This window comes from Uranotaenia lowii, chromosome 2, assembly GCF_029784155.1.
Source record: "Uranotaenia lowii strain MFRU-FL chromosome 2, ASM2978415v1, whole genome shotgun sequence".
Classification (NCBI taxonomy): Eukaryota; Metazoa; Arthropoda; class Insecta; order Diptera; family Culicidae; genus Uranotaenia; species Uranotaenia lowii.
In genome coordinates, this window is record NC_073692.1 from 177,164,248 (window position 1) to 177,446,694 (window position 282,447).

Below are 282,447 nucleotides of genomic sequence, written 5' to 3' on the forward strand. Positions count from 1 at the left end.
AAATATGAATTTAGAACTGAGGCATATGATATAATGGTATGACTCTTTCCGGACATTTGAAAAAAAGAAAGTGGGAAGATTTACATACAACCGTATAATCCAATACGCCTAGAAGGTGAGTTTTGATCTATATCGATGACAGAAAAAGATTAAGATGTTTTATTTTAAATGTTCAGAACAACAAAAATCCGATGAAAATGAACAGAGTCTGTTCATTTTCATCGAATTTCGTTCAACAGACACATGATTTCATTTGATCAGTATCCAAGCATAAAATAAAAATTATGCACAGAAGAAAGTATTGCATTTGTTTTAATTATAGTCTTTGTATGCTTTTTGGATTCATGCTAGTCGACTGAATGATTGTGTCTCCAACGAAAATTCATTGGACTATAAGCTGCCCTGTACACAGCTAGCAGAGCCATAGTCAAACAATTTGTACCTGCCAAAGTGCTGACAATATCCTGCTGTGTCCAGCAAATGTTGAACGAAGGGTGAACGTTGCCATTCATTGTACTGTCCTGAAGCGTTCCCAATCCTTCGAAATACTTTCCCGGTCGGTTCGACCCGGTACGTAATCGAAGTCTAAGGCACAGAAAAAGATCATTTTCTTCCAGACTCTCGCTCAACAAAAAAAAAAAAACGCCCGGTTTGCGCCCACGTTTTCTTCAGAGGAATCCTGGCGGAGCAAACAGCTTTTTCCATCAAACCTAACAGACAGCAAATTCATCGCCCTAAACAGGTGCGACTATGACAGCTTTTCCTGCTCCTCGTTTTCCCCCCTGGGAAAAGTGGTATTTAGATGTTTACGCGACTGTAATCTTTTCAATTTCAGCGAACCAAAAATGTCACTTAACCGTTTGATCCGGAAAAGGCTGGGGGTCTGCACGAAGGTCCCGTGGAAGATGGGCTTTTTTCTTCTAATGGCGCACGCAAAAAATAGGCGGAAGATTAGTTTCCTTCTTGATTGGAAATGAGCTATTCAAGTTACTCAACAAGTGGTAGATATTGAGCGTATTAATAGTTTGAGGGTTTTTTTTGCTTTTACGTATTTGATTGAGATACAAACTTGTTCAATGAGATTAAAAAAAACATGGGTTAAATCCCTACAATAAATAATAAAAAGGTAAAAAATATTATGTAATATGATGTAGGTTTTTCAGTACAAAATATTCAATTTTCCCATACAGACCTAAAAGTTCAAATTTACTCATGTAAACGTTACTTAGGAATTCTGCAAAAAATCATTGATGAGTTTTGAACCAAAACGAAGCATTTTAGGCCCCAGGGTTTGAGAAATTCAAGAATGACCCCAAATTGACTCAGCACCATGTCTTGATTACTCTCTTGAAATCAGATATCTAGTAGATATCTCGTTCACATGTTACGCCGGAAATGTCAGTTTCCTCGGTTACTTCAAAATAATAGTTTTACCACTGTCTTTATGTATTTTTGACCAGATGGTTTTCAATCAGTTATGTTTTTATTTTATGAAGAAGGGAAAGCTTTTGTAGTTCTCAAAACTACACAAATAAAAAATAAGCGTTAGTATTGATTTGTTTCAAATCATATTTCAAATTAAACACAATTTGTACAATGTGGTGCCTCCATGATTAATCGAGCGAGCCTTTGACCCATAAATCAAATTCCAAGCACCAGCTTTTGTCTATCTATCTTTATTCATATTCTAAAATGCGCTTCGGGTAATGAAAGTTTATCGCACACACTGTTGTAGATGAATGTATGAACGGGTGCGAGAATCCATCATCAGCTTTCACCAGCAGCTCATTTTGTCTCTGTTTCCGGCCATGATGGTGGCACTGACTGAGTAAGGGAAAATAACACATGTAGGGGCCATAAAAATCCACCAGGCCAAAATAATAGAACCGTTGTTGTTGTTGTTGGCTGAATGGATTAGCGAAACCAGCCGGAAAGCAAGCCCCCAGCTGATAACACCAGGCGGAACCTCTTATCCGATTGGATCGCATTGTGAGGTGACACTATCGAGGAAACAGAAGGGAACAACGACATCTAGTGGTGGGGCACGTCGTTTTGAGTGAATCATAACTCGTGTCGCTACAAGAAGATACATTGTGTTCATGTGACAACAACAATGAATGGTGGCGATAATACGATAGAATTAGGAAACAATTCGCGAAAGTGATAATTTTTGTACCGGAGAAATGTGAAGAATGAATGTGATTTTTCAAATGATTGAATTGATGGAAAAGGCGGAAGAGAAGTCATTGGATTTTAGCTTAATTTAAATGGATCGTTTCCAGATCACTCTACAATTTTTTCCAAGAAATCGATGACTTTCCTACTATTTCCGCTTCTGGGTTTCGTTCCTGAAAAACCTTCAATAGGACTTCACCACATGTTTGTTTGTTTTGAGCTTCATGCTATCATTCATTTTGAGCTTCATGCTGCTTGGTGAAGCTGCTGTTTCAGGAATGTGCATCCTTCTTGAGCATCGACGAAAATAAGTGGATTTTCGGTATTGCGTAAATCGTGGATCCACCAGGGGCTAAGTCGAGCAAGTGCACCGTTTCGTACGTTGCAAGTGCTTGTTCAAGATTATACCCAGACTTATCGGTGTTGTTCAGGAAAATTCGACATGTGGTTAAAAGATTTTAAATTTTATTTTCTTTCTGCTAATTTTTATCAACTGCTCTGTTCATTCTTCATACAGTGAAAAATAAAGTTGTTATAATAATACTTTTAATACTTTTTTTTATCGAACTTGAATTGAAACTACCCTCAAACGGGGCTTCATGCAACCGCAGAGTTAGATGCAACATTTGTATACCACAACACTTATTCAAATTTTATTTTAATATAATGTAATAAAGTTATCATTTAATGATAAAAAATGATGATGACACAGTTCCTAACATCGTGAGAAAGTTTTTCAAAGTATTTGTTTCTCATTGAAACTTTAAAAAATCGAGCAATAGATGTACAAATTTTACATTTTGCCGATGCCGTAAAAATTTTACCCAGTATGACGGATTGGCTTAATGAATAAAAGCAACCTAAAGTTCGTAGGTGATAAACTTTATGTTGCTTTTATTATCCTTTACCTACAATGTTGGTGTAAAAAAATATTTTTCGGACAATCACCAAATTAAAAAAAAAATTTCATAATTCAGTTACCAGTCTGGGGTGAATTCCTAAAAAATGCAAATCAAAGATTCACCTTTTAAATCTCTTTTTCGTTGGAATATGATTGTATTGTATCACGTGTTTGTTTATTTCAAAATGTCATCCATCCAAACATTAATTTTAATGATTTTAGCTAGTACAATTTTTGTAGTATTTTTTGGCCCCTAAATGTATGCAACACCCTTATGTTTTTTCTTTAAAACAAAAATTACTGCAGTTGGTGTCTATGCGTTATAAAATCACAAACATATAAAAAATATGTACATGTAGATAAGCAGAGAGAAGGCAAATAGTTATCTAGTTAATGAAATTGGATTGGTACCGTAAAATAGGGTGAATCGAGACAGTTTTTGGACTTTTTTCGTAATATTTCTGTCATATTATGTTCAGTGGACCTTAACAACTTACATCATCTTGAACGTGGATCAGTGCGTTATTTTTCGGTTCGTAAATATTTTATAACTATTTAACCCATATAGGTCAGGCTTCCTCCTTTTTTTTAGTTTATTCCAATTTCCCCTATTTAAACTTTGTGTCGGCCAATTATATTCAAAGAAATGTTAAATTAGTGCCTACCTCCAGGGGCAAAAATTATCAAAGGAGATAGATTTCCAACGAAAGTTGACAGCAAATATCTTCTGGGATAAACTTAAAAATTAACTTTCTTTCATTTTACATTATTTTCTTCATTTACAGAGGATTCTAGACACTGATATGTTCAATTTCTTTTAACCCGGAGATAAGTGCCCAAAGAATGTTATGTTGAAATGTGTCGTCATTTTAAGCAGTTTCAATCGATTGTCTTTCTTTTTTTTTACCAAAATCATGTTTGAAATGTTCTTCTTCGTATATCTACTAAATTTGCAGACACAGCCATAGCTATTTGCAGTGTTTCCAAACGAGACTTATCATGGCATGAAATTTCGCGATTTTTTCATGCTGCAAATACATACATACATACATAGGGGAGAATAGGGATACTTGATCCCCTTTTCTTATTTTCATCATATCTTTCTGGGAAATTTTAGCAACTCGTCGTCTTTTGCATTTTCTGATAGCGTATAATTTCAAGTTTAGATGCTCCAAAAGTTAGAACAATACATGAACTCTTAGATGAACTAGAAGCAGTTTCGTGTGACTAAAAAAAATGTGATTTTTTAAAGTTACAGGAAACTTGATCCTTATTTCAGGGTGCCCTGATTCTAGGCAAAAATCTGAAGATAAAAGGTCCGCTGACTATTTTTGCCAAATTTGTTCTCATTCAGCAGTTTGTAAGTATCAGACAAAGAGAATTCTACACGCAAAATAATTATACCTTAAAAAATAAGTGACATCTGTAGTAAATTCTCGCCATACGTAATTTCATTTGAATTTTAAGTGATGGGTCAAGTGAATTCACTTAAGTGACCGGTTAAGTGAATTACACTATGACGTTCGAGTGAAATTTATCTGAATTTCTAAGTAAGTTTCTAGTTAATTATCTCTCGCGTTTTTAAATAAAAGAACATTTATAGAACATCACTTCGATTTCAAATACTTACATTACGCTTTCGCCATAAATTTATTGATAGAAAATTCCATCGCAATCTCAAGACAGATCGGTTACTGCGGATAGTGCGACTTCTAAATCTTCCCTGCTGCAAACCAGAAATTCTGTCCAGTTCAACCCACAAGCTGAAACAAGATACACAGCAAAAATTATTTCCTGTAAAATTACGCAAATGTCCTGTAACAAAAAGGAGAAGGACATTTAACGTAATTTTACAGGTCGAAAAACAAATTACGTGACATTTAATTTTTAGTGTCCACCTTTTTAACAGGACCTTTGCTGTAATAATAAATGAATCTTCGTTAACTTTTAAGGAAAACAATTGAAAACGTTTATTACAAGTTGATTTATTTTGAAGGTTGCAGTTTCAGTGATACGTAATAGTCAAAAAAAATTTCTGTGTGTATATGTCGCACTTGAATCGAAGAAAATCACTGGATCCTTGTTTTTAAGTGAAAAATCATTTGTATTTTAAGAGTGAATTAGAGTTCAGTGTAAAAGTTTATCTGCTACCCTACAGTCACTGCATACTTTAAGGCACAATTTTTAGTTTTTAGATAAATACAGTATTTTAAGTCCTTTTTAACAGATAATTACTAAATAAACATTAGTTATTGAACAGATACTAGTAATTTCATGATAACCAACGATCACGATCCATTCAGAAGAAAAATAAATCTTTTTGGGCTCTAGGGATCAGCGTAAAGCGTGATGAGCGTAAAGTAAAACGATTGATTGTGCGTCGGAACACTATTACTGGTTCCATCAACTTGGTTGAAACCTTTTATGAGAATTTAATTCTGAGCGGGATTTTCCTCAACTGAGATTCCGTTTAGAAAAGCTAGACGAGCTTTATCGTGAATTTAATGAAATTCAAAGTGAGATCGAGGCCGAAGAAGAATTGTTTGAGGAATTTTCAGAAACACGTGCCAATGTCGATAATGATTATTTCATGCTCAAAGGTAATTTAGCGGCAAAATTAGATGCCATTGCTCCCAACAATTCATCTCAATCCCCCTTAGCTCCACCTGCACATATTCCCTCTGTCCGTTTCCCTGAGATTAAAATTCCGGAATTTAGTGGAAATTTCGATGAGTGGATGAATTTTCACGATTTGTTCACCACCCTCATCCATGTGAACTTGCAACTTTCGTCCATATAAAAATTTCAATATTTGAAAGCGGTTCTCAAGCAAGGGAGAAGCTCTCCGGCTCAACGAATCGTTGGAAGTTTCTGCGACTAACTACACTATCGCGTGGGATCTGTCAAATAAACGGTACGATAGTAGAAATCTGCAAATTAAGCAACATTTTTCGGCACTTTTATCCACACCTTCTGTTCGAAAAGAATCTTCATCAGCACTCTCCAATTTAGTTGATGAATTCGGAAAACACATGAGCGTTCTTAACGAATTAGAAGATCCGAAGGTTCATTGGAATTCTTTCCTTGTCGAAACTCTGAGCAGCAAATTATATCCAGTTTCACAGAAGGAATGGGAAAATCAATTGTGTGACGACATTCGACCAACCTACGAATCGTTAGTCACTTTTATACAAAAGCGTTCTCGGATTTTGCAATCACTCATGCTCTCCCAACCATCGCTACCTAGTGTAAAATTCGAATCCAAAATCGAATTAAAATCTTCTCGAAACAAAATATCGATTTATCACTCAGCCAATAGTGATCTGCCGAAATGCATCTTATGCAAACAAGTCACACCTTACAACAAGTTATCGTGCCAGTTTAAAGTCTGAAAAGTACCCAAAAGATCCTGTAACGTAAATTGGGTCAATTCGACGTCCCTGCAGCTGCTAGTCCGGTTTGGCTACAAACATCAATGTTGTTTTGTTCTATTTGGCACATTTTTCTAAACATTTGATATTTGTAAGACATTCCTGTTTCGAGATATAGCAATGGAATCAAGTATCCCCAGGCAAGGTTACCGAAATCACAGAAAAATTTATAATTTCACAGAATTTTTAGCAAATTTTCATCACAGAATCTGTGTCACAGACACAGAATTTTGGAAGAATTCACAGATTTTACAGATTTTTTAAATTTTGTTGGTATTTCCAATATTATAAATTTTATGTCAACATAAGTTTTGGGTTTTCATCTTTGTTTTGGAAATCATGCTTAGATTGGTAATGTTAATTCATTTTTCTTAAGTGAAATGTGAAAAAGCCTCATTTCTTCACGCCTTTAAAAAAAAATTATGATTTTTTCATTACAGAAAACCATCACAGAATTTCTGGTGAAAATCACAGAGAGTCAGAATTTTATTTCGCGAAATCACAGATTTTTTTCGGCAACCTTGTCCCCAGGAATTAAGTATCCTCATTCTCCCCTATATATTTCTTCTAATTTTTTTGTGCACATTTCCATAAAACATTCTGGTTTTCATTCTCTATTAAGCATTTGTTTATTATGTTTATGAAAATCTTTTTTTAACACAATTTTATGTTTACCATATTTATCAATGAATTAGTGCCCAAGCACTGAACGAAGAGAAATTTGAAAATTAAATATATTCATCGATTATATGGAATCTATATTTTACGTTGTGATCTTGAATTCAAAATAAGAAATGAAATTCAAAAATTTTCTTCGCAAATCTCATCATTTTTCATTCTTTCTGTTTTGGATATTGTGTCATATTTTTCTCGAGGCTAATTTTTTTATTTTCCGGGTTTCTTGTGTTCGAAGATGTTATTCAAATAAATATCTGTTTCTAAATCCTGATACTGAATGTTGGATCAAATTATGAGTTTTAAACCTAAAAAGTAAAATTTATTTATAGCCTGAATTTCGCTTATTTTTTAAGCATCTAAGCCTGGAAGGAAGAAGTGGAATTATCTAACGCTTCCTAATTTTCCAATTGGTTTTTAACATTGATGAAATTCTCATGGAATCACAAAGTTGATATAATTCTATTCTAAAATTCTTATCGATTTGAAATAACCAAGTAAATCAATATATGGTTGTGTTACACTAATTAGTTGAAAATGAGACGATCGTTTGGTGTTATACCATAAATACAAACAGATGATTTTATAATGGAATATTTCATTGTTATCTATTTATTTGTTTTGGATAAGTCAAAGCTTTTAAAGTCATATCGTGTTTTCTAAGTCATCCGATGGTTTACGTATTTCCAGAAAAATTTTCATATCGTGTGCGTAAATTAAAACATTTAAATCTTTTAAGATGTAGTCAACATCGTTAACAAATAAAATAAACAGTAACGGGTCAAGATGAGAACCCTGAGGAACACCTGCAGCCGAATTCCGGGCAAAAAATGTCGTGAAAGAAAAGAAATTATTGAAGACATTTTCAAAATTTTCTTATCTTGGAATTCCGGTGAATTTAAAGAAGACATTTTTTGACGTTTAAAAAAGAAAACATAATTTTCAATCTCTTCGGATTTTTTTCGTTGCGAAATTTTCTCAGATTGACATTCCGGTCAATTCAAAGAAGACAATTTTTGACGTTTGAAATAGAAAACGAGATTTTTAATTTCTTCGGCATTTTTGCTTCGGAAATTTCAAAAGACATTTCTTTTCAGTGAGGATTTTTGTTAAATTATACGTTAATACCTATTAAAACTTTAAAATAATGGAGCAAATGATTGGATCATATTACTATGTAAAAAAAAAGTGGTATAAACGCCTAGAAAAAATCGAACTACTTCGGCATCGTCGTTATTTGAGAGATATTAGTAATCCATTTGATATTTCGGATGGAAATTTCGAAAAACTCTTTCGAATGCCAAAATGTTTGGCTAAGAAGTTTATTAACTTACTGGATCAACAATTGAACGCTATCCCATTAAAGGATGACACTTTCGAATGTACAACTATAACATATTTAATCATATCAACACATCCGATTGTTTACAAACACGTAACTTTCTAGATTCATTTTTCAAAACTTCCAATTATGCCTTCAACACTCAACGATATGTTTTTTTCATATTTAATTGCATGCACGATGAGCAAGATTTGAAGAATTTTATCTAACAATATTGAATATTGCTGTTATAAATAGTTTTCAGTATTACAAATATAATTTTATTCTAATTACCATGCTAAATATCGGGAAACATGGGAGAAACACGGTGCCAACAAAAAGTCGTTTTGAAAAGTCTCACCGACAACAAACGTCAAAGACGTCTAGCGGTGAATAGGTGAACTATACTTTTTTCTTCTCTTACATTTGGTTTTTTTTTCTTTCTCTTTACTTTTTCGGAATCAGCCAAGAAGAAAAGACATTTTTATGAAGAGAACGACAATTTTAGAATTTCTTTTCTAGAAGAGATTTTCGGAGATTTTCTTCAAGTACCGGAATTCGGCTGCTGATGTTACATTTACAACTGGTGACTGACTTCCTTCAAATCGTACTCTTTGCTTTCTACCAATCAAATATGACTCAATCCATTGCAAAAGTCTACACAGAGAAAAATATATAGATTTATCAGTAATATTACGCGTTTAGAGGACCATAAATATGATTGTTTGGTTCTGACCCGAAAATACAATCAAGCCAACAATCTGATTATACTTTGCCACACACAAATGGAGAAATGGCTGATTTAGTGATCGCATCAGCTTCGAGAATCCAAAAGGATTTTTAAGTCAATCATTTGTATGACTGTTTTTACCGTAATGCTGATATTCATGAACGTCGGAAATTGTAGATTCAAATATAAATAATCATTAATTTGAGCAGTTTAATGCATTGTTTTTCCTTTTTATTTTTAATAAGACAAATGTTTTATTTTATTTATTCGTAAATCACATTAGTGGCATATTATTAAATGCAATGGATGCTGCTCTTCCGCCAGACGGATAATTTTTGAGACTTGCGCGGAAAACGCCACCCCGGCCCGGAAACAAAATTTGAAAAAATCGTCAAAATTTAAATCGTTTTTTTTTCAACCGAGAGAACATTATAAATATTAAAAAAATATCAAATTACTTGCGTGGTAAAATTGATTTGGAGACATTTGGAGACATTTTGTTTTTTTTTCCCATAGCTTCGGCCAACCGGGATCAAAGTAAACGCGCTGCAATATATATGTCCCACTTCCCAGCCGATGGATCTGAAACTGAAAACAACTGTTAGTAGAACAAATCAACTTACACAACAAATTAAACTTACATTTTCGCTTTCTGATGTGTGTCCTCCAAAAAATAACTTCCACCATCTTCTGTTTTTGTGACATTCAAAAACTAACATTTACAATCTTTAAGTTGATCTGAATAAAATAGCCAAATCCGCCATATGTTCACGTTATATTAGCGATGAGCAGATGAGAAATCCTCGCTAGCCAAAACAACTTTACAGCAACGCTAGTTTATTCGTAGCCATCGATGTAGATTTAGCAATATTATGGGTTCAACCAAAAATCAGTGATATGGAAGAGCCAACCATACAAATTTTGATAACAACCTGTAGAGTTTTTTATCCGTGTAGGACGTGACCGGCGCCGTTTTTGACTTTCAAAGAGAGAGCATCAGTTTTGTGCAGTGTGAATGAGCTGTTAATCCAAAACATCATTCATTTGACCTCTGAAAAATTTATGGACTCGGTCAATCACGGGGTAGCAACCATTGGCAATGTGGAACTTGTTTTGCTGAGCCCCAACAGCGATCGTGGAACTCGAAGTGATTGTTTTCATAATTCGATTTTTCAACAAGAAATGCATTCCTTTTCTTCAACCATGCTTTTCGGATTTTACTGTTTATGGTGGATGTGAGTAGTTAATCAAGTTAAGCTAAGCTAAGCTAGGCTAAATAAAATGTTATGAGCGTGGAAATCGACGAATCTATAACTTAACAAATAAATGAATGGATCAATCAATCAATAAATCAATCATCACGTTTTATTCCAGCAATTGGTCCGGGAACAATTCCTGGGAACCACCGTCGATGTCGATGCAATCGAAATGCGATATCCAAAACCAGTTGGTATTTGAAACCAACTCGTTGGGAAATTTCTGCTCACTTTACTCCAAGCTCAAGTGCCACAGTTTGGTAAAGTGCAGTAGCTGCTGGATTTTTTTTGGCTGAAAAAACCAGCTTGCTTTCACCACTCATCGCATTCACTGACGCTTGTCCGAAGGACGAGGACTAACAGCAGCGTGGTGGCTTTTCTTGTTTTTCCATTTCCCGTTTTCCCGCTTTGGGTTTGTTTCAAGATTATCTGCAAACGCATTCCGTGTAGGAGTAAAAATGGCTTTACCTCGCTCTCTTTCAGTTTTGCTGAAACTTCGAAGAAATGCCTGATCCTAGTGCTTCCCAGCTAGAGTGGACCAGTACTAACAGCGATGGCGATGATGTTGATGACGACGGGCGATGATGATTGTTGCCTGACGCATACTGTGAGGATATTAGTTTTCTGACGCCCCACTTTTTGCAGTTTCGAATGCGTCCGCTGATGGAGGGGGAGTTGATTTGCAGTGTGGACTAACTTCAGGCGGATAGAGAAATTGTCAACGGCAAAATCTGTTGGTGGCACCCACTAGGTACTGGTTGGCTTACCACCACCGACCGAAAGACGGCTGGCCACAACACTTTACAACTTGTGGAGATGAAGTGTTCAATTTCCTCCGACACAGACGCTCGAGTAACCGGGGCTGTATCTTAATAGAATGATATCTTTTTAATATCTAAAGCGACGTTTTGTGATAAAATGTTTGGGTATCTTCTCGACTCTCCACTAATGAATCAAAAGTTGTAGAAATGCCAAATAATTTGAAAAAAAAAAATTCTAACAAAATTTATTTGAGAAGCGCATTTACAAGATCAGGGTTTCAAAAATACATATATTTTGCGATTGCCATTCTATAAGTGGCAGGTGTAGTGGCATATGTATGTTATATCATGTCGTATTTAATCATCCATAAAACTCAAGCTGTGAATCGAATGAAATCGATACACATACAGCTACTGTGTTTTATTGTTTTTTTCCCTCTGATGATCTACGGTTGACGCCAATCAGCGTGATATCGCTGTTGGATTTTCTATATGGTAAACTGGATGATGAGGAAAAAGTTAGACGAAGACTAAGGTTTATTCAGCTTGGCAGAGCAATAAATTGCATTTTTATCCTCGAAATGAATGAGCACTAATATATTTACGCATGATTATAATTTGTTTTCACAGTGTAGCTAAACGGAATCGTTCGCTCTTTTTATGCAGGCCTTCCACATTCCACAAATATAGTTCCCTGGACTGGACTGGACTAAAACCAGAGCTAGTCGGTAGGCCAGTTCCGAGGTGTGTCTAAAAATAGTATCCACGAGAAGAAGAAGAAGAAGAAGAAAAAGATGAAGAAAAGGGAGGAGAAAATAAAGAAGAAGAAAAGGAAGAAGAAGAGATTCTGTTTATATTAACTTTGCGCTTAAACTCGTTGTCATCGGTTCAAATGATAAGTGTTCTATCAACTGTGCATCTACGGCCCAAGTTAAGATCAAATTTAAATGACTTAAGAATAAAACAGCGGAATGAAAACCTTCGATCTCTGCTGATATTCCATTTCAGAAACTTTAATATTTTTTTTTATTCTTATTTTCTTTTCTAATTGAAAATCAATTAAAAATTTCCTTTTCAATTATATTTCAGATATATAGGGGTTTAACTAAGTTATTATTTTGAACTTCAGAACGTTTTTATCATTTTATCTTAATAAATGGACGAATTTTAATATAGAAAAGGGTTTTTTCTTTGACTTTCATCATTGGCAGCTATGAAGTAAAAATAAATATATTCATCTTTTTATCAAATTAAGTTCAATAAGGTATCCTCTATTGAATATATTTTCCTAGATTTCAAATGTTTTTTTTCCAAATCGAGAAATCGCATTTCTAATCGTGGTAATTTTTTTTCAAACTCAAGATACTACAGCGGATTTTTTCAATCATTCCTTCTATTGAAAATGAAAAGAAGCAATGTAAAATAAGATGAATAATATAGAACAATCATTATAATTTTTTTTTTAAATTTTAATCATAGTTATTTTTTAACGTGATCTGACATTTATTTGAGAATTCGGATTTTTTTTGAATCTGGTGTCATACTTTATGTGTATTTTATGTGTATATCTGCGCATTATTTCTTATGTCCGAAGCTTTATATGAAATTTTGATTTGCTTTCCTTTTCTGGTGTTTCGGGAATGTTGATTTCAAATTTGCTTAGAATTTATTTTCAAGCAGATTTCTAGTTCAGAACAAGAAACATCATTTTGAATGATTTATCAATGACTTGACCGAAATAGCATTGATTTTTAACACTCATTCTGGTTCGTTTTGAAAATGTTGAATAATTTTATTAGTTAAATTTGTTTGGGTGATAACTATAAGTAAGAAAATGGTAAAGTAATCAATTTTCTTATTTTTTGTGTATTTTTGGTATTGTTTTTATTTTTGGTAGATTTTGAATTAAAACCCCCCCCCATGGACGGGTCCTTCGCACGGGCCTGCGCCGAATCTTTAATACTTAAATATACAATTTTTTGGTAACTTAATAACTCAAATATGTGTCTCAGACGGTTGTACTCCATTTACCCGAAAACCATTGCCCAGAATGAAAAATCCCCAGAATTCCAATCGCCAGAAAGAACCATTCCCCAGAATTTTTTTCCCCAGACGAACCATTCTCCAGAAAAATTTTCGCCAGAATGTACCATTTCCCAGAGATTTTTTCACCAGAATGAACCATGTACCAGAAATTTTTTCGCCAGAAGGACCATTTCCCAGAAAATTGAAAATATTTATCCTTACTAGAAATTATTTAAAAAAAAGGAGTTGTTACAAAAAAAAATGGGGTTTCATAACTTTATTCTTTTGCGGCAAGGCCGCAACCAACGAGGATGAAGGGGCTGAGGCGGCACAAAGCCGGCGAAGCTCCCAAATCCGAGGAGGCCGCCGACCCGCCGTCGGAAGCGGCGGCCCTAAGACATTGGTCTAGGTCTGCCGGGGCTTCCTAGGTCTGCGTGAAAGCTAGGGGTGATCCTTTAGCCCCGTCCGCCACGCGACAGCGTGAAGGACAAAACGTCTTTCAAGTTCGAACGCGCAGCGTGAGGAGTCGGATACCAAAACGGTTTTTTTAAAGGACCATGGTAAGCATTGAATCAATTAAAGTACCCAAACCATAAACAAAGCACAATATTGGTTCTAAAATAAATTTAGTTGGAGAATTTCAAAGTCGTAGTTTTATTTAAAAAATCATTTTGAAAAAAATAATTTCGAATCATATGAAATATTCATGAATTCATTAAAAAAAAAAAAAAAAAAAAAAAAATACTAGGGGAAAAATCTGGGATTTGTGGTCCATTCTGGGAAAAAAATTTCTGGTAAATGGTGCATTCTGGGGATTTTTTTTCTGGGAAATGGTTCATTCTGGGTTTTGATTTCGGGTATTTGTCATTCTGGGAAAAATTCATTCTGGGCAATGGTTTTCGGGTAAATGGGATACAATCATCTCAGACAGTATTCACCTACAACATTTCAATTTTCCATTATTCAAAGTCTAAGAAAAAAATCCGTTTCGGAAAACATGTTTCGGAAAAAGACTATAGATCTGCTACGGAAGGCTCAAAAAAGAATTTCCCTTAGTGATCAAGAAAGCTCAAATTATAAGCTATTCGTTGCCCAAAAGAATGTATATATTTTTTGATTTTTTTGTAAATGTAAAAAAAGTGGTGTTAAAACCGTACTTTTCAATTAATAAATCGTCGCAGCGCTAATGTAATAACACCACTAGAATCCATAGAATATGAAATTACCTTTCTAGTGAATATAAATTCATTACAGATATCTTGCGTTTATATACTTAAAATCCCGTGCAAAGTTAAATTCAAGTGCAAGAAAATCTGAGAATTTGCAATTTGACAAAAAGTTCGAAAATTCGTCAAAAATTCTGTACTTCGTATTTTGAAAATCTAAAAACGCAAAAATGTTCTAAATTACGTCAACTTTCCAATCCATTTTTCAAAATTTATCTGGTATGACTTAAACAATTTTGACGATTCATTGATTATAAAGTAGGGTTTTTACACCACTTTTTTTAAAACATTTTGTGGTCATGATTTTAAAAAACTTTTAAAAATATATACTTATTGGCAACGTATAGCTTCTAACTTCAGCTTTTTTGGAAATTAAGTAACATTTTTTTCAAGCATACCGTAGCTGGTCTACAGTCTTTTTCCGTAGCATGATTTTTTCGGATTTTTTTTCTTAGACTTTGAATAACGAAAAACTAAAGTATTCTAGGTGAATATTGTCTGAGAAACATATTTGAGTTACATTACGAAGTTTTCAAAACAATTAATTTTGTAAAAATTGGTTGAGAAACAAGAGAGATATAGCCAAACGAGGAGTGTCAAATTGACACTCAAAGTCTGATAAGGGAGTTTTTTTTCCCTGGGCTTCCAGAATGCGTCCATAAAAATAATGCAAAATTAAAGATTTCGAGAATTCATTAAGGGAAATTGTGCTATATGGATTTGCCCGAAGAAAGTTTCAAGCCGCCAAACTTCCAGTAGTGTCATATTGACACTCAAAAGCGGATTAGGGTTAAAAAGAGGCGGCTCTTAAAAAATCTCCTGTTGGCATGCTCGCTCATGTGATTTTTTAAATCCTTTATTAAAAATACAATACAATATAAAGGCTCATTGGCATTGACCTTTATGGAGTCCAGAATCAAAGTATAAATATGAAGGTGTAAAAATTAAAAAAAAAAATGTAAAATTATCACTTGTTTACGATATTCTAGGCTTTTTTCTGCTTGAAATGTCAATTGACTTTATATGTAGAATCGTAAGTCAGTGATAATCTGCCTTCAATCTTCTATTATTCCTCTCGCAATTTTCGAGTCGACTGTGTGTTGCTGCAACATTAACAGTGATGAATACCACCCTTAAAAAAGTTAGCCCATTTTTGAAGTCTAATAACATTTTTATCTTAACCCTTATAGAAACGCAGTCTTGGGTTAAAACATTTATCATAATTTTGGCTTTGAGAAAAACCGTATTCAAAAGAAATCGCACAATGGGAACCAAAGTTATTGATGAAAAACAGGTTTTTCATGTTTCTCCCGAACAAAATGTCTCAAAATCTCATACAATCTTCAGGCTCGTTGGGCGACTCCTTCCCATGCGCGGATCTACGGGGGGGGGGGGGGGGGGGGTTGATGGGGGTGATCACCCCCCCCCCCCCAAGCGAAAAAAAATAATTCATCAGTAAAATGGTCACAAATTTTTTTACTCAATTTAGATGAAATAAAACTTTTTCATGTGTCAAAATCTCAAAATATCTTAACATTGACATTACCTTTATAACGCGTGCATAAAAATTCAATAGCTGCTTAGCAAAGGAGGATTATGAATTGGCCGACAACCTCAGACAAATCTTGTCAAATTGTCCAGAGGAAGAAAAACGGCTTTTAGCCTTCCTCAGAAATATTAAACTATTCCATGAAATATAAGAAAAAAAATACAAAAAAAATACAAAAAAAAAAATACAAAAAAAAAATACAAAAATACAAAAACAACGACAAGCCACGGAGGATTTTGGGATGAATAAACCCATTGGGCTTAAAATCCCGGAAAAAAAAATCAATAGCTGCTTAAAAATATGCTTTAATTGAGTATAAACAGTATGCGCGTGTATAACTTCGTGTTAGCTTCGGGCGTACGAAAAGGTTAAAGTTTGCACCTTACTCTTTTAGGAATTTCCTTAAGCATGACAGCAAATTGGTTTTCTTTATTAACCGATATCCAGAGTTGTTGTTAGCGACAGTACCAGAAACGTCGGTTGAAAGTGACTAATTCTGAAAGATTTCTTGAAAGAGTCTGAAAGAAGCCAACATTTATTTTCAAGTTGATCATAAAGTGATTTCTTATTTATGCATGTTTACCAAACTTGACGGTTTTCTAAAAAAATTGTTTATTGGGTTCACAGATGAAAATTTTTCCGAAATTCTGATCGATCTAACTTTGCAAACATTCGGATTTATTACCGTTAGTCTCGGCTTCCAGGAACATGCATGCCACCGAAGATGATAAGGGATAAGTACATACATCTGCAACTGAACCATAGAAGCATCGAAATGTTTTAAAATTCTACTAGCAAATCTGACCTCCAGAATGATCAGACTTTCGCATCTGCTACAGACTTATTAATCTATGAAACAGATGTAGGTGCTGTTTTAAAGGTCATCTTAAACCTAACTCAACTATTGATAATATCACAAAGCTTCAAATTTTAACTAGATACCGGGTACCTCCACCACAATTTTCGTTTCCAAACTCCGAGCATTTGAAAAGTCGAAGTGCTGAAAAAGAAATATGATACGCAAGTGCAAAGCATTCGGAAACATTCAAAAGCTGGCTAGTTTTTTTTTTTCTAAAACTGAGCAAGATTATTATTTTTCTAAAGTTTGTTTGCTCTTTGAAGTCTACCTCACTGGTAAAGTTAATAAAACTGTTCAATTGTTAAAACTTGTTACTAAGCCACTGACTTGTTTTTCAAAACTCACACAAAAAAAACGCTGCAAGTATTCGATAAGATATAAAAAGACGAATCTATTCAGCAAACCTCTTTTAAAAAATCAAATATAATGATAAGCAATCTTTATTTCATTTGTCTAGATACGTGCTTTTTGCGTTTTGAATGTTTATTTGTTTTGGATTATTTTTTGATTCAGGTCATTACATTGATATTTTAATGGAACTTCAAGTGAAAAGTATGAAAAATTATTGAATAAACACATTGACGGGTTTCGATAAGTAATGAAGCAGCATACGGTTTAAAATTGAAATTGAAAAAATATTTCGATTAAATATAATTGAAACTTGTGTAAATGGGTTTTTACCCGAACATTTTAATAGTTTCAAAATTAATAACACGTAGTTTTAACCATGAAACCCGAGATGCATCATTTGAGTAAGTTGAAATCATACCAACAGATTTTTTTTGTCTGAAAATTAATAAAGTACAATTTTCAAAATTAAATTGCTTATGGATTTCTAATCTGATAAAAATAAACAAATGGTCATTCCATATCCTCAACTAGACAAATAAACGTAAATTCAACTTCAAACCAGTGAAAAAACATTTGGCTGCGTTTTGCCTAAGACTAAGCCAGCCACAAACAGATGTACAGAATTCTTTGAACAAAATATTTGTTAAAAATGTCTTTAACATTATTTACATGCTGCTGAATTCTCTTTATCTTTATCATCAACATTTTTCCAGTCACCGTTTTAATTTTTCCCAATCACTTAAAAAAATTTGGTCATATTTTTTGAAAATTTACTAAATCACCCCCCCTAAGAGCAATCTCTAGATCCGCGCCTGCTCCTTCCCCTGATCTGATCTGGCCCAAATTTGGCATGAGCTGTTGTACTGGGCCTAGCATCAATCATAGCATGGAGCGCATAACATTTCGCAGGTTTTAAATTTTCCATACAAATTTGAGGCAGTCTAATACACATTTCCGCAATGATAATGGGATCAAGAGCAAGGAGAAAAAACTGGCTGCATGATCAACAATAAATACTCCAAATACGACACAATGTTGATAAACTGAGTCATCTGTAAAAAAGACATTTTTTGATATTTTTTCTAAACATAAGTTTAGTAATAAAACTTTATCAGGTGCATGTCAGCCGGAAATGGAGAAGAAACCTTTCCAAGCAACATTTCAGGTTTTATAACCGGCTACAAGACCAAGTTTAAGTTTCATAAGAGGCCTAAAGAGTCTTATAAATCAATTAGTGTTACTTGAGCTTCTTGATGTCCGCAACAAACGAAGCACAGACATAGCATCTGACCATCACCTCGTCCTTGGCGAGATACGAATTAGAGTTGCGCGTGTCCAACGACGCGAGAAGAAAGTCGGGTGTCCGCCGGTTGGAGAATCTAGAGGTGAAAAGAGCATACGTTGAACAGCTAGAATCCCGAGCCTCGAAATTGCCGACAGACGGAACAGTCGAAGAACAGTGGTGCGGAATCAGAATGCCTTTATCACGACGAGCCATGGTACTCTCGGTAAAATTTGTGGAAGAAGAAGTGAATGGATGTCGTATGAAACCCGGAGGATGGTCGATGATCGGAGAAAGGCGAAAGTCGGAATTGAGCAGGCATGTACCGGGTCGGGTCAGGTGCAAAAGGTAGTTAAACGAGCTTGTAGACGAGGCAAGAGAGCCTGGACAAACTCCCTAGTCGAAAATAAAGTCGCCGCCAATGCAATGGAGATATTCGATTACTTCATGACATTCGCCTTAGTGGTGCGCGGACTAATGCTAGAATGCCGCTGACAGACCGAGCATGCTAACATGTCACTCGCATGTCAACAGCTGGACAGAGTGAATAGATCAGCTCAAACGTTGGACTGAACATTGTGAACAACTCTTCCGAATCACGAATAGCGATGACCAACAGAACCCGGAGCTCGAAGCGCCAACAGTAAGTCTGGCTGAAATAGAAGCATCCCTGCTGAAATGCTCAAAGCTGACCCTACCTTGTCAGCACAAATGTTTCATCGCCTTTCCGATGACATCTGGGTTACTGCGATATTGGTGGACTGCATCCTTGTGAAGGAAGGAGATTTGGAGAAAGAGAGTGTGATAACTCGCGTGGCATAACGTTGGTCTGTACAATCCTCAAAGCACTCTGAAAGTTATTTTGAACAAGATCCAGAAAAAAATCGACGTTATACTCCGAAGGCAACAAGTTGTATTCCGATCCGGACGGTCGTGTGTGGACCACATCACAACGCTACGAATCATACTGAAACAAATCAACGAATTCCAGGACTCTCTTCTGCTGGTGTTCGTTGAAACATCTGGGCGGCTCTAAGGCGACGAGGAGTCCCAGAAAAACTAGTCCATCTCATCGAAGCACAGTACAAGGGATTTTCGTGCAAGGTCCAATACCGTAACTGCTGTAGTGAGACAACGATGTATTTTATCACTGCTACTTTTTCTCATCTAAATGGATGAGATCATGACTGCACAGAACAGAGGATTCCTTGAACAATGGAGCAACTAAACGACCTTGACCAGGCAGACGATAATGTTTTGCTCGCCGGATGTGCAGAGCAAACTAGACAAACTCACCGAAAGCTCCAAGGCAGCTGGTCTCAAAGTCAATGCCGGAAAGACAAAGTCGATCGAGATCAACACAGAAAATCCCTCCAATATAATGGTAGCTGGGCAACAGGTTGAGAAAGTGGAGTGTTTCCATTATCTTGGTAGTCAAATTACGCCTGATGGTGGTATCAAGAAAGGCATCGAAACCCGGATCAGAAAAGCCCGATTTGCCCCTGCGAGTCTCCGAAACTTAAATATCATCCGCGATTGGTGATCTGGCAATGGATCTCAAACGTGGACTACATCGCCGGTGTCATCAAATGGCGCAAGAAATCGAGTCTCGGGAGCGCACATGGAGATGGATTGGGTATACGCTACGAAAAGATGTGAACGAGATTTGCAGAGAGGCGCTTGAGTGGAATACAGAAGGACATCGAAGGAGAGGCAGACCTAGAAGCTCGTGGCGCTGAAGTCTAGTCGCCGAAATCAGAACTGTCGACAAGAATCTTGACTGGGATCAAGTGAAGACGCTGGTTCCGGATCGTCAACAATGGAGTTCTTTCACCCTATGCTCCGGAGGATCAGCGCGGGGACATCAAGGAAGTATTCAAAAAAACAATCATGAGTTTTATTAAAACTGCATCTGTTAAACATAACATTGCTTGAAATCTTCCAATTTTTATGTTTTGTACATAATTTGAAAGATTTGAAATCAATTGTAAAAAGAGCCAATTTTTTGTCATTTTCTCTTCATTTTCTGTTTAATTCTAATGCTTATTTATTTATTTATTTTATTTATTGATGATCCCAGGCTAAAGCCTTTTATCTGAATCTATTGCGTTCTTCGTTGGGGGATATTTGTTTTAGCATGTACGGCGAATCAAATCTTCCACTTGTCAAATCCTTGAAAAATAACGCATCGTTTGACTTCCTGCGATTTTCTAGCGAATCCAATCCGACCAGCATGCACAAAGCTTGGTAGTTCGGCATTTCCTCTTGCCATCCAAGATTCCTCAGTGCGTAATTTCTTTTGAACTCTCTCTAATCTGTTAACGTGGACATTGTAGTAGGGTTGCCAAACAACACTGGTGTACTCGATTGAAGTCCGAATTAATCCTACATAAATTGAGACGATTGTGACCCTTCAACTCATGGCAGACTCTACTGATCATTCCAAACATAGAGTTAGCTTTGGCTACTACCTGCTCTATGTGTTTCTCGAAATTCAGTTCTTTGTCTATCTCGACTCCAAGATCCTTTACAGAGGTCTTTCTAGTGATAATCAAGCTGTTTTCAAGGCGATAGTCATTCATGATATTCGTTAGTTTTCGAGAAACCATATTGTTCACGCCATTTAACGAAAGCGCTAGCCAAGGGCTAACAATATCAATCACATGCAGCATCATTCGCGGTGCCTCTGCCGCATGCATCTGGAGTGATCAAAAACCAAAAGTGCGTGGTATAGGAATCTAGTGTAGGTAGCAGAATCGCCGATAAGCCATCAGACTCGACCCGCTATTGTGATCGGTTGATAGCGACAGAGTTGATCAGCAGACGGACGTTAGAATAAAAGAAACACCCGTGTCGGTCGGTCGCTGTACTTTGTGTTAAAAATACAGTCCACTTTATTATTCAATTGGAGCAGCTAAGTTAAGTTTTAAGAATAAATGTTCCCCGGTTAACGTATCACATCCCAAGTGCCGTGTTATTGATTTCTATTCGAAACACTATCGTCTGGGAACTTCTCGGTTATTTCGAACCAGTGCGCTCTTAAGGGATTGGCCCTAACACATATAATACTGCATTTTGAGGCGTTCAACTTCAATCCATAGGTTCTGCAACAGTCCGAAAATCGGTGCAGTGCGTTTTGCCGAATCGAGCAATCCTTCGGGTTGCGAACAGGGAGAAACATTTTCAGATCATCAGGACAAAAACGTCCTGCAGTACCTCGGGGAACTCGTTCATAATAGTGATGAAGTGAAGGGGTCCCAAGTGACTCCCTTGTGGCACACCACTGTTGACCGAGAATGCACCGGATCTGACATTCCCCAGCTTTACATATTGAATTCTTTCAATTAAGTATGAATGTATCCATTTAAGATAAGTATTGGTAATTCCATTTTTTCTGAGCACGGATAGCAGTGCGCTGATTTCGATCACATCAAATGCTTTTGACATATCAGTATAAATAGCGTCGACTGGCAATCCTTGCATCATCCATATCGAAATTCTCGATACAAACTCCCCAAGATTTGTTATGGTTGATCGTTTTTTAAGAAAACCGTGTTGAACTTGCGACATTTTTTCTTTCCAACCATGGATACATTTGGTCGTACACGATACTTTCGAAAAGTTTTGGTATGGCAGAGAGAATTGCAACTCCTCGATAATTTTCGACAGATAGCTTGGAAGAGCTTTTATGGATCGGTACAATATGCGAGATCTTCCAAAACTTGAAAATATTCCTTCTTGAAGTGAGTCAGAAAACAGACGATGTAAGGGTTCTAGAAGTCCATTGACACATTTTTTAATGAGCGATTTCGATATCCCGTCAGGACCACTGCCTTTGGATTCGTCGAGCATTAAAATTTTCCTTCTTATATAATGCTGGCTTATTATTTGATTTTTGGCTGACTGTAAACTGGATTTGTAGTAAAAATTTTACATAGATAGTTTTGAACAAGTACAACTACAAAAATGAGTTCAATGTCTTTGTAACTTTGCCCATATAGCGTTTCTGCACTCTATATTTAAGAACAAATTTCATCAATTTAGGACTATTTTTATAACTACAAGCATGCATTTGAAACAAGTAATTTCTGTAGAGGAAATCAAATCGAGTTTTTAGGTGCTTCCCAAATTGTGTATCAATAAGCGTAAAACTTCAATTAAATCCAACATAAATGAGAATTTCTGCAGACGTCAAAAAAAAGTTAATCAAATCTGTTTGAAAAGCGCAATTTAAAGTAAGCATTGTGATATGACTAAAGGATACGCTGCATTTTCCCCCGGATGGAAGCCACAATTGAATCAGTATCATTGTGTATCTCATGTAGCTCGTGTGTAACTAAATATAGTAACAGTGCCTGTACCTATTCTGCGATCAGACCTTTCAATAAACCATGATACAGTGGCGCAAGAAGTTGTCGCAGTTTGTCGATGGTCCGGGACCGCGCAAGGTTTGGTAAGTGGGTTGGAAGTCACCCACAAATATGGTAGACCGCAGGAAGACAATCTCGTTTAGTCTGACGGCGTTGGTCCGCCTCGGTCTCTATTTGGTTCGGTGCAACGCATCAATGGTGACAGCTAGTCGGGGACCGAATAATTTTTCATTCACTATCGTCGCACCCATTCTGTTTGGAGTGTTCTGTTGGAGCATTCGGTTGGGGTTCCAAAACTACACTAACAAATCTTTGGTTCGACCCGTCGTATGTGGGTGGCGATGTGGTCCTTTTAAAGATAGGAACAAGCGTTGAGATGGTTCATATGAAAATCATAAACGACATCCCATAAAGAGAGTAGTGGTTTAGACATGTTCTGCCACTTGTTGCCAGATGGTGATAAGAATATCCCTGTCCTACCGCCGTAATTGATAAAACGTGAGGCTCGAAGTGGCAGCGATTCATGTCACATTCAGTATGTTAGATTTGAGAGCTTTAAAACACTGTAGGTTTTTTGACCCGATGTCATGAACAATTATATGTAGGGGAGAATGAGGATACTTGATCCCTGGGGATACTTGATTCCTTAGCTATATCTCGAAACTGGAATGTCTTACAAATATCAAATGTTCTAGAAAAATGTGCCAAAATGAGCAAAATAACAATGCTTGTAGTTTAAAATTTAAAAAAAAATTGTTTGAGTAATTGAACTTTGTTTGAAAAATTTCACCTAATGTAACTTGAAGATCTTTTTTCATCACTTTAAAATGTTCCTTACATGGGAAAATTATGAAAAAAATATTTGTTCCAATGCATCAATCGTTCGAGCGTAAAATAAACTTCAAAATGCCATATTTTCAAAGCAATGGAAAACTCTCAACTTTTTTCAGAAAAAGTTTTCTTAAATGTTGATTATGGGTACAATTGATCCCCCTTCCAAACGGCATATTCTTCCTCTGAATTGATCGTTATGATTGTGGATTACGAAATTACTAATGTATATCCAAAAATTAATATTTATCAAACAATTGTCTGAAGAAAAGAGCAAAAATAATTAATTTTCTCTTAATTATAAAAAATAGCGCCTTTAAGTATGCAATGTTTTTAGCGTTGAGACAAAGTTATAGAATTTTCTTCTTATGTCTGCTATAAAATGTGAAATGAGAACAAACATGACCAAAATAGTCAATTAACATTCTATCTTGGGGTTTTGTTTGATTTTTATACAAGGATTAGGGCTTCCTGAATAAAAGATCAAGTCTCCTTCAATTGGGGATCAAGTCTCCCCTAACTTCAGAAAAATCGCAATTTTTTCACTCCCACGAAAATGCTTCTAGTTCATCAACGGGTTCAAGTATCGTTCTAATTTTTGGAGCAGAGAAACTTGAAGCTACAAGCTGTCAGAAAATGTCAAAGACGGCGAGTTGCTAAATTTTTCCAAAAAGATATGGTGAAAATAAGAAAAGGGGATCAAGTATCCCCACTCTCCCCTATTATATTTCGTAGAAGATTAATGCTTATAATATGGAAATGGACATGACGGCTGGCTGCCACCCCTGTTGCACATTTTTGTACTCATTAATATTGGAAATATGTAGCACCAACTTTTTTTTATAACAACACAACGTTTCCTTTCAGCATAGGATTTAATGTGTTCATACTTAACTTTTTCTCCTGCGGTCGTGACGATTTCGTCCTGTATTTTCAACAGCTAACAGGGCGATCTCGAGATAGAAAAACAGCTCCGGAAAATAATTGTCGAATTTACTCGTAAATAGTTACGGAAAGAATAATTCATGTGCATTTCCTGAAAATTGCTCAGGGTGCTCAGGGGGGCGGTGAGGTCATATCTAAATTTTCATATTGTGAAGTAAAATGTAAAAAGTGGCAAGTTGGACCTAACTGGTTTTATCCTTTGCAAATAAAAAAAATGTAAAAAAAACAATTTGCAAGTTTTGAAGTTGTTTTAGAAAATCCCTTATGCCGTATTTGTTTTCATCTGGTGGCCAACCGGTTGTGCACCAAATGCTGTCATCTTCATATAAAAAAATGCTTTGACAGCACTTGGTGCACAACCGGTGGACCACCAGGGTGAAAACGAATATTAGTTAAACATAGCACTCTACAAGTTGAAATTGTCGACATCCTATAAAGATATATGCGGTCGATGGTATTGATGGCTGGGCTGATTTGCCACAATTATAATCTTAAAACTTGATTTGGATTTGGCTTCATCAGAGTTGCCAGGTTGTTTAGACAAAACTGAATATTTGCTCGCTTTTTATTTCTCGAATATTTTAATTCAATTTTCAACTAAACTTTTCTACACATTCGATTGCAACTTTGCAGATTTTTAAGAGTCATGTAACTACGCGCCTTCTTTGCGTATGCAAAAACTGCATTTCAGTAGATGAGGAAAATGTAAAATTTCTGAGCAAGGTATCGTTGGAAATTTTTGGGTGTTTGGGCAGTAGTGAGTGATGGAGAAGCTGAAAATGTTTCATATTACGGTTCAATCACTTCAAATCACAAGAAGTATGTACATATTTCAACTTAATTGCTGAAGGTTGTTTTCAAACAAGTTACAATTACAAACCTAAACAATTGAACACGGACTTGGGGAATGAAGTCACTACTGAACATGTACACATTTTACGTTAAATTGATTTCTTGGACTGAGATATGAAAAGGACTTTCGAAACATTTTTAAATTTGCTTTAACTTATGATTTTCAAATTATATTTAAAAAAAACAGTGCGAATATTGAAAAATTATTAGATCTGGCTCAACTGGGTAGCATTCAAAATCAAAACATTGAAAACTCAACCGGTTTTTCTAAGGGGCGAAAACGGCAATTTTGTCTTAGGAAAATCGCGTTTTGGGTACGTCCTTTAGATAAATTGAACGTTTCATGCTTGTTTAGAGGCCAGAGCTGAGGCCTTTCGGTAAGGTAGTGTTCGTAAAGAACAGTCAATATATCTTTATAGACTAGAATACCAAAATCGTTGAAAAATATATTAATCACTAAATTAAGGGCATGTTGAAAATATTCAACGTGACTCATGTTGTTTCAAATGGTTTACTATAGAAAAAAAAAATTGTAAACGATTCATTATTACACCATTAAATTCCTATTAAAGAACCCGACAGCTCAGCCTTAAGAAGACCTAAATAACTATTAAAGGGTGATACGGTCAAAATTTGGTTAATATAAACTTGACGTATTTCTTTCAATTTTGCATTTAAAACACCTCAACACCCCTCATTTTGAAGTGTGTGTGTGTGTGTAGAATGTTGCTCCTATTTTGATTTTGGAATTCACTCTTCAGTTGTCAAAATGCCGTCCAAGGAAGAAGAGCAGCGTATCAAAATTTTGCTCGCGCATCGCGAAAATCCGAGCTACTCGCACGCAAAGCTGGCAAAATCGCTAAAAGTTGCCAAATCAACCGTTACAAATGTAATTCAAGTGTTTGGGGAACGTTTGTCGACAGCCAGGAGGTCTGGATCGGGGGGAAATCGAAAACCGGAAGCCGCTGAGACGACAAAGAGAGTTGCCGGTAGTTTCAAGCGAAACCCTAACCTCTCTTTCCGAGATGCCGCAAATAAGCTGGGTGTGTCGTCTACAACCGTGCATCGAGCCAAAAAAACGAGCCGGACTATCGACTTACAAGAAGGTACTGACTCCAAATCGCGATGATAAACAAAATACGACGGCCAAAGCGCGATCCTGGAGGCTGTACACGAAGATGCTGACGAAGTTTGACTGCGTGGTAATGGACGACGAAACCTACGTCAAAGCCGACTACAAGCAGCTTCCGGGACAGGAGTTTTATACTGCAAAAGGAAGGGGAAAGGTAGCAGATATTTTCAAGCACATGTAACTGTCATAGTTCGCGAAGAAATATCTGGTTTGGCAAGCAATCTGGGCTTGAAAAGCAGCATTTTCACAGCTTCCGGGACTGTCAACCAAGAAATTTACGTGAAAGAGTGTTTGACTAAACGTCTGCTGCCTTTCCTGAAGAAACACGGTTGTTCCATACTGTTTTGGCCGGATTTGGCATCTTGCCATTACGGTAAAAAGGCCTTGGAGTGGTACGCCGCCAACAACGTGCAGGTGGTTCCCAAGGACAAGAACCCTCCCAACACGCCAGAGCTCCGCCAAATTGAGAAATACTGGGCTATTGTCAAGCTGAACCTAAAGAAGACCAAAAATACTGCTAAGGCGACATCCATAAATTACGTAACGCCAAAATGCAGTTTTTTGACCCCCTCCCCCCGTATGTCACAAATCGTAACGCTACGACGTACCCTCCTTCGAAAATTACGTAACGCTGATAATTAACCCCCCCCCCCCCTATCTGATTTGTTTTAAATACTGATTTTCGAAGATAAAAAAAAAATTAACAAAATTTTTTCAACGTTTTACAAAACGGAATTTATATCTATCCAAATCGCTTCTCAGTACTCAATGATGATAACTTTTTGATAAAATATATTGATTGTCTTAATCCGAGTTGCTCTGTGCTTGTTCACTAATGATCTACCTTGTTTACTTTAGTTTGTTTGAGGAATATAACTTGTTATGCAAAATATATTCCACTTAGTAATATTCGTCGGAATAATCAAAATTGCATTTTTTTAAATCGATTGAGAAAAAAAATAGTAAAATTCCCGTCTTAAGATTGAACTGAGTTCAACCGGAGTAAATGAACCTAATATCCGGTTTTCCAACGGTTATTTCACGGATATTCAATCCGCATTTGTCGGAGTCTATCTCAGAATCTTTAAAGAGGAAAGGTAACAAACCAGTTTCAATCATGTTGAAGCCTACAAATTTTAAGCAGATTTTGGTATGTTTATCATTCTGAGAAAATGGCATGACATCAAAATAGCTGCGAAAAAGTAAACTGAAATTTTTAAGGAGAAAAATCGTTACGTAACGATGAGCATACCTCCCACCCTCCCCTATGTCACAATTCGTAACGCTCGAGCTTACTCCCTCCCCCCCTAGGTGCGTTACGTAATCTATGGTTGCCCCCTAAGGACGAGCAGCAGTTCAAGGCAAACTGGCTTTTTGCGACGAAGAAGGTGGACAAGTGGCTTTACAAAATCTGATGGCAGAGTAACCCCGTAAGGTCCGGCAATTCGGTTTTGGAAAAGTGGAAGCCTAACTTAATATTTTTCCTGAATTTTATACTAATTAAACTTGAAAAAGAAATTTATTTTGATTTTTTAAATAAATGATTTCACCGATTTACACGCGTTTTCCCTTGACCAAATTTTGACCGTATCACCCTTTAGGCGTGACCTCGTGGCAGTGTGTTTGGCTATCATCTCGAAGGTTTGCGGTTCAAATCTGGTATCAGGAATAATTAGGTTGTTTGATTGCTTGAGAAAGCAAGTATTTGCAAAATAGACATTGGATTTTTGCAATCTCTTCTATGGTTGTGCAAGTACACAAAAGATGTTTATGTTTCCGATATTTTTTTAAAGAAAATACCGGTTTAGTCGTTTTTTTCAGTTTTTTCATTTACAAATATCGGAATAGCGGATTTCCCAAAAAACGGTAAAACTGACCACTCTATTTATGTAGAATTAATACTGAATGTCTACCTTTTTTAAATTACCAAAAATCAACGGTCCAACATATATCAGAAGACTGAAGTTTCTGGAAAAAGCAATATGTATATTACATTTTGGCGCGCAACACGTTGCTGCTCTTTTGCCAGTAAGCCTCAGCCACGTGCTGTTTCGTTTTATGGATGAAACCAAACGCCGCCACCCGGTAGCGTAATTTGTCGAATCCATTTTTCCGAATCCTAGCCGAAGAACAGCATTTCAACCATTTCGCCGCCACCGTGTCGGAAAAACTTTGGCGTCGCGACGCCCCCTAAAATGGACGAGCTTCAGTGATGTTTTCCTGACGACGATTACGATTACGGGAAAACGACGACGACATTGGGGGTCCATATAAGAAAGCGTGCCCGCTACTATCAGTTCATCATTCCGTTATCGGTAACTGGTGCACGAGGTTGTGACGAGGCACCGAAAAATCCTGGACTGGTCCCGGTTAGTGTGGTAACTTCCGGTGTGGTCGTCGTTGGTGGTTTCCTGCTTCGGAACAAGAAAAAGTGTGTGCGAGCGAACGAGTGAGCGAAGTGTGTGTACCGGAAACGAACGGTGGGGATCTCACTTCCGGTGTGTCTTTGCCGCCGCTTTTACTATTTCGATTTCTGGTTTTTGGTTCCGTTTTTTTTCTACTGTGTGTGCATAACCCACAGGTGATTGTGCTGGGGCAGGAGATTGCCAATGATGTTTGCCTTTTGAAAGGGATGTTATTTTTCCCCCCGTTCAGAGTTGCATTCCCGTTTGAGGTGAAAAGGAAACCGACTAAGGATTCGCGATTGTGACTTGCCTCTGGAGTGTTATCAGAAGTGAGAAGGTTGTGGGAGGTGTGCATCGCGAAGGTGAAATCGCGCACAAATAGATATCGTTTCCGGGGAAAACTCTCGCGCGCTGGAAGTGTGTTTATTGTGCAACAGTAACCCCTTTCAAGGCGGCACCATTCAGTGGAAGCAATTTGTTCACGCAGGAAACAGCTTTTGAATTATCGTTCGTTTTTCTTACAATCAACAGGAAGTGAAATCGTGCGGAAGCAGAAACAGTTACAGTAGTTGAATTTCAAACAAAATTCTACACTAACACAGGAAGTAGAAAAGTAGTGCATGTGTCAAGATGAATAAATTACTACAGGGAACGCTGTTGGTCAGCCTGTTGATCATGTTGGTGGCCAGGGCTCACGGAGCGGCCAGTAACTACTTCTATTCGGAATCGGAGGAACCTTACCCGAACCTGTTGGGCGGTGAGTTTAGCTTAATGTCACACTTTTACTAATGTAGAGCTGTTTAATATGAGGCATCCTTCCAAGTGAGGAAAATAAGTAATCGGAAGCTGACCATATGTTAGCTGGCAATCGGATCCCGACGGCGCTGCGGTAGTGTGAAAATGAAGATGTTGTTTTTCTAGCGCGCGATCCCACTTGGGGTGGGGCATGATGGAAGAAAAAAATATGGGTGTGGAATGGTGAAATCGGGACGTTTCTTATTGTGTATCCTTGGCTGGAAATAAGAGAAGCTTGACTTTTCTTTAGCATAAAGATGGTTTCTTATGCACGATATGTGTACCTACTTAGACATACATATATGTGAAAATGGTGTTGGCTGTTACAATAATAGTTATCATTACCTGTAAATATTATGATGTCTATGTTTAAAAAACTGTTTTGTTTAAAATTTGGCGTCTTTGGCACGAATCATCTGTAAGGTTTTGTATATCATCTCTAGTTTTAGTGATACGACGATTGGAAGTTTTAAATTTATAATGTTTTGAATGAAATCAATCCCTGAAAAATAATGAACCAACAAAACTAGTATCAAAAACATAAACTGATTTTGAATTAACTTGCTTTTAATCAAGTATTCAAAATATTTATAAATGGTTGAGTTCTGGAGATGTTGGCTTCAAACAAATTTCTTTTTACAATTTTAAGTAAACTCAATACAAAAATTATATTTTAATATTATGATTGTTTAAAATGATAAATTTAATTTAAAGTTACATTAATATATTGCATACGACATAGAAAGCTTATTTTTGCGGATCGAAAAGGGTCTGTAGGAATGAGATGAAGGATATGCTGAAAAAAAAGTTGAAAAAATAGGCATAAAATAAATTTACTTTGGCATATTTTTATATTTTGGCAACACTAGTGAAAACAAACAAAACGAAGTCACTCATAGATCTATTCTTATGAATGACAGACGTGAATAAATCTCTGAATTGAGATTCGTAAGAATCCTAAAATCACAACAGGGTCGTTACTACCATACCGAGTACATCTCAATTCTAGTGAAAGCCAGTCTCGATTTTCCAGGGCTTTTTTAGGACCATAGATATTACATCGAGAAAGAAGCCATGAACAGTCGATTTAATTTCGTTAAACCTTCGTCTAAAACAGTGGCAAGTTTAGAGGGTTCTCCCAGAGAAACTCCCATAACATCATATCGCACAAATCTCTTTTGAATTGCTTCAAAACATCGCAGTAGAATTGTGTAAAGCTCCATATTTAATCCCACTGTACAATTAAGCAATCTTTCATGCTTGCGAGCTATGATGACATATTATTTCCATGAAAGGTCTTACAGTAATTGTAAGATCATCGTATAATGGAATTTAACTAATCTGCAGATTGTCGAATTGTTTAACAGTACAGTAAATAGCTAGCTAAGATCGCACAGCACTGATTATTGATTGTAATATTGTAAATATTGTCAAATTTGTATATCAAAAAACGGCATCTATAAATAGATTTGGAGTCCGAAATGATGCAGTTAGTGGTATTTTATACGATCAACTGATTTTTAAACGGAACTTTCAACTGTACATGAACAAATTTGCTTGTTTGTAAGAACATGAAATGGCGTCGAGGAAGTATCGAAGGACAGGAATCGGAACGTTGTGAGTTCGAGCCTGAGGATAGATTGATCAACAACATATATGCATTTTTAAACCAACAGTTAAAGTTAAGGACGGTCACAAGATGACAATATGCATACGCAGTATTTGGAAATTGGCATTCAGTATTTTTTAAAAAGGTTCATCAATTTAATCAAAGACACATAAAGTTGTATATGGTTCAATTTTATTCGCAGTAAAAATTAAATTCTATTGTATTTATGTTCACGGCGATTCATAGTAAAATCGTAATAAGGGAAAAATATAATTGCTTTGAGATACAGTAACAATAAATTTTATTAAATGGTGAAGAAAGTTGTACAAACCTCAGGCTACCTGCAAAAGGAAATTGTATCAAATTGTAAGGCAGGCAATAGAAAGTTGTAAGTTGTACAATCCTATGATTTTATGCAAAGCAACGTTGCTATAAAATTGTTGAAAACGCAATACAAAGTTTTATATTTTCAAGGTGAGCAAAGTTTGATCCGTATATTGCCTCCACTTTAGTACGTACAGGCTCATAAAAAATATTCTATACAACTTTTCCAGATTGTACAAAAGTGTGTATATCTCAGAAACAACTGAAATATACAGACCAAAATGTTCACTGGGCCATCATACTAGGCTTGCGGATTATAATGTTGAACGAACCAAACAACAGTATTGAGCTCACAGACAGACTGGATCAGTGAATTCTTTGCTCAAACGTAAGATAAATCCCAGCATACGGTTAGCTTTTCCGATAGTAGCAGATAAGTGGTGCCTAAAAGTCATACATATGACTGTCTAAAATAACATCAAGATCTTTAATTTGGTCTACACGATGCGCCCAAAATTTTATAAACGTACAAGAAAGATTGTTTCCTGCGTCCAAATGTTATGTTTCAACTCTTAGCAACACTCAAAACTAGAAGGTAAACAGCACACCCCAGTCCACTACAGTATCGAGGTATTGTTATAATTCGTGACAGCCAGTAAGATTGTGTATGATTAGGAATATTCTCAGATCATCCGCATACAGGAGTACTTCACAGCCAAAAAGATGCATGTTTATATCATTGCAGAATAGCATAAACAGTAATGGGTCCAAATTACTGCGCTGTGGTCCCCCTAAAGTTCGAATGAAGTCGGTGGATTCAGCGGAGCCAATTCTGACAGCTAAACGACGGTTTGTTAGGTAGCTCTTGATCCATACACACAGTCTTTCGGAAAATCCTAAACGTTGTAGCTTTTTGAGTAAGATATCGTGATTCACTGATTCAAATGCGGCAGTAATGTCCGTATATATGGCATCAATTTGTTTGCTGCCATCGGTATTGGATGAACAGAATTATGTGAAAACTGTCAGGTTTGAGGTTACTGATCTTTTGGGAAAAAAATCATGCTGATTGTCAGAAATCCTACTCCGACTCCGACACGATGAAAATATTATATCGTTGATGATCCTCCCCGAGACATTTGACAGGCTGCTAGCGACGCGACACATCGATAATTACACACAACCTTTTTGTCACTTTCTTAGAGACAGAATGATCATGAATGATCTCTTCCAGGTGGCAGGAAATTTTTGTTGGTTGAATATGTGAGTGAGTGGCTTTACCGCAGTATTCCATCTTTTCCTGTTGAGGTAGAAAACTTCTAATTGCTGATATCATCAAGTACCGTTTCTTCGGTAATAGCGTCCAACTCAATGTAGTGACTAGGGTAAAATAAATATTTATTTAGCCTTTTAACGAAACTTGAAATTAACGGTCGCGCATTTCAGAAGTGATTAAAATTTTGGAAATAAGTATCCGAAAAGTATGGTACAATTCTATAATTTTGATGAAGACTCGGAACTGTTTGAAAACTTCTATGAAAAACTCGGATGATTTTTTTTTCCGATGAAAGACTCGGATAACTTTAGATGTGTCGATGCAAGACTCGAAATGTTATTTATATTTCCGATGCAAGACTTATGGAAATATTTTTAGAACAATATGCAATATAAGAAAAATTAAACCACAACATAAAAACACAAACACAGGAACACACACACCCAACAACATGTAATAGACACCACCAAATATACACTCGTCATGATCAGATAAAAAATCAGTTGGAAAGTGAAAGTGTAAATTGTGTGACAACTTTCAGATGCTGGTGAATATAAATCCAAAAATTGTAGGACAAAACGGTTTTTCAACCGAAAAATTTTGTACACAGTAAGTTAACACACAACATTTATTCTAACAATACCCAAATTTATTTGAAAAATATTGTAACAGATATACAAGACAGCTTTATCTGATCAGCCGAATCAAACCAAAACAAAAAGACGACATTTTTTCGGTAAGCAATTTTATAATATTGAACCGTTTTATAAAACTGTGTTAACATATAATAAAATTACAGTCCCTGATGAAGATCCTATAAGGATCGATACGTTGTATCTTAAATAAATAGTCGTCTTTGCTATTTAAGTTGACTGATAGCCGAAAAATTAACCCCCCATAAAAGATGCAAGACTCGGAAAACTCTAGATAATCCGATGAAAGACTCGGTAAGTGGATTAATTCTGTGATAACGATGAAAGAATCGGATAATTTTAGATGTTTCGATGCAAGATTTGAAAATTTATTCATATTTCCGATGCAAGATTCGGATAACTATTGATTATTGATATTCCGAAGAAAGACTCGGATGATTTTTTTCCGATGAAAGACTCTTATAAATTTAGAAGTTTCGATGAAAGACTCGAAAAGCTATTCATATTCCCGATGCAAGATTCGGATAGCTGTAAATATTCCGATAAAAGACTCGGATTATTTTGGTAATTTCGATGGATTATTCGGATCGATATTGTTGTTCCGATAATAGACTCGGATTCGAAAGACTCGGATGAGTTTTGTTTGATATCTCGAAGAAAGACTCCTAGGAAATGAAATTCCGATGAAAGACTCGGAGGAGTTTTGATATCACTATGATTGTTTTGGTTATACCGATGAAAGACTTGGATATGTTCAGAATTTTCGATTCAATGAAAAGTCTTTCTCCGGTGAAAGTCTCGGAAAATTAAAGATGGGAATTTACGGTTCGACGAGAGATTCGAATGACAAAAGTGATCAATATGTCGGTTGATATTCAGATGAAACACTATGAATCAGAATATTAAGATGCTGAGTCAATGGAGGATTTGGAAATATGAAATACCTATAGGAATTTATTTTTCCAAGAATGTTCCGAATAATTATAATTGATAAATATCAGATGATAGACTGAGAATAATTTAGAACATTTCTATCTGATGAAACACTCCAAAAATTTTAGTGAGAATTTATAGATCGATGCAAAATTCGAATGACAAAACATTGATAGTTCGGTAAATATTCATACGGAAGACTCTGAATGATTCAGAATATTAAGATGATGATCATAAAGGTAATGAATCTATCTCCGATGGAAGTCTTTATAAAGATAGAGAATTTTGGCAATATTTAATTGATGAATAGTTTGGTTAATATGCAGATGACCGATTCAGAATATTGAGATGATGGCTCACGGATGAGTCTTTTTCTATTGAAAGTCTCGAAATATAAGAGATAAGATTTGATGGTTCAATGATAATTTTTAAAAATAATTTAATAAATATTTGAGCATATGAAAAATGAATATCTTTCGGTTCAATGAAAGTAAAAGTCTCAATTCCATAAACAACTTTTTTGAAGACCTCAAAAAAAAATTTACAATATTTACGTTCTAACATATGAGACAAATTAAAAAATATCATTGAACAAAATCAGAGGTTTTTGAAAATTATGTAACTTAGAGATGAATAGCAAATAATTAACTTGTTTTCCCAATAAACTTATTTTTAAAGCTTTTTATACAACTTTAATTTGCGAATTTATTATTATTTATCATGTTCCATAATCTTTCAAGATGATTGAATGTATTTTTTAAAATTATTTTGCGACTTTATCGGTGAGAATTAAAGAGTTGAAATGAAAAATGGATAGCAGATCAGAAGAACGTTCTGAAGTGTTGAAAAGAGCGAAGAGCATTTGAAATAGAAGCTTATCCACATACTAAATTCCTTGTTTCGCAGCAATTAACTGTATTGAAGAAGGAGAATTAAAATATATAGGACTTCATAATATGATTTTTTCTCTATACGCATATTGAAGGTGAATAAATTTTCTATCGATCATATGAACTTTATTTTCACTTATGATCAACAGAGATGTTAAAATCGCGAGTCTACATACTCGCACTTTGCCCTTCTTTGCAGAACGATTTTATTTCGTTAAACTCAATCTGCAATGATGCTACCTAAAGTTCAACTCGGAAAGCATCAAGAATTAAGCTTCGGGTAAACTCGGCAGGAGTAAACAGTAATCGGGGGGGAAACATCAGCGAAGCAAACGAACAGTTCTGCGAATTAAAAAAAAATCGTTTTCGTTCGGCAGCCGAACACATCAATCGGACAACGCATGGGGGCGTGGCTTAAATTGATAGATACAAGGGAACGGGAAACGAGCGAGAGAAGGGTGCGAGGAATGTTAACTCGGTCCGTCGGGCAACGATCGCTCGTGAGCATTCGTGTACGGTAAGCTTCGTTCTGTTGTTTCGTTGGTATGATTTTATTCCTGCGAGGCATGGAAAACATCAATTCGGAAATGTTCTCTTCGTTTTGTGTGCAATCGCGTCATGATGGGAACGAAGATAAAATCAATCTGCACACAACAAGTTAAACTCGGAAAAAATCAGCCGAATGATTCTTTCCGAAGTGAGTCTACACACCGCTGATGATCAACAAAAATCAAACAAATTAATATCTTCAGAGAAAGTTTTGTTTTATCGACAGTTATTGACTCTATGGTAGCATTTTCAAAATATGATTTTCTATGGACCTTAAATGTCAATTCAAAACATAATTTTAAAGTGGTTATTCATTAAAATTGGTCGGAAAAAGAAAAATTTATGGTTTCCTAACTATAATAGCAATAATTGTATTTTTGAATTATTTAACGAACCGCATTGTACTGGGCCATCATGCAACATTTTTCAACTTCAAAAGCTTCTAAAAACTTAACGTCCACAGAAAATCATATCGCTTGTACATCAAAAGTTTGAAGGTTGATAGGACATCAAATTGACGTAGTCCGAAAAAATAATTAGTTTATTTTTAAATTTTCAAAAACATGCGATTTTCACCCTACTAAGAAAAAGTAGCAACAAACTTTGTTTTTAGTGAAAAATCAAATCAAAACATTTGAAAATGTATAGTTTCTTTTTGTATACAGTGAGCGAAATAAGAATAGCACCACTATGTGTTTTGCTTGTTAAAATATGAATGATTAAAAATTACGAAAATTTTCTTCCACAGTTCGTTCTGAATTGTTTAACGGATAAATCAAGCATAACTTTTTTCGGACGTAGCAATTGGCGTTGAGGACCAAAAATGTGAAAAAAGGGTGTGAAATAAGAATAGCACCACTTGAGTTTTTCAACAAACACAAGATTATTTTTGAAAATTTACTGTGTTAAAATGAAAAATAATGCCTCTACGAATTATTTGAATAAATAACTGCATTTTAAGGAGTTTTCCAGAATTCCAAAGGTTTTCAAAGGATTTAAAAGGGGGTTTTAAGAGATGCTCCTCTAGCGTTAAGGAATTTGATATTTAAGCTATAAAACTTTATCATACTGCTTGATCTCTTCATTAACATTCATAAGTATGATGCAAAATGATGAAACATAGATTTGAGGCTGAGTTTGAATCCAAAAAGCAGGTTGGAATTCAAAAATGCTAATGTTTTTTAATAGTCAAACACTATTTCTCTAGTTTTAAGTCATAGATGGCAGCACTATCTTGCCGTTTAACCAAATTTATGCCCATTTTCGAATATCCGGGTTTAACTAGGGAGTACTGGATGATTTTGGTCAAGAAATATATACAACGCTTTGGAAATTCTAAGATCACTAAATCCAAAAAAAAATAGAATGGCATCAAGGTCACAAAAAGTGAATTTTTTCGACCGATTATCAGAATAAAGTTATACTTTGCGATGGGGCTTGATGGACCAGAAGGCTAGCAGTATTATTGGTATGATTTGCAATTGAATCGGAAGTTGAGATGAGGAGGAATTTTGGCGATTGTACAATGTACATTTTTGTGCTGGTGATTCTTTTGCAAATCCGGAAAAGCTTTCTGCAGCGTGAACTTCCACAAAACTGTGATGGGAAAATACCTCGAAATGATGAATATGGGCCTAAATAAACCAGAAAAATCAATATTGAGACTTAATTTGGTTTTAACTGCAAGATAGTGCTGCCATCTACTACTTGAAACTGGAAAAAGTGTGGTTTACTGAACAAAATCAAATTTTTTGATTTCCAACCTATTTTTTTCTGATTTAAAATTAATCCCGAATTTTTTTTTTTAAATATATCTTTATTAGTACCAATTCATCATTACACTTACATTACATTAATACATTAAATCAGGTGTTCAGTTCAATAATGAACTTTCAGAGCCCTATAGTTTAATAATCACTAAAATTTATTTATTCGACTTAAATTTGCTGAGCACAATCAAGCATTTTTATAAAGGAGAACATCCTGTAGTGAAAAAAAAATATTTTATACTAAAAACTAAAGCTATCCTAAAATTAAACTAATTGTAGAGAGAGCGAATCTCTGCGATGGAAGACTGCATCGATTTGCCTCTGAAGCTGGAGATGATTTTGTTGGCCATCTCTTCGATAGATTCAATGCCTGCAATCCGATGAAGATCTTCGGTGCTGTGCCAAGGTGGAAGCCACAAAATCATTTTCAGAACCTTGTTCTGAATCCTCTGGATAGCTTTCTTCCTCGTCGCGCAGCAGCTAGACCAAATCGGAACTGCATACACTGCCGGCCAAAAGTTTGGGATCACCCACTAAAAAACATGCAAATTTTGATCGTTCATATCTCAGCCGTCTTAGGACATATTGAAAATCTTCTGATCTCATTTGAAAGATAATGAGCAATAGCTATCTCGGAGGTATTTTGCCCAAATATAATGTTTTAGTTTTGAACTTAAAACTTAACCTAAAGTTATAACATTTTCAAAAAATTGCACTCAATATTCAAAGCCGATCATCTCGGGATAGGGTGAACCAAATCTCAAAATTTGAGTGGCATTAGAATTCTTGTTCTTTACTTCTCAAAACACAATCAAAAAATTTTGTGAAAAAATTCAAAAACGTATTTTTAATTAATAAAATAGACACTTAAGTTATCGTCCAAAAGTTTGGGATCACCTCTTTGTATGGAGAGTTTGGGATCATTCTTATAAAAACATGCAAATTTATTTTATTCATATCTTTCTCATCTAACATCGTATTGCAGATCTGAAGGGTTCATTTGGAAGCTTAGGAATTGTTGTTTTTTAATAAATTCATTCAAAAATTATATTTTAAGGTGAGAACTATAAAAAAAATCTGGGAACTTTCAAAAAAACAATTAATTTCAGGTGATTTTTTTATGGTTATCACTTCAAAATATAATTTTTGAATGAATTTATTAAAAAACAACAGTTCCTAAGCTTCCAAATGAACCCTTCAGATCTGCAATACGATGTTAGATGAGAAAGATATGAATAAAATAAATTTGCATGTTTTTAAAAGAATGAGCCAAAACTCTCCATACAAAGAGGTGATCCCAAACTTTTGGACGATAACTCAAGTGTCTATTTTATTAATTAAAAATACGTTTTTGAATTTTTCACAAAATTTTTTGATTGTGTTTTGAGAAGTAAAGAACAAGAATTCTAATGCCACTCAAATTTTGAGATTTGGTCCACCCTATCCCGAGATGATCGGCTTTGAATATTGAGTGCGATTTTTTGAAAATGTTATAACTTTAGGTTAAGTTTTAAGTTCAAAACTAAAACATTATATTTGGGCAAAATATCTCCGAGATAGCTATTGTTCATTATCTTTCAAATGAGATCAGAAGATTTTCAATATGTCCTAAGACGGCTGAGATATGAACGATAAAAATTTGCATGTTTTTTAATGGGTGATCCCAAACTTTTGGCCGGCAGTGTACATTATCGCTGGTCGGAAGACTTGCTTGTAAGTAAGCATCTTATTCTTCAGGCAAAGTCAGGATTTCCTGTTGATGAGAGAGTAAAGAGATTTAGTGTATTTATTGCATTTAGACTGAATATCTTCAATGTGATTCTTAAAAGAAAGATTCCGAACAAGTGTGAGTCCCAAGTACTTCACGTGATCAGACCATTCTAAAGAAACCCCATTAAAAGTTATGGAATGATTTTCATTAGGTTTTAAATATTTGCTCTTGGCTTATGGGGAAATAAAATAAGTTGAGTTTTGGAAGCGTTAGGAGAAATTTTCCACATTTTCAAGTAATTCAAAAAGGAATTTAAATTTTGTTGCAATCTACTGCGTACCACCCGTAAATTTCGACCTTTGGCTGAAAGCAAAGTATCGTCAGCAAATAATCTTCTACCTTTTCCTTCTGGGACATCAGGAAGATCAGAAGTAAAAATATTGTATAAAATAGGCCCAAGTATACTACCCTGAGGGACACCAGCTCTAATGGGTATCCTTTCAGAGCATGAATTTTGATAGCTTACTTGCAAAGTTCGGCTAGTCAAATAATTTTGAATAATTTTGGTGAGATATACAGGAAAATCAAATCGAGCTAATTTAGCTACTAAACCTTTGTGCCAAACACTGTCAAAAGCTTTTTCAATATCAAGAAGAGCAACACCAGTTGAATAACCCTCAGATTTGCTAGCGTTAATCATATTAGTTACACTCAAAAGTTGATGTGTAGTAGAATGTCCATGACGAAAACCAAATTGTTCAGCAGGGAAAATAGAATTCTGATTAATGTGAATCATCATTCTATTCAAAATAACTCTCTCAAATAGTTTACTTAAAGAAGGAAGCAAACTAATTGGTCGATAACTTGAAGGCTCTGAAGCACTTTTTCCAGGTTTCAAAATTGGAGTTACTTTGGCATTTTTCCATTTATTGGGAAAATAAGCCAAGTGAAAACATTTATTAAAGATTTTAACTAAAAAATTTAAAGTGCTTTCAGGCAACTTTTTAATAAGAATATAGAAAATCCCATCTTCCCCCGGGGCTTTCATATTTTTAATTTTTTTGAAAATCAATTTAAGTTCATCAATATTTGTCTCACAAGAACTTTAAACACAATTTGCTTAGAAAGAATATCATCAAATTCTAGGGAAATTTGAGCATCAATTGGACTTACAACGTTTAAATTAAAATCATGAGCAGACTCAAATTGTTGGGCTAATTTTTGAGCTTTTTCTGAATTAGTTAAAAGAAGTTTATCCCCATCTTTCAAAGTAGGAATTGGCTTCTGGGGCTTTTTTAGAATTTTAGTTAATTTCCAAAATGGCTTTGAGTAGGGTTTTATCAAATATAATTGAAACAATATTCACCACACTTATTTTCGTCATATAATGAGAAGGCGACACCATCAGCATCCTCTAGCGGACAAAATGGAAGCATTAATTCGAGAAATTCGTCTAACTTGTGATTAGCGTGTATTCCGACTCGACTTGATCAGGGATGCCAGTTATAATAAATGAAATTGTTTGTTTCTATTCTTGCACCATAAAAATTTAAGTAAACCTTCAAACTTCATTGTTTCAAAAAATACATAGATTTGGATGCGCATAAAGTGTTTTTTTTTTAAGAAAAAGATATTAAATTTAATTGGTCAACTGCTTAACTGTTTTCAAAATTTTGCTTACTAATAATAGTTAAGGAAAAAAATATCACGAAATTTACGTAGAAATATCGTTATTTTCTCTTTACTAGATGACGGGTGTCGCTTTTCAATTTGACAAAAAATGGGTTTTTAAACGATTCGTATTAAAAGATGGTATTGTTATTGTCTCATGCTAGATTTTTCTTGTTAATATTTGAACATTTTCAAACAAATTTTTTTATCATTATCAAACTATAAAGTTTGTTAGATCATTTATCAAATCCAGATCTTAGGTCAATAGACATTATACCGAGCTTTTATTCAGCAATAACATGACAATAATCTCTCTTAAATGTTTATAATTAATGAATTGATTAAAAAAATCAATGCTAACAAATAGTTTCCGAAATGCCAGTGCTAAAAAAAACAAAAAGCTAACAACAAATATCCTTGTTTTCTGATTATGGACTTGGAATCATGCTTGAGAGACTTGTGACAGATCTTCTGAAAAACATGAAAGAAGTAAAGGCTGGTGGTGCGAATTTTGAATTCATTTCTTAAATGAGCGGAATTTTTTTTTTATGTATTCCTAAACTAAACAAAAAAGTGATGAAAATTTGTTCGGACGGCATCCCTGATCAGCATTTTGACAACTCCAGATTAACATTTTGAAAAGGCACAGATTGATTTTTTTTTATTAATTGAGACAAATGTATGCAACAGAATTGTTTTTTCTTTCAAATTCAAACCAATTGTACTGAAATAAAAAAAAACTCTTTCGATTCGCAATGAATAATCGGAATGCGATTTATTTCTTAATGTTTTCCCATCATTTATTTGTGCACGTGAACGCAAAACAAAAATCTAATTAAATAAAAAATCACAGCTGAAATAGTTTCACAGAAACGATTATCAAGGAGAAAACAAAATTTAAGCACATTTTTTTTAATTAATACGAAAACGAATATTACAATCACGATGTTTAATAGTATCAGCCGCGGTCAGGTGTAAAAGCTATAATAACACTCAATTTTGACACTTGCTCCTCGGTATTGAAAAAGCAAGCCAGGAACCATATTTGAATACCGACCAGCTCCTGATTTGACAGATGCTAACAAAAGGAAATAGCATCAAAAAACAACAACACCTATCGGAGCGTCACCAGTGGCTAAAATGGAAACCAGTTTAGCACTTACCGGTATGCAAATGTACTGCTAAAGCTAAAAAAGGACCTAGAATGTGTCCGGGGTTAACACCTGGGATAGCACTTACCGCTGCCGATGCTTTAAAGGTTTAGACAACGTTTTAAGAATTGTAAGAATATGCGCTGGTCATAATTCATAGTTATTCAAATAGCACTCATTTTACTTCCGCCTTTTCTATATGCTACGCCACACTTTTTGCGATTGTCAATTGAAAAATCAGGACACCTGGCATCTCTGATCAAAGCTACGAAAAAATTCACAGTGTAATAGTTCCATTTCTGTCGCCAGATAGCGCTATTCGTGTCTCCCGATTTCTCGTTAAGTGGTGTATATCGGTTCTAGTATATCTGGTTTTATGTCCTCTACTGCTTTAGCAAAATTTTCATTACGAATGAAATTTAAACGACGTTTGATCTCTTTTTGAAGGTCGCAATAAATTAATTTCAAATAAGGATCCCTAGTTCGTTGAAATTGGCGTCGACGAATGTTTTTCAGTCGTATCAAAAACTGAAGATCATCATCAATTAAAGGTTGATTAAATTTATGTTTAACTTTAGGTATTGAAGCGGCTCTAGCATTGACTATTGAAGTTGTCAAATTTTCTACAGCCAAATCAATATCTTCTATTGGATTCAATGGAACGTTTACATCTAAATTACGTTCAATAAAATTCATATATCGCTCCCAGTTAGCCTTTTGAAAATTAAAAGTTGATTTTAAAGGGTTTTCAATGGGACTTTGGGATAAAGAAAAAGTTACTGGAAGGTGGTCTGAATCGAGGTCCGCATGAGTAACTAATTGACTACAATGCTCGCCTAAATCCGTTAGAACCAAATCAATTGTGGAGGGATTTCTAATTGAAGAAAAACAAGTATGCCCATTAGGATATTCAACAGTATAATAACCTGCAGAGCAGTCATTAAACAAAATATTCCCATTTGAATTTGATGAAATATTATTCCAAGATCGGTGTTTTGCATTAAAGTCACCAATAATAAAAAAATTTAGATTTATTTCTGGCGAGTTTTTGTAAATCTCCCTTCAAAAAATTTTTCTGTTCACAGCTACATTGAAAAGGCAAATATGCGGCAACAATTATAATTTTCCCCATAGAAGTTTCTAATTCAATTCCAATTGTTTCTAAGACTTTTGTATTGAAAGAAGGAAGAAGTCTAAATTTGAGACGACTATTGATGACAATAGCTACACCCCCACCTTGTCGATCAAGTCGATCATTTCGTAAAATTTTAAAGAAAGCATTGCTTTTCAAGTTATTGTCTGGCTTTAAAAAAGTTTCAGTGATGGCAGCAATATGTATGTTTTGAGTTTTCAAAAATAAAAAGAACTCGTCTTGGTTAGCCAGCAAAGATCTAGCGTTCCAATTCATAATATTTAAACATCTATTTGGATCCATGAGGGAATCGTAAAGTCATAATAATTTTGTTAGCATAATTAAAAGAAGTTTGGAAAGCTTCAAACATTGAATTTGCTTTCAACATAAGTTGCATCATTTCCATTAAATTTTGATGCAAAAATTTTAATTTTTCCTCAGTAATCTCACCCAAATCAACAAAATTGTTAGAATCAGAAGAGGAAGAAGAAGAAAAAGTATTTGAATTTCGGGGATTTTCCCAAGCCTTCGCATGAACGTTGAGACTTGGTTTTTTCCCATTTTTATTAGTTAAACCTGAAGAGGGCAACCCATTTTCAACCACCTCTGAGAACGATAAACAACGAGTCTGTGGCGCAGAATCAGCCCAGGTAACATTAAAATCACTTCGGGTATTACCCAGCCTTGATTCCAATGTAGGCCGAGGCTGACTGCGAACAGGCAGGTTGTTTGCCGGTCTGACGTGTGTAGACGAAAAAGAGGAAGGAGGAGAAGAAACTTTTCTGGAAACTTTGGGGTTTTTCCTAGAAGCAACAATTTTTGCCCTAACGGGACAATCTAGAGAATTCGAGGAATGATTACCTGCGCAATTCGCACACTTAAAAAATTCTGTTTTTGGCTTATCACCACCAAAAAGGCATTTAGATTTTTCATGATCGAATGAGCCGCAAAACATGCATCTGGCATTCATTCTACAATTTTTAGTGCCATGACAAAAAGCTTGACAACGACGACATTGCGTAATATTTTGTAAAAAATTGGTATGGGATTTACGAAAAGGTTCAAATTTTACTCGACCATGAAACATAAGACGAGCCTTTTCCAAAATTTTCAAATTATTAACCTGATCCTTTTTAAAATGGATCAAATAAAGTTCAGGAGCAAAACCAACACTACTGGTATTATTCGTGTTGGTTCTTTTCCTCATTTGAATTACTTGAATTGGAGAAAAACCTAACAAAGAATTTAATTCATTTGTGATCTCATCCGGTGTCTGATCGCCGGTGAGACCACGAAGTACAACTTTAAAAGGACGATCACCTCTAGTGTCGTACGTAAAAAATTGGTGTTTTTTATTATTCAAATAATTTAAAATTTTTTGAAAATCATTAAAAGATTCCGACAATATACGAGCAGTTCCCCTTCGACCGATCTGAAAAGAAATCTTCACATCCTTGACGGAAGTGACGATTTCTTTTCGAAAGGCATTGAAGTCAGGAATCGTGACCGTTATTGGTGGAATTTTTTCGTTTTTAAGAGTATAAGAAGAAGAAGAAGGTTTCTTAGTACTCTTATCAATATTAAATATGAATATTTCCTCATCACCGATGTTATGAAGGACATCGAATGAATTGGAAATTTCAACTTTTTTGGCAGATGGCCCTGGATTAGGTTCAGCAATCCGTTTTCTTCCGGCCCTTGAGCCGGCCGAAGACTTCCCCATGCTGGAAAGAAAAGAGAAAATATGAATAAAAGAAAATGAAAATAATTTTAGCACTGAAAAGTGCTGATTGAAATACAGGTAAGGAAAAAATAAATAATGTAAAATGTTCCTGCAGGTACACAGCAACGATACGATGCTCCGGCGTACGTGTTGACGGCTCAACGGTACAGATGGAAGAGTGAAATTAATCCCGAATGTTTGTTTCATCATTTCACGTCATTTTAATGAAGAAAGTAAGTAGTTTGGTAAAGAATTACAGCTCAAATATCAAATTCCTTAACGCTAGAGGAGCATCTCTTAAAACCCCCTTTTAAAACCTTTGGAAACCTTTAGAATTCTGGAAAACTTCTTAAAATGCAGTTATCTATTCAAATAAATTGTTGAAGCATGATTATTCACTTTTACACAGTAAATTTTCAAAAATAATCTTGTTTTAATTAAAAAACTCAAGTGGTGCTATTCTTATTTCACACCCTTTTTTCACATTTTTGGTCCTCAACGCCAATTGCTACGTCCAAAAAAAGTAAACTTATGCTTAATTTATCCGTTAAGCAATTCAGAACAAACTGTGGAAGAAAATTTCCGTAATTTTTAATCATTCATATTTTAACCAGCAAATCACATAGTGGTGCTATTCTTATTTCGCTCACTGTATTTGTGATGTTATAACGCATAAAGCGCGATTGCAGGAATTTTTGGTTTTGTTGGAATTATTTTTTTTTTAGGAAAAAGCATAGTTGCTGCATACATTTAGGGGGAAAAATACTTCAAAAAGTTCTACTAGCTGAAATCATAAAAATTTATGTTTGGATTGATGGAATTTTGAAATGATCAAACTCGTGCAAAACAATCATATTCTAGCATATGGAATCGAGATTTAAAAGGTTAATCTTTGATTTGCATTTTAATGCGTTTTAGCCCAGACTGGTGAATTATAAAATCTTTTATTTTAAAATTGTGGTGATTGTTCGATAAATATTTTTTGATCAACAGTGTGAGTAAAGGATAATAAAGCTATGTAAAGTTTGTAGGTGAAGAAGAGAATCTCAAACTTTAAAAAACTTTTTCAAGATGTGAGAAACTATATAATCATCATTTTTGTCATCATTAATTGATAACTTAATAACATTATATTAAAATAAAAAGTAAATAAGTTTTGTGGTAGGTCCATAAATGTAATTTAAAATTTTAGAAAATATTTCATATTTAAATAATTGTTGAAAATAAAAATCGCCTTGAATTTAAACTTACACTTTGCTATTTTTTTTACATTTTTGGATTTCTCGGGAGTCTTTTACTACCAAAATGATTTCATTTTTCCATAGACTTATAAAATATTGATATAACTTAAGGAAAGTTGGAAAATGTTTGTAAATTTCAGTTCAAGAATCTTCCAATTCTTAACTGAAATAAATCAGGGCCTAAATACTAACCATGTTGAACTCGAATCGAGTTGGAGTAATGTAATAATGGCTTTCCTGTTTCCAGTATAGCTTGTCTGTTGTTTACTTCGCAGAAAAAACCCTGACACGAGCTATGCGGTTGATTGTCAATCATCATTGAACCAGTAAAATCACAACAACAACTTCCCATCCCCAATTCACAACAAATAAGCTGGTATGCTGTACTGCGCTGCGGCGGATATCTTCATCCCTTCATCTTTCGGTTTCCTCCCACGACGAGCAATCTTCCTTCAGCTGCCAAATATCCATTCGATGGCTGGCGCCTGATTGTCCATCGAAGTCAACCCCCTAAAAGGATAAAGCTACACTGCCGGCCAAAAGTTTGGGATCACCCACTGAAAAACATGCAAATTTTGATCGTTCATATCTCAGCCGTCTTAGGACATATTGAAAATCTTCTGATCTTATTTGAAAGATAATGAGTAATAGCTATCTCGGAGGTATTTTGCCTAAATATAATGTTTTTGTTTTGAACTTAAAATTTAACCAAAAGTTATAACATTTTCGAAAAATCGCTCTCAATATTCAAAGCCGATCATCTCGGGATAGGGTGGACCAAATCTCAAAATTTGAGTGGCATTAGAATTCATGTTCTTTACTTCTCAAAACACGATCAAAAAATTTCGTGAAAAAATTCAAGAATGTATTTTTAATTAATAAAATAGACACTTGAGTCATCGTCCAAAAGTTTGGGATCACCTCTTTGTATGGTGAGTTTGGGATCATTCTTATAAAAACATGCAAATTTATTTTATTCATATCTTTCTCATCTCACATCGTATTGCAGATCTGAAGGGTTCATTTGGAAGCTAAGGAATTGTCGTTTTTTAATAAATTCATTCAAAAATTATATTTTGAAGTGATTACCATAAAAAAATCACCTGAAATTAATTGTTTTTTTTAAAGTTCCCGGATTTTTTTTATAGTTCTCACCTTAAAATATTATTTTAGAATGAATTTATTAAAAAACGACAATTCCTTAGCTTCCAAATGAACCCTTCAGATCTGCAATACGATATGAGATGAGAAAGATATGAATAAAATAAATTTGCATGTTTTTATAAGAATGATCACAAACTCACCATACAAAGAGGTGATCCCAAACTTTTGGACGATGACTCAAGTGTCTATTTTATTAATTAAAAATTCATTCTTGATTTTTTTCTCAAACTTTTTTGATTGTGTTTTGAGAAGTAAAGAACAGGAATTCTAATGCCACTCAAATTTTAAGATTTGGTCCACCCTATCCCGAGAAGATCGGCTTTGAATATTGAGTGCGATTTTTTGAAAATGTTATAACTTTAGGTTAAATTTTAAGTTCAAAACAAAAACATTATATTTAGGCAAAATACCTCCGAGATAGCTATTGCTCATTATCTTTCAAATGAGATCAGAAGATTTTCAATATGTCCTAAGACGGCTGAGATATGAACGATCAAAATTTGCATGTTTTTAAGTGGGTGATCCCAAACTTTTGGCCGCCAGTGTATTTTAGATATAGCGATGATTACGCACTTTGATGCAGGAGTTTGCAGGATTTTCCATTTTGAGGCAAAATTCAAATCACGTACTGTCAACACAATTTCGGATGGAGCCTTGAAAGGCAGGGTAAATTGTGGCGCTGAGGGAAGGAGAGGATCTTCTGATAAATAAACCTAATATCAGTCCTCTTCCTTTGAAAGGGGGAGCAACAAGTGGGTGGAAGACATTTTCTGCTGCTTCTCAGTCAATCTGGACCTCGTCATTGACAATCTCCTGCCGACGGATCTCGGAAGCTCTAGGGAGGGTATATTGCTGATTATGACGCTCGGGTAAAAAGTACCTCGAGTAAGCGTAGTTTGAATATTTGTAGAGACATTTTAAAAAATCTGCATATCTGGAAAAAGTAAATATACAGTCAAGAGGATGAATGACCAAGTTGGTTAAAATCCTATATAAGTAAACAAAATAGTATAGAATAGGTACAGTAAAACTATTTGATATTTTAACACATAAAACATTGCTTTCCTTTAGACTAACAAACAACAAAAATAATCATGAAAAAGGTTTATTCATTTCAACAATTTCAAGTCTTATTGAAAACCTTTATTCAGCCAATATCGAACTTTAAAAGCACGCATCTAAGTACGCGCTTATTTTGAGTTGCTTTTTTTTGTATTTGAACTGTAAAATTGTTTTATCATAATCTAAAATCGATCAAACTGCCTCAATTTATGCCCGACAGCTCCGTAAAATAAACTGTCAATCACCGCAACACTCCATTTTTCTCCTGTACCCGCAGCAATAATCCGAGCGTATGTGCATAATTTATCGTCTGGTAGATTATTATGATTCTTTGACAGGCAGGCACTCGATTCTCTGCTCCAGGGTTAATACGAGCTCAAATTCAATCATCGTCAACACATATTGTTGGCAATGTTGTTATTCCAGCAGTAAAGATTAATCGTAACGCCATGCTGCCGGCTGCTGTCTCCATACAGAGCGTGCGACAATGCTGTCGTTGTTTGTGTTGTGTTCAATGAATACAATTAGGTCTATGTTGGAAATTTAAGATTGAAGCCCTGAAAATCAAATCGATTGGGGTCTCTGACAAATAAAATATTCACGTATTTCAAAACGTATAAAAGTTTCAAAATGCACGTATGCTTTGAAAAATGTACATAAGAAAATCGCGATCTGAGTTATACTCATTGACGCAATTTGAAAACGAGTATGAGTCAGATCCTGATGTCCTAATGTAATGAACAGCGGCTAAAATGTAAGCTTAGATTTTTATCTATGAACTTGAAATTGACAAATTAATAGGTTTTGTCTAACTTATCTCGGAATGAGATAAGTTGGACATAACACGTTACAAAATGAAATATTATCAAACCTTTCTCGATGAACCAACCGACTACTATCGACACGAATAATTAAGATCAAGCCGCTCGCTCCTTGCAGTTCTATACTTTTGCTAATGGAATAATGACCCCCCTGAAAACACCAGATGAGGACCAATTAGAGACAAAACATGATAGCTAGCTTAAACTGACAGTAAATTTAAATAACCATGATAACTACCACGAGTTACTCGGTACGAATTGCTATGACAATTGTTGATAGAGAGCATATATATCGGAGCAATTTAGATATGAACATTCGTTGCCATCCTACGCTATTAGTTTAACAGGGCGAATAAAATGCCTCGACAGTAGAACATTTCCTATGTTTAAGGGTATCGCAAGTTTTCAAGATTGCTTCTAAAAGTTGTATTTATTATTTATTTATTTATTTATTTACATAGTATTCCGTCTCACGACAAAACTTGACGAACATAATTCCTAAAGTTGTTTTTATATTGGTTTTATTTTACACTAAAAAAAAAACAGCGAGTAAGGCGTAATTATTTATTGCTTCGGGAAGACCATGGTGAAAGTGAAAGTAAATTTTGTTGATCATTTTCATCCTTTCAAAATTTAAATGGCTTGTTGAGCATCTGCACTCAGAGGAAATCTTATTATAAATTTCATAAGATACATCTTATGAACCACTTTTTTGCGTCCAAACTAATTTTCCATAAGAGTCTTATGAAATTCTTTCAATTTTCGTACGATGTTCTTATGAAAAATAGAAGCAACGGCATTGTGAAAAAATGATGAACACATTCATTCATAGCATCAGTTTTTTTTCATCATCTAACAGTACGAAGCAATCGCCAGTTCAAAGTTATTATAGTTTTCCTTCAATGTTCAATGTTATTGTTATCTCCGGAATGGTAAGTTCGATTTGATGTTTTTGGTGTGAACGTTGAATACATTAGTAAACTAAAATACATTATTTGTTTACTTTTCAGCAAGCTGATCGGCAAAAAACGAAAGGTCGAAGATTAAGATGCGGCAAGAAAAAACTTTGATGGAGTCGTCTGTTGATGCACTGCTGATGGTGACCATGGAGGATTTAATTTTAAACAAATTTGGCAAACAATAAAGTGAATGTTTTCAGCATGAAATATCGAGAATTTTTCTAATTAGAAAGTGATTTACTGTTTCCATAAGAATCTCTTATGAAAAGCAACAACCTCTCATTGAAGTAGGCGTTCATCTTCAGAATTCATTCGCGTCATAAGACAATCTTATGAATTTCATTAATTTTTCTTATGGCGCCACTTCATAAGAGAATCTTATGGCATACATAATAGTATTTTTCTGAGTGTGGTAATGTATCTACTACTTTTCGTTGTACATTTAACATGAGTTTTTATCAATTATTATGCCTTAAATTTAGCATGTAAAATTTTTTGTATCGGATTTTATTATGCTATTATTAACATTTACAATTCTTTTTACAATTATCGTACTGGTTAATCTGATTTTACTTGATTTTTTTTATTTGTTTCGTTTATATTTGATCTTATTCTACCTTACTTTTTTGGTACGTCTAGTTTTGTCTTTTTTATAATTTTTTTAATGACTCGATATTCAAGTATCTTGTTTTATTTGATTTATTATGATGAATCTTGTTCAACTCAGTTTCATTCAAACGCATCTTTATCTTACTAGCTTTGTTTTGTCTTGTTTTTATTTATTTGATCTTGTTTGCTTTATTTTACATATTCAATTTTTTTTATTGGTTGTTCCTCGTTATTTACAATTTTATTCTATTTGATTTTTTTCAATTATTATTTATTTTTTTTTTGTAGTTTTACACAATCTCGGGTTGCGTCATATAGCGGAATTCGAAATACTTGATCTCTTTGAACTAATACCAATAGGGAAGAGGCGGGCTATATGCGCATATTAAGGTAAGCACTCATTTTCTCCCATATTTGTAAACGTTAGAAAAGTTTTTCTGTTAAAATCTCTTACAGTTTTTGTGAAAATAATTTTATAATAAACGAAGTCGAAATAGCCGATTTTCGAAACTGGCGGGCTAAATGCGCATATTTATGTTTTTAACTATATTTCATTAACACTAGCAATATTTTGATATTATTCAATTGAAAATGGTTGAAACGGATGTTAAGCATACGTCAAGGCCGAAATTTTTGTGAAATTTTGAACATCACTAGTTCTTTTGCATGAAACATAGTTTGGTATGCCAAATGGCCATATTTCATGGTAATATTTTGTTCATATCGTATTTTTATAGGATCAGTATGAAGTTCTTCTTTTTTCGCTGTAAGATCGTGATTTGAGCGTAGATTTAATGTTTAAATGATAAAAAGTAAAAAATTTATAACACTAATCTGTGTACTGTATGCGTATGCGCATTTTACTCAATATGCGCATTTAGGAACACTTCCCCCTACTGTGGGGATTTCATGCAATTTTTACAGCATTTAAAAGCTCAGCGGAATAGATTCTTTTACAAAATGAGGACCAGATGGACAATTATTCAGGCGCAAAAGAATCGGGTTTATAAGATTCAGTTTGATTTTTGAATAAATGCTGTAGAAGCCAATTATTTTTTAAACAGTGTCAAAACTCCTCATCATTCCTTATGAAGATATTAATATCATCGGCATCTGTTATAACATTTTTAAAAGTGTTTTCCAACAGAAAACCTGAAAAACATACAACGCAAATAATGCCAAGTTAAGTGAGCAACCCTGTCTAACTGAACTCTTGATAGAGATAGAATCAGTGGAAAAACCGATTAATGAAACTTTTGAACTCGTATTGGATATATTGATAAATTGAATTGGAAAATCAAACTTCTTCAAAACTTCCCATAAAACATCATGGATTACTCTATCAAACGTTTTATCAAGAATAAAGCCTTTCACTGCTTTTGATTTGTTGTATTTGCAAATTTCTTAAGCACGACCCATTTTAAATGCAAACTAACTGTGCTGGTCAAATGACTATGAACAAAAAAGGTTGAAGTATTTTAACAAAAATCTAAGCAAAACTTTTGTTATAAGCGTTCAACATACTAATCGGTCGAAAATCAGATAGAGAATAAGATTTCTTTATTTTCGGAATCAAAATGATTCCAAAAAATGATATCTCATTTACATTGAGGGCCTCAATCAGATAATCGTTATAAAGACTAATTAAATCTTCTTTAAGAATATCATTGTATTTTTCATAAAAACGGTAGCATTATGCAAGGAATTAGTTTTCTCAATATTAACCATCTATTGCAGGGGTGAGCAACCTTTTGAAGCAACGGGCCACTTTTAATTTGAAATTGCTTCGGCGGGCCGCATTAAAATAAAATTTAGGTAATAATATTTGCAGAGCTTTATATATTTTTGTATACAGACAAATTTTTAACACTACAAAACTAGAAAAAGATAAATCAAACGAATTCATATACTTGCATAAATTTTTTTTTAAATTTAAGGTGATTAAACCAGAAATTGAATAGGTTCATCACTCAATCTTGATCATTTTTCAATTATTTAATTGTTTTAATTGATTTGATATGTAAAGAGAATATTTTTTTTTTTTAACAAAAATAACATCATTTGCTGTTACGAAATTTTTTGAAAGTTTTTCTTTGAGCCGTTTCCTGAGAAAATTCCTTTTTTGTTCGAACCGATGCATCGCGATGTGATGGTATTTTTTCATCACTTTTATTTAAATTTAAAATTCATGGAGCTTAACCATTGCCATTTTTTCTGTGCCAATTTTCGAAAAGTTTTATCACAACTTATTTAAATTTTGTCGTGAAGCCTTACGAGCCTCTATAAATGATGATTTTTTTTTATTTGAAGTTCCGTATGAAATCATTGCATTGAGATATTTAGATCATGGAAAATTGATAATTTCACAGATTTTTAACCAGATTTGCCAATGTTACAGTTAACATTTTTGATTCTGGAAATTTTTCACAGATTTTATAAATTAATTTAATTTAGATTCCTCTCGGATAGGCTTTTTTTGACTGAATCATGAAAATCATGAATTTCTAAAAACAGCATCTTACATAACACAAGAAAGGGGCGCCGAATCCCAAAATTAAACTAGTTTCTGGTAAGCTCAAGTTTTTGAGATAAATTTTAAAAATAAATAAAAATAACTTTATAAATTTGTGCACTTTTTTGACATCAATGTAAAATACAAATACTTATGAACAGACTCAGTGATCAACTTTCCCAAAGACTGCAAGCGACTTTGAATTCTGAGAAAAAAAGTCATGAAAGTTTTCTTTTTGTTATTTTTTTCCATACCCGCACAAAACGGTAGTTTTGACGAAATTTGAAATACTAAACTAAATTGAATGTTTGATATTTTCAAACCCGAAAGTCAAAACATTTCGAAGTCTTCAACAAAGTTGTTGAATGAGTTTAAATCTTTAATATCCAATATTCAATAACTTTCTTCAATGACGTCAGAAGAAGTTTGTAATCTTATTTTGGGTTTTTTTTTAAATTGTAGAACTCAATTTTTTTAAAGCGTTGTATCTCTGATACAAGTATATCTTGACAAAATCTGAGTCCTTGATTGAATGAAGGGTAGTTAATGGATTGAAAATCAGCTTTTGGTGTTAATGCAGGTTTATTGGTTTATCAGTTATAAAAGATCGTTTGTACCCAAAACTTAATAATTTCAATTTAATTTCAATTTATTAATTTCCACCCGCCATATCACCGAAACTAGAAGTGATAGGTGAAATCTGTGAAATGTTATGCATTCAGGACGCCAAAATCTTACAAAATCAGCTATTGAAACATAGGCCCCAACAATGCTGTTCCCCTGTGTAATCGTTACAAACTTTTTTGGATGAATCACAGAATTACAGATATAATTTTTGTCGAAAAATTAGAATTTCGCTAAGTCATGTCGATAAGAAATCTGTAATCGTCTCAAGTCTTTATTATAAAACTTTCTTCATTTCAGGCACTAATCAAGAATAAAAATACTTAACGTAATCATACAATTTGAACATTTCAATGTTACTATTTAAATATTACGTTTTTCCTATAAATATTATTGCATCTATGTCTTCAAGAGAACTCAAGAAAAAAACTCAAATCCTACAACAAAGTCAGCAATCTGGATGATTAAAAGACAAATGCAAATGCAAACAAGAGACGGCATATCAAGTTATTGGTATATTATATTTTTGGTAAAGTATTTTATGATAATTAGCAATCTATCGTTAAAAAATAGTGAAATAAATTTAATGTGAGATAAGCTCCGCGGGCCGCACAGACATGTCTCGAGGGCCGCATGCGGCCCGCGGGCCGCCTGTTGCTCATCCCTGATCTATTGAATTTCTCAAAGGGTAAACATGAATTAAATGTGTTGAATTAGGATTATTACTTACTGGCCATATTGATGAGAAATTAATCACACCAAACACAATTACTACCGAAAATAAATAAAAAAAGAGTGTATTAAAGGACTGTGACAATAAACTTTCGATTTAGATGGTTCACTGAGTAAGATATCAGACTGGTAAGCCAAGATGAGATGTTGCAGTGAGTTCGATTCTCAATATATTTTTTTTGGGATGAATTTTCCAATAGGATGGAAATCCCATAAAATGTTTTTCTAGTTTCGCTTGAATGTATAGTGGTTCTGGTTATGCATCATTTTGCTTGGGAGCTCGAGTCGTTATACCAGTAGTGCTTTTCCAATCATATCATTTTAGGTACAGTACACTTTTCAGCGCATTTTCGCACAGAGATTTGCTAAATAGGCATTGGATTTTTGCAACCTATGGGTGTATAGGTCACCAATATGTTCTTATTTACGACGACTGGTTGAGAATCAAATAGACACCCGATTGGGTCGCTTCTTCTCTTTCCGGTTCGAACAAAATGTGCGTGATGGGACTTCAACATGTGTTATAGAGCTACAGCTTGCCTCTCGAACAACCAATTTGTTGGTATGCTGCTGGCGAGCTGACTTGGAGCATTGAAGTTCGATTCTCAGTCAATGCAATTTTTTTTCATTTTCCTTAAATTGTTCATGAATGTATATTTTTTTTTTCTTTTTTATTTGTATCAATTCATCATTACATTTATATTACATTTTTTCATTAAATTAGGTGTTCAGCTCAATAATGAACTGTTCAGAGCCCTATAGTTAACGAGATATTAAAAATTTATTTGTAAGAATTAAATTTGCTTAGCGCAATTAAGAATTTAATGTAGGAGAACATCCTGTAATGGCAAAAATATTTTAAACTTAAAACTAAACACTATCCTAAAATTAAACTAGTTATAAAGAGAACGAATCTCTGCGATGGAAGACTGCATCGATTTGCCTCTGAAGTTGGAGATGATTTTGTTGGCCATCTCTTCGATCGATTCAATGCCCGCAATCCGATGAAGATCTTCGGTGCTGTGCCAAGGAGGAAGCCGCAAAATCATTTTCAGAACCTTGTTCTGAATCCTCTGGATGGCTTTCTTCCTCGTCGCGCAGCAGCTAGACCAAATCGGAACTGCATACATTATCGCTGGTCGAAACACTTGTTTGTAGATAAGTAACTTATTTCGCAGACACAACTTGGATTTCCTGTTGATGAGAGAATAAAGAGATTTAGTATATTTATTACACTTAGATTGAATATCTTCAATGTGATTTTTAAAAGTAAGATTCCGATCAAGTGTAAGTCCCAAGTACTTCACGTGATCAGACCATTCTAATGAAACCCCATTAAAAGTTATGGAATGATTTTCATTAGGTTTTAAAAATTGAGCTCTTGGCTTATGGGGAAATAAAATAAGTTGAGTTTTGGAAGCGTTAGGAGAAATTTTCCACATTTTCAAGTAATTCAAAAAGGAATTTAAATTTTGTTGCAATCTACTGCGTACCACCCGTAAATTTCGACCTTTGGCTGAAAGCCAAGTATCATCAGCAAATAATCTTCTACTTTTTCCTTCTGGTACATCAGGAAGATCAGAAGTAAAAATATTGTATAAGATTGGCCCAAGTATACTGCCCTGAGGGACACCAGCTCTAATGGGTGTCCTTGCAGAGCATGAATTTTGATAGCTTACTTGTAAGGTTCGGCTAGTCAAATAATTTTGAATAATTTTGGTGAGATATACAGGAAAATCAAATCGAGCTAATTTAGCTACTAAACCTTTGTGCCAAACACTGTCAAAAGCTTTTTCAATATCAAGAAGAGCAACACCAGTTGAATAACCTTCAGATTTGCTAGCGTTAATCATATTAGTTACACTCAAAAGTTGATGTGTAGTAGAATGTCCATGACGAAAACCAAATTGTTCATCAGGGAAAATAGAATTCTGATTAATGTGAATCATCATTCTATTCAAAATAACTCTCTCAAATAGTTTACTTAAAGATGGAAGCAAACTAATTGGTCGATAACTTGAAGGCTCTGAAGCACTTTTTCCAGGTTTTAAAATTGGAGTTACTTTGGCATTTTTCCATTTATTGGGAAAATAAGCCAAGTGAAAACATTTATTGAAGATTTTAACTAAAAAATTTAAAGTGCTTTCAGGCAACTTTTTAATAAGAATATAGAAAATCCCATCTTCCCCTGGGGCTTTCATATTTTTAAATTTTTTGCAAATCAATTTAAGTTCATCAATATTTGTCTCACAAGAACTTTCAAATACATTTTGTTTAGAAAGAATATCATCAAATTCAAGGGAAATTTGAGCATCAATTGGACTTACAACGTTTAAATTAAAATCATGAGCAGACTCAAATTGTTGGGCTAATTTTTGAGCTTTTTCTGCATTCGTTAAAAGAAGTTTATCCCCGTCTTTCAAAGTAGGAATTGGCTTCTGGGGCTTTTTCAGAATTTTAGTTAATTTCCAAAATGGCTTTGAGTAGGGTTTTATGTCCTCTACTGCTTTGGCAAAATTTTCATTACGAATGAAATTTAAACGACGTTTGATCTCTTTTTGAAGGTCGCAATAAATAAATTTCAAATAAGGATCCCTAGTACGTTGATATTGGCGTCGACGAATGTTTTTCAGTCGTATCAAAAACTGAAGATCATCATCAATTAAAGGTTGATTAAATTTATGTTTAACTTTGGGTATTGAAGCGGCTTTAGCATTGACTATTGAAGTTGTCAAATTTTCTACAGCCAAATCAATATCTTCAGTTGAATTCAGTGGAACGTTTACATTCAAATTACGTTCAATAAAATTCCTATATCGCTCCCAGTCAGCTTTTTGAAAGTTAAAAGTTGATTTTAAAGGGTTTTCAATGGGACTTTGGGATAAAGAAAAAGTTACTGGAAGGTGGTCTGAATCGAGGTCCGCATGAGTAACTAATTGACTACAATGCTCGCCTAAATCCGTTAGAACCAAATCAATTGTGGAAGGATTTCTAATCGAAGAGAAACAAGTATGCCCATTAGGATATTCAACAGTGTAATAACCTGCAGAGCAGTCATTAAATAAAATATTCCCATTTGAATTTGATGAAATATTATTCCAAGATCGGTGTTTTGCATTAAAATCACCAATAACAAAAAATTTAGATTTATTTCTGGTGAGTTTTTGTAAATCTCCCTTCAAAAAATTTTTCTGTTCACCGCTGCATTGAAAAGGCAAATATGCGGCAATAATTATAATTTTCCCCATAGAAGTTTCTAATTCAATTCCAATTGTTTCTAAGACTTTTGTATTGAAAGAAGGAAGAAGTCTAAATTTGAGACGACTATTGATGACAATAGCTACACCCCCACCTTGTCGATCAAGTCGATCATTTCGCAAAATTTTAAAGAAAGCATTGCTTTTCAAGTTAATGTCTGGCTTTAAAAAAGTTTCAGTGATGGCAGCAATATGTATGTTTTGAGTTTTCAAAAATAAAAAGAATTCATCTTGGTTAGCCAGCAAAGATCTAGCATTCCAATTCATAATATTTAAACATCTATTTGGATCCATGGGGGAATCGTAAAGTCATAATAATTTTGTTAGCATAATTAAAAGAAGTTTGGAAAGCTTCAAACATTGAATTTGCTTTCAACATAAGTTGCATCATTTCCATTAAATTTTGATGCAAAAATTTTAATTTTTCCTCAGTAATCTCACCCAAATCAACAAAATTGTTAGAATCAGAAAATGAAAGAGAAGAACAAGTATTTGAATTTCGGGGATTTTCCCAAGCCTTCGCATGAACGTTGAGACTTGGTTTTTTCCCATTTTTATTAGTTATGCCTGGAGAGGGCAACCCATTTTCAACCACCTCTGAGAACGATAAACAACGAGTCTGTGGCGCAGATTAAGCACAGGTAACATTAAAATCACTTCGGGTATTACCCAGCCGTGATTCCAATGTAGACCGAGGCTGAATGCGAATAGGCAGATTGTTTGTCGGCCCGACGTGTGAAGACGAAAAAGAGGAAGGAGGAGAAGAAACTTTTCTGGAAACTTTGGGATTTTTCCTAGAAGCAATAATTTTTGCCCTGATGGGACAGTCTAGCGAATTCGAGGAATGATTACCTGCGCAATTTGCACACTTGAAAAATTCTGTTTTTGGTTTATCACCACCATAAAGGCATTTAGATTTTTCATGATCGAATGAGCCGCAAAGCATGCATCTGGCATTCATTCTACAATTTTTAGTGCCGTGACAAAAAGCTTGACAACGACGACATTGCGTAATATTTTGAAGGAAATTGGTTGAAGATTTTCGAAAAGGTTCGAATTTGACTCGACAATGAAACATAAGACGAGCCTTTTCAAGAATTTGCAAATTATTAACTTGATCCTTTTTAAAATGGATCAAATAAAGCTCAGGAGCAAAACCAACACTACTGATATTATTCGTGTTGGTTCTTTTCCTCATTTGAATTACTTGAATTGGAGAAAAACCTAACAAAGAATTTAATTCAGATGTGATCTCATCCGGTGTCTGATCGCCGGTGAGACCACGAAGTACAACTTTAAATGGACGATCACTTCTAGTGTCGTACGTAAAAAATTGATGTTTTTTATTATTCAAATAATTTAAAATTTTTTGAAAATCATTAAAAGATTCCGCCAAAATACGAGCAGTTCCCCTTCGACCGATCTGAAAAGAAATCTTCACATCCTTGACGGAAGTGACGATTTCTTTCCGAAAGGCATTGAAGTCAGGAATCGTGACCGTAATTGGTGGAACCTTTTCGTTTTTAAGAGTATAAGAAGAAGAAGGTTTCTTAGTACTCTTATCAGAATTAAATATGAATATTTCCTCATCACCGATGTTATGAAGGACATCGAATGAATTGGAAATTTCAACTTTTTTGGCAGATGGCCCTGGATTAGGTTCAGCAATCCGTTTTCTTCCGGCCCTTGAGCCGGCCGAAGACTTCCCCATGCTGGAAAGAAAAGAGAAAAATATGAATAAAAGAAAATAGAAATAATATTAGCACTGAAAAGTGCTGATTGAAAAACAGGTAAGGAAAAAATAAATAATGTAAAAATGTTCCTGCAGGTACACAGCAACGATACGATGCTCCGGCGTACGTGTTGACGGCTCAACGGTACAGATGGAAGTGATCATGAATGTATAATTTGCATGTTGTGGACGTTAAGCCGCAACAGATATCAAATTATTATTTTGTCACCAACCCCTCCCTCCATCGATTTTCCAAAAATCCCAAAGGGGGAAATAAATAAAGCTTCAAAAAATTGAAGGAGTGAAAGTCAAACTGTAGGAGATGGAAATTCTATCACCTTTTTGATTCGAGTATTTTTCTAAGCGTCGTTCTAAATAAACTCAATGTTTATTGCTTCGTGCACAAGTTTATTACATGTATGCTTTTTCCAATTTGTTCCAATTTATTGAATATTTGGATAATCCTTTGATAACTTCGATAACTATCAAAGTTTGCCAAGAAAAATCTCGTTTGTGGACCTATCTGTTCCTGAGGCTTGTAAAGCTACATTTTCGTTGCATCCGGGATCGTCAACCAGGAAATTTATGTAAAAGAGTGTCTCCAAAACCTTTTCTGAAGATAAAGGACTTGTTTGTGCTATTTAGGCTATTTCTGCCATTATGAAAAAAGGCCATGGAGTGGTATGTCGCTAACAACATTCAGGTTGTGCCCAAGGATAAGAACCCTCCCAACACACCAGAACTTCTCCCAATCGAAAAATATTGGACGATAGTTAAACGAAACCGTAAGAAGACCCAAAAACTGTAAGCAGCGAGAAGCAGTTCAAAGCAAACAGGCATTCTGCTCCGAAGAAAGTGGATAAGGTGACTGTTCAAAATCTGATGGCAGGCGTCTCAAGAAAGTCTCGCAAATTTGGACTAGGTCGACCGGAATTCTTGCTGAGTACTTTTTCTGTCTCCAAAAAGAAAGATACTTTGATTTTTTTTCAATAAACAAATAACACTAGTTTACAAAATTAAAAAAAATCGTGAACTGAATCATGACCTATACTTTTAATGTAATTTAAAATGCGTAAATGGCGCTGAATAAAAAAAATATAAAAAAAACAGTAGAACAGTTTTTTAGTTATGCTCCAAACTAGAAATTTTGGAAAAATAAATAAAGTACTTGTACTAAGATTCAAATACTTCGAACTGCGTAACATTAATTTGAAATATTTTTTTTGCATATTGAAGGGGAATAAATTTGCTATCGATCATCTGAACTTCTTTTTTCCGTATGATCAAAAGTATTGTGACTTTTGTCTTATTTAACTAGTGGAGAAAAAAGTTTAGTTTAGTTTAGTCTAGTTTAGTTAGGCAAAATACCTTAAAATTCTATTCACATTTAAGACTCCATCCCATGGTCAGATCTTTCTGAAATTTGGCATGTGACCTTCGGATAAGCTAATAATTAATTTTGAATCGCTTCGAGTGAGATTTATCATGTTTAAATCTTTCTATACTGTGGTTAGTACACTGCGGTTAATTTAATTATTCAAAAACGCAAAAAAATCTGTTATGGTAAAGTAACCATAACTTCTTCAATTTTCAACCGACTTGAAATCTTCGTTTCGAATTGATATTCAAGGTCAATAGAAAATCATATTTTTTATTGCTACCATCTTGTCTTGAACTTTTGCTGTAACCATTTTTTTTAATACTTTTTTATAATTTTTTCTATCATAAAGTCACAAATATCAACAATACTCTTTATCATACGCAACAATCAAGAGCAAATTTATTCACCTTCAATATGCAAAAAAAAAGATTTTAAATTAATTTTACGCAGTCCGAGAAATTTGAATCTAAGTTCAAGTACTTTTTTTATTTTCCAAAATTTCATACTTGGGACATTACTCAAAAACTGTTCTACTTAAAATTTTTTGAATTTCTTTTTCGGATTCAGCGCCCGATTTCACATTAAAAGTGAGCTTCAATTTACTTAGTTAAAAAAAAGCTGTGAACTGGGGTAATGGATTTACATGCGGGCTCAGAACGAACATTTTGATTTCTATTATTGATTGTACTTCTTAATATATAGAAAATCTGTAAATATATAAAATTCCCACACATGAGTTCGTTATTTGTTTTAAAATATCCCTTGGATAAAGAAAACTCCATTTATAAATTTGGGAACCAACTAAAGGAAAATTCTTGTATGATTACATTTATTTGTGCGTATAGCGACCAATTATATCTTGTTTTTAAAATTATTTTTTGTAGAGTAATGGAAAAGTTCATAAAAGGTTAGGAACAAGAGCGAACCAATGGGTATACACGGTTAGTAAGTGGAGAAACCAGAAAGATACTTAACTATAGAAACACAAGTGGCTGAGTCCCAGAAACTGATCCGATATCACGAATCGTGGTCGCAAAAGTGACCAACTTCATCTTGCTTGCAGAGCTCAAGTGCAGTAAACATCAGGGTGCTGCTAATGAAAAAACTGCCATCAATTTCCAAGTATATGTAGTGTAGTTGATATCCATAACAGATAAGCAAGTTAGCAAGGCTCAAGCATCCAACGAGAAAATGTGTCTGAACAAACAGCAGCAGCGGGGGCGTGGAAGACGTTTTTATCCACCCACCACACTTGGCACTCATTGGGCCGGTTCCCTGATGAGTTAATAGGCCCCAGCAGCAATGAGTGAGAACAGAGAGACCCCCTACTAAATTAACGATACGACGGATGACGACGTTAATCGCACTTGCACTTCTCATGCCAGTCGTCTCTCGGAATGAAGCAAACTCCCCCACTTTTAGCCACTTTTGCTTTTCTATCAGTCCAGGATTGTTCGTTGCTCAAACGAACCGGAAAATCCATCGGTTTTATCATCATCATCATCGATTGAGCGAGTCTGAACGAACGTGTTATTATTGAGGGTTTTGTTATCACTCCGGAATGAAAGCGTGCTGCTTTAGGAATGTTTGTATACCTACTAGCTACATAACATAGGTACATTTGTTTTGTCCACAGATTAACGACTACAGATGTTTTTGTAAGGCTTGTACAAATATTTATACCCTTTGGTGTGTTTTGTCCGACGTTTGAATGGTATTAACCTTCCTTCTGGGTTGGAAAAAGGTGGAATTAGCCGGTTAGGGTCATATACAGGGTGACAGTAAAGTTCCCGTACTTTTAAGAAATGCTTCAAAATCGTAACCTTGCTTAGTAATTAATTAAATTAAAAAACCTGAATAATAACTCTCATTCTATGCAACCTTGGAAACAACACATCAAATGAAAAAAAAATCCAAGATTGAATCGAAATTCCTTCCACGACCTCTATACATACATTACTTAAGTCAGTTGCAAATACCTTCGACGATGCTCGCTGGTTCTTTTCTGTAGATGTCGTTATCAGCTCCATTTTAGGTCATCTCCGGTATTACATCGTACAGCTGAAAGTATTTCCTACAAGATGGATTACATGAGACACGAGATATTCCTGTGAGTTTGGCGGGTTAGTAGTGAATACAATAATGGCTGGTTAGCAGTATTGGTCTTGAAGTTACACTTAAAAAAACAGTGAAGTTACACTCTTCCATTAAAATTTTTCAGCAATTTTTCGGCTGTATAATTCTTCTTCTGACCCTCCGTGAGCGAGTGGTGGTAGTGAAGTGGCTCAGTTGTGAAGATCTTGGCGTTGGTGAAGAAAACACTGTGAAGAATTTTAGTAGCGAGCAGCGTCGAAGGCATGTTCCACTAGACTGCGTCGATTTGAGGTCATTTTGGAGTTCATCAAACACTCACCAAAAGCTTCGTTTTGGTTCAAAACTCATCCATGATTTTTTGCAGAATTTCTAAGTAACGTTTTAAAGCATGAGAAAATTTGAAGATTTATTTTTGCATAGGGAAATTGAATATTTTTTTTCGAAAATAATCAACATCATTTTTGTTTCTTCTGAACAAGCCTGCAATCTGTCTTACGCCAATATATAAATTCTTCAAAGTAAATTTTCCGCCGAGCACCTTCGTCGAAGGATGTAACAAAAAAGTTAATAGCTGTTGAATAGGGGTTATGTCTTATTACATTGAACACTGACATCACCGCTGGTGCCCAGCGAGGTATTGTTTGCAAAGTAGTCATGCAAAATTCAAATACGTAAATACTACAAATTCTGCAAATAAATCATGGATAAGCTTTGAACCAAAACGAAACTTTTGAGACCCCAGGGTTTGGGAAATTCCAAAGTGACCTCAAATCGACCTACTGAAATAATGTATGAAAGTCTACTAAGGTTTGAGCTTTTTAAAGTTTGTGAGGTCTGAAATACAGTTATTCTACGAAAATCTGACTTTTGATCGTGCTCTAAAGAATTGTACCTCACGTGACTTTTCATGCCAATGATAGAAGGGGCCTGTGATATAGCTCAGTTGGCAAGTCAGTTGCTTCTTGAGCCGATTTCCGTGAGTTCGAGCCTAAGAGTAAACATCGATCACAGTTGTACCGGATAAGTTTTTCAATGACTGTCCGCCAACTGCATTGTTGATATAAGTCGCGAATGACATAAAGATGTTGTACTTGGTACCGCGTGAACAGTTTGGAAATTCTTAGATTACGAAATCAAATAACTAGAGTGAAGTTGGAATACCTAAATCAGATCTTTCACGTTGGGTGAAATCCAAAATATAGGACGCATGGCTAACGGAATGGAGATCGCAAAGAAATCTAAACCTGGCAAAAATAAAAGGGGAACCCAACAAATGGGATGATCGGGCAAATAGGAGCGAACAAATACTACTATCTAGACTTCGGGTGGGGCACACTAGGTACACTCATCGACACTGTATTTCTGGGGTTCCAGTAAGGATATGTGACTTATGCGATGCGAGGTTAACGGTAGAACACGTACTGATGGAATGTCCACAATATTCAGGCCCTAGAAATGCATACCAAATAGATGGATCAATCCGGAACGCACTCTCGAACGATGCAGTAGAAGAAGAAAAAATGTTGTGTTTCCTGAAAGTCTGAAGGCTGAAGGCTGAAAGTCTCTCTAATAAAGACAACAAAAAAAAAACAACTAGAGTTGCATAAAGCTCATTAAAAAGTGAATTTCTTGGACCTCTTATCGGAATAAGGATGAACTTTCAGAAGGAGCTCGATGGGCCAGATTGCTACTAGGTATAGTAGGTATGATTTGCAATTGACTCGGAAGTTGAGATGAGCAGAAACTCCAGTGGTGGTATATTTTTCTACTGGTGAGATAATCCCGAAAAGTATTTTTCAGCGTGAGCCCCAGAATCAGAGCGTTTCTTAACGCTAATTCTTTCATCCAAATAAAACAAAGGGCTTGATTTATCCTTTGAGCAATTTAAAACAAATTTTAGTCGAAAATTCATTCATATTTTGGCAAGCAAAACATATAGCGGTACTTTTCTTCTCAAATTAAAAAAAGTTATAAATTTAAATAGCACGATTTACATCGTGTATGGCCCTACTTGAATGAGCGCCCAAACGGTTTGAGTAAAATTGGTCGCGAACGAAATATTTTGTACAAACCACTCTCTGTGCCGGGGTGGAGACGTTTTTTTTGTTGCTGTTGTTGTTTTCGCCAGCAATCATTTGTGTTCGCACGAAATATGTTCGTATCGTGTGTGGCCGAGCGTAGAATCAAACAATCGTCGTGGAATCATCGAAATGGCACATACCATTTGTGTAGTCTATGGCCCGCTTAAGAGTGGAGAGCGCAAATGTGGAGCACTGATGTGGTCTAGTGGATAGGCTGGCGTTAGTATGGTAACCCAGGCGTACTGGGTTCGATTCTCGGTGACGCCAAGAAAACTTTTGGGTTCGAATCCCAAAGTATTGCAGCGCTAATGTAATTATACCACTAGAACCGGTATGCAATTTGTTTTCTGGTGAACATAAATTTATTGCGAAAATCTTGCGATCATTACTCACAATCCAGTGCAAAGTCGTATTTGAGTTATGAAATTATTTTATGGGCTATATCGGTGAAATGTTATATTCTTTGAGAAAGAATATTTAAGAATATAAAGATAATAGACAGATAGAAGATTAGAACAAAATAAAGGTGTTGAAAATGATTTTGTATTTAAGTGCAAGAAAATCGGAAAAAACCATATTGACAAAAAGTTTGAAAAACAGCTTTGAAAATTCGTCAAAAATTCTATGTTTCTTATTTTGACAATCTAAAAATGCTTAACTATTCTAACCTGTTTTCAAAGTTTATCTGTTATGAATTAAAATTAAACAATTTTGACGGTTCATTGATTTAAAAGTACGGATTTTACACCACTTTTTTAAATTTTTGATTGTCATTATCTTAAAAATTGCAAAAATACATCTTTATGTGCAAAGCATAGCTTCTAACTTCAGCTTTTTTGGACACAATGTAAAATTTTTTTGAGCATTCCTTAAGTGAATCATGTCAGTAAAATTAATTTGAGTTACATCACGAAGTTTCTATAACTATATATATTTTTTTTAAAATCGGTTGAGAAACAAAAAATATATAGTGGTTTTGAGCGAGGAGTGTTAAATTGACACTCAAGGTTTGGGAGTTTTTTTTCGGGATTTCGGGTTGCGTTCATTAAAAATAATTTGGCAAAATTGAAGATTTTAAGAATTCATTGAGGGTCTTTGAATATTTTTTTTAATTTGGATGCATATTCCACCTATGACTATACCTTTTCTAGGTAAACTCTGGCCGATTTAACCGATCATTTTTAAAAAGCGTAATTTACAAGAGTGTATTAGATTGTATGAAAACAGTGTTGATAAAATTGACCTATGCCAATGATAGTGATATCAAACAAATTACACCCATAGAAAAGGTTGCAGAAATCCAATGCCTATTTAGCAAATCTCTGAGCCGAAAATGCGCTGAAAAGTGTACAGTATCAAAGATGACATGATTGGAAAAGCACTACTGACATAAAGACTTGAGCTAACTAACTAAATGATGCATGACCAATACATTCAAGCGAAATAAGAGATTTTTATTCTATCGGATAATCCACCCCAAAAAAAATACAGTGAGAATCGAACTCACTACAATTCTCATCTCGGCTTGCCAGTCCGATATCTTACCCAGTCCACCATCTTAGTTGGTTAGCAAACGAAAATTTTCTCATAGTCTTCATGCCACTGCCGCGTGCTAAAAAAGGCACTGCATTTGCTGTCTGCCGTTTGGTCGGTCGGGGTTTTTTTTGTCATCCTTTAACTTTAATGGGAATGGAATGAGAATAGGATGGCAATGAAGTTGGAAGGAATGGTATAATAGAAAATGTTTTCTATTACCGGCCGGCATTCGCATTCACAGAAATAGTCGCTTAAAACTTCGATTGGCGCTACGCAACAACTCTCCGTTTTATGAAAATACAGTCGGTTGGAATTGCTACATCTTCTGTTTTGAGATTGTGGTACACTTCCTGACTTATAATTCCAATAGAAGCAAGGTCCTCTATTTCGTGGCCTCAGATTTTAGAATCTCTTAAAATGGAAAATCCCACAGAATGTTGAGGGTGCCCTGGCCAGAGATCTCTACGACCCATCCATAAACGTGAGGAGGTTTTAGAGCATTGTTAGTAAAGTTGGGGAAGCTTAACCCTAGAAGATGCTGGCCAACACTGCGGGTGATGATTTCGTCCTGAAGAAAACTAGGCTTGGAACTCCAAAAATTACAAAGATCGTGCAGAAGTTGATGCAATTCAATCCATCCTGAAACGTCGAATAGAAATGTGCCTCTGAATGTTATGTGCAAAAATTGGGACCAAGCCCGGTTTCCCCCTCCCAATGTGAAAGTCGCATTTGAAGAATGACTAACGCATATGGGAAGTACCTACTGGATAAGTAGCCTCTTTCGACGTGGACTAACTCTTTCGACGTGGATTTCAGTGGTTGTATTCTTTAAGCCGCTACCACACAGCACAGTATTTCTGTCGCATAAATGATCTTAAAATTCTTTCCTTGGAATTCTTTGTTTAATATATTTAAATTTTCGAAAAAATCCGCTTAATTTGCGAGATATGCTACCCAGGAAGAATGTTTGAACATATATTCGAGAATTTGTTCTGGATCAACCCTAAACATTCCGACATCATTTTTGAGAAGTACATTTCCACGAGAGAGATGTTTTAGTTCTGTATAACGAAGAGTAGGTCCCTACAGTCCGAAAGCCGATTTTTGAAGCGGTCAAGATTTCCTATATTGAATCGCATTCCGGCATTTTCAGGCTACAATAAACCATGAAGATAGTCATAAGTTAAATCGTTCAGGAGTTCTCAAATAAATGCTCGGAGAAGTAAGATATTGTTTGAAAATTCCACAAAAAATTGCTTGAATTGAATAACGAATAAATTACAATTCTCATATCCCTTTATTCAAAATCACTTGAGGCGTGAGTAAAAATAATGAGAAATTTATACATTTTTTTAAAGAAAGAGGATCCAACGGGAAAATTAATAATTTTAAAGACATTGAAGCTATAATTTATCCGAACCAGCAACGAGGACGGTCCAACGCGCGTTAAATATTGATAGTCTATTTGATATCCCACGATTATTCCGCACCAGAGTCTCTTGTCATAAACCCGTAATGGTGCCGAACCGATGAGTTTGTATGTGTGTTGTGGTTACGCCGATGATAAGCGAAAGGATGAAAACCGCAGGAAATGTAGAGCCTTTGATACTTAGTCATAGTTACTCCTAGCCAATTCGGGGAGCACCGTCTGGTGGGACTATTCGTTAGCCCGCCGTCTATTGGATGACGACGATGAGGATGATGATGATGAGATGAGCTTAACGCACGACATCGAAACATATGTTTCTTGACCCAATAGTGGACGATTTGTCGTAGGATGGGAAAAAAGGAAAAGGTGTAGGTTTTCTCTTGCCGGTCGATACGCTAGCGAGCGCCTGCCATTGTAGTAGGTAGTAATACTAACAATACCTATCTGTCGGATTTGTATGTTCTTTCGCTTGAACGAGATGGACTATTCGGGCTTTAGGTGAATTTTCACGTTTTTTTCCTATGTGTCCTTAGGGTGGCTTAATTTATGAAAGTTGACGTTTATATGTAGGTCACACCAGAGGATAGAATTCATAATCAAAAGTAACATAAAGTCTAATACATTTGTGAAGAATATGAAAGAACAGCTCATTTGAGAAATTACACATGATTTTAATATTAGAGACAACATAATATAAGGATAGATAATACATAACATTTTTGGGGTAAAAATTATACTGCATAAAATATCATCCACCTCAATACAACTGCTAGCCAGTAACCCGACAAACTGTTGAATGTCATGCCATTGGGTTGGGTGTCAGTCCGAACACCTGTAACATACTTAGCATCGGCTCGTGGGTTTGGAAGAATCTATTTGCTAAGGGTAATCTATAAAAGGTTAAACGGACCAGGTCGTTCGAGGTTTTACCGAGGAAAGAGTTTTTTTTAAAGCTTCCTGACCTGTCGCGTCGCCTCGTGGGAAGGTTGATAAAGTGCTGCCACTTAAGCAAATCGTCGGTTCCTGGGAGGAAGTATGCCGTCTATTGCAACCTTTTGTGGGTATCATTTCCTGTATTTTACGCACGAAAGTTCGAATGAAATATGTTTTTATAGGGATGAATATTAAATATGAATCCAATTTACATATTGTTGCTTGAAAAAATTAAAAATGTATTCATTTGAAGCTTAAAAAATCGTTAAATTTCATACCATGACAGGTGTTGTTTGGAAACACTACAAACAAGTGATGTATCATTTTTGCGAGTTTATACACGGTAAAAAATTCCTTCATCATGGTTTTGGCGAAAAGAGATAGACAATTAATTCAAACCGCCACAAATGCTGTTTTGGGTCCCGAACACCACCAGGACGTTGTTGTACTCCGCACGCCGCCCCTGACATGGAGAACAGACGCGTACGAAGGGAAAGGTTCATATAGAATTTCTAATATAATGCTTACAAAATCTATACAAAATGAGCTTTCACTGAATGTAAATAAACAAAAGAATTTGAATTTGCTTTATCCGACATCAGCACTATACTCAGATAAGTCGCACGATAAATTGCCTCTATCTCAGCTTTGTGACTTGCAAACAATGACTTTTGACTGTAGTATCGCGCACCAATAATCAAGGTTGCCGTAATCACAGAAAAATCTGTAATTTCACAGAATTTTGAGCAAATTTTCCTCTCAGAATCTGAGTCATAGAACACAGAATTTTGAAATATTCACAGATTTCACAGAATTTTTGAATTTTGAATGGATTCCAAAAATTATAATTTTATTAGCCGATATAAAATTTAGATTTCTTCCTTAAAATTTGAAAAGTCTGATAAAGTTGGTAATGTTAATTGATTTTTCTCAACTAAAATGTTTGAAAGACCTCATTTAAATATCATGAACTTCCAATGAAATCGAAGGAAATAGCATCACAGAAAACTATCACAGAATTTTTGGGTAAAATCACAGAATGTCAGATTTTTTTTTCTAAAAAACACAGAACTTTTTTTCGGCAATCTTGCCCATAATACCCGACAATCGAACTATTAACAATGCAGTAGATCTTGCTTGGCCTTTGGGCAGCGTAGAATATCTTTTACCGGACCTATTAGATATAATTCTTTACCGCAGGAAATAAAAAATTCTCAAATCCGTAACATATTTAAAACTAAACTAATACAACATCTTAAGGAAACGTTGAGCCTATAACAACCAATCATCATGCCAGTTTTTTTATTTGTAGTATTTTTAATTTGTATTTCTTATTTGAATTTAATAATTAAGCAGTAGTATAATGTTCTCAAATATAATTTTTCTTATTTGTAATTTTTACTAAGTAAGCAAGAAGGATCTTTTAAAACGAAACCTATTTTCCACTGAGATCCCTTCTCTAGAATAATACTTAAATCTTAATATACATTTCCTCGCATTAAATATATTTGTCTTCTCAACATGGTTAAATTTTTTGCACGCGTTTTTTTTCTTTTTTTAAAATTTTTTATTTATCCAAAAAATATTTACATTACTTAAAAACTAGCACTTTTTTAGATCTTATTGCTCTTCTATTTACTAAAACTCATGTTTCTGATTTCAAATCATATGAATATAGTTTTGAAAATGTTTAACAAAAATAAATTTATTGTTCCATTTTAAGGAAAGCACTCTTTCTTTAAATCCTTCAATATTTACATCTTTTCTTGTTTCCATTCAATAAGCTATGCACTCTAAAGTCAACCAAAGTCCTGCCTTGAATTTAAAATTTTTCTTGTTTATTGTGCATTGGAATAAATCTTCTGCATCGGAAATATTCAGTTTAAATTTCGGGGATTCAGATGAGTTTTTTGGTGTGAAGGAGTGTGGCGGCCATTATAAAATGTTTTGAAATTCCTTACATTTTGGCAAAAAACTACATCCCATAAAGTTTTGTATCGAGTGAATTTTTTCACAAACTTATCTAAATAGTTTTGACAAAAAAAAAATCAAAAAAAGTTATTGAAAAACTAGGTTGAAAACCTGACAGGATGACAAAGGATTTTTTCAACCAATCACGACGCTGGCCAAGTCCATGTAGTCGATAGGGGGAAAGAAAGTGCAGCATATGTGATGATTTGTTTTACGGAGACCAGCTGTACGCCATCTCTCCACAAATCTCACGCTGAGTGTTGAAGGGTAAGGGATATGTGGCATGGAAATCACCTTGGTAAGTGAAGAACTACTAAAAACCTGTGTTCCTAAGTTTCTAAAGATCGTGCAAAATACTTAAAAGAAAAATGTGCTTTCATTTTGTTTGACAAAATCAAATGAATACTAGACAAGACTAGACAAATTTCAAGTTGACGCTGCATGTTGCACTTTCAGGTTAAAGTTCAAAATTGGTATACATTACGAATTTCTATTGTCCACTCACTGTCACTTTCTAAGCTTGACCTCCTCTTGTATTTTTTTTCGAAAACGTGAAATTATTCCATTATAAGCCAGGTGATTTTGAGTTGATGAACAAAATCTTTTAATCCATCCGAAATGTACAATAATTTAACTTGAGGAGCAAATACAAATAAATAATATTGGTTTGCCTCTCTTTTTCAGTTTGCTTGGCATTTCTATAACTTTACGTTTTTGTCTTAAAACATGTCCTACTTTATAATACTTTATTCTGGTAAGCTTAGCTGGGAATAGTTCATTGAAGAAAAATTATAAATATTATCGTATAGAACTGTTTTGTAATGACTATCACGTGAATTTCAATTTTGAAATCAAAATATGCTTTTCAATTTGAAACTTTATATCTTCAATGAATCAATAACCAAATACCTAAAGTTTAATATAAATCCTTTTAAAACTGATTAAGCATTTAACTCACGCTCTGGAATCAATAACAAATTTTTATTCTAAACATTAAGGGGGGAGTAGGGTCTAACACTTTCAAAAAAAACGATTTTTTTTTATTTTCTAATTGTAAAACATTTCAAGAACGTTGTGTCAAATTTTCAAGTCAATCGAAGCAAAACTGTAGAAATTATAGGCCTTTATCTCCTGTTATCTTATACTGCAAGAATTCGGCAGCGGAAACTTCAAACGCGTTTTTCTCGTTAGCACATTTTTAAAGTCATTGGACATCGTCATTTGAAAACTACTTCACCGATTCTTTTCGAATTTGGAACATATTTTCTACATATAAAATACCAAACCCCAACTATTTTCTTTTTTTTTTTACTTTGGGGAGATTTTACAGATAAAAAATGGCGGTTTTTTTTCGTGAAAAATCGTAGTTTTTACTTCAAACAACCACAAAAATTTCATAAATTTTTTTTTTCAAGTTAAATAAAATCGTTGGGCTCCAGAAAAACATCTATTAAAAATATTTTGCTCTGATTTTTTGACTTCAAATGATGCTGTGCTGAGATACAGTGTCCACCGCAAATCTTTTTTTCTAAAAGGCATCTTCGAAAGTGCTCCGTCACCGGCTCATTTTTCAATATTGTACGAAAAAATAACTGAATGTTCTTTTAAAAATGCTTTGTATAATGCAAAAAAAAATTTGAACACATTTGTTTGAACGATAGCTCTAAAAAAAAATTCGTGAAAATGGTGTTTTTTTACCCGCTAGACCCTACTCCCTCCTTAATAAAATTTAAAAGAAGTGAAGGAAAATTTGACTAAACTTATTTATTGACTGTAACATAATTTTAAGTTCAGTGTTATGAGTTTTCTAAAATAATAAATTCAACGTTTCGAACTGTATGAAACAAATGGTGCTTCAAAGTAGGGGAGATTTTTTTTTTTTATATGTCTTTATTTGTATCAATTCATCATTACATTTATATTACATTTTTTCATTAAATTAGGTGTTCAGCTCAATAATGAACTGTTCAGAGCCCTATAGTTAACGAGATATTAAAAATTTATTTGTAAGAATTAAATTTGCTTAGCGCAATTAAGAATTTAATGTAGGAGAACATCCTGTAATGGCAAAAATATTTTAAACTTAAAACTAAACACTATCCTAAAATTAAACTAGTTATAAAGAGAACGAATCTCTGCGATGGAAGACTGCATCGATTTGCCTCTGAAGTTGGAGATGATTTTGTTGGCCATCTCTTCGATCGATTCAATGCCCGCAATCCGATGAAGATCTTCGGTGCTGTGCCAAGGAGGAAGCCGCAAAATCATTTTCAGAACCTTGTTCTGAATCCTCTGGATGGCTTTCTTCCTCGTCGCGCAGCAGCTAGACCAAATCGGAACTGCATACATTATCGCTGGTCGAAACACTTGTTTGTAGATAAGTAACTTATTTCGCAGACACAACTTGGATTTCCTGTTGATGAGAGAATAAAGAGATTTAGTATATTTATTACACTTAGATTGAATATCTTCAATGTGATTTTTAAAAGTAAGATTCCGATCAAGTGTAAGTCCCAAGTACTTCACGTGATCAGACCATTCTAATGAAACCCCATTAAAAGTTATGGAATGATTTTCATTAGGTTTTAAAAATTGAGCTCTTGGCTTATGGGGAAATAAAATAAGTTGAGTTTTGGAAGCGTTAGGAGAAATTTTCCACATTTTCAAGTAATTCAAAAAGGAATTTAAATTTTGTTGCAATCTACTGCGTACCACCCGTAAATTTCGACCTTTGGCTGAAAGCAAAGTATCATCAGCAAATAATCTTCTACCTTTTCCTTCTGGTACATCAGGAAGATCAGAAGTAAAAATATTGTATAAGATTGGCCCAAGTATACTGCCCTGAGGGACACCAGCTCTAATGGGTGTCCTTGCAGAGCATGAATTTTGATAGCTTACTTGTAAGGTTCGGCTAGTCAAATAATTTTGAATAATTTTGGTGAGATATACAGGAAAATCAAATCGAGCTAATTTAGCTACTAAACCTTTGTGCCAAACACTGTCAAAAGCTTTTTCAATATCAAGAAGAGCAACACCAGTTGAATAACCTTCAGATTTGCTAGCGTTAATCATATTAGTTACACTCAAAAGTTGATGTGTAGTAGAATGTCCATGACGAAAACCAAATTGTTCATCAGGGAAAATGGAATTCTGATTAATGTGAATCATCATTCTATTCAAAATAACTCTCTCAAATAGTTTACTTAAAGATGGAAGCAAACTAATTGGTCGATAACTTGAAGGCTCTGAAGCACTTTTTCCAGGTTTCAAAATTGGAGTTACTTTGGCATTTTTCCATTTATTGGGAAAATAGGCCAAGTGAAAACATTTGTTGAAAATTTTAACTAAAAAATTTAAAGTGCTTTCAGGCAACTTTTTAAGAAGAATATAGAAAATCCCATCTTCCCCTGGAGCTTTCATATTTTTAAATTTTTTGAAAATCAATTTAAGTTCATCAATATTTGTCTCACAAGAACTTTCAAACACATTTTGCTTAGAAAGAATATCATCAAATTCTAGGGAAATTTGAGCATCAATTGGACTTACAACGTTTAAATTAAAATCATGAGCAGACTCAAATTGTTGGGCTAATTTTTGAGCTTTTTCTGAATTAGTTAAAAGAAGTTTATCCCCATCTTTCAAAGTAGGAATTGGCTTCTGGGGCTTTTTCAAAATTTTAGTTAATTTCCAAAATGGCTTTGAGTAGGGTTTTATGTCCTCTAGTGCTTTAGCAAAATTTTCATTACGAATAAAATTTAAACGACGTTTGATCTCTTTTTGAAGGTCGCAATAAATTAATTTCAAATAAGGATCTCTAGTACGTTGATATTGGCGTCGACGAATGTTTTTCAGTCGTATCAAAAACTGAAGATCATCATCAATTAAAGGTTGATTGAATTTATGTTTAACTTTAGGTATTGAAGCGGCTTTAGCATTGACTATTGCAGTTGTCAAATTTTCTACAGCCAAATCAATATCTTCTATTGAATTCAGTGGAACGTTTACATCTAAATTACGTTCAATAAAATTCATATATCGCTCCCAGTTAGCCTTTTGAAAGTTAAAAGTTGATTTTAAAGGGTTTTCAATGGGACTTTGGGATAAAGAAAATGTTACTGGAAGGTGGTCTGAATCGAGGTCCGCATGAGTAACTAATTGACTACAATGCTCGCCTAAATCCGTTAGAACCAAATCAATTGTGGAGGGATTTCTAATTGAAGAAAAACAAGTATGCCCATTAGGATATTCAACAGTATAATAACCTGCAGAGCAGTCATTAAACAAAATATTCCCATTTGAATTTGATGAAATATTATTCCAAGATCGGTGTTTTGCATTAAAGTCACCAATAATAAAAAATTTAGATTTATTTCTGGTGAGTTTTTGTAAATCTCCCTTCAAAAAATTTTTCTGTTCACCGCTACATTGAAAAGGCAAATATGCGGCAACAATTATAATTTTCCCCATAGAAGTTTCTAATTCAATTCCAATTGTTTCTAAGACTTTTGTATTGAAAGAAGGAAGAAGTCTAAATTTGAGACGACTATTGATGACAATAGCTACACCCCCACCTTGTCGATCAAGTCGATCATTTCGTAAAATTTTAAAGAAAGCATTGCTTTTCAAGTTATTGTCTGGCTTTAAAAAAGTTTCAGTGATGGCAGCAATATGTATGTTTTGAGTTTTCAAAAATAAAAAGAACTCGTCTTGGTTAGCCAGCAAAGATCTAGCGTTCCAATTCATAATATTTAAACATCTATTTGGATCCATGAGGGAATCGTAAAGTCATAATAATTTTGTTAGCATAATTAAAAGAAGTTTGGAAAGCTTCAAACATTGAATTTGCTTTCAACATAAGTTGCATCATTTCCATTAAATTTTGATGCAAAAATTTTAATTTTTCCTCAGTAATCTCACCCAAATCAACAAAATTGTTAGAATCAGAAGAGGAAGAAGAAGAAAAAGTATTTGAATTTCGGGGATTTTCCCAAGCCTTCGCATGAACGTTGAGACTTGGTTTTTTCCCATTTTTATTAGTTAAACCTGAAGAGGGCAACCCATTTTCAACCACCTCTGAGAACGATAAACAACGAGTCTGTGGCGCAGAATCAGCCCAGGTAACATTAAAATCACTTCGGGTATTACCCAGCCTTGATTCCAATGTAGGCCGAGGCTGACTGCGAACAGGCAGGTTGTTTGCCGGTCTGACGTGTGTAGACGAAAAAGAGGAAGGAGGAGAAGAAACTTTTCTGGAAACTTTGGGGTTTTTCCTAGAAGCAACAATTTTTGCCCTAACAGGACAATCTAGAGAATTCGAGGAATGATTACCTGCGCAATTCGCACACTTAAAAAATTCTGTTTTTGGCTTATCACCACCAAAAAGGCATTTAGATTTTTCATGATCGAATGAGCCGCAAAACATGCATCTGGCATTCATTCTACAATTTTTAGTGCCATGACAAAAAGCTTGACAACGACGACATTGCGTAATATTTTGAAGAAAATTGGTAGAAGATTTACGAAAAGGTTCGAATTTGACTCGACAATGAAACATAAGACGAGCCTTTTCAAGAATTTGCAAATTATTAACCTGATCCTTTTTAAAATGGATCAAATAAAGTTCAGGAGCAAAACCAACACTACTGATATTATTCGTGTTGGTTCTTTTCCTCCTTTGAATTACTTGAATTGGAGAAAAACCTAACAAAGAATTTAATTCAGCTGTGATCTCATCCGGTGTCTGATCGCCAGTGAGACCACGAAGTACAACTTTAAATGGACGATCACTTCTAGTGTCGTACGTAAAAAATTGGTGTTTTTTATTATTCAAATAAGTTAAAATTTTTTGAAAATCATTAAAAGATTCCGCCAATATACGAGCAGTTCCCCTTCGACCGATCTGAAAAGAAATCTTCACATCCTTGACGGAAGTGACGATTTCTTTTCGAAAGGCATTGAAGTCCGGAATCGTGACCGTTATTGGTGGAATCTTTTCGTTTTTAAGAGTATAAGAAGAAGAAGAAGGTTTCTTAGTACTCTTATCAGAATTAAATATGAATATTTCCTCATCACCGATGTTATGAAGGACATCGAATGAATTGGAAATTTCAACTTTTTTGGCAGATGGCCCTGGATTAGGTTCAGCAATCCGTTTTCTTCGGGCCCTTGAGCCGGCCGAAGACTTCCCCATGCTGGAAAGAAAAGAGAAAATATGAATAAAAGAAAATGAAAATAATTTTAGCACTGAAAAGTGCTGATTGAAATACAGGTAAGGAAAAAATAAATAATGTAAAATGTTCCTGCAGGTACACAGCAACGATACGATGCTCCGGCGTACGTGTTGACGGCTCAACGGTACAGATGGAAGAGAAGTAGGGGAGATAACCAATTCGTATTAAAGCAGAAGTTTTTTTTATATCATTCGGGAAATTGTATAACTTTCTGCGTCTGTATTTTATGTCTGTAAGATCAGCACGCACGCCGAAGTATATCCTCCAGTAACTTTTCAGAGAAGCGCCAAAACAGCAAAAAAAAAAACGCCGCAATTCATTCCCCATTCTTTTACTCTCGCCAGAGTTTTTTGCCTTAACTTTGATAATTTTTTCCATTTGCAGTTCAACTTTGTCGAAACACATTCCGAACTTTGCTGAGCCCAATCAGCGAAAAAACGCAACACGTTGCGGTCAGCAAATTAATGATAATTCCAAATTATAGCAACAGATAAAGTAACAACTCCATATGACGCTTTTGGGTGGTAAATCTCTCCTATTGGTGAGTAGAGTATGCAAGTCTATTTTTGTCAACTTACAAGACTGGGGTTAATAATTCTCGTGATTTACTTTTGAAAATGTTTGTAAGCATCTAATAGGATTTGAACCTCCAAACAGAGAAAAATACCTACGTCATTATTCTGGGACCATCTTTTCTCCATTCAAACTTCTCCATATGACGCAATACTGAAAAGTTGCTTCGGATGAGTCAGCCTAGCTAGCTAGCACCTAATCCCCTGATACTGACTGATCGACAATAAAGTACCTCGTCATAATAATCATAATATATTTCAATATAAGAAGGAACAACTGAGAGAGCATGTGCTACATTGTAACGTGGTTGCGTCGACACTTTTTTCAGATGAAATATATTAAGGTAGATTATGTTATTTTTGACAACTATTTAAGGTATTTTTTAAACTTAAAATTATTTTTTCAAACTTTGTTTCCAATTTTTCTTACAGGTAATTGAGTATCACTTCTCAAACCTTATTAATTTATGAAAAAAAAACACTGGAAAAATTGCAAATACCGACATCCGTTCAGTTACCCCGGAAAGAAGGCGAATACTTTGAGTACTGAGGGAAAAACCCACTTGATGGTTGTCGGATTATGCAGAATGTACACTCCGGTATTTCGATAGGAAATATGTCAGCCCATATGTGTGGCGAAGGAAATTGGAAACTGATTTCCTGTCTTACAAGCAGCCAGCAACGGGCGACAGAAATACCCATACGATCGACACGTGTGGATGGGTGGGTTGTAGGGTTTTTCTAGAAAGTAAACTTTAGATGGGAAAAATTTTCCTATCTCGGCGAATGATTTGAAATCGTGTTATAACGATAGCTTGGCTACGAAAAACGGGATTATGATCCGGAATGCTTAATAGGCAGAAGACGTTTCCAAAGTTTGCCTTGGATAAATTGACGATTAATGGTTCATAGGTAATATACCAGCTCTTAATGGCCTGAATTTGAAATGTCGAACAGAAATAGGAAAAAATGTTGAAAATTATACAACTTATCCCCGCGAATTAAAATGCAAAAATCATCTCGTATGATGAAATCATGTTTATAATGTTTAAACACACCGGTACATCGGAAATAATTTGAAAGATGTAACGGGTTGATAATGCAAAACCTTTTCTTTGTAAGACCAATATCAAAAACACATTGAATTGACAGAAACGACTGTAAATATTAGCATAATTCTGAACCTTAATAGTCTATCCAAAATAAATAAGCATAGAATTAAAATATTTCATTTCGAAAACGAAAACATTTCGACATTCATATTTCAAGCGCCACTCTAGACGAACAATTATCAAAACCATTAACACGCTGTTGAAGGCTTAAGATCAACCAACACACTTCCAACTTTAAACTTGTGGCTGGAGACGCCGTTTTCCGTAGACCACCGACGGCAGACTTTGTTTGCATCAGGTGAATGACCTCCTTCGGGATGCGTTGTGAACCTAAAGGTTTGGGGAAGGAAAAGATTGGTTTCTAATTTCGGATTTGGAAGGGGAAGACAAGGACTACCCGAGAATTCGCGAGAGAGGATTTAATTGTTTAACTTCGCGATTCGACTAAGTCGGATCGGGTAGTTCCGGTCACGAAGTTAAGCTAATCCAGTAAGCCAGATGACGAAAAGATCTCCCAACCCATTTATTCCCGGTGATTAGCGTAGGAAAGATCGGTTTCAGTTCACACCGAAAGTAGAGTTAGACTTGGTAAATTGGACACTTGTGATTTCCTTTTTTAGTGTCCTCAATTAATTTACCTGCTCTCGAGTAGCCCACACTAGAGCTAGGAAGCATAGGTAGTGCAGTGCAAGAAGTGTTACGACATTTGTTCGACCCGAGGGTATGTTGTGGAGTTAATCACTCCAGTGAAACGCCGTGTAAAACGCCACACTTTTTCATACCAGATACAACTGCACAACCACCTAGAAGAAGTCGAGGCACTAGCAGGAGCATCAGCGGCACACGCCCCAGCCGAATCGAACACCGCTGTCGCTGACGGCTGGCAGACACCAACACCCTAGCCAGGCAGTGATACACCTTACTACCACCGCGCCGCGGTCTTCTCGCGACTACGAGAACCGCGGTCATTATTTTCATCGTCGTTGTCAACCAATAGCAGACCACGACGGCTAGCTAGAGAACATCTTCTCTAGCCGCGCCGCAATCCGCCGACCAGAAAGTGTAGCTGAATCACCGCAGCAGAGCTACCACCACATGACCGTCAACTAGCGTGGTAAGCCGGAGGAGAGCCGCAGTAGTTCACCGCAGGACAACAAAAACGGTGAGGTAATGGCTGCCCAAAACCCCACGAATAAGTAACCGAAAACGTGAGTACTGCCACACAAACAACATGTTGTTTCAGCGATCGCTTTGAACCGTTTGTTATCCGCCCGCAACTTTTGCAAGATTTATGTTGCGCGAGCGCGAGAATTTAGTCGCTCTATTAAATCGGCAGACTACGAAATTAGTCGGACTGGCGAGCCGCATAAAGTAGCCATATTATCAAACTTTGTCATTCGTTTCCCGTGAAACAAGAACAGGTGAAACGAACATCGGACGCATCTTGATTGTACAAACCACCTAACACCTCCACCACGAACACCACCAGAAAAAGTTTGAGAGAGAGAAGGAAAAAGCTTAGGTAAAACAACACACTATAAATGTAAACAAACACAGCAGCGAAAAGCACAATAAACGGAATGTTTTCGCAGAAATAATGTTCGGCTTCGATAAGTCTCGAAAGAAATAAGAATCCAGAATGATTAATTGATTAAGGTATTGGGAAAGGGGGTTACAAGTTGTTCCTTTTTTTTGTTCGCGTAATTTTAATTTCACTTCATTTACTGCGGAGGCTGGCCGCGAATCCAGTCACGATCATTCTTTTGCTAAACCGGGGTAGAGGTCGGAATCTTGTACGACGGCTTAAACCCTGGTAGTCATCTTTGGGCCGAACAACAGCTAACTCCCCTTTCCACGAATTTCTGCAGGGTTTCGTCTCGTCTTCGGGGCGGTCTCAAAAGGGCCGAAGTACGAATCCCTTTTTGGAGACCCTTCCGCTTCTTTCCCAAAATAGGGAATCAACAGGAACTCGCGACCGAGTCTCATCAGCTGGGCAAACTAAGACAGGGTAGGTGGTCTTCCATCCGGAAATGGCGCTTAAGCCACCCACTTAAAAACGGAAGTGTGTCGGGCCTCTCGTTATAAAGAGAACCTCGAATTGAAATAACAAACGATTGTTATTTTTCGTTTTTTTCTTCATGCATTAGGCCGAAACAAATTTCAAACCTTTCTTTTGTCACTCAGAGTTGGAACATCGCGAGGGGGGGGGGGGGGGGGGGGGGTGATGTTAAAAAATAATGCAAAAACCAAATAAATTGAAATAAATTGCACGAATGCTTGTATGCAACAAAATTGCATTCTATATCATTGCACAAAATCTATTAATCAAGTAATTTTTTTGTCGAAATAATCAGTAAAAAAAAAAGAAAACAAAAGGTGAAATAACTCCCTTCTTCCACAATTTGGTTTTAGTCTTGTAATCTTTCGGATATCTGAATTTTTTGGTAATTTTTAACGACTGATATAGTTGGGTTCTTTATTTTCTAATTGGCTGTTCAGTCTTTAGGAAGCAAATCACAGAATTTTACAATTCGCCGACGACCCGAATAGAAATGTACGATGAAAAAACTATGAATTCCATATTCACAAACCATAAATTTTATGGTCTACACAATGCTTATTATCGTCCACGATACCGTGAATGCACATTGAAATTCATATTTTTCAACCATACATTTCATCGTTTTGACGAAAATAACCATGAAAAAGGGGTATTGTTATGCAGCGTGACCATGAAAAAAATGGCGATTTTCCATACATTGGGAAGCCCAATAATATAAAGTTCATGGTTATAACATCATCCAGTTTTCCATGGTAAAACCATGAAAACCCGATAATATTCAATGTTCACCCACTGAAATAAAAATCATTGATCATGGTGGGATTTTTGTTTTTGATTTTAATTATGTCATCATTTTCAAAGATTTGTTTAATTAAAAAAACGAATGTATTTATTTGTTCATGACATTTATTTAGAAAATCTCAACATTTTACTTACACATTTAACCACACGGTGATTATTCGGTGGACTGGAATGCTTTGTACACCAGCATCTCATAGTCACTCCCGGAATCTATTGGCCACCGTGTCACGAGCCTCTCGCAGTGTTGAGTTATTTTGCTCCCTCGTCTGAAGTGGAGCTTCGGAAGTTCTGTCAGCTTCTGGAAAAAAATGATTTTTTGAGTTTGGTCAGTTTTCTAATCAATATGCATGCAATGTACTTACCACCACCACCGCAAATTGAGCAATTGCCTTCCAACTTGGCATGACGTCCAAAAATTCCAGAACTTGTCCGGATTCAGCAGCTTTTAACTGAAAAAGATTTTTCCAATCGCGAGAAAATCGTTCCGCGAAAAAAATGGCGCGCAATTATTTGTTCCTACACGCTAATTTGTTAAAGTGTAGAAAAAGCAAAGTTTAACAACGTTTGGATTTTCATTTTACCATGAAGTACATGGTAACAATGATAATCACAAGAAAATTATCATAATACCGTACTTCTGTCATTTTCGGCAACTATGAAATATTTTGAATAAACGATGTACTTCACGGTTACTTAGAAAATTATGGTGATTTCATAATTAAATGCGGTTGAAAGATATTTAGATACCACGATGAAGTTGATTGTTACATTGAATATCATTGTTCAGTTATTTTAAAACCATGGTCCTTGCTATTCGGGGAGTGTTAAGAACGATCTTTGGCGGCGTACAGGAGAACGGAGTGTGGAGGCGAAGGATGAACCACGAGCTCGCGCGACTCTACGGCGAACCCAGTATCCAGAAGGTGGTGAAAGTTGGCCGGATACGTTGGGCGGGACATGTTGCGAGAATGCCGGACGACTGTCCTGCAAAACAGGTGTTCGCTACGAATCCAGTAGGAACAAGAAGAGCGGGGGGGCAACGAGCGATGTGATCTGGCGAACGTGGGGTGCCCGAGAAATTGGAGAACGGTTGCCATGGACCGAGTGAATTATAGGAATTATGTTCGTCAAGTTATGTCGTGAGACGGTATACCATGTAAATAAAAATAAATAATTGCTTCCTAAAGACTGAAATACCAATTTGAAAATAAAGATATCTTAATTTTGTTTCATAATTAACATAAAATACTTCAAATTTTATTTATTCTCTCCCTTCGGAAAATTTTGGAAATTTCGAAGGGGCGGGGGGGGGGGGGGGGGGGTGTGGTGACAGAAGAAGAAATTGATATTTGTTTCAGCCTTCATTCCTGAAAACTGTTGCACAGAGGTTGATGCGGGCCAATTATTTTTCTCGGGGGCCCCTGTGTTTTTTCATACATACGGTTTATACGGTTTTAACGGTCTTGTTGAAATATTCAATTATAATAATTAGGCAAGTTGCGGTCCAGTCTGGTTAGCTGAAAATCTTAAAAGAAAGCCCAGTTTTTGCCAGATTCATTCACAATACTTGCAAACTAAAAACTGAAGTAAAATTACAATTTTTGATGTTTGTGTGAAACAGAAATCTAGCAAGCTTAGTATATTGAACTGAAATAACAATTATACCTGGTGTCTTTAAACAATAATTGTTAATATATCACGTGCAAATATTCCATTCAAGTTAACCTTTCTTAAAACTCTGATTAAAGCCATTATATGCAAAATTTATTCCAGTTTATTTTATAACTCTATCATCACCCAAAATTCTCTGGTTTAGAAAACATCAAAGATAGGTATTAAAATGTTTTTCATTTCATGATTAATTACAGATCTTCGAATGCAGATTAGAAAGATAGGAAGCAGAATAAAAATTTCCACCATGACAATTGGGAAACAACATTAAGATCTTAGATTTAGAATTAAAATCAAAAAAATATAGAAATAAATTCAAATGCCGTAGAGGTACAGATATAACATTTTAAGAGTTAAATTGAAACCTAAAATCGGATTTCCTTCAGAATCACAATTCAGTGTCTCAAGTTAAAATCAAAAATTCAAATCAAGATTTGAAATACAGATGATAAATGAATTTGTAATTCAAAATTGAGAAACAAAGCTGCCATCAAAGCCAAAGCAGGAATTGCAAAATTTATAATGTTATTCCAAATGTTTTATTGCAATTTTATATCTTTAAAAAACAAAAAAAAAAAATGTTTTCATGTAATGTGTTTGAAATGAAAAAAAAAAACGGATTATTTACAATTTGGTGTAAAGAATAAGATTCTTATCAAATCAAATATTAAATAACAGAAACTTTTGTGAAATAGTTTTTCTAAATGTGATGAAATGTTCAAAACACAGAACCGTAATTCTGTAAGCAACGCGTTACGTAATATTTGAATGCCCCCCCTACGCAAATTTCAATAATGATCGCAAAGCTAACAATAGTTTTGCACTATCCATACTAATACTTATGCTTATAAAGTGAGCATTCCATATTGGTCGGATTTATTATTATTCTAGCTCCCGTTATACTAGCTGTCCTAAAAATCATAACATTTTTTTAAACAGGGAAAAATATTTCATATTAAAAAACAAAATGATTGATTCGCTAATTACGACTAAAATATTTTCTTTGTTTAATAAGCAGACCCGTGTGAAGGACCCGTACATGGGGGGAGGGGGGTTTTTGAAATTCAAATTTAGTTAGCAATAAAAATTATATCAAAAATGCATAATAAATATAGTTAGTCATTTAAAAACTAATCAAAATTGTTATTCGATTTTTTGTTGTAAATGTTGAACGAACAAAGTACTTCAACGGCAGTGAAATTTTGATTTAAAGTTGCTAATTTGATCATTTTTGAAACTTTTCATAGATCAATTGAAAAGTCATAATCGATTCAAAAAAGATTATTTAAAATAATAAACATAAATGAAACGTTTATGAACTTTCAAGTGCTGATTATATGTTTTGTTTAAAATTTCATACTCATAGTGAAATCAATCATCCATAACTGTAAACTAACAAATCTACATGAAAGAAAAGAAACTGATTCTGAGTTCAATTAAGAAGAAATATTTTGATCTTGATGATGATGGATGATCTAAAAAAAGTTTAGAAAAATTGAAAGTTAAAACGTTACTGAAGAAAGTTTTGGAAATAGGTTTCATTTAATTAAACCTTTTTGTTGAAGCCGGCAATGATCTTCTTTTTGCTTTTAAAGATATCGAAAGTTCAATTTTGGTTGAAACTTCTTTAAAAATTTATTCACATTCTCTTGTCTTACAGAATGGGGAAAAGTAAACACATAGAAAACATCTAGCGTTTTTCGCATAAGTCAAAATATCTTGCGGTCTAAAGAAGAGATGATAATTAAATGAAAATGAAATTTTTCTAATGTTTTATCCAAAAAGCTCCGGAATTTTTTAAATGATTATAACATATTTTTGAAAGTAATTTAAAAAAAAAAAACAAAAGCTGATAGAAAAAAACTTTACTGCATATTTGAATTAAGGACACAAAATTAAATAAAAAGGAGCTCTAGAATTCATTGCACTTTGGAAAAATGTGAATTTTGTGGCCTTGCCAACTTAATAGATATTTGTTCCTTGAAGAAAATTTGTATTTTGCGGAAACTTTTCAATGTCGTTTTTTATTAATCAAAGGAATTAATAATTAGGTAAAGATTTCAGTTTTTTGGCTTATTCTGTTGAATATTGTAGTATTAAACTGCCATATGGCTACCAATTTGTAACAAAAATCGATGAATAAATTTTTAAATCAAATCCTGAGCTTGGTTGGTTACACTTCTTAATAAAAACCCATTCTAATTACAACCCATTTTTGTGTGAAGAATAAATTTTCAATACAGATTGAATTACATACATACTTTAATATACAATTCAAAATTAGTGCTTTATCAATTGGGAAACGTTTCAGGCCTTCAGCGATTCATGACTTAATTTCACGAGCTAATTTTTTGACATGTAATTAACACTTATTTCATATCACCTTTTGGGTTCAAGTAACTTCCATTTACTACGGTAAATTTCCTTTTTAAACTGAAAATTCAACTCAGAAAAAATCTCCATGAAAGGGGGGGAGGAGGTTGTTAAACCACTAAACCCCGCCCTCCCCCGTTAGTACGGCGATTTTAATAAGTAAGAGCGTTTGTCAAGTTTTGATACAAAATGAAAATTTGAGGTGTTTGGTGTTAATCACTATATTATTGATTTTTGTTCGAGTAATCACTGGACTCTGCTTGATTTGATTGTATTTTGTGAACCAAATAAAACGTCCAGATTATGCTAGGTTTTTGAAATAGATGTACTAATTCGCCCAGTCAATAAATTTGTAGGAAAATTCCGCAATTCTTATCGTAGGGGGCCCCTTCACTTATATTATTGTGAAACTATTAGATATATTATTTAACTCTTTCCTCGGGGAGCCCGGGCAATAGCCCCCAAGATTTTAGAGCTACGTAATGAAATGTGAAGGCAACGTTTTTTTTTTGAAAAATTGTCTTCGCTATGCTGTTGTATGGTTATGAAATTTATATTTATATTTTTATATTGTTCGATAGCTGCACTGGTTCTGGGTAAGTCCTTGGGATGTCCAATTGCAATCGAGTACCGTTTGGGGGTTTTATTAGGTGGGAATTAACAGTCCAGAGTTCACTTTTTGCACTTGGGCGATTTTCAGTTCGAGCACAGTAAAACCAAAGTCTTTTTAGGAAAACTAAACTGCACTATATTGAACTGCTATTTTATTGTAACTTATTCTAATTACAATCATCTACGCGGGTATCACTTCACCTTTTCTTAATTGTAGTTTACAATTCAAGGGCTTATTATAAAGTGTTTAAAATGGTGATAAGATGCAGTCCAAGACAGTTTTTGTCGCGCTTAAATTCTATTCTTTCTGCTACCGTTATACGAAAGTTAATAATTTCGAAGATGTTGCTTGCTGGTAGCCGTAATCAGCCACCTATCGGTGGGGTGCTTCAGGAATTCGAGTAGTGATCGAACATCCATGTTCTTTTGAATTCAGATTAGATGACAACTTTGAAAAAAAAAATGGAATATGACCAGACAAATATCAATTTCTTGTTTTGTCATCCTCCACTTCAATTTTTCCAAAAATCCCGAAGAGGGGGACAGATAATGTTTAGAGTTTTTTATTTCAATATTTGATTATTTCACGAAAAATTTTAACAGTTGAAAGAATGAAGTCAATCTGTGGAGTGTAAAAATTGCGAAGAGGGGGACAGATAATGTTTAGAGTTTTTTATTTCAATATTTGATTATTTCACGAAAAATTTTAACAGTTGAAAGAATGAAGTCAATCTGCACAGTAAACGAAAATTACCGAGTTCGGTAATTTTTTTACCGAAATCCTAACATGTGTAAATCGTTAAACTGTTCGGTAATTTTTTCGGTAAAAAATAAACGAACATCGGTAAATGAAGAATCCATTTACCGATGTTCGTTTATTTTTTACCGAAAAAATTACCGAACAGTTTAACGATTTACACATGTTAGGATTTCGGTAAAAAAATTACCGAACTCGGTAATTTTCGGTTACTGTGTGTGGAGTGTAAAAATTGCATCTAAGTTTTATTCGAGATTTTTTAAGGCTCCAATCCAGAATAACTCGCATTTTCGATTTTGTTCTATGTAGATTGGATGAAAGTTTGTTGCATGCAAGCTTGTGTCTAATTTGTACCCATTTATTGAAAATTTTGATTATTTTCCCCCTCTCCCCCCTTGTGATGGTTCTACTCAAAGTGACAAAAGAAGGATTAAAAAAAATTTCCGGCCTAACTGAATAAGGTTATGTTGTTATGACTGAAATACTTTAAATTTAGTTTTCGCTAACAACATACAATGCATTGCCTTTCTCGAGTTTTCAGAAATTTTGTGAAATAAAAAAAATCTTGGGTCTTCCAAAAAGTTAAATAGACGCTGGGCATTTAAGTGTTAACGCGGCAGAGCTTTGCTCAATTGCAAGGTATTAACAGAAGTTGGTTAGCAACATGCGCTGTCAATACTGAAATGGAATCTGGTGTTCTGAGGCGAGGAAAACGACAGAAGAGAATGCCGAAAATGCAACATTAAATTAACCTTAAGAATATTTTTCACTAGAGCTTGTTATATATGAACCTACTTACGATTTCCTATAATTTTAGTTCACCAATACGTGCTCGGTTTTTCGCCCCATTAGAAAGGATTCTCCATCAAAACACCCGCACTGCTCGGGTACCGAGAATTTTGTGCTTCATTTGTCTCTAAAATATTTGCCGATGGGGACAGATAGTCAGTCAGAATACAGCCAACAACACCCATGTCAAATTGGAAACCAATTTCGCATTTTTTTTCTCCCATATTTGGGAGCATCAAGTGAGCTTGAATGGAATTAAATCACATAGGAAATGAAACAGTCACATATATGAATGGACAGACAACCAAGTGACGAACACTTTCATTGGGATTGGAATGTGGGTAGGTTTTCGAAGAATTGAAATTAGATTTTTTGCGCAAGCGATTGAAATGATTCATTGGAAAAATGAAATCTTTTGAATGGCATCTGAAATAGATATTGAAAAAACGACTTTCAATACTGATATTCAAGAAGATGAGGCTCAAACAAAATTTAGCACAGCTAAGAATTTCAAATTCTGTTTTCAAAAGCACGTTTGTGTAGGAAAACAAATCTTCAACCACGGTAAACGTACACTTCGGCGAAAAAGCGTTCGAAACATTTTTTTTCCTGGAAATAAAATCCTCTCTTAAACAATTTCCCCTTGGATGACTTTCGAGAAGCTGTCATCTTTGACAGGTTGAAACGCTTTAGTTGACGACAACGACGCCACCAGGCGGAGATAAAAACACGACTAAAGAAAACTGTGAACATCTAATCGGATTGTGTTTAACATTACCTTCAACACCATTTTGGGTGGAGACACTCGTCGAAATTTCTATTCCCTTTTACACCCACCATTTCCATTGAGAAACCTTGCTGGCAGAGTTATTCCTTTAAAGGATCATGTGGTTCGGGCTCAGTTAAAGTAATGTAAACATAAACTATGCAGCAAAAAGTTTCTTCAATGTTATCATCACGATAAACCGATTAGGTATGTAATCCTCAGCAAAATCGAGTTTTTCTCATTTGTAATCTAAATTTCATCAAATTAAATCTTCAAAAAATATTTCAACGTAATTAACTCAGCATATAGAGTTATTTCCTAAAAAGCGTTATTTGAAACGAAATAAACATAGCAGTAGTTAGAAGCAAGTTGAGGACGTACAATAGAGTGTTCTCACTGCACTGACAGATTTTTAAATTTACATTAGCCAGTACACGATGCCCAAATGGAAATTTTCCACTATACATAGCAATTTCATGGAAAACATTTCCATGCCGGTTTTGCGCGCCTTGAAGCAAGAACAATGCATTACGAATAATTTAATTCAGCAACTATTCAGGGATGCCATGATGGCGTACCCGCTTAAAAATGCACGTCCAAAAACGAAATAATTTCATTAGGAGATACGGCGCAATTTCAAGTACCTACCAATTCAAGTTTGAGGAACTTGACGCTTCATTGCAGCTCATCACCTTCGTTTGACAAATTTGCTCATCAAACTACAAAATTGCGTCACACCAGCATAAATGAAGCTTCGTTTAACTCGAAAACTTAGAGATGAAAAAAAAATTGATTAAGTAGATATGATGATGGTTTATGATTCTGTCACCTCTCTACTGCTCTATCTTTAGCAAGTGTTTTTGATAATTTGAATTGCAGATCACCACCTTTTCGATTCCCATGCAAATTGGATCGTTAGCACATGTGTTTTGGGTGTTTTCACTGTGCGTTTATGAACGAAGGCTTTTCGAATCCTAGTGACAACTATGCTAATGTATAGTGACGCAAATCGACATACATATGTAAGTAAGCAATTGTTACAGGGAAATTTGCTTTCAACAACGGCAGAGTGTTTTATCAGGGCTACTTTCATACATGCGGCACTGATTGCGAAAGACATATCAATTATGTTTGATACCTAGAGGGTGGATGAACGCTATTGATAATAATAGCTAAAGCGATGGAATTAACCATAAACTAATGTCATTAGACTTGCATCTAAGATAATTTATTTTTTTCTAAGAAATATGGCTTGAAACAAGTTATGTCTGTCGTGAACTGACGATTAATCTGAATCATAATTCAGAATCTTGGTTGAGAACGTCCCTCTCTCAAGATTAAACCAATAACTGATTTTTGTTTTTGTTTACATTTTGAAGCTTTTTTTCAGTGTTGCCACATATTTGTTTTATTTATTTTAACTTTTTTTTGTTATTCAGTATATTTTTTCTCATCTCTACATTCCTTCTCACCTCTAATCTCAAATTAAAATTTATATTTCAATCAGCAATTTTCTAAACCGATTAATTTTTAATTTGGATTTTTTCCTTATTTATACTTCATCCGATTTTTTTGAGTAGCGAACCTCAATCGTTTTAAAAAATTTTCTATGAAGTGAATTGCTGTTTCGGAACTAGATTCATTCTCAAACAAACGAAGCAGCAGCCTCTCAAATATGCGCATCTTCAGTCCGTCTTATTTACCGGAACTGTCACCTTAAAAAAAGAAACAAATCAGTAGCCTTTCAAATCTGCACTTCTTTAATCCGTCTTACTTACGTGAACTAGCACCTTTTTCACGAAAAAAAATAAATAAATAAAACAGCAACCTTTCAAATCTGCGCTTCGTCGGTCCGCCTTATTTACCGGAACTTGCACCTTTAAATACAACAAAGCAGTAGCCTTTCAAATTTGTGCTTCTTCTGTCCGTCTTATTTGCCGGAACTAGCACCTTTTTTTACGAAAAAACATAAAGCAGCAGCTTTTCAAATCTGCGCTTCTTCAGTCCGCCTTATTTACCGGAACTGATATAATCTCAAAACAACAAAGCAGCAGCTTTTCCAATCTGCGCTTCTTCAGTTCGTCTAATTTACCGGAACTGGCACCTTTAAAAAATACAAAGTAGCAGCCTTTCTAATCTGCGATTCTTCAGTCCGTCTTATATACCGGAACTGACATCATCTCAAAACAACAAAGCAGCAGCCTTTCCAATCTGCGCTTCTTCAATACGTTTTATTCACCGGAACTGACATAATTTTTTTTACAAACAAAGCAGCACCCTATTAAATCTGCGCTCCTTCAGTCCGTCTTATTTACCGGAACTGACATCATCTCAAAACAACAGAGCAGCAGCCTTTCCAATCTGCGCTTCTTCCGTCCGTCTGATTTACGGGAACTCGAATCATTTCCATACAAACAAAGCAGCAGCTTTTCGAATCTGCGCTTCTTAAGTCCGTCAAATTCCCGAAACTGGTATCATTTTCAAACAAACAAAGCTGCAACCTTTTAAATCTGCGCTTTTCCTGTCCGACTTATTTACCGAAACTGACATAATCTCAAAACAACAAAACAGCAGCCTTTCTAATCTGCGCTTGATCAGTTCGTCTTATTTACCGGAACTGGAATCATTTTTAAACAAACCAAGCTGCAGCCTTTCCAATCTTCGCTTCTTAAGTCTGTCTAGTTTACCGGAACTGGAATCATTTTCATACAAACAAAGTAGCAGCTTTTTAATCTGGGCTTGTTGAGTCCGTCTGATTTTCCGGAACTCGCATCTTTTTCATACCAGCAAAACAGCTGCCCTTCAGATCTGCGCTTTCTAAGTCTGTCTGTCTGTCTGTGGAATCATTTTCATACAAAAAAAGCAGCAGCATTTCAAATCTGCGCTTCTTTGGTCCGTCTCATTTACTGGAACTAGCATACGGTTGCCAGAGTTTTTTCTACACGTATCCGGGCCGGACAATCCGGGCTATTTTATCTAAAAAGCCTGGCATAATCCAGGCATTCGATTTCAAAATTGTCAACCGAAATCCGGGCAATATCCGGGCAAATTTGGTCAAAACCTAGGAGTTACTCGTCGAAAAAAAAAAAAAAAAACTTGCAAAAAACATTTTTTTTAAGTTTATTAGAAGATTTAATATCGTATTTTAGGCTTTCAAAAAACCTTTCATGATTATTTTCATGAAACTGGCTCGAAAAATTTCGATTTGAGCACATGAATAAAAAAATTTACAAAATTTGCTTTTTATTTTGTTAGATTTGAGAATGAGAATGAGAATAAACCCGGGCTAAATCTGGGCTGTTCCAATAAAATCCGGGCAACCGGGCCGGACCAGATTTTTCTCAAATTTTATATTGAATATCCTGGCAAACCCACATAAAACCGAGTAATCTGGCAACCTTAAACTAGCATCTTAATAAAAGAAGCAGCGTTTCAAATCTGCGCTTCTTCAGTCCGTCTTGTTTGCCGGAACTTGTATCATTTCAAACAAATAAAGCAGCAGCCTGTCCAATTTGCGCTTCTCTAGTCAGTCTTATTTACCGATCTTGATCTGGATCATAATACAGAATCTCAACCAGTGTTTTTTTTTTTCAAATTACCACTGTTAGGACTCGTGAACTGAAAAATACGCGGCGGCCTGTCAAAGTTAGAGATCGCTGATGAAAATCACTAAATGTTGCGATAAACTAGCCATCCCGAATTTAAAGCTTCAATCACCTATTGAAAATTCGTATAATAAATGAAAACTATTTATATTGAAAAAAATTATCAGAAAAGGTTAGAATATCTTAAAAGTTGAAGATATAGAAAAATTGTTAAAATTTTAGAAAAAATACTGACAGCACAGGGCAGGATTTGAATCTGCAATCTGCGCTTTTCTAATCAACATATTGCCAACAACGTTGCAGGAGTATGTGCAGGCTTTCATGATATGGCCCCGAAAGCCAAAGATTACAGGTTCAAATCCTGCATAGTGCATTAGACAACATTTTCAACATTTTCTCAATAAACATCGTTTCTTTAACACCATAAAATTTAATTTAATTTAATTGTTCATCAATGTCAAAAGACATACCCCTATTAAACAGCTAATAACTTTTTTGTCTAATAAGATACGAAGGTAAGGCCAACTTTAAAATGAAAATAAACTTATCTCAACAATTATTCTTTATTTGAAACATAACCCAAGTAACCATGAGCACTAAAACATTAGACTGAGTCGATTTGGGGTCATTTTGGAATTTCTCAAACCCTGGGGTCTTAAAAGCTTCATCTTGGTCCAAAACTCATCCATGATTTTTTGCAAAATTTTTAAGTAACGTTTACATGAGTAAATTTGAACTTTTAGGTTTGTATGGGAAAATTGAATATTTTGTACTGAAAAATCAACATCAGTTTTGTTTCGTCTGTGGAACCGAGTCAGCTGACGGCTTTTGTGCCAATTTATAAAATTCCTTAAGGAAATTTTCCGCTGAACAACTTTGTCGAAGACCGTAACTTCGTATCTTATTAGGAAAAAAAGTTATTAGCTGTTTAACATGGGTATGTCTTTTTGCACTGATAAACAATAAATTTAATTGACATCCCTGCATGGTGCCTAGCGAGGTATTGCGTGACTACTTTCCATGCAACACTTCGCGAGGCTCAAGAAGTGATGTCAATTGAATTTATTGCAAGGTTGCAAAATCTCATGAGATTGAGATTTTTTTGAGTGAGATTTTCCCTTTTTGAATCTCAGTGTGATGCTAGGTAATCTCATCGTGAGTATCACAAACGGTTTTTGTCTTGAATGTCAACGCTTTCTCAGACTGAGAATCACGAGCATAAAAACTACTTTTTGGAAGGCAGAGATGCCATGGAATAATATTTGTGCAAGCTCTTGAACAATGAAACAAGTTTTATAGTTCAGAAAAAGCTGAATATACCACGATTTTTTTAAAACTGTCAGTTATACTTGATGAATGTTAAAGGCCAGTTATACTTTTTTTTTAATTTTATAGAGGACATACTATTAAAAGCTCAGTACAATCAGGTTGATGATAAGAATTTGTTTTTTTTTATTTATGTCTTAAGCAAAGTTGCGAAATCTCGTTCAGTTAATATTTTATCGAGTGAGGTTCTTCCTTCTCAGTGTGAAACGTTAACGTTGATTGTGAATGAAAGTTTTGATTTTAAAACATCTTTCTGAAGAATGTATTATCATGACTTGTAAGAATCTGATTATAATATTTATGTCTTAGTTTAATGAAAGTTTTACAGAATGAGCAAAAAGTTTTTATGACCAAATATCGCTCGTATTCAGAGGATTTAAGACCTGCAAGTTTTGAAATTGTATTTCCTACAGTAATGTACTTTTAAATCTCTTAAAAACGTTGATGCAAAGTTTTGCAATCATGGAAAAGAACCGCAAACATTGAAATGCCCAAGCTCAAAATTCTTCAAAAAACCCCCAATGGCTTAATGTGCTTGCCAGAAAAAACATCTCAAATCTTCTGGACATTACACGAAACTATAAAAAAAATATAGCAAACTCTGAATTGCTAAATATTTGATTATTATAAATATTAACACAAAAAGTACCGCAAAGACAACTAAGCTGGGAAACACTAAAATTCAGAATTAAAATTATAAGGATCCACCGGGCCTTATTTTACTAATTTAGTATCTTTGAATAACCGAAAGTTTTTTTGTCAATTTTGCAGAAAAAAGTTTTATGATTTTATTTATAGCATTCGAGCTATGCTTTGCTTTTACTTGAAGCGACAACCTTAAAAACGAAGTTGAAATTTATAGGTAGCTAAGTAGAGTTTTAATATAAATGAAGAAAATAGTTTCTTAATCTTCCACACAAATTAAATTTTAAAATATAAAAATTAAAAAATGATTGTTACCAACGAATAACCATTCCAATTAAAACGCATGGCATCCCAGCTTATGTAACCGGCTGGAATCGACCACACATGAAAAGCATTTATGAACCAAATTAAAAGTAATAAAGAAATATCAATATTTTCCCTTTCAAATGAAAGCGGCGGTTTCTAGCTTCTATCCTAACGGTTAATCTTTTTTATTTCAATTTAAAAAAGACATTTTAATGATTTTTTATGCATTTTAACGATTTTCTTTTTCAAGAAAAGGAAAGCTGGTTTTATTTGTACCGGCTCACAGATCTTTTCCAAATATTATCTCGACTCGCGTGATGTTTGAAATTCCCTGTGGGAAATTTCTGAAGTAGAAAACATGATCGTTGCACCAAAAAGTAGGATATAATTCATACCAGCCTATCTAATGTCCGATAAATTCACTTATTCTATTAAGAGCGTTTCCAGAAGATTTATAGAATTCTAAATAGAAAAAAGAATATGACAGAAATAATAATGTGCCATTGAATATTAAGATTGATCAAATATTATTGTACTACCATTTGGAGTAATTGTAAAATCGCTTCTTTTGTTAAGCAGCCTTACTTCTAATTTTTTGATTATTATCTTATGAGCTTTTAGAGAGATGCATCAGAGATGAATTGTTCTTTAATTATCATAGCTGGATTTTTTTTAACGATTTTTGGGTAGGTACGTTTAAAAATGCCCTTCAAAAGAAATTCGTGAAACCCTTGGAAAAACACTGTTCAATTTGATTTGAACGGCTAGTTTAGACTGTTAATTGATCATTCACAGCCTAGTACATCATTTTGAAGTGGTTTTTGTGAAATCGGGGATGTTAAGATTGGTTTCGAAAACTGGTTTTCTCTACGGTTGTTCCAGATCTTTCTCTAAGTGACTATTACAGTCAAAAATTCGGCAGAAAATTGCACTACCAATGAGTAGTTTGGAACAGAGAAGGGATATCAAGGACCAAGGACGTTTAAAAAAAGATCGTTTAAAAAGAGATTTAAATAAAAGTTGAAAGAAAGGACAGCTTATCACTGACATCACGGCTTCTATTTTCTCATTTAGTTGATATAAAAAAGTAGGTTTTAGTTCTGAATGTATAGATGCATATTTGTTCGAATACATGATCTTTATTAATATTTCCAAATTTAGATATCCTTCACTCGTACACAACATTTTCTGAAGAAGGGACCGCATGAAATTTGATGACTGTGATCATATAACAGTTCAACATATGTTTTTTTTTGTAAGTCAACAGCCGAGAAAATACAAAAAAAAAACCTAAAATAATCTGAGTTTTTACCTTTTTTTTGTAAAAATTTCAGCCCTTGAGAGTTAAAACAAATATCGATTTTTCTATTAATGTATTCTATGCTTAGCTAACTAAGCATATTTTACTGATTTCAAATAGCCAGAAAATCGATTAGAAATGTTGCTATTAATCCCATATTATGTTGTTGCTTTTAATTTTGAAAACCAACAAAACGTCAACGACTGAATTTTATATTTTTTTTATTTAAGTCGTCTTGACTATGAAATTATGTTATAAATTGTTTAGTACCAAAGCGCCGTATTTGCAAATAATATTTTAAAATTAAAGTGTTGTTCTCAACATTTTTAAGGCAGTGTGTTGTGTACATAGACACTTTTTAAAACATAGGTACCACGAGCTTTAACACTTTCGTTATTAAAAAGTTTCAATAAACTTTAATCATTAAAGCGCTCTTATTTTCTTTATATCAAAGCGTTTGGAGTCGTTCAACTTGGCGTGTCGCTAGTGTGCTAATCACGTTATATGATACATTCAAAAATTCCATAGATTCGTTACAAATTTAACTGTCGTCAAAAAATAGTAGGGGAAAAAGTGGGGAATATAGCTGAAGATTTCTCTGATGGGATTCTGGATTTCTGATTTTTTTCTAGATGTGATGCTCAGTGAATTTCGTTTGACATCGAAAGCTTTGAGCATCACAACGAAATTCATTGTGCTGCTTAATTGATACTCATCACGGTGAGTATCAATTTCAAATGATTATCTGAAATCTTGCAACTCTGATTTATTGTAAATCAATGCGAAAAGACATACCCTTGTTAAACAGCTAATAACTTTTTTTCCTAATAAAATGCGAAGTTACGGTCTTCGACAAAGTTGTTCAGCGGAAAATTTCCTTAAGGAATTTTATAAATTGGCACAAAAGCCATCAGCTGGCTCGGTTCCACAGACGAAACAAAACTGATGTTGATTTTTCAGTACAAAATATTCAATTTTCTCATACAAACCTAAAAGTTCAAATTTACTCATGTAAACGTTACTTAAAAATTTTGCAAAAAATCATGGATAAGTTTTGGACCAAGACGAAGCTTCCCAAGTAACCATAAGCATTAAGCCAAAACCCTGAATCAGCATTAAATCAACATTTCTAATGCAAGTTAGCATGAAATCAACATTTCTAATGCAAGTTGGCATTATATCAACATTCATAATGCTTTTTAGTTTTATATAAGCATTATTAATGCATAGAAGCAATAAAGAAAATTAGCACTAATGATAGCACTATATGCACATATAGAGCTACTCTACAAAGTTAAGAAGCATTAAGAGTGGTGTGACCCGGACAGTACTTGAAGTACGAGTTTTTTTCACCCACCTTATCAGCATCAAGAGTGGTCGAAATGGTAAAGGCGCAAGGAAAGATAAAGGATGCTGCGGGATCCTCGATTCGAGACTCATCAAATGTAATCCATATGTCAATTATATTCACTTCTTATTTCATAGAAGAATTCTTTCAGCAGGCATAACTCTCCATTCAGCATGTTGATTGATGTTGTAGATAATAATTAATTATTCTTTTGATTTTTGTTCATTTTAATTATTCGAAAAATAATAATTAAGTAAACAAAAGGTGTTCTAAGTATGCATTGTTAATGCTTTTACACGGCTTGCGAAAAATGACGTTTCGAAGGTGCACTAATTCAGCATTTGTAATGCTTATTAAAGGCTATGTTGTGATAGCATTTAATCAGCCCGCTATTTCGCCTTTTTAGCATTAAATCTGCATTATATACGCATATAGTGCAAAACAAGCATTAATACAGAGTTATATATGGGAATATAGTGTTGATTAAGGGCTATGTTTTAGTGCTTATGGTTACTTGGGTTTTAAGACCCCAGGGTTTGAGAAATTCCAAAATGACCCCAAATCGACTCAGTCTACTAAAACATAGCCCTTAATCAACACTATATTCTCATATATAACTCTGCATTAATGCTTGTTTTGCACTACATGCGTATATAATGCAGATTTAATGCTAAAAAGGCGAAATAGCGGGCTGAATAAATGCTATCACAACACAGCCTTTAATAAGCATTACAAATGCTGAATAAGAGCACCATCAAAACGTCATTTTTCGTCAGCCGTCAGTCATTAACAATGCATACTTAGAATGCCTTTTAATTTTTTTTAAATGATTAATCATGATTGATGTCAAACGGAAATTCAAAATGGGAAATTATTCTTTGATTTATTAAAATGAACAAAAATTAAAAAATAAAATCATCTACATCAATCAACCTACTGAATGAAGGATTATGCATGCTTAATGAAGGGTTCTATGAAATGATAAGTGATTATAATTGAATTATAAATTACCTTTGATGAGTCTCGAACCAAGGATCCCGCAGCAGCCTTTATCTTTCCTTGCGCCTTTACCATTTCGACCACTCTTGATGCTGATAAGGAAGGTGAAAAACCCGTACTTCAAGTACTGTTCGGTTCACACCACTTCATAGACAATGTATGCATGAGAAGGTTTGGAAATGTATTGGAAAATTTTGGAAGAAGACAACTGCAACTGCCCGCTCTGATTTTTTTCGCTTGCTGTCTTGATTACTCACACGCAGTAAATGGGAAAATCACTCTTGTTTACATTTGCGGCTTTGACGTTTCTACGCTTTATAAAAGCTTGATATAAGCATTAACAGCAAGTTCTAGTGCTACAGTCTTAATGCTTGTTAACTTTATATAGTAACTCTATATGTGCATATAGTGCTATCATTAGTGCTAATTTTTTTTATTGCTTCTATGCCTTAATAATGCTTATATAAAACTAAAAAGCATTATGAATGTTGATATAATGCAAACTTGCATTAGAAATGTTGATTTAATGCTGATTAAGGGTTATGGCTTAATGCTTATGGTTACTTGGGAAGTTTGTCAAAAAACTAGCTATATAAAAAGAATTATTGCAAAATGATTGTCAAAAAGCCATCTTTTAAGCATGATATTAGATTAAAAATAATCACAGAAACTTCACGCTCTAGAATCGGTAATAAAGGTATCTATTTTTAAGCGTTGTAACGTCACGAAAATTCTACTCTTTTTCAGTTTATGGTTCCTTTAAACGTCACATATTGTCGAAAATTGCGGATCTTTTCAAAGTTTTTGAGAAAAATTCAATGCATTTTTCAGAATGAAAATTGGTTCAGAAGGTTGTGAGTTGCACCCGGGTAAATATTGCGTAGTGCCGTCACGAAAATTGATTTACTTTTTTCGGAAACGTTCATGACTTCTTTCTTCAACACTTTTATAGTATTTCTTTCATAACAAGTTTCACATAAAAATGCGCTTCAATAAACAAATTCAATCATCAAGTTTTTAACGAAATGATGTATCATTATTTTTTCGATAAACGCGGTTATTTTAAAACGTCTCTAATAAAAAAAATATAAATACGCGTTGGTTGAACACTTGATTCAACAATTGAACAAAGAATCATAAACATGAAATCCTCATCGATTTTTTGAAAGATTTTTTTAAAATTTTAGTGTTTTAAATCTTTAATTATGACAATATTTCACCTGAAGAACGCATTTCGATTAGAGTTATCACGAAACAGTTATTAAGCTTCAAAACAGGTAAATAAGCGTCGATTAACGATCATTCTCGTATTTTTTGTAGTTGACCCATCAGAACCTAATTTTTGAAACTCAATATCTATTTTTACCAAAACCCTTATCGAAATGGGACTTTGGGATAAACTATTCGTCATAACGAAAGCTTTGTGAATGACTATAATGAAAACAAATCAGCCGATAGGGATTTCAGAAATTGGTGCAAAACTTGGTTTTCATGTTTTTTCTAAGCAAAATTTCTTATAATTTCATACAAATTTTAGGCTCATTGTGTCATCTATGTCCGTGGTCCAATTTAGCACTAGACTTTGCGCTATTCCTAGGATTTATTTCAGCCTGCAACTTATAAGTCGATTGATGTAGGCACTCCGGTGTCCATTAACTAAGTTTTAATCAAAGGAAATTACCATTTATTTTTCCTTTCCTCCTTTCTTTTGCAATTAAATATTGAAAAGATTCAGAAACATACATATTTCAAAGTTTTTACGAATAATTTTTTCCTGGTATTAGTTTTTTTTTTTTAAATATTCACATGATTGATTCTATAAATTTGTAATAATATTGATGTGCGCAGTGTTGCAAACCTTATCTGCTTATATAGGCCTTTTAGAATCAATGTCTTTAATTTTTTGGGAAAAAATGATCGATTTTATCACCAAATTACATTATTTGTTGAGTTTTTGAGCATTTTTAGTAAATTAAGCATTAACTTTATGATTATATTTTGATTTGTTTCATTTAGCTGGCCATATAATTTCGTGACGTCACAACGCTTTGCAAAACCATGCTTTAAAAAAAATGGCGCGTTATGACGTCACGAAACTCTAAAATAAATTTAAATCATGATTTCAAAAAATCAAAACCAGCAATTTGTTTGTTGTTATGAATCGATACTTTTCTGAAATTTTCATAAAATTTAATTTGTTAAAAGAGCAGAAAAATGTGGTTTTGTAAAAAAATACTGAAAAGTGAAAAAAGTGGCGCGTTGTGACGTCACGATTTCTGTTGCTTATATTTTGATAACAATTTGTTCAATAAAAATATGTGTAGTTTCAAATTGTAGCGAATTAAATTTTGACCTTAGAAGGTATATATTTTTTTCAATGTGCGATTTGCAATGTTAAAATCTACAAACAATATACCAAAAAATTGTTTTGCAAACGTTGTGACCTCACGCTGGAATGGGTTATTTTCAAAATTTAAATTTAAGTTTTCCGAATATGAAAAAAAAGAAAATTAGAAACCATCCTGACTCTATTTATTCTAGGGTGGTCTAACCGGTTTTACCGAAACCGGTAAAACCGGTAAAACCGTCCATTTTTTCAATACCGGAATACCGACTTTTGGGACGGTAAAAAACCGGTGTTTCCGGTAAATTTTTCATCATTATTTGGCGTTGTTCGAAAATTGACACAGCAGCTAAATGTTTTTTTTACCAAATATTTTTGAGTACAAATACTCAAATTTTGTTCAATCAGCCTCAAAAGCCAAGCTCAATAAGCCTTACTGCAAGATTTATGTGAGATTTGATTATTGCTAAAACTTGTCGATGTAACTTTATGAATTAAAGCTTTTTTTTATGAAACATTACACATTTCAGTTCAGCTATCGAACTAACGCTCCCCAACATTTAAAGACTGTACAAATTTACAATGACATGAAAAGATACAGCTACAAGAAATTTAAGTTTACTTCACAATAATCACTGGATTTTTCATTGAAAAGCTGGAATTTGATAAAATTTGCAAAAATGTTTTATCTATAAAAAGGCCAAGTTTATCAAAATCGTTCCAAACGTTTCCAGGCTTTCACAAACCTGAAAATTCAAACGAAAAATATTGAAAACTGATTAGAAACTTCCTAGTTTGTTTCAAAAAATAAAATTTTTCAACAGAGTCAGTATTTAAACACATGTTTACATCAATTCTAACTTCAGTTCTAACGAAACTTTGAACAGAGTCAGCATTTAAATACATATTGGACTGTTTGTATTAATATTTTTGTCAATATTTCAAAGGTAATTATTGGAACTTTGTTGTTTTTATTTTTAACGCTGTTGAAGCATTTTCTTTTTCCAGACAAAGCAGTAACAAAGTTTTTTTTAAATTTGCAACAGTATTATAGCAACAAAAAACGTATGGATCAGATCCAAACAACTAAATTTTTGTTGAATTTTGAATAGTTTTTCATGGATTTTTATTTCGATTTGTTCATTTAATTTTTGGGAGCGCAAACTTAATGCGATCACGACCTAGGTTGCAGGAAAAACATCCGTATTTTAGATAACAATAATCTGTAATTCTGTGAGTCAACCAAAAGCTTTGTGACAGTGTTTTGAGTTTTGTTTATTTATTAGTTAAGTCGTTGTTTTGACGAAAAATCTTTTTGTATACAAATTTCATATCATTTTCATTAAAGGCTATATAAACTTTCAATCAATCTGTAAAATCTGTTCTTAAATATGAATACTGTTTTGCAGAGTATAGGACAAAATTCGTTGAAAATAATATGAAACTTCTAGAATTTCGCAAACTCACATCAAAATTATAATAACAAAATGAAGATGATAAATATTATGATTATCATGAGGATGATGAAAGATTTATGGAAAAGGAATAATTTAAAGGCACAATACCAATTTTTTTTCATTGGAAATGTTGCTCAATCTATTTCGTTATAAATTCTAAGCATTTTATGCCATGACTACTGCAATTAGACGAAACCTTTTCATGAATTCGATATACTTTGAAAAATACCGGTTTTACCGGTTTTATCGGTTTTGTAAATTACGAATACCGAAATACCGGATTTGTAAAAAACCGGTAAATCCGACCACCCTAATTTATTCGCAATTCAGATAAGAAATTCTTAAACTTTATTCTTTTGAAAAATATCAACATAACAGAACCTCAAACTGGCGATCTAGAGTCTAAAACTTTGAATCAGATTAATAATTTGAAATAATTTTTTTATTTGGATTTACAAGTCCAATGAGAAATTTAAAAATTTGAAATAATGAATTCTGATCCAAACTAAAAACATAAAATCTTGAATTAAAGACTCATGATTGAGGGCCCTGAAAAAATTTCACCTTTTGGCTCATAGTCAAAAATTCTGACCTGAAATTTTGATACAGAAATCGTTGTACATCTCAGGGTTCGCATTGTAAATGGTAAACAGATCAAAATTGAAATCCAAACAGATTCAAAATTTAGATTCGAAACTATTATTCCAAATTCAGGTTCAGCTCAGAAATGAACTGAGTTTAAAAACTATCAAAATGATTTTTTCGATAAGGAATTCAAATAAAAAGTGATCGTAGACTTATTATTTTGATTGTTATTTCAGAATGAATAAACCAATTATCTTTAAAAACCCCGAGTAAAAGGAAAACAAAATATTTTGATTGTCGGGTTTCAAAATTCGAAGTTAAAAATTTTGAATCACAGTCAGTTTGTTTACACAATAATGCTGAAAATTTCATACATATTTTAATTTATTTGCAAGTTTTGTTCAGTGAAAAAACTGATTTTTTTAGTTCTCGAATTATCCAAAAAAAAAATTTATGAATTCGATTTTAAATGAGCAGTATTCCCTGATAAATAAATCTGCATGTAAAAAAACTGCTGGGACTGCCATATTTTCTTGATGAATTGAGCAAATTTTCAAGATTATTATTTTTTCAAGAGCCAAATTTCGAACTTAAATCTCATATTTCGATCGAGTTGCAAGAATAAAATTTTCACTGCAAAATTATATTCTCATTTACTTTTGAAAATTTGATTAACAATTTTCTTCGATGGAAAAAGTCATTAAATTTTCCCAAGAGTTTGATAGATTTTTCTTTCAGATTTAAGCATAGATTAAGTGTTTTTCCAAAGAAACTGACGGCTTTTTTTAAACTTTATTTTTTGCCCCAATAAAAAAAACCTAAATATCCCGCATTCTAGAAAAAGTTCAAAGATTTTAACCATCAATGAATGTAAGTTTCCTAATTTGTTAATGAATGCTCCACTATATAAATTTAACTACCATTTCAAAAATTTTAGGACGTATTTCCAAAAGTTGCTATATCGAAACTTTTAATGTAAAAGAACTCAAAAAAGAATCATCAAATATGTAGTATAGAAGAATTATTTTTGTGTTTTTTTCAGTTAATGCACTGTTTGAGCAAAAATATCATAGAAATATGTCAGTTACCAAACTCCCCAACCCCCCTCCATAACACGGTTCTTCCTACGACCTTGGTTATGGTAATAAGTTTAGGTCTATTGGTAAATTCTACCGGTTGAAGATAAGGTATTATAGAAGCCCAATCTTCTATAGTTTCTATAGGATTCTACCGGCTTTCGGTAATAAACAAAGGCATTTCGGTAAACACTTTCGGGTTGTTCGGTAAAAGAACGAACTGTCACGTTGACAGCTGTCAAAATTTTGACAGATTATTTTGGATGTCGCTTTACGGCCATGAACGAAATTACCGAACAGAGTAACGAACTCCACATGTTAGGAATTCGGTAAAATAATAACTGATATAGGTAATTCGCTGTCTCAGAACAGTAGGATCCTATAAAAACTTATCCGGAAATGTTACTGAAAGCAACAAAAAGTTCTTGAGTATTTAGCTGACAACCGTCATCATATGTCTCCAAAATAAATGCGTTCTCATCCACGTGATGTCGGAATCTAACTTTGATTCAAGAAGTTTCTTCCGGTGAAGTGCAATAAACTACAAGGGAATATAGAAGGCAGCACATTTTAACTTTTGAAGTCCATGGAAATGTAAGACTTTATAGTGAAAACTCAAGTTTTTTTCATTTTCTGTAAATAAAAAACAAAATCCCTTTTAGAAATTGGTTATATAGTCGATACCATAAAGCTGTTAAAATTTTAGAACACAGCTTAAAACGAAGCGCTTGTGTAACCTGCCTTCCTAGGACAGAGCAACAGTTAAAGTTGTAATCCCCCTCACTCAAGTAGTGCTACCCAAAGCTACTCGACATACCTGAGGTAAGATTAAATAAGAGCTTGTATTGGGGTCTATTTTCTTTCCTGTGTCGTTCCGGTAAGAAGCCGGATGTGCCAGCCAGCACACTTTCACCTCTTCTTTCGCCATGGTTGGATACTTAATTTTATTACACTCCGTAACAGCTCTCTACAATCAAGTAGAACTACCACAAAAGTTGTACTTCCGGGGGATACGATGGGGTTGGATGTTTGCTTTTTTAATTTTCTGGGGGAATCCTCCACCTTGCCACAGAAAAGTCCTAAGTGTGACGAAGCTCAGGACGATTATATTTCTGTTTGTTTTTTAAAACGTTTAAAATAAATTTATGAGAATGCTTCATAACAGTGTTTGAATCCTTAAAACTCCATTTGAGCCTTATTGAGGAAACTGAACCTCAAAAAAGATTCTTAGACTAAAAGCGAAGATAATAAAGGAAGTGCATCAAATGTCTAAATCTAAGCATTATTTTCCACTGCTTTCCCGGTATTTACGATTTTTTCTCGGGATTCGCGAATTCCCGAAATCTGATTCTCGAAAATTCCCGAGCGAGATTCCCAGAAATGGATACTCTAATGGAAAGGGCTATTTCCTAATCCATAAATTACAGTTCCTGCTTATTTTCTTCATAATTACGTTTAACAGCAGTGTGACTCCAACGATCAGCGTCCTTGCCACCTACCTGAAACAAATTCTCGTGGTAGTTGCAGGCTTAGTTTTTCAAATGGTCCTCTGTCCGGGGGCAGGGGATATGGTTTGGATTGATGAATTATCTTATTCAAAATTAATCCCAGAAAATTGCTTCTCTTCGGGTGATATCCTATCTTTCAAATATCTAAATGCTTTCTCATAGGTATTTATAGACCTGTGCCACTATCGCACACCGGAAGCTTATCTACTTTGCATTTCTGCTTTGCATTTTATAATTCACACCGAGGAGTCCTTTTAAAAGGTATCACATTTTCATGCCGAGGACGTCATCTGTGCGGCTTAATTACCTTGGCCGCCGGATCCAATACCTACTAACATAGTAGGTAAGTGGCCAAGGAGAAGACTAATATTGAACAGCTGGGCCGAGCCAAGTACCTACAGAGCTCAGGTTGTTGTGGGTTGAACCGTTTTCCGTTTCCCTTCTGTATAGTTGAAGCTGCAGCTGGGACGAGTGTGCACTGATGCATAATTTCCGGTCCCGGGATTGAAACAAATTACTCGCCGCAAATCCTTCGTCCGGTTCGAGAAAAGTGAGGAGAAAGAAAGTGTCGCCCCGATATCGATGTTTGGTTGTAAATGCTCCAGAAGCAAGCCATAAGCGAGTAAATTTCTGTCCTTGTCTAAGAATTTATGGTAATTGGTAAACCCTTTCTATACGCCACATTTGAATGATTCTATAAATACTTATAGTTATGATCTCCGTCCGATGTCTGTGCGATTAATTATATCCAGAAAATTTCTTTCCTTCAAGTGGTTTGCTAATTGAACAATATTATCTGATTTTGAAAATTGCTGATGGAACAATATCATCTGATTTAAATTTAAATAAAATTAAAGACATTTAAAAAAAAATTCAAGAAATGCTTCATTTTTCAAGAAATTTGAACTTGATTCCGACATTAAGTAAAAACAGGCCTAAATGTGGTAACGAATCTCTTAAATTTTTATTTTTTTTAAATTTTGGATTTCAATTATTAGTTGAGATTAAAAAATTGGAAACATGCAAAATTAACGAAGAAACGGTTCTGGTAGGCTTACATCGATCTAAAGCCTTACTTTTTAATAATATGTACTGTACTACTTTTGGTTAACATGTCCTTCCTTTGACCTAAAATATCCTACTTTTGCTCATTCAAGCCAAAAATACTCAGATCAATGAAATAAAGTCTGTTTCACATAGAATCTGGTCGCATCTTTACATTTACTGCAGCGCCCCTAGTTGTCACATCGCGGATCTATTGCCAGTGTTTTGATCCGGATGGTTTGTTTACTTAGTGGTGAAAATTTCATCAAGATTGAAAATTCTGCACACTCACGTAGAGAAACCGACGTGGTCATGGGTAAAGATCGCGAAATTCCTGAAATATCCATAATCGACTGTAAATTCGGTACTGCAACGTTACCGGGAGACCCTCACGGTGGATCGAGCAAAACAAACCAGGCGTAAAAGTGGAACATATGACCGGAACAACCTTCTCACGGGCCAGTACATGGTTCGAAAATGTCGTAGAATGCAAATTGCCGAATATCCAAAACACCTCGGGACTCCGGCAGCGTAGATGGAATACTCCGAAACCTGAAATCGACTGGGGAATCAAAAAACTTGTCAGTGCTGGCGAAAATAGCAACAAAACCAGGGTAATATTTGCATCTCATGTTGACCAGAAATACAAACGTCACCAACACATTTACACGGATGGGTCGGTGCGTGACGGTTCCGTCGGCCTAGGCGTCACAAGTAAAGAAGTCGAAATCTGCCTCAAACTCCCGGAAAGTTGCTCCATTTTTTCTGCCGAAGCTGCTGCTATAAATCATGCAATAGAAATAGCCGAACAATCTGGAAAACCTACAGTTATTTTTAGCGACTCGGCGAGTTGTCTCTCAGCCATTGAAGGAGGAAGCAACCCGCACCCGTGGATCAGAAGAGCTGAAAATAGATGCATTGAAAATTCGATTGCAGTTTGCTGGATCCCAAGTCATTGCGGCATCGTAGGCAACCATAAAGCAGACTTCTTGGCAGACAAAGGACGCACCAGTTTTCCAATGGATAATGTTATCCCGTACCAGGATGCACACCGATGGGTGCATACCCTACTCCGGCGCCACTGGGAACAAGAATGGATTAATCGGAACATCTCTCACCTGCGAAAAATCAAAACTAACACATTTAACTGGATTGACCGGAAACAACGACTCGAGCAGAGATGCCTCACCCGGCTGAGGATAGGACATACCAGGATTACCCACAGTTTCCTCATGGAACGGAAAGATAGACCAATTTGTGAAGAATGTCAAACCATCCTTGATGTTGAACATATCTTATTAACTTGTCCTAAATATCAAATTGAACGTAGGAGATTAGGTCTAGATTCTTCTTTAAAAAGCATTTTAGCTAGAGATACCAATAAGGAAACCAAAGTTATAGAATTTCTGAAATCAATCAATCTATACGATAAAGTCTAATGTTTGTAAATAGTAGTATTTAAGTACTTTACAGAGGCGAATCTACCCAGCAAGCCTCTATAATAAAACAAACAAACAACATATGACCGGAAGCTGCGAGCAAAGGTAATTCGATCAGTTCACAATAATCTTGGAATCTCCTTGCGAGTTCAAGACGAACCACAGTACAGGTTGACGAATTTGTTTGCGAGAAGGCTTGCGGTCGTATCATGCAAGCAAACACCCCAACAGAACGCTGAAATAAAGACTGGTTGCCAAAACCAGGGCAAGGAAGTTGTAAAAGAAAGTGTTGATCAAGTACAACGGATGCATTTTGATGGACGACGAAACTTACGTCAAAATGGATTTTGGACAAATACCCGTTAACAAATTTTACCTTGCGAAGCGTAAAAATAATGTTGCGGGTAGATTCAAGCTTGTTTTCGCAGATAAATTTGCTCGTAAATTGATGATTTGGCAAGGGATCTGTAGTTGTGGGAAGAAGACTAGGATTTTCATCACTAGGAACACAATGAATGGAATAGTTTACAAAGAAGAATGTCTCCAGAAGAGGGTTTTGCCATTTATTCGGTCCCACAAAGGTCCGGTGAAGTTCTGACCGGACCTGGCAAGCTGCCACTACAGCCGGGATGTCGTTAAGTGGTATAAGGAGAACAAGATCGATTTTGTTGAAAAAAAGTATCAATCCACCAAACTGTCCGGATTTTCGTCCCATCGAGAAATATTGGGCAATAGTTAAGGGCAAACTGAAGAAATGTGGCAGAACCATGAAAAAACCCGCTCAAATGGAAAAGTGGTGGAACAAGATGGCGAATGAGGTTACCAGCAGTACTGTGCAGAAAATGATGGGTGGTGTAATATCCTTGATCCTACGTGTTTGCCTGTCTTACTTATACTGACCTCTGCTCTAGAGAGATCCCAATATTTATACTCTCGTTTACCTTGCTCTCGCCGCTCATGGCTTACTATGATGTGGGATTATCTTCCTTCAGGATACCACAGGTGGTATCACAAAAAAAGTTCGAAAATTCATCCGAAAAGCTGACGAATGATTTTTATGTATTTTTTTCCTTAAAGTGCAATAAAAACCCTACAAAATGAAATTTTTACTTTTGTTGTGCGTTTTCTATGATGAAACAGACAGTTGCAACTTGAATTGTAATTGTGACAATTCAGTGGATTTGGTCAAACATAAATTGTGACAATTTAACAATATAAAAAACGATTTTTTATTTTTTATTGTATGACATATTTGAACAGGCGCGGTCCTAGAGCTGGCCTATAAGAGGGGAGGGGGGGGGGGTTTGTGTAGCAGCCCAAGAATACTACCCCTGGATCACTGGCCTAAGGTGCCCAAGGTGTGCTGCTCATGGGAGCGCGAAAACGGTCCCATGCATAAGACCGTGCATATGAGGTGGAAGCCTGTCGGGTTGTAAATGTGTCAGTCGATAACGGTAGCCTGTGGGGCACTGGGACAAACCCCACAGTATTGCAGTTCTTGCTGCGCTAAAGCAGGGCACTGGTGGGATTCACAAATGATTCAAAATACTAATACTAATGTCTATTGATAAGAGAAAGAAGAAGGAGAGTGCGAAGAAGAATGCAAGCCCTAATTCGTTCGGTGGCAGGAGTCTACGGCGATCTCCAGCTCGGCAGCTTGCTGTCCAACTGGTAGAAACTCCAGAAGGCTCCATAGCGGAAGAAGGAAGAGAGCCTGTCAGCTCTCCAGAGAAGAAGGAAGTTCCTACGCTGAAAGCAATGAAGGAAGCAATGGCAGAAATAAAGGCGTTACTGCGAATCGTCATTCAAGCTAACGCAAGTAAAAGGTCGTAAAAATTGTTACTCGAAGTCGTAGTTAATGGTTTAAAACGGATATGATAAAAAGTCCGCCATGTTTGCAGGTTTTGTAGACGATTTTGTTCCTTTGCTTTCTTCCGCGTAGGTCAAGTGAGAGAACAGCTTTGTTTTTCTCTCCGCGACCAGCAGTGCAACCAGATTGTTAAAAATCAGTTGGTGTATTTGCAAGAATTGCCCAATGACAGAGGCAGCAAATATTGTCGCTGGCAACGGTTCGCATGCGTTGAGAGAAAAAAAAACTGGTGCTCTCTTGCATTTTTTCAGTATGTATGAATATGGTGTTCTATATCGTCCAAATCGTATAATCTTATCGCTTTAGCCAGAAGTTGAAAATATGTATGTATATTGCCTCCAGTTTGGTAGGTAAATGCTGTTTTTTCGAGTTTCATACGATCTTTCTATAATGTATATGAAACGTATAACAAAGTTGTTGAGAAATATACCTACAAAAATGTTTGCTGGGATGGCTCTTTTCACAGAGGCATACAAAGCAGCCCTAGAGATGGTAAGAGCGCTAAATGGCAGCGCTACTAGTAGAGGAACAGAGGCGGAGAAACCCTCTAAAGCGAGTGTCAGTCGCCCGAAACGGATCGAAGCCTTCGTTCAAACAATGAGGAATGAGCTCATTACTCCGGAAAGCTCTAAGAGTGTAAAGAGGAAACGAGAGTCGCCAGGTGATCCAAGACCTGGCACCCTAAAGAAGAGGGCCCGAGACCCGATGGTTCGACAGGACCCTGGCCAACTGAAAGGCAAGGACGACAGACACAACGAGGGAGCGCCCTCCGAATGGCAAACACTGACTCGTAAACACCGTAAGGAGAGAGCTACGAAAACAAACCCCAAGCCCAAAAAGCAGCGAAGCCGCGTAAGGGAAAAAGGTGAAGCTATCGTAGTTAAGGCGCCAGAGGGTACGTACGCGGACGTGCATCGTCAGATGCGGACCGACGACAAGCTTACTGGACTATTTAGGTGAAAACGCGAGAAGGATCCGTCGTACTCGTTTCGGTGAGATGATCCTCGAGTTGAAACGAAGTTCAGCAACAAAGAGTGCATCCTTCACAGTGCTAGCGGAGGAAGTTCTAGGCGAGAAGGCGGAGGTGCATGCGCTATGTCACAAAGTAACCATATCCGTATCAAAAACCTCGACGACCAGTGTAAGATCGGCGAAGATCAGATCTCGATCCAATTCAGACAGGGTCCTCCCAAATCCGGAAAACAGGTTGCAATTGTGAGGCTTCCAGTGGTAGCAGCCAACGCATCACTCGAATGCAGGCGGCTAAAGGTGGGATGGTCAGTTTGTCAGATAACCATCTTCCAGCAACCAGAGGTATGCTTTCGATGCATGGAGTACGGCCACAAGTCGTTTGACTGCAATCTGGTCACATAGCGGCTAGCTGCAGTAAGCCGGCGAAGTGTCTTATTTGCACTGGTGACCATGTAACTGGCAACCCAAGGTGTTCTGCCTACCAAAAGGCGCTAGCAGCGATACTAAGGGCTTGGAAGTAATCCAAATCAACCTCAACCACTGTCACGATGCACAACAGCTTCTGCGACAGATTGCGGTGGAAGAGAAGCTAGACATAGCGTTAGTAGCAGACCCCTATTATAGAGCCCTGAATGGCACAAATATAGTGCCACATCGATAGTGCCAATCTGGCCGCAATAGGGGTGACAGGAAAGTTTCCCATACAAGAAGTGGTCACATCGAATGAAGAATGCTTCGTGATAGCCAAAGTCAATGGGATCTTCTTCTGTAGCTGCTACGCTCCACCGAGGTGGACCTTGGAGAAGGAGAAGACCTTGGAGGGGGATTTCAAGGCGTGAGCCCAGGAATGGGGTAGTTCCCTTACGAACACCAGAGGACAAAGTCTACTTGAAACACTTGCAAGGCTGAATGTGGACCTGGCGAACGTAGGTAATACTAGAACCTACCATTGAGAAGGACGTGAGTCCTTAATAGATATCACATTTGCTAGTTCCAGATGGACAAGTAATTGGATGGTGAGCGAGGACTACACTCATAGCGACCACTTTTCGATCCGTTATCGTGTGGGTAAAAGTGCACAGTCAGTCAGAGGAGAGGTAATGACAGGTGAACGACGCTGGGGGACAAAACAATTTGAATAGAATGTCTTTGTCGAGGTTTTGAAATGGGAGCAAAACCTGTCAAAATTGTCGGCGGAAAATCTGACTAACGTACTCACACGTGCTTGTAACGCAGCAATGACGAGGAGAGCTAATAGTAGAAATCCACATCCACCAGTTTATTGGTGCACTGAGGAAATCGCGAATTTGCGTGTCAGCTGCCTTCGCGCTAGACGAAACATGCAGAGAGCACATACTCAAATGGAGAGACGAGCGTAGGCCTCTTTTCAAAAATGCGAAAAGAATCCAATTAAAGAGAGTAAAAAGGCATGTTTAAGGAAACTTTGTCTTGATGCCAATGACCGACCATGGGGCGAGGCCTACAGGATAGTCATGGCAAAAAACAGAAGCGGTAGTACACCACCGGAAAGGTGCCCCAACAATTTTTTTTTTAGTTGATCACCCAGGTGGTAAATCCTTTTTATGGATTGGGTGCAATTGGACAACTCATGATACTAAGTACCCCTACGCTATAAAGTCCACCTGGGGCCTCAGACCTGGTTAAAACCCCGAACTGTTTAGTACACTATGCTTCAATAATGGGAGGTCTATTCATGCTAATGCGCTCCAAGGCAATACTCATTAACGAGACCACTTTCAGCAAAACCTCTCATCCTTACGACTTGACGCCTGAACTCTCCTCTAACGACTTGAGAACCGACATCTACTCGCAATGACTCGAGATTCCCACACAATCCTCTCCTCTTCGCGACTTGAGGCCTGATCTCTCATCTAACGACTTGAAATCTGACCTCTCCTCGTAATGACTCGAGGTGACCACTTATACCACTCCTCTTGTTGATAAGGGACCAGATCCCTCCTCTTACGACTCGAGACCCGACTCCTTATCATAAAGACTCGGGGTTGACCACACAAACCTCTCCGCCTGAAAGTTTGAGGCTTGACCTCTCCTCTAACGACTCGAGGCCCGACCTCTTATCTTCAGGGTTCGAGGTTTGCCACCTTGCCCGTCGTGTGCCTGATCGAGAGCACCTTATCCTAGACTCGCGCCTGTCACGACACACGCGCGGGGCTTAACGCAACGACTCTGAGGAAAATAACAAGAGAGCTGTTCCCTCATCATAATATCAATAGATGGTCGCAAGTCCCGTACGACTGGGATACGAGCGAGGAGTAGTTAATATCGTTGGAAGAACTGCGCGACATCGCCAAATCCCTTCAGTTGGAAAAGGCTCCGGGTCCAGATGGTATCCCGAACATTGCAGTTAAGGCCACGATTATGGAAATTCCCGAAATGTTCCGATCGTCACTGCATATTTGTATAGAGGAAAGGAAGTTTCCAGAAATTTGGAAACGGCAGAAGCTGGTTCTGCTGCCTAAACCAGGAAAGCCATTGGGAAACCCATCGGCATACAGGCCAATATGCCTACTGGATACGGTTGGAAAGGTTCTGGAAAAGGTGATCTTGAATCCAGCAGTACACCGAGGGCGAAGGCGGATTGTCCAACAATCAATTCGGCTTTCGAAAAGGACGATGCAGAGTCGACGCGATTCGAACTGTCATCCAAGCGGCTGATAAAGCCAGACTCAAGAAGAAAAGAGGGGACCGTTTTTGTGCGGTAGTAACATTGGACGAGCGCAACGCCTTTAATAGTGTCAGCTGGGCAGAGATTGCTTCTTTGCTTATAACAATAAGGATACCGAAATATCTGTGCAAATTAGTGGAAAGCTATTTCCAGAACCGCAAGCTACTATACATAACGAGCGAAGTATGTCAGGAAATGGATGTTACAGCTGGAGCACCGCAAGGGTCGATACTGGGTCCGGTATTGTGGAATATTGCGTATGATGAGTTGCTGACATTGAGCCTGCCAGGGAGAGTGAAGTTGGTTGGTTTCACGATCGACGTCATGCTATTAGCGACGAATTTCTCAACAGAAATCGTTCAGATAAGAGCATCAAAGGCTGTAGAAGCAGTGCAAAGCTGGATGCACTCCAAGAGTTTGCAGATGACTCACCACAAAACCGAGATGGTTCTAATATCACACATGATTTCACCGCAAACAGGCAGGATTACAGTTGGATCATGCACTATCGAATCAAACCGCGAGCTTAAATTTTTGGGTGTGATAATTGACGATCGGCTCAGCTTTAAAAACCACATTGAGTATGTGTGCAAGAAGGCGGCAACAGCATCGGCCGCACTAACGAGGATAATGGCGAACAACTCGAGGATCTGAAGTAGCCAGCGGAGGATTATTTCGAGTGTGGTTTCGTTAATCTTTCGATATGGAGGAAGATGGAGAGGCCTGGAAATCTGGCCTCAACATCCAGCATAACCAGCAAAAGCTCAACAGTGTACAGAGGCGAATGCATTTGCGGGTCATCAGTGCCTACTGCACCATTTCGTCGGAGGCTGCTTGGGTAGTTGTGGGAGTCATTTCCAACTCGGTTTTGTTGGTCTCCTATTGCTACGAAAATAGAGACATGCAAAACGTGAGAACACGAGCCAGGGATATCTTTATGGCAAACTGGCCGCAGCTGTAGGACAGCTCAGGAAAAGGAAGGTGGACTCATAGTTTGATTCCAAACATTAAGGAGTGGATGGAGAGAAAACAAGGCGAAGTGAATTTCTACATGACGCAATTTTTGACTGGTCATTGATGCTTCATGAAGTATCACTACAGGTTCGGAGAGGTGGCCTCGCGGGTCTGCGTCACTTGCGGTGACGTGAAGGAGACACCCGAACACGTGACTATTGCCCAAGATTTGAAGAGGAATGTGGCAACATATAAGCCGCGTGCGGGCCAGACACGAAAGCCGACAATTTAAATATGAACGTTTTAGCCAGTGTGGCATTTGTAGCGCATATGCGCGATTATGACTTCCCTTCCGAAGTATTGCCTTAGGGCAGTTACCGGATTTGGTTATGGTATAAGGCCCCAGGTGAAGTTTAGGGCGTATGGATGAGTATATACGAAACGACCTATTGACCCGGATTAGCTCTGGGGAGACACGGTAACTCGACGTGCCTTTGTGCCGTAAAATTCCTTTTTCGAATTTACCACCTGGGTAACCAAAAAAAAGAGACATGAGACATGAGAAATGATACATGACACCTAACACATGAGACATGGGAAATGAAACATGAAACATGAGTCATGAGACATGAGACATGAGACATGAGACATGAGACAAGAGACATGAGACATGAGACATGAGACATGAGACATGAGACATGAGACATGAGACATGAGACATGAGACATGAGACATGAGACATGAGACATGAGACATGAGACATGAGGCATGAGACATGAGACATGAGACATGAGACATGAGACATGAGACATGAGACATGAGACATGAGACATGAGACATGAGACATGAGACATGAGACATGAGACATGAGACATGAGACATGAGACATGAGACATGAGACATGAGACATGAGACATGAGACATGAGACATGAGACATGAGACATGAGACATGAGACATGAGACATGAGACATGAGACATGAGACATGAGACATGAGACATGAGACATGAGACATGAGATAGAGACATGTGACTTGAGACCTCTTTCTTTTTGCCTCGCCCATATATAAACAAAATGAATCAAGCTCTATTCTATTCAATCGGCTGGAAAAAAAATACCAAGATGGTATTGTCCCAAAAGACGCGCTAGTAAACACAAATATGTATGAATTTCTTGTTTATCACGTCTTCTAAACTCGTTTAGTCGCGGGACCGGGCCACTTTTCGAAAATACCTACGCCACCAAGTTCAATGTTCGTCAGCTGCCATCATTGACTGAATACCTTGAAAAGTGACTCGACGAAAGTCGGCGAAAGCAGAAGCCTGCTAACCGTGATAGTCAAAGTTTAACTCAAGTCGTTTGAGTTATGTTTGTTGGGGACGGACGCCGGAAAAAGCCTGCATAACGAAAGACATGAATTTTCTCGAACATTTCATCCCCCTTTCCGGGGATGAGAGGAAAGTTCGCCGGGAAGATATCTTCATATCGCATTACACCGAGCTGTGTGTTGTAAGTCCTAGTACATAAAGAAAAATGTGAACGCATCATGAGAGTCACATGGGACGTGTTTGAAACAAAATATTCTCACATACCTACGACTTTTTTTCCATTTAGGTACTCTCGGAATGTGAGAAGTCGTCGCCCACGGCGTAATAAATAATCTCGGAAACATCACGTTTAACCGCCTTTAAAGCTGGGCTGAGCCTAATCAGTTGTATTTTTAACCGGAAGGTTAACGAAAGCTGCCTTGTTTCAGAAAGGCTGACAATTTTAAAGTATCATTTTTTAACATGTGTTTTTTAGTAGTTCATAGAGTTATTCAAAAACTTAAAAAATAGATTTTCTGATTTGAAAACAGGACATAAAACTGATTTTTTCACGTTAATTTGTTAAGCTTTTTGAGTATGTTTTTTTGTAGTTTTTTCGTCAGTATATAATGAAAAAAAAAAAAAATAGATTCCTAGTTTTCAATTGCACAGCATTGTAACTTATTTCATTCAAGATTCTAAATCATTTTATTCAAGAAATGATCAATGTCAAAAATGTTCCAGTTTATGGTTTCGACGTTAGTCTAGGAGAGACTGGCTCAAATTTCAGTCCAGAAACAAAGACAGGAAAAAAACATAATAAAAAAGGAAACCGTATCCCGAGAAAACGAAGCTGATAATGCCATCATCAACAAGCGTTACGCTCTCTTGGCCAAAGTTTTTCCTTCGTCGAAATGGACGAAATTTAGCTCGGATTTATATTTGGGGAGCACTCCAAGCTCCAGCATCATCCAAAGGTGCCAAAGTTAAGTTTCGCTAAAGTTAAGCCAATTATCATCGAAACTCATGTGCCGGTCTGTAATGTGAAATCGTACAAAAAGTTTTAAAAAATCTTTCCCAGGAACAAAAACCTTCTCTCCGGCAAAAAAAGCTTAAGCCCTTTTGAAGATGAACTTCCCGACACACTCCAAAGTCGGAAAAGTCAATTAACCTCGCCACGGACGAAAAAAAAAACAACTCCAAAAGGATAGCGATTAGGAAAGCGTAACAGCAGCAACAAGTTGAAGCAGTCGGTAGTGAATTTGTTTCGGAGGAAATGAATCATCGTGCCGTGAAAAGTCCGTCATCCAATTTTCAGGAAACACTCAAATGGCGAGGGAGGCAAAGTCAAGGCTGTCGAATGGCTCGTGGCCAAACTCAGTGGAAAACACAACAGGAAAGTGATTTACATTCCAACCGGGTGGTATCCGGATATTGCTTGGGAAATTTGACCATTCATCCGAAAACAGAGACACTGCGAGCCGCTCTACTGTTGGTGTTGATGGTGGGATAAATTGAATCGGCTGGAACGTGATTTTCGCTGCCAAGCGATTGACGTTCATTGCGGGTGATTAAAATGCTTTACGTCGTCATTTGAAACTTTCAAGACTGACAGATATAACCAAATTGAAAGACTTTTTCAAATTACAGTCGCTCGAAATGGATCTTCAGCCAGAAGCTGTAATGGGGATTGGATAAGTCTAGATGCTTAAACACAGACAAACTTAAATCTTCTTCAACGCTGCAGATCCTCAACTTCCTTAGGACAGTAAAGGATATCGTTTATTGGACCAACAAAATATAATTCCTTGCCCAATGAATAAAAAAAAACAATTTCCCTGATTCATTTTCAAAGTCAAATTGCTTCAAATTTTTAAAGATAAATTTAGTCCGTAAGCAGGTCGAACAAAGTTAACCGAAGCAATTGCTTCGGTAGCTTTTATTTGCCCGAAGTTTAAAATGGCACAATTGGAAAGCATTTGCTTAACTAGCCATTGCAATTATCTGATATGAATAAAGCACTAGTAATTGCTTTTGCTATTTTCGAGCAGTTTTGTGAGTCAAACACTTTGAATGGCATGCATATTTTTAATCCGGAGCTGGTTGAAAGTAAATGTTATACTCTGCTTTTTCATATCTAGTTGAGATTTGCCAATTTTGCCATTCTAATGTTCGAGCTAAGTGAAAGCTATCGAAGCAATTGCTATTTACTTATTCATACCACCTATTGTAACGTTAATTTTTGTTAGGTTTTAGTCATAACTTATTCTATGTATTAATCTATATATAAAAAGCAATTTCTTTATGTCTGTTTGTTTGTTTGTTTGTTTGTTTGTTTGTTTGTTTGTTTGTTTGTTTGTTTGTTTGTTTGTTTGTTTGTTTGTTTGTTTGTTTGTTTGTTTGTTTGTTTGTCCTCTATAGGCTCAGCCGCCTCAAGAGCAAGAGAGCTGAAAATTGGCATGTATGCTCATAAGGACCTGGAACGACGAAATATGTTTTCTGGTTTTTAGGATGACCACTTTTGAAGGGGGTTGTCCATGCAAGACAAACATTGTTTTAGCGATATTGGCGTTAATATATGTATGTACATCGGATTGTCATGAAAATTAGCACATGAGTGTTTGGAGGAATAAACAATCAGGTATCAGGTATCAAATTTTGTATAAGGCGCCGGCAAAAGGGGTCGTCCAAACAACACAAATACTGTGTTAAGTATATTGACGGCATTATACATCGGAATGAGATGGAAACTGGCACATGAAAGTTTTAAAGATTTAAAAATTGATCTAAGTGTCAAATTTTATATATCTAAGGAGTTAGGCACGTGGGGCGTGGATATTACCAATTCACTGTTTTTGCGATATTGACGTTATTAAACATCAGATTTATATGAAATTTTGTACATTGAGGTTTCAGCGGATAGGAAAGTGATGTCAGGTTTCAAATTTTTGACCAGGGGTTGACCAAAGGGGTCGTCCATATTAACTTTTTCATGTTCTAGCAATATTGTCGTTATCATGCATCGGATTGAGATGAAACTATGGGGGTTTTGAGAGACGAGCAATTTATTCCGGGCATATAATTTAAAGTCACAGGTCGGCGAAAGGGGTAGTCTTTATTAATATTTCTCTTTATTTATCTTTTTTTGTAATACAAATATTGTGAATTTTAATAAAATTTTTAGAAATGTCGCTGGTAAACTGGCAACGAAACACATACTTCCGACAATCTAGTACTTCACTTTTTTTTTGTCGGAAGTCTTTCGAAAGTCGGAAGTCCAGACGTACGAAGTAAAATTTAGTGCTGGCACGTTAATATACCCACAGGGATTTAAAGAGACGAGCAATCGTTTTGAGATATTAAATTTTGAGTAAAGAGTCGCATAGATTCGATTTGAAAATTTATACACAGGGATGTAGTGATAAAAGCAATATATTATGTGTTGAATTTTGGATTATTGTACAATAAAAATGGATAATTCTTATGAACCATCCGCCGTTTTGGAGAAATTGTCGTGAAAGTTAAACGGGTCTACGTACTTATTGAATAACGGAATTCGAAAAGAAACTGTTGTGTCGTTTATGAAATTGGGTTCTTATTTTATCAATAAAGATACTCTCAAAACGAAGGGATTTTTCTTCAGTGTTAGGAATATCGAGATTGGATAAAAACAATAAAATCTAATCTGTTCGCATTTATACTGTTGTTAGCGAAACGAAATTTAAATATAATTTTTTTTCTCAAACATAAATCTCTTAAAAGGAAATCTGTTTCCATTGAGATTCATAGTGTAAATTAGTTTAATATTAGTTTATAAACTTTGAGTTCTCAGCATGAGTAATGTTTTGCTCGCGTCGCGTTTTAGTTATTTTGTGCTGAGAACAGTAGCGTCCATTATTAAAGGGTGACACGGTCAAAATTTGGTTAAGGGAAAACGCGTGTAAATCGGTGAAAACGTTTATTTAAGAAATCAAATTAAATTTCTTTTTCAAGTTTAATTAGTATAAAATTCAGGAAAAATATTCAGTTAGGCTTCCGCTTTTCCAAATCCGAATTGCCGGGCCTTACGCTTAACCCCTGCCATCAGATTTTGTACAGCCACCTTGTCCACCTTCTTCGCCGCAGAAAACCAGTTTGCCTTGAACTGCTGCTCGTCCTTAGCAGTTTTTTTGGTCTTCTTTAGGTTCCGCTTAACAATAGCCCTGTATTTCTCAATTGGGCGGAGCTCTAGCGTGTTGGGAGGGTTCTTGTCCTTGGGAACAACCTTCACGTTGTAGGCAGCGTACAACTCCATGGCCTTTATACCGTAATGGCAAGATGCCAAATCCGGCCGAAACAGTACGGAACAACCGTGTTTCTTCAGGAAAGGCAGCAGACGTTTATTCAAACACTCTTTCACGTAAATTTCTTGGTTGACAGTCCCGGAAGCTATGAAAATGCTGCTTTTCAAGCCACAGGTACAGATGGCTGGCCAAACCAGATATTTCTTCGCAAACTTTGACAGTTTCATGTGCTTGAAAATATCTGCTACCTTTCCCCTTCCTTTTGCCGTATAAAATTCCTGTCCCGGAAGCTGCTTGTAGTCGGCTTTGACGTAGGTTTCGTAGTCCATTACCACGCAGTCAAACTTCGTCAGCATCGCCGTTTACAGCCATCGTATTTTGTTTATCATCGCGATTTGGAGTCACTACCTTCTTGTACGTCGATAGTCCGGCTCTTTTTTTTGGCTCGATGCACGGTTGTAGACGATACACCCAGCTTATTTGCGGCACCGCGGAGAGAGAGGTTAGGGTTTCGCTTGAAACCACCGGCAACTCTCTTTGTCGTCTCAGCAGCTTCCGGTTTTCGATTTCCCCCCGATCCAGACTTCCTGGCTGTCGACAAACGTTCCTCAAACACTTTAATTATATTTTTTTCTTTTTAACGAATAGTCACCGTTGATTATTATTTTTATGAAAGTTTAATGGCATTGCGGTGAACTTGATACTATGAAAATTCTTGATAGAAGAATTAAAGATTGAAATTAAATGACGGATAGACAAAGCAGATGCTTAATAGAAGAAAATTGAAAGATGTTGAAAATGAGCCAAGAGCATATTTTATGAAAAGCTTCAAAGGTGCGTTCTAGACCCTTTGTCCCACATCAATTGAATGGCTGAGAGAAGTAATAGCGAGAGGCGCAATTACGTTCACCCATACATCCAACCCGATGGATTGGTAAAGCACGTGCTTCCCAATCGGACAAAAAGTCTAGACCGCATGGCTCTGGTGAAGCTTCCCTTTTGCTGAACCAGTTCAAGCGATGTGTTATTGGTTGTTTCGGATTCCGTTTTTATCGGCAGCGCTACTTATTGTTTTCACGCAAGTACCGTAAACGTCCCTACTTTTGCCAACTATTTAATTTTTTGAACTGTATTTCGAAATATTTACCCCTTATATAAACCCCCCAAAGCCAAATGATTTTATTCTTTTAACGAATAGTCACCGTTGATTATTATTTTTATGAAAGTTTAATGGCATTGCGGTGAACTTGATACTATGAAAATTCTTGATAGAAGAATTAAAGATTGAAATTAAATGACGGATAGACAAAGCAGATGCTTAATAGAAGAAAATTGAAAGATGTTGAAAATGAGCCAAGAGCATATTTTATGAAAAGCTTCAAAGGTGCGTTCTAGACCCTTTGTCCCACATCAATTGAATGGCTGAGAGAAGTAATAGCGAGAGGCGCAATTACGTTCACCCATACATCCAACCCGATGGATTGGTAAAGCACGTGCTTCCCAATCGGACAAAAAGTCTAGACCGCATGGCTCTGGTGAAGCTTCCCTTTTGCTGAACCAGTTCAAGCGATGTGTTATTGGTTGTTTCGGATTCCGTTTTTATCGGCAGCGCTACTTATTGTTTTCACGCAAGTACCGTAAACGTCCCTACTTTTGCCAACTATTTAATTTTTTGAACTGTATTTCGAAATATTTACCCCTTATATAAACCCCCCAAAGCCAAATGATTTTATTCTTTTTAACGAATAGTCACCGTTGATTATTATTTTTATGAAAGTTTAATGGCATTGCGGTGAACTTGATACTATGAAAATTCTTGATAGAAGAATTAAAGATTGAAATTAAATGACGGATAGACAAAGCAGATGCTTAATAGAAGAAAATTGAAAGATGTTGAAAATGAGCCAAGAGCATATTTTATGAAAAGCTTCAAAGGTGCGTTCTAGACCCTTTGTCCCACATCAATTGAATGGCTGAGAGAAGTAATAGCGAGAGGCGCAATTACGTTCACCCATACATCCAACCCGATGGATTGGTAAAGCACGTGCTTCCCAATCGGACAAAAAGTCTAGACCGCATGGCTCTGGTGAAGCTTCCCTTTTGCTGAACCAGTTCAAGCGATGTGTTATTGGTTGTTTCGGATTCCGTTTTTATCGGCAGCGCTACTTATTGTTTTCACGCAAGTACCGTAAACGTCCCTACTTTTGCCAACTATTTAATTTTTTGAAATGTATTTCGAAATATTTACCCCTTATATAAACCCCCCAAAGCCAAATGATTTTATTCTTTTTAACGAATAGTCACCGTTGATTATTATTTTTATGAAAGTTTAATGGCATTGCGGTGAACTTGATACTATGAAAATTCTTGATAGAAGAATTAAAGATTGAAATTAAATGACGGATAGACAAAGCAGATGCTTAATAGAAGAAAATTGAAAGATGTTGAAAATGAGCCAAGAGCATATTTTATGAAAAGCTTCAAAGGTGCGTTCTAGACCCTTTGTCCCACATCAATTGAATGGCTGAGAGAAGTAATAGCGAGAGGCGCAATTACGTTCACCCATACATCCAACCCGATGGATTGGTAAAGCACGTGCTTCCCAATCGGACAAAAAGTCTAGACCGCATGGCTCTGGTGAAGCTTCCCTTTTGCTGAACCAGTTCAAGCGATGTGTTATTGGTTGTTTCGGATTCCGTTTTTATCGGCAGCGCTACTTATTGTTTTCACGCAAGTACCGTAAACGTCCCTACTTTTGCCAACTATTTAATTTTTTGAACTGTATTTCGAAATATTTACCCCTTATATAAACCCCCCAAAGCCAAATGATTTTATTCTTTTTAACGAATAGTCACCGTTGATTATTATTTTTATGAAAGTTTAATGGCATTGCGGTGAACTTGATACTATGAAAATTCTTGATAGAAGAATTAAAGATTGAAATTAAATGACGGATAGACAAAGCAGATGCTTAATAGAAGAAAATTGAAAGATGTTGAAAATGAGCCAAGAGCATATTTTATGAAAAGCTTCAAAGGTGCGTTCTAGACCCTTTGTCCCACATCAATTGAATGGCTGAGAGAAGTAATAGCGAGAGGCGCAATTACGTTCACCCATACATCCAACCCGATGGATTGGTAAAGCACGTGCTTCCCAATCGGACAAAAAGTCTAGACCGCATGGCTCTGGTGAAGCTTCCCTTTTGCTGAACCAGTTCAAGCGATGTGTTATTGGTTGTTTCGGATTCCGTTTTTATCGGCAGCGCTACTTATTGTTTTCACGCAAGTACCGTAAACGTCCCTACTTTTGCCAACTATTTAATTTTTTGAACTGTATTTCGAAATATTTACCCCTTATATAAACCCCCCAAAGCCAAATGATTTTATTCTTTTAACGAATAGTCACCGTTGATTATTATTTTTATGAAAGTTTAATGGCATTGCGGTGAACTTGATACTATGAAAATTCTTGATAGAAGAATTAAAGATTGAAATTAAATGACGGATAGACAAAGCAGATGCTTAATAGAAGAAAATTGAAAGATGTTGAAAATGAGCCAAGAGCATATTTTATGAAAAGCTTCAAAGGTGCGTTCTAGACCCTTTGTCCCACATCAATTGAATGGCTGAGAGAAGTAATAGCGAGAGGCGCAATTACGTTCACCCATACATCCAACCCGATGGATTGGTAAAGCACGTGCTTCCCAATCGGACAAAAAGTCTAGACCGCATGGCTCTGGTGAAGCTTCCCTTTTGCTGAACCAGTTCAAGCGATGTGTTATTGGTTGTTTCGGATTCCGTTTTTATCGGCAGCGCTACTTATTGTTTTCACGCAAGTACCGTAAACGTCCCTACTTTTGCCAACTATTTAATTTTTTGAACTGTATTTCGAAATATTTACCCCTTATATAAACCCCCCAAAGCCAAATGATTTTATTCTTTTTAACGAATAGTCACCGTTGATTATTATTTTTATGAAAGTTTAATGGCATTGCGGTGAACTTGATACTATGAAAATTCTTGATAGAAGAATTAAAGATTGAAATTAAATGACGGATAGACAAAGCAGATGCTTAATAGAAGAAAATTGAAAGATGTTGAAAATGAGCCAAGAGCATATTTTATGAAAAGCTTCAAAGGTGCGTTCTAGACCCTTTGTCCCACATCAATTGAATGGCTGAGAGAAGTAATAGCGAGAGGCGCAATTACGTTCACCCATACATCCAACCCGATGGATTGGTAAAGCACGTGCTTCCCAATCGGACAAAAAGTCTAGACCGCATGGCTCTGGTGAAGCTTCCCTTTTGCTGAACCAGTTCAAGCGATGTGTTATTGGTTGTTTCGGATTCCGTTTTTATCGGCAGCGCTACTTATTGTTTTCACGCAAGTACCGTAAACGTCCCTACTTTTGCCAACTATTTAATTTTTTGAACTGTATTTCGAAATATTTACCCCTTATATAAACCCCCCAAAGCCAAATGATTTTATTCTTTTTAACGAATAGTCACCGTTGATTATTATTTTTATGAAAGTTTAATGGCATTGCGGTGAACTTGATACTATGAAAATTCTTGATAGAAGAATTAAAGATTGAAATTAAATGACGGATAGACAAAGCAGATGCTTAATAGAAGAAAATTGAAAGATGTTGAAAATGAGCCAAGAGCATATTTTATGAAAAGCTTCAAAGGTGCGTTCTAGACCCTTTGTCCCACATCAATTGAATGGCTGAGAGAAGTAATAGCGAGAGGCGCAATTACGTTCACCCATACATCCAACCCGATGGATTGGTAAAGCACGTGCTTCCCAATCGGACAAAAAGTCTAGACCGCATGGCTCTGGTGAAGCTTCCCTTTTGCTGAACCAGTTCAAGCGATGTGTTATTGGTTGTTTCGGATTCCGTTTTTATCGGCAGCGCTACTTATTGTTTTCACGCAAGTACCGTAAACGTCCCTACTTTTGCCAACTATTTAATTTTTTGAAATGTATTTCGAAATATTTACCCCTTATATAAACCCCCCAAAGCCAAATGATTTTATTCTTTTTAACGAATAGTCACCGTTGATTATTATTTTTATGAAAGTTTAATGGCATTGCGGTGAACTTGATACTATGAAAATTCTTGATAGAAGAATTAAAGATTGAAATTAAATGACGGATAGACAAAGCAGATGCTTAATAGAAGAAAATTGAAAGATGTTGAAAATGAGCCAAGAGCATATTTTATGAAAAGCTTCAAAGGTGCGTTCTAGACCCTTTGTCCCACATCAATTGAATGGCTGAGAGAAGTAATAGCGAGAGGCGCAATTACGTTCACCCATACATCCAACCCGATGGATTGGTAAAGCACGTGCTTCCCAATCGGACAAAAAGTCTAGACCGCATGGCTCTGGTGAAGCTTCCCTTTTGCTGAACCAGTTCAAGCGATGTGTTATTGGTTGTTTCGGATTCCGTTTTTATCGGCAGCGCTACTTATTGTTTTCACGCAAGTACCGTAAACGTCCCTACTTTTGCCAACTATTTAATTTTTTGAACTGTATTTCGAAATATTTACCCCTTATATAAACCCCCCAAAGCCAAATGATTTTATTCTTTTTAACGAATAGTCACCGTTGATTATTATTTTTATGAAAGTTTAATGGCATTGCGGTGAACTTGATACTATGAAAATTCTTGATAGAAGAATTAAAGATTGAAATTAAATGACGGATAGACAAAGCAGATGCTTAATAGAAGAAAATTGAAAGATGTTGAAAATGAGCCAAGAGCATATTTTATGAAAAGCTTCAAAGGTGCGTTCTAGACCCTTTGTCCCACATCAATTGAATGGCTGAGAGAAGTAATAGCGAGAGGCGCAATTACGTTCACCCATACATCCAACCCGATGGATTGGTAAAGCACGTGCTTCCCAATCGGACAAAAAGTCTAGACCGCATGGCTCTGGTGAAGCTTCCCTTTTGCTGAACCAGTTCAAGCGATGTGTTATTGGTTGTTTCGGATTCCGTTTTTATCGGCAGCGCTACTTATTGTTTTCACGCAAGTACCGTAAACGTCCCTACTTTTGCCAACTATTTAATTTTTTGAACTGTATTTCGAAATATTTACCCCTTATATAAACCCCCCAAAGCCAAATGATTTTATTCTTTTTAACGAATAGTCACCGTTGATTATTATTTTTATGAAAGTTTAATGGCATTGCGGTGAACTTGATACTATGAAAATTCTTGATAGAAGAATTAAAGATTGAAATTAAATGACGGATAGACAAAGCAGATGCTTAATAGAAGAAAATTGAAAGATGTTGAAAATGAGCCAAGAGCATATTTTATGAAAAGCTTCAAAGGTGCGTTCTAGACCCTTTGTCCCACATCAATTGAATGGCTGAGAGAAGTAATAGCGAGAGGCGCAATTACGTTCACCCATACATCCAACCCGATGGATTGGTAAAGCACGTGCTTCCCAATCGGACAAAAAGTCTAGACCGCATGGCGATTGGGAAGCACGTGCTTTACCAATCCATCGGGTTGGATGTATGGGTGAACGTAATTGCGCCTCTCGCTATTACTTCTCTCAGCCATTCAATTGATGTGGGACAAAGGGTCTAGAACGCACCTTTGAAGCTTTTCATAAAATATGCTCTTGGCTCATTTTCAACATCTTTCAATTTTCTTCTATTAAGCATCTGCTTTGTCTATCCGTCATTTAATTTCAATCTTTAATTCTTCTATCAAGAATTTTCATAGTATCAAGTTCACCGCAATGCCATTAAACTTTCATAAAAATAATAATCAACGGTGACTATTCGTTAAAAAGAATAAAATCATTTGGCTTTGGGGGGTTTATATAAGGGGTAAATATTTCGAAATACAGTTCAAAAAATTAAATAGTTGGCAAAAGTAGGGACGTTTACGGTACTTGCGTGAAAACAATAAGTAGCGCTGCCGATAAAAACGGAATCCGAAACAACCAATAACACATCGCTTGAACTGGTTCAGCAAAAGGGAAGCTTCACCAGAGCCATGCGGTCTAGACTTTTTGTCCGATTGGGAAGCACGTGCTTTACCAATCCATCGGGTTGGATGTATGGGTGAACGTAATTGCGCCTCTCGCTATTACTTCTCTCAGCCATTCAATTGATGTGGGACAAAGGGTCTAGAACGCACCTTTGAAGCTTTTCATAAAATATGCTCTTGGCTCATTTTCAACATCTTTCAATTTTCTTTTATTAAGCATCTGCTTTGTCTATCCGTCATTTAATTTCAATCTTTAATTCTTCTATCAAGAATTTTCATAGTATCAAGTTCACCGCAATGCCATTAAACTTTCATAAAAATAATAATCAACGGTGACTATTCGTTAAAAAGAATAAAATCATTTGGCTTTGGGGGGTTTATATAAGGGGTAAATATTTCGAAATACAGTTCAAAAAATTAAATAGTTGGCAAAAGTAGGGACGTTTACGGTACTTGCGTGAAAACAATAAGTAGCGCTGCCGATAAAAACGGAATCCGAAACAACCAATAACACATCGCTTGAACTGGTTCAGCAAAAGGGAAGCTTCACCAGAGCCATGCGGTCTAGACTTTTTGTCCGATTGGGAAGCACGTGCTTTACCAATCCATCGGGTTGGATGTATGGGTGAACGTAATTGCGCCTCTCGCTATTACTTCTCTCAGCCATTCAATTGATGTGGGACAAAGGGTCTAGAACGCACCTTTGAAGCTTTTCATAAAATATGCTCTTGGCTCATTTTCAACATCTTTCAATTTTCTTCTATTAAGCATCTGCTTTGTCTATCCGTCATTTAATTTCAATCTTTAATTCTTCTATCAAGAATTTTCATAGTATCAAGTTCACCGCAATGCCATTAAACTTTCATAAAAATAATAATCAACGGTGACTATTCGTTAAAAAGAATAAAATCATTTGGCTTTGGGGGGTTTATATAAGGGGTAAATATTTCGAAATACAGTTCAAAAAATTAAATAGTTGGCAAAAGTAGGGACGTTTACGGTACTTGCGTGAAAACAATAAGTAGCGCTGCCGATAAAAACGGAATCCGAAACAACCAATAACACATCGCTTGAACTGGTTCAGCAAAAGGGAAGCTTCACCAGAGCCATGCGGTCTAGACTTTTTGTCCGATTGGGAAGCACGTGCTTTACCAATCCATCGGGTTGGATGTATGGGTGAACGTAATTGCGCCTCTCGCTATTACTTCTCTCAGCCATTCAATTGATGTGGGACAAAGGGTCTAGAACGCACCTTTGAAGCTTTTCATAAAATATGCTCTTGGCTCATTTTCAACATCTTTCAATTTTCTTCTATTAAGCATCTGCTTTGTCTATCCGTCATTTAATTTCAATCTTTAATTCTTCTATCAAGAATTTTCATAGTATCAAGTTCACCGCAATGCCATTAAACTTTCATAAAAATAATAATCAACGGTGACTATTCGTTAAAAAGAATAAAATCATTTGGCTTTGGGGGGTTTATATAAGGGGTAAATATTTCGAAATACAGTTCAAAAAATTAAATAGTTGGCAAAAGTAGGGACGTTTACGGTACTTGCGTGAAAACAATAAGTAGCGCTGCCGATAAAAACGGAATCCGAAACAACCAATAACACATCGCTTGAACTGGTTCAGCAAAAGGGAAGCTTCACCAGAGCCATGCGGTCTAGACTTTTTGTCCGATTGGGAAGCACGTGCTTTACCAATCCATCGGGTTGGATGTATGGGTGAACGTAATTGCGCCTCTCGCTATTACTTCTCTCAGCCATTCAATTGATGTGGGACAAAGGGTCTAGAACGCACCTTTGAAGCTTTTCATAAAATATGCTCTTGGCTCATTTTCAACATCTTTCAATTTTCTTCTATTAAGCATCTGCTTTGTCTATCCGTCATTTAATTTCAATCTTTAATTCTTCTATCAAGAATTTTCATAGTATCAAGTTCACCGCAATGCCATTAAACTTTCATAAAAATAATAATCAACGGTGACTATTCGTTAAAAAGAATAAAATCATTTGGCTTTGGGGGGTTTATATAAGGGGTAAATATTTCGAAATACAGTTCAAAAAATTAAATAGTTGGCAAAAGTAGGGACGTTTACGGTACTTGCGTGAAAACAATAAGTAGCGCTGCCGATAAAAACGGAATCCGAAACAACCAATAACACATCGCTTGAACTGGTTCAGCAAAAGGGAAGCTTCACCAGAGCCATGCGGTCTAGACTTTTTGTCCGATTGGGAAGCACGTGCTTTACCAATCCATCGGGTTGGATGTATGGGTGAACGTAATTGCGCCTCTCGCTATTACTTCTCTCAGCCATTCAATTGATGTGGGACAAAGGGTCTAGAACGCACCTTTGAAGCTTTTCATAAAATATGCTCTTGGCTCATTTTCAACATCTTTCAATTTTCTTCTATTAAGCATCTGCTTTGTCTATCCGTCATTTAATTTCAATCTTTAATTCTTCTATCAAGAATTTTCATAGTATCAAGTTCACCGCAATGCCATTAAACTTTCATAAAAAAAAAAAAATTTAATTATATTTGTAACGGTTGATTTGGCAACTTTTAGCGATTTTGCCAGCTTTGCGTGCGAGTAGCTCGGATTTTCGCGATGCGCGAGCAAAATTTTGATACCCTGCTCTTCTTCCTTGGACGACATTTTGACAACTGAAGAGTGAATTCCAAAATCAAAATAGGAGCAACATTCTACACACACACCTTCAAAATGAGGGGTGTTCAGGTTTTTTAAATGCAAAATTGAAAGATATACGTCAAGTTGATATGGACCAAATTTTGATCGTAGCACCCTTTAGTTGGGGCCTTCAACCGAAACCCCAACGCCTCCGTTCGGAACGTGGCTAAGAAGCTGCACCTAAGCCGAAGTTTTGTCCAGAAGGCCAAAACTAAGGCTGGGCTTCGAACGTTCAAGGTACAAAAGGCTCCTAATCGCGACGAGAAGCAGAACAAGTCCGCCAAAACCCGTGCCAGGAAGTTGTACCTCAACATGCTGACAAAAGTTAAATGGTGCATCATGGATGACGAAACATATGTGAAGGCCGACTTCAAACAGATCCCCGGAAACCTGTTTTTCACGGCCAAGGATAAGTTCAGCGTTCCGGAGCATGTCCGCGTTCTGAAAATGTCCAAATTTGCGAAAAAAAATTCCCGGTTTGTCAAGCCATTTGTTTTACATGCAAAAAACGGTTGATTCACAGGTTGTGCAGAATCTTATGGCCGGGGTTAAGGCCAAGGTACGGGCATTTGCATATGGACTGTAAATAAAATAGGAATAAATGATAAAATAAAGTTTAAAAGTTATTTTTCAATCCCTGAAAATTTGATGGCAATCGAATGAAAACTCGAATTTTGCGAATCAATTTTGTGCGTGGCATTTTTGTCCACGATCCCCTTTAAAATTATAAAATACATAGATTCTTCTAAAATTAAAGCTTTGTCGTATGAAAGTATCTGTTTCTAGTATTTTCAATGAAATTTTACGAAAATATTGCCAGAAAAACAGAAATTTTTAAAAAAATAAGTATGCGCATTTAACCCGTGCGATTTTAGGTACGACAATTAAGACAACTGTTATAAGGGTATATACGGGCGATAGTATTGCCGAAAAATAGGCCTCAGCCATAACCTCAAATTCAGATTTGCTGGCGGCCTCACCAGTGATGCTAGGTGCGTAACTAAAATCAGTATTTGCTTGTTTTAAACTAATTATAATATTTCAGAATTGATTAAATTTTTTAACTATCTACAGCTAATCGCTTGAATTCATTACGGGGCATCCTTAAATGGATGAAGATAAGCCATCTTTTCCTAATGAATTTTCTAGGTAAATTCAAAACATCTGAAATATATTTTCATGTACTGGTTGGAAGATTAAAAAAGAGTTGTTTCTAACTTCTTAACAAATGCAAAATCATTCACTGTTACAAACAAGTAAATTAATGAAATCCCCGTTTATTTTGACTTTGAAAATAATTGTTTACATGCTCTGATTATTTTAAACATATCCACATAATTCGCTACATCGTTTAAGTGTGCGATACAGTAAGTTGTTATTTCGTTTAGATAAATGATGCGTTTAATTTCACATTCAAATGGAAATCTACGGGAAAGTTGCATGAAAAGGTTTAACAATAACAATGTAAATTAAAAAATATAATCATTTTCAAAATATCAATACAGTTGGCACCCCTGAAAACCCAAAAAAATCAAAACACGAACATCTGTGTATCGCTTTTTCACAGGGCGAATTGGTCGATATACATAAGTACCAGAAAATCGCGTTTATCGTACGCCCTTCTCAAAAATCGATTCTTTTCTCCCATGGTTTGAGGTTAGGGCTGAGGCCTCCTGCTAAGGGTGCGTTCGTGTAGAACTGTCAATATATCCTAATAATAAAATCGTTTTCTCTAAAACTGAAGGAGAAGTCAACATAAAAATTAATCCAATGTTCATAAAACAGATGTTTGCTCATATTTATACAGTTTTTATACACATATTCGATGTAATATTTGATAAAAATACGTATTTTGGTTAGTAGACGCAAATACATACCACTTACATACTGCCTCCTAATCTGATATGCGCAATTTGGAATGGAATGGAACACTTACCCCTACAATAAATTTATGAAAGCTCAAACACGCATTCAATTTAAAATTTATTGTATTGCATTAAACTGGCTAGTCTATCTTCGGGCGGGCTTCGCAACGATCTTGCGAGAAGAATTGTTCAACAGGAAGAAGCAAAAAGACGGGATGAAATTTTAATTCAATTTTCTTTCCATTTCCGGAGCGACTGCCGTCGAATTTTTCAAGCCGAGGCACAACAATGACTCCTTTTGTCCTGTTACTCTTTAGATGTCCATATACAGGGCTCATTTGAAAGAGCACCCAATGAGTAAACCCTCTCGGCTCGTTTATAACTTACAATCTTTTTAACTGTATCAAGAAATTAAAAACATGTTTTGCCAATAGAATGTGCGGTTCTCCTGCAAACGAATATATCTTGATTTTCAAGTTATCTACAGCTATAGACTTCAATTCTTATCGTAAACGTCATATCGGGCTAGAAATGGAAACAGCAAAATTAAAATTAATTTCTTTGGCCTAAAAAAACCTAAATAATAACAAGAAAGTGTCGAAATAAATTCCTTGCGTCAGCAGCATCATGATTAAGAGACTGATGAATGGTGGTTATCTAGAGAATGATGGAACATCGACCCCACCTCCAACTTTCTTCTGGAACTCATTCCAAGAAATAGGTCATCACGTGAACAGAAAATCAGATACACTTACAAACATTGAAGTTTCTCGGCTTCATTGCCTGATAGGATCAGGAGAGTTGCAAAAGATGGCGCCTTCCGGTCGGTCGACGTCTCGTTGTTGTAATGCCACCTTACTAAAATTTAATTTGCCATCTGCTCCAAAGTGTCTATAGCAGGGTTTCAATTGATACCCTTTCCCGTACAACTTTCGCTCGACCGCAGTTTCCAGTGCTCATTGCTCCCGGGACTGACTTTTTCGAACTGAGTCTAAGTTAGACTGATTCACAATGTCCAGTTGATAAAGTGAAGAAAAAAAACATTTAAAATTATTTCTTTGAGCTTTTTCTCAGAAAACGTATGATTTAGCTAAACAAGAAACCAAAGAAGTCTCACAGTCATGAACTTTGAAACACTCTAATCACTCTTGTCGGATGTTGAAAACATTCCAAAAGGTAGTACTGTTTCCTTTGTTAAGAGCTTAATTGTGACACAATTCCACTTCAGAGTACCGTAAGTATTCTGGAAACTTTTAGAATTAAAAAAATATAAAGGGAGCTCGTGAAAAATAATGCAACAAAACCAATAAATTAGAACGAATTGGACAGAACCTTGTATGCAACAAAAAAGGATACAATCCACCTTGAACAGAATCGAAAAATTGAGTTATTTTACATGAATAATGTGAAAAACCCATAAATACAGAAGGTGAAAAACACAATCTTCCACATTTTGTTTTTTTTGTTCTTGGAATTATTTTAATGTTCTTCTAATGTATTAAATCTTTCATGGAATTGATCAAACTTAAATTTTTCTCTAATTTTACTTTTTCGGGAATATCTAGTGTGAAGTGACTGAGACAAAAGAAGAATCTGATAACTTTTCTGACCTAACGAATTACTAGAAGAAGCTGAGATTTTATAAAGTAGTTTTGTAATTGCTTCAAAATGGAGAAAGATCTAATATTCGAACGGCAGAATATCACCCACAAAACCATTAGGCCGAATATTTGCTAAACCAGATAGTTGAGCTATGTCGAGCGGGAGTTGAAAGTTACAAATGACTTTCCTTTGCGGTTAGCCTGTATATGACCCGAACTGTACTCTCTGAAAGCGATATCTCAGGAACGGTTAAAGCTAGATACATGAAATTTTTTGACTTTTCCTGAAATAAGATTTTTAGATTTTCCAGGAAAGATAGTTTGGCAGAGAGGGAAAGGTTTTTATAGAAAGGATATCCGATGCCATCTGGGCCGGCGGAAAGACGTTTGATTTTCCGGAGGACTCTTTCAATTTAAAGTTAGAGTTATAATCTTTACTATTGATGACGTGTGGTTCGTTATTGGCGTTTGGTGGAGAAGATAGAGAGGAGGAGCGATTGTTGAAGAAAAATGTCGACAGAAGGCATCAGCAAGGATAGAAGGATTGTTTGAATAGTGTTGATTGACAAGAAGGTTGTACTGATTTTTGCGAGGATTGCCATTGATTGAACTTTTAATTTGTCCCAAAGGACTGTGGATGGGGCGTCGGGGTTAATCTCTTCTGTAAACTTTTGTCAGGAATTCCGTTTGGCTGTGCGTACTATAGCTCTGGCAGACGATCTAGCTGCATTGTAGGACTCAAGAACACTACTTTTTCTGGGGTCATTTTTTTTTTTTGTAAATTCTTTATTTGAAACGGCTCATACCTTTAGGCTTTAAGGAGCCAAACTCATTTTGTTTGATTACAATTGTGTGCTTATATCTAGGTCGCTTTTTTAAGAAAAGATAGAAGATAGATAGGGAAATGTGAAAATAAAAAGAATTATAGACGAAGATCAATAGCTTTTAGGAAAAGATATATTTCGAACATGTAGTCCAAATCTATCACAGCCAGCACATCTCTCACTGGAACATAGGGTGGTTTTCCTCGGGCCCTTAGGGAGTCTATTAAATTCGTTCTAGCGACAAGATGGACCTCGCACGACCAAACAATATGCTCGATGTCATGGTAACCTTGGCCGCAACCACATAGATTGCTGCCAGCAATATCAAAACGATAGAGTACCGCGTCTAAGGAACAATGATTGGACATGAGACGGGAAAATATACGAATAAAATCCCGACTCAAGTTCAATCTATTGAACCATGGTTTAAGGCTTACCTTTGGGATAATCGAGTGGAACCACCGACCCTTGTCATCCTCGTCCCATTTGCGCTGCCAGTTGACAAGAGAGTTTTTTCGAACTATAAAGTAAAATTCGTTGAAGGCGATTTCACGTTGATACGTGTCGCCTTCCATTGCTCCCACCTTTTCCGTTCTGGGGTCATTGTCAGAGATCATTTTTAAAGCACGTAGCCATTTTTCGCCGAATTTCGGGGCACCACCAAGGGACAAATGTTTTCATTTTCATATGTGATGAATGAAATTAGAGAAACATGAACTATCAAAGAACGAAAGAACATAAGCCGTAAATATCATGAAAATTTCGAAAAAGATACAACGGCTCACCGACAGGACAGGAACCTGCAATCTCCGCTTCGGTACAACGGCGCGTTAGCCAATTCCACCACGGTGAACGTGATGGAACCGGCGAACACGAGCAATCGAGCTCTGCCGATCAACTGCTGGACCTTCTATCGAAACACCATGTATATCCCGCATGTGATATTTGCCTCTATTGATCTCTCTTGTTTCTCTAACCCCACCCATCGACTCGGGATTTTAGCCGAGCGAGCACATGGTCGATTGCTTCGGGTTTGCCGCAACTTACGGTCAGACAGGGTTGCCACCTATTTTCAAAAAATGTCTGGAACAATTGGGCCAAAATGTCTGGAAATGGGTATAAATGTCTGGAATAGTGAACCTTCATATAAGAGAAGCGACATCTGATCCCTCTTAAAATAAAATATGTGACAACATCGCCGAAATCTTGGACAAAAAAATCCCCAGCACTGTTTTCTGGCTCAATGTTCAAGCTCTAAAGTGAACGCTCCTTCAATCCAACAAAACAACATTGAACTCGATGCCCGAAGGATCGCGATAAACGGTATGAATGACTTGAATTTCGTTAATAATCAGTTAGTTTTCTAACTAGAAACACGATTCACCAAAGCATTGAAAAAAATTGCACCTAATCATAAATTCATATGACCAACTAAAAAATTATTTGTTTGAACTATAACAGCAATCACAATACCTTCCTTGGTTGAGTTTTCAATAAGAAAGGCAAAAGCTCTGCGACAAAATGCTCGGATCGATTGGAATCGATTTTGACAGTTCTTTTGCTCGATTGGAATTTTGTGTTTCAGATGTCACTTCTCTTATATACAGGTTCACTAGTCTGGAACATTGTAGTGTAGAGCTAGTCGGGGGAAAAAAAAGCCCGAACATCAAATTTTCTGATCATTTCAATGACCAGTTCAAAAATTGATTCTTATTATCATTCCTTTTAGAAAATTAGACAAATGATATCACGTTGAGCTTTTGTCGGTTCCAAAATGCAAAGTTTCAACAGCTCTATCCAGTTATTGAGTTAATCTCTACCAAAATAAATGATTTTTCATAAATAAGAATGCATTTGGTTGGTAATGCACATCACAAATCCTTAAAAACGAAACACATCAATCACTATCTCAATGTTTGGCTATGAAAAATGATGCAGCTAATTTCTATCCTCCCTACCCAGGTGTTGAGAAGCTTATTTCAATACTAAAATTTTAAAATAATACGTTATATCAAAAATTAAAAGTTCAGAATATAAACCATCTGCTAAACAATTCATATTCCGGAATCCAGGTTTATTTAGAAATTCTTATTTCAGATCGCAGATTCATTGTTTTAAAACTATGGATTATAAATTAAAAGTGATCGGGATCCAAATTGAAAAAAAAAGTTAAAGATTTTGTTGATTTCTGATTGCATACAGTCATATCTAGATAGGTATTATTGAAAAACCTTTTTTCATTGTTAAAACCTTTCTATCAAGTAATGCTAAACATTCAGGTTAAAAATTGGATTTAGAATTTTTCCTCGGAGGAGAAGTTGTAAAAGTAAAAGATATTTTAAGATATCGATCAATAAGATATTTATACTAGAAACAAAAGTAAATTGATTACAGAGTTTTGGTTTCTAGTAACTGATTCGAGTTGGGAAATACGCCCATTAAACAATTTTTCCTGAGTTTTTCGGATTCTGGCTTAGAAAGCATATCTGTCTTTTCATTTCAGTCTCAGGTTTCAGATTGAAATAATAAATAAGCTCTGGCATATTAAAAAATTTCTTGCGAACCTTACCATTTCGAAACCGCTCTTTTTCTGTCTTGGGAAAATTTTCGAAAAACCAGTCACTTTTCGAGAACGGGACGCAAGAACGCGTGTTTTCATGCCACGGAAACACCAAGGAAAGAATGACACATGGCCGCCGGCTGGTCGCATTGTATTTGGATATGCTTTTTCACACAGCCCAGTGATGAAATAATAAGTTCGGGGCGAAATGATTCCAAATTCTCCCAGTATGCACGTTCGGACCGAGTAATGTCAAAACAGTGGACAGTTTTCGTCTGAATTCGGACGATTATGATTCAAACTTGGTCAGAGTCATTCTGTGGGAAAGAAAATTACTGGGCTGTTGATTATAGAGCGATGTGAGCTCGAACAATTCTACTCCACCCCAGTCAGTTAAAGTAGTCAATGACGCCAAAATAGATTAAAATTTAAAAAAAAAACTTTGTCAATCAAAAAATGTCTGGAATTGTCTGGAAGAAATACTAAAAATCTGGAAGTCTGGATACCAAAAAAAAAGTCTGGCCGGAGGTCAAAAAGTCTGGAAGATCCAGACAAAATCTGGAAGGTTGACATCCCTGCGGTCAGATGAAGAAGCAATCAGTGCCGCTCAAGGTTCCGAGCAGACCAGTTACACAGGGAGGTGTTGCTCTGTTGAAATCAATACTGATGTTATGAAATCGCTTGGTACATCTTTGTACCTGAAAATGATCACATTTTCATATGTGATGAAAGAAATTAGAGAAACATGAACTATCAAAGAACGAAAGAACATAAGCCGTAAATATCATGAAGCCGTTGTATCTTTTTCGAAATTTTCATGATATTTACGGCTTATGTTCTTTCGTTCTTTGATAGTTCATGTTTCTCTAATTTCTTTTATCACATATGAAAATGTGATCATTTTCAGGTACAAAGATGTACCAAGCGATTTCATAACATCAGTATTGACAAATGTTTTACCAGGAACGCCACTGGTACGGGAATAAATTTAGATGTGGATATCTACCTATGTACCTACCTAAGGGTCCAGCGCCGATTGAGGCTGAGATAAAAGATCTCCACTGCTGGCGATCCGGAGCCAGCGTCTTCACTTGCTGCCAGCCAAGGTTCTCGTCAACTGTGCGGATTTCAGCGGCTAGACTTCGCCGCCACGAGCTTTTGGGCCTGCCTCTTCTTCGATGCCCATCTGGATTCCAGTCAAGCGCCTCTCTGCAAATCTCGTTTTCATCTCTTCGCAGCGTGTGCCCAATCCATCTCCACTTACGTTCCCCAATCTCGATTTCTAGCGCCTTTTGATGACACCGGCGATGAAGTTCAACGTTTGAGATCCAGTTGCCAGGCCACCAAGCGCGGATGATGTTCCGCAGGCAGCGATTCACAAAAACTTGCAGTTTTCGCGTCGTCACCGCATATGTGCACCAAGTTTCACACCCGTACAGCAATACGGATTTGACGTTTGAGTTGAAGATTCGGATCTTAGTTCGTAGAGAGATCTGGCGTGACCGCCAGATATTTCGGAGACTCGCAAACGCAAATCGGGCTTTTCTGATCCGGGTTTCGATGTCCTTCTTGGTACCACCATCAGGCGTAATCTGGCTACCAAGATACTGGAAGCACTCCACTGTCTCAATCTGTTGTCCAGCTACCACGAAATTGGAAAGATTTTCTGTATTGATTTCCATCGACTTGGTCTTTCCGACATTGATTTTGAGACCTGCTGCCTTGGAGCTTTCGGTGAGGTCGTCGAGTTTACTCTGCATGTCTTGTTGTGTTTGAGCGAGCAAAACAATATCGTCTGCCAGGTCAAGGTCGTTCAGTTGCTCCATGGTTGAAGGATTCCACGGCAATCCTCGGTTTGGTCTACAGTCAATCGATCCAGTCAAGATCTTATCCATTACGATGAGAAAAAGCAGCGGTGACAAAATACATCCTTGTCTCACTCCAGCAGTTACCGGGATTGGTTCGGACAAGACACCGTCGTGCAAGACCTTGCACGAAAATGCCTCGTACTGTGCTTCGATGAGATGGACTAGTTTCTCTGGGACCCCTCGTCGTCTAAGAGCAGCCCAGATGTTTTCGTGGTTCAGTCGGTCAAATGCTTTTTCGAAATCAACGAACACCAGCAGAAGAGAGTCCTGGAATTCGTTGATTTGTTCCAGTATTATTCGTAGCGTAGTGATGTGGTCCACACATGATCGTCCGGATCGGAATCCAGCTTGTTGCCGTCGGAGTGTAGCGTCGATTTTCTCCTGGGTCCTGTTCAGGATCACTTTGCAGAGTACTTTGAGGGTTGTACAGATCAAAGTTATGCCACGCCAGTTACTGCACTCTGTTAGCTCTCCTTTCTTCGAGACCTTTACGAGGATACCCTGCATCCAGTCGGCCGGGAAAGTTGCAGTATCCCAAATGTCAGCGAAAAGACGGTGCATCATTTGTGCTGACAAGGCAGGGTCGGCTTTGAGCATTTCAGCAGGAATGCAATCGATTCCAGGCGCTTTGTTGGATTTCATGTCCTTGATTGCCGCTTCTTTTTCAGCCAGCGAGGGCGCTTCCGAGTTGACGCCATTAATGTGACTTACTGTGGGCGCCTCGAGCTGCGGGTTCTGTTGGCCATTGCTATTTGTAACTCGGAAAAGTTGATCAAAATGCTCAGTCCAACGCTTGAGCTGATCTGTTCGATCTGTCAGCAGCTGACCTGCTCGGGTTTTCAGCGGCATTCTTGCATTAGTCCTTGCACCACTAAGGCGGCGAGAAATATCATATAATAATCGGATATCTCCAATGGCGGCGGCTCTTTCTCCCTCTTCGGCTAGGGAGTTTGTCCAGGCTCTCTTGTCTCGTCTACAAGCTCGTTTAACTGCCTTTTCCAACACCGCATATCGTAAGCGGGCGGCTGCTTTGGCTGACCCGGTACATGCCTGCTCAATTCCGACTTTCGCCTTTCTCCGATCATCGATCATCCTCCAGGTTTCATCCGACATCCATTCACTTCGTCTTCCAGAAACTTTACCGTGAGTACCATGGCTCGTCGTGATAAAGACATTCTTGATTCCACACCACTGTTTTTCGACTGTTCCGTCTGTCGGCAGCTCCGAGGCTCGGGATTCAAGCTGTTCAACGTATGCCCTTTTCACCTCTGGATTCTCCAACCGGCGGACGTCGTATCGACACCCGACTTTCTCCTCGCGCCGCTGGACACGCGCAACTCTCAGTCGTATCTCGCCGAGGACGAGGTGATGGTCAGATGCAATGTCTGCGCTTCGTTTGTTGCGGACATCAAGAAGGCTCCTTCTCCATTTTCGACTGATGCAGATGTGGTCAATTTGATTTTCTGTTCGGCCATCTCGGGATACCCAAGTGACCTTATGTGCTGGTCGATGGGGGAAGAGCGATCCACCGATCAACATGTTGTTGTTGCCACTAAATTCTACAAACAGCTCTCCGTTTTCGCTCATCTGTCCTAGGCCATGGCGCCCCATGATGCGCTCAAGGTCCCGATTATCGGAGCCAATCTTTGCGTTGAAGTCGCCCAAGTGGATTTGAATGTCACCCTTCGAAATTCTCTCAACCACGCTGTTCAATTGACTGTAAAACTGCTGTTCTGAATCTGGCTACGATTATTCTTTCGTTTAACGGTTCCCATCTTATGAGGGCCGCATGGGCCTGCGGGCTTAACAGATGTGGATAGATGTGGGATTTTTAGTAGAGATAAGATGATCAGTTTCGATTTGGAAACTAGTCCAGTCTGTTTCAGTGTACTTCAAACAGGTTCGGGATGATGCTTTGGGAGTGGGATGCTCAATTCTGATAACGGTGGGAAGGTGGTCACTGCCAGGAGTGTCGTCAAGTATGTTCCATGACAATCTGGAGCCAAGCTCCCATGAGGCGATAGAGATATCTAGTGAAGACATATTTCCAGTGGCAGGATCAGTTCTGGTGGATTGACTGTTATTCAGAATTGTCAGATTTTTGACTAGCACTACATCATCAGGATATGACCCTTTATTGTCGGTGTAAGAACATCCCCAACTGGTGGAGTGAGCGCTGGGGTCAGACATTAAAGCATGGGTCACCCAAAATCTGCACGCACTGTTTAATACACCATAGCGTTCCTAGTTGTCGGATCTGGAATATTTTGACAGTACTTTGTTTGGAAACGTTTCCTCTATCAGTGTTGAAAATTTTATTACGGTTCGTTTTGTTTCAAAAAAGTTACACGTGATGGAAGCCGCGAGATGAAAATAAATTTTGAACACTCACGTCAAAAACCCGACGTGGTCGGGTTCAAAAATCGCGAAATCGTTAAAAATGGTCAAATCAACCGTGTGTAGCGTTCTCAAACGTTTCCGTGAGATGCGTACTATAGATCGGCAGGTTCATACCAAGCGTCATAGTGGAATTAAGCATTGGAAACTGCATTTGAAGGTGTTGAGAACGATCAAGGAAAACACAGGGTAGTCGGACTACGACATCGCCAAGAAATTCAACGCCGACCGGTGCACCGCCAGAAGGATTCGTCTGCGCGAAGGAATACGATCCTATCGGGCCAGTAAGCAACCAAACCGGACATTGAAGCAGAGTTTAGTAGCCAAAGGACGTGCCCGGAAGTTACACAACAAGATTTTCAACGAAGTACGACGGACGCATTCTTATGGATGACGAAACGTACGTGAAGATGGATGTTGGGCAGCTTCCTGGAAAAATTTTTTACAAAAAACAACGCAGTGGTGCACTGAACTGGTCGGGGTGATATCCCCGGCAAGTTCGAATTCGTTTTTGCCGATAAGTTTGCAAGAAAGTGTTTTATCTGGTAAGGTATTTGCAGCTGCGAACAAAAAACCCCGGGTTTTGTGAAAAACAAGACCATGGACTCCGAAATGTACAAGGCGGAATGCCTGAAGAACGTTTTTTTCATACATAAGATCTCACAAAATACCAGTAAAGATTTCGCCAGATTTGGCAAGCTGCCACTATTTACCAGCAAAGAGGTACTACAGTGATATCGAGCCGACGGGTGGATTTTGTCGAAAAGGACATCAACCCACCCAACTGCCCTCAATTCCGCCCTATCGAAAATTTTTAGGCAATTGTCAAGCAGAAGATGAAGAAGAATGGTAGGACAACTCGAGATTCAACAGAGATGAAGAGATTGTGGAACAAAATGGCCGCTGAGGTCAGCGAATAAAGTGTCCAAACTATGATGAGTGGTACTCGACGAAAAGCTCGAAAATTCAACGTGTCGATCGATTGCATAATCCAGAATATGTGAGAAGATTTAAGCGGCAGTGTTGTTATTCGATAGATCAAGCTCCGATACCCCCCCCCCCCAGGATGCTATACCCCCGAAATTCTGATAGTTAAGGTAAAAATTATCCATTACAAGATTCGAAACTCTAGCGAAAATCGACGGAGAAAATCAAAAAGCGCCACCATCAAATGCTGCGGCAGAAATGCAACTATTTAGTAAAACACGCTAAGGAAAAAAGGAATATTACACGGTCGGAAATAACTAGCAGTTTGAGGGTTCATTTGCACGACAAACACACTGAGGTCTTTCTCTACGTGGTCTTGGCTCTCCAGAATTAGCACGGTTTTTCGGTATCAGAGTCTTCAATCGCTATTCAAAGCTTTTTTTTTCCTTGGGGACTGTTCAGATACCACTTGGACAGAAAAATGAGATTTTAGACCCCCTCCTCCCGCTCCGTGGACAAGCGTGGAAATTTGGCAAACCCCTACTCCCGTCTCCGAATGTTCACGTGAACAGATTTGAAATTATTTTTCTTCAAATCTTATTTGAAAGTTAGAAAACACTAATTTTTGCTTTTTTGTTATTGAAATGGCTGATTTGGAAAAAAAACGAATGAGCACTCCCTGATATAAAATGATTTTAAAATTTTTAGATTTCTAAATTATCATATTTATCACATGCTTTCAAGTGGCTACTAGTTGTTTGCCAATTTAAGATTTAGATTTAAACATCTTAATAAAACTTGATAAAATTTATCAGCATTTGAATGAATTAAACTAAATTAAATTTAAACCTTCGGAAAAAATCTGTAATCTATATATATAAAAATGAATTTCTGTCTGTCTGTTCCCTATAGACTCGGAAACTACTGAACCGATTTGCGTGAAACTTGGCAGGTGGGGGTATTGGAGGCCGGGAAAGGTTCCTGTTATGGTTTGAGACCCCTCCCTCTAACAGGAAGGGGGGGGAGGGCCCTTTCAAACAAAAGACAATTTTTTGCATAACTCTAAAACCCATTATGCAAATGGTATCAAATTTGGCATGGAGTGGTATTTGGAAACGAGGAATATTTTTATGAATATAAGGTACTCCTCCCTCCTCTCAGTGGGATGATAGGAAGGGGGGAGGGGGCTACCTTACAATTTTTCATATAACTCGAAAACTTATCAAGATATTGGAACCAAAATTGGCACGGGAAGCTATTTGGATACGAAAAATATTTCAATGATTATTTGAGACCCCTCCCTCTTTCCAGTAGAAAGAGGGAGGGCCCTCTTTCATATTTTTTAAAAACTAAAAAACTAATAAAGCAAATGGAACCAAATTTGGCATGGGAGGGTATTTGGATACAAAAAAAAAATTCTATGATTATTTGAGACCCCTTCCTCTTTCCAGTAGGGAGATATAAAGGGGGGAGCCTCTTTTATAATTGTTTACATAAATCAAAAACTAATTAAGCAAATTGAGCCAAATTTGGCATGGGCGGGTATTTGGGAACGTGACATGTTCTAATGATAGTTTGAGAACCCTTCCTTCTTCCAGCGGGGAGAAGGGATAGAGGGAGGGGAGTTTCATACAATTTTTACTGCATAACTCAAGAACTATAACAGCAAATGGAACCAAATTTGGCATGGAACGATATTTGGGTACGAGAGATGCTTCTATGAATATTTGGTGTCCCTCACTCCTTCAAAGAGGTGGATGAAAAGGGGGGGGAGAGGTCTCCTTTACAATTTTCAGTATAACTGGAAAGTTCATCGAGCAAATTGAACCATATTTGGCATGTGAGTGTATTTGGATATGAGAAATGTTTCTATTATAAATTGAAGCCCTACCTTTTTCCAGCGGAAAGATATAATAAAGGGGAAAGGGGGGCTTCCATAGAATTTTTTAGCAGAACTCGAGAATTAATCGAGCGATGAAACCAAATTTTGCTTCAAAAAGTATATGAGTACGGAAAATACATTTTCTATGTGAAACAATTCATTACTTGCAGTAGGAGGATAGAATTGGAAATGTAGGAAGGGAAGAGGAAAGCTTACATTTAACTTTTTTATTGCAAAATCCGAGAAATGGACAAAACTTAACATGGAAAATTGTTTTGGTAGGATTCTATGATTATCTGACACACCATCCTCCTTTCAGTGAGAGTAGGTACATAAAAGGAGGGAGGTGGGCCCAATACAATTTTGTTAGCATAAGTTCTAAATTTCTGCTAACAAAGCCAACAAATGGAAAAAAATGTGGCATGGAAAGGTACTTGGTTACGAGATATGTTTCTACGATTGTTATAGACCCTTACGCTTTACAGTGTAAAGAGGGGAAGAAAGGAGGAGGGTCCATATAAATTTTGTTGTAAAGCTTAAAAACTTATCAAGCAATGGAACTTAATTTGATATAAGAGAATTTATGGGAACAAAAAAACATGGGTATGATTATTAAAGTTCACGACCTCCATTCAGCAGGGGGCGAAGGGAAGGACAGGGGAGGGGGCTATTTTATCAGTTTTTCAGCATAAATCCAGAACATATCAAGCAAAAACAACCATATTTTATAAGGTAGTTTGTTTGCGTACGATTAATTTGAGACCCTCCAGACAAATTTATAAAGCTGGATTGAGAATATTAGTGTAAGTTATCTTTGTGTTACAACACGAAACTCCAGCTGCAGCTCTCATTTTATAGCAGTTGCTCATGAGTTATGTAATAATTTGATTTAAAATAATGCCAATAAAATAATGAAAATTTGAATAATTTTTGAAAATATCATTGGATTTTGAAAGGTGTAGCAAAGCACACCGGGTCAGCTAGTATATCATAAATCAGGATCCCAATCAGAATAAATACTTGACCACGTCATCAAAACCCTTAATCGCAATATCCTCAGCACTATTCCGTGGAATTTGGAATCAATGATCAGGCTTAATGAGGTATGCAATACAAAATAGTTATCTGTTTTAATTGAAGATTTTTTTTTATTAAGGAATCTGAATGCGCAAAAACGAGTGAGGTTCTCAATTAAATTGAGTCAGTGGCATAGCTTTTCTTCGAAAATTGGTGGAAGTATGTCAGAGTGCATTTTGCAAATGTATTCCAAAATTAAACAATAGCATATTAGAGTGCATTTTATACCCCCCGGAACGAGGGGTACAAGTGAAAAATTCAATTATCGAGAAATGTTGACCTTTTCCGTCAGTAGGTGGTGTTAAGGTTTGTTAAAAGGTTGGCCGTCGGCATTTATATGCAAAATTTCAAGAGCTAGGTATCTTTGAATATATTATTTTTGGTTAAGGCACGTTAAGTATTATGGAATCTAAAGGTCCCGGAGCAGATCTGGAGACGCGTGCACTGCAAGGGAGAACATCATCAGGCGCAGGAATGCAATCAAGAGTACCATACTTGCCTGAATTCTCTGCGAAGTAGTTCCACCACCCGCAGAGTGGAAACGTGTCTTCAGACTTGTCCCCTGTAGGCGTACGGCCGAGAGAACTACACGTCACACTTGGTGCAGCCAGCCCGCCGACGAGCTGTGTGCCGAGTGTGGCACAAACCTGGTGCGACTGGGTACCTTGGTACCAGTGCTCAGTTGCAAGAGGGAGGGGTCGTAACGTGTATCGGGTAGTCGCGACCCCGATATGCGGGACGACCAAATGTTCGAGCGGATTTTGGTCGATCTGCCTTTTGGGGAGGTTCCTGGCCCCGATTCGCGGAAACGATCGACTCACGATGGGCAGAGGGGCCTTGTGCCGTAACATGCGGCGCACAGTGGATGGGCCTCAGGATGAGTCTCGGAGAGTCGAGACGGAGAAATAGTTAGATGTGTGGATATCTCCAGACCCGAGGAGAGGTGAGTTGTTCTCGTCTCGAATTGGGTCAAGAGACGGATTGAAAGAGGGCCCTCAAGACACGAGGAAAGGCGGATAAAGACGTCTCAAATTGTGTCAAGAGAATGAGCGTGAGAGGGTCTCGAGTCACGAGGAGAGGACGATCAAGACGTCTCGAATTGTGGCAAGAGCCCGAATGTGGGACTCGAGTCACGACTAGCGGCGAACGGACTGCCAACCCGTGTGTCGTGCATCGTGACAGCAGAGTGGATGAAGATTGCTGGTGTAGTACGTAAAAATGAGTATTGCCGTGGAGCGCTTTGCACGAGTATGGTCTTCCCATCATGGGTATAGCCTTTGTTGCAGGTCCGGATGGGAAATATGGCCAGAGGCCCCAGGTGGACTTTATGATGTAGGGGTACATAGTATCATGAGTCACCAATTGCACCCTTGGACCCAGAGTAGCAAACTGGGGGGACGCGGTGGCTCGCCGCGCCTTGGTCTGCAATCCGTAAAATGGATTTACCACCTGGGTGATCAACTAATAAAAAAAGGCTGGAGAACCGGTTCGCCGCAGACGAACTCAGGGCTGAGCCTGACGAACTCAGGACTGATGACGCTGGCTGGAACTAGCGCGACGGAGTCGAAGGGCTCAGGAGTCTCCAAAGTGCCTAGCTCGTTGCGTCCAGGCGCAGAAAGCCTAGAGGAGTTGGGGATATTCTCGTTGAGCGCATGGTTGTCGAAGCTATACTGGCTGGAGTCAGCACTGTTAGTACGACTGGAAACCAAAATAGCGTCACTCGGTGGAAAAAAAATATCCAAAGGACAACTTATACTTGCCTGTCGATGCGGGTTGGAGAACCTCGTCGCCTTAATCGAACTCAGGGCCGGGACGGCTGATGCTGCTGGCTGGAAACAGCGCGACTTTGTCGATACGTTGCGTCCCGGTGCAGAAAATCCAGAAGAATTGGAAATGTTCTCGTTGGGTAGGTGGTTGTCGAAGCGTCGAAGGTCTTGAAATCTTTGGATCATATTACGCTTGGTCTTAAATTGATATTCCAGGATCCGGTGGCGACTATGATTCTGTTTATTGAAATCTTTCACCAATCTTGTCCCTAAATTTTAGTGGTAGGAACTTCGAAGAATTCCCTCTGAACGCATCTTGATGATTTTCGCTATGGTTAGTTGTCGCCAATGTAGCTTGACGATCCTAACCTCACAGTTTTCAGTTACTTTCGATCTCCCAAGGTGTCTTCCAAGTGCAATACGCAATTAATAAAATTGGACACACGTTTATTGGATAACTTACAAACTATGCTCTTCTGCCGTTACTAAGCTAGGAACAAGGCAATCACTGGACTACGTTAAAGTTTGATAGCACTTGATTACAATAATAGGAACCAATTCATCCCCTGACAGCTTAGACATAATATAAACAAAGTGTTAAGGTGTCATCGAATCCAGTTTTTTCAAATGTTCAATCACATTAATCACTTTTAAAGTTATGTGGCAGTTCAATTGCCTAACTCTTTTTTTTTTGGTCCAGTAAACTCAATGCCACACAAAACTCGAGCTGTAGAAATAATGTTAGATTGAAATTTCAGCATTCAATATTTTGGATATTCATCTCAATATCTGCAATCAACCTTTCCTGTCGGTTTTAATATGTTCACTTTTTGATTAAAATATTTCTTAGAATTTCAAAATGATATTATCTGTTGTGAGCAGACATTGCTAAAGAGCTACATCAATCAAAAAAAGAAAAAAAAAACTGCCATCTTCAGTTGATCGATTCACTTGTAACCATACTCTTCATGGAACCGAGGACGATGACGACGAGGGTCAGAACTGATTTGTTTGTCAAAGTTATGCTTGCTCACTGATGGCTTCATCGAGGGACTAAACCTTCTCCCCTCATGTAACGGATGATGAAAGCAAAATCGAACTTTGGCCAACCAACCTCCCAGAGCTTGGGAAAGTTTACCGAAGTCATTTCAATGGGTGTCGTTACCCAATGGGATTTGAATTTGGGTAAAGCGGAAACTTGTCCGGAATGCGTGCCTCTGTAGGTAGGATATTGGGTTTGGGGTTCGAAATAATAAGCTCATACATATGTGCGGAAACTTTGTGCGCTAGCCGGAGCGACGTCATCGGAACGTGTGGGACTTCAATTTTTTGTTTGAAAAGCGTCGTTGAAAAGTTTAAAATTTTCCTTCCATCAATTTTGTTCCCGGCCGAGTAAAAGTGGTTCAACTTGTGAACCGGGCTGGCTCATTGAATATGCATTAATCATAAATTCGGAAACAATCGACGTTGGGCAATGGGACTCTCGAAGAGCCATTCTTTCATACTTTTTGTGGTTCAAAGTTTCAGCTCCATTTGAGATTAACCCTTTCAAAAGTTTTTGAAACGTTCAAAGAAATATAGGTTATACATTGATGGGTGTTTTACAAAAAATGTTATACACATCGTTAAGTTCCTGTGAAGGTGTATCATCTTACTGCAACAATTTAGTAATCTCTTGAAATCTCAAAATTTAATTAGAACTGCAAACGCACATTAAGAACGACTACCAGGCAGTTCAAAATTTTCCTATGAAAGATGGAAGACGTTTAGTGTGGCCATCAACAGGTTTTCGTAGATTCTTAAAAAAATGTCTAGATATTGCTTCAAACAAACACAACAAAAGCCACACGAGAAGAGGAAACCGATAAAACATCCGCCTACGCCTGTCTCCTCATTCTTGGGTGACGCAAAAGTTCATCCAACTGGAGTCAAACTTTTGTCATGTCACTTTATGGCTAACTACTTGAGTTCGATTGTTCTCGTTGACCGTGGAAGGACAACGTAGACTTTAGGTATAGATATGTACATCATCTACATATTTTGTGTCTGCTGAAACGATGTCTTCGAAATCGGATGTCGTTTGCCGACATTATCAAACCGAAACGGGCGGGTTTCCGTTTGGTGGTTTTCGGAATTTGGGACAGGGTTTTCCGTTTCGGTAGAGATGAAAAGAGAAAGTTGGAATGAAATGAATTCATAATTTGACCAATGATTCAGCTACGACTCTATGCGTTTTAAAGTACAAGATTGAAAAATTACCGTAAACTTGGTTGATAAGGTTTTTCAAACAAGGTATTTTTAGTATTCAAACTTAATATCCGCCCTCCGGTTGGATCTAAAATAGACTGGATTAAATTGCATTAAATTGGATGATGAAAAGAATATTTTACCTTCTACAAAAACTGTTATCGATTGTTCAATTATGGATAAATGGATATTTTTACTGAATGTCAAAATAAATCGGAAGTTCAGTAGGGTGTATCCAATTACTTTTCTTTTTTTCCGAATTCTGACATGCTTGTAGTCTAATAAGTTCCTTCAAGATCGAAAAATTTTAAGCGGATTTTTAAAATCAGATAAAGGTATCCGGACCTCGATTCGTTGATTTATATAAAAAAGGACGAAAATATGTTTAGAGGGTGTCATTTAGATTGTTCATTCCCCGGGCAGTTTTAAGGTTCTCGGAAATAGGGAAATTCTATTCCAGGGAATTCCCAAGTTCCCGGGAAAAAATGAAAATGGAAGTAAGCTCTGCGGAAGCATACGAAACCATACATATTTTTGAATGGATATGGTATTTTTGCATGTTTACCCTAATTCAGTATTATTCAACATTCACTATATTTTTAAATCATTCGAACAATCAAATGATTTTGTTTTCGGTTTTTTGTATGTATATGGGTCATTCCATACCAAGTGACCATGAAAATGCATACACTCTGATTTAGCCCTAAATCGATCAGGTGACTTATTGTAATGTACAAAAAATCTTAAGTTTTGAGTGATTTTTTTGTGTTTTCAGTGATTGTCTTATCTTAAAATGCGCCCACTTTTTCCGATTTTTATGGCGTAAATATCTTAGCGTATTTTTCTCAAAATTTTTAAATTTCTCGAAACTTACATCTAAAAAATTCAATATTTCCGGAACGGCGCAAATTGTTTTGGATGAACTGGACTGATTCTTATGCAAAATTTACGCTGAACACAATGTCGCCAAAAAATTGATAAAAAGTAGGGCATTTTAAGATGATCGCATTATAATGATCGCAAATACATAATTGAGCGTGGCAACACTGTACACAAAATTTAACAACGGCATTCGATTGATAATAACTTAGGGCCCTATTACATAAGACGAGTCACGAGTCATTTTACTCGATTGACCCATTTTGGCATTATACTAGTCGAATCGAGTCAAACTTCAGTCGAGTAGCTCGACTGAGTCGACTGCTTGAAAGTTCGTGACTCAGCTGTCACGATTAAGCGAGCCAAGTTTGTTTTGATCTGGTCAAGGCGGGTAAAGCTTCAGGTGTGTTCTTATACCAATGCACGGAATCGTCCATCTTGTGACAGGCAATCGTAATCGTAGGCATGGTAGACGAACAATTCGCTGTCAAAAAACGCTCCGTCTCCACCCCCCACCAATGAGAAACTTTTGGTACCCCTTGCCTACTTTTCCTCAATATGCACCCACCCTACTGACCCACCCTGGATCTGGTCCTGCAGCAGAGGTACCAGGTGTCCTGATTTATCAGGATTTGACCTGATTTTCGAGAGACCGCAAATTCTGAAACTTTCAGTTATTCGGTGAAATCGTTCGCAAAAATCCGTAATAAATGAAATGTGAAAAATGAACGTCGTCTCCCAATGCATGAAAAAAACTGAACTGACTGAGAAAACTGCATGCCTCGTGGATTTCACGGTACCGTTTCCTGAGAGCTGCATCTAATTCGCCAAAATGCTTTAATTAGCTAATGATAAATATTTTTTGTATTTTGTTTTGATTTTCGTTCGATTTCCATATTTCTTTTATTGTAGACCCCTGGGCAGTGGGCAGATAAGGTTAAAATAATCGAAATCGAGAGCTAATCCTCGGCAAGAACCTATATCGGAGAATGCTGGCAGCAGCACCCCGAATGTGGGGCGCGCAGCACGCAACAGCAGGACCTTTCCGGGAAAGTGCTATCAGCAGCCAAATAATATTCCCAATAATGTGTGGTTCGAAAAGCACGTAACAACTGAATCCTTCCGGGAGAGTACTAGCAGAGTTTGGCCTGTCTTTAATAGATAGTCTCCCGAACAACTTAACTTTATTACTATACAACCTGTAAAAAGCAGTAAAACACACGCACGCATTCACACACACACGCACACAATCTTGTGAAATTTTAAATGAAAACCCTTATTTGCATTTCCAAATCTATAGCATTGATGCATGGTATGGTTAAGTTTTATTGAGGAATATTTTCCATCTTTCTAATTTAACGATTAATTCGAAAACATAGGAAGTTGTCTTTGTTTCAAAAGGATTAATTTTTGCTTTGTAAAGCCACAAAAACAATTTCTGTTCAAAAAATTAATGAAAGGTTTGTGTATAAGAAAATTACCAGGTAAAAGTACCAGGTAGAAGTAAAATAAATTATTTGATACAATTAATAAAATAAGTAAAACAATCTCCGTCGTTATGGAATTTTTCTTTGACTTTGATATCACAATATCAGGCCTCTCGAAAATCAGGACAAATCCTGAAAGATCAGGACACCTGACACCCCCATGTCAACATGACAGCCGCCATTCGAGCAATTTCACTCGACTACCATAATACCAAGGTGGGTATATATTCAGGAGGTGTTCCCGAATAACGAATTCCCGATTCAGCCATTTTGGCTATGTAGGCTATGCAACTATGCGGAACTCATGAAGTTTGTTTACCAACAAACCACAGAAAAGCTGAGCAAAAAATAAACAAACTTATTGAGAGCCCCGCTCACTCCTCGCCTACTTACTGTGGAAGTCGGAGAACCTAGTGTATCTAAGAACCTTGCATAATACGACATTTTGCTCGACTCGTCAGTGACTGGAGTCGAGTCGAGTTGCTCGACTCGTTTTATGTAATAGGCCCCTAAATCTTATTTCAAAAGCTTCTGTATGGTGGAAATTTAAGGTACCTGGAAATTTCATTCCTGGAAATTAACAAAATGTTGGGTTTTATTTTGTTGAATTAAATTCCAATTATTTTAGGTTTGGATAAACTTTCGTAAACGAATTTTTTTTCCTTATTGGTTTTTCTTCTCCTCCGTTTCCCCGTTTGAATAATATAAGGTTAGACCTGAAAAATAATAAAATATTAGATTTTAAATATAGAATACAAAAACCACAAAACTTACCACCAATGTTAGATCACTGCGGTTCGTGTTTTGAAGTTGATTCCTTCTTGTTTTTGCCTGGCTTGTCTGAAACTTTGCTGTGCTGCTGAAATAAAATGAATGAATATAAATTCTGAAAGAATACAATTAAAATTATCAACAATACACTTACCACCGATAAAACCGATGAAACCGGTATTTTTTAAAGTAGGAGAGATAAGGGCATAATGGCCACCCTAAGGAAAACGCTTATTTAACCATAGAAAACAGCTAAAATATGTGAATTACATCATTGTTTCGTGTTCAGACACTAAAATAGTCTATTACCTAATTGGTTGAAACTTGAAAAAGTATCATTCCATAAAAAAGTATCAATTCCATCAATTACCTTGAAAATATTGATAAAAAAATATCATATGAACATTCAAACATGTGTTTAAATGCTGACTCTGCTGAAACATTTAATGTTTTGAAAAAAATAAGGAAGTTTATTATCAGTTTTCAATATTTTTGGTTAAAAATTTTAAATTTATGAAAGCCCAACACCGCTTAGAACAATTTTGATGAACTTGGAAGATATTTATGCAAATTTTACAAAATTCCAGCTTATCAATGAAAAGTTCATTAATCATTGTGACTTACTTGCTTACTTAATGATCCCGCGCCGATCCTCCGGTGCATAGGGCCGTGGTAAAAGACCTCCACTGTTGACGATCCGGGGCCAGCGTCTTCACCTGGTCCCAGTCAAGATTCTCGTCGACAGTTCGGATTTCGCTAAGCTTCGCCGCCACGAGTTTCTGGGTCTGCCTCTTCTTCGATGACCTTCTGGATTCCAATCTAGCGCCTCTCTGCAAATCTCGTTTTCATCTCTTCGCAGCGTGTGCCCAATCCATCTCCACTTACGTTCCCGAATCTCGATTTCTAGCGCCCTTTGATGACACCGGCGAATAAGTTCCTCATTCGAGATCCAGTTGCCAGGCCACCACTAATCATTGCGAGGCTATCTTTAATTTCTTGTAGCTGTATCATTTTTTCAGACATTGTACACTTGTACCGTTTTTAAATGTTGTGGAACGTTAGTTCGTTAGCTGAACTGGAATATGTGAAGTTTCATGAAAAAATATCATCTAAGAGAGAGATGGCAGCTTGTCAATGCTCTTTTGAACGTTAATATAGCTTTAATTCGAAAAGTTGCATCGACAAGTTTTAGCCATGGGTGGCAAAACTCCTCAGATCGACTTGTCCAGTGAAAGAGAGTGCATTTTTTTTCGTCTGCTCCCCCAATCTCTGCGGGGAGAAATAAACCGCACTGAAATCAAGAGTGAGATTGTCAACACATAAGAGTGAGCGAGAGCATTCACATCCGCTGATGAAGAGAATTCCCTTCTCCGGAAAAATCTGTAGCGCATAGTGTTGAGGAGAAATCTCAGAGCTAACTCAGTTTATTCTGGGTACGTTCACGAGAAAAGATGCTGCTCTCCGAATCAAAGGTCCCAGAGGCGTCCTGATTTTCTAGAAGCCGTCATGATCTTAATTCGAATTGATTTTGTAATAAAAACAGTTTAACCTCTTAAACCAATGGTAATCTTCGGTTCAGATGATATGGGATGAAGGGATGAAAACCGAACTGTCGGTTGGGTTCGCTACAGCTTAAAGCACAACACTTTCGGCAACGCATGGTTTGAGCAGATTGTTCAGATACAGCCTGGGTTCTCGCACGTGTGCGATGTAGCCGAAGCATTACGATTAGTTACCGACGGTACAGCAGCGAACCGAGTGGTAAGGAAAACCGAGACAGTTTGTTTGGCAAGGAAAAAGCTGTCATAGCAAAGCTGTGCTTTTCGGAAGCCTGGTATAAACTACAAGTCACCTAACTTCTCATCTCTTCTGTTGCATAAATTAAGGCGTATACTGCACCGCTATTTCGCCTTAATTTATGCAATCTAAGAAGAGCTGCATTGTATTTCCGCCAATCTACTGATGTCCTAAAAAATCCTGTTTTTGTTCTTCGCGGTGTCCTGATTTTTTGACTAAACCACCTGGCACCTCTTCTTCGAACGCTACCTTTTGCAAGAAAAAAGAATCCAAAACAGCTAACAGCAGTGGGCAGAAATTGTTGTTATTTTTTCTACGTTGTGTGGTGGGAGTCCATTTAATTTTTTTCTTCATTTACTCTGAGAACTCTGAAACACAGAGCGCTCTTTGTTAAGAATTCTCTTTCTCCCACTCAGATGCGAATGCTCTCACACTTGCCGTCCGAGTCACTTACAGCTCGTGTAAACTCGGGTAAGGAGTGGAGCACGATCAGCGAAAGAGGATTACACTCGGAAGCCGAACTGAAAACAGTGTTGTTTTCTCCCGGCTCTTTGTTGTTTGAGAAAAGCCGACCAACCCTGGTTTTAGCAATAATCAAATCTCACATAAACCTTGCAGTAAGGTTTATTGAGATAGGGTTTTGAAGCTGATTGAACAAAATTTGAGTATTTGTACTCATAGGTACATATTTGATAAAAAAAACATGTGTCAATTTTGAAACAATGCTAAATAATGATGAAAAATTTATCGGAAATACCGTTTTTTTACCGTTCCAAAAGTCGGTATGTCCGGTATTGAGCAAATTGACGGTTTTACCGGTTTTACCGGTTTCGGGAAAACCGATTGAACCACCCAGACTGTCAACCTCTTTCATCATGCCGAATCCCCAAATGAATCACTTTGGATGTAACCCATCTAAAACTACCACTTTTGAAGGGAATCGAGCTTTTCAAAATAAGATACGACAAAATGACCCGTTATTTGACTGATCGTAGATTCTCAATAATGGGTCAATTTTTCGCCTTTAAGGGGTAGCCAAAAGTTAGCGTGTATGTATTTCACGTGTTTTGCGTGCTATTTATAGTTCAAAAATTGATTCCTTTGCTAAGCAGAAGGCAGTTGAAAATAATTTTTGTATGGAAACACGCAAAACACATCGAATATATAATAGTTGTTTGCAAATATGAGCGCGTGGAGACAAATGGCTCCACTGCTTTTTCGGACCCCTGAGCAGTACACTAGGGTAGATACTCTAGATTTCGACAGGAGCTAGTTTTCGACAAATTATTAATGAAAGGCTTATCTTTCTATTTGGTGGCTCAAGCTATCTATGTTCATATTTTTCTATTTTTACTCTCCCACTTTAGTATACGTTGAATATAAATTTTTTTCTAAATAAGTTGTTTAATACTTGTAAATCAATAATTTAAAAGTAACACTTTAAATCACCTGTGAAATTCAATGCCATCGAGCAAATTAGAATGATTTTGAATCATGAAAATACTCCCCTTTTATGCGATTAAAAGCAACATAACAGGAATCAATATATGTATGGATAAGGTTCTGAAATCAATCTTTTCGGTAATTTATGTTATATTTTTGCTAACATTTAATGAAATTTCAAGTGTTTTTTGAGCTGTCGAAAACTAGCGCTGAAAATTCATTTGATAATCTATTTTTCGACACCCAACTTCTTCGGTATGTTTATACTGTTTCCATCGTGTAGAAAACGCCGTGAAGTAGACAAGAAAATCCAGTATGCAAATATTCATATTCCTGAGCTAACAAAGCAGGTGGAAATATGCTTGTCGAAAACTAAAACTTTTTGTGTCGAAAACTAAAATTGAATGTCGAAAACTAGATCATCGAGAGGTTTTAGTAAAAGGATAATAAAACGTTGTTTTGAAACTTTTGATCAATAAAAAAGGTAGAGAATGAAGAAAAAAGTCTGATTCTTTTAACCAATCATATTTTGAATGAAAAACTTTAGTTATTTAATTTATTTATATGGTTTTCCTGACAAAAACAACCAAAAACTGTCGAAATCTAGGTATTTTACCCTATTGGGTTTGAGGCGGCAAAAGTCAAAAACTGAATTTTTCCGGATCGATTTTTTTAATTTTACTAGTTAAAAACTTAACTAGGATATCGTCAGTTTTTCAACCCACCATCTTGGATAATAAACGCACCACAGACATAAGACTTTGAAAAAATGAAAAATTTATACGATGAAAAAAATAATTTTAATTACCGTAAACTAGGGGAACATTGATCACCTTTTTAATTCATTTCCGAATATTTGGCTTCCCTTTGGTTGCCTTTTGGTAATACTTAAAAGTTTTAAAATACTTACTGAGGTAAGGAGTATAAAGCATGGTCATTGATAGCAGAATATTCAAACGACAATAGTGGCTATAACTAAATGTTTGTTACAAAACCACATTTCATGTTTCGGGGTAACTTTGATCACTATGGTTTTAACGTACATCAACATCTTGAAAACTATTGTTTCGATGCCAATTTGCACAGAAGTCTCAAAATATCAATTACAGTAATTTTTTGTTATGACTCAATTGAATTTTTCAAAGTTTTCTTTCAAAAACAAATATAGTCAAAAGATGGACAATGATGTACATTTAGGGGCAAAAATTATAAACGTTTCTCAATATTTTTGGCCTCAAAAAAAAAAAAAATGAAATTTTACCTTCATGCAATTCCCGAGGTCCTCCCACTGGTCCTATGTTTTTTTTTCAAACGTTGCCATTTGATAGGGTTTTAAGCCATTTGTTTTCTACAGGCTGTCTCATAGAATATGTCCATTTTTTAAATATCCAAAAATTGGCATGAATGACCATAAAAATAACTCTTTAACTATCCCTATAAAAGAAACAAAAAAAAACTTTCATATAAAACAACCCATTTGCTTCTAAATGCTATCATTTTATCAGGAGAGCTGTTTGTTTGTGAGTCTTCGATTAAACAGATATTTTAAAACTTTATAACTAAATTAAAAGTAATATACAAAAATCTCCAACTACCAACTAAATTAAGCCTTTTTGAAACTTTATTTATAGGCTTTAAAACGTAGAAAACAATTTTCAGATATTTAAGTTTCATACTTAGTTAATGATGATAATCTGCAAAAATTTCATGTTGATCAAGGTTTACCCGGTTATCAAAGTTCCCCCAGTTTACTGTACATATATTTCTCCGGAGAAGATTTTTCCTTAAACTTAAAGTACACCATATGAAAGCTTATATTAAAAACTTTCATTTGACGGCGCAAAATTTTAACACACTAAATTGATCTATGATAAAAATGAGATAATAAACAATATTTGCAAAAGTCAAAATCTTTCAAATCTTGTCAAAAAAAAGTCCTGCATTGCCCCATACTCTTTTCACTTTCAAGATCTAGGTTTAGGTCCTAAAAATTCAATGCACCGTTTCTAGAGTTATAGTCAAATAAAGCTGAAAATATCATGCAAATGGGTAATGGGTAATTACTCATTAATCCAACAAAGTTGTTTCTGGAATGTCAAAAAAAATCTTTTTTCATGATTAATCCATCATTTCACACACTTTTCTCTTGTGTTTCATGAAATGTTTGGATAGTAATTATCATTTAATTATCAATTAGTCCAATAAACGACTTTCATATGAAATAAAAAGTAGAGTAGGGTCTATATTTGTGTTATATGCAAAAATTTGGCTTAATTTAAGCAATAGAATTATAAATATGACACATTCCACCGTGGCGTGAAATCACTTTTCCGGACTTTTCGGAACTGTTGTCATTATAGAAGTCAACCAACTTACTTGAAAATAAAAAATATAGTTGCAAACGGTGGAAATTTGAATTTCTTTCAAAATGCATATAATTTGGTCATTAAAAAGTTTAACTTATTTGTGTAGTGATCGATTACTTTTGTGACGTGAATTCACACTAGAATCGACCACTTTTGACTTCAGTACATACTTCTGAGATTTCCTGTTCTCTCTGTGGGAATAGGATATTTCTGTCGTATAATAAGTTATAAAGAAAACAATTTTCCACAATTTGATATTCATAACTTCTCGATTGAACAACAACGAACAATGTTATGCCTTTTTGAAGTTGGGCCTCAGTTAGAACAGAACAGGATAGTGTACTGAATTCACGTCAAGAAATTACTGTTATTCTGAAAAATTCTTTAGATTCTTCAAATTTTATGCACACTTTTTAAAGTGATATTTTGTTATTCTGACTTGTAGAACCATACACTTTTAGAATCTTTTTCTAACATTTTCCTTATTTTGACTGACACTTGAATAGCAACATATTGAGGAATCATACGTTAACATAACTTTCCTCACGATCTTTGTATGAAGATGCACCTTGAATTTTTTTTAATTTTTCATTTTTTTGGAGAATAAATAAATATCAATCATCTTTGGAAAAAAATCTAATAAAATAAAAAAAATATGTTCGATTTGAAAAAATCCGACAATCTGGAGAGTCGAAACAGCTTTCAAAGCATTTTTTACAAAAAATAAAATTTTGTGACGTGAATTCACCCATTCGCGCTGTTGTAACTCAGCTGGATTCCAACCGATTTCTATAAAATGTAGTGTTTCAGAATTTTCTCATTATTTTCAAAGAAGATCTTATTTTTTATAGTTTTACAATGTTCATGTTTTCGTTTTTTGTGACGTAAATTCACTCATTTGCGACTGTTTTTGTTCGCTTTTTAAAACAAACCCTATTTGATATTGAAAAAAAATCATTTTTCTACACAATGAAGCAGTGTTTATTGGCATCGTAACCTATTAAAAAAATTCAAAATAAAATCAATCCATATATTTTAATAAATTATTTTGTAAAAGTTGTCAACATTTACACTTTTTTCAACAAAAAAAAAAAGATTTTCAAAATTATGTAGAACATGTAAAAAAATTTTTTTCTCTTTTTTCGTTGGTTTTGTGTGATTTGAAATATCAAAATTATTGACAAGTTAGAGATTTTTTGATACGCTTAGTATAAAAATCACTTGTGAGCGGTACAAGCTCGTGGAATGTGTCTTATGAACTTTGATACGCTTAAACCAAACACAAACATTTCAATTTGGATGGCCTTCATGATTTTATAGAAACTTACATGTACTTTTAAAGAAATTGTCAAACGAAAAAGTCTTGTGCTTATACATATGTATCAAGCCTAAAAAATCTTTCAAAAATGTTTTATGAATTATGAACAAATTTTTTTGTCTTGCATTTTCTACATTTCATTTTTAAGTATATCAATGAACTGAGAACTTCAGAACAATTTGACTTATGTTAAAAAATGAACAAATATTAACTCTCGGTATTCTTCTTTGCTAGTAATAAATATTATTAAGATTTCTGTCGAAATTGCTTCTTATAATGATAGCTTGATGGAAACTAAGTTTTTTTTCTACAGTTTTTCTAAGACTTTTAAGGAAACACAATTTTTATGAACCCGCTGATGAATCTTCAAGAAATCCCAAATAAAGAATCTTTCAAGAGTAGAGTTGTCACGAAATATTAACAAATTTACCGCCTTATTTGATTAAAATCGGTCAACAAGTTTTGTGCCACAAACAACTGAGTTCTTCTAGAGAGTACCGAAGAAACAGCATCCCCATCAGAATCACCATCCGAATAAAATGATTCAAAAAAGGTAGTAGTTTCATCCTCATACTAGCTTTAACCGAATAAATAGGTAGTCGAATTCTAGGAAAAAGCAATCAAAGGATTTTTAATAGCACAAACCTTCCCGACAATGATTGATGACGAGGCACAAAAAAACGAACAAACAAGGAAATGTGGATTTTGGCTGGGAGTCATTGAGGCTTAACAACCGGAAATTGGTACTGTTTGATGAAGAGGGTGAATATATGTTGGCTACATAAATTTTATATTCATGGCAAAGTAGATACCAAGTATTGGTCAATATTTGGATAATAGCCTTGTGCTGATGGGTTAAAAAAAACATACACCCTCGTAAAATCAACAGTCTTTTTTTCTGGGGAATTCGAACTTTTTCGCTGATCACAGTTTATCTTTTCTGTTTCCCTTTCAGATGAATCCGAGGACATCGATAAAAGTTTATCGGACGATAATTTTCTAGACAACATGCCACAGCAAGGTGCTTCCAAGTAAGTAGTAATTAAGATCATCAATTATGCCACGAGAAGAACAAGAAGGTGTTTCCAAAGAGTTTGTACACTAGAAATGTATGTTACTTAAGTCTTTAATTCGTGCAACAATATAACACATTTGAAATCCTAGAAAATTTTCTATCTACAATAAAATCACTGTTGACACATTCAATCGACAGACAAGCCACAGTAGGAAATTGAAAAAGACAACATTCCTTCCTTTTGCTGAAGCAACGAATAAGATAAAGAAAAATTCGTTCAAGTATACCTAATTTGACAAGATTGCTATCAATTTAGATTTTTCTTCATTTCCAAGAAACACACTCACTCGCTTCGTGTGGTTTTTCCCTCCTTCTATCGGTATGCGATTTTTACACTTCCAGCAAAAGGAAAGCCTCTTACCGGGTTCACAAGGAAGGGGAATCTGTTTAAACGGTTTTCCACAAATAGGGTACAAGGCCCTTCTTCAATGTAGTTCGTAGTGTTTGAAATACGAAAATGAATGTATTTTAAATTTAATTTAAATACGCTTGAATAAGGCAAATAGACTAAGGCAAATGAGGTCTGAGAAATTTAAAAAAAAACTTTTTCTTCATATAACTTAAAATTCATGATTTGCCCTAGTTGGCACCGATGAATGAGACTGTACTCACTACCCAAAAAAAAGGATAGCAAAATTGTTCACAAAATATTTAACCTTAACCTTCGCCCAACATTAAAATTCCTCCAGACGAAACCAATGGAAATGCTCATTTGCATAGGTCGTTCAGTTCTCTCCCCGTCTTCAGCTCAGTCAATCAAAAAACGCTTTGACGGAAATACGATATGGTTCATTTGATTTTATTTGATTTTTCTGTCTGTTTGCATGGAGCAATTGCTACATTTTCCAAGCTGTCCCGAAAAGAAACAAAACGAAAACGGCCAAGCAAAATATTTCAAGCGATGCAAAGCGACATCAACATTCCCATTTTCCCACCTTCTGTTTCAAATGTTTGGAAAATACAATCAACGACTAAACAAAAATATGCTTAGGCATTTGTTTTGGAGCTGAGAAAAAGCCCATCAACAAATTCCTCATATCTGTCCTACTTTACGTTTATCGTTGAAGAATGTTTGAGAATGCTGTACACTGTTAATTTGAGGTATTTTTAAAAATTTCAAAATTGGGGAAGAAACTTAATCTTTTTACCCATTTTCTATTTCAACAATTTTTCGATATTCTTTGATAAAACTTGAATCTGCGAAATTAAAGTTATCCGTGCGAGAAAATGTTGTTAAAAGGGGATTTTTGTATTTTGTATACCGATAAAGAATGACCCTAAAGCAGTGGTTTTCAAACTTTTTTCACTCATCGCCCCTTTTGCCAAATTTTTAAGCACAACGCCCCCTAGGCAAACTTTCAGAGAATCTATTTAAAAAATGAAAATCTGGATCGTTGAAAAACCATTAGCTTTTAGCTTGATGTTGTTGTAAGGCTTAATTCAAGACTAATTCAAATTTATATAAGTGTAAAAATGGTCGATTTTCATATAATAATGTATGAAATGATGCAATTTTTTAAAAAATATATGAAAATGACCATACATAACAAATAAAATGCGTGTTCTTCCAAATACTTTTATGCACTTACACTAAGGTTGCCATAATTTTTCCAGCACGTACTCGAGCCGTACAAATCCTGGATATTTCATCTAAAAACCTGGCAAATTCCGGGCATTTGATTTCAAAATTGTCGACCAAAAACACAAGTAATATCCTGGCAAATTCTATCAAAACTCAGGAGTTTCTTAAGAAACATTCAAGAAAAAAACTTGAAGCTAAAAAACATTCCGTCATACTTTATCAGCAGCTTTTATCGTATTTTAAGCATTCAATAAACTTTTCATGATTATTTCCATAAAATTTGCTCTAAAAATTTCTTTTTGGAAGCATAAATGAAAATTTGAACAACACAATTTGTTTTTATTTTGTTCATTTTGGCAAATAAAGTGAATAATGCCAGGCAAAATCCGGGCTTCTTTTAATGAAATCCGGGCAACCGGCCCGGACCGGACTTTTGTTGAATTTTTCATCAAATATCCGGGCAAACCCGGATAAAACCGGGCAATCTGGTAACCTTATACCTGTTTGGCACCAAGGAAATTCAAATCTCCAGTAAACACTTAATTCTATGTGAAGTTTCCTGGACAACTTAAACTGATTAATTAGATTGATAGCAAATCATTTATCTTGAATTTTAGTAAATAAAATTTTCTTTTCACCATTCATTTGCAATAGTGTTGAAGACTACGTACTAAATACTGTCAAGCCGGTAAAATAACGTAAGAATAGTATTACTGGTATTACTTCTTGATATCTGAATTTGAGTCCTGTTCAAAGTTATACAGCATTCATGGGTCTTTAAGTTTAAATTAGATTCTAATAACTTAAACCAGACATTTATAGTGATAAACGAAAAGATTAAAAGTTTATCCTTGGAGAATGGCACAATCGATTTTTTTTGAATTGATTGAAATAAAGATGAGCAAATAAGAACTTAAAATAAAAGCTAATCTAAAATGATTCTTACATTTTTTCTTTCAAAAAAATCTATTTAGCAATTTTTTTGAGAAAATACATTTTAAAGATTTTCAAGCATTGCCATCTAAAATTATTCTTGTTTTAGTATAATCCAAAATAATGTTACCAAACAAGGTCAACATGTAGAGCGTATACAAAATCAATGACAATATAAAAAAAAAATCACTGAGTTACATTTAAACATAAATATTGAGATACTGGATCAAAAATTTGCCTGCAGCTCTGTGAAATCATAGATCATAGAAATCTAATTTTGTAAAGTAATTTAATGATTTGCATCGAACTTACTCGTTTTATTCCAAACCTACGTTGTTGGGTGATTTTTTAAAATGTGAATTACAACCTCACCGCCCCCCTCAGCTCTTCCAACGCCTCTTAAATTTCTACATTGAGCTCACCGCCTCCCCTGGAAACTCTTAACGCCCCCAAGGGGGTGGGAGGGACCACTTTGAAAACCACTGCCCTAAAGGGTAAAACTCGTATCAAAAAAGAAAAGAAAAAGAGTATTTTGTATACCAGACCAAGGAAAAAAAAATGACGTATGAGCTTATTAAGATATCTCTCGTTATAAATGTTATATTTCAAATGAAAATACATACTTCACTTGTTGTTGAATAGAAAAAATTAAGCAACTTTTCAATAATTTATTTTTCTCAAATTAATTTCTCATTGTGAGTTGTTGTTCAACAAATTTTTTTCTAAATCTAAAATTAATTCTGAAATAAAATAAAGAAATATCTTTATTTTAAAACTTAATTCAATCCGAAAGGAATGAGATTAAATTTAATATTTTTGTTTAGAAAAAAAAACTAGCAACAAAGAGGGTATAAATAAAACGAAACTTATTTTTTATTCATTGAAGAGCATAATATTCACAATTTTTCCGAAGTTCTAAAGCTTAGTTCTTTTAGAAATGGGACAGTTACAAATGCATGTATCTCAAAAACCATTCGTTTGAACGAAATACTTTCTATGAAGGAAAAGTAGGCAATGTTATGATATTTCATGAAAAAATTTGAAAAAAAATATTTACCGTTTTTTGTAAAAGAAATTTCTACTTTATTCTTGGTGTCTCCCATTGGCCGGCGCACACTTTTTTCTGTCATGGTATTGATCAGTTTCTCCAACTTATACTTTGTAAAATCTATATTTTAGGTGGCTTCACCTTCCTTCTTCAATTTCTGATACTTTTTGGTCCAATACTTCTCTGGAAACTGGAAACTGGAAGCATTTTAGTGGATACAGTTGTTTCGAAATGAACAAATTTGGTTATTTTTTATCACATTTTTTAACGTTTTTTTTCGGTACCGGTTTTACAGCTTAAGAGCTTTGGAACTATCAAAAAATGGCTGTTTGAGGTTGGATTTCAATGAGTCATCACTAGGCAACACTTTCAGCTTATCGGAGAAAATTGTTTTGGACATTTCAGCGATCTACCCTTAGCTTTTCGTTTATTGAAAATTAAAAATGCTGGTATGAGACTTGCATTCCTTGATGATCCTTAACCGTTGTTGCCGATCATCTGCTTCACTCCAATGCTTGATTTGAACTTTGTGGACATTATTGACAGTGTTTGCATACTTATCCACCACATAAACTCAGTAATTCTTTGAATAATCAACGGTTTTTTCAGCTATTAATTTGAAAATGACGAATTTTAAAGGAATCTGTGCAAAAATTTTTTTTTCTTTTTCTCAAGCATCGTACATATCTCAAAAACGCGTAAATTTTAAATTTTGAAAAAAATAGGTCGAATAGTACTTTTTACAGGCAACAAAATGCTGTTCAAATTTTTAATATCCAATAACTAGTTAACGAGCTATTAGCAAATGAAAGTGTCCCATTTCTAAAAGAACTAAGCTTTACTAATAAGTTTAAAAATTAAATGAAGAATTAATTTCTGATAGCATAAAGCAACACAAAATACATTGGTGCAAAATATTTAAGAGTTGGTTTTGACTGATTTGTGAATGTTGAAAATTTGAGCATTTTTTTAACTGTAAAATGTTACACAGACCTTGAAAATAAGTCAGCTTTCTCAATGACTGCGAGTAATTTTGACTTCTGAGGAAAATTAACATAAATTTTCTCTTTGATTTTATATAGTTCTATGGAAATAAAGGAATTTGATCAAATTTCATTGAGATTTTTAACCAATCCTTAATTCATATATTTTTGAAAACAAATCGTTTTGCAGTCTTCTGCATATGCAGATGTTGAATACATTAACATCATCAATATTTCAAAAAAAAATACCCTTCTGTGATGTCAGAAATAAAATAGCTATGTCTTTTTCAATTAAATTTTCTAAGAATTGTCAAATTATATTATTTTTTCTTATTCAAGCATTTTAACTCTGAAATTGGAAAATGTTGATCCTTCATGAAATAAAGGATAATAAATAGATCGAAATTTTATGTTTTTATGTAGGTAAATTATTTCATTCAGCTACAATTCAGTAAAAATTGTTAATTTTTTGAATCAAACGAGCCATAGCACCAAAGCTAGGGGTGATAGACAAAATCTTACGTAATTATCCAATTCTTGATGCCAAAATCTTTCGAAACAGTTATTTAAACATCTGCATCAAAATAGCTGTTATTGTTTGACCCGTTTTAAATAAAAAAGTTGTAAAAATAGCTATTTTCTTGTGTAGTTTGTTAGATTTTACGATTGCTATGAATCTCAATTCAAAGATTCTCTCAGACACGTCTGTCACTCACAAGAATAGATCAATGACTGACCTTGTTTTGTTTGTTTTGCCTGGTGTTGCCAAAATAACAAACGTTCCCAGAGACATTTATTTTATTTTATTTATCTTCAGTGTTGCCGAATACAACCATTATTCCATTTTATTTTTAATTAAATAAATTTGATTTATTTTCGTATACCCTTCATCTCATCCCTACAGTAGAGTCTTAATCAATTGCAATGGAAATATTCAACTTTTTTTCTTGTCAAATCTGAAACAGGATTATATCTTCTAATGTAAATGATCATTGTGTGAATGATTTGTAAACAATATTGACGTAGTATAACAATATTGATTAGTGTGGATCTTGAAACTCAGTCGAGTTAAGAAACAAAATTTAAAATATGATGTTTAATATTATGTTTTTATATTACATAATGGCATTACGATATTTGAATTTAGAACGAACACAAACATATATTAATTTTATTATATTTTTCAATTTTGAGTTTCGCAACTATTTTTTCAATGACTGATAATGGACTCAAAATACTGCTTTTATTCTGAAATTTAAGTTTAGTTACAATATTTTGATTTTGATACTGGATTGATGATTTCGATTGGTTTTTGACTATATTCAAAAGTACAAAAAACGTATTAGGCAACTTCCGATAAAAATTTGCAATAGTGATTATTTTTTCGTAATTATTTAATTTAAGTGGCTCAAAATATATGTAGGTAAGGTACACCAGAGCAATTGCCGGCAAGTACAAAGAAAGCTCTTATCCTCCATAAAATTTGTTTTGGAAAATTATGTTTGTAACTATGACACAAATGCCACAAAGATGATAATGTGTCACTAATTAAACTCAATAATAATGTTTGTATCTTATGATTATTCATTTTTAAGTACTCTTAAATATGGAATTTTCTTTCAGCGATGGTTAAAATCCTTAAAAAGAGTATGGTATATCAGACTTATTTGATTTGAGAATAAAATAAGTTCTTTTAAGGGTAGCCTTCAATTTCTTAATAAAAAAACTTATTCTATACTTAAATAAGCCCAAGCTTCCTAATTCTTTTGCAAATTCCAAGATTCTAACCTCCACCATCCAAAGCTGTTTGCAAAATATTCGTTTCGGGGAAATTTGAGTTGTAGTTTGTTATTATTCCCGTGGACGCAAATGGTGACCGATTTTGACGATATAAGATTAATGATATAGGTAATTTATTCTACTTTCTAAATATTTCAAACAAAAGTCAATTTGTTCTACCAGGTTGTTTATAGTTGGTTCCGAATGAAATAAATTCCAAAAACAATTTTATTTTTAAATTGCTTACAGTTTCCAAAATACATCTATCCAGCGATGTATAAATATGTGGGGGTCCAATGTACATTTTGACTTCCATCCGGGATTTTTCGGTAGAAACAAAAATCGTACTTGAAACAAAGACATCCAATTTTGTCTTTGCTTCGCTTTATCTCATTTCTCGAAGACCTGATTTCCTAATCCCAAATTTTAGTTTTCTTTTTCATTAGTTTGATTATCATTTTCATAGAACATACTTGGTCTCTCAAAAATCTCAGTTCTCCAGTTAACTGGAATGACGATTAAGATGCTTTGAATCTGCACAGCAAAAAAAAGAATTGTGATATTACATCAAAAACGTGCACATAACTTGAGTCGCAAATGGTACCTAATATTACATCATTTTGATGTACAAGCTATTGCCCTCATTAGATGTACAAAAACTATACGAAATGAATGTAACGTAGTAGACGGATTCGGGCATATAACAAATACATATAGGTACGGCTTTTGATGCGACTGCAAGTCGTTATTACTTTAGATTTTGCAAGACTTTTTGTATAATTTGTTATTGATTCGTATTTAATTCGAAACAAGATTTAAGTCTCAAAGTTCAGATTTCGGTTTGTATCTATGCGCACAGAGATTAGAAAAGTAAATCATCATCACTTACATTGATTAAATAACATTTAATTGATGATTTGTCATTTATTAGCTGAGCTTGGTGATTGAAGTTTTATTTTTTGAATACATTTTTTGTCTTTTGAGAATCCTCAAGCCTAACAATATAAGTTAAACTATTAACTACATTCTCTGGACAATATTATCTTAATCTCAAACGAGAAGGTTTCTTCTTGGGCTTTCCGGAAAAAGGGCTTCCTTGAAACGGTCGATTAACCTTCTGAAAAGGATGACACGTTCAGAACATGAATTCTCTTCGTCTACTTTGAAACTTTCTTAGTTCTTAGAATTTTTTCGATGATCGACTTCAAAACAAAACTCGAGTTTCGGCCTTATGCACGACAATGGAAGAATGAACTATGTTTTTGGTCAGCGTTTCACACATCAGAAAATATATACTCTTTAGGCTCCATTTGATTCCCATTCGTGTCCTTTGGATGACCGATTCCGTGTGTTTGCAAACCAAAACTGATAATTTCTGTAAGGATTAAATTTTTAAAAAATTACAGGGAGGATGAGCAAAAAAAATACTTACCTTCATATCCAGATGTTTAAAATCTTCGAATCTGTTTGGGATTAGCAATTTGGGCCAATAGCCTAAAAACAAAAAAATATGAGAATTAGTTCGTAGATGTGGTTTTGCTAAGATTTTTTAAGAATTTTGATAGTACTTACCAACAGAACAAATCCTCCTGAGCCCCGCAATCTGTTTCACAGTTTTTGATATTGATAAAATTTTGAACGTCAGTTGATAATAACATTGACTACTTGATGCAATATTACATAGAAGTTTTTGATATTACACTACATGACCTGTTCTCGTTGTGAACATCATTTTGATGTAATATTGAAGCGAAAATCGTGAATAATTCGTCGATCCCAGAAATTACATCGGCTAGCGTTACATTTTTTTTTGCTGTGTGCGCCTCGGGTAATATAGACCCAAACTGCTTTGGAGGGTTAAACAATACTCCGAGAAGATATAGAATTTTGTGCATATTTTTCAGGTTGAGATCAGGTTCATTTTTTTTTAACAGTAATTTTTTTTCATAAAGAATCAATTCCATAAAGAAAATCCTATTGATGATTTTTTTCAAATTATATTTGGGATTTTTTTTTCATAAAACAAAACTTAGGAAGTTAACTCAAATTATTCTTTATATTTGTAGTTTTCAGCTGATTTGTTTGTATAAATTAATAATGATTAAAAATTTGAAATCTGGAAATGGAATTGAAAAACAAATTTTTAAATTAATGTTTTCTTGAATTCCTCAACAATTTTATGTTGATTAAAAAACTCATTCACAAACTAAAGCTTTTGTGAATATTGAATCTGAATTCTGAACCTGAATTCAAAAATTGACCTTTGATTTTCTATACGATTTCTGAAATGTACAAAGAAAACGATTTCAGAATCTTAATTCCAGATCCGAATTTCAGGAACCAAGTTTTAGAGCCTCATGAAAGATGAATCTATGTATATCTGAGTTTTTAATTTTGGATCGCCATTTAGATGCTTTAAATGTATAAATTTTGTATAAGAACTAAGTTGAAAAACTTCGAATTTGAATATAAAAGGCAAACCGAATGCTTGGATTTATTATACGTTTGAGGAAAAAATTCACTGATCCAGAACTAAGTTGAAAAACTTCGAATTTGAATATAAAAGGCAAACCGAATGCTTGGATTTATTATACGTTTGAGGAAAAAATTCACTGATCCTTGCTGTGCTTGCGAGCTCTGTATTGCTGCCTGGTGCGATCGATTTTGGAATCTGCGAGCCTAGTATGGTGGCCTTTTGAAGCTTCATGTAAAGCGCGTTTTGAAGCCCATCCAACGTCGGTTCGTGCGTTACGCTCTTCGTGAGCTACCTTGGGAGAATCCTTTAAATTTACCGCCGTACGCTCATAGTTGTGCCCTGCTGGGACTTCATACGCTGTCGGATCGCCGTTCCATCGGTCAATCCTGGCTACTTTCTCGCTGTATGAAAATAATTTAATCACCGGTTGTTGTTATAATTTTTACACTTATTGATATTTCTCGGTGAGTAAAACAGCAAATTAATTTTCACGTGACGTTTCGGGTTACTTTGTTTCACCCATCATCAGACGTAAAAATAGAAAGCAGCACAATTTTCCTCCTAATCAGCTGCTGGTCGATTTTTAACCCAATAGCTGGTCGATTTTTAACCCAGCAGCTGATTAGGAGGAAAATTGTGCTGCTTTCTATTTTTACGTCTGATGATGGGTGAAGCAAAGTAACCCGAAACGTCACGTGAAAATTAATTTGCTGTTTTACTCACCGAGAAATATCAATAAGTGTAAAAATTATTTCTCGCTGTAATATTTATGCTCCTTGCGTAATAGAAACTGGCTCTCTCTGGAACCCAGAAACACGAGCTATGGCAGCAACGACCCTCTTCGTTTCGCAAAAATGTGCTTTTTACGTTATTATAATGTCTTCGACTTCAATGTTTCAACTGCAACTTTTAAACGCCGTATTGAATCTTATTTAAGAGACCAATTTAGAAATTAAGAAAAGTATCATGTAATGTGCTAATAATATAAAGTAGATCATTAAGACACCTATGTCAGATGATTTTAATTCAAATAAAAAATAAACAACAATAAACAATAAACTAATGTTTATCTATTTTTTGCTTAATTCTTCGTGTTGGTTATAAAAATTCTAATGTATTTATTTAGAAAACCTTAAATAATTTTCTCAACACTAATGCATCCTGTATTTTCTCCATCTTTCTCGATAGGCGCTCCTCCCTGATTCAGGTGTACCGGAGGGCGTGTATCCGGCGCGGGGGCAACTGTGATCACCGATCCAATGACTGCTGCTACAACAGCTCCTGCCGATGTAATCTGTGGGGTTCCAACTGCCGGTGTCAGCGGATGGGCCTGTTCCAGAAGTGGGGATGAATGCTTCCGTCAGCAATCCAACAATTCAGCAATCACCACCAACTCCAACTGGTCCAGCTGATGGCGATGGCCGGAATGATGACACTTTTCACCCGGAGTCGGCAACCGGCAGCCAAATTCCCTTGATCTGCGGTGATGATGACGATTTACTACTGCAAATACTACATCTACTAGATACTGGACAAAGCTACTCGAACAATGGCCACCGATGTAACTGGAACGTTTTGGATTTTTGTGCAAACCAATCATAGGACCCTCCCTCGCCCCATAAAATAACATTATTTTCATGTGTATAAAAGAAATCATATTGCTACCCCCTCTCCCCTCCTCACGAACTCCCCTCTGAGTAACAACATGAGCTAAGATTACGGACACACTATGGCGAACCAAGGCTAAACGCTCTATGGAAATTGATCTTTGGAACGAAACATAACCAAACTTTGAACATAAAAAAAAACATAAACAAACTGACATTTGAGTTGCAAAACGGCTTAAATTTTTCTTATATGGTTCATGCACTGTTCCAACATTTAACAGACTACCCCTAAAAAATGTGAGTTTTCAAAAAGTCTCAAAGGCAACATCAGACAACACTGAGAAGATGAGTATGTTTTCAAACGAAGTATTATGGTCTAAAATCCTGAAGCCAACAGTCGACAATTGGGAATGGAAACGATTTTTGTTTGCGGTCATTAGAAGCGGATGGTCTAATCTTTTGGTTGAAATTTTATTCTGCGTTTTAACGATATATGAGATGTGTAGTATGTTTTATAACGATAATGATAATAATGATAATGATAAATGATAATAACTATTATAAAGAGAGAGAAAATATTGTCTATATAGGTTATTCCGATTCATTCTTTACTGTTTTAGAGCTATTGTATATGAGTTGAGGGTGAATTACATGACGAGAAAGTATTATACATAACGATTAAACACCCATACACAAACCAAAAACAAACAAACCAAGAGCAGCTATCGATGGAATGTTTCAAAAACAAGGAAAGATACAAGTAAGGGCTTTACTAAACGAGGCAACTAATTATATCAATTATTCAATGCTTTAAGATGCATTTCACAATTATGAAAACAAAAATAACCAGACACAGTTACTTGCTCTAAGTCCCAAGGATGTTGTTGGATTGCCGAGCACTTCGACTTCGTAAGACAATGTTCAATGTTTTTTCCTGATGTCCAGTGGATTTTGATACAAGACTAATTTTAGTTGCTGTTCAAGTACTGGGAACAGAACAAAAAAAAACACAAAAAAGTCACTACTGCTGAGAGTGGTGGGAAAATGAAAAAAAAAAAAACAATACTGATGGCGTGAAGTATCACAGAAAACATCTATAGGGGAGATGAGGGCATAACGAGCACCCGAGGCATAATGAGAAGTCCATTTTTCTACATAAGTACGTATTTTCTTAAACAAATTTTCATGAGGACATGTTTCGTACTACCTATAGTATTAATTTTTCACCAAAAAAGAAATATCCTTTTCATATTTACAGAAATATTAAATAATAACCAGCAAGGTTCTCAAGTGACGAAAATATTATAATTTTTGAGCACCACCAAATAAGCTTTTATGACCTTTAAATCATCTTGATCTGAAATGTACGCACTGCAACATGATCTACACATTGTTTTTCAATTTTCAGAATCATAAAATTTTTGATTTTTCACTTTAATCAATTGTAAAACGCGTTTTTACTTTAATTTGTTCACTAGAGGCGAACAGAGCACTTTCAATGAAGGCATATTGAGCATTTTCTGCCGGGGAATCTAGCAGCGAATTCGACTCGATGAAGTCAATTGAGTAATAGAGCTACAGCTTGGCTTGATTCGTCTGTCGATTTGGCCTAATGGTAAGGTGTCGGAGAGGTAATCAGTAGACTCAAGTTCGATTCCTGTTCGAGAGAATTTTTTTTTTGCACATACCATTCATGATTGATTTTTTTTATTGTTACATTATACGGCTAATAGCATCAAAGTATCATCCGTCAAACAAAACACCAGAAACATAAGGTATGAGCATGTGTTCATTCTTTGAATTCTACAAACAGACCTAGATTATTTTGTTATTGGTTTGTTTGATGAATCTACGCCTCACCGTTTAGTGTAATCATGATCATGAATGATAAATGAAAAAAAAAAATCACCTCAACCGGGAATCGAACTCGAGCCTACTGATTACCTCTCCGACATCTAACCAATAGGCCAAATCGTCAGACGATACAAGTTAAGCTGTAGCTCTATTACTCAGTTGACTTCATCGAGTCGAATTTGCTGCTAGAATTTCCGGCAGAAAACGCTCATTATGCCTTCATTAATGGTGCTCATACTGCCTCGGGGGGTTTCTCATTATGCCTCTACAGTGACTGGTTTTCAGCTTTCGGCAAAATTTTTTAAAATGCATTTTTAAATGTTTTAATCTACTTTTTCAAGTTTCATCCAATTAGGCAATAGACTATTTGAGTGTCTGAACACGAAACAAGGATGTAATTCACATATTACAGCTGTTCTCTATGGTTAAATAAGCGTTTTCCTTAAGGTGGCCATTATGCCCCCATCTCCCCTAACAAAAACTATGTAATTATTACCAAACATATTAGTTTAATTTTCCAACCAGAAAAGTGATTGGAGAACGGTTCTCTTTCAAAGGTGGATCATCAACATCTTAGATCTGCTACCCTATAATCCGTTTCCCAGCCTTTAAAAACGATTGAGATCGAGAACAGTTCTTCGCATTCACTTTTCCAGCAGGCTGATGATTAAGCCCTATACATTTTGGTAGCACGATCTCACGAATCGAATTCAAATAGGTGTCACATTACATTAAAACTTAGGATACCGTAGAGAGATAATAACATTTTATTAAACCAAAAAATAAACTAATAGGACGCTACTTGTGAATGAGCTTGAGGTACAGCTTTTACACATTTGTCAGACTTCATCTCCGGTGTTCTTGAAGAAAAAATAATGCAAATAAAGAAGAAGAAACCAAACAAAACACACTGATGTTGCGACGATTTGTCTCCCATTTTCCAGCCAGAAACGTATGAGGAAAACCAATAATCTATTCTATAATCATTTTCATGTTGTTCATTCCATTGAGAGGAATAGCTCACTTTCTGAAAAATTTCCCTTTAAATTTCGTTCAAACAGATCAATCCCCTTTGTCTGATATCTTCAAGTTTCCGATTTTCTCACTCTTAGAATCATTTTGTCAAAGCACTCAGAACCCAATAATATACTTTTCTTATTAAATCTTTCCCTCAAAAAGTTAGTTGGTTATCTTTGGGATCAGACATTCCTTAGTGAACAATTGTATAGAATCATTTTCAAAGTTGTAAACACAAGAGCCGAATTCCGTTGCGAAATTAATTCCCAAAATGTAAAAATATCCTGGATTCAAATTTCCAATTAAATAACGTTACTCCCCACAAATTGTATGAAAATACACATAGTGTTTAACCATGGCAATAGTTGGATTTTTCGTTTCTTTTCTATCGACAGCTCCGATGATAGGCCTTTCTTCGTTCGGTATTTTAGGGCTTCTGTTCATAATGCAACACTAGCTACAAATGCAAAATCAATTTCCGACATTTTGATTTTATAACTATTTAGGAGCAGTTACTGCAGTGTAATAAAGACGATTCAAACTGTACAAATCCTCGTGTTTCAATTTTTGGAAAACATTCATCATCGGTATGTTACACCAAAGACTTATCATTTCTTTTCTCAATCTTTTTTTGTACTTGGGTAAAATGATACGGCAAAGCTGCAAAAAAATTTAAAGGTCATGACTCATGAAGTTTGATGACAAACTCCAACAAAACGTTCAAACAGTCCTAAATTTATTTTTACCAGAAAATTAATCTTAATGTATTCCAGGTAAGTGTTTTTGAGGAGATTTCAAATTACTGTTATGCAGTCCGAGATGTTGGGGCTTATTCTGCGACGCGAGTGACGTTACTCATGAAATTTCATATCATTTTGCTGGCTTAAATAGCCTCTCTAATCTCGAAATTTACGTTCGTATGAGCTGCAATTAATCTTCAGAACTCATCGATACACAAATTTCGTTGCTAAAGCATTTTCTGGAGCCAGGACGAAAACGTGAAATTTCATGAGTCACGTCACTCGCGTCGCAGAATAAGCCCCAATATCTCGGACTGCATAACAGTAATTTGAAATCTCTTTTTTGCATCGTCAACAGTATTGTTGATATTAGTGACTTTATAATAGGAAAAATGATAAAAAACGCATTTTTTAGAAAAATTAACTGTTTCAGCGAAAGTTTTAGACTCGATGGTAACATTTAAAAAATCTTTTATACCCATGAATGTCAATTCAAAACAATGATTTCAAGTTGTTATTTGTCAAAATCGGATGAAAATTGAATAAGTTATGGTTACTTTACCATAACAGTTGTTTTGGCATTTTATAATAATTTAACGAACCGCAGTATGCAAATCATAATGTAGGAAGAATTAAACATTGTAAATCTCACACGCTCTAAGTCAAAATTAAGTATAAGCTTACCAGAATGTCACATGCCAAATTTCAGAAAGATCTGACTATGGGGAGGGTTTGTTTAATAGAATAAATCATAAAAAAAACCGGCTACCTTAAAATCAGACATACTTAAACCGATATACACCACTTAACGAGAAAACGGGAGACACGAATAGCGCTATCTGGCGACAGAAATGGAAGTATTACACTGTGATTTTTTTCGGAGCTTTGATCAGAGATGCCAGGTTTCCTATTTTTTCAACTGAGAATCGCAAAAAGTGTGGCGTAGCATATCGCAATGGCGGAAATAAAATGATTACTTGTTGAATAAATATTAATTATTAACAGTGCAAATTCTTACAATTCGCAAAACGTTATCCAAACCTTCACACATCGTGATTTTGATATGAAATTGATTTAGCGCAAAGTTAAAAAAAGAATCAAAAGTGAATGTTATTAGACTCAAAAATGTTATAGGTCAAGCATTGACCAAATGACTAATTTATTATGACTTCATAAATATCTAAAGAAAAATATTGAATAAGCGCTGCCGAATTTGCGTTATGATTTTCCATTAGTGCAAGTGGGATGCAGCTAAAATTCCTTGCAACTATGACAGATCTCGTGTCTTTCTTAAGCGGAAAAATAATAACTTTTCGATTAAGGGGGGGGGGGGGGGGGTTTAGGGTCTAACACTTTCAAAAAATCGATTTTTTATTTTTTTTTTGTTTTCTTATTGTAAAACATTTCAAGAATGTTGTGTCAAATTTTCAAGTCAATTGAAGCAAAACTGTAGAAATTATAGGCCTTTATCTCCTCCTATCTAATACTGCAAGAAAGCAAAAGCAGAAACTTAAAACTCGTTTTTCTCGAAAGCACATTTTTAAAGTCCGTGGACATCGTCATTTGAAAACTACTTATCCGATTCTTTTCAAATTTGGAACATATATTCTACATATAAAATACCAGACCCCACCGTTTTTCTTTTTTGTTTTTTTTTACTTTGGGGAGATTTTACAGGTGAAAAATGGCGGATTTTTTCGTGAAAAATCGTAGTTTTTACTTCAAACAGCCACAAAAATTTCATAAAATTTTTTTTAAGTTAAATAAAAACGTTGGGGTCCAGAAAAACATCTATAAAAAACATTTTGCTCTGATTTTTTTACTTCAGATGATTCTGTGCTGAGATAGTGTCCACCGCAAATCCTGTTTTCTAAAAGGCATCCTCGAAAGTGCTCTGTCATCGGTTCATTTTTCAATATTTTTCTACGAAAAAATTACTAAATGTTCTTTTAACAATGCTTTGTATAATGCAAAAAAATTGAATACATTTGTTTGCACTATAGCTTTAGAAAAAATTCTTGAAAAAAGTGTTTTTTTTATACCCGTTAGACCCTACCCCCCCTTAAGTGTGCTATACAGTCAAATGTTACTTCGTATAGATAAATGATGCGTTTAATGTCACATTCGAATATAAATCTACGGGAAAAATGCAAATTTTCAGGACTCATGAAAAGGTTTTTTAACCACAATGCAATTAAAAAATTATAAATGCACTTGGCACCTTAGAACACCCAAAAAAATCAAAACACGAACATCTGTGTATCGCTTTTCCACAGGGCGAATTTGTCGATTAAGTACCGTAAACTGAGGGAACTTTGATCACCGAGGTAACTTTGATCAACATGAAATTTTAGCAGATAATCATCATTAACTAAGTAAAAAGATAATATATCTGAAAACTGTTTACTACGTTTGAAAGCCTATAAATTGAGTTACAAATAAGCTTATTTTGGTTTTTATTAGAAGATTTTTGATATTATTTACAATGTAATTTTAAAATCTTAAAATATCTGGTTTTTCGAAGCTTTATAAACAAACATCTCTTCTGATAAAATTTAAGCTTTTAGGAGCAAATTTTTTATGTGAAAGTTCGACTTTTCCTTTCTTTAGGTTCAGTTTATTTTTATGGATATATTAGCTGATTTTACCCGGCTATGCTCGGGTTCACATAAAACATAAATCAAAATGAGTCGTTTGACTTTCAGAGTTTTTAATATTAAACTATATCATTATAAGCAATTTTGCGCATCTTTGGCCATTGTTCAGTTTTTTATAAAGATTATTCACTGTGTTTATCGTTTTCATATTATAGAAAAACTTAAAGGTATGATCTTTAAATTAAAAGACATACAAAATAATTTCCCTTGAAAGCTTATTCATCACGATAAACATTTTTTTTTTCATCCACCATTTTTTAGGAATCTTGAAAAGATTAGGACTTTTATTTGTTATCTTCAAATGATCAAATTGTTTTGATATCTTTCCCATCCTGCCTCTAATAAAAATCTCTTTTGGATATCATTCCACTTTTCAAGACAGATGATCTCCCTGTACAATGGTATATTAGACCTTTATCTACTTTGAAATTTCTAAACAAACATCCGAATCTGGTTAAACCATGATGAAGATTGAAGACTCAAATTGCATGTTTTAAACTATTTGTGTACTTTTTTCGCTTTTTAATTTCACACTGTTTTATGAGTACTTGGCCTAAAATGTGAAAGTTCCATATTTAGTTTTTTTAAGTTTTTAAAAACAAACCACCTCTGAACCGAAGTAACCATTCTAATTTTATTTGTGAGTTACATTTCAATGTTCCTATTCATGGACATTCATCCCATTAATGCTTGTGAAGTGTGATCAATTTTAAAGTTCATTTGTTTAAATTCGCAATCAAGGCCGGATTAAAGGGGGGGCAAAAGGGGCAATTGCCCCGGGCCCCCCGGCTCAGGGGGGCCCCCCGAGGGAAAAAAATTGATATTACTTTTATCATACTATTAACTACAAATCCATGAAATGAAATCAAAACTAGAAAATCGGAATGAAAACTTGAAATATAAAAACTAAAAGGGCCCCCGTGAAATAATTTCTAGAATTATTTTTGTCTTAAAAAAGTTAAGGGGGCCCTTAGAGTAAGCAGTGAAGGAGCTCTCCCACATTTTGCGGGCTGAGAATATCAAAATCTTCCTAAAGATTTTCAAAATTTTATGAAATTATTTTATCGGCTATATCGGTGAATTTTTTTATTCTTTGAAATAGAATATTTAGGAATTGAAAGAATATAGACGGATAGAAGATTAAAATAAGGTGAATCATTTTGAAAATGAGCGGGAGGGTAATTTTAATTTGAAAACTTTTCATCACATTTCATCGTTTTGTTCCTCACGGGCCTCCTACCTTGCAGTGGTTGATACTGATAGCGCTGTAGCAACCACCACACGATAACTAGTAGGCCTAGTGTGGTTCGTCCCACAAGCGGAAACTTGCAGTACGAACGAACGAACGAATTTTCAAAATTTTCAGCTCAAAATCTGGACAAACCCGAATATAAAAAAAATAAAAGAATATGAGGCAAAACACATTAATTTTCATTTTTTTTATCGAAAAAAATCAGTAACGTTATTCTAAACAGAACAAATGAAAATAAAAAAAAAAACATTTCCTCATTTTCATTACATTCAAACGTCTAGCACAACAATAATGTTTGTTATAACGTGAACTTTCCAAGGTATGGTTTGCTGCACTAAAATAACAGCTAATTAAAATAACTTTTCACTTTTCAATCATTACACTAGTTTACAAAAATTAAAAAAAATCGGGAACTTTATTGACCGACCAATAAAAAGTAGAAAAAAAAAAGTACTTGCACTTAGATTCAAATATCTCGGTCTGCGTAACATAAATGTGAATTTTCTTTTCTGCATATTAAAGGTGCTAATTAAATTTGCTATCGATCACCTGAACTTAATTTTAATGTATAATCAAGAGTATTGTTGATATTAGTGACTTTATGATAGAAAAAAATATAAAAAGAGTATTTTTTTGAGAGAAAATTTTGTTTCAGTGAAAGTTTTCAACTCGATGGTAACATTTAATTCCATTTTCCATTGACCTTAAATGTCAATTCAGAACAAAGATTTCAAGTGGTTTTTTATCAAAATCGGTTGGAAATTGAAGAAGTTATGGTTAATTACAGTAATTTTCGCTTTTTTGAATAATTTAACGAATCGCAGTGTACCAATCATAGTATAGGAAGGTTTAAACATGGTTAACCTCACTTGCACTGAGTCAAAAATCAATTCTTAGCTTACCCGAAGGTCACTTGCCGAATTTCAGATAGATCTGACCATAGGAAGGGGTTGCTGGGGTCTTAAACGTGAATTGGATTTTAAAGTATTTTTCTCAAGAGGAACAAAAAATACTGATTTTTCATAAAATCTTTTTCCTTCACTAACCGATCGCTTTTTATGAACAATTTTAATAAAGCTCAAATTAAGAAAAATATTTCACTCGAGGACCGCAACTCGATTGGACTTGAAACAAAAAAGTTATTGCGCTTCAAAAATTTTTTTCCAAAATTTTATATTTGGAGCATCAAAAACTGTTCTACTGAGATTTTTTTAAATTTCATTTTCGGATTCAGCGCCCGATTTCACATTAAAAATGATCTTCAGTTTTCTTAGTTAAAAAAATGCTGTAAACTAGTGTTATTATTGAAATTTTTATCGGTTTAAAATTTTGTAGACCATTTTCCTCCCTATTTTCGAAAGTAAAATTTAAAAAAAAACTGTAGTTGCTTAAATTGGACCAATCGACAGTACAGGGTTTTTTTTAATTAAATTTCCATCCCAATTTCGGTCTTAGACTTGAAATTCGTGTTGAAATATTTTCAACTGATTTAGCAAATCATTTTCCAAATGATCATTCTCAAATAATCATAAAAACGATCTGATAGTTGTGTTGCTAGTATCATTGAGTGATTTTCTTATTATGAATATTTCTATGATCTTTTTTCAGATTCAATTCATTGGGATTTTCAAGTCTTGTGTTTTTTCTTCAGTTACTGTAGTTCAGTTTCATCATTTTTCTTAATTTTGAAAATTCAGGATCTTTGTTTAAGGTACTTAACTCATTTGGACTCCTTATCTGATTTTTTCAATGATAACTGATTCTGTGTTTTAAACATTAAATCTCTATTCTGATTTTATTTTTCAACTGATCATTTTTGCACTTTTACCCCTTCGACCTTAAGCGCATCGAATGAAACTTTTGTCTTATTAGTATAAGAAAAATTGAGAACATTTGTTTTATCTGATGAGAATCAAATTAAAAAAATCTCATGAAAAGGTTTTTTTGTGTTTCAAAGATATAGAATTGAAAGTTACATTTGGTGCAATTTCTGCCTTTGCTCAGAATTGTAACTTTGAATCTTTTTTTTTTAATTCATATTTTGTTTCTCAAAATTTGATTTGAAATTATGATTTAGATTTGAGACACTGAATTTTGGTTCTGAATATAACGTGATTTAAAGTTTTGAATTCTTAAACTCTTATATCTGTATCTCTATGGAATGTGGATTTAATTATTATGTTTATATTTTTTTTTAATTTTGCTTTCTATGTTTCAAATCTTTATGATACTTCATAATGGTCACTAGGTAAATATTTCTCGAAGAAGCAAAACCACAAACGTCAAGGTGAAACGAAAATCATTTAAAATATCTATCCGGTCATTTTTCTTAATAAGAGTATTTTAGTCGGAGATAAAGGCATACAAAAATGAAAATTAAATTTTGCATTTGCTGCTTAAATAAAAGCTTTTATTTTTGAGAAATTTCTAAACTCTTCCGCAATCTTTGCACGTGATTAATTAACAATTTTTATTTGAATATACCAGAAACTATTTTCTACGCAGACATCATGGCTATTTGAAGACAGTATACTGAACACATCTCCAGTTTTTTTACACGTTTAAAAGGTTTTGTATTCTCTGGGGCTGCATTTGAAAAAAAAAGAAATCGAATTATAGGGGCCCTCCGAGAAAAATTGCCCCGGGCCCCCCGATGGCTTAATCCGGCCCTGTTCGCAATACTAAACGGTTCTACTATAAGTTTTATCTATCTTTTTATCTCTGGATGGTAGAATTGAACAAATTGACTCAAAAGTAATAAATTGGCCAAAGAAATAGAACTGCATAAAACTGAAAACCTCATATTTAATTAATAAAAGTTTCATGTGGATTTGTTTCCAACGGAACCAAAAGTTTTTCCAGATAATACACGATCAATTTTCTCATCCCCCGTTAAAATTCCCCGACGGCTATTAAAGCGTTGAAATCGAGGCCTTCAACTTATAACTCTGAATCTTATTATTTTTTTCTTTCTCTTTGAGATATTCTAAAAATTAGACAATAGTTGGTTCATAAGAGTTGGAATTTATGAAAATCGGTTCATTCAGCTGAAGAAGTCAATTCACTGTTCACTGTTCAGTTCACTGTATATTTATGTAGACTCTCAGCACCCCAGCGGCGGTAGGGAGCACTTTGAAAATCACTACAATTCTATTCAATATATTTCTCACAGGCTAGTTATATTTTTCAATCAAAAATGTAGGCTCATTATTGCATTCAAATATCTCCTACCAGTTCCCCGTGCTAAGAACAGCAGAAGAAGGAATAAAAATACCCACCAAAATTCCCCCTTTCAAATTTTCAATGATCAGCAAGCTTTGATTTGCTTTCCAGTATACGTGAACTTTGAATGGTCGTTGCTAATGCTCGGCCCATAATGATGGTGAAAAAAAAACCCCGCCAAAGGAAACGAAAGTCGGCTGCCAAAATGGGTGCCATGACTTTTGATTCGTGGGAATAAAATAGAACGTTGTATGGGAGGGTCTCTTTTCTTAGGGTGGAGTGGCTCAGAACTATTACCAAAACCTTGCCTTGGTTTAACTAAATCTCTGTACCAAATTTCAGGCTGATCGGTTCAGCGGTGTGGATTTGTATAAGGTGCATTCAAACAAACAAACAAACAAACATGTATAGTCCAACTCATCTTCATATATTAGATGGTGATAAATTTTGGATATTAGCTTAGCTTAGCTTGTTTGACTACTCATATCCACCTTAAATCGTAGAACTCGAAGTGCGCTGAACTATTTGCTTATAATACGATAATTTATTGTGTTAAATTTTGTTAATATCTTTTTTTCCATGCACTTCGAATTCCACAATCGCTGGCGTGGCTTAGCAGAACAAGTTCCACATCGCCAATGGTTGCTACTCCGTGATTGATCGAGGCCATCAATTTTGTACAAAGTCCAGAAGAATGGTGCTTGGGATTAGCAGTACATTCTCGATGTACAAAACTGATGCTCTCCCTTTTGAAAAAATGATCAATAACGGCGCCGGCCACGTCCTAGTAGTCAATGGGGATAAAAGGAAGGAAAGTTAGTAAGATACTCTTCAGGTTCAACTAGCAACCTCTCATCCCCGAATACTCCAAAAAAATATATTTGAAATAGTCAGAAACAGAGATAAGATAGTATCACCCACTATGGAAACCGTCTGTACGTCTGCGAATCTATATTCAAGTATCTCAGGAAGGAATGTTGTTAGTAAATGAAAGGTATAGACCAGGATCCATTTTGGTGAATGGTGCAGTCTTTTTTTACCAAGACCTCCTATACTTCTAGACATTCCCTTTGGAATCTCCTATTTTGATATCTATGAGACATTGCATTATTTATTATTTAAACAAAATAAGGAGATGCTTCATTTATCCATTTTTTATTGATCTAGCTGGATTCCCTAGCTCTTATCCTGTCTGTGTCCCTTGCTGTTATCTACGATTCGTCCCGTGCTCAAACTATAAACTTAATATTCTTAAAGAATTCATTTCAGTTAATTTGCTTTGTTCTCCAACGATTTCGATTCAGAAAAAAAAATCTTGTGAACTGAACCCAGAGCCAGAACTCAAAATATTCACACGAAACACTATACGATTTAATGCAATTTCAAGCTTATGAGTGATTTTTTTCAGAACCACCCTTTGAATTTAATTGATTTTCTAAGAGGGAAATGAGTTATTTGTTCTTTAATTTATTGTTGGTTTATTATTTTTAACAGTAAGCTATTGTATTGAGACTTGAAATTGACTTATTCATTCAATTTTAAACGATATGGTTAGGATGAATTGTAATCTCAAATAGGTATATATTTATTTATATTTTTGTTTATAACTAACGATTGAATCGATGAAGTAAGACCTTCTGTAGGTTTTTCTACCAGAATTCAATTTTTGAGTAGCTATCAATGTTTTAATTAATGTGGTATTAAATAAAAACCCGTGTTTTTCTTAACTTTGAATAATAACCATAATGTGACTTTGACAATTATGGTTTGTATTTTGAAATATTTTTTAGAAGACAATTATTTTCCTATGAAGCTCAAATAATTTGGATTCTGTAATCTAAGAGGTATGGTTATGTTATTATTAAACAAATGATTTTTCAAGACTTTTTCAAGAATCTAAAAAAAGTGCCTATTTGTCAATATAATAATAGCAGCCATTTGGTTACAGAGGTGTAGAAGATAAATAAATGTTTTTAATTTCATTAATACACTTAAAAATTGAAATGTCCTAAAGTTAATGAAACGTTACAAACTTATCGAAACATCGAAATAAATACATCATTACAATACATTGAATTTTAATCAAAGCTTCCGGAAAATCCGGCCATACCGATGAGACAACCGCAATTGCCCCATTATGAAATATACAAGAGATAAGCACTAATTTTTTCGTCTTTCTTATCAAAAACACGGAAATTATGCATTCATATGTTGAGCTGGATATAAGAAGAAAATTTGTTCCTTTGACCAAGACCCTTACCTGAAAGAAAACTACTTATAAATCTCTCTGTTGAGATATTGAAAACCATGAACGGGTGTCATACGACTCTGGGTTTGAGCTGTTCGGTTCTTACTTCAATTTACGCCTCAACTTCAGATCATTTTGATTATAGATGGATATAAATCATATGAAACATTATCACAACGAACATAAAGTACTTTTTAAATTCTCGCCCAATCTCTCAAACATTAATATGAAAACCGAAAAAATATTTTTAAAGACATAACTTACAGTGACCAAAAATCGGATTCATCTTTTTGTGTTTCATAAAAAAAAACTCTAGTGAATTTGATAAAACTAAACTTTAAGCTACCGTAATAATAATTTGATATTGCGTTAGTTATTAAATGAACAATAGTCTTTCAGTTGCATTGATGTTAGTTGTTGTTGTAGTACGTTTATTTTTCAAATTTTTTTTTGTCAGATTATTTTCTAAACATTTTTGAACATTTTTTGGGATATGAGCATGTGGATTTGAACAAATGATTATTTTTATAATCAATTATCGATTTTTTTTGTAATGTAAAAATGTGTAACTCGATCAGTAAAAGTTTAGTTTAGATAATGAAAATAAATAATCTCTGTTCATTTCATTTTATAATTTGTATTGCTGTGATATATTTTCATTCAAAGACTAACTTTTGAAATGAATGTTCTTCGATCTCAAATTGTGTGCAAACAACTATTATAAAAGTATTCTGATATTATTGTAATGGTTTTTTTTTGATAGAGATAAACTATTTGTTGGTTTCAATGAGGATTAGTTGTCTTTTACCAAAAGATTTATCACAAAAAGAAGCACCTCATGAAAATTTTGTTTTGTGTTGAGTATGAGGTTTGAATTTCAAATGTGAATTCGTTCTATTAGCTGATTTCAAATTGTTTAAGATCGTTTTGAACTAGATGTGTAAAGGTTATAAATGCAAGAGAAGCACTGTTATTCAACTAATGACAAACGAAGTGAACTAATACTATAGACTGATTGACCTAAAATGATTTCTGGAAATTTGATTTTATTTAAAAAAAAAATGAAAATAAAATTGATAAGATTGAAAACTCATATTTTATACTTGGAATAGTTCAAAGCCTGATTTTATCTTCATGTTTGGAAAGAAGTTCAAGAGTTCACAACTTAAACAATTGGCATTCAACACTCCACATCAGTTACAAACCTACCTGCTGCTTTATTTCTCAGCTCAAATATAATAACGCCAGGGCTCGTTCGTATCCTGCCCTAAGTTGTCCTTTCTCGGAGTAACCGACCATTAAGACGGTATTGAAAATTTTTTAATTTGGATCTGCACAGTCGTTTAAAGGAATCTATCGACTTTGTTCACATTTGAAAATCTAGATGGTGATAAATTTTGGATATTGAAGAAAAACGGTGATTTTCCATAAAAAAGCCCGTATAGTAAAAATGGCTAAAACCTTAGCAAATGGTTAAATTTGAAGAAAAAAAAAGAACATGAGAACAGTGCGATGATCTAGGGAATTGCATGAAGGCAAAATTTCATTTGTTTTTGAGGCCAAAAAAAATGAAAAATGTTTATAATTTTTACCCCTAGATGTATGCAGCAACATTGTCCATCTATTGATTATAAATGTTTTTGAAAAAAAAAAACATTGAAAAAATCAGTTTTGTTCTAACAAAAATTACTGTTCTTAATGTTTATGCCTTTCTCTGTTTAATGGCACCACAACAATAATTTTGAAGATGTTGATGTACGTAAAAACCATAGTGATCAAAGTTACCCCGAAACTCGAAATCTGGTTTTGCAACAAACATTTCGTAAAATTGCAACATCCCAAAGTGCGGAGTCCTGTTGGCAGAAAAAGTTCAGCTGTCTTTCAATTTGTTCCCAATCGACCTTCGAACCTTATCTTTTGCCCTGCATGTATTTGCAAAGCACTTACACGAGCATCCTCCCTCCACGGTTAGAAAATCGAAGGGAAAATAGGCAGCTCGGCAAGCCGCAGCCAGAGAGAAAAATATACTCCCTGGGCTTCCGTTTTGCGATATACGAGAAGTGACGTATATGAACGTATGTCGTGATTTATGACTCCACCAAAAAGCAGCATAGATTAGCTGGGCATCGACGAAGTCAACCGCGCGTAGGCGGATTTGCGATGATATCGTAACATTTTTTTTCACACATACGCTCTGTGATTCTTTTCTTCTATGCGGAAGTCCTATTAGGAAGACACGTTTGTCTGGTAAATGTCTTCGTATGAAATTACGGCGTACAGTTTCGGAACCGAAAATTGCTTCCACGTTCCTTCGGAATTTGGGCCTTGTTAGGGGAGGGTGTTGAATTTATGGATAAATTTATGAATCCTTCGAGGGACTGCCAGTACACAGATTGTCACTTAATTATGCGGATCGTCCAATGTTCTATTCTGTTCGAATTTGTAAATCAATTTATGACAGTGACTTAGAAGATATTTAAGTATTTTCCACGCAGTTCATCGTATAAAAATTGAATAAACCGTACTCAATAATAAAATCTAATGAAATTCTACGGTAATTTATGCCCCTGGAGGTAGGCACTACAAATAAAAATTTTCGAATACAAGGGAAGGTGATGACAGGGAAAAGGAATAAACAAAAAATCTAGTGGTTATCATCTAAACACTAATAATGTTCATCGAACAAGAAAATCGATGGTAATTTCTCAATCAAATTCATTGTAAGTGTGTTATTCCACGTGACGATACTGGTTGGCTTCCTGGGTGGTTGCCTCCCCTCCTATTCAAGTGCCGAAAAATCACCCAGAACTCGGTGAATATGTATATTTCTTTGTTTGCGGCAATCACCGAGATCAACCCGAGCATCAGACATCAACAACAACAATAATACAAACAGTGCCTTCAGATTACAGACAGCATTGGATCCCGGCAGCCGCCATCAGGATAAGCAACAAATTACCACAGATAAAAGCGGCAGAGAAGGAAAAAAAAAGGTAAATCACGTTGATATCATCTCAATCATCAGAAACATCAAAAGAAACGCTCGATTCAACAGAAACCGGATAGACGAAATCCATTTCCCCATCAGAGTCTAGTCACACGTTCAGCCGTACCTACAGCTCAATTCACCTGAAAAGGTGAGAAAATTTAAATATCGCGCATCCGGTGGGGCTTCTCTCTTGGAGATGATCTCTTCTCGAATTGGTTCGAAAAAATATATAAATAAAAGAGGCGCAACCACCCATCTGTGTGGGACTTGAATGGGCGATGAAAGAGGTGTTAAATAATTTGTTTGCGCCCGGGGTTGCGCTTCCGATTAATGAGAGATAAACGATTTGAGGTAGGTAGAAGCTTAAATTGGTCGAACAAAAGCGCTCTGATTGTGTAGGCCAACAGGATTTGAATCCATATAGCTCACAGCAAGTTGATGTGCGCCGCGTACATCAATGATTCGGATTCTGTGATCTTTTCGTTTTAATATACGGGCGGAGATTGTCCATTTGATGATAACCCTCCAGTGGAAACATTTGTTCGATGATCTGAGCCAATGATATTCTCTAGGAGCGATAATGCTCCTTCTCTAGGAGTGATAATACTGGAAAATTTACTGACGCAGGTGAATTTACAATCAGGGTTGAAATATAGAAGTAGGCCTGCCCATAGGTAGATATTTTTCGATGGCAGATCAAGCTTTGAAGGCATATTGTCTGTATCAGGATGTGGGTTGAATCATGTGGATTTTAAAAATATGTATTAAAAGTATGCGGGATTGAGATTGTTTTCCGTTAGAATATTCTAGACCCCAGAGCTTAATTATGGAAGGACTTGGGTCTAGATGGAAAAATTACCTAAAGTTAACAGGATTAACCTAAAATTCAGAGTTCATAAGTCTTTCTTTTTCAATTGAGGCACTCAGAATCATTTTTTTTAACCGCTAAACGAGTTTTCGCTAAAACTCTCTGGTTTCTCAACCAGGGAGTTTTAGCGCACGTACCGGACGTACCGGAGCCGTCATTTGACCGCCTCCGGTACGTTTAGTGTTAATAATCTAAAGAATGCATGTGAGCACATACTTAGGCAGAAACTGCGGTGAATCCGTGCACTCATGGTAGATTACCAACATACATACATACATAAGTTAAAACATACATACATACCCAGCAAACATTTTTGTAGATATATTTCTCAACAACTTTGTTATACTTTCATATACATTATAGAATGATCGTATGAAAGTAGAAAAAACAGCATTTACCTACCAAAGTGGAGGCAATATACATACATAGAAAGAATGCAAGAGAGGACAGATTTTTTCTCAGCACTTGCAAGCCGTTGTCAGCTACAATATTTGCTGCTTCTGTCATTGGGCAATTCTTGCAAATACACCATCTGATTTTTATTAATCTGGTTGCACTGCTGGTCGCAGAGAGAACATCAAAGCTGTTCTCTCACTTGACCAACGCGAGAGGAAAAAAAGGGACGAAATCGTCTTCAAAATCGGCAAACATGGCGGACTGTTTATCATATCCGATTGGATTGTATCCCATTTACCCGAAAACCATTGCCCAGAATGAATTTTTCCCAGAATGACAAATACACGAAATCAAACCCCAGAATGAACCATTTCCCAGAAAAAAATTCCCTAGAATGCACCATTTACCAGAATTTTTTTTCCCAGAATGGACCATTTCCCAGAATTTTTTTCCCCAGAATGGAACATTTACCAGAATGGCACAAATCCCAGATTTTTTCCCCTAGTATTTTTATTTTTGTTTTTTTTTCTATTGATTTCTTGAATATTTCATATGATTCGAAATTATTTTTTTCAAAATGATTTTTTAAATGAAACTACGACTTTGAAATTTTCCAACTAAATTTATTTTAGAACCAATATTGTGCTTTGTTTATGGTTTGGGTACTTTAATTGATTCAATGCTTACCATGGTCCTTTAAAAACCGTTTTGGTATCCGACTCCTCACGCTGCGCGTTCGAACTTGAAAGACGTTTTGTCCTTAACGCTGTCGCGTGGCCTTCATCCTCGTTGGTTGCGGCTTGCCGCAAAAGAATAAAGTTATGAAACCCCATTTTTTTGTAACAATTACCTTTTTTTAAGTAATTTCTAGTAAGGATAAATGTTTTCCATTTTCTGGGAAAGTTTCCTCTGGCGAAAAAATTTCTGGTACTTGGTTCATTCTGGTGAAAAAATTTCTGGGAAATGGTACATTCTGGCGAAAATTTTTCTGGGGAATGGTTCGTCTGGGGAACAAAATTCTGGGGAATGGTTCTTTCTGGCGATTGGAATTCTGGAGATTTTTCATTCTGGGCAATGGTTCTCGGGTAAATGGAGTACAACCATCCGATTGAATCCATTTAATCTGAGTTCGAGTAACGATTTTTACAATTTTTTTCTTGCACTAGTTGGAATTACGATTCGCAGTAACATTTTTAATGACTTGAGTTATCATTTTTAATGCGATTTCATGTTTGCTGGGTACATAAGTACAAACAAAGAAATAAAAAATAATAAAAAGATATCAATGATTGATTCATCATAAAACTGATTTTTTAACGCCTTATCAGTAAAACTGGATGCGATAGACCAAATCTGACAAAAAAATTGAGTTAAAGAAGCCAAAATCTTTTAAGTCAATTATAAAACATTGATAGAAGATTTGAATCTAACGGAGTGTGAACTTATTGAGTTCAAAGTTGAAGTGACGACGAGCAAGCATTGGATTTCTATTGTGTTTTGAACGGATCTGTACAAATTTTCTGTGAAAACTAAAAAATTAGGCAAAATGAGGCTTATTTTTAAAAAAATCAGGGAAAAACGACGCTTATCAGGTTATTATCCCGAAAAATAAGGCATATTGGCATCTCTGGTCACATTTGTAGTTAAGGTTTTTATTCCGGAATATATACATATTTATGATTCCTAAAACATATGCATATTATTTAGACATTAAATAAAAATCTATTTAAAAAAAATAATGATTGATTGATGGAAGAAAAGTTAAATTTTGTTTAACCAAATTCAGTCTTCATTTGAAATTCTTAGTGAAGGACCTGAGTACCGAGTATCAGATATTCGTGTCAAGAAGGTAGCAAAAGGCAATTCTTTTGGTTGAATAAGGCCGGATCAAATTCTTTTTTTGTCATTCGGACATGAAATATCACCAGGGGGGGATTATTAAAAATTTTGCGAAAAACAAATCAATTGGAATCTATTGCACGAAAGTTTATAAGTTGTACATATGTACAACCAAATTTTGTATGGGAGAGTAGGGAATCATGGGCCACTTTTTTTCGTTGTTTCATAACTTCTTTGTTATAAAAGATGAAATGAATATAAAAATGGTATGGTTTTCTGCATTTTCATGGTATCATAAGGTTTTTTTTTAATTTTTTAATAAGTTATTTTCCCCAAGTTCTGACTGTTTTGAAAAAAGCAACATTTTTTGGATATTCATAATGGTGGGGAATCGTGGGCCACTAAATCTAAATTGACCAGATAGCATGCAAAGTTTATGAGTTGATCCAAAACTGTGATTTCATGATTCATTTCGTTATTTTAAAGAAATTTCAGATGGTGAAATAAAAAAGAGAGCTGTGTATGATCGAATACAGACCCCGTTCGTTTTTGGCAATATGCCCGAACATTTTGTGTTGCCAAAATCGAACGGTTTTTTATCTGAAAATTTGTTTTCTCTTATTTTTACAAAATAACTATTTTTATGATCAATATCGCTATTTTAAGTCTATTTCCGACCATTTTTAAAATTTTTAAAGGTTTTTTTCTCATGTTTTTGATGCATTTTGCACTATTTTTGTTTTGTTTATAAAATTTGTTTTTTTTGGCATTTTGGCTGTTTTTGCCATTCTTCATTATTTTCAAGTTGGTTTTGTCATTTTTAGGCTTTTTTTTTATTTGTTTTTGATTTTTTTTGTATTTTTCATCTTTTTGTAATTTTTGAGTACTTTATAAATTTTTTAAAAAACTTTTGTTTTTGTTGTTGTATTTAATCACCATTTCTGAACGTAAATACGTATTTTTGATGTTTGTCTAAATCAGTAGTTTTCAAACTTTTTTCACTCACCGCCCCCTTTTACCAAATTTTGGAGCTCAACGCCCCCCTGGGAAAATTTTTAGAAAATGTTTTTAAAAAATCTGGATCGTTGAAAACCATTAGCTTTTGGCTTTGTTTTGTTGTTAGACTTTACTCAAAATTCATTCAAATTTATATAGGGCCCTCCGAGCCAAATGGGAAAGAGGTAAAATAAGTGTAAAAATGGTCAATTTTGATTTCATAATTCTTATTTCAAACTATATTCCGTAATTTTTCAGATTTTTAGAACTTTATTTACATACTATTTCGTTCGAAAGAAGAACGCGAATTTTTGAAAAATGACCGAAAATTACATCTTAAATGCTTATTTTCTCGAAATTAACTTTTATGCACTTAAACCCTTCTGGCTCCAAGGGCCTCAACCTCCACTAATAACTTATTATGTAAAGTTTCCTGGACAATTACGAAAATTGATTGATTGGTTTGTTTTGATATAAAAATATATATCTTGAATTTTGGTAAACAAAATTCTATATTCACGATTAATTAGAATTATTGAATACAAACTTGCTATCAAGCCGGTGAAATAACTTTAAAACTAATATTGTTTCTAGATATCTTTATATGAGTCCTGTTGAAAATTATGCAGCAAAAATTATTTTTTTTCATATTTTCTTTCCAAAAAATTTCTTACCTTATCGCAGATGACGCCGTTTTACACAGATTTTTACGAAGATTTTTTTTGCAGATTTTTTGAGACAATACATTTTAAGGATAATCAAGCTTTACCATTTTAAATTAATCTATTTAAGTATATACCAAAATAATCTAGCAAAATAAGATCAACATATAGAACGAATAAAAAATCTGGAACAATTTATAAAAGAATCTTTTAGATACATTTTTAGAAAAAAACATTATTGAGATACTGGAACAAAAATTTGTTTGCAGCTCTGTGAAATTATATATGTATTAAAATCTTGAATCTGATGTTTAGTTCTGTAACGTAATTTCATTGTTTTGCATCGTTCGAGCCCAAGAGTAAACATCAATCACAGTTGTACCGGATATTTTTTTTAATGAATATCCGCCAACAGCATCGTTGATATAAGTCGCGAATGACATAAAGATGTTAAAACGACTATAATCGTTATTATTTCTAATCTACATTGTGTCGTGATTTGTGAAAATGTAAATTACGACCTCACCGCCCACCTGAGCCATTTCAACGCCCCCCAAATTTCTAAATTGAGCTCACCGCCCCCCTGGAAGCTCTCAACGCCCCCAAGGGGGCGGTAGGGACCACTTTGAAAACCACTGGTCTAAATTATATTGGTCCTGTTATAGAGAAAACTAAAAGGTAATGTCGCTTCTAAAAACCGTCGCTTCGTTTGGCACATGTGCCAAAATCGGATGTTGCCAAAATCGAATGTTGCCAAAAACGAACGGGGTCTGTAGTTTCCAAAACCTGGCTCGCGAACGTTTTGGCAAAATTTCGTATATAGGATGGACAAAATATTTTTCATAACTCTTCATTTGGTATAAGAAAATTTACAGATAGGAAAAACGTATTTTAAGTTCTGAATGTGTATAAAAACATAAAAATATAGATGGTTCAAGATGTGTGGCCCACGATTCTCCACAAGCTATGATTTGCAAATTAGTTGCGTTTGTATGACTTATTGATGTTTCATCAAAAATTCCTTTTCCACATGAAAGATCATGGCAAAACGAAGATCATAAGCGTATGAGCATGTTTTTGTTATGAACTTTAGGTTCCCTATCGACGCAATTAGCGGGTGTTTTATTTAATTGTGTAACAGAATTTGTCTAACTTTTTATAGCGTGATAATTAAAAGAAACATATGATGCGTATTAGACTGCCTCAAATTTGTATGGGAAATTCAAAACCTGTGAAATGTTATGCGCTGCAGGTTAAAATCGATGCTAGTCCTAGTACAAGATCTCATGCCAAATTTGGGCCAGATCGGATCACGAGAAGGGGTCGCTCAACAAGCCTGAAGTTTGTATGGGATTTTGAGACATTTTGTTCGGGAAAAACATGAAAAACCAGTTTTTCATCAATAACTTTAGTCCCGTCGGCCGATTTCTTTCAAAACGGGTTTTCTTAAAGCCTAAATTATGAAAATTATTTCATCCGAAGACTGCATTTCGATTAGAGTTATGATAAAAAAGTTACTAGGGCTCAAAAATGGGCTAACTTTTTTAAGGATGGTATTCATCACTGTTAATGAGTCGGGGCGGTTGAACATATTGACGCCTTATTAACAGTAATGAATACCACCGTAAAAATGTTAGCCCATTTTTGAAGCCTAAAAACTTTTTTATCTTAACTATAATCGAAATGCAGTCTTCGGATGACATATTTTTCATAATCAAAAACCCGTTTTTGAAAGAAATCGGCCGACGGGAACCCAAGTTATTGATGAAAAACTAGTTTTTCATGTTTCTCCCGAACAAAATGTCTCAAAATCCCATACAAACTTCAGGCTCGTTGAGCGACCCCTTCTCGTGATCCGATCTGGCCCAAATTTGGCATGAGATCTTGTACTAGGCCTACGATCAATTTTAGCTTGCAGCGCATAACTTTTTCAAAAGGCGGGTCATTTGGGGCACTCTGATGCGTTTCTAAGTCAACAACATATAGAAATTTATGCTCACGCAAAGCGACGACGGTGGTTTGAGATTTTTATCTCAACACACATTTGAAATATTAAAAGTGGCCCACGTTTCCCCACGGATCACGATACCCCACTCTCCTCTACTATCTGCATTGTACTCGACCGATAATGCGAGTCATTTTTTTTTATAAAAAAATAAAACATAAAATCAAGTATGCTAAAAACAATACAACTCTATTCGTCCTCAGTTTGTTTTTCGACCTAGTAATTTTCCGGATTTCTTATAAATTTATCGAAATTTGCATATTTAAGATTCTCAAATTTTATTCAAACTTATAAGAAAATTTTCGTTTATTAATTTATATTAATGCAATTTTGAGACATAAAAAGGAGGATTTAGCCAGTTGTGTAATAATATAAAAAGAAATCATTAGCTTTAAATCAAAATCGGAATAGAATAGAATAGAATGTTCGAGAAAAATCTGCCAGAAAGAACAAAACAACATAGATGATACCTCAAAAAATTTAAAAAAAAAATACTTTCTGAGTAATTGCATTTTGTTTGAAAAATTTAACAAAGTGTAACTTGAAGATAACTTTTGTCACATTTATATGTTTCCCACATGAAAAGATATAGTGAAAATTTTTATTTTAATCTGCCAATCGTAAGAGTAAAATAAAAACTTTCTAAAGCCATATTTTCAAAGACAAAATAAACCATCTTTAAAAAAAAAACTAAAGATTTTAAAAATGTTTGTTTAGGGTTCAATTGATCCCTAGAGTTCAAAAAGATAAATTTTTCTTTTAAATAGATCTTGAACATTATGAATCACAAGTTTTTAAAATTTATCCAACTATTTTTGGCCAAAAATAATCAAAAGGCAATTTATCTTATGATTTTTCTTGAATATCGCCAATGCATAGGGCTACCTGAATATAGGGTCAAGTCTCCTTCAATAAAGAATCAAGTCTCCCAAGTATCACAGCTTAAGCTTAACTAACATTAGCAAGTATTATTATGGTTTTATTTTGTATTAGGGTGATTTGCCAATCGTTGCACAGCTAAGCACTTGATTTTGGTGTTTATGCTGTATCTTAGTGATTTCAACCAAATTCACTCGATTTTTTTTGTTGATGCACTCATACAGGATTGGTAAACAAGACCCAAAAGTTCAAGTGTTTGAAAAAAGTGACATAAAAATTTAAAAAATCATTTAAAACAGCTTGTCTGTGCCCAATAGTTGCACAGGCAAATTTTGTATCGTGCATAATGTTGTCCGATTTTTTCCAATGGTTGCACATTTTAAAAACAAGTCAGCATGAGGTCGAATAGGCTGATATTCGTTACGGAAACTTGTAGTTCAAATGCAATCAAATTTTTAGACGGCCCCTTATGAGGGGGGAGGGGAGGGGGGGTTCCATATAAACCGTCCAATGCACTTTCCAATTCCAATTCGGCCTAAAAAAACACAAAGCCGCCGGTTTGAGTGTCTGGAATAGCATTTATCACACGTGAAGTTTTCTCAGAAACTCAAATCCACCTCTTAATTTACCCGAAGACATTTGCTTGCGTGGAGGGTTATTTAACCTTATTCGCAAGTGTTGAGCCTTTTTCTTTATATGTCCTACCAACATAAAATTCTATGTCTTTGAAATCCCATAGAATGAACTGAAATGTATTTAATACTTAATTTTTAAGTGGCTATTAACAGGTGAATAGATTATAGAACGTGATCTGTTTTGCCCCGTTTTACCCCTATGAAGAAGATCCGATTTTACAAAACAAATGTTTTGGGACTCACTTGGAAGTCGATCGATTTTTACATAATGAATCTCAATTAAAACTTGAAAATGGACACAACCACGCCCAAATTTTCAGATCGTTTGACTAATTTATTCTCATGCTATACAATTTTGTATAAGAATTTTTTTTTCAAAAAGTTAATTGATTTAAATATCTTTTTCATATAAGTGGGTTTATTTGTAATTAATGTAACCTCTGTAGTATTTCATCAATCTTCAGGAAACAATCACATCACATAGAAATGCTTCCCGAGAGTTTTTCGGCTGAAAAACTGTTTTGGATCAAATTAAGTTTCACAAAGCTATGACTGTTTATTTTTCTGGATGATATGGGCCAAATAAAGCTTCACATAGATGTCTCCAGTGACGGCAACTCGACGGCAGATTCGAATTCCTGAGAAAATTGCACGTTAGATAAGTAATATTTCGGGTCTTCCAACCTTCACCTTCTAGTTTTTTGGGATTAAGAGTCGTAGTTTTCCTCCTGTACAATATTCTGACAATATTAATAACAATATCAAGGGGATCGCTGTTGCGTGGAGTAAAATTCTTTTAGATTTGTCGTCACGAAATTAGAGAAACAGATTTTTTCAGAACGGTTTTAAGATTCTTTGCATAAAATGTTGATTAAATGGTCGGGATAAAGGATTTCAAAATAAATCTAACATAAAAGTAGTCTCTCAAAGCCAATGCAGTTGAGTTGACTTTGACATTTTTCAGACAATGCAAATTGCCCGACTTTCATACAAACATAAGTTTTTCAATGAGTTTAATAATTTCAAAACTTCATTTTTAAGATTTGACGGTATGAATTATTGAATTAATTATTAAAAATCAACATTGAGTGTATGCAAAAAGATTTTTTTGCATATACCTACAAGAAATTCAAATAAGTTAGAAATGAATGTTGTTTTAAATTATTGATTTTGTCCATTCCCAAGATTAATTGTTTGCCTGCATGAGAAGAAGCAAAGTATTTCATGAAAAAAGTTATAACAATTTCGAAATAAAAAATCGTAATCCATTGAAAAGTATCGTAAAATGCAGGATTTGCTTTCTGAAGCTTTCAATAATTTCATGACATGTTTTTGCTAAAGTTTTAAACCATCACACTTATTGGCTATGCAAAGCAGTATAATGCGATTCTTATTTTCATCTGGTTAACCAGCTTTCAAATTAGCTGTCAAAACACTAAAATTAAAAAATATTTACCTTTTTTGAATTTTTCGATTGACAACGAATATCATATCTGGGGTAAAAGTTAGGTTTAGTTTTTGTTCACATGCAATGTATTGCAAGAACCAAGAAATATTTTAAAAATACAAAATTATGTTTTTTGAACTTTCAGTACATCTCTGATGGTTTTTGAATGAAAATTTGGATTTTTCCGTACAAGCCTCCATACTAATTCAAAACACGTTATTATAATTCAGCACTTAATCAACGGCTTGCAAAATTTATATTGCTATTTTTTGCTGTAAAAACAACCAAACAAAGTTATTGGAGGTATACGAATTTATAAATTTTAAATTTCCAAACAAATTTTGCAGCGGAATTATGTACAACAATGGGGCAGAAGGAGATTGAGTGGACCAATTGTTGCACGATCCAACATATTTTCTGGTAAAGTATGGATCATATTTTTTTTTTCAAAATCATGGTGTTAAAATTGTCCAACAAACGTTTCGTATAGAAAACTGATACGAAAAATGTTTTATTCTGACGTAAAACCTTATTTGCCGTAGAAGGAATGTTAAGGTTTTTGTTAACAATTAGCACAAAAACCGCGCGAAAAAAACAAGAAAAATTGAAACTGTCGTAAGATACACATTTATCAGCAAAAAATATCACAAAAGCCTCATTTCATCAGAAAACATTACGAATTATATGATTCAGTATTATTTTTGATGAAATTTTAAAAAACAGCTGAAATATTGACAATTTAAGTCATGCTGTGCAACAATGGGTTAGGGGACAACGATTGGCAAATCACCCTATTTATCTTGAATTAAACACTTCATTTCAGGTAGTTCTGAAAAAAGCTAATAAATCTTTTACTAATTTAATAATTTTTAAAGAATTCTGAATGCTGAATGTTTTATAAAAGCACGCAGTGCTTGATTTTAATAACCGTAATAAAAATAAGTTACAGTTCTAGATCAAGATGTCAAAACAGGAAGCGCTCCGGATTTCGAATATTTGTGCATAATCTTTGACTTTATAGGTGGGTTTTGATTCTAAGTCTGATGTATTAATATCCTTGAATGTTTTTTACATTACTCTGGGCTTAGGTCCTTACAGCTATAAATTATTTTCTCCAAAGTAGAGTTTATCACTTCCACCTTTAATGCTCTATTTTTAGTCTTTCATCGTTCACTTTAGTGATATCAACATTTTCCGCTGAAGTCGAATTTCTAACTTCTTATTTATTGATGAATCCTTCGCACAGACCTGATTAGAGTCATTCAGTTTTATATATTTACAATAATTTGATATCTTTCGAACCTTTCCCTTGAACAAAAACTTAAACACTACTTAAATTTTGGATCAGAAAGGCTGTTTCATTTCTGTGCATCGTCTCCAGTAGTTCTCGCATATAATACTCATGTTTATTTATAAGTCCAATTCGCAATGCATAGCCAGCGACGAACGTTAAAAAATCTCCCAAAAGCCACATTCATCGAAAGCACAATATAGCACCCGTTCGTATGGAAGGACTCACCTTTGCACTACACGGTTGACTGCCCTTCTCAGAGTTTGGTTCATCCCTTTCGTTCCGATATGAAGCTCCTAATGTTGTGCCTACATTACCTGTGTGCATATACGCTTGAGAGGTGATTCGCGCTCCTTGCCACGCGATAGGAACTGACCACGTGCTGTGGCGCATGAAAGCTCCGACTGTGTCACTGAATCGGAACATCCCCTCTAAGTTTGAGTTGGGGCAGGGAGAAGATGATCAACTACCTTCTAGCATACCGGTGGTGTCTGTTGCTTTTGTTTCGTTTGGCTTCACGAGGGCTTCGCGGTTCACTGGCCACATCATTGAGGGCACAAGCCATGGAAGGAACCCTACCTAAAGGTAAAGATGAAATATTGGGGGGATGATTCCTTCAAGAGATGAGCTGAGGTAGGACGATTTGATGCTTTTTTTTAAAAGTCGTTGATGGGTTTTTCATTTGTTTGTTTCACGGTTAATGTGTGGACGTGGATATTGTTTGTCGAAGAATTCGAAACGCCTGGTTTCCAATATCGACTTTGGTATATTTTCAATAACAAGGCCAATATATTTTCTATAGAATTCCAAATGAGTGCCAGCCTTTTTGAAGGAATTTTTTTTGTGTATAGGATGGAAAAGCTAAGTTGAACCCTTAAAAAACCAACCCCTCCTTTGGAGAGGTTTCACTTAACCCTCATCCGTCCCTGAAATTTTTACCCTTCATAGTTCCTGGAGTGTCAATTTGTCTCAATCGATTTTTTACAAAATTTATAGTTTTAGAAATCTCGTGATGTAGCTCAAATATGTTTTTCATTATTCACCTACAACATTTCAGTTTTCCGTTATTCAAAGTCTAAGGAAAAATAATCGAACAACCGTGCTACGAGAAAAAAACTGTAGATCAGCTACGGAAAGCTGAAAAGAATTTCACTTAGTGTCCAAGAAAGCTGAAGTTAGAAACTATACGTTGCACATAAGGATATATTTTTTTTTAGTTTTTTATTAAGATCATGACCACAGAAAACGTAAAAAAGTGGTGTAAAAACCTTACTTCTCAATCAATGAATCATCAAAATTGTTTTATTCGCACGAGATAAATTTTAAAAAGGGGATAGAAAAGTTGACGTAATTTGGCACATTTTTGCATTTCCAAAATCCAAAACACAGAATTTATGACAAATTTTCAAAGGTAGCGGTTTTTCAAACTTTTTGTTAATTGGCATTTTCTAATATTTTCAATCACTTGAAAATCAACTTCGCACTGGATTGGATCATAACAACGCAAGATTTCCTAAATAAATTTATATTCACCTGAAATGAAATTTCATACAAACTCTAGTGATGTTTTTGAGTTGCATCGAGGTTTCCAAAACTAGAATTTGTAAAAATTGGCTGAGAAACAAGATAGATATAGCGGTTTTAAGCAAGGAGTGTCAAATTGATAAGGGAGTTTTTTTTTCTTGGGCTTGGGTGCATCCATAAGGAAAGTAATGATGCAAAATTATAGATTTCAAGAATTCATTCAGGGTCTCCGAAGAATTTTTTCAATTGGATGCACTCGAATAAAGCGACCAGCCGCCAAACTTCCAATGGTGGCATATTGACACTCAAGAGCGAATTAGGTTTAAATTGGCATTAAACCAAAGCTTTAAATTATTTTTATTCCTCTTTTGCGTATAATGTTTCAAAACATGGTAACAATCCATAGTAATGAAAGCTGTTGTCAAAAGCTACATCTAGGGGAAAGGTTTCCTAAATTAGCCTATCGGGTTAAATGACTATACGGCTGTTTGATGAAATGGCTGACTAGACAGCTTATCTGACCAATGCATTTTGAGGGTGATACGCTTAAAACATAAGGAAAGAAAGAATTTTATGAATTTACAAACTCAAAAAAAAAAATTAAAAACTCATGCAAGGTTTTGGCACATTTTGATGTAATATTTCAACTATTAAAAATTATACGTAAAGAAGCTTAAAACAAAAACTAGGATGTGTATTGTGGACTGTATACTACCATCGATGGTACGAGTTCCCCTCGTGGAACAAGTCTCTCGCAGACAACCCCTGGTGGTTGTCTCATCGATGGAGGCAGGTCGTAATAGACTGTCTGCCTGGAATGCCTCGCAAGGCTAGGGGGATCTTGATCGCCTTGTTGACCGAGATCGAACTCTTTCGTAAAGGGGGGGGGGGGGGGAGGCTATGATAAGAGCCGTTCTTGGCAGTGGACCTGGGAGCGCGCATCTGGCGGAGCACAAAACAACACTTTTATTGGCAATACATTTGTTTATTTTCTCTTAACATTTCACTTTCTTCGTATTTATTCCAGAACTGTTTTTCTTCCTTCGGGTGGTCTCGGATGAGACCATTCCTTATTGGCTCGTCTCTTTTTGGTTCGGTTTCGGTTGCTCGGCTGGACCGATGTTGACAATTTGATGGTTCGATAGAAACTGACGACACAGCACTTTTTTTTTTGCATTAACATAGATTTATTTCTCTTTATTTTGTTTCTTACATATTTTACTAATTTAAGTGTCCTGCATGTCGCATCTCATCTTCATTTATAGCTATTTCTGTATAGTGTAGTGTTGATTACATAAAGAATAAAAGTGTTACAATGTGTTAACATTAATGTTTTTTGTACGAGTTAACACCATTATCCTTTAACTTAAGCTAAGAGACAAACCAGCCCGATGCTGAAAGTCTCTAAAATAAAGAAAAAAAAATTAATTTAAGCTTATTGTTAGAATTATTATAAATGGAACACCGCAAAATGTGCTGTGAAACCCAATTAAAAAAAATCATCATTTTGGTCTGAAGGAGCTTCATAAAAAAAAATTTGGATGAGGTGAAGTATCCTGCATTTTATAAACTTGGTATGTTTATGAAAGGTTGCTCGCAAATAAAGAAATCCAAGAATTTCGGGAAAAGGTTGGAATGTCATTCCTTCACCAGGAAACCGAAAAAGAACTGGGAGTTTCAGCAAGAACCCGGAAATTGTCATTTGTTGGAAATTTTCCGACAAATTTAAAAAACTATTTCCTATTAAGAATGTAAGAAATTTCAATTAAATCTAATAATCACAAATATTTTTCATCTGATTTTTTTTTCAAGTTTACAGAAGTTTCATCGCAGACGTGTGAATGAACTGATTTGAACGAAATTCGATTTAAAATCTTCCAGGCTTAATTTTTCCTTCAAAACACAAGAGAGAATTTTCACATCTTTGGAAGACAAAAAATCTTACTCAACCACTTCTATCCTGCATAGGTTTTGAGATTATGATATTTAATATCGAAAAGATAACATATTTCGTGAATTGTGATTTTTAAATCGTCGCAATTTTTTATTAAACTTCTCTGTTTTGGATCATATTGACTTCACTAATACAACGATAATCCAACACAACTTTTGGGAGAAGTCTTTTATTCACGTGATACATTTCGATTTTTTAAGCTATTAACAGTTCAGTACAGCTCTGGAAAAGTTTTCAGAAGCCATCATTTTTGCTATTGGGATGTGACTTGAAAGAAGTCTAAAATTATTAAAATTTAAGAATAAGTTTGTTGATCTTGTTTTCTCAAAACTTTTATAAATTTTGATAAGCAATGTTTTCATCATAAAAACTAATGTAATAAAAACCAGGAGGTCATCATTTTTAACCGAGAAAAACCTGGAAAAACTTCGAAATTTCAAAAGAAAAAATCGCTGGTACCGTAATCCAAGGTAAGATTGATTATTTTTTTAATATATTTAGTTTTTTTTCTGTTAAGGGGAATGTGGCAGGTTTAATATTTTTCAAACCAGTACTGGAATTTTATGAACGTAAAACAAGGTTGCAGAAATTTATAAGACTGCTTCGAATTTGATTTAAAAATCGAATTCATCTCTGTTCAGAGTTTGAAGCTTCGAGGTAACATTGATCAGTCCCTACTTTGACGGTTTTAACGTGATTTCTGGATCATAAAGGATACAAAACACTTTCAAAATATTTACAAATACTAGTTTATCAATTGCTAAGGCAGTTCGGAACATTTGGAATATTTTGAATCAAATGAAACAAATAAAATAAAAAAGTTAATCAACAAAATAAATCAAATGAACAGCAGTTAGAGCAAAACTCGTGGAGAACTAGATTGCCACAGCTTATAATCGAAAATTCTATATTGCGGACCTAGTAAGAGAATTCTCGTACTTTCATTTCTGCGAATGAGCCACTCTTAAATACATAACTCAAAATGATATAAAATTAATCATGAAACTCTACAAAGTTGAACACAACAATTTCGGTGGCTCAAAGATACTGAATTTCTAACTTTTGGCCCTGTGAATTCTGAGATATAGAAAGCTGAATTTCGGGGTTTCGTGGTTTAGATTTTGTCGTGGTCCAAAAAAAAAACAACATCCTTAAAGCGGGCCACAGACTACACAACATTTGTACAAATGCGATGAAATCCGATGAAATTTTGTTGTGTTGTGTGTGGGCGAGCATAAATCAATCAATCATCGTGGAATCATCGAATTTGTACAGGCCATTTGTGTAGTCTATGGCCCGCTTAATGTGTTAAGGCCGAACAACAATTATAATCGAAAGATAGACAACGATGCTGCATAAATTAAGGGACTAAATTTCTAGCCATTTGTCCTAGACTGGCTTACTCTTGGGAAATGTTCCTATTTTTCAAACATCAGAAATTTACCTCAAAGTACAACAAAAACTACACCAAAACTATACATTTACTAAGGAAAAAAGTTGAACTCTCACATAAATCAACCGGTTTGCCTATAAACGCTTAGATTTCATCAGGAAGTGTGTTTGTTTGCGTGTTTTCGAAAAAATAAGTATTTCAAGATTTTGAAATTACATTTTTACATACATTGGAAATTATCAAAACTAATCAAGTCATTCCCAGTTTAAAACTAAACTTGTAGGTTTTTTAATGTAGAAAAAAGTTTTGAGTTATTTTAACTTTAGACTTAGTTTTGATTATAAAGAAAAATTTCATGTTGATCAAAGTTACCCCGGTAATCAATGTTACCCCGGTTTACGGTAACTCTAAACATCTTTTTTTTTGTTTCGATTCTAGTCGTTTAACCATCTCAGTGCCATTCGCGACTTTATATTGACGCTGCAGTTTGGCGGACAATTATTGAAAAACTCATCCGGTACAATTGTGTTCGATGTTTACTCTTGGTCTCGAATTCACGGCCTTAGGAAGCAACCGACTTACCAACTGAGCTATATCACGAGCCACTATTGTGGATATTGTTTTTTCGCATGAGTACAGTGATTATTGATTCAGCAAAATAATATCATTTTTATTTGGACGACACAGCTGAACGAGTTGAAAGTCGTTATTTTAGGTCCTATAAAGGATTTTGCTCATCAAATTAAAAAAAAACAAACGTGAAATTGTTAATTTATGTCCATATTATTTTTCTTATTTCTTTCAAATACTGTTTATGGAAGATGTTTTTTTTTCACCCGCAGACAAATTACATTTCTAAAATTTGGTCCGCCCCCTAAAAATGTTGGCCACCCATGCTTAAAAGTTTAAACTAACTATTGGATTGGGTTTGTAACCGTCTGTTACATATTTTTGTGTGGCTCCGCCACAAAATCAGATCATCCCTGTCCTTTAAGGAAAAACAAAAACAGATCCTCCCAACAGAATGGCTAACTTCACCCCACTTCACCCAAATCATCTGTCATTCCGCACAGGTACTTTCTTTCTCAGTGAAAACCAGGGCCGTCATGGGAAAGTGTGGGCACCCAGAGAACGACGCACCATGTAAATTTGCCGTATGTATGGGCGTTGGCCAAAAATCAATGTCTATCGAATATCGGCAATGTAAACCATGTTCTTTCTGCCTGTGATCTCGGTAGGAGTAAGAAGTGCGCATCGTCTGTAGTTCATGTAATTTTGTTTGTTTAAAATGTTGTGGTGTAAAGTAATTAAATTATTCCTATCTATTCTAGAGCTAAAAGTACAAAATAAAAACGTATTACAAAAACACAAACAGTAGTACGGTGCGCGCTTAAAAATATAAGTACGGTTAGTAAATAAAAACAAAATGTGTACGTAGATAGAAAAGCACGTGTTAAAATGTAAATGTTAATTTGTTATAGATTTAGGAGTTATAAAAAGAACAAATATCGTGGAGACAAACTTAACAAAAAACACCACAAAGAAAAGGTAATTAATTTAACAACAAAAACAAAAATTGTAAACCACGTGGGCTGTGTAAAATCTTAAGTCACTGGTATTAAAACCCTGTTTGGCAGGTCCAAGAGGGCCTTTTCTTGTTTTGTCGGCTTATTCACCAGCTACTTCGTGAACTGCAACCACACGGCGACGTCTAACATCCAAAATCAACCAGACAGAAAGACCACACAACATAACCTTGTCGGAAGGCTATCGGCTGTGGCCATCAGGTGGCGCTAGGACCGCTTGATAACCTAGTTTGGGCCATTACGAGGTTATCGACGAAGACAAGGCTGAAAACATAACCTTGTCGGGCTATTACGAGGGTATCGGAAAGATCATCCGGTACAACAAGGCCGGAATCACAAATCGCAACTTGCAGGCTCTCCCGGGACGCCGCACACAGGGGTAAATGCACCTCATATGCGATCAAAATTATTTGCGGACAAACGGTAGACGGTAGACATTTGATGTCTTCGCAACATTTTTATATTTTTTGATGATCTATCAGATTCTTGAAAGAAAAAAGTGATTTTGCCCTCTTGAAGGGAGATAAAAAAATTATTTCTTCAAATAATTAGTTTAGAGACTTAATGTCTTCGCTAAAGTTGTAGATCTTATTATTTTAAGCAACTTTGCTGAAGACACCATCAAGATCGCATGGAAATCAAAAAAGTTACGAGCATTTTAAAAATAACGAGCATTTTAACAAGTAATTTTGAGTTTTTATTTAATATCTTTTTTAGTATACGATTTACAATCTTGGTATATTTGAGAAAGTTGTTCAAATTGTTGAAATACACAATTTTGTGGAACATTTCAAATACATAATTCAACCAAGAAAGAAGATGTACTATAAAATATCCAAAATAATGCCTTTTTCATTAAGTTATAACTTTAAGAGTTCGGACGAGTTCGTATAATTTTTTGAGAAGGTTTTGTTGATCAAGTTATTGGCTTTCCATTGATATATAAATTTAACGTTAGTTTTGGATAGATTTTTTACAAACGAGCAATCAAGAATGAGCTTTTTCCTCTAGAAACACTTAAAATTCGAAGGAAAAAACTCTCAATTTTTTCTGTTTTTAGAGGAAAAAGCTCATTTTTGATTACTCGTTTGTAAAAAATCTATCCAAAACTAACGTTAAATTTATATATCAATGGAAAGCCAATAACTTGATCAACAAAATCTTCTCAAAAAATTATACGAACTCGTCCGAACTCTTAAAGTTATAACTTAATGAAAAAAGGCATTATTTTGGATATTTTATAGTACATCTTCTTTCTTGGTTGAATTATGTATTCGAAATGTTCCACAAAATTGTGTATTTCAACAATTTGAACAACTTTCTCAAAAATACCAAGTTTGTAAATCGTATACTAAAAAAGATATTAAATAAAAACTCAAAATTACTTGTTAAAATGCTCGTTATTTTTAAAATGCTCGTAACTTTTTTGATTTCCATGCGATCTTGATGGTGTCTTCAGCAAAGATGCTTAAAATAATAAGATCTACAACTTTTGTGAAGACATCAAGTCTCTAAACTAATTATTTGAAGAAATAATTTTTTTATCTCCCTTCCAGGTGGCAGAATCACTTTTTTCTTTCAAGAATCTTGAAGGGAGATAAAAAATTATATCAAAACATATAAAAATGTTGCGAAGACATCAAATGTCTACCGTTTACCGTTTGTCCGCAAATAATTTTGATCGCATATGAGGTGCATTTACCCCTGTGTGCGCCGGATAGAGTCTGCTGTGAATTCCGGATTACTGTTGGAAGCATCAACATAAGATGGGAACCGCTATCCCGATATGGTTCCAGTCAATCGTCGTTGTCCGCCGATCCAGTTGCCGCTAGTAGTTCCTGACAAATTCCGTGCACATATTCTATTTAACCGTAAGTATGCCTCATATGTGACGTCACCCCTGAAAAAATAAAAATAAATAATAAATAAATATAACCCCCCACATTATGTAAAATTTGAAATCAGGTACAGAACTTTACTGGAATACTTTGTTATTTTACACCTTATCGAAAATCGTTCTTTCAATCCTTCGCTCTTAACATTTCCATTCACGAAATTATATGCTTTGCCCGCCTCGGTTTATATATTTTTCATTGTTTGGACTGGTTGCTAGCATGAGAGGTAATCACCCATGCTTACGACCCTGGTTGGTTCGATTCCCATTGGATTCCTCTGCTGCGAGTTCCGCGGAAAGAAAGTGTCGCGTTGCATCATAAAACGACCCTGAGCCCTCTTGTTTACTTTTCCCAAATTCCCACCCACTGAGCTAACTCCGAGTTACAGGTTTGATTGATACATTAATAAATACAACTATCATCGAATATCAAAATCCATCCTTCAGGTTTAAAATTATTACGCCTGATTGTATGCAACTGCTGAAGAAAACCTAGTAGAAAATAGTAAAGAATTATGTTTTTTAATAGAAATTTCTAACTTATAAATTTTTCGGGATTTTCCAAATTTTAAATCAATAAAGCACATAAATAAAGACATTAAAAAAACGACAGAGTTGACAGACTGGCATTGGATAATCTAGCTGGTGTATTCGATTTCGATGTTTACTTTTCAATCCGCTGCAATTAACTCAGAAGACTTATTTTAGCACCTTAACAATTGAGTTACATGACTCGCCTCACGAAACTAATCACCAAAAGTTAAAATTTCAACGATTATAAAGCTTTTCGAAAATTGCTGATTCTTTGCCGAACAGTAAAAAACGATACAAAAACGATCCAGCAAATTCCAGTCTTCCTTCCTTAGGTAGAGAGTACGCACAAGTACGTACTGCTTTGAACTGAAAAGTATGTAAAAATTACACAAAAGAGGAAGATTTTTGAATGCTTATTAGTAATTAAGAAGCAGGGATATTTTCTTTTGGATTGAATAAAGTTTTATTTGAGTAAACCAGTTTATTGTCCATAAATTATAAAATAAAAGTTAAGTATAGTTTTTTTTCGATTGGATACCAATGGTCTTCGATGGATCAACCGATAAACTTATCGCGAATCTTTTATAATAAAGAAGTTATGGAGCGAAGAAATAAAGTGGCCCATGATACCCCAATCATCCCATAACAGATTTTCAAATTGAAACCCAGTTTAAAAAATCAGCAAAAATTATGTCGTTCGTTTTAACGAATAAGAAAACTTTTAAGACCTCAGGGTTTTCAATATTAATTTGTACTTTATGATCCACATAAAAACTTCAAATTCGTTCTAAACGTGTCCAAACATTAACATTACCTAGTTTGAAAGACTAGCTTAATGATGCAAACTTTATATTGGTTTGAATACTCTATAACAACATTGTTGAATAAAATGTATTTTTCGAACAATCACACCATTTTTTTGAATAAATGCTTTTATAATTCAGTTACCTACCTATCTGGGGTAAGATGCAACAGATTTACGTCTACTAGGTTTATTTTTCTTTTTTTTACACGTTTGAATATGCTTATTTTGTCAGCACACGCTTTAAACAGCAAAATTTCAATAGGTAAATAATTTTCTTAGTTATTATTAATACCTCTGAATGTACGCAGCACTTTCATGCTTTTTTAAGAGTTAAGTGACAGAAACGCTGTATAATTCGGTACAGACAAAACAAAAAAAAATACTGCATTTGGGTGTTTTATACCTTATGGCACAAAAACGGATGTATTTTCACAAAGTAGGTTTTCTTTACAATTATAAATTTAGCCGGTATCTTAATATACAAGGAAAATTCAAACTTACAATCAATTATCAATTTGAAATTTTTAACAAAAATTGTTACGTCACACTAGAGCAAATCTCAAGTTTACGAACTTTAGTTTGTGTAATCCTATCCTAGCTATTCTTCTAGAAAGATTCTCGAGCCCATCTCTGCACGCCAATTTTCACCTAATAATTAGATCCCAAATTGACGGCTTCAAACTTTACTCTCGCACCTTCGCACAACCCGTACCGTTTGTTTTTGTTGGTAAACTAATTTCCGTCAGAGCTAGACGTAAACTCCGAAATTCGTTCTACAATTGATGGAATAATATTTCGTAGCTTCGTCATCTAAGAAAATTGTCAAGATTTCAATTGCTCCTACCGAACAGCTGACGATGAGCGTGGGCCTTGAAGCGATTCGCGTTTTCTTTCGAGTTTATGTTTCCAACTGGACGTGTTTTTTACAACAAGAAAATAAAGTCGAATCCACTTCATTCCTCGTGTTCATAAGACATTCGGAAATCGTCCTCTAGAATTTTCACTCCAACAAATGAAATGAAGAAAAAAGCTTGATTGCGTGGCGTGAAATAAATTCTCAACTGGCTCAACTTGGGACCTCAGGCGTGAACAGATGTTCGGCGGCTTTTAATTGTAAGACACAAGCAAAAAAAAAACAAGACAGAGCAGGACACGCGTAAGGAACGAGCCATCGGTCGTCGGGCCTGAAGAGCACGGATCAAAGATTTTTGCCTTCTGACAGAAGAGGGTGATGTCCTGACTCCTGGCAGCCGGTTATCCCTAGTAAGTTAGAGGGGTCTTGAGTCCTGCCTGCTCCTTCTTGGTCGGGCACATATGGTGCTCGTCTCTCTTGGGTGCGCTTATCGTTCTGTAACGGGGCGCTCATTAAGATTTGAAGATAAATATGGTCTACATTCAGTTGTCATTACTGAAGATGGACCTTACCGTTTTTTGGAAGAACAAAATTCAAATTTTTTAACGTTTAATTAATATTTATTAGGGTTTTCTGTTGGCATGTATCAAGTCTTATAATCCAAAACCTTTCTTTAAAAAAAAAATGGGGAAAGGCATTAATAAAAATGAATAAAAATAAAAACAAATGAACTTATTATCTTTTTTGGTTTTCTCGTTACGATTAACCTTATTTCATTTCAAATTTTAACATTTCGGTTTTTTTTAATTTGTGTATGAACTACCTTCATAAAAAATTCTACCAATCCTTGAAAATAAATCAGTTGAAGATTTGAAGCATACATTGAGCAATTGACTTAAATTCTGGAGAATTCTTTTTCAAACTGAGGATACATCATGTTTAGGTACCGTTATGTTTAATAGTTTACAGTACTCCAAATGGCCCTACCTATTTATTACGTATTCATTGCTTATTACAGCAGCAGCTTGCAAATATAAATCTCATTTTGCAACATTTATTTAAAAAAAACAGTGATGAATTTTAATAACCCCGTGTGTTTGGCATTTTATTGCCCATTTATGAGTAGGGCATCAAAGAGAACTTAAATTGATTGCATGCCAATAGATGGGATAATGTAGTTCATCCATCGACGACCGTTGTCAAAAAATATGCCTTCATCAGTTGACAAGGTTTTTAATTACGTGTCGATTTTCGCAATCAACCACCTCTCCAGCTCAACCCTCCCACGCGTTGATATTTTGATCACTTGACCACATTTGAACGGGGCGGACCGCGTAATCAACATGTTTTATCTCCTGCCTGGATGCCCACATCGATCGTTAAGGGCTGCTGCTGTTGCTGCTTATTGGAGCGTTCCTAGTCTCGGTTTAGTTGAATGTCAATTTCACTGTGGTTTATCGATTACTTGGGCTCAACTACGACGTGGAGCAGCTCTAAAAATAGATAAGACAGCGCGATAGATGCGTATCTATTTCGATAACTGGTTGATTGATTTTCCCTTAATTGCGAAATATTGAACTAATAGCGCTACCTGAAGTAGTTATCGTATGTTTTTCACATAGTATATGTGTATGAGAACCCACCAGTGGCTGATAGGCAGGGTTACCATCATTTTTTTATGTCCCAAATTCAGGGAGCCTTGAGAAGGAAAATCAGGCAAAACCAGGCTAAGGATTTATCAAGCTGTAAGTACGTACATATGTTCGTGCGTGGGTGTTTGTTCACGTTTTTTCGACTGATCAATTTTAATTCAGTCTCCGGAACTAGTAAAAAGTATTCCCCAAGTTAGTAGATATTTACTCTTTCATATAAATAAAGTAAGTACTCATGATGGCTCCAAGAAAGGTAGCCAACCTGGAAAAGTCTGGATGGCGAACTTTATTGGTGATGATATTTTTTTGATCGCTTTAAATTGATAATCTAATCATAAATTTTACACATTATCAATGCCTGACACCATTGTGGAAGTATCGAATTTATTACGTTCTATGCTTGATTCTCTGCTTAACATCTATCTTCATAGAACTCCTCACTTTTCAATTACCTATTCAAACCAGTTTCTATCATTTTATCACAAACATTGTGAAGTTTCAATATTTTGTAAAAAAACATTTCCAAGCTCAAAAGTCTGGAAGTCTGGAAAAATAAAAAAAACGTTTGACGAAAGTACAAAAAGTCTGGAAGATCCAGACAAAGTCTGGAAGGTTGACATCACTGTTCACCACCCATCGACTTGGGATTTTAGCCGAGCGCGCACATGGTCTTCATTTGACCGTATTAACGGCAAACCCGAAGCAATCGACCATGTTTTTGCACGCTGGCAAAAATCGCGTGTCGATGGGTGGTGATAGCAGGGTTGCCTATTTTTTTCAAAATTCAGGGACGAGTGAAATAAAAATCAGGATACATCAGAGTAGCGGAAATCTCTGTCAAAGTGAGGACATTTTTTATCGTCGTTGTTTCACATTTTGACTTCCTTCAGTGGTATCTTTTGCAGTTCAATACCACCTCTTTCCATCACAGTCACGAGAGTCAGGGAAAATCAGGCTAATTTTCAAAAATCTAGGAAAAACTATGGCTTACCCGGTTGTCAGGCTGAGCCTCTAAATTCATAAACGATAAATTAAAAAAAAACTCTAATGCACCGAAAACTGGAAAAAGTAATCACCCAGCACGAACAACTGAATGCCGCTTTCCGAGTTGATGAAATTACAAGCCTCAAAAAAAACTTAACAAAGCGATAGAGTTATAGAATGTTCTGAAAAATAGGTACTCGAGATCAGTATCTATTAAAGCAAAAGTTAGAGGATACTTCCCATGGATGCCGTTCGATGTATGGAAACTGATGCAAATAAAAGATTGTTCTCTTACCCGATGTAGAAAATTTCCTACTAAGGAAGGCTTGAAGGGCCTTCTAAAAAAACCTACAACGTGCCAAAGCAAAAGCGACGAAAGAATACTTCCACAAACTGTTCAACAAATCAAATCAAAAAACGATGTGGAAACATTTGAACGATCTGTTTGGGCAAAATGTGTCACAAAGCGAAGCAGTTAAACTAGGATTGAATGGAGTTATTACATCCGAATCTAAATCCATAGCTAATGTGTTCAATAATTTTTTCTGTAATATTGGAACTCAACTAGCGGCTACAATCCCAAGAAATGCTCACACAAATCACACCTCAGCTGTTAACCACCACAGCACAGTAGTATCTACTTTCGACCAGCAGCCGAACAAGAATTTATTGTCCTCATAAACAAACTTGATTCCTCAAAAAGTCCACGCAGTTTGTCAAAGCTCATCACAATATCCTAGAACCGTTAATGAGAAACCTGTAGGGATCAGATGAAGAATATACAGAAAATAAATCAAATTTAATTAGGAATAAAATAAAATAATAGTTGTAATCGGCAACACTGTAGATGAATAAAATAAAATAAATTTCTATGAGAACATTTGCTATTTTGGCAGCACTTGACAAACAAACAAAACAAAGTCAGTCATTGATCTATTCTTGCGAGCGACAGACGTGTTTAAGGGAATCTCTGAATTGAGATTCGTAAAATCACGACAAAACCTGCAGCCGAATTCCGGGCAAAAAATGTCGTGAAAGAATAGAAATTATGGAAGAAATTTTTAAAATTTTGTTATCTTGAAATTCCGATGAATTTAAAGAAGACATTTTTTGACGTTTTAAAAATAACTTGATTTTCAATCTCTTTGGATTTTTTCGTAGCGAAATTTTCTTAGATTGATATTCCGGTCAATTCAAAGAAGACATTTTTTCAACGTTTGAAATAGAAAACGAGATTTTTAATTTCTTCGGCATTTTTGCTTCGGAAATTTAAAAAGACATTTCTATTCAGTGAGGATTTTTGTTAAATTAAACGTTAATACCTATTAAAACTTGAAAATAATGGAGCAAATGATTGTATCATATTACTATGCAAAAAAGAAGTGGTATAAACGCCAAGAAAAATCGAACTACTTCGGCATCGTCGTTATTTGAGAGATATTAGTAATCCATTTGATATTTCGGATGGAAATTTCGAAAAACTCTTTCGAATGCCAAAATGTTTGGCTGAGAAGTTTATTAACTTATTGGATCAACCATTGAACGCTATTCCATTGAAGGATGAAAGAACCACAACAATTACGGTACATTTACAAGTTCTAACAACATTGCGATATCTTGGCAAAGGTAATCGATTAATCCTAATTAATCTAAATCAATAAGTATGACACTTTCGAATGTACAACTATATCATATTTCAGGTTCCCATCAAGTGACAGTCGGACAAGACAACCGATTGTTCACAAGCACGTAACTTTTTAGCTTCATTTCTCAAAATGTCCAATTATGCCTTCAACACTCAACGATATGTTTTTTCATATTTAATTGCATGCACAATTGTGAGCAAGATTTGAAGTATTTTATCTAGCAATATTGAATATTGCTGTTATAAATAGTTTTCAGTATTACCAATATAATTTTAATCTAATAACCATGCTCAATATCGGGAAACAATCTAATATGGGAGAAAGACGGTGCCAACAATAAGTCGTTTTGAAAAGTCTCGCTGACAACAAACGTCAAAGACGTCTAGCGGTGAATAGGTGAACTATACTTTTTTCTTCTCTTACATTGTTTTTTTTTCTCTTTCCTTTTTCGGAATCAGCCAAGAAGAAAAGACATTTTTATGAAGAGAACGACCATTTTAGAATTTCTTTTCTAGAAGAGATTTTTGTTGATTTTCTTCAAGTACCGGAATTCGGCTGCTGTTCATGGAATGAGTTCGGACCGGGGAATTCTCAGATTTTCTTAAAACTGCACGTGTCGTACCAATTTTCAAAGCGAGGGAAAAGACGAACTGTTGTAACTACCGTCCAATATCGGTTTTATCGGTTTTAAGCAAGATCTTGGAACAACTTCTTGCAGCTCGTGTCACGAAATACCTGAAACAGCACAATTTGTTGTTATTTTTTTTTTTTTTGTTGTATAGCTATAAATACGGGTTCCGGGAAGGATCAAGCACATTAACCGCAGCGACCGAACTGACGATATTCACACTGCCCTTGATCATCGAAAATTCATGGGGGTGTTGTTCCTTGATTTAAAGAAAGCGTTCGTTACGATCGATCATTCGATACTGCTAAAAAAACTGGATGCGCATGGAATCAGGGGTGTAGCGAATTCTCTCTTTGCAAGCTATCTCAGGAATAGGAGACAGTTTGTGCAAATCAACCGCACGACAAGTGATCTGGGAAACCTACCAGTTTGAGTTCCTCAAGGCAGCAATTTGGGGCCACTTCTGTTCATCCTGTACGTAAACGATTTGAGCAAATTTCAGTTGAATGGTAAACCTAGACTTTTTGCTGACGACACTTCCTTGTCGTATGAACACACTGATGTTAGCAGAATAACATTTCAGATGTCAGAGGATCTCGTTACCCTACAAGGATACTTCGACGCCAATCTTCTGTCTCTGAACCTTGAAAAAACTAAATATATTAACTTTAAATCTACGAATCGGTCAATAGACTGTCATAGCCAGCTCCAAGTTGGCCAAACGGTGATTGAAAAGGTCAAAAGTTGCAAGTACCTCGGGCTTATGTTTGCAACTTATCAAATGGAATGCCCATATAGGACGATTACGGAAGGAACTTAGTGCTATACACAGCATAATGTGGAAGATATCAAGATTCGTTCCTACCAAAAATCTTATTTGCCTGTATCATGAATTTGTGCAATTTAAATTGCAATACATGGTTTCCATTTGGGGAGTCGCAAGAAAAACGAATATAGGATCACTACAAGCTATGCAAAATAGCTGCCTCAAGGCGGTTTATAAAAAATACAGACTTTTCGGCACGCTTAGCTTGCTCCAAGATGCATCGCCGTCTCTTCTAGTGTGTGTGTTCAGAGTGTCGTACAGATCCACAACCTGCTGCACAATCCGCTTTTCCACCACAACAAACAACTTTTGTATCAGGATAATAGGTTTCCAACACGTTTGAGAGGAAATCTAACACATATAAGGGCAAACACCGAGCATATGAAGAGATCTCTTGAGTATTTTAGCAAAATGTAGTACAACAGTCGACCACAACACCTGAAACTCATAAAAAGTAGAGCGAGTTTCAAACGACAAGTAACAGTCCACCTGAGTGTCGTGATCGACGGTATATTTTCGCCTTGTGTCGATTTCCACCACATTGAAAACCGTCATCCTTTCGCGAAACTCGTATAAACTGATCTTCTTCTGATTCGTAATGGTCGAATTGTTATTCTCTGCACTGTTATTCTCTACACTGAGGACTTATTTAACTAACTTTCTAGTGAAAAGTTATGAAAACAAATTCGATCGCTGAACCAGCCACAGATCATTAAATTCTCCAAAGCCTCCTCAACAGAGAGTAATTTCACTGGAGGCTCAGAACATGTTCCTCACTTGAAAGATTATTGTCACTAAATGCCACAAACCACTGGAATTTGTTTGAAATTGAGTTTTTCATAAGTTTAGTCGTGCATCAGAAAACATGTTGCTTCGGTACCGGCTATACGCTCACGAGCTTTGGAACTAGCAAAAAATTGTTTTTTGAGGTTAGGTATTAATGACTCAAAACTAGGCAACACTTTAAGCTTTCAGGACAAAAATTTGCGGTACATTTTAGCGATCTACACTTAGTTTTTCACTTATTAAAAATTAAAAATTCTTATATGAGCCTTGACTTTCCTGTACACAACGCTCATTGGACCGGTTGTCCTCTAGCGGCACGAGACATGGATATTGCTCGAGGAGGACCTGAGAACAATATTCGAACGACGAGTGTTAAGAACCATCTCTGGCGGCGTACAGGAGAACGGAGTGTGGAGGCGAAGGATGAACCAAGAGCTCGCGCGACTCTACGGTGAACCCAGTATTCAGAAGGTGGTGAGAGCTGGCCGGATACGCTGGGCAGGACATGTTGCGAGAATGCCGGACGACTGACCTGCAAAACAGGTGCTCGCTGCCAATCCGGTAGGAACAAGACGAGCAGGGGCGCAACGAGCGAGGTGGTTAGACCAAGTGGAGCGTGGTCTGACGAATATGAGATGCCCGAGAAGTTGAAGAACGATTGCCATGGACCGGATGAAATCTGTAGGTACATCAAGATCTGTCAAGAATTCTGTAGGTACATCAAGATATGTCGTGAGAAGGAAAAACCATGTAAATAAAATTATTTATTAATATAGAATAACAGTACTGGAAAAAATATTATTACCGCTATAAATAATTCTAAATTATCTGTACCTTTTGTAACATAAGCAAAATCAATTAAAAATATTCACTAAACATGCCCAAAATGCCCAAACTGTTTTTTTTTATAAGCAACTAAACAATTTATTATCCCGAGAAGGAAAGAGTGTTCTCCAGATGGATTCATGAACTCGTCATTTGCAAGAAAGTTTCAACTAATGCAGTGGTCTCATTAAACAATCTGGTGTACACATTTTAGCTCGAGGTTCTCGTTTCTGCCTCACTTTGTTTTTATTAAATTCAAATTAACCAAGCACCAGTCAAGGGAAAACTGCCATCGACGACGAAGGACGGCGAGATGAATTAAAAAGTGGAAGAGATCAAAGACTGTTCACCAAACAATGTTATCGATGCTCGAAGGATAATCCATCGAACGATAGGATGCCAAATCCCTCCGACCCAAAGCCTTGAAGCAGGATGGGCGAGAAAATTGATTGATCAACCATGATTTGCACTTCTAATTACTTCCAACCAAAACAGCTAAAGGCGGACCGCTTGGGTGGGAGACTGCGGGATGTTATTATTGTTGCCGTTCGACCTTTAGTGGTTGGCGGGAACTTTGTCATTCCGAGGTTCTTCGAAAATAAGCTATAGGACACCGATAATTGTATCCTTTGAAATTCATATCACCTTACCGTCTAGCTGTCGAAGAGCGTATCGAATGAATTTCCAACTGAAACTAACCATATTATTAACTTATTGGAGCTTATTCCCGAAATAGTTTTTCCCAGAGCCAATAGCGACGCCAAGCAAAGCATAAAAAGTACCGCACTCGTATGGGTCTCAAATTAGCCTATTATCGATGCTTGAATGGTTTCGACATAATACCTACCAGAGTGACGCGTGGCTCAGGAGCAATAAGTGCGGTTGAAAAATGCAAACGGCCAAGCTCAACCTCTGGTGGGTGTATGAGGTAGATGAGGGCTCAAAAAAACATCAACTCGACTCGAAGACCAGATGGTCGGGCTAACTTGAGCGATTTGTAGCGGGAACGAAGGAACGACGGACTATAAAAGTGTCCATCATTAATACTGAGCTCATATTGGCTCGTGATGGTTCCGGAAAAGGGACGTAGGAAGTATCCATCATCAGCCACAGCTAGACCGTCGGAATGCACGTTGCTGCCCAGGCTAGGTCTGTCCTTCGATTACCAGCGAGCTGATACTTGACTCTTTGTGGGGTGGAATGGATCATAAATTTTCAATTTGATCGATTGGAATTCAATTAGCAGTGGGGGATAAACAATCTGTCAGGGATATTTGCGTAAACAAGGATGTTGATCGTTGTAAAAATATTTGATTTATTATTGTTATTTAACGATAGCTAAACGAGAACATATTGAATCATGGAAACCAATTAAAAACTATCAATAGATTAGTTTGAAAAAACTTGAATAAACTAGAAAAAAAACACGAAAAGACATGACAAGACATGATAAGACATGACAAGACATGACAAGACATGACAAGACATGACAAGACATGACAAGACATGACAAGACATGACAAGACATGACAAGACATGACAAGACATGACAAGACATGACAAGACATGACAAGACATGACAAGACATGACAAGACATGACAAGACATGACAAGACATGACAAGACATGACAAGACATGACAAGACATGACAAGACATGACAAGACATGACAAGACATGACAAGACATGACAAGACATGACAAGACATGACAAGACATGACAAGACATGACAAGACATGACAAGACATGACAAGACATGACAAGACATGACAAGACATGACAAGACATGACAAGACATGACAAGACATGACAAGACATGACAAGACATGACAAGACATGACAAGACATGACAAGACATGACAAGACATGACAAGACATGACAAGACATGACAAGACATGACAAGACATGACAAGACATGACAAGACATGACAAGACATGACAAAACATGACAAGACATGACAAGACATGACAAGACATGACAAGACATGACAAGACATGACAAGACATGACAAGACATGACAAGACATGACAAGACATGACAAGACATGACAAGACATGACAAGACATGACAAGACATGACAAGACATGACAAGACATGACAAGACATGACAAGACATGACAAGACATGACAAGACATGACAAGACATGACAAGACATGACAAGACATGACAAGACATGACAAGACATGACAAGACATGACAAGACATGACAAGACATGACAAGACATGACAAGACATGACAAGACATGACAAGACATGACAAGACATGACAAGACATGACAAGACATGACAAGACATGACAAGACATGACAAGACATGACAAGACATGACAAGACATGACAAGACATGACAAGACATGACAAGACATGACAAGACATGACAAGACATGACAAGACATGACAAGACATGACAAGACATGACAAGACATGACAAGACATGACAAGACATGACAAGACATGACAAGACATGACACGACATGAAGAAGAACTTCATGTGTATGTCCCGCCACGAAACCTGTATTAGGCTATTCATAGCACTCTACAAAAATATGCAATGGATCGAACAAGAAGAGATTGCTAGAAGACTGATAATTTGAAAACATCCGTAACATTTCGCGATAGTGATTAATTCAATTTACTCTGATCGGATGGAAAAAAAATCAGAATAGAATTACCTAAGATCCCACCATTTGACAAACAGTACACTCTTTACATCCCTGAAGATGGCCAAGATCATGGCCGAAACGTAGGTCACTGAGAAATTGTGCTGTTTCTAATTTTGTTAAAAAATATATGACTGAGAGGTCGTAAAACTTTCAAATACAACATTTTATTTCTATTCATATTGACGACGGAGTCAATTGATATTAAGACACGTCTCAAAACGATTTTCGATCCTCAGAAACATGAATTTTGTTAATAACTGTAACTACAAAATTTATTAAGTTAGGTTTGCAAATTATAACTGTAACTTATCAATAGAATGATAGACTATCACATTTGATCAGTTTAAAGACTCTACTATGACCCTAACGGCGCTGTTGTATATGGGCATCGGCGTTTCCGTTCTGGTTTATTATAACTCCTAAGATTCTCGTGGTTCTGGTACGTTCGATTTCTTCTCCGTTCATCGTCATTTTTTACCCTGATTTTTTATTTTAGCCTCGGAGCATGAAGTAAATTTTTTCGTGCGTTGATAGGAGTATGAGGTATCCCTTGATCCAGGTTTCAAACGAAAGGTGGCATTATAAAATGTAGGTGGAATTCTAAAGCTTAGTTCTTTTGGAAATGGGACAGTTACGAATGCGTGTATCTTAAAATCCATTCTTTTGATCAAAATACTTTCTACCAAGGAAATGAATGTAATCTTATGATAATTCATGAAAAAATTTGAAAAAAAAAATTATCGTTTATTGTAAGAAATATCTCTACTTTATCCTTGGTGCCACCCATCGCCGGCGCACACTTTTTTCAGTCATGATTTTGATCAGTTTTTCAAACTTTCACTTCGTCTGATCTGTATTTTAGGTGACTGCATCCTCCTCCTTCACTTTTTGCTACTTTTCGGTCCAATACTTCTATTTTAAAAGAAGTTGAGGGCAATTTAGTGAATTGCAAATAACAAAAATTTGATTATTTTTATGCCACTTTAAAGCGTTTTTAATGGAATTTCTGCTGCAGATTTTGCAGACAAAAACGAAGTTAAACCATCATGAGATTGAACTTAAAGTTAAATAATACATACTAGATTACTCTTTTAAGGCTTTCAAAAACAGCGAAAACCAAAGTTATCGTTTTGAAAATTGCTGTTTTTTCCACAGGAGCAGAATCTTGGGGAATCATTATATTTTATACAAAACAATCAGCAAATACATACTTTAATATGCTTGGGACCTTGCCACGAGCAGACATAAATTTACATAAATTTTGTCGTCCATCATAAATTATCTGTCTCATTGCCTCTGTAGGCTATACAGCTTACGAGCTCCGGAACTAGCAAAAAACTGTTGTTTAAGGTTAGGTTCGAATGACTCATAACTAGGCAACACTCACAGCTGTTTGGAGATTTTTTTTTAACATTTCAGAGATCTACACTTAGTTTTTTGCTTATTCAAAATTAATAATGCTGGTAATTCTGTTATCTTATTTTAATCGCCGCCGGGATATATTCTTATTTAATTTTTGGCATTTTGGCAAGTTGTGAAAATTCAAGGTAGAATATTTAGAAAGAACATGAAAGTATTATAGGTGGAAAGATCAAAGCTAGAGCGCTTTGGGTAGAAGAAATTGAATAGTTGGTGAAAATGTGAGCAGGGCTTTTGTTTTGTGAACAGCTTTTGAACTACTTGCGTGATTCTTTGCCGCGCGCCGTTTCAATGTTGATATGTTTCGCCTATTTTAAAAGTTATCTCGAAAACTAGAGCTGACAAAAAAACTTAGTTAATATTTGGACTCACCGCCCCTGAATAAGACAAAATCAGTTCTGAGATTCCTTGCACCTCGGCAAAGTTTAAATTTTGTTGTCTTGTGTAAAATGTGATGCGAGTTTTCGAGTTATCTTAATTAAATAATTAAGTTTATTAAATCTGTCAAAATCTGTGAAATTATGAATTTCATGACTTTCAAATCTTGTTCAACATCTCAATGCAATGATTTTATACGGAACTTCAAATAACAAAATATCGTCGTTTATAGAAAAAATGGCATTACGACAAAATTAATAGTGAATTTATTTTTGAACATGGGCAAATTGCATTGGCTCGAACAAAAAAAGGTTTTTCTCAGAAAACGGTTCAAATTTTTAGCGAACCATAGAAAGACTATCAAAATTTCTCGTTTTTATTAAATAAACAGGAAGCAAATGATGTTTGCTTTTTGTAAAAAAAATTATTCGCTTGAAATTTCAAATCAATTAAAACATTTTAATAATTAAAAATCATCAAATTTTGGTGATGAACCTAAATATTCGATTTAAGATGTTTAATCATCTTAACTAAAAAAAAGTTTAAGCAAGTTCAACATGAATTCGTTTTATTTATCCTTTTTCAGTTTTGATTTGTCTAAAATTTGTCGTTGTAAAAAATTACTTAAAGCTGTGAAAACCGATTATTACCTAAATTATATTTTAATGCGGTCCGCCGAAATAATTTCAAATGAAAAGTGGCCCGCTGCTTCAAAAGGTTTCTCACCCCTGATTTAAAGTGTAAGAAAAAAAATAAAAAGTATAAAGGCGATATTCCGTCTCGCTGGTCGAGTGGTTATCGTGGTAAGACGGTAATCGCTGGTCCATTCACGGCATGAGTTCTATTCCCATATCTGTACTGGGTTGTTAAAGGCGGTGTAAAGGGTGTGTCACACATCAAATTGCATTACGGAAAAACACTGTAGAAATTAAATTATACAGTGAGCGAAATAAGAATAGCACCACTATGTGTTTTGCTTGTTAAAATATGAATGATTGAAAATCACCAAAACTTTGTTCTATAAATTGTTTTGAATTGTTTAACGGATAAATCAAGCATAAGTTTACTTTTTTTGGACGTTGCAATTGGCGTTGAGGACCAAAACTATGAAAAAAGGGTGCGAAATAAGAATAGCACCACTTGTGTATATCAACAAAAACAAGATTATGAATAATAATGCTTCTACGAATTATTTGAATAGTTTACTGCATTTTAAGAAGATTTCTAGAATTCAAAAGATTTTCAAAGGTTTTAAAATGGTGTTTTAAGAGATGCTCTTCTAGAACTAAGGAATTTGATATTTGAGCTATAATTCTTTACCAAACTACTTACTTTCTTCATTAAAATAACGTGAAATGATGAATCAAACATTTTCGGTTTATTTTAAACCTGAAAAAAACAGGTTGGAATTCTTAAACTTAGATTTTTTTCAATAAACATCACTTTTTCCAGTTTCAAGTCATAAATGGCAGCACTATCTTGCCGTTAAAACCAAATTAAGTCTTAATATTGATTTTTCAGGTTTATTTAGGCCCATATTCATCATTTCGAGGTAGTTTTCCAACACAGTTTTGTTGGAATTCACGCTGCAGAAATCTTTTCCGGATTTGCAAAAAAAACACCAGCACAAGAATATAACACCGCCAAAATTCCTGCTCATCTTAACTTCCGATTCAATTTCAAATCATACCAATAATTCTGCTAGTTATCTGGTTCATCAAGCTTCATCGGAAAGTACAAAATTATTCTGTTTATCGACCAAGAAATTCACTTTTATGGGTCCTTGATGAAATTCTTATTTTTTGATTTTGTGATCTTAGAATTTCCAAGACGGTCACACGGTAACAAGTACTTATTTCTTGACCAAAATCATAAAGCACACCTGAATTAATTCCAGATATTCGAAAATGGGCATCAATTCGGTTAAACTGCAAGATAGTGCTGCCATGTCTGACTTGAAACTAGAGAAAAAGCGCTTGACTATTTAAAAACATTAGTATTTTTGAATTTGAAGCCTGTTTTTTTATTCAAATTCAGCATCAAATCTGTGTTTCGTCAATTTGCATCATACTTATGGATGATAATGAAGAAATAAAGCCGTTTGATAAAGTATTGTAGCTCAGGTATCAAATTCCTTCACGCTAGAGGAGCATCTCTTAAAACCCCCTTTTAAAAGCTTTGAAAATCTTTGAAATTCTAGAAAACTCCTGAAAATACAGTTATCTATTCATATAATTCGTAGAAGCATTATTATTCACTTCAACACAGTAAATTTTTAGAAACAATCATGTTTTTGTATAAAAAACACAAGTGGTGCTATTCTTATTTCGCACCTTTTTTCCATAGTTTTGGTCCTCAACGCCAATTGCAACGTCCAAAAAAAGTAAACTTATGCTTGATTTATCCGTTAAACAATTCAAAACAATTTATAGAACAAAGTTTTGGTGATTTTCGATCATTCATATTTTAACAAGAAAAACACATAGTGGTGCTATTCTTATTTCGCTCACTGTATCTTCAGCTTTCGCTTATAATTAGATAAGAGTGTGTAGATCACGTTGGCCATGCTTCACTGTCAATTTTTCTTAAATTTGGGAAAATGTCGTCGAACGAAAAAAAAAAACGTCGTGAATTAATCCTGCGCACTCATTTCGAGAATCCGGAGTTGTCACATCGGGCCATCGGTAAGATGCTGGGAATCGTCCAATCTATGGTCAGCAGTGTACTAAAACGATACTTCGAGAACCTAACCATCGACCGGAAGGTGAAGAACGGCAAAAATGGATGCTCCGTCAGTGAAAAAGATCACAAGCGCGCAGTTAAGCAGTTTAGACGTTATCCGAGAAATTCGATCCGGGATGTCGCAAAAAAGCTGAATTTGTCAAGTTCATTCGTCCAGCGAACCAAGCAGCGGGAGGGCTTGCGTACATACAAGGTTCAGAAGGCTCCTAACCGCGACGAAATGCTGACGAAGCCGCATTGCCTTGTAATGGATGACGAAACCTACGTCAAAGCGGACTTTCGTAAACTGTCGGGCCTGTTGTTCTTCACCGCAGAGGACAAATTCAGCGTTCCGGAGGAGATTCGCAAGCAGAAACTATCCAACTTTGCCAAAAAGTACATGGTGTGGCAAGCAATATGATCTTGCGGAAAGCGAAGCGCCCGCTTCGTGACGACCAAGACCAAAACCTGGTCCCAATAGAGAAATATTGGGCGATTATGAAGCAGGCCCTCCAGAAGAACCCAAAAGTTGTCAAATCGGAGGCGGACATCAAGAGAAAATGAATCTCTGTTCAAAAAACTACAACCTTCAAAAGGATTGGTCTACTGGGCGAATTTTTACAGAGTTTTTTTTTTCGAAATGCAATTTGATGGGACACACCCTTTATGTCTTCATTTTTTTTAAATTTCAAATAAAACCCAGGACTCTCATTTTAAAATCTCTGTCGTTCGTTTTGACCAAAATTGAAACTTTTTAGACTACCGTTTTTTTGAAATTCGAAAAAAGTAGAAACTTATTTTTCAACTAAACGTTCAAACGTTCAACTTAATTTAATTTATTCATTGAAATTGCAGAAGCCTTAAAATTACATGTTACTGTTGCATAAAGTCAAGAAAATACAATAAGTTGGGAGAGATTAGTAAACAATACAGAGTTCTAATATTTCATCGTTTTAAAATCACTGTCTGAGTATCCGCTTGAAGACTGTCATAAATTACTGTCATAATACCTACCATGAACAAGATTGCCAGAATATTTTCAGCATGTATTCAGGCCGGACAAAACCGGGCTATTTTATTCAAAAACCTGATAAAGACTCAAAACTCAAAAAAATCGAGAAAAAATACTTGAAAAAAATTGTCATCAAAATAGTTTTCTAAGCTTGAAAAAATCGTTTTTTGATTATTTTTAATTTTTAGAAAAAAAACTTTCTCAAAAAATGTCGTTTTGGACGCATACCTCCAACACAATTTGTTTTTTATTTGTTTGATGTGGCAAATATAGTAAATAAAACCGGGCATAACTTTTCCCAAATTTGGTATTAAATATCCTGGCATACCCGGATAAAACTGGGCAATCTGGCAACCATATTTTAACTGGAGATGTAGAGATGATTTTAACACAATCGATTATATTTTAAGTTCAATCTCATGGTGTCATGATGTCTCATGTTATATTTGATGGTTTCGCTTCGTTTTTCTCAAATTTTGATAGCAGAAATTCCATTAAAAACAATTTTAAATGGCTCAAAAATAGTCAAATTTCGTTAATTGCAAAACAGTTGTATCCAACAAATTGTCCTAATTTTTTTATTAAAAGAGAAGCATTGGACCAAAAATAAGCAAAATATGAAGGAAAAAAGCCACATTAAATACAAATTAGACAAAGTATAAGTTGAAAAAACCGTTTAATATCATTACTGAAAAAAGTGTGCGCCGCCGGCCGATGGAAGATACCAAGAATGAAGTGAAAAATTTTGTTACAAAAAACGATAAATAACTTTTTCAGTTTTATTCATTAATTATCATAAGATAACCTTCATTTAATTCATAAAAAGTATTAAGATCAAACGAATGGTTTTTGAGATACACGCATTCGTAACTATCTCATTTCTAAATGCACAAAGCTTTAATATCCGAGTTTTTAAGTATGAAAGCTTGCATAGTTCACTTTTTTTTAACCTTATTCTGTAATCCAATATAGATTCATTTTCCCTTAAAAACAAAAAAATTGGAAACTTCATCCTTTTGATCGCGGGGCCATCTGAGAGTCGTTTTGAGCTACTAATCGCAAATGGAAAATGGACAAACACACAATTAAAATCGTGCTTTCTCGAAATGAGTTTTTATGCATTTATACCCCTTTGACTCATACATACCTTTTAACAATTATGGTAGAGTTATATTGCATAGAAAATTTTTCAACTCAGATTGGTGTTTCAAATGTAATCAAGGAGCTCCATCTGCGAGTTTTAATTTTCACACTAACTTCGTCAAAAATTCAGGGCTCATGTGATAGATAAGTTACTAAGATAACATGATTTACTTCCTTCTTCACTTTATTAAATACTTTCCTGTATAAATTTCTCCTTAAGACTAGATTTGGCTTCACTTTGCTTTGAATTTGTTGCTAAATCTTTTTTGTGCACTGGTGGGTTCTTAATCCTAATAACATAACCTATAATTTCACATAAAGTCAGTCCCATACAGATCGGCTTGCATTTCCCGTTGGTTGTTGTTGTTGCTATCACTTGCAGAACTTCCGTCGTCGTTTGAATCAAACAAACTGTACGTTGACTCATCAGCTCCTCGCTCTAGCAGATCGGCCAAAGCGTTTATATAGGTTTGGGCCATCTGGAGCGTTTCATATTTGGACAATTTGTGGTCCGGGCCCAGGGTGGGGACAATTTCCCGCAACCGATCGAAGGCCACATTAAGGCTGTTCATGCGCTTGCGTTCCCTTGCGTTTGCTGCCAGGCGCCGTTTCTTCAGAACCGTTGGACTTGGCGGTGGGTTATTGGAACTGGTTACAGTAAGTGGATTTTTTCTCTTGGCGGAAGGATCTGATTTGGGAGAAGATTTTTTCTGGGTAGTTTTGCGCCTTGGTTTTACCGCTCCTCGGTTGAGACTTAAGGGAGTTAATTTGGGAGGGGGATTTTGATGGAGAAAGGGGGCGGTTTGCTGGTTTTGCAGATTTTCAATGTTGTCCAGATCAGGTGCCGAGCCAAGTAGCAGCCGTTGATCCAGAAAATCATGCGTTTGGACCGGAACAAAACACTCACCGTCGATCATCATTTCCGTGAATGGAGTGAGGCCGTAATTGACACTTCCATCATGATGAATGGTGAACGATGGACTCGTGTCTCCGGATGAGCTGAAGCTGCTTCGATACAGGGAAGTGTCGGTTGAATAATTTGGTAAATAGCCTTCGATTATTGCTGTTCCGTAGGCGCCTCCATCTTCGCCAAGACCAGCCCGATCCAGCCCAACGATCGTTGCCGTGTAGTGATCCATGCCGACTCGAGCAAGTTCTGCCGAATTCACACACCTCAAATTATCATCACTTTTCTCTCCCCAGCAGCCATTCGTTAGGGGCACCATAGTTCGTTTTGATTTATTAGCTCCGAGAACGGATCCACCGAAAGATCAACTCAAAACCAACTTCAATATCCTGCTTCCGATTGCCCGGATTTTAACGATCACCATTTACGGCAAGAGATTTAAACGACTCCGGAAAAGACGAACTTCTTCAAAGCTGAAAAATGACGGACTAACTTCCAGCAGATGCCGCCTTCCAAACGGGCCGAGTGCATCGAACGTACTGCGATGGTATTTTTGATCGCAGCCCAGGAACACACCCGGTTTCCCGATGTGCCGTAATTCTCGCACCTTATCGGAACAGGATCATCGTCATCCTCGACCGGCTGGCCAACTCGATGGCATAAGGACGAACGCGTGCTCCTGTTGGAAATTACGAATAACAAACCGTAGAACCCGGAACAGAGGGGCTGAACGATCGAGGCGCAAGGAAGACAAAAAAAAGGGATCAAAACATCGCGAAGGGGAGAATAATTAGGGATTCGAGCGACCCATCCATTGATCGACTGACGGTGCAATAAGAAAGCGGTGGAAAGAGTGAGAGCACGAGGGACCTCGATTTTGCAGGAACCCTGCTTTCGATTGAAATTTTTTTTTTCGAAATTTGGCTCGTGCTGATCAGAATCTTCCATCATTCTTTAAAACATTGGGTAGGGGGTGAGCGTATTATTTCCGTCTGTTGACTTTGGAACCCACAGTTGAGGATTCCAATTCCAATTGGATGATACGAAAGTTTTTTTTAGCATGGGTTGTTTTATTAATATTAAATGTAATCTATGGGCTGGAGTAGATTAATAAATATTGTTCCATCCTGTCAATGCTTTTATATGTAAAAGTCACTTTGTGTCTTTCTGAAAAGATCCAATCCAATACAACTAAGCACACAACATCCAAATTTGGCAGCATGCATCATTAAGATTTGAAACCGCTTCCCCACATAAAATTTGCCATTTGATACGAAATCAGCCGAAATTCTATGTTGAACACAAATTTTCAAATCTGTCAACGTTTTTAACCAATCATTTTTGTTGAACAAATCTTTTTTATTACATCAACTTGTGCTCACAGAAAATTCGAAATCAAATTTGATGTAGACTTATCCACTTGCTTCTTCAGCCGTATTCAAGCGTTACGGGATTAAGCCTTTTGCTTATAGTTTATGATTCATTTAAAACGTATTTCAAATAATTTTGCTAAGATAAAGATCTTCCTGTCGCTTTCAAGCTTGAAGTTTACGAATATTTTCGGAAACTTACTTCATTGATTTGGCGGGTTTTAATGGGATTTGAATGTTTTTCATCTTATAAGAAGGAACATCAATTTTCTGGGATTAAAAAAAGTGATCTGTTAAGGTTGGTTATTGAGAATGCATACATTATTTTGGCCAAGTGAACTTAGGCTTACCAGACCTCTAACTTTGAAAGGACATGTAATGCATTTTGACCCTTTGTCCTGCCGTCCTACTTTTGTCCCGAAATGTCCTACTTTTTAATATGCTGTTTGTTTATAGTCTATCTCATTTAATTCCACTTAGGGGAGATGGAGGCATAATGGCCACCTTAAGGAAAACGGTTATTTAACCATAGAAAATAGCTATAATATGGAAGTTACATTATTGTTTCGTGTTCAGACACTTGAAAAGCCTATTCCCTAACGGGCTGAAACGTGAAAAACTAGATGAAAACGTTAAAAAATGCATTTTAAAAAATTTTGCTAAAAGCTGAAAACCAGCCACTGTGGAGGCATAATGAGAACCCCCCCTGAGGCAGTATGAGCACCATTAATCAGGGCAAGATGTGCGTTTTCTGCCGGGGAATCTAGCAGCGAATTCAATTCGATGAAGTCAGGTGAGTCGTAGGTTCATCAAACAAAGCAATAACAAATTAATCTAGGTCTGTTTGTAGAATACAAACAATTCACGCACGCTCATACATTATGTGCTTTGTTCGGAGGATGATGCTACTAGCCGTATAATGTAACAATAAAAAAATCGATCATGAATTGTAAATGGAAAAAAATTACCTCGAACAGAAATCTAACTCTAGTCTTTTGATTACCTCTCCGACACCTTACCAATAGGCTAAATCGTCGGATGAAAACTAGTCAAGGTGTGGCGCTATAAATCAATTTTAATTCGCTGCTAGATTCTACGGCAGAAAATGCTCATTATGCCTCGATAATATGGTGCTCTATATGCCCCTAGTCTACAAATTTAAGTAAAAACGTATTTTAAAATTGATAAAAGTGAAAAATCAAAAATTTTATGATGGTAAAAATTGAGAAACAATGTGTACATCATGTTGCAGTGCGTACATTATAGATCAAGGTTATTTTAAGATCATAAGAGCTTATTTCGTGGTGCTCAAAAATTATAATATTTTCGTAACTTGAGAACCAAGCTAGTTTTTTTTAAATATCTCTGTAAAGATGATAAGGAGATTCCTTTTTTTGTGAAAAATTAATACTATAGGAAGTACGGAATAAATCCTCATGAAAATTTATTTAAGAAAATACGCACTTTCGTAGAAAAGAGTAGTGCTCATTATGCCCTGGGTGCTCGTTATGCCCTCATCTCCCCTACAAACAGATCGGTAAATTAGCAACGAAGCCACATTTTTCGTTTGAAACCATTCAAACACAACATCCCCCCTAACTTTCTTCTAAAATGTGTACATCCCATGCAACCATCTACTTAAACGTGTGCTTCCAAAGCTTGAATTTAGCTAAACAAAGCCTCCAATGGGAACCGGTACCAAATTTTCTCAAATGCAATCATGAAAGTTTTGAAATGTTCCTCAAATATTTTTTCTGACATGTCAACTGGATCCGCCATTTATTGAATTTGAAATGTGGACGAACATCACAAAAGAGCATTTAAATCATAAACCCGGTTCGGTATTCGAGGGATTTCTTCCCATCTCCAGACGACGGCATCAACCAACTCAGGAATTTGGGGTAAGTTGCCGACTCTTGCTGGCAGAAAAGCTGATCACCCGCTCGGGGGGGAATTTTGTTTCACTTTGGTGTTCTTCGGTGATAGTTAATCACTATGCATTTCGATTGCATCAATATTGCCACTAGTTACTCAGCCGGATTTCGGATTCACTAGAAAGAGGTCGCTTATTTGGACTTAAATTTATTGGATTTATTAAGGACGAAGTGAAATTCCGTGCTTCCAATTCAACGTTATATTTTATTCTAATTCTAAAAATGGCTTACATGTAATTGTGTGAGACTCTCTCAGCGAAAGTTGTTATGTTGCGAGAGAGTTATGCTTATTCTAAGGTACGTGCACAGATAATGAGTGTTTGCGAACAAATGGCTTAGTGTCAAGTGAACTTGTAAAAAACACTCATTAATAGTAATTCATGACCGGTGTAGTACCGATCATTCCGGCCACCTTGAAACTACAGTTCCAATACAACACATGTCCAACGGGTGCAACTTCGGCTCGATGCGAAGACACGGCTGGTAGGTAGCCCATCGAGAAAAATGTCTCGTCTCAGCGTTAGAACTGGTGCAGAATCTGTGGACGACATAAGAGACCCGGTAGAACGAACGGTGTAGCGTAAAGCTATAGGAACGCTAATCACCTTTTAGCGCCCCTTTAGCGCGTTGAGCAGCATTCGGTGTGCTCTACCGATCTTTGTAGACTCTGCTTTCTCCATAGATGGATTTGGTCGTCTTCTATGGTGGATGATAAGATTCTGCGTCAAAGTATAGTGGGTAATCTGGAATCGACAAAAGACTCGGTAGATCGAACGATAAGAGAAAAAATGATAGGAACGCTAATCACCTATTAGCGCTCCGTCAGCGCGTTGAGCAACGTTCGGTGTGCTCTACCGATCTTGGACGATTCTGCTTTAGACCGGCTTGATAAAAGGCGATGAATACTATTAGCGCTCGACATGCGCGTTGAGTCACATTCGGCGTGTTCTGCCGTTCTTTGTAGGATAATCTTGTTGATAACAGATGGCGTGATGTTGCAGGATTTATGAGGATCTGTAAACAACAAAGACCCGGTAGATCGAACGGTTGGAGTAAAGTTATAGGAACGCTAATCATCTTTTAGCGCTCCATAAGAGCGTTTAGCACGTTCGGTGTGCTCTACCGGTCTTTGAAGCTTCTGCCAATCTTCGATGGTTGTCGGGTTGACGATTCACCGCTCTGACCAACTCGTTTGGGTGTCTCGTGTCCTGAAACCTGGATGACTCCATCTCGTCCTGGATGAAGCCTTTTAATACGACCTTGTGGCCGCAAGGTTGCGGGACAGGGCCAGTTTCCTAACCACGGGCCGTAACACCAGACAGGTTGATTAGGGAAGTTGGAGGGATGTATGTAGATTCCTAGACAGTTCGCTGGCTGCATCCTGCTCTTCCGAAAAGCGTCTCCTACTGAGTCCATCTGAATCCAACTGGATGGCAGTTACACTGTTGGCAGCAAGAGTTCTCCAACGATGTGGTGGTTTCAACCATTGGGGTATACGAAAAGATTCTGTTGGCTGAACACGTGTGCAGAACTTCAGACAGGAATCAGAGGGCTGCTTGACGAAAGAAACAGCGTAGGAGCAGGATCCACAGGCAGCGTCTTCTCCTTCGTCGTTGACCTTGGCGGATCTTAAAAGAGTATGGGACAGCACCCAGCAAACATTTTTGTAGGTATATTTCTCAATTACTTTGTTATACGTCTCATATACATTATAGAATGATCGTATGAAACTCGAAAACACAGTATTTACCTACCAAAGTGGAGGCAATATACAAACATATTTTCAACTTCTGGCTGAAGCGATAAGAGTATACGATTTGGATGATACGTACTGAAAGAATACAAGAGAGCACAAGTTTGTTCTCTCAATGCATGCGAATCATTGCCAGCGACAATATTTGCTGCCTCTGTCATCGGGCAATTCTTGCAAATACACCATGTGATTTTTAGCAATCTGGTTGCACTGCTGGTCGCAGAGAGAACATCAAAGCTGTTCTCTCACTTGACCCACGCGGGGGAGAGCAAAGGAACAAAATCGTGTTCAATATCTACAAACATGGCGGACTTTTTATCATATCCTATTAAAACCATTTAATTCGACTTCGAATTACGATTTTTACGATCTTTTACTTGCGTTAGTTGGAATTAGGATTTGCAGTAACGTTTTTAATGACTTGAATTACCTTTTTTATACGATTTTATGTTTGCTGGGCAGACTGTGTTGAGCGACAGGACCGGCGAGCGTATCGTTAAGCGCCTACCCTGAATTGGGCTCAGAGGATGCGTCGAAAACCACGCGTTCATTGGTGGTTTTGCTGGCTTCCTTGAGCACCGGGTGATGTGGCAGATAGCAGTGTGTTTTGTCGTCGTCGGAATCGTATCTCGGGTTTGATCAACGGTGGAGAGGAAGCACGCTCGCGGTGCGCTGGTGAAGCTGGGATCCACTTTGCCAGAGACTGTCCAGCCAAAGAGGGTGTCCACCAAAAACGGGAAACCGTTACCAAAGGAGTGGTGTACGCCTGTGTGAAACTCATGGTAACATTCTCCACCGATGATCATGTCGATTGTTGATGGAACGTTGAACTGAGGATCCGCCAATGGAACCTTTGGCATTTTCCAGGCAGTTGTATCGATCGGGGATGTGGGGAGATGGGATGTTGGTTTCTTCATGACGAAGAAATCGAGTGTGGTGGAGAAGTCGCAGTTCTTGGATATGATCTTGGCAGCTAACTTGTGTTTGATGCGCTTCACTGACTCTCCGATTCCGGCAACTGAGATGTCCACGGGGCTTTGACGGGTGGCGAGTTCGTTCGCGAGCTTCTTGGTGATGAAGTTGGACATCGCTGCAGAATCTAGCAGAGCTCTAGCTGGAATCTTTCTGCCGTATCGGTCGACAACAAACAGCGTAACCGTCTCCAATAGAACCGTCGAATTTGAATGCACGGATAGATTTATCGCTGGTAAGCTGAGTAATCCGCTGGTACCTGGATTCTCTTGTGTGGCTTGTGATCTCTCGGGTGAGAACTTATTCGGTGCTGTTGCTGGGTCGTGCAACATCGTATGGTGCTTCGCTTGACAAATCCTGCACAGAAACTTGGATTTGCAGGATCTTGCCTGGTGGTTTGCGCGAAAGCAATTCTAGCAAAGGCTGTGCTGTGTCACAAGCTCTTGCCGTTGGGAGCTTGACAGGTTCGAAAATGCTGGACATTGGTGAAACGGATGTGTTCTCAAACAACAGTGGCATTGCGAAGTGCTGGATTGAGTTTCGGATGTCGCTGTGTTCACGACAGATCGGATGGGAGCTGGTTTCTTCAGGATTTGTCCGGCCACCTTGGAAACGGTGAGCACTGCGGATCGATGCTGGAGATTGCTGTCCACGGATTTCAACATCCGGATCTGGTGGACGAGAAACTCGATGAGCTCGTCGTACTTCACTTCATCTTTTTGTCTAGTATCCTGCTCCCATGTGCGAATCGTCGCCGAATCCAACTCGTTTGACAGGATGAAGATGAGCGGAGTGTCCCAATGCTCGATCGGTCGATCCCCAGAGCCTTAACGTGTCGCTGGAAATCATCAACCAGTGTGTTGAGGTCTTGAGCTGACACATACTGGATCAGTGAATGATTGTACAGGCCTCGAAACAGCTCCTTTCTGAGGAATCGCTTGTTATCGTAACGCTTCTTTAGCGCGTCTCACGTCGACGATCGGTATGTCCTCGTTGCAGTGAATCATCGAAATGAAATTGTCGCGGAATGATATCCATCGCGATTCATCCCCACTAAACTTCGGTAGATCGATTTTCGACAACCGATAATGGAAACTGGAAGACATGCTATGCGAAGTCGATGCGTGCATGATCGTCGAACTCAGAAGATGCTCCTTGCTTTCCAGTATAGAAAGCAAAAAACCCTTAACCCTGCAGAATCGATCCTCAAAATCAGCACGGAATTCTAGGTGTGTTTCCAACCGTTCTTCGCTATCGCCCATTTCGATGTCGTTCTTCACGTTCTGGAACAACTCGTTGCACTTGTTGAGCGCCTCCAAACGTAACGCAACCTGGCAACAATTTCGTTCATACGGTGTCGGACAATAGAAAAGGAGCGCTCTAATGCAAAATATTCAAATCACCTTTAAACTGCCAATTCAAATATAATAATATGCGACACCTAGCGGCAAGCACTTATTGTAGTATGCCAACTTTTTATACTGCAAGTTTGTTGCAATCAAAGCAACCCTTTTGATCTACTCGACCAGAAAGCTGTCAGAGGATGAAAAAAGTCGCGTCATAAAATAAGACCAGCTCATCGGTTCGGCAGTTCCGGCATTTTCAGCGCTCTAGATTCGAAGAAAAGTTGTTGTTTTCGGTGTTGTTTGTCCATTTTCGTGTCCTGGTAAGTATTTCCCGTAAAATTAATCCTGTAAATCATGAAAACAAACAAAAAATAAAGATTTTCTTCCTTCTACTCTGTTTTCAGCGAAAAAGCGATGGGTCGGGCGATCCGGAATCTGTACAAGGCTGGCAAAAGCCAACGCGAGATTGCCGACTACTTAGGAAGGTCGAAAACTTTCGTTTTCAACGCGCTTCACAGCACCGGCAAACGGGAACTGACTGGCCGCCTCCGCAAAACGACGCCGAAGGACGATTCGGCAATCAAGCGGGCCTCGCAAAAGGACCCTTTCAAAGCGTCCAAGCGGATCAGAGACGAGCTGAACTTATCTGTGAGTTTCCGGACGGTTCAGCGACGGTTGGCGGAGAGGAGGAAAAAGTCCCCGGAAGGTGCCGATGCTGACGCCGAAGCACTTGAAGGCGCGGTTGAAGTATGCGAAGGACCACTTCGATTGGGTCGGCCCGGAAAAGGAGAAACTATGGAGAAATGTGCTGTGGTCGGATGAGACCAAAGTGAACCACATCGGCTCGGACGGAAAGAGTTGGGTCCATCGCCCACTCGGCTGTGCGTATATGCCCTAGTATACAAATAAAACATTCAAACATGGAGGAGGTAGCATCATGGTGTGAGGGTGCTTTTCTTGGTATGGAGTGGGTCCCTTGTACTGGATCGACCGGATTATGGACCAGCCCAGATACTTCGGGAAGTAATGCTGCCACACGCCGAGTGGGAGATGCCCCTAAAGTGGCAGTTCCAGCAGGACAACGACCACAAACATACCGCTAAAACGATTAAAAAGTGGTTCCAGGATAATAAGGTAGACGTTATGGAGTGGCCAGCAAAGTCCCCTGATCTCAATCCCATAGAGAACCTATGGGAAATAGTTGAACGTAAGGTGTACACCGAAAAATCAAAAAACAAGCAGCAGCTGTGGGAGAGAATCCAGGCGGTGCGGTACGCTATCCCGGTGAGAACGTGCCAAAAGCTGGTGGAGTCGATGCTGAACCGGGTGCGAGAAGTGATGCGTAATAAGGGTTATACCACCAAGTACTAACCCTGCAAATCGATCAAGGTATGAATTTCCTTTTTTTTTTACCATGAATTCTAAAGCGGTCCTATTTTATGCCGCGTTATTTTAGTCAGTAAGTATGCTTTAAACGCATTTTTAAATATAGGACAACAACGGATGATTTTAATTTCTTCGAAGAATTGAATTTACAATTTGTAAATGGTTTGATGCACTTAAATGGAAATTTTTTTTCTCAAAGTTTTGTCACTTTCTGTTTTGGCTTGAGCTGTGGTCATATTCTATTGTCCGACACTGTAGATGAAATCCGCAACGAACTTAATGATTATTTTAGAACCGGTATTATTAAAACAGATGTTTAATTTATATGCCGTTCCGTAATTTTATTAAGTATTAAAAACAAGCGCCTTCGCTGCTGGTATTTTGGTCCAATTCACTACCTAGAGGACACGATAGCTTGTACAAATTCAACAAAGTCCAGATCGCAATGAAGAAGAGGATTTCGACAAATTGTCCTCCAACGAGACCGATCAAAACTTATACCAAATCGTATTTTAGAAAACATGTGAAGCCTGCTGATTATATCGAAAACTTTGCAAAAGACTGAAAAATTGTCAAAATCATGGCAAATCAGTAAGTGCTGAAGCCAATGAGCTGGCTTCGATCAAAAATTTGATCACTGGCAAAGTTGTAGTGAAGCCAGAATAAAATAGAAAAAAGGCTATATTTTTTCTGGTTTAACCACAACTGTGCTTAATTTTAAAGAACAATTGCATTTTGTTTACAAAATTGTATCAGCAGTCAATCGTGTAAAAAAATACTTCAATTTTTTGAATATTTTGTAATTTTTTTTAAGGAACAGGGATTAGATAAATATGATAGTTGATGCGTGGTTTATTTCGTCCAGTACTGTAATGTCTTGAATCATTCAAAAACCTGAAAAACAAATCGTAGCTATAATCCATTTTTAATATACATTGGTATGAATCAAAATTGCCCCCTTTAAATTTCTGCCCAAAGGCCGATTGATTCATTCATTGAAAAAACTGTCGTTAGACATAACTTTGTAAATTAAACTTTTTTTATACAGGGAGCTTTATTACAAAGATTTGTGAAAATTAAGTAAACTGCAACTTGTTAAGTATAACTATTTCAGAATTTAATTGACGAAAAAAATCGAGTTAACACAGCAGTATAATAAGGCAAACTCTCTCAACAGCAAATGTCCATCATTTCCATATTACTTATCGTACAAAGTTACATCTAAATTCCAAAAGCACCCGAGGGTGATCCAGTGATCCATCGATTACAATCACAACGGCATCTGATTCAAATCATGGCACAAAAGAATAGAAAAAAAAAACCCAGTAAAAGCATTTCCGGCAACGAACAAATGGTGGGCGTCCACTGCATCCCACAAATAGCGGAAGCGGAATGTACTACACATTCCAACGCGTCCGTCAAAAACGATATCCGGCAAACCGTTGAATCTGGACGCTGCCTGCTGCTGGAGTAGAAAGAATGTTGAGAGAAAACGTTGGCTGGCGATAGTTTGGTTTTACTACAGCTTAGAGTACGTGTGAGTGTGCTTTTTATGCGTTCTGAAAAACGATTCCGTTTTTTACGTGGGAAATGCTCTGGAAAATTTCAAATCACATATCGCACTCAAATGTTGGCCGTCGCTAGAATAAACTGAACGTCCCTCGTACCTACTTGTAAAAAGGATTAAATATCATGTTGGTGCGCAAACACAGATGAAGGTTTTTGATTACAAATTTATCGGGAAACGAATTTTTATTGGCTTAGACTGAAATGTACGTTTAGTAACGGGAGCGAATATGATCTTTATGATTGACCTTTTAAAATTTGAAAGAAAAGTTAAATACCGGGTCTAGAATTATTCATCAGCATATCATTGTATAGGAAAATTATTGAAGTGCAATCCTATTTGTTGCAAGAAGCAACGCTTTTTCCCTTTTGCGGTTATGTTAAATCCTAGTTAATTTGGTGAAATTTGATAATGTTATTCTTTTCTTTCTTATACATTTCACTTTTATGTTCTTTAAAGTCTTCGTTAACAGTAATTCATAAGCTACTCATTATCTTCAGCACGGACTGATTTTCAATGTTTTGGCCACTTTTTCCAGCTTTTATGGAGTTTTTGATAGAATCTGTTCACGATTTTGTAAAGGCCCAAAAAGTTTCAATCGGTCTCGCTTGGGGACAATTTGGTGGATTCATCTCATTCGGTACGTTCTGGACTTTGTTGGATTTATACCAAGCCATCGTGTTCTTTTGGGTAGTGAGCTGAACACGGCCAAAACTCAGGCACTCTTCCATATCAACAGTCGTATTCATTGTGTCATGCTCGGAAAGCATGCCACACTCACATAAAGGGTGTCCACGATGAAATTGCCACACTGTATAATTGCTTTAACTTTTTAACCATTGAGTAGAATTTAATGAAAATTAGGGTGGATTTAGTTCATAGTGCTTGGTTTACATCCTAGAAGTTTTAAAGTCCTGTGATCAAAACTCCCGAAAATGGAGTCGAAAAAACAGCTCGTGCGTGATAAAACCTTGCGCATTCATTACGAGAACAAGGATCTCTCGCATCGTTCCATCGCTAAAACGTTGGGAACCGCGAATTCAGATTATGCGTTTCGAGGAACGATTGACCACCGATCGGAAGCCCAGAAGTGAAGGAAAAAGTATTCCGTACAACACCAAAAATTACGTCCGCGTAGTTTGAGACTTCAACCGAAACCCGAACGCCTCCGTCCGGGATGTGGCTAAGAAGCTGCAGCTAAGCCGAAGTTTTGTCCAGAAACTAAAGCTAGGCTTCGAACGTTCAAGATACAAAAGGCCCCAAATCACGACAAGAAACAGAACAAGTCCGCCAAAACCCGTGACAGGAAGTTGTACTTCAACATGCTGACGAAAGTTGAATGCTGCATCATGGACGACGAAACATATGTGAAGGCCGACTTCAAACAGATCCCCGGCAACCTGTTTTCACGGCCAAAGGTAAGTTCAGCGTTCCGGAGCATGTCCGTATTCAGAAGATCTCCAAATTTGCGAATATATTCCTGGTTTGGCACGCCATCTGCACGTACGGGAAGCGGAGTGCACCTTTCGTTACCCAGGACACGATGAACGGATAAGTGTACATGAAAGAGTGCCTCCAGAAGCGGCTGCTTCCTCTCCTGAAGGCCCACAACGTCCCAACAATCTTGTGGCCTCATGCCATTACTCCAAGGACGTGCTGAAGTGTTATGTGGACAATAAGGTCAATTTCGTGCCGGAAATGTTCAACCCTCCCAACACTCCGGAGCTCCGACCCATCGAGAAGTACTAGGCTATTATGAAGTAGCTCCTTTTTAAAACGACCTAAGGTAGTGAAGGCAGTCGAGGAACTGAAGAAAGTATGGGTTTCACCGAAGTTGTCGGTAAAAAATGATGTCTTCGTCTCGTCAACACTTTGGTCATCTCGAATAGTGAAATATTGGTAGTCCGGAAGCATTTTGTAATCAAACTTGCAATAGGTTTCGTCGTTGATTATAACGCACACCAATTTCGTACACAGCAGTTGATCATACAATTCAAGATTTACGGTTCGACGGAAGCAGCTTGATTTTGACTCCTATTCAGCTTCTCCTGCATCTTATATGTCTTTAGACCCAATCTTACTTTGGCACGATGGACGGTGCTGAAAGGAGATCCACATCCCATTTAACAGCCTCCTGAATTGAGGCAATCTTCTTACTGACGGAAGCATCCATGACTTTCCGGTCCAAAGTTTTGTCCACCAGACTCGGTTTTTGCCCAAATTTTTTGTCAACGATGCTGCTTTTGTCTCCATACTTCTGAATCGCATTTAGAACCCCTACATTGCTTACTTCTTCCGTTTTCGCTATCTGACTAAGCGAAATGATGTGGAGGAAGAACATTTGTGCACGATATTTTTGCGCTTTTCTGGCGAATTGCTTCTCCTTTTCACGAAAATTAAGAAAAATGGAGCTCACGATCCACAGAATTCTTAATAAAACTAAATTGAACTCTAATCAGCTGTTTAAACTTCATGCGGAATGAGCAGAGTTGTATCAAAATCGTGCTTTGACATAATGGAACATAAATTTAGGTTGCCAAAATTGTTTCAACACATATCCGGGCCGGACAAATCTGTACTATTTTATCCAAAACCTGGTAAAATCCGGGAATTTAATTTCGAAATGGAGTAAATGCAGTCAAAACCGAGGAAATATGTAACATAAATTAAGGAAAAAAACTTGAAAAGCATTTTTTTCCTCCAAACTTATAGGTTGATTTTAAATTGTATTTTAAGCTTCCATATAACCTTTCGTGATTATTTTTATTGAACTTGCTCAGTAAATTTTCGTTTTGGACGCATAATTTTTAAAAAAATACAACACAATATGTTTTTTTTGTTAGATTTGACAAATAGGTGAATAAATCCGGGAAAAATCCGGGTTTTTTTTTCAATGAAATCCGGGCAACCGGGCTGGTCCACACTTATCTCAAATTTTATATTAAATATCCTGGCCAACCCTGTTAAACCCAAAGAATCTGGCAACCTTAGTATACATGACTGAATGTTGGTTTATCGCCGTTGGTATACATAAGTAAGAAATTCCAGAAACAACTAACTGAATTCCTTTATGGATGCCTTCCTCATAATATTCATTCTGGAAGAATGAATGTCTGTATTATTTGCTTTAAATATATTGAATGACTTTTTGTCAAAACGGCTTTTCTGAATTTGTATAGGATTGAGTGGACATCGAAATTTGTGTCATTCTGCTCTTTTCCATTATCACTATTTCAAATAAACGGTCATTTTGTTTTCCAATCCGAAGAAACAAAACAACTAGTTCAAAATCAGATTTCTTAGTCAAATACATCTTAAACAAAATTGTTGCTCCCTTGCCTTCTTGGAAGAAACAACAAGGGAAAGAAAGAAAGAAAACCACTTGAATTTTACCAAACTGACTTAATGACCAAGCTTCAATAAACTGTTAAAGTTTAGTTAACTAAGAATTCTTTTAGAAATGGGACACTTTCTTTTGCGTATACCTCATTTACTACTTATCGGACATTCAAAACTTTACAGCATTTTGCTGCCTGTAAAAAGTACTACTGTCAAAAGTATTTTTATTGAAGAAACCAACCAAACCAGTTAACTTTTACCTTTTAAATCAGAGGGTGGGGTAACGGTATTATTTACTATTTTGCTAGGTGAATTGGAAAAAAGGTAAAACTCACCTTTTTGCTACGTGAATGAAAAAAAGATAAAATTGACCAAGAAAGCTGGGTGGAAAAAAATCACCTCGCAAAAAGGTAAATTTTACCTTTTTTTATTTTCCGTGTATCAGACATATTTTTTTCAAAATTTAAATTTTTCGCGTTTTTTTTTAGTTATGGGAGAGTGGGGAATCATGGGCCAGTTTTTTCGTTGTTTCATAACTTCTTTATTATAAAAGATAAAATGAAACTAAAAAATGGTATGGTTTTCTACATTTTCAAGGTATCTTAAGGTGTTTTTTTTAATTTTTAGTTAGTTATTTTCCCCAAATTCTGACTGTTTGAAAAAAAAATATATTTTTTGGATTTTGAAAAATGGTGGGGAATCGTGGGCCACCAAATGCAAATTTACCAAATAACATGTAAAGTTTATGAGTTGACCCAAAACTGTGATTTCCTAATTCATTTCGTTATTTCGAAGAAATTTCAGATGATGAAATAAAAAAAAGAGCTGTGTATGATCGCATAGAATCCAAAACCTGGCAAAATTTCTTATATAGAATGGACAAAATATTTTTCACAACTCTTCATTTGGCATGAGAAAACTTTACAGATAGGTAAAATGTATTTTAAGTTCTGCATGTGTATAAAAACATAAAATTATAGGTGATTCAAGATGTGTGGCCCACGATTCCCCCCAAGCTATGATTCGCAAATTGGTTGCGTTTGTGTGACTTATTGATGTTTCATCAAAAATTCCTTTTCCTTGTGAAAGATCAGGGCAACACTGATATAATAAGCGTATGAGCATATTTTTGTTATGCACTTTAGGTTCCCCATCGATGAACTTAGCGGGTGTTTTTTTAATTATGCAAGTAAATTTTTCTAACTTTTTTTAGCTTGATAAATAAATGAAGCATATGATGCGTATTTTAGTCAACAACATATAGGAATATATGCTCCCGCAAAGCGACGACGATGACAGTTGGTTTGAGATTTTTATCTCAACACACATCTGAGATATTAAAAGTAGCCCACGTTTCCCCATGGCCCACGATACCCCACTCTCGCCTACTTACCCTTTCCTTCCCATGGTAGCACAGGTGCACAACTTTGCTCAGCTCACATTTGAACTGGGCGCTTTGGATCAACACCATTTTTTCACTGTATGTGTAGATATGAGTGAAGAAACATTGCAAGTAATTTGAAGAAAATCGACTCGCTAGGTTTTGCTTGGCAGATCAAAAGCTGCGCAGAAGTCAGAATTTTTTTCTAATTTAAATCAAGTCGTCATTTATTGTTCAATAACTTGACAAGTTTTTATAATTTCCATCTAATAAAAAATACTGACGTGCTGAAGGTTGCTTTTGCCAACAGAATCAAATGATGGTTTACTTAGATTTCAACTAAAACATTTAAATTTTTGAGTAAGTAAAGTGGATCACTGGTGATACACTGGGAACAAAACGTACTTTTCTTCTTGTGAAGCTTCATATCAAGAGACATGAAAATCATTTCGTCAAAAAAAAATCGCTTCGTTATAGTTATTTCATCTGCTTAAATGATCACATGTCTCGAAATATTTGTAAAAGTTCGTGATTTTCTCCTCGAAAAACAGCATGTTTTGTTTTCCTTGCGCAAAGTGTCATGGCGGCCATTGTTCAAGGCAAAAATGAAAATTTCAAATATTTCAATAAATAGACTATCGAGGGATGCGTATACAAATAAAGTTTTTTACCAAATAGGATCGTTTTAGATTGTGATCAATGAAGTGATGATACAGTAGTTTTTCGATTTTATCTCCCCTAATTCACCGTGATAATGGCATAACCGTGAGTTTGGCGAAACTTGAAATAAAAATGGAAAAATGGCAAATGATTTCTGAATGATTTCCAAAAACAACGTGATAAAATCGAAACAATAACCGTGATCAAATCGAGCGTGACTTAGCGAGTATTCAAAAATCGAACAGTGATTAAATCGAAAAACTACTGTATTCCATGTTTTTTGCAATTATTTCTTGTTTTTTAATTTGCACCCTATGTATTGTTATCTTCCCAATGGAGCATATATGATCCAACTCCAAACCCAAATTTATCGAATGGATCATTAAAGTAGCCTTAAATTATGCATCTTTTGTTCTAGAACTTTAGTTGTAAATCAATATTTCTATTTTTAAAACGTGAAAAACCTCGTGGGGAGGAAAGGGTTAATGATGTAAGAGAAAATGAAAAAAAAAAATTGCGTAGTTTCCTTGAAAATCCGTCATTATCAAATCGATAGCTGACAAAAACGTTGATAATTCAAAGAATTACTGCGTGTGAGTGGTGTAAAAGTATGCAAACACTGTCAAAAATGTCCACAAAGTTCAAATCAAACATTTGAGTAAAGCACATGATCGGCAACTTAGGTAAAGGGTCATCAGGGAAGTAAAGTTTCTTACCAGCATTATTCTTATTTAATTTTTGGCATTTCGGCGAGTTGTGAAAATTCAAGGTAGAATATTTAGAAAGAACATGAAAGTATTATAGGTGGAAAGATCAAAGCTAGAGCGCTTTGGGTAGAAGAAATTGAATAGTCGGTGAAAATGTGAGCAGGGCATTTGTTTTGTGAACAGCTTTTGAACTACTTGCGTGATTCTTTGCCGCGCGCCGTTTCAATGTTGATAGGAAGCGATGAAGAAACCCATCGCATTCCTACCCACATTGAAACACGGACGGGTCGAACACATGTGAGATTGTGTCCGACCGGGCAAAAAATCACCCAAGCAGCGCTCACATGTGCTGTTCTATTGCTAAGCCAATTCTATCGATGCGTGCTACTTTTTTAGGTACATCGGATGGTTGCTACTTTTTTGTTTCGCATATTATCCATCCGATGCCTTACTTTTTTGCCAAATGCATCGTGGTGAATTGTGTTGTAATTTTTGTTATCCCATTTCCCCCCTTCTTTAGCCAAGTGATTCTGTTATCTTATTTTAATCGCCGCCGGGATATATTCTTATTTAATTTTTGGCATTTCGGCGAGTTGTGAAAATTCAAGGTAGAATATTTAGAAAGAACATGTTTTGGTGATTTTCAATCATTCATATTTTAACAAGCAAAACACATAGTGGTGCTATTCTTATTTCGCTCACTGTATAATTTAATTTCTACAGTGTTTTTCCGTAATGCAATTTGATGTGTGACACACCCTTTACACCGCCTTTAACAACCCAGTACAGATATGGGAATAGAACTCATGCCGTGAATGGACCAGCGATTACCGTCTTACCACGATAACCACTCGACCAGCGAGACGGAATATCGCCTTTATACTTTTTATTTTTTTTCTTACACTTTAAATCAGGGGTGAGAAACCTTTTGAAGCAGCGGGCCACTTTTCATTTGAAATTATTTCGGCGGACCGCATTAAAATATAATTTAGGTAATAATCGGTTTTCACAGCTTTAAGTAATTTTTTACAACGACAAATTTTAGACAAATCAAAACTGAAAAAGGATAAATAAAACGAATTCATGTTGAACTTGCTTAAACTTTTTTTTTAGTTAAGATGATTAAACATCTTAAATCGAATATTTAGGTTCATCACCAAAATTTGATGATTTTTAATTATTAAAATGTTTTAATTGATTTGAAATTTCAAGCGAATAATTTTTTTTACAAAAAGCAAACATCATTTGCTTCCTGTTTATTTAATAAAAACGAGAAATTTTGATAGTCTTTCTATGGTTCGCTAAAAATTTGAACCGTTTTCTGAGAAAAACCTTTTTTTGTTCGAGCCAATGCAATTTGCCCATGTTCAAAAATAAATTCACTATTAATTTTGTCGTAATGCCATTTTTTCTATAAACGACGATATTTTGTTATTTGAAGTTCCGTATAAAATCATTGCATTGAGATGTTGAACAAGATTTGAAAGTCATGAAATTCATAATTTCACAGATTTTGACAGATTTAATAAACTTAATTATTTAATTAAGATAACTCGAAAACTCGCATCACATTTTACACAAGACAACAAAATTTAAACTTTGCCGAGGTGCAAGGAATCTCAGAACTGATTTTGTCTTATTCAGGGGCGGTGAGTCCAAATATTAACTAAGTTTTTTTGTCAGCTCTAGTTTTCGAGATAACTTTTAAAATAGGCGAAACATTAGTTATTCAATGTGAGTACTTTTTTGATAAAACTGTAAAATACAATTAGTAATTGACTTAATATTCTACTTTCCCATTTCCATCCCAGAAAAAAGTTATGAAAGTTTTTTTTTTATTTTTCCCAAACCTACAAAAAAGAGGAATTTCGACGAAATTTTGAAGAAACAGTTAGCTAAACTGATTTTTTGATATTTTAAAACCGTAAGTATTGGTTTTTATGTGTTTTTATTGGTTTAGCCGTCATGAAAGATGAATTTCCAGTAAAACATAGCAAATGCTGAAGAAAATTTTAGTCGGTATTTTTAAACTGCATGATACAAAAGACTGATTTGAAATATGTTTCGGACTTATTGCTCAAATTAAAAGTTTCAAATAAGTATGAGTTGTCTTGAGTATAACATGTAATTTCGACCTTTGTGAAACAACAATGTTTCGATATTTGAGTTTTTTTTATATCAAATAGAGATGTACCGAATAGTGGTATTCGGCGAAAGGCCGAATACCGAATATTGACCTTTTCAACTATTCGGCCAAACGAATATTCGGTTGAATATTCTGTTGGGTTTTTAATAAAAAAATACAAAGCGATTTTTTTCAATTTCCTTCTATCCCTTCCATCTTAATACCCCTCATATTCTTGAGAGATTTTTTTTTCAACCAGATTATATAACCATATGATGTCTGTAAGATCTTTTTCAAGTAGAGGTCTCTCAGATATGAAAAAAATGTCACCAATAACTGAAAGGACATCAGTTACTAGAGAGAATGGGTTCCTGTGAAATCTGGACAAAACACGTTGAAAGAGGTGCCAAGCAATTTGAAGTTGTTTTCAAATGTCGATTGAAAGTCGATTTTGAGCAAACCTCAAACCTCCAACATACCATACTTTTAACCACACGGTCGGGCAATTCTGGATGATTTTTAATTAATTTGATAAAAATTGCAAATTTGAACACAATCTAGGCCAAAACATACAAGAGGAATAAAAAAGAAAGTAACATGAATTTTAAAGTTTTCATTGCATCACAGCAGCAGTATTATCGTATCTTAGGATTAAACAAAAATTTACAATCATTTTGAAATTGTTTCAAAATCGTTTTTGAACACAAAATCTTGAAATTTTCAAATAAAAATAAGAGTTTTTTATTTGATAATTTAAATAAAGCCAAACATCCCGGCCAGATTCGACATATCTCGAATTCTTAATTGGATCTATGGGCAAGTCTAGATATTTCAAGAAAATCGGGAATATTCGGTACATCTCTAATATGAAACTTATAAAAACTAAGAAACGACTTCCAGTGATGCGAAGAAATATTTTCATTTTTTCTATTGAGTTTTCCAAAAACTGTGGTTTTAATTTAAGCTTTATTTTACTAAATCAAAAACACCATGTAGAATCTAAAACGTTATCTGAGTTATAGTCAACAAGTTGTTTTGGAAACAAGTATTTCTGACAACTTTTAATCATTCGAAAATTTTTGAAACGACATATCTTGAGGTCATAAAAATGAAAACTAACGCCAAATGTTTACAAGGAACTCCAAACTAGGGTGGCCGGTTTTTTCGAATCCGTTATTTTTGATTGATAAACCGTTAAACCGGTAAAACCGGTATTTTTCCAAAGTATATAGAATTCAAGAAAAGATTTTGTCCTTTTGCAGTAGTAGGGTCAAGTGGGGTAATTATAAACACGGGGGATGAATGAACACAAAAAGTTCCAAAAGTGGTAGTTTAACATCCAATTGATACGTATAAGCTGTTTCTGATCTGTTTTTAAATCCTAATGATATCATTTCCGATGTTTTAAAAAACCATTACCCCGTGAAACGGAAATCGTTTTCGACAATGTTCAATGTTTTGATTATCTGATCATAGGAAATCCAGCTAGGATGGTGTTATCAACTGTTTTACATCCAGTTTATAGATTCGGCCTAAAGATCAATTCCTCGAAATGCAACGTGATAACATTTTCCCGGAAAATAAGCAATATCACTTATGAATACCGCTTAGAAAACGATTTCATCATTACTCGGCAAAGTTCAGTAAAAGACTTAGGAGTGGAGTTGGACGCGGAGTTAACTTTTTCAAAACACATCGAAAAAGTTGTAGCAAAGGCCAATTCTATGTTCGGAATGGTTAGTAGAATCTGTCACGAGCTGAATAATCCTTATACGATTGTCTCAATCTACACTGGATTAGTTAGGACCGTCATTGAATACATATGCTGGCATTGTGTGGCGACCGTATTACAACATACACAACAACCGACTAGAGAGAGTTCAGAAGAAGTTCTTGAAATACGCTTTGAGAAACCTTGGTTGGCAAGCGGAAATGCCGGAGTATCGAGTCTTGTGCATGCTGGTAGGTTTGGATACGCTGGAAACCCGAAGAAAATCGATCGACGCACTGTTTCTAAAGGATTTAATCTGTGGAAGACATTATTCGCCATATTTGTTATCTCTTATATCTCCGTACGAAGGCCGTAGCAGTTTACGAAGCGTAAGGCCGTTTCAACTAGCTAATCGGATCCAGAATTACGCTCGAAACGAACCGATGTATCGAATGATGGCATTTTACAACGCAAACGTCGATATTATTCAACTAAGCATGACCAGAGAACAAATTAAAAGTAGAATTGTGCAGTGCTCTTTTACAAATTAACAATTAGTGTAGTTATTAAGTGTGATTATATTATAGAATAAGATAAAGGGCTAAAGCCTAGGATCTAATCAATAAATTAAAATGATGCTTTGTCTGGATTTTGAAGGAATTTGGAAAAATTTTATTCGCACTGATTCACAGATGAGTGTTCATATTTACCCCATAGTTTTCGTCCTATGGGGTAATTATGAACACATATTTCCAGACATTTCTTTGGCTTTTTTCTGGTCAAATGTTTTATTCATCAACTTAGGGGGCCATTCACTTATTACCCAAACATTTCCAGACCCCCTTCCCCCTCCTCCCCTTGTAAGAAATTTACCCCCCCCCCCCCCCTTCTGTAATATCTTAACACATTAAGGACCATGAAGGAATCTTAGCCAGGAAACATCAACACTCGGCCTTCTATATCCCAGGATCTTACTGGACCAAATTTAATAAATTTCATAATAAAACTAGGTCCGAAATGTGTTAAGTTTGAAATTTTTGAGAAATTTTTTTTTTCTTCCTAAATTAAGTTTCGGATTTAGAAAAAAAAAGCTTTGCCAGTTCTTTTCAGACTTTGGAATAAGGTTTTAGCACAATTTTATCAAAACTGAATAAAACTTCAAGATTTTTCACTCTTTAAAAACAGAAATTTTCAAAAAAAGCTAGATCCGCATTTAAACGAGTCTTAATTTTGTTTAAAAAAACAATGATAAGAACTTGCTTTTTGTTGATGGAAAAAAAAAATGCAGTCAAATGTTTTGTTAGGTTTGGTGAGTGGTGCGTACAGATATTTTTCACGATAATACCGAAACCGCAAACCTGTATCCCAGGAACACCAGTTTTTTTTTGGGTATTGATGAATACCAAGGTTATATACTAGACTTGAAGAAATTTTTAATTTTACTTAGAATATAATTCACCATTTTTTAACAAAAGGTTTGCTGCTCGAGCTTTTATTCATTACCGCGTGAAATTTTACATTATTATGAACCTTAAATTATGATAAATTTAATAGGTGAATAAGTCCACAAAACAAAGGTCAAAAAGATAAATTTTCCTGTATGTTTGGACAACGTGCTGCTTCAGAGAATTAGAATTACCGCAAAGAATAATTGTTTATGAGATACATTCGGATAACAAAGATCCAAAATCTATTTTCTTGCAGTCTTATTTTTATACTTAGTTGCTTTTTTCAATCTTTATTTGTTCGAATACTTTTTTTTTAAATAAAGTACAAAATGAAAATCTTTTTGTTGAAGATTTTCTCTTTTAGTTTGGTGAGGAAAACTTCTGCAGTAATATTTTTTTTTTTAGAAAATAGGGTTAATTATGTGAAATTTCGTACAGGTGATACAAAAAAAGTTTGTGTAAATATTTTTCAAAAGTCGATCATAAAGAACTGACAAGCCTAGCAAAAAAAGACTGTTTACTGATCCAAGAAGATTTTAATGGGTGTTTTTATGAAACCACCATCTTTTAAAAAAAATAGAATTTTCTGTATATGTATAGGTTTCAATTTCATGATATCTTGCACGTACGTGAAAAGCCTAACCCACGACATTTAGGTGAAAACTTGATGTTTGCTGCGCAGGACATTTAAAACGGATGTAAAAACTATCGAGTAGCCTAACTCGCCTAAAATTTCACACGTATGGAGCGGTCCTATCAAATGAAAATGATCTGCAACGAAATAAAGAAACGAAAGAAAAAGAAACCAACCAAAACGAAAAAGATGCAACAAAAAATTGAACTACTGAAACAAAAGATAGAGAATAATTAATAAAAAAAGAACACTAAATAGCTATTTTTTGTGTTACTTCACCTCCAAATTTTGATTACATTTATTTTTTTTATAAGTTTTATTCATGAATTGAATTGAGTTTTTATAAAACAACCCATTTTCTTATTACTGCTAATTGTTTTCATTATTTGGTGTTGGATTGAGATTTTCTGACACCATATAAATCATATTGGACAAGTCTCGGGGTAAATATGAACAGGTTTTGGGGTAATTATGAACATAATTTTTTAAGTAAAAAATCACCATACACTGCTTACTACGGGTAAATGTAACGAATAAATACTGTTACTTTTCAAAAATTTTATACCAAGTCAGTAATCCGTGTTCATAATTACCCCCTAGACAAGGGGGTAAATATGAACAGACGGGGTAGTTATGAACAGACGTCTCAAGGACGTGGGTTGCGACCGAGAAAAAAAAGTTGCTCTACAGAATGATGAAGAGCACGGAAACATTCATTGTTGGCAGCTTTTCAGAATTTATGTTAAGAAATAAACCTATGGTGGCTGTAAGAGTGCCAAATGAAGAAATTTTGTTCATAATTACCCCACCTAGCCCTAATAGCATAAAATGCCCAGAATTTATAACGCAATAGATTAAGTAATATTTTCAATTGAAATAAAAAATGCTTAAGTGCCTTTAAATTTTCCCTCTGACATAAAGCTATCATCATCCTCATTATAATCATTTTATTTATCATCATCACTTTATTATTATACACCCAAAATTCAGCCTCTGTGCCAATGGCGTGTAGTCAATTACATAGCATCATTGGTACAAGAAGATAACGCGATTGGTGCTGATTCGATTTGCTCCCACCGGCATTAATCTCCCAAGTTAACCGAATTGCGTATGTCTGAAAGAAACAAAATAAAAACGCTTTCACGTCCCTCCCTATCGCATCACAAGACGAAGAAGGATGGAAATAAATACCGGCCAACACCAGGCAGCCGACGAACCGAGCGCTGTGCGTGTGAATGTAGCAAAAGCAACAACAAAAACATCCTTCTAATTCAATCCCTTCAATCCACTGGCAAACAACCACGGCCGAGCTGTGCGTGTGTATGCAGTAAAAGCAACAACAAAAAAAACATTCCTTCAATTCAATCAACCGGCAAACAACCACGGCTAAGCTGTGCGTTTGTATGTAGCAAAAGCAACAACAAAAACATTCCTTCAATTTACCGGCAAAGCTGCCCGGCTTTAGCAGCTGTGTATATGTAGCGTGTGTATGTAATAGCAGGCAGTAAGCAAAGCACAGTTCTCATTCAATGGGTTTCCCGTTTCCTCCACTCCCGTTCCCTTTCCCGTTTCCATCGCAAGACAAATGAATACCTTGAAAGGAGGCCAAACGCCGGGAAGCCACTGTCGTGCGTTTCTTTTGTGATTGATCGGTGGCAGAATGCCTATGACAAATATCCCTCTTCCTGCATGAAGCTCAAATAGTACACTGAATAAGATGTCAGTCTGGCAAGACCATTTAGTTAGTGATTTGAGTTCGATTCTCCCTACGGGCGCTGTGGTTTATAATTTTATTTTCTTGTTTCTGGGATGAATTATCCAATAGGAACGAAATCCCATAAAATGTTTTTCTTGTTTTGCTTGAATGTAGTGGTCATGCATCATTTTAGTTGGGAGGCGAGTCCTTATGCCAGTTACGGTTTTTCAAACATATCATCTTCGGCACAGTGCACATTTCAGCGCATTATCGGCACAGAGATGTGCTAAATAGGCATTGGATTTTTGCAACCTCTTCTATGGGTGTAGGTAGGTTTTCGCTGTCAGGTTTCCGAAATTATAGAAGTTTTATATAATTTTAAACAAATTTTGGTCCTTACTCTGTAACACAGTATTCAGATTTATCAATAAAAAACTTACAGATTTAGTAAAACTAAAACATTTTTCGGTAAAAATAATGACTTAATGAGATTAAACAAATCACTGTCACAAAGGTTGACACTCAGAATTACAGATTTTTGTTGTTCCAAATACGGATGTTTTCCCCGCAACGTCGGTCGTGATCGCATTCAGTTTGCCTTTCCAAAATTAAATCGAGCAAATAGGGACAAAAGTCTATTATTAATCAGTCAAAATTCAGCAATAAATAAAGTTTTTTTAATCTGATCCGTACGCTCTTTTGTTGCTTTAAAAATGTTGTAATTTTATTTTAACTTTGTTTCTTTGTCTGGAAAAAGAAAATTCTTCAACTGCTGTGAAAAATATCACAGTTCAATCAATTACCAAAAAAATATTGCTAAACATTTACATACAATATACAAACATATAAACATGTGTTTAAATACTGACTCTATTGAAACATTTTATGTTTTAAGACCACGTAGGAAGTTTCTAACCAATTTTCAACATTTATGGTTTTAAATTTTAAATTTGTGAAAGCTCTGCACCGCTTAGAACGCTTTTAATGGAACTTGGCCTGATTTTTGATAAAACATTTTTGCATCTTTTGACCCAATTACAGTTTTTTCAATAAAAAATACAGTGATTATTGGGAAGTAATATTAAATTTGCTGTAGCTGTATTTTTTTCAGTCATTGTATACTTTACAGTCTTTAAATGTTGTAAAGCGTTAGTTTGATTGCTGAAATGTGTGAAAATTTCATGAATAAAATATTAGCTTAGAGAGAGATGGCAGCTTGTCAATGCTTTTTTGAACGCCACTTTAGTTTTAATTCAAAAACTTACATCAAAATTTTTTAGTAATAATAAAATCACACATGAACCTTGCAGTTAGGTTTATTAAGCTCAGATTTGGAAGCTGATTGAATCAAATTTGAGTATTCGTACTCATACATATTTGGTAAAAAAATGTGTCAATTATATTAAAATGCCAAAGAATGATGAAAAATTTACTAGAAATTCCGGATTTTTACCGTCCAAAAACTGGATTTCCGGTATTCAGAAAATTGACGGTTTTACCGGTTTTTCGGGTTTCGGCAAAACTCTTCGACATGTCTGTAATTAGTGGTGTTTTGTAACAACACTGAAAAAAAATATCTCAGAAACGTGTTACATGTATTTTAGTGTTACCAAAAATTTGTTCAAAGTTTGGCATGGGTGATTGAGTGTATGCAAAATATTATTTGAAAAATTCATTTTTCGTTTTTGAAATCCATCGGTATATCTACAAATAAGAGGAAACTTCTTCTTCTTCTTCTTCTTCTTCTTCTTCTTCTTCTTCTTCTTCTTCTTCTTCTTCTTACATCAACATGGCCAAAACATGTAGGCATCCTGGAAAATGGGAGACTTGCGTCTATCATTTTTCTTTTCAGCGTATTACCTGTTACATATTTCTATGCATTGCAGATATTACTACGGCCAGGCCAACCATGTGATGAAAACCGCGAAAGATACAGGATACAGGGGTGGAATGAAGCGTGGAGATCCCTACCAAACGCTTCATATAATATTTTGAATATGGAAAGACCTAAATATGAATTTATCTCATTTGGGAAAGTGTATATGGAATATTGATACAATAAATGCTGTTAAGGAATAAGGAACTTACGATACTTACCAACATTATACTCACCGCAATAATAATTAAAATATAGAATATTACATTTGAGTTTGGACTGTTCTCACATATCTTATCAAAATTATTTAAATTTCAATGCATAGTTTTGAAGCAACTTGAATGCTTATTTTATAACTGCTAGATGACTGTCGTTCAGTGATGCATTGATTTACAAACAATAACAGCAATCAATACAGGACCACACTCACGCGCACGCAGCCCTCACAAAAGAAATTAAAATGCAAATTGTTATTATTAAAAAAAATGGCCTGAAATTATGATAAGCTCTAAAATGCTTAACTATGTATTTCGGACTTCTGCATCGAGTATTTTTAAGATCAAAGCAATCGATGTCTGTTACGACCACCTGCTGGAAAAAAAAACATTCAAAATTCCTCGGTCGTGGAAACCGAACTTCTGACACATCTTGAATAAATTCATTCACTATATTCATTCACTACAAAAAAAAACAGTTACTTATCTTATTGTTCCAAATCAGTTAAGAGTTTCAGGGTGTCTTCTAAGAATGGTCCTGGACCGGTCCAGAAAGCGTAGTACCAGCCACTTTGATTCGGCCACTTTCAACAACTTCACAAACCATTACGATAAACATTTATTTCACTCCACTTAATGTTTCAAATTAGTAACCCACTTAATATCTATGAATCGAACGATATAAATAAAAGACTTTACCGCTGTTTAACTAATTGAAAAATGGTTAGGGAAATATAAATTTAAAGAAATCACGAAGTAAAACGCGACCGCGGAAAAAAATGCGACCGCACTCGAGCAAGGTCAACTTCGCTCTCTTCGATCGTATATCTACAAATAAGAGGAAACTACCGAAAATTAAGGTTTTAAGAAATCACATACCTGGTATCATTGAATAAGTCGGATTGTAAAACAATTTGCTTTGATGACTGAGAATAACATTTCAAACCTATACCACTTATTCGAATGATAGTTTTACTGCACTAGAAATTGCTTTACCTGTTTTAAAAAAAAATCATGCACTTGAGAGTTCAATTCAGTTTTCATATTAGCACAAACATATTGTGTCTCTGTGTTAATCGTCTTGTAAATTACGTTGATCTGAATGGCAATGGCATTCCTTGCATACAATCTATGAATCCCCCCAAAAATCCCAACTAAAATAACTCGAAACAAGAACTAACCATTTTTGAGGAGAAGACTCCTGCTGGAATCCAGAAGGATGTTACTTTCATTACTCCAAAAGGATTCAATTTCGTTACAGTATTATAAAATTGAAGTAGCTGTACTTCTGATTCCTTTAAAAATTAGCCAGCACCAACAACAACAGCATCGTGCTCGAGAAAGAGCAATCCTAAGTATTTCCCTCTAAATGGTGTACACAGCACAATCACAATCATCATCATCATCATTTCCTGGTTCAATTGTTCCATTTGACGCAAGTTGCTCTGGTTTCGTTTCCTGGTAGAAGATGCACCCTTTTGCCTTCTCGAGGAAGCTGCTGCAAATGTACTACCTTCTGGTACGACTAGTTAGAAGTGACAGGGCGGAATGTTGACAGATAGATAAATGCCGGGGATGCAATTCCGAACAATAAAGCGGAAGTACGATTGTAAACACTTAGCCGGGAGGGTTGGAGAAAGTACATAATTGGTTCCAACAAATAAGCATCCGGAGGAATTTTGTTACAAAGAGTTGCAGGAAGAAAGTAACCTAGTTATGAGATTTGGTAGAAGTTTTCCTTGTATTATATTAGTAAATTTTAAACTTACTATGAACAAAATTCTGAAATATTCAAGGAAATTTCAAAATCATGTTAAATGATTTTCTAATGAAACATGATAATGCGATTTTATTTAATGTGTGTTGTCTGCCTACTTGGTTTAATAGTTCAACTGGCTCAAAGCAATCGGAAGAAACTATCGATTGCTTCGATTCAATGATAACGTGAATTTTCCAAGGAATTCGATTATAAACTTTCAACAAAACAACCGGAAGGTCATCGATCTCTTCAAATATAATATCATGGTTTGGCATATGTTGCAATTTGACAGCATTCTTCTACAAAAGATGGAATTTGCATTGTTACTCTACGACGCACATTTCCCCCCAAGTTCAACTTTTGCGGTTTGCAGCATCTTTTCCGGCCATATGTTCTTTCCGAAAAACCCCAAAAACCAAACGAATGGGGCCGCGAATAAAAGAAACCCTAATTCTTATGTTCTCTTCATTGATTGTTCCAAAAAATTGGGCAACACATTCAATCAGTAGGTATTGCATAATTATGTTGCCTATTGTTCGGACCACAGTGAACAACCTTATGATGTAACGTTTCGGCAAAAAGGTCATGGGAAAGGGGAATGATTGGGGAAAATTACTTTGGGAAATGATTTTTGAAATTTTCCATTATTCATTCGAAAAGAAATCTTGAAATCTACATATAACAATAATGAAATTCCATAATTTCTTCTGATATTTGGTATAGGTGCAAGTAAATCGAGACAGTTTTTGGAATATTTTTTAAAATTTCAGTCAAAATCTGCTCTTTCAAATCTCAATTTGCTTTAATAGGAGTACTTTGCGGACATAAAACTGGACTCCACCATTTTAAGCGCAAATCAATACACTGTTTTTCGCTTTGCATTTATTTTTGATTTTTAATCCGCAATAATTACCTTTTTGAGCATCACACTGAGATTCGTGGAAATGTTGAATATGGTACCTAAGTCGAAATCTAGGGGCAATATTCCTAGTCAAAGAAATTCTAAATTTTATTTTCTAGATTTCCAGCGAAAGCTTAAATTTTCCACAAGGTGATTATTCCATGATTTTGAATTTAAAAAATCTTGAACGATTATCTCAAAATAACCTGGCACGATTATCTCAGAAAACGGAAATCTTTGGACATACATAACAAAACCCAATATGAGGAATCTTATTATTTGAACTCTCAACCACGAATCTTGGTGTTGATTGAGTACCACTGTCTTCGTTTTCCATTTCAATTACGCAAAATAATTAAAGAATCAAGAACTAATAATTTCTTGATTCTTTTTACGTATTTCTATTGGTTTTCCAGTTTAATTAAATCAGATTATTTTTTTTTCTTTTTTTCATGTTTTAAACCAAAAATTCTTAACTAACAATTTTCTGAATCTGAATCCACACTCTTAATTGCTTTGCCATATTTCCCTTTTTCAAATTTTATAAATCCTAAATTTAAATCGAGTTTATAATGCCTGGAGTGTATAAAATTTAAAGATTATTTTCATTATGCTTAAAATTTTGTTCAAATTCATTTTTATAATTGTATATTTTTTTCCTAAGTATTTTTTTTAATCCATTTTTTTTCTTTATTGGCTGCCCTAGTAAATTGCAAGTTGATGCTTACTCTTAGTGTTTGCTATCAATCTATGCGTTTTCATAGTTTTAAGAGTTCCTTTAAGTACCGTACTTTCTTCAACATGAAATTTTTCCACATAATCATTAATAACTAAGTCTCTCGTTCTTTACGTTTGAAAGCCTATCAATTGAGTCACTTATACACGAAATTTGGTTTTATTTTAAAATATTTGCTGTTTACAAAAATTAATTAGAAAATCTTAAAATATCAATTTTATCGAAGGCTCGCAAACAAACAGTTCTCCAGATGAAATTGAAAAACTTTAAAGCAAACAACTTGATTTATGTGAAAGTTCATTTTTTTACTTTTATATGTGTTGTTTTACTATTATTTTTATTGTTATTTTCAAAATTCAAATTCAGCTAATAAATAATAACAATAAAAAAATACACAATAAATTAAGAAATCAATTTCTTATAATAATAATTTTGGATTTCTTATAATCATAATTTTCTTACCCAACATTATCACACAAATTCAAAAAATTATAAATTTTACTGAGAAATTAAATCAAAACTTCCAAAACCAGTCACAATCTTAGTTCAATGATATTTTCGATAAGTCATTGTTCAATTTTCAAAATTATGTTTTTTGTTCTGAAATAGAACTTTGCGTCAATTTAGATAAAAAAAAATTGAATAAATGTCAGATTAAGTAAAAAATTAACCATGACTAACCCATCGTTGCATAAAGTTACAAATTTGCAACAATAAATGTATGAAAAAAGAAAAAAATCTTATAAAATTTTAATTTTTTTTTTATATTCACGTCATTTCCAACTGTTTAAAATTATTATTAAATAAAAATAAAAATCATGAAATGAAGAGTTAATTATTAGGAAAATAATAAAAATTGTTGTTAATTATTGATCTTAATTTACAATTCATTTCTCATGTTTCAACTGAAGAGTGGATTGAAAAACTGCGCTGTAATGTTTTGAATTAAAAAAAAAACGCAATTAGAAATGTGAATGTTTCATTAGGCCTAAATTAACGGTGTATGATTTAAGAACACCAAAAAGTCAGAATTGAAAAACATAATCAAATTTATCAGAAATTTAAAAAGTTTGACTTTAAAATTCGGTTAATTAATCAATCTTAAAATTTTTATGTACAAGTACGATTATCTGTACAAGTTGACGGTATTTGACATTGGAGAATTTAATTCATTCAAGAACTTTGTTGAAGGCTGTAAAGCGATCGGACTTATGGTTTAAGAAATATATGAGAATCAATTTGGATTAAATCTCCTGAAAATTTCATTCCGTATTTTGCAGAATTGAAAAAAATGAGCAAAAGGAAAACTTCATTTAATTAAAAACCTTTAATTTATAAACCTTTGTAATCTTCTACAGTGTTGCAACAAATTAATTAAATGAATTTCTATCAATTTTCCAAAGTAATCACGAAAACAAAAGGAGCTAGACATAAAAACTTATTGCGTGTTTAGAACCAGCGCCCCAAAATTAGACTAAATCAGATCTCAGTTCGGTCCTTTGACCCTCGGAAATATGTTAATTTTGTTATTTATTTATTCATAATTTACATGGCCATCAGCACATAGAGGCTATTCAGGCCGAAGGTTTTTACAAATGTTTTCTTATAAACTAGATTAGTAAAAATTAAATCTAAATTAGTGTATATAAATCTGATTCCTTGATGAACTCTAATACTCTGTTAAGTGTGACGATATCATCGGATAATGATTTAACGCTAATATCAAACTTCAATCTAAGGTTTTCATATTTTTTACAGTCATTAAAGATGTGATTAATTGTTTTTCTCGAGTCGCATTCCAAACAAATAGGAGGGGAAGATTTAGTCATCAGATATCCGTGCGTTAAGTTTGTGTGCCCAATACGTAATCTTGATAGAACAACTGAATCCCTTCTATTTCCTATATACGAAGTATCAAATTTAGAAACACACGATTTGATGGATTTCAATTTGTTATCAGTAATATTATTCCAGTAAGATTGCCAACTAGAGTTAATTTTTCGTTTAATAAATGAACTGAAGTCATAATGAGTGATTTCGTGTAAAATTATGTTACTTTCATGTGCCTCTTTTGCAAGGGCATCTGCCTTTTCGTTTCCTTTAATGTTAAAATGACTTGGAATAAAAAATATTTTTACTTTTCTTTGAGAATCTATAATTTGCTTGTGAAGGTTATAAATTATGTTACATAATGGATGTTTTAAATCAACTGTTTTTAACTTCATTAAAGAACTAAGAGAATCAGAAAAAATAATAAAATTTCTTTGATCATTGTTGATAATATATTCCAACGAAAACTTAATAGCCATGAGTTCTGCACTGAAAATTGAAGTCTGGGAATCGAGCCTAGTTTTGAAAATATAATTGTTACTTTGATCGTAGAATGCACAACTTGTTGAATCATTATTCAATTTCGAACCATCAGTAAATAACAGTTGGAAGGATTTATGTTTTTCGATAATTTCCAAATATTTGCTTTTGATAACCAAAGGATTCATAGAAGATTTTTTGTTTTCTGTAAAAGATAAATCTATGTCTAATTTTTTATATGACGATGAATTCAAAACAGAACCAGATATTGTTAAAATTTCCGGTAAACTTATCTCACAATCTTTTAAAATTTCATGGAATCTTTTTACGAAGGATTTAGGTTTTCTTTTAGATTGGTTCAAATTATCGTTTTCAATCGACGTTCTTAAAAATGGATATAAGTAATGATTATTTTTACTTAGTACTTTGGATCCAAATTTGGAAATTTTTTCAGCCCGCCGATAATTTAATGGCTTATATCCTGATTCTATCATTATGCTATCTGTCGGACTCGATCTGAATGCTCCTATAGCCAGACGAATACCAGTGTTATGAACGCTATCTAATGTTTTTAATGTATTCTCAGAAGCAGATCCATATACAGTACAGCCATATTCTAAGCGAGATAAAATTAAAGCATTATGCATTTTCAAAAGTGTGGCTCTATCAGCACTGAACTTTAAGCTACTTACAGATTTCAAAATATTCATTTTTCTCATACAGTTGGATTTGGTTTGCTTGATATGTTCAGTCCAGTTTAATCGTTTATCAAAAATTAATCCTAAAAACTTTACAGAATTTTGATAAATTATTTTTTGATTGTTAAGGTAAATATCAGGATCTTCATGAGGTTTTAAGCGTCTACAAAAATGAATAGCTTTAGTTTTTTGAGTGGATATTTTAAATCCGTGTTGTTTTGTCCATTTTTCAATTTTATTCATGGTTTTTTGCATTTGAGATTTAATGTGCTGGAGATTTTTTGAACGGATAAATACTATTATATCATCAGCATAAAGCAAAATGTTAATTTTTTCGGAGGCTTTACATTGAATAATGTCATTTATAGCTATCAAAAACAATGTTACACTAAGAATAGCACCTTGAGGTAAACCGTTTTCCTGACAGTATTCTTTTGAGAACTGATTACCTTGAATAACTTGAAAGCGTCTATTAGTTAAAAAATTAATAATAAACTTTATCATATTTCCATTGATTCCCATTTTCAAAGCACAATTTATAACATGACGTTTCCATGTTGTATCATAAGCTTTCTCCAAATCTATCAGTACCGATACCAAATGTTCTCTTTGGCAAAAAGCTTCGCTTATCTCGTTTTCTAAAATTGATAAATTGTCTAAAGTAGAATGATCTTGCCTGAAACCAAATTGAAATTTCGATAATTTATTTGTAGATTCTAAATAATTTATGAGTCTTCTGTTAATCATTTTTTCAAAAATTTTACAAAGAACACTAGTTAACGAAATTGGGCGATAATTTTCACTAAATAAAGGATTTTTTTGGGGTTTTGCTATAGGAACAATGATAGATTTTCTCCAGTCATCCGGGAAATTACCAGATAGCCAAATTTTATTGTAAAATGCTAATAAATAAAGTTTGTTTTCAAGATTTAAATTTTTTATCATGCTGTAATGTATTTCATCATATCCTGGACTGGATCCTCTACATTTTGTTAAAGAATATTCGAATTCTTCTATAGAAAATATTGAGTTATAGTTTTCACAATCGTTGGCTACAATCAATGGAGTTTTTTCTATTCTTTCTTTGATGACTAAAAAATCTTTTGTATAATTTTCCGATGATGATATTTTAGAAAAATGTTCACCTAATTTCTCAAGTATTTCGCTAGTATCAGTAATTATATCACTATCGGATTTGAGGCTTGCTATCATAGTAGATGAATGGACTCCGCTTATACTACGAATTTGTTTCCAAACTCGAGATAGCGGAGTATTCTGGTTTAATTTAGAAACAAAATCTTCCCATGATTTTCGTTTTGTTTCTCGGATTTTCTTTCTAGTTTTGGCTTTAAGTATTTTATATTCTTTTTCATTTTCAGATGATGGGTTTAGTTTGAAAATTCTAAGTGCTTTTTTTCTTTGTTTAATAAGGTACCCTATTGAAGGTTCCCACCAAGGGACATACTTTTTTGGAGGAGTGCTTTTAGTCTTTGGGATACTCGTACAAGCAGCGTTTTCAATTGTAGATGCAATGTGACAGTTTAGAGAGTCTATATCAAAGTTATCAAGAGAGAGCTTAAAGCTTGCCGCATTTTGAAACTTAGTCCAATCCGATCTTTCAATTATCCATTTTGGACGTCTACTTGCTGGAGGTATAGAGCTTAAGAAGTGTACTAGTATCGGATAATGATCACTACCACAAAGATCATCGTGTGTATTCCATTCCAACTTCAAATTCAGAGATGGTGTGCATAAAGTCAAGTCAATTGACGAGCTAGATGCGAAGCCAATACTAAAATGTGTAGGGTTACCATTATTGAGAATATTTAAATTCATATCATTTATTAGAGATTCTACGATCTTACCTCTCGTGTCTGTTCTAACTGATCCCCAGATTGAATTGTGAGTATTGAAATCACCCATTATGACAAACGGTTTTGGCAAACTTTGGATCAAACTTTGAAACTCATGTTCATTGATTGGTTCTCCTGGAGGTAGATATACACTACATACACAAAACTCGATTGGATATGAAATTTTTATAGCGACGGCTTGAATTTCTGTATTTAAAATTATCGGTTCACAGTGAATATGTTTTTTGACAAAAATAGCAACACCACCTTTGGCACGGCCATCAGTGATGACATCAGATCGAAAGCAAGAATAGTTTTTTAAATTAATAGTTTGGAACTGTTTAAAATGCGTCTCTTGAAAACACATTAAAAAAGGGTCAAACAATCGGCATAAATTTTGGATTTCTGGAAGATGACTGTAAAAACCATTGCAATTCCACTGCAACATACGTGGATAAGCCATTGTGCTTAAATAATAAATACAAATAAATTATCATTAGCCGATGATTGACAATTGTGTGTGTAAGTGTAGGTGAGGATTAATGATTTGTTGGAGAGTCTGAAAGATGAGTAGTGGAAATTTCTAAAGCTTTTACAATTTTTTTCGGGTTATCGCTATCACTATCACTATTCGTTTCTAAAGCTCGCTTAATTGGTGATGTATTAGTGTCACTAAACAATGATATGGATGAGCTTGATTGCAAGTTTTCGGGAGTATTAGAATGGGGTGGACTGGGAAAAGGAGGTGGGATAATGGGAGAGTTAGGGTCTGGGGTAGAGTCTATTATCATTGGACGTTCAGTAGTTGGTGGCCGGGAGAGAGCTTTCATTTGACCTTGTGCTACAACATCTCGATAAGTTATAGACGATGGGTGTTCTTCTGCATACTTACGACGTGCTGCTCTATATGATAATTTCATCATTACCATCATTTTCTGGATTGCCTGTTCCTGTTTGTAAATGTCGCATGTTGATGACCATGATGGATGACTGTTCGATTGACAATTTCTACAAACTACCTGTCCCTCACATTTATCAGAAGTGTGCCCGGGAAGGCAACACTGGCTACATACTTCCGGATTTCTGCAAATTTTTTTGTAATGTCCGAAGAGCTGGCACTTCGTACAACGCATTGGCTTGGCTATGTATTGTCGAACACTTAACCGATAAAACGAAGCGCGTATGGTTTCGGGTAACGTGGTTGAATTGAAGGTTAGGATAAAACTGTTGGTATCTGTTAACTTTCCGTCGACTTTTCGCTTGATGATCTTCACTTCACAAACACCTTGAGATTTAAGTTCAGCCAAAATTTCTTCTTCTGAGGCATTTTTTAGATCTCCGCACGTTATAACACCTTTAATTTTATTCAAGCTGCGATGCTCCTCAACGATGATTTCCATGTCTTGCATAACCGTCAAATTCAGCAACTTATTCGCCTGTCGTATATTTTTCGCCTGGACTAGTAGAGATCCACCATTGATCTTCTTGACGGACTCTACCTCTCCCACGTTGGCCAAAATGAATTTATTGATGAGGAATGGACTGACATTGTCGAATGTAGACGATTCGGATGCGCGTTTAATGATCAGGAATTTTGACCCTTCCACGTGGCCGTCGAGCGTTTTGGTAAAGGAATCTTTTTTCTTTGCCGATTTTTTAGGTCCCCTCGGCGGGGTCGCCATTTTGAAAACGGATAAAAACCAACTATAAAAGGTTTATTTTAACCTTGAAAAAGAGAGAAATCAAAGAGCTTTTTCAACTGCGAATAAACACTACACTTTCGGATGGACTCAAGAATACGTGTTGACCCGATGAAAGCTAAGAGTCGAATCGGTTAATTTTGTTGATTTGTGATAAATGTTTCAAAAGAAAACGTACAAAGCAGTTTTACAAAAAATCATCTCAATTGATGTTTTTACCTTCTTGGTTAAATGGCACCTATACAATAATTTGAAAAAGTTGGTATACGTTAAAACCGCGCTTAATTGGACGTTACCTACTCTTAAACATGTAATCTAGTTTTGTGATGAACATTTAATTGTTGCCACTTATGTGCCATTCTGGAATCAATGTTCATGCTTTATACTCCTTTAAGGTGGTAAGGAAAAGCAACCCTATCCAAAATATTCAAAAATAATGGAATAACAGTGCACATTTAATTTTCATCTTTTCTTCATGCCTGCATTCTAAATAAAAAAAATATTTTCAGTGGCTAGAAGATTAATTCTAATTTTATAAGAAATAAGATAACATCTCAATTTGCTTTGAAAATCATAAATTTTGATTCTCTACATTTAAAATAAGGTTGTCAGAATTTTTCCCGAAAGAATCCAGGTCTGAAAAATTCAGGTTTTTTTAAAAACTTGGCATAATCCGGGCATTCTGAAAATCTGGTCAAAACACAAAAATTATTCTACGGAAATCAAGACTTATAATTAATAAGAAAAAATCCATTGATATACCGTCAAACGGGGCATCATGCAAAAGCAGGGTTAGATGCAACATTTGTACACCACAACACTCATTCAATTTTTATTTTAATATACTGATATAAAGTTATCATTGAATGATAACAAATTGATGATGACATAGTTTTTAACATCGTGAAAAAGTTTTTTAAAATTTTTGATTTTCATAAAAAATTTAAAAAATCGAGCAATAGATGTACAAATTTTTACATTTTTCGATGCCATAAAAAACTTAACCTCGTATGACGGATAGGCTTAATGAAATCACCTACAAACTTTATATTACTTTCATTATACAATACCAACACTGTTTGTGTATAAATATTTATCGAACAATCACTAAATTTTTTTAAATAAATATTTTTATAATTCAGTTAGCTGACTGGGGCAAAATGCAACAAAATGAAAATCAGAACTAAATCGCATAAATCGCGTTTCCATATGCTGGAATATGATTGTTTTGCATCATGCGTTTGTTAACATTAAAATTTCATCCATTCTAAGATTTATTTACATGATTCAAGATAATAGAAAATTTTGTAGTATTTTTTTTCCCCTAAATGTATGCAGCAGATTAACACATTTTTCTTAAAAACTTTTTTGATAGAAAAAATGTTAAATTTAATTCTAATAAAACCAAAAACTCCTGTAATTGGTACTTTATGCGTTATGACATCACAAATGTATAAAAAACTTTAAATTTTCAAACGTTTCCATTTGATTTTTCATTAATAACAGAGTTTGTTGCAACTTACCCCCTTTTCTTAGTAGGGTGAAAATCGCATGTTTTTCAAAATTTAAAAATAACTGGTAAAACCAATAATTTTTCTGACTTCGTCAATTTAGTGTCCCATCAACCTTAAAACTTTTGATGTACAAGAGGAATGTTTATCTGTAGGCATTAAGATTTTAGAAGCCATTGAAGTTGAAAAATGTTGCATGTTGCCTCAGTCGACGGTACATCAGGAGAATCTAAATCGGCTTCGAAGAAACCGAATATGATTATGTTGATAAAACTTGCTTGAATGTTTTCGTTTATTTACTCAAAAAAAAATATAAAATATCCTAATCTGAGGTTTTTTGTTTGATTTTACAAATAATGTGAATAAATCCGGGAAAAATCCGGACTTTTTCAACGCAAGACGGGCATCCGGGCACGGGCATTTTGAACATTTCTGGATAAAACCGAGCAATCTGGCAAGCCTAATATAATAACTTTAGTTTTAAATTTCACGCTGTAGCATCGATCACATAAAGCATCTTAATTTACATTTTCTCAGATGCAAACAATTAATGAGCTCATTAGTTTGGTGGCGTGAAAGCCAAATATGCAATTAGTTTTTTCTCATCAGCTCTCGTTTGCGGGAATTCTTTTGAAAAAAATGTATAAACTCATCATAGAAATTAGTGCACTTTTGGAAAATAATTCAGAATATTACTAATATTTTCAAAGTAAAACTTAAAAATCATTGATCAGCTTTCCCGAAGACCACGAGTTATTTTGACTTCTGAGAAAAATTTTAAAGAAAAAGTTGTTATTATAAGTAGGGAGAATGGGGATACTTGGTTCCTTTTTCTTATTTTTATTAAATCTTTTTGGGAAAATTTAGCAAATCGCCGTCTTTAGCATTTTCTGGCAGCGTGTGATTTCAAGCTTATATGCTCCAAACGGTAGAACGTAGATGAACAAGAAAGAATTGTGATATTTTTTAAGTTACAGGAGACTTGATTCTTGATTCAGAGTATCCTGACCCTAGGTAAAAATCTAGCAAAACCCAAAGATAAACGGTCCGTTGACTATTTTTTGCCGTATTAGTTCTCATTTCACAGTTTGTAAGTATCAGACAAAGAGAATTCTAAAAGTTGGTCTAGTGCATAGGTCGGCAACCTGCGGCTCGCGAGCCGCATGCGGCTCTTTGGATGTATAACTGCGGCTCTTTAGCTCAATGTGTGACAAATTTTGAAAATCCTCGAAATTTTCTAGAGTAAACGGACGCAACATAAGTTCATTCAGTTCAGATAATATTTCCCAGGATTCAAAAAGAAACCAAAAAACTACTATAGAACAAATTAACAGCATCTCGTCAGTTTGTTACCAAGTTGAGATTCAGTAATCAGTGACCGTTCTTCATAAAAGTCTTATATAGCATTTGGAAGCCTGGAGATATTGTTCTTCGCTGGCACGGGAATATTTCCGTTGAATTTGATTTTCTGATTTAATCGGATAAAAACCGAGCATTTCATAATCATCAAATAAAGTCTTCACTGTTAAGATTATGAAATTGAGTTTGTTTTTCTTGAATTGAATATTCTAAAAAAGAAATTTGCTTTACCACCGTTCTGATCAAATATGAACATCAGATGATGATTTTAATAATGCTTTGAATACTGATAATAATTGTTTTGTGCATTTAAACTTCTTTTTTAAAACATTTTGTTTTTAAATTTTCCAAATATTGAATTCCATCTCTCAATGTTCCTTTTCAAATCCATAAAAAAAAGTTCTTCGTTCTAATTTTGAACATGAGTTCAAGTGATAAAAGCTTTCAAGTTTGTTAAAAAATATTTTTGTAAACACAGAGCTGAGTGCTGGTCTAATTTTAGAATTTCATGTAAAATATGAATATTTCAGGTATTTATTCGAAGGAGAAACTTTATTTCGTAAAAAAGCATTTTCTTCCTTAAACTGTAATATATCTTCTAACAACTTTTACATCCTTTTTTTTATTCTAAACCTAATTCCAAATTCTGCAATAACTTATAAAAAGTTATGGCTTAAAGTTGATTTTGATTTCCAAGTCTTTATCAGAATTGGTGGTTTGATCTATGAAGTGATGATCAAAATAACGTCAAAAAACAAAAATTTGAGTTTAAAAGATCGCTTCGTTGAAAAATGAAATACAGCGGAGCAAAGCCAAAGTTAGATGCCTATTATTATGTAAGATTTATTATTGTTATGGAAGATCCGAGATAGCTATCAAAACTTTAATTGGACCCCGCAGCATATTTCTACATCATCGGTTGAATCTATTCTTAACGATTCCAAAAATCCATGATACACTGAAATACAGCAAATCTGTCAAGAATTAAAAATATTTTAAAAATATTTTTTTGACTGTTTGAAATATTTGAAATTATTTTGTTTTGAAATATTGAAAAATTAGAATAAATTATTCACTCAACGATTCTTATATCATTAAAATTGGTTAACATTTTCGGCCAGGAAACCGCCAACAAACTACTATAATGTTTAACATTACAAATTTGCAAGTGAAAACTGAGAATTCATTCAACAAATTAAAATATCTGTTTGTAAAAATCAAATAGATTAAATTCCAAATCACTAATTTTATAAAAATTTAAAATATAAATTTATGATTAGAATTCATAGAAATTTTGACAGAAAGACCAAACTGAATCCATGATGTATTTGAGACTCAGAGGTTTAGACATTATCGTTAAGATTTCATTAGTATGTAGAATAGAGTGCCCCAAATGACCCGACTTTTGAAAAAGTTATGCGCTGCAAGCTAAAATTGATCCTAGGCCTAGTACAAGATCTCATGCCAAATTTGGGCCAGATCGGATCACGGGAAGGGGTCGCTCAACGAGCCTGAAGTTTGTATGAGATTTTGAGACATTTTGTTCGGGAGAAACATGAAAAACCAGTTTTACATCAATAACTTTGGTTCCCGTCGGCCGATTTCTTTCAAAAACGGGTTTTCTTAAAGCCTAAACTATGAAAAACATTTCATCCGAAGACTGCATATCGATAAGAGTTAAGACAAAAAAGTTATTGGACTTCTAAAATGGGCAAACTTTTTTTACGGTGGTATTCATCACTGCTAATGAGGCGTCAATAAATTCGACCGCCCCGACTCATTTACAGCGATGAATACCATCCTTAAAAAAGTTAGCCCATTTTGGAAGCCTAATAATTTTTTTGTCTTAACTCTTATCGATATGCAGTCTTCGGATGAAATGTTTTTCATAGTTTAAGCTTTAAAAAAACCCGTTTTTGAAAGAAATCGGCCGACGGGAACCAAAGTTATTGATGAAAAACTAGTTTTTCATGTTTCTCCTGAACAAAATGTCTCAAAATCCCATACAAACTTCAGGCTCGTTGAGCGACCCCTTCCCGTGATCCGATCTGGCTCAAATTTGGCATGAGATCTAGTACTAGGCCTAGGATCAATTTTAGCCTGCAGCGCATAACATTTCACAGGTTTTGAATTTCCCATACAAATTTGGGGCAGTCTAACGTAGAAGAAACAACTTGAAAACAATTTTGAACAGAATTGAAACAACAACTTGGAAACGATTTTAAACAGATGTGAGAAATTAAATTTAAATGTTATTTATCGATTCATTTTTTTCAATTTTATTAGAAATCAAAATGAGAACTAGAGAGCTGAAATAAAATGCTTGTAAAGAAAAAAAAATTTAAAATGAATTTTTATAACCACATTTTATAGACCACATCTCGCGACCGATTTTAAATTTTGTCAAATTTTGACTGTTTTTTTTTTCAATCCATAAAATGAGCATTAATGAATTAAAATTTTTTGGTTTATTTATTCTGAGGCCCGGAAAATATTTATCTATTTGAAATGATAGTTTTATGCGCATAACAAACAAATGAACCTCTATGGATTTTGGAGGCTTATTTGTAGAATTTGAAGAAAAAATAATTGACAAACCTTCGTATAGTTTTTTTTATATTAATCTACATCTTGTTGTATGCCTTTTTATGATATAAAATTTTAATTGCTCCTTTTTAATATTTCAACAGAACACATCGAAAGTCTATTTTTTATCTGGGAATAGGTGTTAGGAAAGAATTGCACTAAAGTTTGAAATGAAAAGTTATGAAAATGTATTGATTCCAATAAAACAACGAAAACTTGTGGCGTTGTGAAAAAGGATAACAAAACTGAGTTCACATCAGGATGCAATGTATCTTAGCGATCACCATTATTTGTATTAAGGAGAAAATGAATTGCGGCTCTTTGAAACTTGGACATTTCCTTAATTTGTCATTTTTGGCTCTTCTGTCTCAAAAGGTTGCCGACCGCTGGTCTAGTGCCCCATATCATTGCATACTTAAAGGCGCAATTTTTTAGTGTTTGGATAAATACAGCATTTTATTTTGAGTGCTTTTCAACTGTGGTCACTGGATAAACCTTAGTGATTGAACAAATATCAGTTATTTCGTGATAACTTACGATCACGATCCATTCAGAAGAAAAATATGTCTCTTTGGACTCTAGGGATCAATTAAACACGTAACACACACTTTGGAAAACTTTCTCTTTAAAAAATTTATATTTTACTATAGCTTAAGTTCGTGTTACACCTACTCTAACGATTAAAATATTGGAATAAATATTTTTATTATAATTTTTTCATGTGGGAAACATTCAAAAGTGATAAAAAAAGATCTCCATATCACATTTTGTTAATTTTTTCATAAGACATTCCGGTTTCGAGACATAGTGAATGGATCAAGTATCCTCATTCTCCCCTATGGTTATGTAAGTATGGGGTTTTTAACGAAATTTAGAGTTTTTGAAACAAAAAAGAATTGAATATTTTTTAAACATAAGCTCAAATGTTTTGTAGATTTTTACAAATTTTATTAACCTTCTAAACCTCAATCTCGTCTTTAGACGGGGTAGAATAAGTCGGCATTTAACCAAAACCAATGATTATTTTTACATATACATATTTTTCGCAGAATGTATCAAAGCACTTAAATCCAACTTTCCATGCCAATAATAACTGTATGACAAACACTGTAAGAAACAAGCAGTAGCTGCAGCTAGAGAAGCTTAAAAACATGACCAAACTGAAAATGGACCTAAATATTTTCCGAAAAATTATCATTTTGATAGCCTCAGAAATCCTTGGTCCATGTGTTCTAGATCTAATACTATTGCCAGTAAGATTTTAAAGTTGCCATCATTCTGGATTGATTTTTTTTAGCAGAAAAATAAATTCTAAGTTAAATAGAAGAGATGTAACATAAACGCCTTCTAAAGGGGGAGTTGTGAAAAAATGACAACTAATCGATAAATATGTACCTAGTTACAATATTTATTTTTATTTGTGGAACTATTTAAATAAAAAATATATAAAAATCTATAACTAAGTATGAGCCAGTCTTAATATGTTTTAAAATGAAGGAAAAATGGTTGAAGTGTAAAGAAACACCAACCGAAATGTGATAAATCTCAAGTTCCTTAGCCCCTGTAGTTATGCAATTTATGAAAAAATGTCGAAAAAACTTTCCTCATATAAAAAGTAATTCGTAGGTCAAAAGTTGTTTGTAATCATAAAATTAAAGCTCTATGAATATTTTAGCCATAAAATTTGTGGTTTAGAGAGTTAAGAATTAAACACATCAAAATGAAATACTCAAGCACTTTCTCAGCGATGTGCGAAATAATGATTTCTATTTAATTTTCCTAGATTCTAGATTTTTATTTTTTAAAGCGTTTTATCTCCGAAACGGGCTATATTTCCTGAAAATTGATTTATTATTTTAAAACAGACACCAATCATGTTTTACCCCTTTATTGTTATGACCTCTAAGTTCATGTTTAAAATTTCGCTAAAATGAATGATTATCATTTCTTCAACAATTGTTAGAATTCATATCCTTCGATGATTGAAAATTTAAAAAAAATTCAAAAATAATATTATTTGAAAAAAATACTATATGTAAATAAGAATATGCATTATGAGATTCTAGGATGCCAACAAACTATATACAAATTGAATTCAGATGTTAATGAATATTTTCACTCCGAATCATCCGGAAGGAATTGGAAACTGAAAGAAACATTCATAAAAAAAAGATTTATATTTCTAATTAAGGGTTGATATTTTTTTTAAAGCATGTATCTATTTCGGATAGTTATGTTAAAGGAAACCTTTCTCAGAAACTTTTTATTTTCCAAAAATGGTTACATATACAATGTAGAAAATAGTGTTCTTGACAGAAAAAATTGACATCGAGTTATTTTCGACCATTCAATGAAATTTTAATCATTTAAATAAGAAGTTATTTAATTTTCGTTTTTTAAGATCTTAGGTCTGATTTTGAAATAAGATACAAATTAGTAAAAAAAGGAAAATTTCAGCTGCCTTAAAGATCGTGAGCAATTTTGAGTTAAAAAAGAAAGTTACAGAATTCTTTTTCCTATGTTTCTTTTATTTGATAAAATTAAGAAAATAAAAAAAATCAAAATTAAAAAAAAATCAATGTAAAACACATTTAAACCCTTGAGTAAGTTTTTTTGATAAAATCGAATGAATTCAATTACAGTTGTAGGTATTTTGATTTTCCAAAATAATACTTAACAATTCATAAAAATTTATTGCGAACTTGCAGTTAAAATTTCAAGCACTTATTTAAACTTATTTTATTTTTTTATTTTTATTTACATAGTATTCCGTCTCACGACATAACTTGACGAACATAATTCCTAAAATTCACTCGGTCCATGGCAACCGTTCTCCAATTTCTCGGGCACCCCACGTTCGCCAGATCACGCTCCACTTGGTCTAACCACCTCGCTCGTTGCGCCCCCGCTCGTCTTGTTTCTACCGGATGCGTAGCGAACACCTGTTTTGCAGGACAGTCGTCCGGCATTCTCGCAACATGTCCCGCCCAGCGTATCCGGCCAGCTTTCACCACCTTCTGGATACTGGGTTCGCCGTAGAGTCGCGCGAGCTCGTGGTTCATCCTTCGCCTCCACACTCCGTTCTCCTGTACGCCGCCAAAGATGGTTCTTAACACTCGTCGCTCGAATACTCCGAGTGTACGCAGGTCCTCCTCGAGCAATATCCATGTCTCGTGCCCGTAGAGAACAACCGGTCTAATAAGCGTCATATACAGATTACACTTCGTACGAGGGCAAAGTCTTCTCGACCGCAGTTGCTTGTGGAGTCCATAGTAGGCACGACTTCCGCTGATAATTCGCCTCCGGATCTCACGGCTGGTGTCATTGTCTGCGGTCACCAGTGAGCCGAGATAGACAAAGTCTTCGACTATCTCCAGCTCGTCGCCGTCGATCATGACCTTGTTATTACTGGACAAGCGGGTTCGGTCGGTCTCGGATCCGCAGGCCAGCATGTACTTCGTCTTGGACGTATTAATCATCAACCCAATCCTTCCTGCTTCGCGTTTCAGTTTGCGGTAGATCTCCTCCACCGCCGCAGATGATCTGCCGACTATATCAATGTCATCGGCAAAGCAGATAAGTTGACTGGATCTGTTGAAAATCGTGCCCCGCATTTCGCCCACCGCTCGTCGAATAACACCTTCTAGCGCCACGTTGAACATCATGCAGGATAGACCATCACCTTGTCGAAGCCCCCTGCGCGATTCGAATGAACTCGACAATTCACCCGAAATCCGCACACAGCACTGCGTTCCATCCATCGTCGCCTTGATCAGTCTGATTAGCTTCCCGGAAAAGCCGTTCTCGTCCATGATTTTCCATAGCTCGTTACGGTCGATCGTGTCGTATGCGGCTTTGAAGTCGATGAATAGATGATGCGTAGGGACTTGGTGTTCAAGGCATTTTTGGAGGATTTGCCGTAATGTGAATATCTGGTCCGTCGTAGACCGTCCCTCCATGAAGCCGGCCTGATGACTTCCCACGAATCTGTTTGCTTGTGGCGTGAGGCGGCGGAGTAGGATTCGGGACAACACTTTGTAGGCGGCATTGAGGACAGTGATCGCTCGGTAGTTCTCACAGTCCAATTTGTCGCCCTTCTTGTAGATGGGGCATATTACCCCCTCCTTCTACTCCTCCGGTAGCTGTTCTATGTCCCAGATCCGGACTATCAACCGGTGTAGGCAATCGGCCAACCTGTCCGGGCCCATTTTGATGAGTTCAGCTGCGATGCCATCCTTCCCAGCCGACTTGTTTCTATTCAGCTGGCGAATGGCTTCCTTAACTTCACTAATCGTTGGGAGTGGCTCCTCTTCGTCGTTGGCTACGCCGGCGATGTACCTTCCTCCACCGTCTTGATCTCCTGCATGTGCGCCGTTCAGGTGTTCATCGAAGTGCTGCTTCCACCTTTTGATCACCTCACGATTGTCCGTCAGGATACCCCCGTCCTTATCCCGGCACATTTCGGCTTGCGGCACGAAGCCTTTGCGGGATGCGTTGAGTTTCTGATAGAACTTTCGTGTTTCTTGGGAACGATGCAGCTGCTCCAGCTCCTCGAGCTCCTCCTCCTCCAGGCGGCGCTTTTTCTCCTGGAAAAGTCGGACTCGCTGCCTCTTCCGCTGTCGGTGATTTTCCACATTTCGACGGGTGCCTCTTTGCACTACTGCCGCCCGCGCGGCATTCTCTTCGTCCATCACCCTCCTACACTCCTCGTCGAACCAGTCGTTCCGTCGAGATCGCTCCACGTAACCGATGACGTTCTCCGCAGCACTGTTGATGGCTGTTTTGATGGTATCCCAACAGTCCTCGAGAGGGGCTTCGTCAAGCTCGCCCTCTGCCGGCAGCGCTGCTTCGACCGATTGCGCGTAGTCTGCCGCGACCTCAGGTTGCTTCAGTCGCGCGATATTTAATTATTTAAACTTAACAAAAATTAAAACAGCTAAAACTTTGGAATATCAAATTTTACATTATTTTGCAACACATTTGACAAATGTTCTTTGATCAAAAATGTTTCTAATTTTTGGTCAAAATCAAGTTACCGTTCTTCATCAAGATGATGAGGAGGAAGTCGTAATCAAATTGTAGATTTCAACAGCGACGGGCTCACAGTTCATCGAAAATCTTAATATCTTGTCTTCAGGTAATTATTAAACTTCCCTGAATGATTTGCTTGATTTATTTTATCTATCCTCGCCAAATATGCAGACAGCAACAATGATGATCCTTGTTTGGGCAGTACTCCCATTCCCGGAATTGCACTACTGTATCATAAATTACAAATTAACGTTCTGTGTCCCGGAATACCTGTCAATCAGTCACTCAAAATCGCAGGTCTCCCACAGGAGCAGAGAAGCAAATTTTTGGCGCCCATAAAGCCTTTTTGCTGCCAATAATGCTCGAAAGAAGAAAACGCGACCATCCCAATCTCACCCATCTCAAACAGTCGATCGTCCGCCTTAAACATCTCTCTTTTGGCGATCCCCGTCTGCTTCGGCGGAATGTCCAGTTAGCTTTGGTCCCGGTTGCAGAGAAATCTTTTTCCCTTACTAGGAGATCGAGAAGCGAGTTACGCCGCGAAGGGATTTCATGCCTGAAATTATTAATTATTGACTGGTAGGGAGAAAAAACTCGCAAAATTATTCAAATAGCGCCGTTTTGTGAGTTATTAATTTTTGCTGATGCTCCTCTTTGGAGCTCATCCTCACCAGTAGATAGGGTACTTGCTGGTCGTTTTCGATACGGAACGTTCTGATCGATTGTGACCCGATCGGGAGAATCTTACAATGCGAGAACAAACGTAGAATCTTTGTTTGGATCGCGATTTTTGGATATAATTTAGTGGAAGTTTCGATTTTTTTTTTTTGCATGATGTTATAATATAAAAAAATATTCAAAAAATAAAATATTTTAATTTTAAAATTTTTTAATAGAATAGAATAGATTTTGACGCTTTAATGCAATAATTTTTCAATATTTTTTATGAATTTTAATTAGCTCTAATTCCTCATGCAGAAAAAATAAATCAGTAATCATTAAGCCTTTACCTCTTCAGCTAATGTAATTCAAAATTTTCGCACGATAATTCTCTTTCAATTCTGATTTTTGTTCTTTTCTCTTTCTAGGTTTTTCATCCTATGCGGATCATTTAGGTTTAAATTCTGAATGAATTTTCGAGATCGTTAAAAATGCAGTTGTCTATTCAAAAAATTTGAGAAGCTTTATTATTATTGTTACGTATCATAGTAGGTAGGGTAAGTGTACCCACCTCCGTCGTATCCATCTGATTCGTCTTAATTCATGAATGCATGTTTTAGAGCCGAATAATCACTTTCCACTTTAATTGGCTACTTCACATGATAAACTTACGCCTTTGAATTTATTTTCTATCACAAATTTGCCACTTTCAAAACTATTTTTTGAGATATTTGATTTTGAAATCGCGAAGTGAAATAAATTATAGGCGCACTCCGCCATATTGAAAGACGAACTTAGTGATCCCCCCAACGTGTTTCTTTGCTTTAACGCTTCCTGTCAATGCATGTAACGATCAAAATCATGAAATCCAACAGAAAAATTTTGATATAAAATTAGAAAAATGATTTCCAACTAATCTGATTTATATAAATTTGTCAATTTTCGATTGAAATCGAATCGCTCGGCCCCCTTAATTCGTCGAAATTTTGCGACAAGAATAGGAAACCGTTTTGCAATAATTAGAATTAGACCGGTTCGTTTTTACTATTTCTGTTGACCACAGTTCTGCCGTAATCTGGCAATCTGAAGTATGCGCCAACATTATCGATTTGTGTTTTTTGCAGTTGAACGATAGAAGATACCAAGCTCGACCTAATAACATAAAAATATTTTCAGAAATGTTAAAAAATACCAACATAACATTATGAAAACAAAATGACGTATGCGCCATTTCTACTCAAAGTGACGTAAGTTTAAAAAAAAATATATTTGCAACGCTTGATCACGTCTCAAAGCAACAGTGAGTGTGAGGACCATAATAAAAGACTGTCTTTGTCTAATTCTTTAATTCTACGAATTAAAATTACTAGTAAATAACTAGTGGCAGCTTCAGGACTAATAGAAATGAAGGACAAAACCTTTATACCTTTATACTTGTAAAATGCTTATTAATGTGGTGTCAAGGTCAAGGTGTCAATGGCTTTGCCAATTAACGAGGAGATTGGGAAGGGCGGAAGGAGGTCTTAATTAAGTCCTTGAGTTTCATATTTTTTGCATAATGAATGACGCGTTTTAGTGCGGACTTTCTTTTTGCAAGAAACAAACACAATGGGATGGCATCAAAGGACAGAGTTTCGCTTAACCCGTCGGCGTTTAACGTCCTGGCGAAGGCTGTGCTGGAGTATGAAGACCCTCTTCTTATCCAGGGAAAGGTTCCAATACTCTTCATTTATTTTAGTTCTCCTCACTGTGGAAATGTGATTCGAGCAATTGAAATCACATTTACATGTTGTGAGGATCACATTATGCTTCCGTTTCCTGTTCGCCACAGATTCCAAATGCTGAGTTAGTCCAGGTACCTGTTCTATTACCGGATTATCCTCAGGCTCACTTTCGCTCATGCTACCGTACTCAGCTATAAACTCCTTTTTTTTTGGTTCGGATACAGCTTACCATCCTCGAAGCACGAATATTTGACTGATTGTGAAAGAAAATATCTGGAAATGGTTCGTCGCATGCTACGATGGATGTACGTCATTTGGTCTTGGAAACAGTGAAAAATAATGCCTGTTTCCACAACAAAATGACGTTGGTAACATAACTTCGGTTAATAAACCTTTTTCCACAAATCATGTATTTGGCCATGTTTTGTCATCGTTTAAACTCAAAGTGTACAGATTTGATTATTGAAATTTGCTCGGAGGCTCAATAAAAAAACGTTTTTGCAAAAAGCTTCGTACTAAAAATTTTACTCGCTGGCGCATACGTCAGATTGCCAGATTACGGCAGAGTTGGACTCATAGAGAAAGAACATAACTGATTTCCAAGTAATTTTGTTTATTTTGACCTTATTGAAGCTAGGAACTTAATGCGCTGGGAGATAAGTGCAAAAAGTCTAGGGGAGAGTGGGGATACTTGATCCCCTTTTCTTATTTTCACCATATCTTTCTGGAAAAATTTAGCAACTCGCCGTCTTTGACATTTTCTGACAGCTTTTAACTTCAATTTTCTATGCTCCAAAAATTAGATCGATACTTGAACCCGTTGATGAACTAGAAGCATTTTCGTGGGAGTAAAAAAATTGCGATTTTTCTGAAGTTAGGGGAGACTTGATCCCCTATTGAAGGAGACTTGATCTTTTATTCAGGAAGCCGTAATCCTTGTATAAAAATCAAACAAAACCCCAAGATAGAATGTTAATTGACTATTTTGGTCATGTTTGTTCTCATTTCACAATTTATAGCAGACATAAGAAGAAAATTCTATAACTTTGTCTCAACGCTAATAACATTACATACTTAAAGGCGCTATTTTTTATAATTAAGAGAAAATTAATTATTTTTGCTCTTTTCTTCAGACAATTGTTTGATAAATATTAGTTTTTGGATAAAAATTAGTAATTTCGTAATCAGCATTCATAACGATCAATTCAGAAGAAGAATATGCCGTTTGGAAGGGGGATCAATTGTACCCAACTCTAGGGGATCAATTATACCCATAATCAACATTTTAGAAAACTTTTTCTGAAAAAAGTTGAGAGTTTTCCATTGCTTTGAAAATATGGCATTATGATGTTCATTTAACGCTCGAAGGATTGATACATTGGAACAAATATTTTTTTCATAATTTTCCCATGTAAGGAACATTTTAAAGTGATGAAAAAAGATCTTCAAGTTACATTTTGTGAAATTTTTCAAACAAAGTTCAATTACTCAAACAATTATTTTGTTAAAATTTTTTAAACTACAAGCATTGTTATTTTGCTCATTTTGGCACATTTTTCTAGAACATTTGATTTTTGTAAGACATTCCAGTTTCGAGATATAGCTAAGGAATCAAGTATCCCCAGGGATCAAGTATCCTCATTCTCCCCTATATATATTTATAAATTACTTGAATGTATTCAACATTGCTTATAATGCGTGGTTTTAAACGAACTGATGGCTTCTTTAGCTAAGTGGTTGGTGTTTTACAAATTATTTACTAACAGCTGCATAATTTAACAGAAGTTTGGGTGCACGCAAGAATATCTCCAACTTTACACATATCTAACGTTCAACTACAATGACATTGTTTCTTCAAAATTTCATATTTTAAGATTTGATTATTTTTGATTCTATTATTTGATGACATTACACATTTTCTTAAGTATTTGAAACATGTGTTATATAAATTCTATCAAAATTATACTTTTTGAATTCTTCCATTCAAACTGCAATATCTCACATGTGAAACTTGTATTGAGATCCGTACAGATGGATCTCAATACAAGTTACAATAAAAAATCGATTTTGGTAGATTCTTTGTACATAAATTCGTTCAAAATTCTACAAAATCGATCCCGCTCATATTCTGATTCCTCTCATATGAGTTTTAAAACTTGATTCATGTTTGCTTCATTTTTATAAATACTCAGTGAATTTTCAACAAAGTGTGTTTCGTCGTTTTTGACATATTGCAGTTTGAATGCAAATTGTCGAAAAGTCTAATGGCGGAAACGAAAGAAATTAAACAACATTGTAATTTTTTTTAACAGCAATTTGTTTGAAATGTTGCTAGCTCCACTCAGGCGAATGATGGGAAGTGTATGTTGCACATGGCTTCCAGTGAGATACCGATCTCTTTTAAGGAAGCGTTTATCGCTTAGGGCTCATAGGTTTAAATATGGTATCATCCGGAACTTTCAAAATCCAGTGGCAGCTAGTTTAAGTACAATTCCAATTTATTCATCATCGTTTTGAATTTGTTTGAGTTGGTTTCATTTCTAAGGGTACGGGGAAGTTTATTGTAGAGTACCCTACTGTAGTAAGGAAATGCTTTCCGTGCCATTTCTGTATTTGGTCGACTTACGGAGAGAACGGCTTGGTTGCGTAGGCTGTATTCATAGCTTGGATATTCATACACAACATTGTGGTGGACACGTTGATTATTGAGATGCGAGTGGCCAATCGAAACAGCTTGAATTTCCCTGAGGGCTTTTATAGGAAAGGTCGAGTTTAATGCTTCAGAGTACAACAGACGGGTTGAAAACATTCTAGGCTTGTAGTAGACGGCTTTAAGGCAGCGATTTTGGGCAGCTTGAAGTTTTTTCAAATTCCTGTCTGCTGATGCACCCCAAATAAATACCTGATATTGTAGTTTCGATTGTACAACTGCTTGGTACATTAAAGACAACTGTTTTCTAGGAACAAACTTCTTCATTTTCCATAATAGACCACTGTGGCACTGACTTCCTTATGAAGTTTCTGTATGTGACTGGTCCATTTGAGCTCGTTGTCAATGTTCAATCCAAGGTATGTATGTGTAGCTTTTTACTTTCTCAATTGGTATCGTATCTATAGTCAATTCTCTATGCAACTGCTGTGTTTTCCTAGATGTTGATACTATCATGTATTTTGATTTAGCAGCATTCAATGACAATAGATTCTCATTAAAATATTCGCGTAGAGCTATGAAGTCTTGGCGCATGCCTTTAACGATCAAATCAGCATTTTTCCCTGTGTAATTCAAAGATGTGTCATCAGCGAACAATCGTGGCTTTCGAATAAGGTTGAGATTAGGCAAATCATTCACATAAATCAGGAATAGAAGCGGTCCAAGGTTACTGCCCTGTGGTCTATGGTATCAAATGCTTTCTTCAGATCGAGAAAAAGTAGCCCCACGAGATTTTTTTGATCCAAAGCTTTGTAGACTTCGAGAAAGAATTCACAGGTGGCTGTTGATGTGCTTGATCCTTAGTGGAATCCATACTGGCAGTTATATAAAATGCTTTGACTTTGGAAAAATCTTGTAATTCGAGTAGCATGTAATTGTTCTAGGACTTTACTCAAGGCAGGAAGTACGGAAATCGGCCGGTAGTTATTCACATCTACTTCAGATCCCGATTTGTGGATCGGTACAACTATAGCAATCTTAAAGCAGTCTGGGTATTTACCAGTAAATAAGCTTTCATTGAAAACATCCCGTATTAGTTGTGTGAAGAATCGAAAATGATTTTTGATAAAATATGTGGGTATTCCATCGGTCCCAGAGCTTTTGGGCCCCAGAGTCTAAATTTCGTATCTTCAAAATCACTTCTTGTTCAGTAGCCGGTTCCAAAAATATTGAATTTTGTAATTGCGATAAGGTTCCAAATCGATTTGTGTTCCGCTGGCTTGTGATAGTAGAGGCGAGCTGGGGACCAATGTTACTAAAGAAAGTGTTGAACGTATCAGCTACAGTCTTCTCATGACTTGTAAGATTCCCGTTGACTAAAAGTTTAAGTGTATTATGCTTTTTAGTTCCAATACCAGCTAGGCTATTTAGACACTTCCATCATTTTTGGAGTTTGATCGGTTGAAAAGATTACTGTAATATGTTTTTTCGCATTTCGTTTACACATTTTAAGGTTTTTCGATGCGTGCTGAAGTAAACGGCATATATTCACATCGGATGGATTTCTTTTATGTCTAGCAAAAAGATTATCTTTTATTTTTATCGATTGCCAAACATCTACTGTCATCCACGGGCATATTCCTTTCACTCTGGCCTTTATTGTAGTAATGGTTTTCGAACATTTGGTCTTGAGATTCTGGTACAACATGATTGTTTGTTCTTAACGCTCTTCTGCTGATTTTGCTTGTATTGCAGATGCATTTTCAGCAAATAACTGGTCCAACATCGATGTATTGACAACAACTTTTTCGAGTTTGTGCATGAACACCCTTTTTTTTCAAAGATGATGAGGAGATTATAAGACAGTAATCCCTGATGTCTGAACAAACAGTTTCGTTATTGAGATGAACATTTTCGGAATATATAACATGATCAAGAATATTGTTACTTGCAGGTCTTGTTATATTGGTATTTGTGGCTTGGAAATTAAAGCAGTTCAATAAATCTACGTACTCGATTGTATCTGGATTTGATATTTTATTTGTCGGGATATTTATGTCTCCTACTATAAGGCGCGATGAAGCTGGGCCAGAAGTAGATATTATCTCTTCTAAATTTCTGAAAAAGTACTTGAAGGTGACCTATAAACAGCGTGGAAGTTGATTTCGATTTCACTGGGCTGGATCCGCACGTGAATGTGATGGTATCCTTCAAATTGCTGATTGTATATTTCATCACAGTCATGGATAAACTGAACTTTCATTAAATTTTTCACCAAACACTCTGTAATGACTATTTACATACTTATTCAAGTACGTACAACTAGACATAATACATAAAAAGTGAAATTTCGTTTTTCGTATTTTGGCTACAAAAAAAGGACTTTTCAGTTCGCTTTATGTTGAAAGGTGAGTGTTTGTGACTGAAATTCAAATGAAAGCACATTTTTTTTTAGAAAATTCACTCTTGTGAATTCACACTGTGGGGCAAGTGCAAACGACACTACTATTGAGCCATGTGACATCGACCTTTCCAAAATGGTACAGCATTATGTTAGGAAGGTCATAAGGAGTATCCAGTGTATTTCAAAGTGTTGTTTCTGAAGCGGATTACCAAAATTTTGTAAATGAAGGGTTTTTACTTGAAACAAAACAGTCACCAAAAATTGAGTTTTTAAAGTAACTTTCAAGATTTCCAATTCCGAATACCCTAGACTCGCAATTTTAACACATATAAAAAAAAACTTTTTGTTACTAAGCTCAATCCGACAATTCTTATACTTTTGTAATATTTTCTACCTAGAATTTCATCTCGCCGCACGTGTCAATAATTTACTTAAATTAATAAATATAAACTTATCATCAATATCAACGACGAAATTCAAACGGATAAATCACATGTTTCTACCACCTACTTCTCGGTAATAACTGGGCTGAAGCCATAATTTTAATATTTTTGAACTGCTAGTTTCGAGTTTAATTTTTTCAGAACATAGTTTGAGAGGTAATTTCACATTTTTCCAGTTATCCTTGAGCATTAGTGGCACTGAAATATATGCACGAAGCAGCTGGGCGAAAATTCCCGATTTGTCACGTTTTCTCGATTAATTTTAAATCCCGACATTTTCCCGCATTTACCGAATGAGATGCCACCCGGCTATTAGTCATCCTAAAAAAAACAATTTCATATGATTATTTAAAGTATTTTTAAAAATAATTACATGTAAGAAGAAGACACCTTAAACAAAGTTGTAGGCGAAAGTTATATAAATCTAACGAGATAATGTCATTCAATCATTAAATATATTAAATTTATGTGTTGCTTTAGAACTTGTTGAATGTTCTACGAAATAAAAAAAAACAGATTTGATTTTAGACGTTATAAAACTGAGTTAAAAGGGAGGAGCTGGCACCCCTGGCTCAAGCTGAAAGTGTTTTTTAGTATCAGATTTTATTAAGCCGATTTTCAGGTGTTAAATATGTGCTTTTGATAAATAATTTCATTTGGAGCGTGGCTGAAGTGTTTGTGCTACTGACGGTTATGAAGGTATAGGTAAAATTGTCGCAGATAACAGGTAATTTAAGAATTCTTATTTTTCGATTTTGCAATGGTTGTGTGATGACGCGTCAGTGCATGGTGGTTCTAAAAAATTCCGCTAGTGACATACAGATGTCACTGGTGGAGTTTAGAAAGGGTTCGCGTACCTTGTGCTACCGACATCTGGTGAGTGGTTTTGTTTTTAAGCTAGCGCTATCTAGGGAATGATTTTTTAGAATGTCTGTAAGATATGTGATAGAAATGATAAAACTATTTGTTTTTCAAGGTAAAGAGATTGAAACATATTTGTCATGAAACGCAGACAAAATTAAAAAATCCTCAATTATCATCAAGTTAACATAATTCTACGCGCGCGTGTGTGTGTGTGTGTGTGTGTGTGTGTGTGTGTGTGTGTGTGTGTGTGTGTGTGTGTGTGTGTGTGTGTGTGTGTGTGTGTGTGTGTGTGTGTGTGTGTGTGTGTGTTAGCGTGGTGAAAATTGACGTGATTAGGTTCGGTCGGTCGTCGGTGCTAATAAATAAAGTGTCTTCATGCTGCTGGAGCAAGAGGGCAACAATGGTGATTTCCTCCCCAGTTCAGTTGCTTGGGAAAAGTGTACATCAGACAAGCGAGGCGCGATCGGATGCGTATTTTCTTTCCTTTCTTTTCCTCTTCCTCTCCCCGTTTGCATAATGCGTTAGATCGTTCTTCTCGTTTTAAACGCGGGAAAAACTTAGGTGAGTTTCATCGGCACCAAGTGCGTTTTACGTGTATGACAATGCCACGTTAGGACGTTTTGCTCTCCTCGTCATAAACGCGCGGTAAAATTCGGTGAGTTGCACCGGTGCTAAGTACATTGTATGTGTATGACAATGCCACGTTAGGATGTATTTGCTCTAAATAAAAACGCGGTGAACTCGATAGTGTGCGACGCGACGAACATTAAATATTTAACTTTGCTTTGATCACATTCCTTCCCAAAGGGAATCCAGATCTAATTAACCTTCCCCACTAACAAACCACCCTTCCTGTGACGACCGTGGAGACTTAGAGGTGTATTCGGTCTCTAGTAGCAACGGAAGTCGAACTAACAATCCTTCCCTTTCCCCGATGAACCGTAAGGACGTGGCCGGCGCCGTTATTGACCATATAAGATAAGGAACCTTCGAAACGTGTACACAGAAAATGGTAAGCTAATCCCAAGCCCCATTTATTTGGATCTATGTACAATTTTGATGGTTCTTGTCAATCACGGAGAAGCAACTACTGAAATGTACGGTTTATCTAAGCTCTAAGCTCTAAGCTCTAAGTTATAAAACTGAGTTAAAAGGGATCAATTGTCTAATTTGGTAAAAGTTTTAAATGTTCTTAATATAACAAATAATATTCAACCCAAAAAGTTTATTGATTGTTTTTGGATAATACTTAAACACGTCATAAGCTATACTGAAGACAAATAAAGCTTAAGTTTATATATAAAATTGATATGACATTAATTTTGTTCCTATTTTAACTAAAAAGTTCTTGTAAAACCCAAAAATTCAACAGTAACTTTGCAACATCCAAGAATAAATTCATTATATCATTCTCATCGGGAACACCCAGTCGACCGGAGTTATAGTCACGAACTTTGAGTCGAGCCAGCAATTCCAATAATGCGAATTATACATTCCATTATTGTTTTGTACGATTGTCAA

General features: G+C 35.6%; 2 protein-coding genes across 6 annotated transcripts; one reads left to right on the forward strand and one right to left on the reverse strand.

Moving 5' to 3' along the window:
* The first annotated feature begins 28,924 nt into the window (after nucleotides 1-28,924).
* Nucleotides 28,925-171,168, forward strand: LOC129744530 (uncharacterized). Of its 5 annotated transcripts, none has more exons than XM_055737103.1 (4): nucleotides 28,925-29,041; nucleotides 29,609-29,834; nucleotides 159,958-160,033; nucleotides 170,067-171,168. In XM_055737103.1, the coding sequence occupies exons 2-4, from the start codon at nucleotides 29,708-29,710 to the stop codon at nucleotides 170,227-170,229; spliced, it is 366 nt and encodes a 121-aa protein (XP_055593078.1). In that variant the 5' UTR covers nucleotides 28,925-29,041; nucleotides 29,609-29,707; the 3' UTR covers nucleotides 170,230-171,168. The 5 variants fall into 5 exon arrangements, with proteins under 5 accessions (XP_055593078.1, XP_055593075.1, XP_055593076.1 ...); XM_055737100.1 differs by having other exon boundaries at nucleotides 28,968-29,253; XM_055737101.1 differs by having other exon boundaries at nucleotides 28,968-29,170.
* Nucleotides 171,169-224,957: 53,789 nt separating this feature from the next.
* Nucleotides 224,958-226,145, reverse strand: LOC129749190 (uncharacterized). The gene has a single exon (XM_055744117.1). The coding sequence runs from the start codon at nucleotides 225,934-225,936 to the stop codon at nucleotides 225,022-225,024; it is 915 nt and encodes a 304-aa protein (XP_055600092.1). The 5' UTR covers nucleotides 225,937-226,145; the 3' UTR covers nucleotides 224,958-225,021.
* Between the last annotated feature and the right edge of the window lie 56,302 nt (nucleotides 226,146-282,447).

Coding starts and splice junctions, on each gene's coding strand:
- LOC129749190 (XM_055744117.1), bottom strand. CDS start 225,936: ATGGTGCCCCTAACGAATGGCTGCTGGGGAGAGAAAAGTGATGATAAT.
- LOC129744530 (XM_055737103.1), top strand. CDS start 29,708: ATGAATAAATTACTACAGGGAACGCTGTTGGTCAGCCTGTTGATCATG. Junction 29,835..159,957: donor TTACCCGAACCTGTTGGGCG/GTGAGTTTAGCT, acceptor TTTCCCTTTCAG/ATGAATCCGAGGACATCGAT. Junction 160,034..170,066: donor CCACAGCAAGGTGCTTCCAA/GTAAGTAGTAAT, acceptor CTTTCTCGATAG/GCGCTCCTCCCTGATTCAGG.